The sequence below is a fragment of the Argiope bruennichi genome, chromosome 2, assembly GCF_947563725.1.
Source record: "Argiope bruennichi chromosome 2, qqArgBrue1.1, whole genome shotgun sequence".
NCBI lineage: Eukaryota > Metazoa > Arthropoda > Arachnida > Araneae > Araneidae > Argiope > Argiope bruennichi.
In genome coordinates this window covers 35,096,295-35,384,652 of record NC_079152.1, presented here as the reverse complement: position 1 = coordinate 35,384,652, position 288,358 = coordinate 35,096,295, and the positions used below count along the sequence as shown (strand labels likewise).

Genomic DNA, 288,358 nt, shown 5'->3' with positions numbered 1-288,358 from the left:
GCCAATGCAATTACACAAGTAGTGATTTAATTTTTTTATGACGTGAGTGGGACTCCAAAAGTGAAACTCTAAGCCTTCTTGACATTTATGACCTTGTCCTAAGACCTTAGTTTTTTGAGTAGAAAGCTTATAATACTATTACAAAGCTGTAATATTGCTTCCCAGCACAGTTAATGCTAACGTAGGAAAGAAGTTTTACAGGCAGCTCTATTGGATGCTGATCAGATGCCTCCAGGTTTCGCGACAAACTTGGCAACCTTTTGGTGACTTGGCGACAAAAAGGTTGATACTGGAATCTTCAGGAATTTAGTCGATATGACCATGATCTATGTTTGATGATTTGAGAACCTTCTGTGCCCTGCTCCATTAGCTATAACAAATCTGCAGTCCAAGCCGAAGTCAGTTGTATAGTGAATCAACGACGGATTAATTGAATCAGTCCAGGAAAACACAAGATTTGATTGGAGATCAAACGATTAGTGAATTGAAAATCGAGCCTTACGCCGAGTCTTGGAGACAAGTATGAAGCAGCATCGAGTCAGATTGGAGTAGGCAATCTTAATAGTAGTCGGCAGTTGAGTACAGCTAAAGTGAGGAGACAGTGGAGAATAACAGACATTTGGAGAGGCCTTAAAGAATAACTACGTGGATGCTCTCTTTCTTTTGAATTCTGAATGGCCATTTTTGCTGTTGTAGTTATTTACTACCAATCACTAGTTATAGGTTGCTGCTCGTTGTAAATGCTGCTGTGTATTGCGTGTATACATCTCGACTATGTTTTATTGCCCTTGATTTTGTGTCTTCGTATTTAATAAACGTTGTTATTGGTTATTGAGGCTTGATGACTTTGTCACCATACATTATCCAATACAAACGAACCCGTAGGATTTTTAGGGAAATTTTATTCCTTAATAATATTTCCTTAACATTGGTCGTTAATAAGCTTTATTAAGGAGCAAGCGGAAAAGTTTCAGTTGGCAACTCCAATTCATCTCATTTTTTTATAAATTACTTCCCCGATCATCCCAGACCGTTTCCTCTATTTATTCATATTTCTTATAGAAAATTCAATTTTCTTAAAGGAAAATCTTTACTATTCTGATCGAAAATCTTTGTTATACCTATATAGAGCTTTCAAAATCTCTTTACTCAAACTAACAGATTTTTATCACTTGTATTTCCTTAAATACAATAAATAAGCTGCACTTTCATTCTTTCGCTGAACGCTAAACCTAAGGCATCTCAAATACTAAAATTGTCATATCTCAATCAGGAAAGAAAATATCTTCAATACAGGTGAAGAATTTGAATTGATTAAAAATATTTTTCGACTTGTCGACATAAGATATTCCACGGCATCAACCATTAAGCGATTAAGATAAGCGTTTTCCGATATTGTACAGAAAACAACATCAAAAGCATCTTCGTTTTCTGAATGAGTTCTGAGAGATTGGCAGTAATAGTTCATGAAGTAAGAACAAAAAGAAGATGGAGAAAATGACTCCTGGATAGTCTATGAAGAAATTACTGGGAGTCCTATATAGGTGATTACATAAAATTACTGGAAACCATTGTTTTATAAAATTGAAAGAAATTTTCTTAGAGGAATCATAAACTGAGAAAAAATAATAAATGTAAATTCTTTCCAAAATTACGGTTTTAATAATTAATTTTATTAAAATGGATTAAAAATCGTAGGAGCATAAGGTACAGAAAACAATACGAGAAACTATAACTTCCTATGGTTTGATTATGGTAAAACTTATATTTTTCAGAGTGAACTTTTTATACCAATGTCGTTTTATTTTATTTTATTTTTGTAACTTTTTTTTGTAACTATGGGTACAGTAACTGTCTTTACCTCCCTGATTTTCTGAGACTCTTTTTTGAATTTAATGAATTTAAAATGACTTTACCGATCAAGCTTATATTGTTTTTTCAATTTTTAGATATTAATATTGTTACAGATCACCGGGTTCTCTTGTAGTGGGTGTATGGTGCGAAAACTGTCAGTTGAAAGCAACAACGACGTTTATTTAACACGAAGACACTAACACAAGACGATAAATATCTACAGACTAGGCGAACACGGGACAGCACACAGCAAACAGTAGCCCACAAGTAGTAATCGACCAGTTTTATGTATTGCTTTAGTTGTATACAACTGTGGACTCACTACCACACAACTTGATGCTGTTTCCACAATAGACAACAGGATTCGGCTAACAGTTCGATTCAGCAATAACTTGTGCTCCACACAAGGCTGGCAGCTCGACATTGCTTCGCTATCCACTCGAAGACTTGTTACTTGTCTATGATTCCGATTACGCTTCCTATCTGGTTCACTGCAGCGTGAGACTGCCGGCCTTTTATAGTTCACGGGAGGAAGGCCGAGAAGGTGCTGGGCGTATCTCAGTTCCTATTGGCTGAATTGTTAAAATTCTCGAAGTGTCCAGCATTATCTATTTTGTCACCATAGTCGCCAAATTCGTTGCCAAATAGTCGCCAAGTTTGTTGCCAAGCTCTGTGTTTACTGACACGGCACCCGATCAGCACCCAACAGGGCTGATCGCAAAACGGTCTTTCTTACGATGAAACTAATCGCGCTAGGAAGCAATATTACAGGTTTGTAACAATGCATTTCATAATTCATGGTCGAAAATGCAATGGATTCTAAAAGTTTATATTTCTTAAATAAATTTATAGATTGAACTAACTCTGTAAAATCAATTTTATTTAAAATAACTCATTATTTGATGATTTTAAAGCTCTAAAATTATTAAACATGCTCAACTATTGTCACTGGGAGCAAATAAGTTTTTGAAAAATCAAAATCTAGTTCGTAAGGGAATGGGTAAAAAATTGATTACAAAATTAAATCCTTATATACGTTTAATGAACTGAAACAACGTTTAATTAAAGCAACCCAAGCTATTCCCGGGATTGAAATCCAATTATTCTGCAAAATGTAGAATAATTGAGTGGATAATTTTTTTTCCACTCGGAAACATATTTTCATTTCGAAAACAAGCAAAGCATGAAAACATATCAGCAATCGACAAATTTATGTGTCGTTTTCATTTTGATGTTAAATGGTGGCAAAAATCGGACATTTATTTATACCATCCTTTTTCAGTATTAAATCCGATTCCCCTGCACTAATAAAAATAATATCCCCTGTTTATTATTTTTATTAATTTCTTACCCAAATTATAAATATCAAAACAAACTCAGAAAAATAGCATTTGAAAGAAGTTCTCTAAGTAAACTGGAATTTTAACCATACACACTGATAGTATATTTTAATTTTAAATGAATGTGTTGGAAATTATGCTATTTCTTATAATATGCTTCGTGGCTTTTTAAAAATATATAATATTCCTGAGTAAGTCTTAGCCAAAAATCACAAATGCCATGCAGTCAAAGCGGTGCCATACACAAAATTATTACACCATACTTAAACAATTACGTTTATCAAACAGTCCACAATTCATATAAATTTCTAAAATTACTTTTACCAAATGGATCACAATAGTTTCAAATTACTACGATTACTTTCACAAAAGGTCCATATTTCTTCAAGCTTACATCCATATTCTATAGAGCCAAAAAAATATCTACAATAAAAAAATATTTTTTTAACTATTCTAAATTTCTTAGTTTCCACATAATCTATAATTTAATATTCTAGTAGATCATTAAATATTCTTACTTTTATTAATAATCTTTGAATTTAAGAAAAAATTGTATAATTCTTGTATTTTATAATATTCTTAATTTCTCAATATTCTTAATCTTTAAATTTTTTTTTTATCAAAAATATGTGTTTGAAAATAAAATCTTAAATGTTTGTGGTTTTGATGGAAATTAACTAAATTAAATTATATATATATATATATATATATATATATATATATATATATATATATATATATATATATATATATATATATATATATATATATATATGAAATGTATTAAAGACTACACCTACACACACTATTTCTCCAATTGAATTACAAGTGCTGCCAACTCCATGAAATTAGTTTTCTTGTTCAATAAAATTCTAGCACATGACAGAGTGAATTTAAAATTGATTTTAAAAATTCCAACCTTACTAACATGAAATATTCAACCTTAAGAGAAGTTAAGGGAAAGCATTTAATGAATTTGTTGCTTTGTCAAAGTAATGAGAATTCGTTTGTGAAAATGAGGGTATAATATATATAAGCTCGATTTGCGACAATTATATTTTTAAGTCATATGCATGTTTAAAGAAACTAGACTATTTTTATGTACCCAGACTAGGATATTTCAACAGCCTTGAAACTTTTATGCGATAATGTCGGGAATTCAGACAATGATTTCAAACTATTTCACCGTTTGAATTTATGTCAGCCATTTAGGAGGATTTCAATTTTTATTATTTAAATTCAAACTTTAGCAACTAGACGAGTAGGTTTGGTCTTAAAAACAATGCAGTTATGACTTTCTATTGTTACTTTTTTGTTTACTTAAGGTAAAACAGTAAAAATGAAGAAATTAGAAAAATAAGAATATTGACCTAATTAATCGTTTACAAGTAACAAAAATATAAGAAAATGGAGATTATAATAAATTTTTAAATTGAAAATGAAAAGCAGTGATAAGAATAAAATTATTTTAAAAAACTTAAATAAAATAAATAACCAGTAATATATGCTTATTTTTCATTTTCACAGTCGTACCATTACCAGCACTATTTCAGCTTGAAATATGAGTGGTTATATGAACCTTAGGTTGCTTTCATGATAAAATGTGATAGTTAATCATTTCACACAACATATTAACGGAATTGCTATTATGCTTCCGATTCTTTAGCAATCCTGAATAAGCAGCCGAATCAAATGTGCTAGATGATATTTTTAAAATCTTTTTTCATTTATATATTTAGTCACTTATTTTTTTCCCTTTAGCGATTTTATTAGAGAAATTTGATTTAGTTTTCAAAAGTCATAATCATTTGCTAATATTTAATAAGTAAATGATTGTAATTTGGATTTGAAAGTACTATTAGAAATGAGGAAATATCACTTTGTCACATACGCTGCATATGTTGATTACATTTAATGGCCCACAGTATTATTGAAATCAAAAAATTTGTGTCATAAAAATATTATTAGAAGCAAAAGCGAAATTCGAGTTTTACGAAACTTCTATTGCTATTTCAGAAATAACAACATTGAAAGTAAGTGATTTTCGAAAAGTGAAAATAAGGAATGGAAAAAATTAATGAATTAAAAATAATTTCAATTTATTCTTTAATGATGCATAAAGTAAAAATAAGGCAGCTATTAAATACTTCCAATATCCAAATATACAAACATTCTTCTGATTCAAAGAAGAAAAAATTAACTCTTTGGTTATAAGAACGAATATTTTTTTATAATTTTTGTGGTAAAAGAAATGCGTCTGCAGCATCATTTTTCCTTTCTCCTGTACATTATCCTACTACAAATTGGAACACAAACTTCTTTTAATGAGCTGCTTGAGTATGACTTTTGAGAAATTCGGAGGAAAAAACTCACTGTCGAAGTTCTACATTTATTTCGAAAGGGATAATGCATTCATGAACAGAAGAAAATTTTCATCATCTATATAAATAATGAAGGGGAATGTATGTATGTGTGTTGATACTGTGTAGAACAGACCATCTGACCTAAGGTTATGGTGCAGATATTTGGTGTAGATACATTCTGATGGATGAGAAAGTGCACATTGCAACGATTATATTATGAAATTTTAATTAGCTGCATTTAATTAAGAATTAAGAATGATTTCAACATTTTTCCTTAATAATTTCAGTAAATGTCATTGAAAAAATTGATTATTTCCATTTTTTAAAACTCAAGAAATATTATAGTTTTAATGATACCTATTTAATTACCATGTTTAGAATGTTTAGAAGTTTTAGAAATGTTATTTTTGCATAAATTTTAACAATAGATTTCATTAATAACAGATTTGAAGTTCACATAATTTTCATTGCTCAATAAATTGCTCAAATAAATCATCATGTTATTTTCACACTCTTTTAAAATAACAAATATTTTATATAATATTTGCGTAGTTTACACGAAAAATAAGAAAGTTATTTTATAATACAATATAAGCTAAAAGCTGATACTGAAAATTAGTTTTTACCTACATTCTGATGTCATGGGATTCGATTCCATTAAATAACTCATATACTCAATGAACAGTGCAAATATACGGCAATCAAAATAACGAATCTTTGACATCTAACACAATTTAAAGCTTAAGACTATTTTCTTCTCAGAATCATGACTATAACATATTTAATTATTAAAGACACTAACAGTATTTCACAAACTTCCTAGTTCCCAAAAATGACTAGTAATTCATAAAATTCAAAATTCAAATCTGGGTACTAAGTAATGACTCAATAATCTCACTTTTGAGAACTGTATGAAAAACATTTTAATATTTATTCTGGCAAATAAAATGGTTTCAGTTTATGCCAAAAATTTAAATTCATACTGTAGCAAATATGTTTTTTTTTTTTTTTTACTTTCATTGATATAAATTATATGCAGAATAAATTTAGCATGATGCGAAATTTTGCTACTTGAATATCCATTTCAAGAAATTTTATTTAATTTTTTGATTAAAATATATATGCACGAATGCGCACTAATTTAAATACGACTCAAATATGAAATAAAATAATGTAATAACTTGAAACATAAAAAAAAAGCAAAGCATGGTAAATATAAAGATCTCGTTTGATAAGATATAAATAACTGAAACCAAAAATGAATTTGATAAAAATGTTGATATCACAAACGATACGTTAAAGTTTTTATATCTATGAAGTTAATTTAGAAAAAATAATATGATAAATTGCGAATTAAAAAAGATATTTTTCATAACTGAAGATAGATTACTTCCGCTTGTTGCTCTGGAAAATGACAGTTGTTGAGAGTTATATGAATTATGAGTTTGTTCAATTTGTAGTTATTATAAAAATTGTATTATTTGTTAATATAGCAGAAAATTATTATTTGAATAAGGCTCATGTATTTCTAGATACTCATTTTAGATAATAATTTTAAATGTAACAGATATTATTCTTTCAAATGAAATCTGCAACAAAAATAATAAAAGTAGCATTATTGTAAAATGAAAATTGATTTGTGATTAAATAGGATTCCGTGTCTTTCATCGTAAAATGTTATGCTTGATGATTTATGTCTGCATTTGAGGAATATTTATTCCATGTTTCATTATTATGAGAATTTATTTTTATACTTAATATTCATTGAAATGTTCCAAAGTGTTACTACATATTGCATTGAAAAATAATATAATTATAACAATACGGAACATTTTGCCATTAATAAAGGATAAAAATGTACATAAAATATTTTTTTCGAATTTAAAGCATAAAAAATTATGACATAAACTTGTTAATAAAGTTGATTAATTTAATTTTATTTTTTTATCCTTCTTCAGCTTTTATTATTCAAAAAAATCAACAGCTAATTTATTTTCACTTTCGAAGACTTATTCGTTCTTAACAAGATAAATATTTTCTATATTTTTTCTTTATTTAGAAAATCCAAGTTATTTTTCATCTTAAATAATACTCAACGACTTAAGTGAGACAAGGATATATTTATTATAGTGCTTTTAATTCTAACAATTTTTTTATCAAATATTAGAAAGTTTTAAAACAAAAAAAATTATCTTCCTTAATTAGATGAAAATCATATACTTATTTGTTTTATTGCACTGGCAACAGTTCTATTCTCAACCTCTATTTACTTTCTTCCAATATTTTCTCCTTGGTCTATGTTTTTAACGTTAAAAAATTTTCCTAAATTTCTAAAATGAGCAGATTCTAATTTGAGAAGAGTTTTGCGTAACTGCTTTCAAATTTATTTCTCTATGATTAAAATCTGTCTGTGAAATATTAGTTTCTCTTCGTCATTAGAAAGAAGCAATCCTTCTATAGATATTAAGCTTTTTCCGGAGATCTTGTGTGATTATAACATTTAAATATCTGTAATGTGAAAATATATTTCAAACATTTATTATCCATACCATATATAGATGAAAATCTTAAATTCAGCTTCAAATTTAACTTACGTTACATTTTTCCAATAATGTCCTTCTCCTTTCAAAACAAAAGTAGCATAAATAAAAACATACTTATTCTAAGATAAGCTATTCAGATTTGAAAAAAAAATATGTATATGGCTTATCGATTTGTAAAACAAAAAGATGTTTCAAGGCTAAAATTATAGTATTGATAAAAGCTTGTACTGTAAAAATAATAGCATCTCAATATTTCAAATATTCTTATCTCGATATTTTAAAAGAAATAATATTTTCTTATCTTTCTTTATTGTTTAATAACTTCATAACTTCTTTTGTTTCTTTCAACATGTTTAAAATTAAATATAACTATAAATTTCATGAATTAGAATAAAACACAATTTTTTATGAAATCAGTTTACTTATCATTTTTACGGTTATAGTTTTAGTAATGTTTAAAAGTTAAAAAAACGTGTAACTTTAAAAATGAGAACGATTTAGGCAAATTTCTTCACTCAAGCATGGTACGATGATAAGATATCAAGAGAATAAAAAAATTAAAAATTCGTTTATCACAATGGATCAATAAATCCATCTACTATTTTAAAACTTTCAGAAGGCTAACGAAATCATGAAAATTAAGATCAAAATTTGTTACTAAGATGAGTAAAATCGTTTATTTTTGTTGTAAAGTTTTCAGAATGTTATAAAATTATAGTTGAAAACTCAAGAATAAGTTATTATTATTTTGTTTTCTATATTTTTTTAAATGATAAAATTTATGATTTATTTAATGTCAGTTGCTTCTTTGTTGTTGAAATATTCTAAACATAAACAAATAAAAAATACAGAAAAATGAAAAAATAAAAAATTTCAAAGGGTAAAATTGTAAAATCATTTATGACCATTGAATTATACATTATAATTGACAATTCCTTCTCTTGTAAATTTGTAGTATTTCTAAAAAAGAAAATCAGCAACAGCTTACGACAACTGACTTGAATGAAATGATTCAAATTCATATAAGGCGGCAAAGAGTTTATACCATGCCAAATGCTAAGTTTAGTAACACTATATCATACGTCACAACATGGAGTAACTATATTAAATTTCATGAATACCAATAAAATACTCCAACGTCATCTTTTCAAACATTTTTGTCCCTTTACATATGTTTAGTGGTGAATTAAATAATATTGAAAATTCATTTCAAATATTTTATAGCACATACCTGATATGTTTTCCCTGACAATATTTTCTTCTCCATCCTTTTGAAAACTTTCAGACACTGACTATAGAATCTTTTTTATATTCACATTTAATTTTTTTTATTTTATCATCACAATTGATAAGTTCTTTCGTCGAGCTGTTCTTAGGATACATCCAGGACTGAAATATTTCAGAATAGTAAGATTTGAACCCTTCAAGCCTTCTATTTTTATTTCTTTTTCCACCCTTACAAAATTTTACAGAATCATGTTTCACCATGCGTTTCGTCCAATAAAATAAAAATTCTTTGATGTCATTCAATATAAAGTTGAATGATGTTAGAATTCAAATACTATTCAAAGTTCTGACAAGTGCATTCAGATATTTTTAAGAAATGCAACTGAATTCGGTAGACGTCATTAAAGATTAAATATTTCATAACCGAAATTTTGAAAGCATTTTATTACAGCATTATCAATTTTGTGACAATACTGTAGTGTTGGAAAATCTATGTAGATTTTGAATAACTATAATATAAGCAATTATTCATATCCTTTGACATTTCTTACAGAAATTAAAAAGCCCTTAATCGTCATTTCCAAGCGCCATATTAGACTGGATAATCACATCTTAAATGATTACACTGAAATTAGATAATTCAATAATGCTGTAATTCATTTCAAAAATTGTACATAACTAGCAAATGTCTTAAATATTTTAGTGTGTTAAAACTGAATCAGCAAGTTCATTCATTCCTGAAGTGGAAACTCCATTGAATTAGATAGCAAAAAGAGCGGGCAGTAAGAGGTTAATACAAGCATGGAATTTTGCTAGTTATTTGAAGTTTCCGTGTTATTGACAGTCATTCCTTGTCACACAAAATAAAAAAAATGATGTAGCTGCAAATTGCACTAAGAATACCGATAATTATTTGGGTGATTTCTCTTTGAAAGAGCAATTTTAGTTTAGCGCTCGATGCAGTTCGTTTTAAACTAATTTTGTGTTCTATGCATTCCCATTTGAGTGGGGGAATTCAGTGTTACCTCATTTCCCTTACTATATGTTCAACAGAATTCAGGATAAATCCTCAGTTAAGGGATCAATCAGGATAAATCATCATTTCTCTATAGTAAAATGAAGGAAAAATACATTAACAGATGTTAGATATTGATAGATATTAGGTAAAAACTCTACATTGTACATTATATATGTAGATGTTAAAAAGAATAATGTATTCTTGAGACCTCTTGAATGCTTCACACAATGTATCCCCCTTACATGCTCAGATAAATATCGCTCAGAGAAGAAATGTCCAATTAATCCAGATGCGAAGATGTACTAACTTACATGCTAACTTAATGTTAACACTTGATAAATTCACTTGAAGTTTCATTGCCATAGGAACATTATCATTGGTGAATGATTGATGCAATCACGCTGATTAATTGTGTCAATATTTGTGAGAAAAAAATCGTTTTAAAAGCAAAACGAATGTAACAATATAAAAGGAAAAAATATTGTATTAATGAACGGAAATTGGAAAATTTACTGCGATTAACCTGATTATGCATTTATATTTACAAAATGAGTTGCTAAACTGATTGATTGATTGATCAAGGGATCAAAAGATTTACGGTTCATTGGGTACTGCACATAGCATTTTTCACAGTGACTTAACTTACGTAAAGAATGTATCCCTCGAGGAGAAACCTCATAATTGAGGGTGAGAAGCTTCCGGCATGGTGGTTGGTTCTTGCCACCCTTGTAGGTACACGAACGGGTGGGAGTGGCTACCTTCCATCGACGATAGGACGTACTTCCTTACGGAAGGATTATACCGTGGCCGGTGATGGCCCTTTGGACTCAACCACAGTTCCGCCAGAATTGCTGACACAGCAGCCTGGTCATTCATGTTTTTCAGTGTGCTTTCGGACGGGTCGGAATAGTCAGTATATGCTTAACCAAACGGTGTAAAGTCTGCCTGAGTCGATAGTAGAAAATATCAGAAAAAGGTGAAACAGCAGTATGTCGATTATAGTAGTCTCTCGCTTTCTCTCTACATATTTACCGTATGCTTTATAGAAAAACCCAGTATATATATATATATATATATATATATATATATATATATATATATATATATATATATATATATATATATATATATATATATATATATATATATATATATATATATATATATATATATATATATATATGTATATATATATATATATATATATATATATATATACAGAGTGACAGAATGAAAGAGGTTTCTACAAACTTATCTTGTTTACAAACATTAACTTCATGCAGAAATTTCTTCAAGTATTCAATGTTATTTTCGAACTCTGATGTTTAGAAGCAAAACAATCAATTATAATTTGTTCTTCAATAAATAAATTAATACATAAATCCTGGCAAGGAAATTGAGAGCGTTTTCATGAATATGAGAAAAATATTTTTATCATTTCCCAGATTTTCATTTCTTAGAAGTCAAAATATCAATTGAGATAATGAATTAATTTCATAATTTAAGATGGATTTCAAGATCCGAGAAATACGTTTCTTTTTTTTTAATTTAGTTCCAGATGAAATCAATATTCCATTGTCAAATACTGGTGAATTTCCTAAATTGATTTCTAATGTAACTTATTTACTTTCTGAAACACCCAGCCGTTCATTAATTCAAAAAATTTCGAGCCTGATTCTAGAAGGAATAAAAAATAAAAAAAAAATTACCACCAATTGTCTTTTCACACTTTTTTGAAAACTACTTAAAAACAAAAAAATGTCTCCCTTTCCAGCATTATGAAAAAAGAAATATTTTCATTTAATTTCTGTGGATGTGCGATGCTGTCAAAAAAATATTCTTCCCTTATTCATTTGTAATCACAAAAAATAAAAAACGGATGTTTTTCTTTAAAAAAAACATCAAGAAAAGAAGAGCTACATTCACAGATAGCAAAATATAGGTGATGGTCCTCAAAAAACGATTGAAAAATGGAAAAACATTTGTTCACTTTCTTTCTATTTTCGTTTCTGAAAAATCAATAAACACACCTAAAATCCCTTCAGAGATTCTATCCTCCAGTTGTTGTTCACAGCAAATACCAAAAATTTTAAAAACCAATCACAAGTTAGGAAGGAATTTTCTTTCCACAAAGTTTTAAGAAATGTAGTTAACACTTTCTTTTTGTAAAGTGGTGTATTTGTCAGTGCGGGAGAAAGTTTAATATTTTAAATTGAATAAAATTGTGTAGGATACTTTAATTTTTACTCTTACATTATCCTTTTATCTCTTCTTAAATCTTCTCAAGATAACATTAAATTAGTTGCGAACCATTAATAATTTCCAAAAAAAGTGCTTTTGTCAATTTTGGAATGTTTATTTACTCTAAATTTGAAAGAATTTTCAGCTGAGAGTGATTTTTTAAAATTCTATTTGGTTTCGATTTTTAATCTGTGTGCGTGCGTGGGCGTGTGTGTGTGGGGTTCGTGTGTGTACCAGGAAAGTCAAACTGACAAACACTGCACAAATTGCACTCAGCAGAATTAAAATAAACGCAGAGATTAATTTAAAAAATGATTATTTGTTTCTTTTATAGTTAGATATATCTACAGACTCATCAAAATATCTCACTAGTTTTTCAACGCGGAATTCTTAAAAATTAAGACAAATAAGAAACATAAAGTAAAACTGTAGGCTAAGCAAAGGAAAATTTGTGATTCATCAACGCTAATTATTAAGTAGTAGTAATAATTACTCATTTTCAAAAAACGAAAACAATTGTTTCTTAGAAAATAAGCAAGAATGTATTCTCATGAACTAACGAATAAATTGAATGAAGTTATATAAACCCTTTTTTTCTTACAGCCGTAATTTTAAACTTTTTTAAAATCCTCCATGCTATTACGTTCATTTGTTTTTCCTTTGTTATCTGTAAATAATTGCATATTTCACTTATAAATTAAGATAATTACAGTTTTAAATATCAGATAATATTCAAAAAAACAAACCTTATGTTCGTTTCGCATTTGGTATTACAATAAAAATCTCGCACTGATAAGCTTTGCAGTTCTTTAGCTGAATGTGACGGAGAAATAAAGAAAAAGATAATTTTTCAGATTTGCGCAAATTTTTCTACAAAGAAAACGACAAGATCTTGAAATCTTGGTATCTTATATATACTAAATGAGCGTCAGTGTCAGTTTTCAAGTTGAATAAAATTAATTTTGTATTCAAAAATTAACATTTCCTTGGTATTCTAATTGAAGTTACTAATGGTTCGTTCATTCCACGAAAAAGTCAATGCAGAATTTTAATAATAGATACTTTAATAATTTTGACTTATCACTTTAATAATAGTTTTTGAAAGAAGTCTCAAAGAATTTACTTTGCAGTTCAAAGAAATGAATTTATAGGTTTGAACAATTGGTGTCCTAAATTGAACAATTGTTTTGGAACGATAAGTTGCCTCTCAGTTTGAACATTTGCGAGGAAATTTTTTGAAGGAAAAAGGGATTGTACAGAAAAAAATGTTTAAGCGGTAGTGCAAAATTACAGAGGCTTGATGGAAGGAAACCTTGTAGTTTATTAAGACCATAGTGTTGAATAAAGACTATTTGGTTGGCTGGTTGGTTGCTGTAAATTATTTATGGCCTGAGTGGCTATGGTTTGGCTAGTCTAGTAAAACTTTCATTGCTTTTAATAAGATAAATTATTGCGTGAATGTTGTAACGAGACACGTGGTTTGCCTGCTACTCTGCAGAACCATCCATCTTCAAACTGCTCTACAGGTTTGCTTAAGAACAAAAATAATGATAAAAGGCATGTTGTTGCGTTTTGGATTGGAGTTACTTCCTTTCCAGAGGTGCATTTGCAGCTCACTTAGTATACGAGAGGTACTGTATTCTATGCTCACACCCTCATCCTCCTTTTTATGTTTTGATTTTTGAACATTCTGTTTTGAAATTCTAAAATTAACATATCAAATTCATCAGTGAAGGGTAAAAAATTTAATTAAGTGAATAGGAGTCTCTTTTAAGGAATTAGTTTACTTGGCAGACGTGAAAGATGTGAAACGAGAGAGACACCATCAATCCAATATGTACATATAGACTGCTCGGTTGTTTATGTCATATATATATATATATATATATTGGGTTGGCAACTAAGTAATTGCGGATTTTTTTTTAGAAAATCAAAGACAATTTTTTCATGCAACTAAATAACTTTATTCTGTAATGTATTGCCCATTTTGATCAATGACCTTTTGCCATCTTTCAGGCAGCATCATAATCCCAAGTTCATAAAACTTCTGGTTTTTATTAGCAAAAAACTGAATCAGGTACGATTTGACATCATCATCATTATTGAAATTTTTACCATTCAAGGAGTTTTGTAAATATCGAAACAAAAAGTAATCAGATGGTGATAGGTCAGGACTATATGGTGGATGTGGCAAAACATCCCAACCAAGCTCCAATAATTTTTGCCGAGTGACCAAAGATGTGTGTGGTCTTGCATTGTCATGATGGAATACAACACCTTTTCGATTTGTCAATTCGGGCCACTTTTCTTCAACTGCATTGTTTAATTTCGTTAGTTGTTCAATGCAGACATCAGAATGGATCGTTCGGTTGGGTGGTAAGAGTTCAAAGTAGACAATTCTTTTGTAATCCCCCCAAACTGATAACAAAACCTTCTTTTGATGAATATCAGCTTTTGATGTTGTTTGAGTTGGTTCACCTGGCCAGCTCCACGATCTTTTCCGCTTGATATTGTTGTAAACAACCCATTTTTCATCGCCAGTTATCAGTCGTTTTAAAAATGGATCATTTTCATTACGTTTCTTTAGAAAAGAGCAGCTGTTAATGTGTTGCGTTAAATGCGTTTCTTTCAGTTCGTGAGGAACCCATGTATCGAGTTTTTGAACATAGCCAAGTTGTTTTAAGTGATTTTTCAATGCATGTATGTGATACATGAAGCTTCTCTGCAATCTCACGTGTTGTACTATGACGATCCGAATAGATTATTGCTTTGATTAGGTCGTCATCAACTTCAACTGGACGACCAGAGCGTTTTTCATCTTTGAGTGAAAAATCACCAGAACGAAATTTGGCAAACCAATTTTGACACTGCCGTTCTTTTAAGGCTTCGTCACCATAAACAGCACATAACTTTTTATGAGCTTGCGATGCGTTTTTCCCTTTGCGGAAATGAAAAAGCAAAATATGATGAAAATGTTCCTTTTTATTTTCCACTTTTCAACGAACGCCAAACGAAAACTACGCAACCGATCAAAAATCTTTATATATATATATATATATATATATATATATATATATATATATATATATATATATATATATATATATATATATATATATATATATATATATATATATATATGCCATTTGATGCTTGCGTGATAGGATGAGTTCAGCCTCAACCCGTCAGTATCGTAGATTAGGTGATAAATCATATCATTTCGTAGCAGACATGCATATCATTTTTTTGTATGTGAAATGGCATAAAACAATGTTTATATGGGAAATGGCATAAAACAATGTTTATATGGGAAATGGCATTTAATGCCATCATGGTCTAATGAGCTGAATGGTGAATGATCGAGGGCGTAATTCAGTTAGTACAAAGCTCGCTTGGCTTGAAAGAAAACTTGGATTGATACACAACGCCTTCATCCTCATTTTTAAAAATTTTTAATCAATTTCGTTTGGAATACTTAACATACTGAATTCTAGTACGGAATAAAAATTACATTTAATTAATTACCAAGGAGCTCCACGCAATGGTTTTGCTTATTATTATCAAATGTTCTTCTACAAGTATAACTTGTCTCCATTTGCCAGACCAGCACACAACATTTGATTCAAGAATATCACATTAGTCTTTAAAGTTTATTTCTGAATATATGAAAAGGCGCCCGATAAATATTTCTTAAATATATATATATATATATATATATATATGATTTAAAAATTGCATCAATGAATGGGACGAATATAATGAATTTAATGTAATCCATTAACGAATTCACAAAAGAGTTTCAGTTTTGTTGTCTTTAGCAGCCGAATATTTTAAAGCCCCAAGAGTCATTAGAGTAATTAGTTATGCGGAAACTTTCTAATATTTCAAAACATGCATTAACGTGTATTTAAAAACAAATTCAACGGTTAAATTATTCCAAGGAATCGTAGTTTTTCGAATAATTACTTTCAGATTCTAAGAATTCTGTGATAATGTGAAATTTCTCTGAAATTCCAGGGATTTTTAAGGTATTGCTTAATTTAAGAACATTTCTGTTGCATAAAAAAATTGTTCAATTATGCTGCAGAAGGATTTTAAAATACGTAGCTTCAAAATCTTGTGATATTGTTTTGGAGTAAATTTTAGGAGAGCTATTTTTAAATTGGAGCAAAATTTATTTTCTGCGGTCTATCTAATGGAACTTTAAAGAAAAAAGTGTAAGTTGCATTAGTAAAATGTTTTATCAAATTCACCATATCTATATCAAAGATTGTTTTTATTACAATAGATTGCGTCGAAAATCTGCTTTATGGATCAAAAATCATCCAGAATGTTTATAGGAAAGAATGGAGACTGGAGAACAGGCTTAAGTTTTAACTCCGTAATACTTTGTTCCAATATTTTACCTTCAATAAATATCCAAAATGCAACCTGAAAATAATCTATAATTGTTTAATTAATTTATACCTTAATTCTTTATGAATAAGTGACTTTGAGTCTTATGATTTATAAAAATATTTCATTCAGTCGAATTTGGTTTTAAAAAACGAAACATTATAGAAGGGGTTTATCATTAAGATTAATATCTTAAGAATTGTATTTTCTCTAAGATTTATATTGTTACGAAAAATCCCTGGTTCGCTTGGATAGTGGAAGTTATATGGTGTGGAGAACGCTCAATCAGCAGGCGGCAGTAGAAAAAGAAACAAAGACGTTTATTTACACGAAGACACACAGTGCAGCACAAAGACGACAACTATATACGGCACAGAGAAGGCAATTATCTTCAGCCGCGAGACGAACAGCAGCACACAACAAGATTCTACTGCAGACAGTAGCGCACAGCTTAGTTCAGCACTAGCTTGACTCCATCGCTGCTATGCTAATCCCTGGAAGACCAGTTCTTCACCGTCGATTCCGACTACTCTTCTCTGTCGCTTCCGACTACTACTACTCCGTCGATTCCGACTGCTCTTCTCTGTCGCTTCCGACTACTACTATTCCGTCGATTCCGACTACTCTTCTCTGTCACTTCCGACTACTCTTCTCTGTCGCTTCCGACTACTCTTCTGTCGCTTCCGACTACGACTACTCTGGCAGCTGCGGCTACCTCCTTTTATAGGTCTCAGGAGGCGGGGCTAGAAGCCTCTCAACCAATCAGGAACGTCGTTCGAGGCGTATCTCGGTTCCTAATGGACGGATCGGGAAAATCTCGATGTTTCGGGTATAATCTATTTTGGCGCCAAAGTCGCCAAATTCGTCGCCATGTCACCAAATGGACGAAAAGTTTGTCGCCAAGCTCCGGGACCTCCGACGCGACACCCAGACTCCGTCCAATACAGATGACTGTAAAACTGTCTTTCTGATGAGGGAACCAACTATGCTGGGAAGCAGAATTGCAGGTTTGTAACAATATATATTTTTTTTGTTTTAGTCAGTTACGATTTCAAAATATTTCTTATTTTACCCTCAGAGATTATGGCAACATGATAAAAATAATGAGCACTTTTTGGTGGAATGAAAGGCGAAATCAGACTTCGCTTACATTCAGGTTTAATATATTGCTTCCCTCAACTTTCTTCTCTTATTTAATAAATATTAAATTTGAGGAGATGAAATATTGGCAAATAAATACAACTTATAAGAGCTTTCCTATAAATGGTTTTAAAAAGTCCAGATTTAACTCTTCCACTTCAAAAAAAGTAAGACATAATCACATAATCTGATTTCACCAAGAAAAATTATGATTACAAAGAAAAAGATTTTCGATAAATCAGAAGGCAAAAGAAAGTTTCGTTTATTCTGAGATCGTTATGCATCCTTTCCTCAATTTTCTTCTCTAATTTAATAAGATTTGAATCCATGACAGTGAAAAATAGAGGAAAGTGAATATACCCGAGGAGTTCCTACAAGATTAGACAAACTTACAAAACAGTCGGAGTAAAGAGTTGAGAAAGTGATTTTCAACAACCTGAATTCTTCGCTGCGTCCTCTATAGAATGAAATTCGAAAGTTGTTACTGTGAGGATAGAAAAATTCGCGTATTTTGAGTTATCTGCTTATTTTCAATCATTAGAGAGTTAACTGACTACTACGTCCTAACCGAAGGCCCATGGAAAAATCTGAATGATCGGACCGCCGCGACAGCAATACTGGCTGAAACTATGGTTGAGTGTCAAAGGCTATCACCGACCACGATACAACTCTTTCCGTAGGAAGTACGTCCTGTCATCAATAAGAAGCAGCCAACGACCATTAGAGTGACGAAACCCAACACTACAGCAATACTGGCAGGAACTATGGTTGAGTAATTCACCAGTCATGGTACGAGCCTTCCCATGAGAAGTACGCCCCGTCATCAATAGGAGGTAGTTGACCCTCCTAATTTCTGTACCCATCAGGCGGGTGAGAACCAATCATCATACCGGAAACTTTTCATTTTCATTTCTGAGGTTCCAGTGGAATAGATTTAAGGGAAAGTTATACTGCTGATTCTCCGACCCGCCCAAAGGCACACGGATAAATAATACTGAATAACCTGACCGCCGCAACATCAACACTGGCGGGAACTGAAGTTTTGTCCTAAGGGCCATCACCGATGACGGTACAACATTTCCCTAAGGAAGTACGTCCCGTCATCGATGGGAGGAGCCAGATCCCAATCTTTTCATGCACCCTTTAAGGTGGCTAGAACCAAACACCATGCCGGAAGCTTCTAATTCTCATTTCGAGGTGGCCCCGGGAAGGAGATTTAAGGGGAAAGTCAACCTACTGACTATCGGCCCCGCCACGAAGACACACGGATTTAAACCATAAGGCTGAATGACCGGACTGTCGCAACAGCAACATTGGCGGGAACTGTGGTTGAGTCCTAAGGGCCATCACCGGCCACAGTACAACCCTCCCCGAAGGAAGTACGTCCCGTTATCGATGGGAGGAGTCAGATCCCCCACCTATTTGTGTACCCTCCAGAGTGGCGAAATCCAACCACCATGGATTTCGCCACAAGAATTTATCATCCTTCTTTCGAGGTGCCCCCCTCCCGAAGCTCAGATTTAAGGGGAACCTTCTAACTCTCCGACCCGCCCTAAGGCACACGGATTTAAACCATAAAACTGAATGACCGGACCGCCGCAACAGCAATTGGCGGGAACTGTGGTTGAGTCCTAAGGGCCGTTACCGGCCACGGTACAACCCTCCCCGAAGGAAGTACGTCCCGTCATCGATGGGGGGAGCCAGATCCCCCACCTATTAGTGTACCCTCCAGGGTGGCGAGATCCAACCACCATGCCGGAAGCATCTCATCCTCATTCCGAGGTGCCCCCCCGAGGGTCCAGATTTAAGGGGAAAAGGAAATTTCAGTCTATGAGCATTTGCAGCCTTTTTCAGTTAGAGGGCTCATATACGAACTCAGTTAGCAGTTTTGCTCTTAATACAATTGAAATCTGTTAGAGTTATCTGTTCATATAAAAGCAGGCAAAAATTCTGTACATATATAATATATACAGAGGGAGAACGAGCGATAGACCATGTTTAATGAAGATTAATCGAAATATGTATTATTTCTATAAGAAATTTATCTAATATCTTCTATCTACAATTATATGGCGATGTCTCGTGCCGCTGTAGACTTATAAAACTTTGGGGATTTGGAAATACTTTCGATTGTCTCAGCATAAGTGTTTTTGGGTAGAATCTTGCTTCCAAAAATCTGAAAAATCTGTTAAATAAACTTTTCACTTATATCCCGAAAAAAAAGCTTAGTTGGATATTTACTATGTATTTTTCTTGAAATTAAAGTTAAAAGTTCTGACATTCTATTTTTTTGTAATTTTACTATAATTTTTTGAAAGATGTATTTTCACAGAACCACAAAAATTAAATACTTCATAGTCTAAACGTAGGTCAATTTTTAGAAAAATCTTTACTTGGCCGGCACTTCCATTTTCATCAAAAATTTCAAACATTTTTTTCTGAACTATTTTCAGATGAATTGTTGTGTAATATATGGAGTGACTATATGAAATTTTTATTTATGTAAAAGAATTAGGGGAAATTTCGTAAGTCGATGATAAAAATATTTGTAGAGATTATAATGTAAAACATCTTTGCGTTCTTTATAAATAATTCTTCATTAAACAATTCAAATAATTTTTTTCCAGTAATATACTTTCATAAGGATTATTCTGCAACTTAAAGAAACAACTACATGAATGGGTCTTTTACACATTTTCCATGCAAGGATTAATTATTGACTGCAATTTTAGTCTGTGAACTCTTAACAAACCAAAACAATTTCGTTTCTTAGTCTCAAACGATTTATTTAAATTAATGGTAACGAAAGATAAGTAATTCCCACGAGCTGAAAGTCTGTTTAAAATTGCTCAAAGTTTTTCTGAAATGTTCCTAAATACATATTAATGTAGAAATACATATTGTTGTGACTGTTCACCATCAAGCCGATTTCACTTGATGGGAATTAACTCTGTAAAAGTTGAAAGGATATTGATAATGTTCACTTCTCAGAAAGGATTCAATCATTTGGTTAAACAATCAACCAATAAATTTTAAATAATCAAATAAAAATAAATGATAAATTAATAATCAGTAAGAGAAATTTAAGAAAAATGTTTCATTCGTTTTCAAATATTCAGGAACAATGATGGCGTAAGAATTCATTAAAAATCTCTTTGATATTATTTATTCTTAACATGATGTACAGTCAGACGCCTTCAACACTTTGAATATTTTGAAATTTGCAGGCTATAAAAACGTAATAAAATTGAGCTTGTTTTAATTTCATTTAATGTATAAAGAAAACCATTTATTGAACAGATCTCACAATTTTGAACCTGGTTAAATGAAAGGAATAAGACCAAACCTGGTATTACTTGGAAGACTTCCAGATCTCGATGTCAAATTAAATGTGCCCAAGGTCAAAATGAAAGATACTTTCCTTGATGGAAGAGAGTTTTGAACCTAAAAAAAATTTTGTATCAGTGTCTCACAACCGTCCCAATCGTGGATATGCCTGAAAAATGAATAAATAGTTAAATCGTTTTGCATAATTCGACAAATCAATGAATTTAGAATGCAGGATAAAACATGCCTATCGATCAAAAAGATTAGAAATTGCAATTATAATTTTCCACTATTATAATTCTTTATATTTATCTTTGTTAATGCTTTTATGTCTGTTAGTTAAATTTTGCATGTTAAAAATTCTCTCCGGTTTCATAATAGCTTCCATTGAAATCTTCGAAATTTTGTAAGACAATTTTTAGTCCTTTGTGTTTATTTCCATAAATACCAAAATAATTTAATATAAAATGCCTTTTTTTACAATATTAATTAAGAAAATACAGCCTTTTCATATTACAGGAATTTATTAACATAAACTAAGGGCTCTTAAGCAAAGAATTCGGCTTTTATAATGAGTGCCTTCAAAATTATTGTCATAACAATAGAAATTTAATTTTTCTTTTATACAGTAAATAATGTAGAATAATATCATGTAATATACACTCATGTCCATAAATTAAGGGTAATTCAGAGTCACGCGGAAATCGAACTCTAAAATACATATATCACCCGTAAAATGACTACACACATTTTCAAAAATCATATTCAAATTGCAGGAAGCCACCAGATGACACCGATAGTACGTCACAATGACGAGAATGCGAGTGATGTATAAGGCATAATGGCAAAGAAGTCAAATTGTTCGCAAACGCTTTATAAGCCTTTCAGAGCAATAACCGCATAGTTAAGACGCCGTCTGGAATTATCGGCCGTCTGGAATGTGGGCGTACCCATCTGGAAGTATCCGAGGAACATGGAATCGCCCGAATGTCGTCTCCAGGCTTTGGCAACGATTCCATGATGATGGAATGTGAGTTGACGTTACAGCACAGGTCGCCCCCGAGTTACAACGCCGAATGAGGACCGGTATTTGGCAGTTTTACTTTCAAAAGAAAGACGGAGCACAGTATTAGACCTGTCTCGTCAGCTCTCTTCAGCCGCTGTTACGACAACTTCAAAGCAGACCTTATACAGACGCTTAGGGCAGATTGGTCTATATGCTTGTAGGCCTGTCCGATGTATTCCACTTACTGCAACTCACTGTCGCCTGCGGTTAGCCTGGAGTAGAGAGCATGCATTGTGGACACCGCAACAGTGGGCTTGTGCGATGTTTTCCGGTGAGTTCAGGTTTAGCTTGCAGTCTGATTCTCACCGGATTTTCATATGGAGAGAACCAGATACTCCTTACCACCAAAAGAACATCATTGAACGGCACCGTTATGGTGGTGCAGAATTGCTCGTTTGGGGAGGAATTATTTTGGGATCCAGAACTGAGCTGCATGTTCAAATTGGAACCATTATAGGATAAATCTATCGGGACGTCATTCTGGAACAATATGTACGGTTATTTCGGGGAGCAGAATTCGTATTTATGGATGACAACGCCCGTCCTCACCGTGGAAGCATCGTAAACGAATGCCTTAGTCAGAGAATATCATCCGTATGGACTGCCCATCATTCTCACCGGACTTGAATCCAATAGAGCATGTGTGGGACATACTTGGCAGATGAGTTGCAGCCCGTCAAACACCACTTACATGTCTACCGGAACATCGGAGAGCATTTCTTGATGAGTGGTGTAATATTCCCCAAGATCAGATCGATAATTTGATACTCAGCATTCCAAGGCATTGTATGGTCTGTATTGCATATTGCATTGTATGGGAGGCCTACTATGTATTAACCATCATTCCAACTATATAATATTGGTTTTTGTAAATATGATGTGTGTTTTTTTTTTTTTTTGTAATTTGCTCCAGGGCACAAAAAAAACGCAATTTTTATTAATGATATCCAACATATAGCATCTTTTTTGCTCTTTACCTTTTGGTTAATAAATAGGCCTTACAAATAAGTCACATTTGTTTTGCTTTTGACTCTTTCTTTTCCTGAACTTGCATTATCCTTAATTTATGGACATGAGTATATATTTGATATATAGTGAATAAAAATTGCTCTAAAGATCATGCTTTTGGACCTTGAGTTATCAAATTTGGCACGTAATTATTTCTTTCGTAGTAAATTCACAAAATAAGACTATTTATAAATATTTCAAATAGTCTCAACAGATTCAAAATATCAACTATCGCTATAGCATTTGAAAAAGCTGACAAGAAAAGACTTTAATAACATAAATAATAAATAGGATTTTTGTTCCGTGTAGGATTTAATTTATTATGACCAAAAAAATAATTTCATTGGATTAAAAATTTTGAAACAATAAAGGGCCCAAACAAAAAAAATGTATTCTGGAACTACAAAGGTGTCTCAAATTATTCTAAATCATTTATTGAAATTCATTTAAAATTTACAATACAAAGATGGGTAGGAGAAAAAAAGAAATAAACCTAAGCACATAAAATATCTTTTGTTGGAATCTGCGAACCTTCACTTTACTTTTTTTTCGTTTTCTTCTAGTAAGAAAAGAGTTAAAGAAAAAAAAGGGGGACAACATCAAGAGAATAAAAACTCAGCGAGCTGTCTCCAAAGTTTCGACGTTTGACACGGGCGTCCACAAAACAAATCTGAGAAGAAGAAAGGAGAGAAAATGGAGTGAAAACAAAGGAGAAAAAGGGCCTCTAAAAAAGTTAGGTAAAACAAAGAAGACAGAAAAGTGGAAACTGGACTGAGAGGCAATAGGAGCGAGAGAAAAAAAAGGAGGCCGTCTATTTCTTTTAGTTTCGTGAAAGCATGTTAAGCAATTGTAACGAACAATTGACCTTTTTCGTGATCATCATTTAGGTTGGGTCGACAGCTCGAGAACTATCTTGAGCTTTGTTCTCAGCTGCTAGTTACTGAGAACTAAGTGATGAACGAGAGTAATAGAGTACTTCGGATTGGTAGAGAAAGTGTAACTGGGTCTCTCTCGCTCTATTTGTAAAGTTATGATTCGTCAGAAATATTTATATTCCTCGAAGATTACCTCGTTCTCTAAGCTATACTTTATTCTATTATTCAATTTAGCATAAAAATGTTTTGAAAAACAAATGTTATAAATCAGGGTTTGAAATTTTATAATAAATTTTTAAAAAATGTCTCTGATATGTGAAGTTTTGTTTCATGTTCTTTCTATGCTTTTAAAGATATTAGGAAGTAAAACTTATATAAAAATTTTATGATTTCAAATTTTAATCTCTGTTATTACTCTTGGTGAATAATTCAATCAAAACCAAGCCACATGTTTATGATTTATACGCTTTAATTTAACTATTCGTTAATCACATTATATTTTCTGAAAGTTTCATTTTACATTCAATGCAACAGAATTTGAGTGGTGTTTTTTTTTTGTATAATATTTGTTCAAATTTTTTTTAAATCTAATTATTATTATAATTATAAAGAAATTATCAAAACCAGATGAACACATCAAAGAGTAGATTTTATATCTGCAGAACATATGACTATTTTAAGAATGAAGATAATGCGACAAATAGTAGGTTAATGGAGAGCATATTTAATACCACAGATCACTGAACTATCGTTGACATGTGCACTCTTCTGCAGTAATATGTTTTTTATAAAATATGTTTCAATTTTGTAGACCTATACAAAAGTTTTCTGCAATGTAGTTTTTTCCTTTACTCAAGTATATTCATGTCAGGTAGTATTTCTTATCTCCCAAAAAATGCGCTTCTAAAATTATAACAGCTTTTTAAATATACTAAAGCACGAAAAGCAGCTGAAGTACCTATGATTGTGTGGGTGTATGTGTGTTGTATGGAGGTTTTAAAATGTTTAAATGTTTGAAAGTAAACCACACTTTCTATATATAATAATAAGTATAAATTGTTTATTTAAATAATATTCCATTTTCTAATGAAATCATATCTAGTAATTAATAATTACACATAAAATGTGCGTTTGTGCATGTGCGTGTGCGTGCGTGTATGTGTTTATCTCTCTCTCTCTCTCTCTCTCTCTCTCTGTGTGTGTGTGTGTGATTGTGTGTGTGTGTGTATGTGTGTGTGTGTGTGTGTGTGTGTGTGTGTGTGTGTGTGTGTGCGTGTGTGTGTGTGTGTGTAGGCTTTAAATGTTTAAAGCAGGTGATATTTACTCAACGTTAAGAGCCCTGTATTTAAGTAATGCACTAAAACTAATAGATCGAATATTCAGTATATAGTATTCAGTATATTCAATGTTATATATTTTTAAAAAAAAATAGTTAATAAGCACTAGAAACGAAGTAATTATTTTCAACAGTTTCAATATTATTAGGTATAATTTATTGATTTGCAGCCGTATTTCAAAGAAAAAATAAAACAAATTTTTCAAATAAAATGCCAATTCATCCTGAAACATTGTCCATCTCTTTCTATAACCACTAACAGTTTTAGAATAATTTCACTCTTGTATTTTGGATATGGTTTTTTAATAAAATGATTAATATAACTAAGGAATGCATTTTGATGTTTTATATTTATATGAGTATTTATTTTTACATTAAAGTATTCAAAATTCTAGAGAATTCATTCAGCGTACAATATGGCTGTTTGTTCGACTATGCATTGAACATTTTAACTAAAAATTGACGTAAACTAAATATATTAATTATCACTATGATTTTTTAACAAAAATTATGGATTTGGATCATATTTCGCATGGAATACCTCAAAGCAATGCATGTTCTCTCAATCTATTTAAGTAAACGAGGATACAACAAAAACTCATACTTGCAAGTTCGTGAGTAATTTTCAATTGTAATCTATTTGTTTATTCGGATTTGAGCAACACGATAACTCAAAGTAGCACTCGTAGATAAATATGATTTTATATAAGGTATCAAGAATAAAATTGTGAGCATTCACATTATGTTAACCTTATCTGTTTAATGGATGATATTGAAAATGTATACTTGAAACTAGAATATGAGACAAATCTACGCTATACACGGTAAATTTTAAAGTTCAAAGTGCGCCAAGAAATGTTATGTGAAACTCGGTATATTTTGTAAATATATAATAAAGTTGAAGGGAAAAAACTTGCGACTGATTATTTGCAAATAGTTTTTTTGTTGTTGTTGTTGTTCTTTTAAATTTTATATTAATGTAATCTTCTGAAATAAATATTTTTTCTGGGGTATATTTTTAAAAAATTATATTTGTTTTTGCTTAGTAGATGATTAAAAGAACGAAGAATGATTTCTTCAATAATCGAATTTCTTTTTCACGTCAGAGAAGGTTCTATCAATTTCCAGAAAGATTCTCAAAGTTGCCATCTTATTCTTACAAAATCAAAAAATAATCCAGATAAATATTGACTTCGTATCAAATCTTACGGTTTTGTCAAATCTTGCAATGGACCCACAAAAACTATGAAGCGTGTTCACCGTTTTTTGACAGACTAAGACCCCGGGTTATTTCTCTCTTACACTGTTAACCGTTACTTTAGAAATACAAACAAATCTCACTTCTATTATCTTCTTAAGTAAAGAAGTAAAGAGGAAAAATATCATATTTGAAGCCAATATCAAAAGAAAGGACTAAAAAATATCGACATTCCTCGATACGAATCGTATTCGGCACAGCCTCAGGACAAATGAATCGGACTTTTTACTGAAAAAAAAAGAATCACTACATCGAGACAAAAAGAAAAAGTTCCACTTCTCAAATGAAATTTAGATCAATACTCTGTACTTTGTGGTTCATTTGTTGTATAAAAACTATCATTAGTAAAAAAAAGTTTTTAATAAAACCTCGGGATATCGATCTCTATCTTACGCAGAATGCGTAAATAACTTAATGTAAACCTATCTTAGGTTAAGCAAAAAATAAAAAAAACTTTAATGATTTCCTTTACCAGTGATTTGCAGTTTCTTCAATGGCTTATATGTCAGGATTTTTATGTTTAGTTTAGTTATATTAACGTCCCTTTTTAAATCAACATTGGCATGGGTAATTTTAAACCATGGTCAGATGACAAGGAAGACACCTGAGGAAGACACCAAGGAAGACACCTACCCCCCTCCAAACTTCCACACCACACCAGCGGGATGATGTTCGTCTCGACGGATTTAACGTTCACCAGACCCGCTAACTCGATGGTTCTTCGGTGGAATCGGGTGTCGAACCTGAAACTCTCCGAAGCCGAGGCCTTACCACCAGGCCGCCGCGGCCAGGACTTTTATTTTTACACTGCTTTGAGAAAGTGTACAAACATAAGCAAGCATAATTAAACAAAGCTCATGATTACATTTTATTTCTCAGTTGAGAAATAAGAGGAGATAATTCTCAACTCGCTGAGAGATTTTCTAACCATGATATCCAGAATTATAAGCGGGGTTCCATTTTCTTATTTAAAATTGCACTCTTCCTACGTCTTAAGAGATAAATATTGCTACTCAGAGGAATCGTATCCGCCAGGACGAAGATCATTCTAAATTCCTTTTCTCTGAAGATAACAGGGAAAAAATTATTTCTTCCGAGTCACTTTCTTCTTTAATGTGATGAAGATTTTGTGATGTTAAAATTAAATATGATGGAAGAAAATGCAACTGATGTCCAACGAATTACAACTTTTAAACGCGCGTTTTTCATTCTCTATCTTTTAAACATGCTTAAGTTAAATTAAAATTCGAAGTAAAAGAATTAAAAACACTTTCCAGTCGCTAACTCCTTAGAGTTTTTAACAAGCATGCATTTTTCTCTTAGATGCCGTGTTGATATTAAGCCGGTGTGACACTGCGAATGTCATTCCTCTTATGCACATGGAATACCTGCATCTGTTAGTTGGCCACAGATGCCGACAGGAATGAATTCGACAGCGTTTACGTTTGTCTGTGAGTATTTAAAATATCACACATAGTTGAAAATTTCGCATATGAGAAATATCCTTAGCCATGTGACTTCTGAATGCAAAAGATATGAAAGTGACAGAAATTTATCGACAGACCAATGGAGAAAATGTTATTACCAAGGAATGGCAAAAAAAAATTGCTCGAGCACTTGACCACACAAAAGGAATTTTTTTGTGCAGAAAGTTGATGTAAAAAGTTAAGGAGAACAGATACTTCAAGATACTCCACAAAAAGAATTTTTTTGTGCAGAAAGTTGATGTAAAAATTAAGGAGAACAGATACTTTAAGATTTCATCTTTATTTTATAAGTTTCCCAAACAAGAATTATTTATGGAAATGTAACTAAACGCTCAAATTATTGAAAATTGTACTCACGTTGAATAACGAAAATGTTGAATGAGCTGCCGAAAATCAGTCTTTTAAATAGTGCCTAAGCTTTCCTTGAATGATGCAGTGATTTTGATGTTGATTTTTTAAGCCAAATTATCAAAGTCAACGTTTATTTTATGTGTTTCACCAAGAAATGAAATTTTATGGAATTTGGCAGAACGCTTAAATTACTGTAAACTGTTCTCAATTATAATAACAAAAATATTGACTGAGGTGGCCAAAATCGATCTTTTAGATAGTGCCTAGGCTTTCTTTGAGCAATACAAAAATTTTGGTGATGATTTTTTCAGCCAAATTGTCACAGGAGACGAGATATGTGTAGCCTGTCACCCATGGGACTACCATTTATTCTTTACATTACATTACATTATGTTAAACATTTAAACTTCAAAACGGACATGTGTTGGTTATCAAATCAAACATCCGATTTTAATTATAATGAAACTCAGAAACTTAACAAATATATTAATATTAATGGAAATTGAGTTGCAAAGTAGATACATAAATAGCTTTTATGTATAAATAAAACTGAAAAAAAAGTACATTTGTGTGTTAGGGCACTTATACACAAATTATTGAAAATTATTTGGGTTAGGATACAAAAGGTACTTATAAAACACACTTATTATCATCAAACTTTCAGAAAAAAAACTGTTCGCTACGAAAAGATGATAATTTGTCTGGTTTTAATTATCGGTCTATCTTTCGTCGAAGGGGAGATGCAGAAAAGTAAAAATTGCAACCCTTCGAAGCTGCATGGCCTATCTGTGAACTCGATCAAGACTTTTTCTCTATATATAATTCATGTCTTAAATTCAATCAAAATTATGAGAATAATGTAAATAAGAGTCCTAATTCCTGCTCTACGTTCTACAAAACTCTTAGTTTGTATTTATAGGATTTTAAAGTTGTAAAACACTACGTTCTACAAAACTCTTAGTTTGTATTTATAGGATTTTAAAGTTGTAAAACACTACGATCTACAAAACTCTTAGTTTGTATTTATAGGATTTTAAAGTTGTAAAACACTACGTTCTACAAAACTCTTAGTTTGTATTTATAGGATTTTAAAGTTGTAAAACACTACGATCTACAAAACTCTTAGTTTGTATTTATAGGATTTTAAAGTTGTAAAACACTACGATCTACAAAACTCTTAGTTTGTATTTATAGGATTTTAAAGTTGTAAAACACTACGTTCTACAAAACTCTTAGTTTGTATTTATAGGATTTTAAAGTTGTAAAACACTACGATCTACAAAACTCTTAGTTTGTATTTATAGGATTTTAAAGTTGTAAAACACTACGTTCTACAAAACTCTTAGTTTGTATTTATAGGATTTTAAAGTTGTAAAACACTACGATCTACAAAACTCTTAGTTTGTATTTATAGGATTTTAAAGTTGTAAAACACTACGATCTACAAAACTCTTAGTTTGTATTTATAGGATTTTAAAGTTGTAAAACACTACGATCTACAAAACTCTTAGTTTGTATTTATAGGATTTTAAAGTTGTAAAACACTACGTTCTACAAAACTCTTAGTTTGTATTTATAGGATTTTAAAGTTGTAAAACACTACGATCTACAAAACTCTTAGTTTGTATTTATAGGATTTTAAAGTTGTAAAACACTACGATCTACAAAACTCTTAGTTTGTATTTATAGGATTTTAAAGTTGTAAAACACTACGTTCTACAAAACTCTTAGTTTGTATTTATAGGATTTTAAAGTTGTAAAACACTACGATCTACAAAACTCTTAGTTTGTATTTATAGGATTTTAAAGTTGTAAAACACTACGTTCTACAAAACTCTTAGTTTGTATTTATAGGATTTTAAAGTTGTAAAACACTACGATCTACAAAACTCTTAGTTTGTATTTATAGGATTTTAAAGTTGTAAAACACTACGTTCTACAAAAGTCTTAGTTTGTATTTATAGGATTTTAAAGTTGTAAAACACTACGATCTACAAAACTCTTAGTTTGTATTTATAGGATTTTAAAGTTGTAAAACACTCTCACACACGCACGCACACATTTTGTTTTTGAATTACATTTAAATACACAACTGGGAGTTAAAATAAGCCAGTAGCGTGTTTGAAAGGAAATATTCTGCTCAGAATCTCTAGCGAAAGAAAGAAAATTTAACTAAAATGTATTTTTTAAAAAGCACAATTTGATAGCTTAAAAAATCAACGAGAAAGGTCATAAAACGTTTCTGCATATTCTCTTATAAATAACCTTGTGTATTATTAACCATATCTTATTGGCTACCAATAGTTACGAAAGAACCCTTAAGCATCCGATTTTAACGAGTATTCAAGCATTTGACAATATGCAGAAATAATAGAAAACCGAATATGTCTTTTGGACACCTTGTTTTCAGACCGATTTAAACCAAACTTTGACAAAGAACTATAATTTTAGTCTCAAAATTACATATTACATTTCGCATGTTTAAGAAAGACATTTGATTTTAGAGTTATCATGTTTAAATGTTTACGAAAGAACAGGCCAACAAATAGCCTATTCCAAGACAGTTTGCTTCCAAATTTCATTATATTGATTATTATATTAGTTATATTTCTCATTTTGACAAAAAATATGTGTACCAAATTATATCTGTTTAGCTCTCTTCGTCTTGTAGTTATCATATTAATTTATAATCTGACAGTTGGACAGGTAGACCAACTTTTTACAGATTTCATTTAACATTTGTTAAAAATCTACAAATTTTGTAGAAGCGAGCTTATCAGTGTAGCTCAAATCTTTTTTGATTTATTCTTTTGCTTTGTATTCTTCGATTTCGAGGAAGTAAAAAAGCAACAGGTTTTACAAATAAATTAATTTTTTTAAAAAAATTCAATTTTTGAAAGTTTTATTGCAAAAATCATCCTTTACAAAAACCATTTCCTTGTAATATGCAAAAATCATACGATATCAAACTTAGGGATTATTTTTATCACTTTGTATTATGTTGTCTATTCATAGATTAGCCGCTTTTGTTGACTAATGGAATCGTCAGGAATACTAATTGGGTTTTTCAATTAAATCTCTCTTTAATAGATGTTATTAATACCCTAAATAAAGTAGTTTTAAATAGTAATATACCATGGATATAACTGACGTGTTAATTTAATTGCCTTATGCCTGTCATTTTAACCAAGTACATCATTTTTTTAAAAGAACATTAGTGAGTTTTTCTTGATGGTACTAAAATGCTACTAAGATTGTCTATGTAATCTATTTCAAATTGCCTGCTAGCTTCTGCAATGTCTATTCCTAAATCCTTACTCAAACAGAGCATATAATAAGCAGAAATTTTCCTTCGTGGTATTCAATAAGGGAAGAAAACGCTACAAATAAATATTTAATAAAATAATATAAACGGTTTGGATTTTCTTGCAACAACGGGATGCATTAAAAATTAGGCTTGCCTTTTCATGTGATGTGCTTTTTGAAAAATTAACAAAATTCAAGATTTAAACAACAATTAAACTGGTATTAAAAAAATAACATATTTTAAATTTAAGAGGGGCGAAAAGTGTCGGTTTTATACTATTACAAATTTCGGATCATCATCGCTAAATATGTAAAAATCTTGATTAATTTTTAATTTTTTTAAAATTAAAATTTCAAAGATCACATTTCTATCCTCCAAATTATATATTTGCCACATTTGGTAATTTTAATGTCACGCAGCATGTTTTGTAGAGCGCCAGTATGTACATTTTCCTATGTTATTAATAAGGATTCCTTTATGATATTAATATGATTATATTCCTATGTTATTAAAAATAATTTTTATTTTAACACAAATAAAATTAAAAGATATTTTGACGCCTGCAAACAAACTTCTTCCAGACAAACAACAGATTTATAACTGAGGATCTAATTTGTCCTTTTGATTTTAGCATTATGAACATTCAATTTTATTTTTGAAATCACACTTTGTGTGATGCCTATACATATGCTATGCATTAAAAATCCATCGGTACCTTAAAATTCTGCTTATTCTTAATTTGGAAGTGTAATTCAATCTGAACTATTATAATAGAATAAAATAAACGAATGATTGCCCACAATAACTTTATTTGCTAAACTTCATTTATGATAACTATTATGATAACTACAGACTTCGTGACTATTGAAAATTTAGATATTTGCCGCATTGAAATACACATTTTTGATGAATAATTAATAGAATTGAGATATTTCCATTTATAAAACATTACGTTCTTTTATTGTTCAGATTATGTTGGTTTAATCTTCTATTGAGTGTTGTATGTAAGAGATACACTAGAGTAAAAATTCTTTTATAACTTTTCACCACAAGACGCTACTAAATCACGATTTTGGCTGTTTTCCCATTTTTCCGACGAAATGTTAGTCAACGTTTGAATTTCGTGGCCTTAGTAGGATTATGAAAAAGTGTTACTTATATTTCCGAGATACTTATATTTCCGACCGTTGAAGGAAGTTATTTTATCTTATTTTCTTAAAAGTTAATTATTTAAAAAGTTAATTATTTAAGAAAAAAAGTTAATTATTTTAGAAAAAAAGTTAATTATTTTAGAAAAAAAGTTAATTATTTAAGAAATAAAAGTTAATTAAAAGAGAAAAAAAGTTAATTATTAAGAAAAAATGTAGCTGCTGTCAACAGTCTCATTACCCATTCTTCAAATAATAAGGAAAAGCGACTAAGATGAAAATATCTAAGACAGTTGACAAACGCTGTTATGAAAGAATACATTGAATAAAACACCTACCTCTTTACAGAACGAGTTTAAAACACTTTCGCTGTCATGAATGATGAATTTGATTTGAACCACTATCTAATAAGATGCTTACTTATTTGCTCTCTTTTAATTGTAGTAAAGAAGAAATTATCCAATTAGCTGGTATGTATGAATCACAGTTGATTCAGGTGCTGAGAAATGTATTAAATCAAAGAGATATAAACTAAATATAGGCTTGCTCTACTCGCTTCAAATTCTATACTAACTGAGAACTTTTGCTGCCACGCGAATATAAGTGACACGGCAGACAATATGTTAAACCAACAGTGTTGAAAAGAAAATCAGAACTAGTTGCCCAAGAAACGAAGGAAGTTTCATTAGATCAAAAAGATGCAAACCTGTCAAAGTAACAAACGCATTTTAGAATCTGAAGATTTTATGTGTGTGATTTTCCAGAAATGTATTTGTTTGGAGCATTTTAAGCATATTTACTTGGACTACAACGATGTAATGTATTGGATTTGAAACTAACATCTTGTTTCTTATATCTAAATTTCAACTGTCTTTCTTTATTTTCATAATGCTTTTTAAAAATTTTCATTACAAATGTAGATATCTCCATAGGAATATTGGCATTTTTTTCGTCATTTAATTAATTCTTTGTATATTGTTTTTTCTTTTTATGATTATATTGTTTCCATCTTTTCTTAGTTCACAACTGTTTAAAATCAGTGTACTTATTAACTTCAAATTCATTTTTTTTTTCTAATTTTAATAATTAGCCTACAGATAATTTATATTTTATAAAAATATATATAAAAAATACACATCCTTCCTCATTGGTAAGTAAAAAATGAATTTAAAGTTAGTAATCAATCCTCATTTAACTATCAAACTTATTTATCAATTGCTGTATTAGGTTTCCTTATAAAGATTTTCATTCCACCTTTTATTTTCTAGATTTTTTTTCTTTTTGCATACCTTCCATCTTAAATCCACAAAATTTATCATAAATATAAAATAATACATTAACCGCAGATTGCCTACTTTCTTTCACAATATTGGGTAGAAAAATATGAAAAATTTGCAATATTCTGCATCTCTCATTTATAATAAAATGATGCATCTCAGTTTCATAATTAATTGCTCCGTTGCTTCAAAAGCATTGTTAATTACCTCTAGGGCAAAAGATCCTAGCGTGTGGAAAACGAATTTTCATATCATCTGATTGATTACTTTTACGAACCACATTTCAAGAAGTCAACATATTTTAATTAACATGCTATCTAATGATACTTGAGATCGCATTTTGTTTGTTTTTGGAAATATATATCGGGCAGAACTTAAAATTGTTGATTTAATTTTCTAGTTTTAGAGGAAAAGTAGGAAATCTAAATTTCATAATAAGTAAAAATCAAGTAATATTTAATTTTTGCTGTTTATATGAATTACTTTAAATGAATACACCATTAAAAAAACTAAATCGTCACTGAAATATAAATTTAAATTTTATACTCTCTTTTATAGTTTTATTCCTTGTCTGTAAAAAGCATATATTTTGTTTTAACACAAATGTGCACTTACAATCACACATTTAAATAATATTGAGCCTTGAGTTATTCAATTCAAAGGAAGTGGAAAATGGAAAGTCTTGAGACTTAAAATTTTCTTTCTCTGTGAGTTTCCTATTAAAGAGAGAAAGTTTACTGTAACTCAGTTTATCACTTCATTTAAATACTTTCCCAATCTGTACTTACACTCATATATATATATATATATATATATATATATATATATATATATTACACATACATATAATAAATATATCACACTTGGCTCTTGAGTTAATTAATTTAAAGGAAGTAGAAATGCGAGAGTTAAAATTTTCTTTCTCTGTGAGTTTCCTATTAAAGAGAGAAAGTTTACTGTAACTCAGTTTATCACTTCATTTAAATACTTTCCCAATCTGTACTTACACTCATATATATATATATATATATATATATATATATATATATATATATATATATATATATATATATATATATATATATATATATTACACATACATATAATAAATATATCACACTTGGCTCTTGAGTTAATTAATTTAAAGGAAGTGAAAATGCGAGAGTTAAAATTTTCTTTCTCCATGATTTTCCTATTAGGAAAGAAAGTTTATTCTAACTCAGTTTATCACTTCAGTTAAATACTTTTCCAACCCGTTTTATTCGTAATTATCAAACCCAGACATTATAAAATTAAGAACGAAATGGTAAAAAGAGCAAGAAATGAAAATTTGTTTTCTTTTTATCACTTACAAAAGAAATCCAGTTTCGTCTCCTATGTCCTCGACAAGAATTATTTTTTCCTTCGTGATTACTTGCTTGTCTAAACGTAAACAGGAATGTTTAATGCTATTCATTCAAGAACTATTTGAGCTAAAGCATTTCCACAATATTATTACAAAATGATAGAAAGTTAGAGTTATGACTAACTGAAGCACCCTCTTTCACATCACGCACTCATATTTTGAATTTCATCGGTGTGTGTGTGTGTGTGTGTGTGTGTGTGTGTGTGTGTGTGTGTGTGTGTGTGTGTGTGTGTGTGTGTGTGTGTGTGTGTGTGTGTGTGTGTGTGTGTGTGTGTGTGTGTGTGTGATTAGACTGATGTTTATAAATCTATATGCTTCATTCATTCAATTTCCTTAGAACAACAACTTGAAGAGTCTGAATGTAACAATAATTCAACAATCATCGGTAGACGGCATTAAAAGAGGGACTACGTTACAAATATAAAATTCACACTTTATTATAATTCTACATGCCCTATTTATTCAATTTCATTTGAAATATACTTGAGGATTTTGAAGAATGTTTATGTTATGTCTCTGAAAGTAAAAGAAGTGTTTTATGCATTATTAATGCAGTATAAATAGCGTCAGGTCATTTTGGAAATATTTGTTTTCCTATTTGAGACGTTCAGTGAAGAATATTATCACTAGTAGTTGGCACTCAGAAGAGCCGTGGCCTTGTCGATCGCCATTCTTTCCATAAAAAGTTTTTTTAATTGAGCATGTTAAGTCATGATTTTTGACTCGTTTTAATTCAAAAATGAGATTTGGCAAAAGTTGTTAGCATATCCGGACATGCTGCATTTTGATATCACAAGCATTGTAAATCATCAGCGACATGTTGCTTTGTCATGGAGACTTCACCGAATTCTTGTTGTTCTAATAAAATTATTAAATATGTCACTCATTTTCTGGACTTATTGATTCATTTTCTATAGCATTCTTATTGCTGATTGTTCGTATCTCGCTTTTTTCTGGTCAAATAAAATTTTATGTGCATAGAATGTTTACCCGCAAATCATCTTTAAAACAAGTTATTTATTGATATTTATAGTTTCCAGAGTTCTTGAATTTATGGTAACTTGTTTATATAACAAAAATGTAAAGCTTGAATCTATTTTTCGATCTGCCCATAGAATATCTATACTCCTACAAAATAATATGGTACTAGCTTTAACTTTAGGCCTAGACTATTATTAAGCAGTAAACTGGTTATTCGTTCCAGTATGATGTGAAAATAAATTGCTCTAAATTTAATAGAACTCTTTTTCTCCATCTGAAATATCTCTTTTCAATCGAAATTCATTCTATTTTATCTTTCTGCAGACATGTTTATCGATTTGTAGCTAAAAAAATATTCGGAAATAGCAAAATAAAAGAATAAATAATCTATTTTTAAAATATTTGTGAATAGAAGCCTTCTGAGACTTTTTATGACATTCAGATTCACCTTATTATATTTTTTAAATATAAATATTTCATCTCATATCTCAAATATCAAAATTTCTTTTCTTTATTGAATGGAATGTATAGCATTTAGGCTAATTCGAAGATATTAAATACCCCAGAATTTCAAAATGTATTCAGTTTCTGATTAAATATCGCAGCACAAAATAAACCCAATATTAGAAGGAAAATAAAATAAATGGCAACAGAAGACTTCAGAAAACAATGATTAAGTTAGGTTTCTAGTTGTGTATGCCAGAAATAAATTTGAATGGTACACTAAACAAAGGATTGAATGAATTTTAAGAAATAATTTGCCTACAATTTTAAAAAATCTGAATTAAAAGAGTTTAAAACTTTGAATTTTCAGTTTCGTTGTATGGCTCAAAGAAGTAAGAGTTTCAAAAATTAAAGGATTTTTTTTTTCAAATCATGCGCTATTTGATGCTGATGGGCTGCTTAGTGTTTGAAACGTGAAAGACATTTTTAGCTTGTGAAAGACATTTGGAAATGTCGGAAACATCCCATCTTGTTAATGATTTCAATTAAATATGGAGTGATTCACAAATTGAAGTTTAGTTTAGTTATATTAGCTTCCCGTTATAAAGCAACACTAGGGGTATTTTGGAACGGACCTCGTAATTTTAAACCGCTGTCAGATGACGAGAACGACACCTGAGCTGGCATCCCCCCTCTCCACACCAGCGGGAGGACGTTTGGTCTGAGAGATTTTAACGTGCAACAGACCCCCTAAACGATGGTTATTCTGTGGAATCGTGTCACGAACCTGAAACCCTACGGCTCACAAGCAGAGACCTTACCACCAGGCCACCGCGGCCTCACAAATTGGAATAACTTGAATTAGAATATTCATAACCGAGTGAAGATTGAAAGAGACAATTTGTACAAAAAGCATGTAAATGAAAATAGATACTTTATTGTGAAATCAGAACTAAAAGATAACGTTATTCATAATATAAACGAATTTTAAAGGTTGAGTCTGTCATTCTCCTTTCAAAAGCTTAATAATCAGATGTTGTAAACACCAAAAAGTGAGAAATATTCTTTAATGATACAAAAGATTTGCTTTTTTCTTTGACCGTTTAGCTGAAAACATATTGAATATTTAAAAGTCCTTATTACATTCAGTATCGAATTCTATGGCTGGATCAAACCACAAATTTTTAAATCATCTGAAGACCGCCTACCCCACCCCCACCCCCAAAAAAAATGTTGAATCATTTTAAATATAGATTAAACAATTTTAAAAAATTCTGATTTTCCGAAACAGAAACTATGCTTGATTTCTCTCTCAAACGGCATTATCCGTTTATTTGCGAATGATTACTTTTTTACTTCCTCGTTTGCAAAGTTATTCACAAGGAGAATACTGTAATCATCAAAATAATCGACGTCCAGGTTTTGATGAATCTGCATGTTTCAAAAGTCCATTAAATTCTAAAAAAAAAAAAATCTGGGATTATGTATGCCTATGAATCCGATAATTCAAAAGCATTTTGTGATAGGCGGATGAAATTTGGTATATATTTTAGACCAACCTTGCAGTTTCTTTCAAATTTTGAACGCAGTCCATTCAAGGAGAGTCTGTCTGTCCAGATGACAGAAAGGAAATTAACATGAAAACTAGAAAACGAAAAGAGCTAAAGGATAAAATTTGGTATATAGATATACCACCTAAAATATAAATCTATATCAAGTTTAGAATCAAATCCGATTAGGACTTGACAGTATATCGGTCTGAGCATTCACAAGTATGTATGGGATAATTTGTCATTTTGTAATGGCATTAGTTCTGAATCAAAGCATGGTTTGAATCGATCGATAAAAAGACATGCAAAATATATATTCTGTTATTTCTCGTATTTATGTATTAATTGCATCAAAGCGATTAATTACCAAATAAGCATATTAATAGAGCCATTTGGAACCATTGTTTATAAATTTTGTAATTGCATTAAAATAATACTTAAGCACTGAGTTTTTTTTTTATTATACTAAATACATATTTGTCATGTGGGAACTCTAAAAATAAAAATCTGAGTACTCAAAACATTGACGATCTTGGCCGAATCTCCAATTTTATGCTCCGATGGGAAAAGAAATAACACCATTAACCCTTTCTAGGGCCGTGAGAAGTATTCTTCCCACCAAATGTATCAATCTTTGTATGAATTTGTGTAGGATGGCATCAGTTCTGACAAATTGTTTTAGAAAGACAGAAACTTAGATGCTTCAGTTCTTTATCTCACACAAAATGATGTGTCTTGGTTTGTCACTTAATTATTAATTAACCAAATTATTTAATTAATCAAATTAAATTTTTCTTATAAGCTAAATGAATCCCTTTTCTTATTATAATTTCAAGCCTAAAAATATTTTAACATAATATGACTAGAAAAAAATGGCCCTTTAAAGGGTTAAGTTAGGTAATTAAAATACACAGAATGTATGAAATTTGCTAACATCGGATAAATTAACTGGAAATGAATATATAAAATTAGAAATGTTTCTCTGAATTCGAGATGAGTAGGAAAAATGAAAATACGTTGTCGTTAAATTTTATTAAAACGCCTAAATATCAGCCTAAGTAAGTAGAAAACTGAAAATCTTTAAAATAATTCTACAAAATAAGCGCAGGAAAAAAAATCGGGACTAAAATTCTTCTTCCATTTTTATCAAATGTCTCACCAAGAGTAATATAACAAAACAAAAGTATAAAAAAACCTTAAAAAAAAAACGGGAGAGACCACCCCCATTTCTTTCCGCATTAAGTCAAATTCCATTAACAACCGATATTTCAAACACTGTTACATTGAAAACCTACATTTCCCAGTCCGCTATTTTTTTACCGGGATTTTTAAAAATCAAGAAGGAAGAAAAAATAGTTCCAAGATAAGATAGAATTTAATATTCAAATTTGGTTCCACAATTTGATTCTGGGCTTTAACGGAATACTTCCATGGGGAGGCTCAGAAAACTGTGGGCTGTAATTTTGTGAGAAAAAAAAATTACGAGAAAATCCAAATAAATAAAAGACGATAATTTCTAATTTACTGCTGGCAACCGTGCAGAAAATAGGCTAAATGAATCCCTTTTCTTATTCTAATTTCAAACCTAAAAATATTTTAACATAATATGACTAGAAAAAAGTGGTCCTTTAAAGGGTTAATAACTCCCATTGGTTCAATTCTATAAGCATTATTCATAGGTTCTATAAGAATTTAATATCAAAATGCAACCTCAAAAGAAATCCCATACTGATCATAGTATTTTCAAAACGATTCCGATTTAATCATCTATAGTTTTCATTTCAAGCCGTTTCATATTCTCAAATGATAGCCATTATTCTCGATTTTCGTTGTATAAAAAGTAGGTTTTTTTTTCACATTCTCATTTTGAAAGTTTTTTTAAGAAGATCATTAAACTTTTCGCGAGTTTTTAGGCATAAATTGAATTCATGGTACAGCTCATTTGTTGGTACATTCAGTTGCATCGCATTTAATAGAACTGTAATAAAATTTTTAAGTGGATTGGAATTTGCACAATTTGCCGGCGAAATGGATTTCCCATTGGATTTAGTAAACATTAATTCTGTCTGGATGTTACCATTTGATCCAGCCAGGTTGTTTCAGCCTTACCCGAGAGTCCCATAAAAATTTTATCTAGCAAAAATGGTTTGATTTTTGCGTTCCGCTGGCGTCAGGCAATTCGTTTCAGGAATTCCCTGCAGATATTTGGCAAATAATAACTAATCTTTGGTTCATGAGCGGTTATTTTTTTCAATCTTAAATCATCTGTTTAAAGCGTGTTCTTGTTTTCAAAATCACACATAAACATCAGTCATACCGCTGAACTAAAATATCTCATCTTTTATAGAGTTCCATTATCTTTTTAAGAGAAGAATTGTCACACATTTTTTTTTCTGAAATTATCATCAATTCACAAAGAATTTTTATATGGAATTTTGATAGAATTCCATACCTGAGTCATTAATGAATTTTAGTTTAGTTTAGTTATATTAACGTCCCGTTGTAAAGCAACACTAGGGCTATTTTGGGACGGACCTCGTCATTTTGAACCGCGGTCAGATGACTTTGGACGACACCTGAGCTGCACCCCCCTCTCCACGCCACACCACACCAGCTGAAGGACATTTGGTCATGGCGGATTTAACGTGCAACAGACCGCTTTATACGACGGTTCTTCGATGGAATCGGGTCTGGAGCCTGAAACCCTTCGGCTCACAAGCCGAGACTTTACCACCAGGCCACCGTGGCCCCCATTAACGAATCTCCATATACCATTTTCAGAAATAAGACTTTTTGAGATGTTTTTCGTATGTACCTGAGTAAATATGATAATTGAAATATAAAATAAGCTAGATTGATGAAAATTGGTATATTTCTTGCTTTAAAATTTTAGATCCATTTCAAATTAATCATCATACACATCTATGAGAAGAGGTAAAAAAGAAGCACATATTAGATCCCATCTTTTATATTTATTCTCTTTAAAGCAGAAATTTTCAAATCTTTTTTTGCATTTTTTATCAAAAATATGCAAAAAATATATCAGAAGTCTATCATTCAATAGATAATATGCTTTGTTATAAATATAGATCATGCCAAATCATAACAAAATTTCCAAATTCTAATTAACCACATCTATCTGTGCTTAATTAGAATATGGATTTTTTCCCCCCAAAATTGCCTGATTTCGGTAGTAAGATAACAGGTAACAGTTTACTATTACTATTTTCAAATATTTAGAAAGGATGGTATTGAATTATTAAGGTAAGTATGTATTAAGAAATTTACATGAAAATGAAAACAACATGTACAATAGTAATTCAGTAGTAGGTTTGTACTAAGAAAAATGAATCGATGGTAAAAAGTTATAGGTTCTATCCTCTGAATATGTTTGCTCTTAGCCAGTATTAAGGTGTATGTACACACTTGAAACTTCGAAAATCGTTCAAAATATCGATTTTTTTTTTATTGTTTAATAATGTTCTTTAATCCTTTAGCTTTCAAGCGATACGAAGATGTTGTTAATATTCGAAATATTTCTCGTGTTATAATTATTTTTGAGGTGCTTTCATTAAAAACTCTAGGTACGGTGTTTTTAAAACTCATTTTATGAAGAATGATATTTTTCCACTATGTTGCTTCATTCAAACAATCATAACTCAACAAGAAATGAACCAAATACCGTTATTTATATATCAAAATAATCTGTATGAAATAGCGGATGTTTTGTGCCTCAATCAAAATTATATTTATAGAAATAAATTTTTAATAGCTGTTTAAAAGTTAAAATTACAGAAAACATTCTATACATTCTATTTATTGTTGATGAAAAAATTGTTTAAAAAAAACTATACATTTGTATAACTTGTTTGAGGCAGACAACATGAAGACTAATATTAGGCATCATTTCCAACTAGAATTATGTGTCTGTATAAATTAGAATTTAAGATATCATGTTTCAAAAAATAGGCTAATTAGCTCATTAAATATTATTTAATTAATTAATAATTAGTGTAATGTGGTTTTTTCTCACTGAAATGAGTTTAAACATATATTAATGACCTACTGTGAAAAAACTGGATTTTTAAAGTTAAAATTTAAAAAAAAATCTTCAAGTGTGTACGTACACCTTAATATTCAAAAACTGGTAAACCGATGCATATTCTAATAATAAAACTACAATCTCCGAGATGAGTATTGCTGATATTCCTTAGTTTCTAAATTAGCACCATTTCCTTTGAAATTCCTGTAAAGCAAATTTGAAATTAAATCAGATTTCTGACTCAGAAGTGTTGAACTTTACTTTGTTCAAAAGAAGATGCTACTTCTTCACTTCATTCATATACTTGGTTATATATGCAAATCCCAAAAATCAAGCGGTATTAAATCGTCAGCTGCATGAAAACGAAATAGGCCATAATTATCTTAGTTTGCTTCGTTTATTTAGTTAATTAAATATTTGTTGCCTGTAGATGAAAGTGAAATATTTATAAAAATAAAAAATAAAAAAAGTTGTTTAGTTTAAAAAAAATCAGAAATTTGCTTTTATTAACAAGAAAGCACTCTTTTTGATTTCACTACTTTTGTTTAAAACGTCCTGGAATATCCCAAACTCTGCGGTTATTGCTTCCTTCAGGTATGGTCACTCAGGAAATAAAATTTACTACATATACAGGACTAGTTTTTACTTTCTAAAAGAATGCCTTTGTGTTGTTTAGAGTGCACTGATTAAGCCAGAACTCATTTAAAATCACAGTAATTTTCTGAAGAAATCCATCGACCATCAGAAAAATGCAGGCAAATTAAATAAGAAAAAACACAATAATCCTTTATAATTATGAATTAAGATGAACTAATAATGGAAAACGCATTTTATATTTCTGAATTATGTGCAATTATTCCATCTTATTGACAAGAGTGATTATACCAATTATTATACCTAGTCAAAATTTGGAAGTATTTTGAATTTTCATGCTCCAAGTAATATTATGGATTTATACAGTGGGTAAAAAAAGTTTCCGTACGGAAGACTAAAATAAAAATAAACTAGCATAATTCCTAATCTTTGCTTTTTATCTTTATAAACTACTTATATATTGTTAATATGAGTCTTTAAAAGGGAGTTTCATAATAAATTTCTCTTTTTTACAAAACACCTGCAAGTCCATTTGCAATTTTTAAGATAAATGACGAAGTATCATGCAAAAAAAAGTTTCCGTACGTAATATAAAAATTCCTCCTGGCGTGCTCTACAATTAATCAACAGTGAATATTCGAAGTTTGATGGTTTGTCAGAGTGAAGAATACGACATAGCAACAGTTGTTTAATTCCAATGTTTCGCTGGTCGTCTTAAAATGGAAATTCAAAAATCCATTTGAGAGTTAGTGATTCGGTTGCGAAAAAATGGATTATTTATGAAAAAAAATCAGTGAAATGACTTAAAAATGAAAATCTATAGTGCAGTATATTATTGAAAGATACCATGATGTGTAAACATTCGAGGATAGAGATCGATCTGGAAAAACTCCGAAGTTAAATAGCTTGCATAAAAGAAATATCATATGTAAGGTGCAAGATAATCCCTCGGATTAGTGCACCTCAACTTGCAACTGATTTACTGGTTAATTACAACATTAAATTTGCATCTTAAATTGTGAGAGATGTCATATAAAAAAAGGTTATAATGGATGTGGGGCCCGTAAGAAGCCTGTTATAAGTCTCTGTTACATAAAAAGCGTCTCGTGTTTACAAAGAAGCATATAAGCAAGCCTCTATATTTTTGGGAATCGGTCCTTTTTATTGATGAATCAAAATTTAATATCCATGGGTCAGATAATCGAGTTATGATCTGGAGGAAATTAAAACAGCATATGTTACTTAAGAATTTATGTAGAACTGTGAAGCAAGGTGATGGTGGGAACATGGTATGGAGGTGTATAAGTGCTGCTGGTGTCGGATATTTATGTTTTATACATGGAAATATGGATAGGTACATACATCTTGACATTCTAAAACAAAATGTTTTAACCAAAGCAGATAAACTGTCCCTTGGAATGGACTTTACTTTTCAACAGGACAACGATCCTAAGCACACCTCTAAGATTTGTTAAGAGTAATGTCTCTATAATGTTAAAAAACAGCTTCATAGCCCTCCCCAGTCTCCCGATTTAATCCTTATAGGACATTTATGGGAAGAAATCTGTTGTGAACTAAAAAAATATGACACAAAGAACAAGGTTGAACTAAAAGGGGTCATTCAAGACATTTGGCGTAGTATTTCTCCAGAAACAACAACAAAAACTGATGGGGGTTATGCCACAACATTTGAGAGAAGTGATAAAGGACAAAGGAAGGCCTACCGATCATTAAATGCAAGTTGGTCAGCATGAAAAGTTTTTCATGTATTATGTAAATACCGTACGGAAACTTTTTTTGTTCCTTATTAGTGGCATTTTTTTATTCTTTCAGTTTAAGTATTTAATTATCTTCATATTTTTTCCTTTATAATATTCATAAATAATAAATGAAATTGTGTTAAACTAATTTTAAAATTTTCATTTTCATAACAAAATATTTTGTGCCAAAAATTAAACTTTTATTAACAGTCATAGCTGCGTACGGAAACTTTTTTTACCCACTGTATATATAACCAAATTCAATTTACTTCTTCGCTTCTCCTAATCAATTAACTCATAAAATGGAGCATGAATTCATATATGTGCTGATATTAATGTCAAATAAAATGATATTATTTATATATTCTAGTACTATGGTTTAATTATATTGAATTTATAGAAAAATTTATAGCTAAGTATATTTTTAATTATTTAATTATGACTGGAAAATATTCTTATTATGGAGACCTTTCTTTTCAAACAGAAAATTTCAGTGCTTTTGATTAAAATTTCACATGCCTTATTCATACTATTATTCATTATACTTGGGCAGCGGTGGCCTGGTGGTAAGGTCTCGGCTTGTGAGCCGTAGGGTTTCAGGCTCGAGACCCGGTTCCACCGAAGAACCGTCGTGTAAGGGGATATGTTGCACGTTAAATCCGTCATGCCAAACGTCCTCACGCTGGTTTTGCGTGGCGTGGTGAGGGGGGTGCCAGCTCAGGTGTCGTCCTCGTCATCTGACCGCGGTTCAAAATGACGAGGTCCGTCCCAAAATATCCCTAGTGTTGCTTTACAACGGGACGTTAATATAACTAAACCAAACTAAACTATTCATTGTACTATTTCTTTCAAAACTGTTATTTTGATACTATATAGACTTATCTCTAATCATTTATATTATTTATGTTCCTCCTAATTAAAAATTAAAAAGTAAAATTTATGAAAATATATGTCATAATGAGCCTCAAGCTTTTGAAATATGGAAGTTTATATTAATGATTTGAAGAGAATATGAGAGGGATGAAATATTTGCACTCTATTAATCAATAAAATATCTCATATATTTATTTTAATTACTTGTCACAAGAAGATATTATTTCATTTGGAAAAATTTAGTAGAAAAACATAGATTATTTGATTTTTATTAAATTTTAATTAATCAAATTATTAAAGTATTTGAATCCTAGCGTTTATTCTAATTTTTTTACATGAATAATCTTGAACTTTGTTATGTCATCTTCATCTTAAAAGTAATGATAGTGATTTTTTTTATACTTAGTTACTGCAGTTAAAAATCTTTCTTTTTGGATCTGAAATTCCGAACTTAAAACTGATTTGAGTTATATGATTTTAAGCTTTTTCTGTTAAATGATTAAAATAAGTTTTTTTAGTTATATTAACGTCCTGTTTTGAAGCAACACAAGCTTTAATTTGGGAGAAACCTAATAATTTTGAACTCCGGTAAGATGACGAGGACGACATCTGAGTTGGCACTTCCTCCCAAACTTCCACACCACACCAGAAGGAGGACTTTTGACCCCGAAGGATATAGCATGACCAAACCCGCTTACACGACGGTGCTCCGGTGAAATCCGGTCTCAAGCCCAAAGCCCTCCGGTTCCGAAGCAGAAACCTTACCACTATGCCACCACGGCCCCACAATCAAGATTAGAAAACCTATTTCATTAATATTTTAATTTGAAATGAGAATCTCCTCTGACGGGTTTTGTAAAATTTTCTTTTAAGATTTAATTTATCTCGGGCGTATTTAATGCTATGTATTTTACAATATTTTTATTAAAAATACAGCATATATTTTTGAATGCTAATTTAAATTTCAAGAAATTTAATCCTTGTTAATAAGACTTGTCCTTTTTGTATGATTTATTAATATTTCAGTCTTTGTGAAGAAAATTTTTCGTTGTCCAACTCAGCGAAAAGTTTTCTTAGTGGGGCAGAATTAGACTCTATTATATCCTAGAGCCCAAATCGGTTTACTCTCTAGAGGAATCAAATTTCCCTAGGGATGCCCGCGAGGGAAAAGAAAAAAAATACTTTGACTGGACAAGAGAGCATCTCTTCTGGAATGAACTCTGCTGTCACCGGACTCTTACGGAATGACAGCTTACAAATAATAATGATAAAGTTTCTATAATCATAATATACTATATTAGACTCTTCTTATAAATAGGAATTTTAGATGTTGTTTATAGCCAAAGAATTAAATGTGTTAGAATAAATAAATTGTTTGTGTTTGTTGCAAGGATTTAAAGGAAGGTATTAGAGCAGCAGATGTTAAAGAAATGAGATGGCACATTTCTAACTCCCTGTCTAGTATGCTGATTAGCGTTTTAGACCCTTGATGATGATGTCGTGTTCGTGTTACCACGGAAAAGGGGTGCAGTAACTTCTGAGGGTAAAGACCCCTGAGCACCCGAGGGCAAAAATCTGACTTTTAGCTCATATGAAGATGAAACTCACACATTCGCTTGCGCAACCCCTTTTTACAGGGAGGCACATTCACACACCTCACAGATAGAACACAGATGTAGAAGAGCCATGCTCGAACCGGGATTCGAACCCGGAACGCCCAGATCACGGGGAAGATGCACCACCCCTATGCCAGGACGCCGGCAGACCCATTTAATATTGTGTAAAAATGGATATTATACGTTTAATATAGATTTTTTAAATAACTTAAGTATTTTTATTCAAAATACACTTATTTTAATAAACTGTACATGAGTAAAATGTATAAAAATTATACCTGTAGAATAAAAATTTATGAGAAAATATAAACAAATTAAATTTTATTTCTTTTCGTTAAAATTTTCAAATGTAACTTAAATATAAGATATATTAAGATATCCCATAAATTTCTCACTGACTTTAACAGCCCATGCTTATATAAACAAGAAGCTTAACTATTAGTTGTCATGGCATTGGTTTTTGTCTCCTCTTTGATAGTAAGTAAGTTTTTTTAAAGCCTCTTTTAAAGTAAGTTTTTTTAAAGATAAATAATTTTCCATTGGTGACACAACCTCTTTTTAAAGTTATTTTTTTTCTAAACCATGCAATATGGATAGATAGGAAGCATTTCTCTATCATGTCATGCCAAAGGATATATTATGCTTCATTACTTTAAAAAAGATGGGAATGATTCTATGATCATTGTGGCTACTAAGAATTCTATGACCATTATGACTGCTACGAATTCTATGACCGTTATGACTACTATGAATTCTATGACCATTGCAGTATTATTATGGTTCTATGACCATTACAGGAAGCATTTCTGTATCATGTCATGCCAAAGGATATATTATGTTTCATTACTTTAAAGAAGATGGGAGTGGCTCTGTGACCATTACGACTGTCCACAATGGATTTAAAAGACGTAGAGCAGAAAATTTTCGTTTGAAAGATGATATTGCTGCAGCGATCAGCCAGCAATGACGAATATGAAACCTACTGGCTGAAAATAATTTACGCAAGATAGCGAATGCAACCAACATTCCCAAGACAACTGTATCTAATCACTTCACCAGGATGGGATGCATCAATTGATGTGATTGTAGTGTTCCAAAACTATTGAAAAAGACATACCGTATGAATCGAATCACTACACGTAATTTGCTTCTCCAGTGACATTCAAAAGATCTTTTCTTAAGGAGACGTTTCACTAGAGATGATATTTGGATTTTATACCAAAATGTGCAAAGAATACGCACTTGGTTTAAGGGAAATACAATTATTTCCAAGTCTGAAATTAACCCAAAGAAAGTTCTTTGGTCCATTTGGTAGGCTTGGAAAATTGTAGTTGATTATGAGCTCTTTTTTCAGGGTAAAATTATCAATTGTGCCGAATACTGCAACAATTAGATAAACTAAAAGCCATTATGGCAGAAAAAAGGTCAAAATTAGTGAATCGATGAAGGATCGTCTTTCGGCACCACAAAACAAATTTGTATGTTGCACTGCCATCAAGAGATAAGTTATTGCAGTTCAATTGGAGCGTCCTACCGCATCTTCCGTACTTCCCAAATATCCTTGATATCTCTATCTTTAAAAAATTATATAAACCGTTTAAATCCGTAAGCAAAATAAAAACGTAACTTCGAGTAATATTTTTCAAGTAAGACCCAAAAATTTTAGAAAGAACTATTAATGAGATTTTTTGATAGATTGAACATGATAGATCTAAACTGCTCACACATAATGCATTAATTTAAACAAAAATTACCATGCGTTCATTTCGTTTTTAAAAAAAGGAAAGAAATATGGAGCACTCTAATACTCAAAACAATATTAAAAATAAGCCGGCGTCCTGGCATAGGGGTAGCGCGTCTTCCCCGTGACCTGGGTGTCCTGGGTTCGAGTCCCGGTTCAGGCATGGTTGTTCTTCATCTGTTCTATCTGTGAGATGTGTGAATGTGCCCCCCTGTAAAAAGGGGTTGTGCAAGCGAATGTGATGCGTGAGTAGCTAAGACGTACTCTTGGCCCTAGTTGGCGCTACTAAAACAAGAAACGCTCCCTTGGCTTAAAATCGCTGACTTCGTCAGTGAGCTTGTCCGTGGCAAGTGCCATTATAAACAACAACAACAACATATTAAAAATAAAGCACATGTTTTTGTTAATTAAGTCAGTAAAAGTAGAAATAACTGAGAGTAAGAGAGAAATGTTATCAAGGAGAAACTGTAGGAAAATCTCAAAAAATTACTCACCTTTAATCGTATTAATGGGAAACCTAGAAGCGTTAGCGACCTCATAATACGTTATTTTGATAGCTTAGAGGACTGTCAATTCTCATATTATAAAACATTTACTTTACTCATTACACATTTAAAGATACTTATTTTGCACTTATGTTGTCTTTTATGTAATTTGATTTTCTAATTATCTGGAATCAAACTGATCTTGTACAATTAATAATGTTTCAAAAATTTATACAATGCTGAAAGTTCAAAAAAATTATGTAGTCATCCATGCGTATGATTTTAAAAATCAAGATAAAAATAAACTGAAAAGTATAGTACAACACTCATGTGGACAAAACAAAACGTCATGGTTAAATAATCATTCAAGTTTTTCAAAAACTGTTCAAATCAATTCAAGTTTCAAAATGTGAACATTTGATATATAAAATAGTTAATTATCTTGAAGGAATTTTCATAACTTCCTTTACCTACAAGATTTCTTAACTTCCTTTGCCTTACAAGATTTCTTATCTTCTTTGCCCTAACAGGATTTGCGTGATATTTAATATTTTCCTTAATTAGATATATGATTACATGGAACACTTCGAATATTAACAAGATGCAAGAATAAAAATACTTAAAGAATTGCAACTCTTGTATCATCAAATATTCACTACAACAATTTAGCGATCAAATATAAAACATCACTTTTCGTGTTCTCCTTATTAAATATTAGCACTGAAAGTAAGTGTTAGCGTAGAAATTTAACGCATATCAACTAAAATTAAAACATAAAAGAGAAATATTAAGTAGCAAGAAAGTTTGATTAACAATTCCTAACGCATTTATATATTAGCTCATCTTCTTAAATAATGCTCACTTCTTCATTAGATATGATTTGCTGCCGAGTATTTTAATTCATTTGTTAAAGATCTAATTAAAACTTGCTCTCGTAATGTTTACAGTTAATCTGTTACAAAAATTAGTGTACTTTCTTTTACTCACTAATTACTGTGATTAGGAACCTAATTTTTTCCCCCTCGCTATCGCTTGGATATTTAACTCTTTTCACCATCTGAGTTAATTGTTTCATCTCAAATCTGATTAATAAAAGTCTATGTTTCTAATGAAAAAGAACGATCCAGAAGGGAGAAAAAAAGGAATGCGGTTCTTAAAAATTCCGACTCAAAAATATTCATAAGAGAACAAAATAAAAGAAAAGGGGTATTTGTTTTTTATTGCAAACAGCATCTAATTCTCAAGTTAATAAAAAACAATAGTAAAATAAGATCTTGTTGATTAAAAGTTCTTACGTATTTTAGTTCGTTGTTCCTTTTTTTCTCCTTTGCGCTCTTCAACGAGCCATTTTTGATTATGCAAGATCTTTTTTTTTCCTCCTGAATGGCGATTAATTTACTTGCTATTCATCCTAATCGATAATTTGTTATGTTAACCTCTAGCTCTTTTTCTACCTTTGTATTTTTAAAAGAACTCTTTTGTCGCTGTTCTCTGTTTTCTTCGAAATAAACGCAAACCAGTTAATTGAGAATCTGATACTCAGTTGATTGATTGCACGGTAGAGGGTGTCAGCATCTTTTCCGCGCGGTTGCCAGCAGTAAATTAGAAATTATCGTCTTTTATTTATTTGGATTTTCTCGTGATTTTTTTTTTCACAAAATTACAGCCCACAGTTTTCTGAGCCTCCCCATGGAAGTATTCCTATAAAGCCCAGAATCAAATTGTGGAACCAAATTTGAATATTAAATTCTATCTTATCTTGGAACTATTTTTTCTTCCTTCTTGATTTTTAAAAATCCCTGTAAAAAAATAGCGGACTGGGAAATGTAGGTTTTCAATGTAACAGCGTTTGAAATATCGGTTGTTAATGGAATTTGACTTAATGCGGAAAGAAATGGGGGTGGTCTCTCCCGTTTTTTGTTTCTTTTTTTAAAGGTTTTTTTATACTTTTGTTTTGTTATATTACTCTTGGTGAGACATTTGATAAAAATGGAAGAAGTATTCTAATCCTGATTTTTTCTCCTCCGCTCATTTTGTAGAATGCTTTCAAAGGTTTTCAGTTTTCTACTTACTTAGGCTGATATTTAGACGTTTAAATAAAATTTAAACGACAACGTATTTTCATTTTTCCTACTCATCTCGAATACAGAGAAACATTTCTAATTTTATATATTTATTTCCAGTTAATTTATCCGATGTTAGCAAATTTCATACATTCTGAGTATTTTAATTACCTAACTTAACCCTTTAAAGGGCCATTTTTTTCTAGTCATATTATGTTAAAATATTTTTAGGCTTGAAATTAGAATAAGAAAAGGGATTCATTTAGCTTATAATATAAATTTAATTTGATTAATTAAATAATTTGGTTAATTAATAATTAAGTGACAAACCAAGACACAGCATTTTTTGTGAGATAAAGAACTGAAGCATCTAAGTTTCTGTCTTTTTAAAAAAATTTGTCAGAACTTAGGCCAATCTACATAATTTCATACAAAGATTGATATATTTGGTAAGAAGCATACTTCCCACGGCCTTAGAAAGGGTTAAATTAGATTTATTTTGTACATGAACCTTCCTAATGAGACAGTCGTATAACATCCCCATTCATAGCTTTATTTGAAATATAAATATCTCGTTAATTTACGAAGTGATTACAAATGAACATCCCAACTTTCCAGGGCTATTAAAAGAAAAGAAAACAATATATAATCTTGTTTTCCTCAAAAATTAAAAATAACAGAGTGAAAAATTAAATTCGGCTCAGTTACACGCGTTTATTATAATCCCTTCTAAAACAACGAACGGTATCAATATGATACGATAACTCATCTCATATTCTTTCAGCATTTCTGATCAACTTCTATTAATAGCGGGGGGGCCGCGGTGGCCTGGTGGTAAGGTCTCGGCTTCGGAACCGGAGGGTTTCAGGTTCGTGACCCAATTTCACCGAAGAATCGTCGTATAAGGGGGTCTGTTGCACGTTAAATCCGTCATGACCAAACGTCCTCCCGCTGGTGTGGTGTGGTGTGGAGAGGGGGGTGCCAGCTCAGGTGTCATCCTCGTCATCTGACCGTGGTACAAAATTACGAGGTCCGTCCCAAAATAGCCCTAGTGTTGCTTTAAAACCGGACGTTAATATAACTAAACCAAATCTTTTAATAGCGGGGGAGCAAACACCTGCTGCTAGATGTAATCCCTGAAAAATAAATCAAGTATCACCATACGCGCATATCTTTATCCTTTCAAAATTTCAGACCAAGCATGGAATGAGTTATCGAACTGTTTTGACGTCCTTCGTCTATCTGGAGGAGTTTACATTGAACACTTATAACTGTGTTGAATTTAAACTTTCAATTGTTATGTTTGATTTCCGATGAACAACAAGGCTATACTTTTGATCATTTCCTTTTAACAGATCTGTTAAGTTGGGGTATTCATTTATAAATACCCTGTATCTTCCAAATTTTGTGATACTGTAATTTGACTTTTTCATTCATCGTGTAAACAAACTACTCAAATATTAGATAGAATCTGCTTTTTTGAGAATTAACTAAGGACGTGCTTCAGAATCTAATATTAACGTGTTTACTCCTAAAAATGGAACGATTTTTGAAACTGAAAAATCCAATCCAAAAAGCAATAATCGACTTAAACTTGCAAGTTAATTTTTCAGATAATGAATTCGACTTAATATCTAGAACTGTATCAGCTGTACTTCCAATAAAACGGGCTGTTGAGGCATTATGTCAGAGAATTATTAAATTATTTATTAACAGCTAATGCAATAATAAATTTCATGCTGCAGTCACTGAAAGAACAGCACACATCACTATCTGAAGAATTATATATTACATTGAAAAATCGCACAGAAGAAAGGCATACCAAAATAGAAAATGTCTTACAGTATTTACATAATTATAATGATTTTAAAAATGAAATGCAAAAGAAGAAAAGAGACTAACCAATTCTAATCTGATCAATTTTATAGTAAAATTTCTTAAAATCTTTTACCCACAAACTTATCCACATTCTGAAGAATTCGGTACAGTTATCGAAGATAATGAGGACACTAATGTCGATAGTGCAAAGAAATTGTCTCTTGAACAAAAATTAAAATTAGCGATTAATAAAAAAAATTCAACAAACCAAAATACAATACAGAAATCCAAAACCATCCGACGAGAAATCGATATATTTGAAGATGAGGGATTTAGAAGTAAATACTTGGAAAAAGTATATCGCGCATTGCTAACAGTACCACCAACTAGCATAGATACCGAAAGAGCGTTTTCGACAGCTGGTCATTTTTACACAAAACTACTTTTCAGGCATAATGTCAGTACAATTGATGTATTATGTTTTTTTTAGATCACATTTCAAAAATTTGTAATAGTACCACAAACTGAATAGTGATATTTATACTTTTTTTGTGTGTGATTTAAATAAGATGTTTCTTTACTTTTTTGTGATTATATACTGTTATAATTTATAAGTTACAAATTATTTTTTGTGATATTTATACTCTCTAACAAAACTGGCAAATAAAAAAAAGAAACACCTGTGTTTTCTTTCTTTTTCCAAAATTTCTAATACCGGTATTAAAACCGGTATCCCGGTATTAAGATCTAAAAAATACCGAATACCGGTATTGTACTTTTGGTCCGATATTGCAATCCCTAATTGCAACATTATGCTGCTAAGAAATTCAATAACCAAGGGAAATCCAAATTATTGACGAACCGTATGCAACGACATAGCATTTTCATATTTTTCCGTATTACTCAGTTCTGAAATGTATTTTGACCTCTGATGCAAGACATGTCTCCACTAGAAGCTTTAGAAAATGCTTAATTTTTCAAGTTATAAAACGTAGACTGCAAATATTTATTTAATAGAACTTAGGAAGTATGGACCACTAGTCTGAGACATATTAGCTCGATAATGGATTTTGCACAATAGTTGCATAAAAGGTTTTATGCGATAGTTAATTTGGTTTCAATTTTATAGTAACAATAGAGAGTTGCTTTATCACGAATTGTTTTCAAATTAATATTATAGTAATTCATTAAACTGGAAAAAAATAGTGCAAGGAAAAGGATTTGCAGCATTGAAAAGCTAATTTCTTAAGAATTTTAACATTATGCAAAAATGGATTTTGTAAGATAATATGTCCAGAAGTTATAAAAGAAATTGTTTAAACTTCAATTAATTTTTAAAAATTTAAAACCTCATTAAAATTTTGAAAAACCTTTCTTGACATATATTCACCCCCAAAATATAAATAACTACATGCCACATTTAGTAACTGTAGTTGCAACAAAATGTTGCATTCCGCGAATTTTCCAAATCATTTCATTTATAAATGATGCGCCCAACATAAAAACACCAGCAAGTTAAAAAGAATCCTTAATAGTTTGCAATGAAAAATAAGGTAAAACAAGCGTTCGAAAAGATAGTTATGCTAACTATTCTTTGCGTCACAGACAGAATATTCCATTAATGATAAGAGCGCAATCCTTTTTGTTCTAAGCTGGAAAGTTCCTCTTTAGGAGAGTTCTAAACGCCGCATTCTGGGGGCGACTCCACATAATGCCCGTAAAAGATAAAATCGGCCTGTTCTTGCTCCTGCCATTTAGCACATCCCGTGAACTGTTTCAGGGGCCAGAGGGATGGAAAAAAGACTTCGATCGACCTTTTCATTCAGTTGATTGATGATGGACGCTCTTTTTTTCCTGTTGCCAACGATCCGAAGGCAAATGGTTATTTCAGCTTATTTTTATTTGAAGGGTGCTGAACAATAGCTTTTTTTTTATTTTCTGATTCGACTTCTTCTCTCTCTCTCTCTCTCTCTTTTTCTTTCTTTCTTTTTTTGGTAAGGTTTTTCTGTGAAACTTTGGCGGAGGATCTCATTTTCCGGTGATTTATGTTAAAATGTGGATTCTCAGTAGATTTTTACGAAATGAAGTATCGCGGTAAACATTTAACGAAATCCCAGTTGGGGTAGATTTAAATTTTATCAGATAATGCAGATTTAAGCTTGTATCAACACCTAGGATCTGCGTTACTCTCGCTGTACTAAACTGAATTTTCAAACTCTGCATTTGAGAGAACGTTACAGTTACAACAAAAGAATAGATCAAATATCTGACATTAGTTTAATTCAAGAAGAAAAATATATCTCCTAGAATACTGTTACGAAAATTTCCCGGGGTTCGTTTGGATAGTGGGAGTTATATGGTGTGGAGAACGCTCAATCAGCAGGTGGTAGTAGAAAATAAAACAACGACATTTATTTACACGAAGACACACAGGACAGCACAAAGACGACAACTATATACAGCACAGAAAACGATTATCTTCAGCCGAGACGTGCAGCATACAACAGCAGCATACAAGACTCTCTACTGCAGACAGTAGCGCACAGCTTAGTTCAGAATTAGCTTAACTCCGTCTCTACTCCGCTTAGCCCGGGAAGACCAGTTCTTCACCGTCGCTTCCGACTACTCAATTCACGACTACTCTCCGATCTGGTTCACGACAACTCTACGGCAGCTGCGGCTGCTTCCTTTTATCGGTCTCAGGAGGCGGGGCTAGAAGCCTCTCAACCAATCAGGAACGTTCTAGGCTTAACTCGGTTCCTACTGGGCCGATCGGGAAAATTCTCGATGTTTCGGGTATAATCTATTTTGGCGCCAAAGTCGCCAAATGGTCGCCAAGTTTTTCGCCAAGCTCCGGGACCTCCTATGGAACCAACTATGCTGGGAAGTCGCATCACAAATTCGTAACAATACAATATTAACACCCTTTTATTTCAATCGATTTTCTTTTATATATATATATATATTTGTAAGGTGTAATCGTAAAGTCGATTTTCAAACAATAGTTTTGAAATTCCATACAGATGTGTGCTGCCGATGAAATATCATACTTAAATGCTTTCAAAATTAAATTATAATCTAAATTGCCAATTTTAACAAAGTTTTATTCAATATTATAAATATCACCTGTAAATGAATTTGAAAAAAAAATTATAAAAAGATGTCAGATCAATAATAGTGAATTAGGAAACATAATAAAGCTTATAAAGTAGGAAGTAATAAAATTTAAAATTTGTTATAAATCACCAAACAACAATATTACGATAAACAATGAACGCCAACATTAATAAAAAATTTAAGAATCGTAGTAAAAGCTCTGTAAAAGTAGATCAAAGCAGAACTCATAGAAGAGAGAGATGCTGAAAATGATAAAATAAGTATATCAAAGCATAAGTATATAACAAATAATTAAGCAACAAAGAATAGTACGTAAAAGAAAATTCCTGCACATTCATTAAAAATTTAAATATAGTTTAGATGTAGTTGAAATTCACGCTTATTTAGAATTTTTTTAATTTGCTCGAGTTTTAATGACTTTTGCTTTCATTTCCGAACTTTGAGAATAAATAGCTTCTACTTTTTTATACCCTAATAAAAGCAAACTAAAAAAAAAACATTTTACTTAAGTTAAAGAGACATTTATAATTCCTTTATTTTGTTTGCGCAGACTTTAAAATATTTCGACTACATATTAAAATTTGAAAACAATAAAAAAATCAACTTGTGCCACTAAAATGCCAATAAAAATTTCATTAACCTTACTGCACTAAAGAATTTAAGGAATATACCAGTGGAGAAGTAAAGAGCAAAAGTAGAATTGTAGAAGAACAGGTCAATATCCAAAATAAAATTATTCTGAAATACCATTTTTAATGTAGAATAAATGTCTTTTTTGCCTTCACAATAATATTTTCCTAATCACTCAAAGATTTTTTAATATTGACTAGATTAAGAAAAATAATATATTTAGATTTTCAAATTGTGCAAAATGGGTGAATTTTTGATTCATTAAATAAAACTAACTAATCTACTTAAATTTAAAAACTTATCATAAAGCATAAGTTTATTTTATTCACGTTTAAAATGTTCAGTTGTTTATTCACGTTTAAAATGTTAAGTTAATACTTATCGAGTTAAAAGCACATTTTAGGGTTGTTGATTGACGACTAATGATTTCATTTTCCACCCACAATAAATTGGACAGCAGCCACCCTCTACAATCTTGGAGGTAGGGAAATATGATCCTTTAAGTTCAGTTTGAGTTAAACCTCACATCTGGACGGATCTGGCCTTGTAATTAATTTATTTAATCCTAGATAAGAGATCATGAAAAGAGTACTTTTTATTAAATTCATCATTTTAAAATATACCTATTAAAATATTTTAAATTATGATTCCAACTTTTATTTATTGAAAATCTCTGAACCCACAAAAAATAATCGTGCTTAAAATAGCAATTGCAAGGAGTTTGGTCATGTAATATTGCCACAAGATTAAAATAAACCTTTGATAACAAAAAGAAAACAATTCCTCTGAAAGAAACTTTGAGGACTCGTCTCTATATTATTGTGTTTTTATTTTTATTGGCTCATTGGAATAAGAATGTAGAATCTGAAACACATATTACAAGAAATAAAATCTTGTATTACATTTGAAAGCTTCATTTCTATAACTAACAGTTGAATTGAATTCTTCTTTTATGAAACAGGATGTTCCAAAAATTATTGATGAAATTTTAAAAATCAATTTTTAAAAGAACAGACGAAATGCTACAGGAATTATCGTTTGCGGCCGTGGGTTTAAACTTGGGAAATCAGAAAAATATTATATCACCAAATTACATATTTAGTTAATATTGCCAACAACAGGTGGCGCTAAAAATAAGAAAAATAAGAACGGTGTGAAAATATTGCAAAGATTATCGCAAAAACTCAAACAGCAATGTTACCAAGGCAACCACATGTGCAGCAAAAACATGGCACAGTCTGAGTCAAAAATTTCTAGATCTTATATGCGTTTTAACCATTTATTGCAGATCGTCTGCAGCGCCATCTTTCTGTGACTATATAAATTAAATTTTTGTAGATAGAACTTCCTGTTAGTCGGAAGCAACTCTCATGGATTTTAAATCTGTTCTCCGAATTTTATCTATCTAGCTCACTTTGTTTTCTATTTTACATTCGAATAACCAGACAGAGAGATTTCCACACAATAGATTTTGCTGAAAATTTTCTAGAAATTTGCACATTGGGTGCAAAAACCATATACTAAATTTCATCCATTAAGTTCAAAATGTTTTAGAGTTTTCTCAGTCGCAAATAGACAAACGAATCCAAAAATGTATTTTCCTAATTTAGCAAAATCTAATTCGTGGAGATTCTTCATAATTTAGAGTAAGAATTTTTTGACGATCACATTATGTTTTCTGTACTTCATATTTGAGAAAATAAAAATGGAACAAGGAGAATGAACTGTTGACGGGAAAAATTATATTTTGTGTTGTTTGAGTCATTAATATTTTTTTTAAAGTTACGAAATCCAACTTTTACATAGTCCCCCATCATAATAATCATATTTAGTAAAATAAATAAATAATCTAAATTGTAAAACATACAATAAAATAAATTCTATTATTTTATGATTAAATTTCACCGAATTATAGCTGTTTAACCTAAATAAGGATCGTTCACAAACTTATTTTAAGAAACAATTTAAATGGAAATGAACAATAATTTACAACAATCAGTTTGCAAACGAACTTTTAAGATATTTCTCGAAGCCTTGAAATCAACTGCAAAATTCATCGAAAATAATTATTATTAGTTTTTCATGCTGCTCAATTTTAGTCGAAGAAGAATGGATTTTTTTAAAAATATAACAGTGTTGAGAATGTTTTACTATGATTGAAAGGACTGGGGAACTATATAAGAAAAATTGGAGTTCATAACTTTTTGAGAAATACATTTATTACCTAAAAATCATAAAATATAATTCTTAATGTCATTTAAAACATTTTTTCAATTAGAAAATTGTCTCTATGTATATATATATATATGCTATAAGTATACGCCTGACGGTTTAGCAATTAGGTACTGGGCCATAATAAGACTGAACACCCTGTATAATTGTTTCATAATATGCGCTTACGAAAAAGGACAGCAAAACCTGAAAATTCGCATATTTGTTCATGACAAAATTTACAAAAAAAAGAAAAAAAAATCAAATCATTACGCTTTTTTTGTACAGTATTAACAAATTAGTGAAATAAAATCTATGAGCAAGTTGAAATGCCACTTGTGAAATGTAAAGAAGGAAATACGACAAAAATTTTAAAAATGTGCAAACAATTCAATAAAAAAGGAAAAATATGTGCGTATGCTCATTCATCGATCATCATGACAACTGGAATCTCCAAATCTGCCAAGTTCTTTTATGTTTTCTTTATATGTAGGGGCTGTTCCAAAAATGGTATTTAAAATAAATTTTTCAAAATAAACTTTCAAAAGCTTACTTTAGTTGCATTCATATCTCTTTCCAAGTATTACAAGTCCTATTTTGGAATTACCTGTCTTCTGCACTTTAATCAGATAACGAGGACGAAGCTTGAGCTGGAAACACCTTTCCGAAAATGTGTATCTCAGCATTCGAATACTGGCGTATACATCGTGTTCCAGATCTTCTTAGACGAACGGCTTATAGCTGGAAAGCGATTCGAGCTCGAAAAACTTCGTGGCTCCGGAAACTTGATCTTGCCGAAGAGCCACAGCGACCTTAACAATTGAAAATAAAATAAACAAAGAAAAAAAATTATGTTACAGAAAATATGTTCACATTTCCTCTTTCTTACAGCTGCAGTATAACATTTTAAATTTCAGTTTCAACTTAATTTATGCTCTCTTGTATCTTCCTGTGTATAATGCAGTCGGTAAATGATAATTTACTACTTGTACTAAGGTGAATTGAACTAAGTCAGATAATAACTGATATACTTTATTAATTCAAGTTATGTATATGGATTAATTTTGCAAATACTAATACACAATTGTGACATTTTTAAGCTTATATAGCTATAAGCGATGGACTTTGGGCCAGTAGTTCCAATAGCAGCATTTCACGCGTACTTGTTCTCTGTGAAATTGAAGGATGTAGTATCACTTTTAATGTTTCCTTCAGTAACAATTAAATTCTGAAATATGTAAAATTATAACGATGATATCTAAAATAGTATAGTAGAAACAGTGGTAGAAGAAATTAATCACTTGAGTTTCGTTATCTAAGAATGCTCATAGTTATAGGTTCCTCACCAGAGTTTTGCATCTTTGTTTCATAATTAGCAAAACAAATTGCAGAAAGCGTAAGAGTCTATTTTGCTATTGTTTCATACCATTTCCGAATATTAATTTTTGAATGGCTATACAAATTTCCAATATTTTTAATCCATAAATAATTATAATGTCCTATTAAAAACTAATATTTTGCATTTTATATTCGTAGCTCTAATGCTGGTACCTTTCAGATGATAAACATAGATATCTAATAGTTATAAATTTAAAATGAAACCTCCTTTAATACTTTAATTAATATTATTGATTCTTAATTAGATAAACTCGATGATAAAAGATGTGTAAGATTGTACTTGGGCGATATTATTAAGCAGCAGTGACCTGGTGATAAGGTCTCAGCTTCGGTGCAGGGAGGTTCCAGGTACGAGACCCAATTCCACCAAGGAACCGGCATGTAAGTGGGCCTGATGCACGTTACATCCGTCGAGGCCAAATATGATCCCCATGGTGTGGTGTGGAAGTTTGATGAGGGGGTGCCAACTCAGGTGTTGTCTCGTCTTCTGATTACATTTCATATCCACAAGGTCCGTCCTCCCAATAAAGTCTCAGTGTTGCTTTGAAGAATGGGGTGTTAATATAAATAAACTAAACAAAATTCGACGATATTATTCTAGTCTGTCTTGATTGTTGAGAAAGCTTCTGAATTCTGTTATTTTTAACGTATTTTTTCACTTCAACTGGTTCTTACGCTTTGTTTCACAGACTACTCACAAAATCAAAACAAAGAAACTATCACAAGCGGCCTTTTCCTTCTTTCTTCAACTAACTGAATCAAATTCGGGTAAATCCACGACAAATCTCTTTAAAAGCACTCACGCTTCCCACGTAAGAAGTTAGTTCCCTCGTAGCTTTGTGGGGTGTTGCTCCCCAGATGGATGTAAATAAGAAACCCATTGCAATGTGACTTGCAGAAATAATCTTCCAAAGTCTTCTCGAAGTCCTGAAGACCATTTATTTTCAAGGATTTAGCGAGGCCCTAATCCTCTGTGTTGTCGAGTTGTCTGTCTTTCCCGGCCGGACCTTTTCTTACCTAAGCTACTCGCCCGAGCTTAAGAATGCATTTTCACATTAATTCAATATGTATAATGAGCTTAAGACCCCGCTGCATTCCGGGACGCTCACCGGGGAAACGGGATTAATGCGAGGGACCCACGAATGAATAAATATTGTCTGCCTGATCCCGCTGGAGTCGCAAGTACCAGGACGCGGGAGTAATTATTCAAAAGATAAATCTTCAATTAATGGATTTAATTTATAGAAACTGCAAGGCCTTACTCCAGCAAGGCATTGCGAAATTGAAGATAAGTGCGCGGGATTGCAAGGAGAACGCTGTTATCAAATCCTGTTGGAGATATTATTATGTTCGAAATTGTTTCACGGAACAAATTAATGGCAATAAAAGATTCGAAGATTCGAAAGTGAAGTGGTTTATTTTGTTCGCCATATATCTCGGAATAATGGATGCTGCGTGTTCGATGAAAGGCGGTGCAGATTAAGAGAACAGAAGAAACATCAAGAAATGCAAGACGATTTCATTTTCGAAGCTGTTTCAGATTAGTTTCCTATATTGGAAACAATTTTATCTTGTCCTTTGATTTACGAAACACATACAGGAATTTTTTGAACTGAAAATCTGTATTTTCATTCAGCATCATGTTAAAAATAGGTTCTAAAATATTAAATAACTAACTAACAGATATATGAAAGCAGGAATTAGTAATTTACTTGAACAGAACTGAAAATCTGCATTTTCATTCAGCATCACGCTAAAAATAGGTTGTAAAATGTTAAATAACTAACCTACTGATATATGAAAGCAAGAATTTGTAAATTACTTGAACAGACCTGAAAAATCTGTATTTTCATTCAGGATCACGCTAAAAATAGGTTGTAAAATGTTAAATAACGAACCTACTGATATATGAAAGCAAGAATTTGTAAATTACTTGAACAGACCTGAAAAATCTGTATTTTCATTCAGCATCACGCTAAAAATAAGTTGTAAAATGTTAAATAACCAACCTAATGATATATGAAAGCAAGAATTTGTAAATTACTTGAACAGACCTGAAAAATCTGTATTTTCATTCAGCATCACGCTAAAAATAGGTTGTAAAATGTTAAATAACTAACCTACTGATATATGAAAGCAAGAATTTGTAAATTACTTGAACAGACCTGAAAAATCTGCATTTTCATTCAGCATCACGCTAAAAATAGGTTGTAAAATGTTAAATAACTAACCTACTGATATATGAAAGCAAGAATTTGTAAATTACTTGAACAGACCTGAAAAATCTGTATTTTCATTCAACATCCTGTTAAAAAATAGGTTGCAAAATTTTAAATAACTAACAGATATATGGAAAGAGGAATTTGTTACTTACTTGAACAGTGATAGAATCGGTTAATAATATGAATTCAGAAAGATTATGAACTTTTTTTTATGTTGGAACAAGCTAGGATCGAGCTAGAGGAATAAGCTAGTTATGTACACAAGCTAGGATCGAAAATCAAGTATTTCTTTTAACATCAGAGAAAAACTTTCGGCAGCCAAAAATCAGAAAATAAAACTTGTTTTGAATTACAAATTAAAGAGTTTTTTAAACGGTGATCTAAAAGAAAATATTCTACAACATTTTCTTATTAGTGTACCAAATATTTTAATTTATACTTGTAAGGAAGCATTTTCACCCTAACATACTCTACACACATTACTAACAAACACACGCTAAAGCTTATGATATATTATTAAAGACATAAAAGTATCGCATACTTTTTTTCTTTATATATAACAGTGATAAAATGGAAGCCAGAAGCTATGTAGTTATCGGAACAATATCTTGAGTTTCAGCATTTGCTCAGTTAAGAAAGAAAAACTACAAAAACAATTAGTAAAGAAAATAACTATTGGTAAAAGCAGTTAGTAACGAAAGAAAAATTACATTGATGGAATAGAGGAGAAAATAAAATAATGCGAAATAATAGCTTACATTTCAATATATTTATAATTCAGAAAGAATGACAAAATTACAAGCTCCAACTTTTGAACTGTTTTTATCTCAACTTGCTATCATTTTTGCTCGTGTATCATATTCTTAAAGGAAATGAATATACAATCAAAATTTTCATTAAATATCTCATTAATGAAAATATGCCAAAAAATGGTGCAACATATTACCAAGATTATTTTAAAACAATACTTGAATAATTATAAACCAAAAAATCAAGATCCAGAAATAATTTTTTTAAAAATATGCTTTTCTTAAAGCAAAATTCTACAGAGGTGAAAGAAAAGAGATTCTTGTTGACTGAGAATCTATATGAATTCATCAAATCTCAAAATAAATTAAATTCTTATTGTTAATCTTGAAATTTTGGTTCATACGAACAGTTTTAGTAAAAAGTAACAGTGATGTCCTCAATATTCATATAATTATTTGCAATTATATTTGAAATACATTAAATCCCTCTTAAATAATATACTTTTTGAAAAAAAACTGCAAAAAAATTAAACCAATAAATTATCAAATTTATTCTGACAAATTAAAACTCAAGTTCATGTTTCAAGAAAAAAAAGCCATACAATATCCAAAATTTCGACAAACAATTAAAGATAGAAAAAAATGTTGTATAATAGACCTTCTTTTATAATGTAATTATATTATCCTGAATTATGCTCAATTTTTTTATAAATAATCCTGAATTATGCTATATATATCCGATGATACAATGTACATTCTGTATAAGAGCAGATTAATACAATTAAAAATAGAAAAAAATGTTGTATAATAGACCTTCTTTTATAATGTAATTATATTATCCTGAATTATGCTCAATTTTTTTATAAATAATCCTGAATTATGCTATATATATCCGATGATACAATGTACATTCTGTATAAGAGAAGTGTTGGATAAATGTCCCGTTTTGAAAGCATTCAATGACTTAAGAAGAACTTTAGAATTTCTAACTATAATCAGATGGCCCTGTTATTCGATTGTCTGAATTATTCATATTTCACGTCATATTTAATATTACTTGATTTTGCTGTGCTATTGCTTATAAACATAAAATTCAATCAGGCATATGCTTTTAAAGATAAAATACCGTTTCTTTGTGCAAACTTACAAGTCAAACAATAAGATTGAATCCGATAAACATGTAATCAGACGTTGAAACAAGTTCATTTTTATTAAAACACTGATTGTAAAATTAATATGAGATTTCAAATTATATAAAGACTAATATCAATTTTCTGATGTTTTAATTCTAGAAGAAATCAAAGTAGCTATCAAAATCTTATCTTTTTCTAACGTAGGGATGTTCAAGTCTTCCAATGGGGGGTTTAACAAGCCTCGAAACTGCTTAATTTTCAGTTTTACATTCATTTTTTTTTTTCGGTTTTACCTTTACTTTCAAAGTTTACAATATTTCATAAAGGTATTCCTAATAACAGAAAAAAATGAGAAAAGAAATAATTTTCAATTCTGATAGTTTTCCTGAACGTCAACTCACAGATTTACATGTGAAATCATCAGATCAAATATATACAAAGAAGATTTGAATTTGTCTTAATTGCTTGGTTAAAACAGAAAATCAAATACAAGATACTATTCACTTGAAAAGTAATAGCATTGAAGAAACTCTGGAGCGAAAATTGAAGGAATACAAAATGATGCACTTTTACAGAAATATATATCTACATCATAAAATTTGTAAAAGAAAAAAACCTAGAAACAGAACAAATAAAACAATTACACAAGTTTAAATATATACGTTTTTTGAAACTTCAAAGTGGAAAAAGAAATATATTAAAAAACATCGGCAGTATTTGATACAAATAATATTTAAATGATACAATTATTACATTGTAAAACTTTACACGAAAATCATAAAATAGCAATCATCATAAGGATATAAAGAAAACAAAAGGTCATTAAATAATTCTACGTAAACACAAGCCTGAAGAAACAAGCAACTTTACGAGAAAAATGGAGCAATCAAAAAAAAAAAACACTAATGAAGTGCTTGGTCTTAAATCAAATAAAAAAAATCACCCAAGTCCTTGAATTTAGTACAATCCTCTAACCAAGCAATAAACATAAAATTGGCCTGCCTCCAAAAAAGCAGCATCCACTTAAAGTAATACATAAAAAAACTATGTATTTAAACAAAAAAAAAGGAAATACATATTAATTATATAGAAATAAGTTTTTCTAATTCGTCCATATCTCCATTTCAATTGGCGTACACAAAACTCAACGTGCGTGGGGAAGGGATAAATAAATTATAACACGAAAAAAATTCCATGTCCTGCCATCAATACAACACATATGCTCTTCATAATTAAAATTATATTTTAAAATTAATAAAGGAAATTGCCTTTTATTTGTAATTCTAAATCTAGAAAAGTATATAACTGAGAGAATTCTTTTTAATTAATAATGGTGAAAGGCATGTAATAAAAATAAATAAACATCTACGCCACCAATTTCATTGCATTAATTATGGAAATCCCTCAAAATTTTAAAATTTATTGATAAATTTGGGAAAAGTGTTGAATAATCATAAAATAAATCACTACCTGATGTTTCTGAAAATCAGTATATCAGTATAAATCAGTATATCAGCATAAAATCAGTATATCAGTATATTTTGTGCACTTGAAATATTTGATTATCCAATCGGACTTGTTTCATTTTTAGAGTTATTGTGTTTTAAGTAAAGAAATTCAATTAGAAATGTCTAATGCAAAATAGCCAACATAAATTTTATGTACGAAATAAAAATAATTATAATATTATATATAGAATATGTACAGAATTTTTATTATATATATAACACTTAGAATGTATTTATGGTATATTGTAATAAATTCACAGTTGTGTAAAATAATTCTATCTTTGAAACAATTTGTGGACTTTCAGATTATGGTATATTCTGTAACTATTCAAATCCTTTTTTCTTGGCTTGGGGCAGCCTAAAGAATACAGAGACATTTGGATTAGTTCTCTTATTGAGGCTCTGTTGTTTGCACTGTATCATGCAGTTTGCTTACATCATTTTATGTATTTAATATATGCAAGTGAGAATCTTCAAATTTAAATATTATCTGGTATTTCATGTTAAATAAATTATTGTTGTTACAGAAATATTACGGTTCGTAAGAGGAAAAAAAATCATAATTTATAACAATAAATTTGAAATAATGTATTTCCTTAATAATATATTCTAGTATTTTCTTTGCTCTTATCTTTAGTTAATAAAATAATTGCTGTGTTTTTAATGTCTTGAAGAACTCAAATATTAACTCCTTTTAAACGTTTATATATATATATATATATAATAAATTTAGTTAAAATAGAGGTATTATAATAAATGTCTTCAAAATAATGTTTTAATACCTTTTTCATAAAATATATGTCATATTAATGTTTTTGTATTTAACATATAGATGGCGCCACGTCACAGTAAATCATTGCCTCAATAATTTGACCAACAGATGGCACCCCGTGCAAAAAAACTCATGAACCTTGAATTTTTTAATGAATATCAATTTAAATAAATTTTTATGAATACTGAAGTTTCTATTTCTACAAAGAAGGCAAATTAGAGCGAAGATTTTAAGAAACAATCTGTAATCTAATTTTTAAATTATAAGTTTGCTTTTTAATAAAACATACAACATTACAGTTTCCAAGAAAATCTTACGGTTATCATATCATTATTCTCATGAACATGGAAGAGTTTATCTTTATACAAAAGAATGGTGTTTGAATAACTTATGATTAAAAATAAAACTGATGTTATTGTTTAATATCTTAAAGTAGAATTATTTTAGAATACATTAATTATTAAATGGGTATTTAAATTTTCACTCGGAATTAGGGATTGCAATACCGGTATACCGGGATACTGTATACCAGTATTTTGAGCCATTTATGCAATTTTGTAATTCCGGTATTCACAAGTTTAAATACCGTTTTTTCGGTATTTACTGGAAATTTCTAAAATTGTCTCCACTATAAGTTCAGGGATCGCCAACAAGGCAAAATAGTATACTTTTTTGTTTTTATGTCTCCCTAACGGGCGAAATTAATTAGCTAATTAACTAAAATTAATTAACTAGCTAAATTATATGTTACATTGAAAAATCGCGCAGAAGAAAGGCATACCGAAATAAAAAAATGTCTTACGGTATTTACATAATTATAATGATTTTAAAAATGAAAAAACAATTAATTAAAAGAGACTAATCAATTCAAATCTGATCAAGTTTATAGTAAATTTTCTTAAAATATTTTACCTACAAAATTACTTTTCAGTCTTAATGATAGTACAATTGATGCATTATGTTTTTTAAGATCACTTTTCAAAAATTTGTAATAGTACCACAAACTGAATAGTGATATTTACACTTTTTTTGTGATTTAAATAAATAAGACGTTCCTTTACTTTTTTTGTGATTCTTTATTTACTGTTATAATTTATAAGTTTCAAATTATTTTTTGTGATATTTACACTCTCTAATAAAACAAAGAAACACCTGTGTTTTTTTTTTTGTGTGTGCGTTTTTTTTTCCAAAATTTCTAATGCCGGTATTAAGATCTAAAAAATACCGAATACCGATATTGAAATTTTGGTCCGATATTGCAATCCCTACTCAGAATATAATATATAAAGTTGTTGCTAATTGTTGTGTTACTCTAAAACTCTTTCTCTCTATGTAACACATTCAAGTGAATCCAAAAGGCGCAGTTATATCCCAAAGATTTGTTTAATAATATTATATGTAATTTTTCAATAGTTTGTATATGCCTATTGAAAAAGAAATTCTTCAGAAAGAGTTAATCAATAATGGTAAAAGATTCCAGAGAAAAAAAAATGTCCGATAATGATTTTGTTTAAACATATGGTTTTCTCTCTATATAATGTGTGAGCAAAATATAAAGAATCGGTATTTCTTTTTCATAGAGTATATAAGCAAGCAAATGTATTTAAAATAAATGTGTTTATGAAAACTATAAAATTCTTTTGCTCATATGCAAAAACAAAAAATGTAGAAACAATCTTTGATATTAAATATAACAAGATTTTAAACTTTTGATTTAAAAATTCACATATTTCTACACATATCACATTTTTTACTTCACTTGATTGCGATTATATTAAATATATACAATTAATTGTTATTATCATTTCTTCTAGCTTTTATAATATTTAATAAAGACAGTTTACAAGAGAATAGGACATTTTGATCGGATTTGGAAATCTGATGTATATGCGCATTTATATTGTCTATATATTTCTAATTCAAAAATATATTTTACTACACTGCATTTCTATACTTCATCAGGTCATTTCTATACTTCAACTGTTTTATTGCAGATGGTTTAGCAGTTTTTAATCTGTTCAAAGAAAAATCTTGTGGTCGACAAATTGTTGATGCAAACAAGAAAATTAAAACTCAATTCAAATAAAAGAATAATATATAATAATAAATATATTTTTAGGTCTCCTGAATTAAAAAACTAATATTAATGAGGCATATTTAAAACAAGAACATTATAGAAGACAAAAAAAAAACTCGTGTATCAATGTATTGAATAATCTATCCTTATTCTTCCTGATAGCGGAAATACTAAAAAAATTTTGGAAAACTTTCTTAAATTTCAAATTATTTTTTTTATCAAATATAATATACTCTAGTGAGCTTTTTAGATTCTTATACTACTACTGTTGTTAAAATTTCATATTTTTGCACCAATGAATCTGCTCAAGGAAAAAAGTTTTCACAGTTAAAAATGGGTTTTTTTATATTGTCAGCAATTTAAAACTTTTATATTTATTTAACTTTCCAAGAAGAAATTTAAAGGAAATTATCTGAATTATTTTGCAAAAATTATTATCTAATATACAAACGTGTACACGCTTGTACAATACGATCAATATTTAGCTATTGTTTCCAAGAAAATAGAATAAAAAAATGAGATTAGTTCTTCTCAAAAACAGAAGAAACAACATTACAATACTGCCGATCTCTTATTTCAAGATGGTGAAATTATATTCTCTTATTTTAGTCAGATTTTTTTTTAAAACTAAAATGTATATATTGATTATATATCTTCATATTTAACTTAATCACTAAGGTGTTGCTATTTTACAGAAAGCATATAAAAGGAACACAATTTTATTGTGGCGTTCCATAAAAGCAATTGTTCCATTTCTTAAACATAGAAGAAAAATCTAGAAAATTTAATAGCGTCTAGAAAAATTAATTAATTCTAAATATTATTCCAAGAATAGTACTTTTTATGGAACAGAAATAGATAAAAATTTATTGAGTTTTTATTTTATCTGAAAATCCATTTAATCCATCTGAAACACGTTGTTTCGAGATAAATTTTATCACCAAACAATAACGCAACTATATATTCTTGAAATAAATAATACATTTATAAAATGTAATTTTTTATTTAAAAATATTTTCCAATAAAATATATTTTAATATAAAATATATGCATTCAGTCAATAAAATTATCTCAATATAAAAATATCACAGATAAAACCTCAAACACATCGCTATTACAGACACTAACAGAGGAAAAATAAACCCTAAAGCGGAAGCTTCCACCCGTCTAGCAGCCCCAACAGGTCCTACTGTGGTACATTGAGAATCGAATTCGTCTCTCTCTGTACCTAAGGAGTCGATCGCTCTGAAGCATAACTGGTACACCTCCTGCGGCTCCAGTCCCCGGAAGACGTGTTCCCTCTTATTGTAAGGCACCACCTCCTCAACCACTATGGTCCCCGTTTGATTTCGGAGGGAGGCCTTAAAATCGGCCACATCTTCCCGCGTGGCTACATACCACACTACCCGGAGTCCATGATCCTTTAGTACCTCACTCCCCCTAATTTTGATGTCCGGCTTCACAACCACTTCTTCAACAGCCACATACCGGTCCTGGCAGACGAGGTCATCGATGGACATGGATACCAGGGATTTGCCGGTCAGATGGGGAGGATTATGGCAGGTGACGTCATTCCACATAGACGTATTCGGTTGATTGCTCAGCCACGAACGCAGTGGGCGGACATTGCAGTCACACAACAACAAATTACCTGTTTGATAGAAAAGCACGGAAATGTAAGGTTAAACGGTTCGTTACACAAGAATTGGTAATTTTGAGAATAAAATTTGGATTGAATAGAATTATTTTTTATTTAAAATACTGTTGTTATAATTCAATCACTGCAAATAAAAAAAATGATAAATGCAGGAAATAAAAATGTGTGATTTATTGCTTAAAAAAATAAGGAAAGTTATATAAAACATTTTTATAATTAAATTGGTTATACGGCTACTGAATTATAAATAAATTATCCTCATCGATGTACAACTGTGTCTTTCTATGGACAAAGTATGTGTCAATTGATATTGACAGTTCAAAACAAATGAATTGAGGTAACATTGTGTTGATTTAAACATTAGTAAAATTGATTCTTATTGCTTTAAAAAGTTAATTGATACATATAAAAGATTTTAATTTTCAATACCAATTTCTGTCATTCTCCCTAATGGATCTCAATACTTAAAATGAAATTTGTTTGGTTTTAAGGAATTCTTTCAATGGATCCGAAAAGTATACATTCTCATATTTCATTGTGACCTGTGTCTCCGTTATACCTCTGATTAAGTCATTTGAAGCTCTCACATATGATCAACTTGAGCTAACATGGACTATAGTCATTATCTATATTCAACGAGCATCTTCCATAAATTACATTTGCATAGAAATAAATTTAAAATTAAATTTGCTATCTTAATCCTCCTTCCATCATTTAAAATCTAAATGTTATCAATAATGTCCTTGTACTTAACAGTGCCATGTGATATAAAACAAAGATATCTTATATTGTAGTAGCTCACAATAAAATATTTTAATAATGTAACCTGTTTTCTTCAAAAGCTTAGTTTCCTTAGCGGATAAATTTACTTAGTGTGTCATAAGCTTGAAATTTTGTGCACATTTCTATCGAAATAAAATGCACATTTAAAAGAATTAATTCATTCTACACACAAAACAAATTTATGGGAAAAGGACAAACTAACTTTTATCGAAAATTTTCTACATTAATCTCTTTAATTTTTACCAAATTTATTAATATATAGTATAAACAGAATAGGGAGATTCGGTAATCTAACAACAGGGGGAACAATGCAAACTATCATCTATTATTAATGTTTTAACATCTCGCACCGTCTGTGCTAACACTGAAAAGCATTCTATTTTTTTCTACATTCCAAAATATATATAAAATATAAATGCTGAAGTGTCTGATTTTAAAATATATATAAAAACACAGACACTATTATTTCAAAATTAATATTGATTTATTAAGTTGCAAAGAAACCATTTTCTTTATGGAAATTATAACATATTTTAATTCAAAAGATAATTACTCTACTATTACTAGAAACTATTTGGTGCCTCGATCTCAAAATTATCTTAATAAAATACGACAATTCAAGACAACTGTCAGAAATAACTTTGTGACATATATAAAATTCACAACTTTAATGTCATGTAATAAAAAATCATATCAAAATACTTACCCGAGAAAAGAACTGTGAAATTTTCTTTCATGACAGGAATGAGTTCCTCATAAAACGAAATAAATCTATTGTTCCGCATATCCAGTAATTGCAGTTTATTCATTGCCAGAATTTCTTCGATTTCTACAGAAGCTAATCGATTATTTCTCAGTATCAGCTCTTCCATATCTTCTAACACACCAAAAGTTCCCTTTGGTAATTTCTGAAGCTCATTCCCAGATATATCTAAATGGCGAATGTTCGTCAGATTAGACAGAACCCCTGGTTTTATTTCATTAAGAATGTTGTTTTGCAACTTAAGAACCTCCACCTGTTTCATACCATCATCAAAAGTATTCGTTATAATTGGAATGTAATTATTACTCAAATCAATATGAGTTATTCTGTAGGGTATATATGGAGACTTTGGAAATGATCTATCAGATATGAAAGAAATGTGATTATAAGAAACGTTAAATACGTTTAAAGACAGTAAGTCTTCCAGTACGCCATGTGTTTTATTTTCCAATGTCGATATTCGGTTATGAGAAATGTCAAGGTTTCTCAGGGAAACTAAACCTGTGAAAGTCGATGGAGGAATCGATGAAATATTGTTGAAGCTCATATTCAACCTGATGAGTTGCAGCATTCCTTCAAAAGCACCAACAGAAATATTTTTAATGTTGTTATAATCTAACCTAAGTTCAAAAACCACAGGCAAATTACCGAAGGCTTTTCGACCCAAAGTGGTTATATTGTTGCCATGCAAATACAAATACTGGAGAGAACTCATGTCTTCCAGAGCTTCCCATGGAATCCTGGAGATGTTATTGTGGCCCAAAGAAAGGGTTCTTAAAGTAAGCAATCCTTTAAAGGCACCTCTTTCCAATTGAGTCAGATTATTATTATCTAAATACAGATGCAATAAAGAGTTCATCGCTGGAAAGATGCCAGGAGGTATTCGCTTAATAGAATTATGCTGAATGTGTATCTCATTCAAAGCAATGGGTATAACAAACATATTTCTAATGTCATTGTGATGGGCGTAGATAGTTCGTACAGATACCAGGTTACTAAAACCGCCAGAAGTGATTTCTGTTATATTGTTATAGCTGATATCAATTTCTAGTAAAGTTGTAATTGTACCGAAGCTGCCGTAACCAATTTTTCGGATCTTGTTGTGATGTAATATTATGTTACGTACGCTTCCAAACTTTTCGAAAGCATTTCCAGTAACTTCAGTTATGTTGTTGTAGCTAAGATCTATAGTGTGAAGTTCGTACAGTTTCTTTGTAGAAAATGACTTACGATCTATTTTATCAATTTTATTATGACTCACGTTGAAAATCTTAATTCCGGTCAAATTGGTGATCAGTACTTTAGAAAGATCTGTAATATTATTGTGGTTCAACAACAGTATGTTAACGTCACTGTTTTGAAAGGTATCTGGTGCAATTTCTGCAAGATTATTGTAAGAAAGATCAAATACTGTCACATTCGCCATCTCGATGAAAGCTCCTTTACCTATGAACGTTATATTATTATGACTCATATCAACGACTACTTGAAACATCCGCTGGAAACTAGAACTGGCAATTCTCGATATTTTGTTATAGCTCAGATCTAACCTTTCCAACCAGTTCATCTCTTTGAACATCTCATAGCCAATGTCCTCGATGACATTTCTCGATAAATCGAGGGTTCTCAAACGAGTAGGAGCCAACAAAGCTCTTTTATCCATCGTTTTGATTTTATTACCGGCCAGATAAAGATCTCGAAGCAGCCTTAGTCCTCTTAGTAGATAGGCATCGACTGTTTTGAAATTGTTATTGGAAGCATTGAAGACCCTCAATTGAGCATTTCTCGTAAGAGCCGATCGAGGCATTTCATTTAGGTGGTTGGATGAAACGTTCAGAAACCACAAGAAAGTCAAATCATTAAAATCTGTTTTACCGAATTTACTGAAGTCGTTATACGAAATATCCAAATATTTCAACTTCACCATTTGTTTGAAAACGCCTCGTTCAAATTTTTGCATTTTATTGTGTTGAAGATGGAGCTTATCCAGAGATCTAAGCATGTTGTTGAAAGCACCACTAAAAACTTTATTTATTTGGTTATTATCGAGTCTAAGTTCTTTCACATTTGGCAGACCGCTAAAGGCGTTTGCTGGTATGACCGTCAGCTGATTGTGAGCCAAGTTCAAGTAGTGCAACTTTCCAAGCTTGTTTATAGAAGATGGTACACTTTTCAGGTTATTTCCTTCCAAACTCAGAGATTCGAGACTGTCCCCAAGAGTATCAAATACATCAGGTTCAATGTCTTGGATTTTATTGTAGCTGACTTCAAGATTAACAATTGTTATATTGTGAAAAATGCTGCCTTTCAATCGTCTAACGTAATTTTTTGTCATCAACAAACTGTAAATCAATTTATCTTTAATGTTCCCAAGGCCCAAGGACATCATGGCTAAGTTTGCATTTTCGCAGTGAACCGTTAATCCTTCAACTCCGCCTTTCTCACAGGTACAAGGATAGGTAAACATCCTGTTGACAGGACAAAGGATATGAGGAGGCTCTGTAGGAGCAGGGGTGGTCGTAGTGGGACGGACATATTCTTCCTCTTCTTCTGGTGGCTGATTGGCACCATCAAACTGAAACTGTCCACAAGAAAGAAAAATGCAGCAGGACAGAAGTAACACTCTTATTAAGAGTTCCATGGTTGATAGTTAAAATCTGTAACAAGAACAAATTTAGTAAACAAAGTAAGGAGTAAAAGTTAATTAATGAATAGAAAGAAATGATGATTAAATTACTTTTTAAAAATTTTCAATAAAACAAATTTTTGTCCATAAATTAAGTTTTTCATTAATTATACATCATAATATTTCTAGTTATGGTATCATTGTAATATCTCTTGTCATTATATCATTATAATATATCTAGTTTTCTAGTCACTCTCATCATAATTTTCTAATCATTAGTCATCATAATATCTTTAAATAAATTCCAACAGACATATTTTATTAAAAAAATATTGAAATAATTTTAGTTCAATTCTTTTTCTAGAACACTATTTAATTCTATATCTTGTATTGTGATATTTTCCCACCACAAATTAGTTGTGAAAACAGGTGATTTAAGAAGCTATGTTTAAAATATATATACAAAATTCAATGACTAACATACATGCCCACCATGATTAACATGGTATCATCAGGATTTTAAATACAGATGCTAACAGCTGGATTATAGTTAAGTTTTATGAATATTTACTATTAATATTAGTTCTACTAATATTTACTATTAATATGAGTTCGATTAATATTTACTATTAATATGAGTTCGATTAATATTTACTATTAATATGAGTTCGATTAATATTTACTATTAATATGAGTTCGATTAATATTTACTATTAATATGAGTTCGATTAATATTTACTATTAATATGAGTTCGATTAATATTTACTATTAATATGAGTTCTATTAAAGAAAGAAAGTTCTATTAGAAAGCGAGCAATTTTTCTACAGAGCTTCCTTCAAAATACGTTCGAATGATTTCTCACTGCCTTTTTAATTCGAATTTTAAAAAAAAGGTAAAGTAGCATGGCAAGAATGTTATCTTAGATTTAAAAGTCGTTCATTAGAAAACATAAAAAATATTTATTGTGTTTCTAAGGCTCTCACTTCATTTTCTTAACATGTGAATTCTCAAACGTGAAAAATTACATTTCTTTCCATTATATAGCAAAATGATAAGAATGTTATAATATTCAAAGACTTATCATCATGATTTAGTTCTAAGTAGTCTTACTTTTCTTTTTCGGAAATACTGTGCACTTTAAAGTAATGATTTATTTATCACTGAATAAATTTATCTTTTAAGTTATCTTTTCTTTCCACTTCCATGAGCGCTTTAATTCTGATATCCTTCGAAATCCATATTTATCTTTTCTTTCTACTTCCATAAATTGTTTTAATTTTGATATCCTTCGAATTCCAAGTTTCAGACCGACGCACCAACGCTGTAAAAATTGGAAACTGCACTGCCAATGAGCAAAAGACTGATTCCACATGTTTGACTGCGCATACGAAGTAAAAGTGGAAAGATCAAAGACTTCTTGGCATTCGAAAGAAAGTTCGATGATTTACTCCTACGAAGAGAATTTCAAAAAAGAAAAATGAAGAAAAAATCTGTTTTCTCCATCAGACCGCCCACTCTATTCTGCTAAAAGCCTCGCCCACTGCCTTATAATGAAAACTCTCGGCCCATTTCAATTTGCGAATTCTCAAACAGACAAAATATCCATGAAGTTCAATTTGATTTAATACTGTGTGATAAGTTTTTAAAAATATTGCATATGAATTTTATCAAATCAAAAATTAACTACCGAAAATATTTTCTTTCTTTTTTTACAAATTAATGATGACATGTAATAAATACTTAGAATTTTACAATATTTTTTTGGATAATTATTCAATTCCATACAAAGAATTTGTCATTATATATGGTTCAAAAAATAATGAGTAATTAAGACATTTAAAAATAATAGCTGAGTAGTAAATATTTTTGTGCATATTTATTAATCTTTATTTTAGATTATTGATAAACAGGTCAAAACTCTCATTTTATCCTGAAACGTTAGTTTAGTGATTAAATATTCTACTTCTGATTGTAAATAGATTTGATTGTCGACAGCTTAAATTGTCAGTATTCTTCTAGTACACGCTGAAATCAGTAAAGAGAATTTGCTAATATATGTGCTTTATCAGAACAAAAAATATATATTTAATTATAATTAATGAATAAAAGGAATATCTTTTAATGTATCCAATAATTTATTACAAATGATTGTTAATAATAGTAAAATTTCCATTCAATTCGTGAGATATTCTGATCGATAATTAATAGGGAAATGCTCACAAATCTGTCGGACGAAGAAAAGAATAAAAATAATACCATCTACATAAAATAAGCAGGAAACTTTCAAAAAATGTTAGAAGAATATAAGTAAGCAAAAAAAAATTGTAGCAAAATATAATTTCATTATCGCTTTTGACAAGCAATTAATAATTCAATTACGGTTTTCCACAACCTTCCAACATTGCTATCGCACAGAGATAAAATTAATAGCAATTATTTCATAGAAATCTCTCGCCAAAAATCGCAAGGCAAAATCAGTTAGATGAATTTGTTGATTACTATACTTTTTCTCAAATCGTGAAATTAAAATGGACTCGGCTATCATTTATGATAGCAACTGTCAGATAACAAAATAAAAATTAAAAAAATAGCGAAAGGAATTAAAAGTACTCTGAGCTTTAGCGCTTAGGAGCAGATATTTATCTTTTGTTGACAATCGAATCCAAATTTATTCTGATGTGATCAACTTTGCTTTTAAAAAATATCGCAAGACGACTCGGTCTATTTTCCTTTCAACGATAAATACAATTAAAGCAGTGACATTAAATGAATTGTTATTCCATGGAAAACTATCAATATTATCATTTTAAATTGTTTATTTCAATTCGGGCGTTTTGAGTTTTTCAAAACTATGGCAACTACTGAAATTTAACAAAAAATGCAAATAAAATTATGAAAGCTATATTATGCATTCAGTGCTTCTCTGAGGAAAGCGAAACTTCCCTAGATGCATACTTCGGGAATATCGTCTTAGATCCAATGTAAATTTTGGATTAGTTTAGTTATATTAGCGTCCCGTTGTAAAACAACACTAGGGCTATTTTGAGACGGACCTCGTCATTTTGAACCGCGGTCAGATGACGAGGACGACACCTGAGCTGGCACCCCCTCTCCACACCAAACCGGCGGGAGGACGTGGCATGACGGATTTAACGTGCAACAGAACCCCTTACACGACGGTTCTTCGGTGGAATCTGGTCTCGAACCCTACGGCTCACAAGCATGTCGATTTTGGATTAAATATGATTGCTTATCAATATAGAAATAACGGTCTAACTGCATTTTAAATATTTTTAAAAAAATTCTTTTTTTAGTATCTTTCCATCAAAATCATTTTTCTTTCCGCTGAATTTTCTTAAAACATTTTTGTCAGAATTGAGTTCGGAATGGAAAATTTCGAAATTATTGCGGCAAATCCAGACTGATAATTCTTTCTTATTGTCCAGAATTATTATTTTTTTTTTTTCCATTTTCTTGTTCTAAAAGAATCAAAATCAATCTTGTTTCATCTGATAAGAATGTGCATCTTTCTCGCATTCTTGCTAATTTTATGATTAGTCAAATTCTAATTAATAATAGTATTCTAATTTTTCCAAACTTTTATTTTGATTAGTCTATGTCAAAATAAAAGCACGAAAAATGCAACAGAATTGTAAAAATTTAATTTTACAATTCTATTTATTTTTCACTCATTTTCTGATTGTTAATTTCGAAATTTTCAAAATTTGTGTTTTCTCAATGATAATGCAATTTTCATATTTACAGAACCTACTTAACTTAATTCCAAAGAATAAAGCATTTTTTTAGGGAACCAAGAAACATTTATATGTGTTTGTGTCTTATATATGAACCAAAATACATTAATTTTAATTAGATGTGTGTACTTTTATTGAGAATTTCTTTAAATTCCTAATTAGATGCCACATTTTATTCTGGGAATTCATTGTATTTCCATTCATGAAACAGAAGAAAAAACATCCGAAACATTCAAAAATGCTCTAGGGAATTTTTATCTTAAGAATTAATTGCTACTTAAACGCAAATTTGAAGGCAAATTTTGCAAAAAGATGCATCAAATCTGATGAAATTCTTTCAATGCAATTGAATAAGTAATTCTAATTACTATAAACAATTTTTATTCTACATATTTTTGTTGCAAAATTAGCATCTTCCTGAATTTTCATTCTTTCTTGCAATACATTGTGACATATTTCAAATAATTCAATTAGAGATGCACTAACACAGAATTTCATCATAATTTTTTTATATTCAAATAAACCTTATTTCATAAATTTCACAAATCTACATAGTTTACAATGCTAACTTGCGTTAAAAATTTATTGAATATTCATTGCATTAGGGTATAAGAATTCCAAATATTGAAACTTATTTAAATTAGAATTTTCTTTAAATTGTGGTGTGAAATATTTATATGCATTTTTTACTTATGATTACTTATGATTTAATTATGCTTTTTTATTAATACGAATCTTTTTTTTTATTTTTTCATTTAAATTGATGAGTAGATTTTTTTACATACCTTTAATATCTTAAATAGCAATTATTTTTAAATATAAGTTTTATTTTAGCGAATATTTAGCAATAAAATCTTACTTCAGTTTTAAACATATAATTTTGAGTTTAATTTAGTTTTTATCCCCTGTTTTAATCATTTAATTTTTAATTTAGCTTTTCTCCTGTTTTGAAGGTACACGAGAACTATTTTCAGGCGAATCTTGCTCTTTTGAGTTCTGATCAGATGACGAGTACGACGCATGAATCGGCGCCCTTCTTCCCTAAATTCCGCTACACATCAGCGGGAGAAATTGGATATATGACAGGCATGATAAAAAGTGGTGGCAACGAAGTTGATATTGCCAGGATGTCACAAAATTTGAATTTTATATTAAATTGTTTTTAAGACACAAGAAATGCGTAATATATAGATAAGAATAACAGAATAAGCAATTCTAAATAGTGGATAGATAACGAAAGCAATACCTCTGTCCCCAAATTTTTAGTCCTGCTCTAGGTTTATAATTGCATGCCTTCACATATACTGAATAGATTTCAATGTTATAAGAAATAAAATTCACTACTTTCTAACTCTGAATTAGGTTCTAACTTTTATATGCACGAGAGAAACAACATATCATATAATTCTTCAATAACTTTTTTCTAATTATATTCTGCATAATCAGTTTCATCCAAATGCTACAATAACAATGCAGATATCTGAACCAAAATGATATCAGATAATTTGAGATTCATAAATGAAGTGAAAATTTATTTTTGTTGTTCGAACAATGCATAAATTCAGCCTTCCACTCGTTAATATATAAGATTTTTTGAAAGAAATATTTTTTTTTTCAGTAGTGAAAAGATAGGTTTTTCTAAAATTATTATAATTATTCACTACTAAAATTAAATATTAAGAAATCTTAAAAAATATAATTTTAAGAAATCCTATTTTGTTTGATATAATATTTTAAAAATGCGTTGCGAAAATTTTATCATTTTTTTAGAATCAACCTTGAAAATGCTTAAAATTTATAAGATGAAATTCTGTTAGGCATTGTCACATTATACATTTAATTTCATTTCAAAACCATAATTTATATTCCGGCGGTTTAAGTTACAATAGAGTATGTCATTTTCTAAATTCTCCAGAAATAAATGCATCACATAGGATACCATATTTTTCACGATTAGAACTGTTCAATTTTAGAGAGTAATTTGTTCCAAATTTAAAATAGAGTTGAAATTAAATTAAATCTATGCATTGTTTACATTTATTTATTTATTTGATAAAATGACTTATCATGACTTTAAAAAATCTTATTAAAAAAGCTATATTAATGATTAAAAAGCATTAAAAATATATAAAATAACGCAAACATGAGAATAGTTACTTTATTAGAAATTGCTTTATAGAAAGCTTTTATTGAAGTATTTTTAAGAATAATAGTTAATATTTTAAGTAGTTGCTTGTGTGTTTTAAACAATAATATAATTATATTAAATTTACTTTCTATTATTTCAAATTTATTAAAACGTTTTCTTACGTTTCTAATAAATATATTAACAATTTAGATGATTTATTTCTTTACATACTTAATAATACAATTCATTTAATAACTCATATGAAAATGAATGGCAATTAATAATGTTCTATATATAAACATGTATAGCATTAATATAAGTACAATAAAATTCGTTAATATTTGTATACATAAACACCTTTTAATTTGGAAGCAATACGTAATATGAAAATAATTATGAGAATTTTTTTTCATAATGTTATAAAATTTCTTATATAATGGTGCTTTATTAAAGCTTTAACAACAAGTATTAATAAAAAAATCTATTCATAATAAAATATTATTATATGTGCATCTAAAATATTCAACACAATTTTAGATATATTATAAATCTGTTAAAAATTGAGATAAATGAATTTAATACTATTTCGAAGCTAAAAAGAACTTTTCTTACCTTTGTTTTATATGTGTTAGGTTAATCCAAATAATTCTTCAAATTTTCATTGATATCTCAACAATAATTCATCTGATAGCTCTATGAAATTCAAATTCGCACTTTCCCGTAGTCGAAGTTACCATCTTCCTCTTTGAAAATTTTCAAAAATATCCATATTCTAAATATTCCGATAAAGAAAATTCAATATTGTTTGATGTTTTTGCAGAAATGGCAGTCAGTTTTCAAAACAATCGGCCATGTTCTGTGCCATGACCTAGTTTTGAATCCACGTTGTGAACGCTTTTCGCCAAGAAGCAGTCAAGACAGCAGAGAAACTGAAAAGTTTTCTTGCGAAATTCCGATGCTACATTTGGCAATTTATCCTTCTTTAACAAAAACAAATTGAATTCCTAACGTTCTTGGCATTATTTTTAATAGCAGTTAATAGTTCTTGGCAATTCTTTGGCTAGGATTTAAATTCCAAAAAATGAAAAGAAGCTTTATTCTGCATTATATAGGATTTTTAATTATAGTTTAATTTACTAACTGTATATAAATTTATTATATTTAAATATAGTTTATTTTAATCACAGTCATTAACATTTTATTTTGATATTCCTGATTTAATCAGGGTTTGTTTAGATAATTGTTGAGGGCTCAGTAACTATAGAGGTTTCCCAAATTTCGATATATTATTTGGGATATTTTCTGAAAAACTAATGATATACTTTCATTTATTTTATAAGGACAGTGAACTCGAAATGATTCAGTTAAAAAGAAACTATCGTTTAAATTTTAGAACATTTATTAATAAATTATCTTTTGTGAGTTTTATATTATGTTAATGAAGCACTCTAGAAACTACAGGATGTTTTTTTTAATTTTAAAAAAAAATGCTAAATTTATTTAAATTGTTGTTAATGTCAATGTTATTGTTAAAAAATTATTTAAATTTGATTTTAATTTTCTTTATATGTGGAAGAGTCTTCTGATGGAAGGGACCCATAATTAAATGTTTTGTTTATCATGATTTGGTACATAAATTTTTTTATATAGAGAGATAGAATCAATAGAAGTATTTGGTGTGGGAAATGATTAAATTTGCAATGTCTAAAATTTCCTAGAACTCTTAGTCTTAAGAAATGCTGTATGGCATATGCATCCTATGTTAAACTGAAATAAATGCATTTAAAACTAAGCACAATGTTGGAAATAATTGTTACAAAATATAGCGTTATAATACTTTATATCATCAAATGTATTTAAAAGAAAACAATTTAGATGACAGCATGAAAAATTCTGTTACGCTTACGTAGGCTCTAGTGCGAAAGATTTTAAAACAAAGTTTGTATTAAACGTGCAATGCTTAAATGCGACATACAAAAATTTATAATTCATTTTTAATTTGCAGTCGTTCTGTGCAGACTGTTTTTTTTTTTTTTTCTGTCTGCCTTTTGCGGTGTAAAATTATTTTAACACCAAATGAATAATGGGACAGAAGATTTTTTTAATCATTTCTGAGTAAGATTTTGTTAATTTCAATCTGTTACTGAAAGGGCTATTTTTATAATTTATTGCGAGATGTTTTTCATTTCCTAATGGGCACTTTATTATGAATACATCATCAAAATTAAGTTAGATGTAGGTTAGAGTTTCTAAACACAGTGAAGATCTCTTACTTTGGGGATGATTTCTTTCAGTCATTACTTATAAAATACTGTTCGAATATAGTTTATTCATTAAAAAGTGCGCAGATAATTCATGTTTTGTTGTTTAAACTTGTGAGAATAATTGTTTAAGTTCATGTATCATCGGATTGAGATTCGAAATTCTGAATCCCATTTCCAGATACATAGGGTCGATAAATGATATTCATTTTTCTTCAACAAATCCGAGTTAATTTGTCGTCATCTGACTTCAAATACAACAAACAAATTCAATGATATTGTCAGTTATTTTTCTCTAGATTTGACACCTGAAACATTTCCGTTTCTCTCATCGATCCCTCACTAAAATTTCAAAACAAATCCATTTCCATTTCAAGACAAATCTTGAGCAACTTATTTGACTTGCAGTCAGTCCCATTAGTCTCGAAATCTGAACAATTTTGTGCTTGAATCGAACACCGATTAAGGATATGGTATCTTCTAAGTTGAATTCTGGGGGAGAAAATTCGTTACATCTTACAGTTTAGTGAATAAGATGCAATTACAAATCTTTTTATATAATTACTACTTACATTTACATGTGGATTCCAAATCATTTTCGAGAAGCTAAGAAATGAAATGGTAATATAATAAACCTCTCTACTAATAATAAATATCAAATAAATAAATATTTCACTTTATGATGATATCTTATTCCATAGTAAATAGAAGTTAAAATGTAGACTGTTAATCTCCGGTGTAAGGAGATTCATTTAAGGAATAATTTATATGACCAATTCAACTTTCTGAAAAATAGTCGCACATGTATATTTCTTAATATTGGCAGATTTCCACACTAGGCTGAGATGGGGCCGCAAACAAATTGCATTAAAATATTTTATTTTTCTAGTTGCCAAATGAATTAGTTTGTAAAAAAAAATACAGATTTTATGTATGATAAAATATTAGGGTAATATCAACATTGTAGCAAGTATAAATGATTAATTTACCATCATTTATACTTTTTTTCATTACATTATTCAGTTGTTAGAACAATTATAAAAATTGAGCATAATGCTAACAATTATAAGAACTGAGCAACAATTAATAAAATAGAGAGATACGTTTCTGACAGGTAGCCTGGAGTCATAATAAGTAAATAAAAACAAATATATATTCACAATATTGCGGAAATTAAACAAATATTAAGCTGAAATCACTCATTATTATATTAAAGATGTGCTACAGTGCGAAAATAAATAATCATATTAAAAGAGGAACCATATCATGAACACTGCCTAGCGCTACAAATTACATAAATCCGCTAATTTTCTTAAATTAAAAATAAAAAACATTTTGTTATTTCATTTCATGATTTCATGCAAAATTTAATTTCCTTTTATATACAATAATATTAAATTCATTCGAATCCTATCGGCCAAACTCGGAATAAATAGTTTGCATGAATTTGAATAGCAAATACTATATCCGAATTGGCTCTTTTTTCGTTCTTCTCGGCCAATTCGATCGCCAACGCCTCGAATGCAAACCTCCTCGGCATTTTGGTGCGGCAACCTGTGGATTGTTTCTACTTGTCAAACGAGTTTGGTTTACCTTCAAAAGCGGAGGAGTGTGTCAGTTCTGATGTACACAAGACTGAATTCTGAAAATTTATTATTATAGAATAATCATAGTTAAATTTAGTTTCGTTGTTAATTTTTCCCATCATAAAATTTAAACGATTTCGTCCATCGATTGGTTATATTTAGTTTTATATTGTAAGAAGATGCAAATATATATATATATATATATATATATATATATATATATAAATTATGTAAGGCAGCTGCACTGTATATTCAGTTCTACAATAATAATGCTTAAATATGGAATCAGCAAATTAAATGACAAATTCACAGAAAATTTATTCATTTTACAGTTCAGAGAAGCTAATTTTTTGGAGTCAAGATGAAATAAAAAAATATTATAAAATAAGAAAATATTAAATGTTCTTTTAAACTATAAATAAAATCGTGTCTTATAAATGAATCTTTAAGTAATTGCCCTCAAGTAATTGTCCCTTTTTAATTACCAATATTAGTACTTTATTCTTTTACCTAGTGGTATTTTTTAACGATACTTCTAGTTAGCTGATTATAAAGGTAAAGGGATTTTCGACTATTATTGGACTAATGTCCGATTTTATAGCTAAACCACCGTACAGGCACGGATTTCGCATCCATTTATTTCAGACGCATGATGCTTTTGCCGTTTGCGTTCTTTTCTCTTTCATATTACATAAATTTGGTAATTTATTAGAATTTTATGCCCTTAAATTCAGGAACTAAAATTCTAATTCTAAAATTATCCAAAAATGGAATTACTTGTGTTTTTGTATCCACAATAAAATTATCTTTTCATTATAAGCTTTTCTTTTCCATATTAATTCTTATTTTCTTTTCCATTTCCATATTATTTTCCATATAAAGTTTGATTCCAATCTTACCATAATCTTTCTTTTGCAGAGATTTTCTAACATCTTCAACTCATTAAATCATTCTTCTTCTTTATTTATTTATTCATTTATTATTATTATTATTTCATTTGATCATTTTTTGCAGTGTACCAATAATATATTTGAGAAAGATAGATTTTTTTATAGTGCAACAAATACTATAAGCCGAGTTCAAAGCGTTCTTCTTATAAATATAAGAATACTCTACCAATTAACTGTTTTTGACGAGTATACTCGTCATGGAAAAAATACAACATTTTGAGTTATGATGAGTTTATTGTTCAGGAGTAATAAGCAGTGACAATTTGCAGTTTGAATTACAATTTTAGTAAAAATTCAAGCATTTCGTAAATTTCAAGGTGTTTAAAATATTTTGAGTCCACGTCGAAACGTCTCTAACAGCACATTTAAATAATAAATTCATTTTTTATGATTCTTTTCGTTTATATGCAAAAAAAATGTATGTTAATTTAAGTAAATAAATAAATGTTATTATTGAAATAAAAAAAAATCATTTCATTAAAATATAATTTCGTATAACACATGCTCTGTGTTTGATGAAGGGAAACGGTGGCCTGGTGGTAAGGTTTCGACTCGTCAGCCGTACGGTTTCAGGTTCGAGACCCGATTCCACCGAAAACCGTCGTGTAAGGGGGTCTGTTGCACGTTAAATCCATCAGGGCCAAACGTCCCCCCGCTGGTGTGGCGTGGTATGGAGAGGGAAATGCCAGCTCAGGTGTCGTCATCTGACCGCGATTCAAAATTACGAGGTCCGTTCCAAAATAGCCCTAGTGTTGCTTAAAACGGGACGTTAATATAACTAAAAATTTAAAAAAAAATCTGTGTTTGATGAATATATTTGTCAACGCTAAATTTTTGCGACACAATTTAGACACTCATTTTCCGAAGAGGTTGAAGCAATTAACAGGTTAATTGGTTTTTTGTTTCCATATTTATCGTAATTCAAGAATTAAATAATTTTCTGTTAGTAACTGCTTTCGTAGTCTCGTAGCAGAATTTATTTTTCGGAAATGGGTTCTTTGAGTTCTAATCTCACTTCTATAAAACGCACATGTTTAGGGTACATTAAATTCGTGTCAAGGTCATTATCATTCGATGAGACATGGACACTTGAAAAAGGGATGGCTATGCTTCAAACATGCGAGATCTTAAAACAACACTCGAAATGCTTCGAAATTTGTTATTTATTTAACATAATTAACAATCAAACCTAGTCATTTTCAATCAAATATTTCTCAATAGATGGAGTCTCTTTAAAAGTGCAATGAAACATTTTTTTTAAGCCTTTAAAGAAACTATAATAATTTATAACAGAATCAAAATTTCTTCACCCTTTTCCTCTACATTAGTGAATTTTTTTTTTTAAACCGAGTTTTCCAATATCAGTTCTCAGAGTGAAAATTATTAAGAAAACAGATTGCTTGAATCATTAAAGTTCTTTTATGAAGAATACATGCATCTTATATCAATAAAAATAGCTATAATCATTTTCATTGTGACTTTTGTTATATTTCTATGGAGACATTGTAAAACATTAAAAATATAAGCGTTCACAAATTTTTACACTAATTAGTTGAAAATTCCACTTTTTAATTCTTTTCAAATAATTTTGAAGTAAGCCATGGTAGTTGAAATCACAAAACTTTGTAAACAGTTGCGATATGTATTAATTTAGCATTTAAATGCAGAATTTTAAAAGCTGTCTGATATCTGAATCAATCTTTAAAAATTCTTCGTTTCTTTTTTTATCACTTACTATAAATATCCTAAAATTATTCGGTCGATCTATCAACATAATATAAAATTGAAAATTTAAATCTTAACGTACTTCACCTTTAAAATATTTTGTACTATTTATAAATGAAATCCCACTTCGCTTAATGTGATTACTTGAAAAATGTAATCTTGATTTATTTAAGAATAAAAGAATTAATTAACATGTATTTTTACACAATTACCTTTTGTAAAATTAAACTATTAATTAATAGTCTGCTGCTCAGTATTTCCATTTTTTGTGTTGTTTGTTTAATTCCACAAAATAATAATTAGTTTGCTGAATATATAATAATTAGGAATTTTCGTTGCAATTTGCTAATGCTTGCGATCTTTCCCGTACTAAAACACAAATCCGTTATTTTTTTTATTTCTTAAAGAAAGAAATGTTAGCACAAATTTCTTACATTTTAAAAATACTTAACCACAATCCCCCCATCTAATATCTATTGCTCATGCTGCCATCTATTGGTCATTAGGCCATTTATAAATGAAAATACTTTTCATAAAGATAAAAATATTATTCCATTGAAACTGAACATCATCTCCCATTTATGCATTTCATTCTACATCACTCTTTAAGTAGATTGGAAAAAAATTACTTCAAAAAATATATAAATTTTTGGATGGCAAACAAATTTAAGAATTTATTTAAAGAAAAGATAATGCAAATTAATAAAGTTTTTTTTATATTATTAGACAATTTCGATTGATATTTTAACAAATCGTTATGCTGTAAGGATTAATTTAATAACAAAAACAAATAAATGTTTTGACAATTTTTCTCAGCACAGTAGTCAGCGGATGATTGATCAGAATGGGATTTCTGGCAAAAGCTTTTATCACACTTTATAATAGCTGTTCAATTTAAATTCAATCTTGTGGTGCTGATATAATTCAGAGCACTATAATACGGAGTTATTTCAGTATTTATTTACATTTTTATTTTGCATAACTTTTAAAAGTGTTTTGTAATTTAAAGGGTAGGTTTTTTTTTTGTTTTGTTTTTTAATTAATTCAAAATTGCTTATTTGGACATCTTGTTTTTATATGCCATCTGGTATCTATATACTGCTGTCCAAAATACGACATTTTAGCCAAAAAATTGTTCAAGGGAGGCAAAAGAATGCTAGGAATTTAAGATCCATTTATTATTTTGCAATCATTATATTGACAGTCTCTGAGTTACAAGGTTTGCATGTTTAAATTTACCGAGTTAATTATTTTATAATGGATTAGATTAGAAAGTTTGAAAAACCATAAATGTATATAGGTTAATTAGTTTTTCCGTAATAATTTTATGTAATTAAAAAAATTTCGTGCTTAATTTGTATATGAAGAAAGCTATTTAAAAAATTTAGATTGTTAAAAAGTGTTATTTCACTTTGCAGTGCCAGTATTCTACACAAATGAAAACATCAACAATCAAGCAGTTTTGGGAAGTTTAGCAACGGTGAAATAAAATTTAAGAAGAAGAACAAATATACAAAACTGGAGAAAAATTAAAACTTTCACAAATATTAAGTTATCATGTGAGAACATTGTTATTTTTAAGTCATTATTTGTCTTAATTAATTTAAGTCATTAACCAGTTTAAACCAGTTTGAAACAATCACGATATGTATATAATTTGTTTTTAAACTTTCATTTTCAATTTTTCTAACTGGCAAACAAATTTTTGAAGCTCGACCGATTGTTAGATGAAATAACAGCTATGATGTCATAGTTCTACGTCAACCTTTTAAAAACGCATCTACTGTCAAAGAAGCATACACGATAATAAAGCAATACTGGTAAAAGCAGGTCAACCTTTTAAAAACGCACTTGCTTTCAAAGAAGCATACCTAATAATAATGCAATACTGGTAAAAGCAGGTAAAAAATATATGCGATTAAAAGAGGATGATGAAAATTGCCATTTATGCTTTCTTCATTGCCTACGCGATTTCGAGCTTCAAAACCTCCTAACCCAAACAACATCATGTTCTCACATGATAAAATGACGAAATAAAACAAAACTACGCAATTAAAAAACAGGGAAAAGCACACTCAGGAAATGGCGAATACGGTAGAATACATAGTAATTAACAAAAAATATGAAAAACGCCTTCTTAAAGGGCTGAATACGGCATAATATGCTTCTTAATTAAGTTTGTGAAAGCATTAAAAATGTATAGATTAATTAGTTTTTGCGGATTAATTTTTTGTAGTCAAAAGGAAACTTTAAGTTCATATGTATATGAAGGATACTATTTCAAAACCTCAGATTATTGTAAGGAATGCTCTCATTTTACAGTGGCAGTATTCTACAAAAAATGTAGTACATCAGTAATCAAACAACTTTTACGAATTATGTAGCGGTGAAATGGAATTTAAGAAACGACGAAAATAAACAACGATATTAATTAAAACGCATTCTGAGAAGGACGCATACAAGTGCATACATTTTGCAACTTTTTGGGCCAGAATTTTTCCACGGACTTTTTTTTTTAAATTTAAGGGCTTAAACGTATTTTAGCGATCACCTTGTGCATATAACAGATATTTAAATTAAAAATATATTATATTAACAAAAAGTTATAAATCAGGGTGGTCTGGTTGATAGGGCGTTGGATTCGCATTCCTTCGGTTGTGAGTTCGAACCCAGCAGCCGAAGACTCTCCGTGTGTGGTGGTGGCTGGCGCAAGTATAAATCTGTCGCGGTCACAAAGTCCTCCATGTCGAGAGCAATACCACCGGGAGTATTGGATCAGAGGTGATTGTTCTCTGGTTCAGGTCAAAATTACGATCTGTGGTTGAATGAATGAATTGCATGAATGAAGTCCTCCCCGTAAAAAGGGTTGTGACGCGAGAGTAGCTAAATTGTACTCTTGGCCCTAGATGGCGCTGCTGAAAAACAAGAGACGTAAAAACTTCGGCTTAAATTCGCTGATTTAGTAAAAGCGGATTTGTCTATGACAAGTGCCATCAGAAATAACAACACAACAAAATTATTAATTACTTAGCTTAAATATTCCATGTTAATCAAGATGAAAATCTCTTCATGTTTGTACGTTATGTTAACTATGTAATTGTAACTGTAGCGAAGTATTCAAATAAACCATTCATATGCTTCTACATTTGTAAGCAGTATTTTATGAAATATCATGATAAAAGCATTATTTATCACATCAGATAAGCTGTTATAAGGATGCAGAATAAATATTGTTTGAAAAAAAAATTATGAAATAAAATCATTTCATCGACATTCAGGCACAAATCTATGCATTTATTAAAAAACAATACATATTTTTATGTGAAAAATACTGATATACATAATGATAACAATTTTATGTTTTAAAAATTATATTTACAACTTTTGGTTTCAGTTCATCCCAATTTGTGAAAATTCAGTTTGTTCGTTAAAAAAAATTGAATGACATCGTGGTAGATGTGGGTCGTCCCATATTGTCTCTTGACAATCAATTTTTTTATACAAAATTTGGAATTGCTATAAATATTTTGATTTGCAATACATAGCTTTAATTGGTTTAAAATGCCTTTCTTATGCATATTGATAATTTAAAACTAAAACCTACATTTTAATTTGCTTTTTGTTTTTGTTTTTCAGTGTCTATTAAAATGAGGTGTGTCACTTTCCGTGCGCTTAGGCATGTATATTTGATCATGTATGAACATGAGGAATGAACATGCACATTGCCCATTTATGTCCCCTTTGAACTTGTTTCTGAAAGGGCACATAATGCAATGGGTATCTCTTATGAATTGAAATTTGATAGCAGATATTATCCTAAATTTAGCTTAGTATATCAATATTATAATGAAATAATTATATATTGCTTTTATTAACAATATTTAATTGAAGGTGTATTTCATTAGATCATGTCAGTTCTGAGCATCTTTCTAAAGAATCCAAAAACTTTTATAAATGTAATTTTTTCAAGTTAAATTTATCTAGAACAGTATTTAGATTTTATGCAATTAAAATCAAGGGATAATATTTTTTCGTATGAAAACATTGGAAAAGAATATGTATTTTATAATGCAAATCTCAATAGCATTGATATTATAATTTTTTTTCAAAAACTTCTGATAGTGTTCTAAATTCCAGTAATTATTTTTGAATGTTCTTCTTTTCATTCATTTGCAGTTTATTGATTTCTAAAGTTTTTTTGCTTCTATTTTAAACACACACACGCGCGCGCACACACTCACACATATATATTTCCAAAAATAGAAATTCAATATCTTATAAAAAATGCATGCAAGCATTGTGTATTTCAGTATAAAAAATTGATCTCCTGAAAAAAGAAAAATCGAAAAGAACTTTGCCTCAGCAGAATTGAAAACTGAAAGTAGAAAGTCTTCTTAGACTCCAAAAAAAAAATTAATTTATCTCTTCAAAGGACCAGAAGAAATGCTTTCTTGCAAAGTGACTTGACATTTGTTCTATATTAAATATGCATCCATCCGTTTGCCCGACAGGTAAACAATCTCAGTAAGGCAAGGTACTGTCGCCATAGTAATGCCCTGGGGTTTCGAAAAAAGAAAATGCGTACACAAGAAACGGAAATAATAAGCTGACAAGAAATTCCTGAAACACTAAGCACTATAATAAATCCTTTTAATAAGGAGTCGCTGTAGCCGCTGTTTTTTAAAAAATTGCAATTTCGGAGACTACACTTTTTTTAAAGTACTAATTAGTATAAATTATTTATTTAAATAATATTCTATTTTCTAATGCATTGATGTCCAGTAATTAATAATCAGACATAAAATGTGTGATTGTGCGTGTGAGTGAGTGTGTTTGTGTGTGTGTGTGTGTGTGTGTGTGTGTGTGTGTGTGTGTGTGTGTGTGTGTGTGTGTGTGTGTGTGTGTGTTCATGTGAGTGTGTGTTGTGTGCGCGCGTTTGTGTACGTAGTGAATGAACAAAATTTTAGAAATACTGGATAGAATATTTTATTTTATCTCAATCGTCTATTTTCATTCTAAATACGACAGAAGTTTACCTCTTTTAGACGATTTTATGGGTCATTTCTATATCGTTTAAAGTCATCGTACTAAATTATATAAAGTAACAAATTTTATTTAGCAATTTTGTGTAATTTTTACACGTATTTACTTGCACTAATCAGGATTCTTCTGATCACAATAGAAAAATATTGATGCATGTTCGCTTTAGTTTAGTTTAGTTTAGTTATTTTAACGTCCCTTGTAAAAGCAATACTAAGGCTATTTTGGGATGGTGCTTGCAATTTTTAACCGCTGTCAGATAACGAGGATGACGCATGAGCTGGCACTCCCCCTCTCCAAATTTTCAAACACCACACCAGCGGAAAGACGTTTGGCCCCGACGGATTTAACGCTCACCAGGCCTGGTTACACAATGGTTCTTCGGTGAAATCGGGTCTTTAAATTTTTTTTTTAACTTTTTTCAATTTTTTTAGCTGGCAAACAAAGTTTTGGAGCTCGATAGATTTCGAGATGAAATAAATCATCGTTTTTCTAAATATCGACGCATGCGTAGTCTAATATTCTCGTGATTGTTTCAAACCGGTTTAAACTGGTTAATGACTTAAATTAATTAAGACAATTCTTAAGAATTCAGAGAATGTATAATTTGGAAATTAAATTGTAACTTTAGTTGGCGATAAATCGTCAAATGTGACAACCTTCTGCATTTTTTTCTAATAACATTATTTTAATTAGTTGAAATTATTTCTGAACCAACAATCTTTATCGATTAAACAAACAATATTTTAACTTGTTTGGTTTATTATTAAAAAACATTGCCCCGAGTTAGTAAATAACACTGTGATTTCCAAGGGAAATACTACAACAGCAGACGATAAATAATTCAAAAGCTATACAGTGAAAGCCGACTCCAAAATAAAACTACATTAGCAGACGGTAGATATTTCAAAAGCTATACTGTGAAAACCGACTCCAAAATAAAATTACATTAGCAGACAATAGATAATGGAAAAACTATACTGTGAAAGCCGACTTCAAAATAAAATTACATTAGCAGATGATAAATATTTTAAAAACTATACAGTGAAAACCGACTCCAAAATAAAAATAAAAAAATAGATGATTTGTTGCCTACGCATTTTGAGGCTTCAACAATTTGTTGCCTTCAAATCGCTTCAAAAACCTTAAGCTAAAGCAGCATGTTCTCACATGATAATAACAATTTTGTCTTTCCTGAAGTTTTATGACTGTGAGTTCTTAAAAATTTGCAATCATAAATTTTCTACATAATTTCTATAAATTTTAGAAATTCATAACCACAAATTTTCAAAATAGTCTTTGTGGGCTTAGGAATCTGTTTTGGATTAAAATTCTGTAAAGAGATAGAAGAAATTGTTATATTTAATGCATTTTAGAAACTTGATTTATTAATTATATTTTATTTAAATAATTAATCTTTTGTCTTCCGTCCGCGATAACTAATAATTAATTTATTTCTGCATTTTTCCCATTCTTCTGATATATTTGAAAAATCTGGTTACACTGAAAGATTCTTTAGAAAGATAAAAATATAATTATAAATTTGTTATAATTCCTGAAAAATTAATCAGTTTTTGTTATTTCCTGGGTTTTATAATATTCATTATATGGGAAAACGGTGTTTCCTTCAATAAGGAAATGTCAGGCTTCATATAAAAATTTAAAGGGTTAATCCAAGAATAAATTAAGAATCGATTAATGTTTCCTTTAATCTATCTTATTTTTGAAAGATCAATTGGAATTAAGAGTTTTATTCAACGACGCTTTTTAAAACATCCAATTTTAGAATATTTTTTTTAAAAGTGACTTTTATTTACTCCAAATTTATTATAAATGTCATCTAATAAAAATTTTAATTTTTTTGATTTCCTTGATTATAACTTAACCCATATTTAGGCCTAAAAGAAGTCCATTTGCAATTTAATGTGAGTTCCCCAAAGGCAGTAGAAACTACTTGGGCTGAAAAGTGTTTTCACAATGACAAAACATTTGAAAAAAACAGAAAAACTTCATAAGCGCTGTTAAAAAAAATCTTTTTCCCTTATGTTATTATGAAATCTGTGAAAAATAACATTGTACCATAATCTAGTAATCAGCATTTAATTATCTTGGAGAAATTATTTTTTTCTCTATACTGAGAAAAAAATTGTTTCCTCTTTCATTTTTTTTCTCTCTCAAAATGAACATTCTTTCTTATTCTCATTTCTTTCCGCTCATTATATTTAATTAGAAAATCAGCTGAAAATATTCCATTATGCTCCCAAAACTCATTTTCAATTTCGCAATTTATATTATCCTAACTTTTTCTTTTTTCCTCAAATTATTTTTGCTCCAAAATTATTTTCTTCCCTGAATAAATTGAATGCAATCACATTTAATGCAGATTCTCAACGGGATAAATATTTTCATTAAAGACGAAAACAAATTTTTCTAGCCATTTATTCTCAGTTGATAATTGGATGTAGTACGTATGACAAAAACAATTGTTATATCAAATCGAAATTATTTTGAAAATCTCATTTAAAATTCCACCTTTTTAATTTTTATGTCATTTTTAATATATTTTCATTGAAATTTCAAGAACAAATAATAGAATGTCACCACAGTTCAACGCCAAATTTCCTCTTTAAATATCACGAATTTTAAATGCACTGCTTACTTTTGATTGAAAAGTTAATTATTTTTTGTCTTTTTTGAAAATATAGAATTTTATATAACTTTTATTTCACTTAGTTTTTGATTCCTTTATTTTGAAAAAATTTTAAAAACGAAATTCTATAAATTCTCTCATATCTTTTTATTTATTTATTTTTTATTTTTTTTTATTTTCTGAACCTTTATCTCGAAAAAATATAGTGATTGTTTCAGCTAGCATAACCTTAAAATACTTACTTTGACCAAAATGCAAACATAAAACATATTCTCAATATACTTACTTTGACCAAAATACAAACATAAAACATATCCTCAATATACTTACTTTGACCTCAATACTGGCATAATCTTCTCAACATAATTCAGGAATGGCAATCTTTTTTTCATATTTTAATCTTTCTTTATATTGAACCTTACTACACATGCAGCAATTTTCATATTGCATACTTTATTTCATTTTTAAATCATTTAGTGACGTGCCTAATGTATTAAATTGGAATCCAGCATGTAATGGGTCGTTACACTCTAAATGTAATTTTGATTATTCTGCATAAGCTCTAATTTCATATCTTAATAATCATTTCTAACATGTGGAAAGAATATTTTTAAGTAATGCACAAAACAAAATTAGCAGCTTACTGATTGAGCCTGCTTGCTATATTATCCAGCATACATGTTATTAATAAATGATATTTCAGGATGTGATATAAAAGCTGTTTCTAAGCAAGGGTAAATAGCTTACAGAAAATATAATTGTTTTTACCCCTTTGTTGAAGCATGGCTTTAAAAGATGGAAGAAAATAGATAGCTCACTTTTTTATCCCCAGAACCACATAAAAACCACTATAGAGGCTTTTATATCACTATTGATATTCATTAATAAATGAATGCCCAAGATACCAAAATTCAACCTGAAATAGAGCTTCTTGTTGATAATAAATGCAAATTCATACTATTCATGCTGCTGTTACTTAAAAATGCAAATTCATACTATTCATGCTGCTGCTACTTAAAAATGCAAATTCATACTATTTATGCTGCTGCTATTTAAAAATGCAAAATGATACTGCATAAAATTTCACATTCATCTCAATTTCAAACAAAAACATAATTTAAACATTTCCGGATAATGCGGAAGAAAGGAGTGCTACGGTACATGTTTAATTTCGCTCACGGCATCACCACAAAACGGAAAACAGGCACCAATCCCTACTCCATCTGCGAAGACTTATATGGTGGCGACAAAACCGTTTCCACCCTCCCGCCTTATTGATATCCGAATAAAACAAGACGAAGGTATTGATTCGCTATCAAAACCAAAAGCTATTTGCTTCGGACGAAGGAGAGACTTCCTTGTATCCATGGTTACCTATTGAAAAAGATGAATCTCCAGGGGCGAAATCTCATAGAGTTTGTCCTGCAAATGAAAGCTTGTCCTGGGAGATATCCTTGGCAGCAGAGCTTTATCTGAACTTCTGCAATCGATAGCACAAGAGAAAAAAATAAAAGATAGCGAGGCGATATTCCTTCTTTGTTTATTCTTCTTGGGACAGTCTTTGACTTGAACGACTTCGATTTATTTTATGATCAGCTGTGCTTGTGATTTATTTCGTACAAGACGAAAAAATATTTTTTTTAAATCTATTTACCTACATAGAAAGTAAGATTTCATTTTCTTGCTATACTACGAAATGTATGAATTATCAATAGATAAAATTAGGTCCTTGCTTAATATGAATGCATAATAAATTAACCTGTGATTTGAGGAAGATTTGGTTATATTAATATCCTATCTCAAGCAGCAAGTAAGCTATTTTGGGGGCCGTATTTGCACTCATAATTTTGAACCCTGGTCGTATGAAGAAGATAGGGGATTCTGTATTTTCTCCAAAATGAATAGTGGATGAATGCTTGTACTCGTCTTCGAATTTAATGAGAGCCAGGTCCATATACCCGATTGCACTTTTCTTGAATGTAGTCTCTATTCTGAAAAATTCAGACCGCAAAGCTGAAAACTTACCGTCAGGTCAATGTGACTCCTTTACTGGTGGTATAGATAACCTATCAAAAGAATTTCTTTGCATTGAAACTGTAAAAGTATTGTTGCAAGAAACTTCACCCCATTAATAAATACTAACCAGTCTGCTTTCAATTCACATTGCAGATAAATTTAATCAGACAAAGAAAATATCGAGAAAAAAATCGGTGAATGCTCTTTCTAAAGTAAATTGATCATTTCTCTCCCTAAGCATGTTACAGTATTGCAGATTTCTTGTTCCTAAAATTCGGAAATGACTTTTTACTAGTGTTTTGTCTGATTCACTCAACTCCTTGAAAGTATTTTACTACATGCCAATCAATATATTGTTACGAAATTTCCGGGGTTCGTTTGGATAGTGGGGGTTATATGGTGTGAAGAACGCTCAATCACCAGGTGGCAGTAGAAAATAAAACAACGACGTTTATTTACACGAAGACACACAGGACAACACAAAGACGACAACTATATACAGCACAGAAGACGATTATCTTCAGCCGAGACGTGCAGCATACACAGTAGCATAATAAACAGCAGCATACAACAGACTCTACTGCAGACAATAGCACACAGCTTAGTTCAGCACTAGCTTCACTCCGTCGCTGCTCCGCTTATCTCTGGAAGGCCAGTTTTTTACCGTCGGTTCCGACTACGACAACCCTGGCAGCCGCGGCAGCCTCCTTTTATAGGTCTCAGGGGGCGGGGCTAGAAGCCTCTCAGCCAATCAGGAACGTTCGAGGCGTATCTCGGTTCCTACTGGACGGATCGGGAAAATTCTCGATGTTTCGGGTATAATCTATTTTGGCGCCAAAGTCGCCAAATTCATCACTAAGTCGCCAAATGGTCGCCAAGTTTGTCACCAAGCTCCGGGACATCCGACGGACTCCGTCCAATACGGATGACTGTAAAACATTCTTTCCGATGATGGAACCAACTATGCTGGGAAGCAGCATTACAGATTCGTAACAATATTTATTATCATAAATTTTTAAACGAACTCTCCAGGCCTGCAAGATTGATATAATCTTAGAACAATTTCGGTAGTCACTGGAAAAAAATATGCGCTCCATTAAAACCGTCTGCACCCATTTGGAAATCAATCTGGTACAAATACACACATATTCACATGCACATGCACTTACTTATGTGTACGTATGTGTCCAAGTACGTGTGTCTGCGTGCATATATGCATGTGAGCGCGTATGGGCGAAATGTGTGTGTTAGGGTTACTTTTTAATCTATGTGTGTGGGAAAGGGAGAGACGGAGGGAATGACGTATGGAATACAGAACCAAAGATCTTACCTACCAACCATATATATTTAAATGGCCATATTAAAAGTTTAGAAGCATTTACCTTTTTATTTTCATTAGAAAAGGTTCTATTGAAATCTCAATCATCAGTAAGTTAACCGTCAGAATTCAATACGAGACGACAACTGCAATTTTGGGGTACGGGCTTTCTTTTAGATTCTTCACGAAATTTCTGGAAAAAATAAATTGTTTCAACTGAAATTGTTTAGGTGTAAGAAATTATAATAGTGGGATGAAGCCAGTTGAAATTGTTTTCCCAGACTTTCTCGTAGACTCTCTATTAATTGATTGTATATCATTAATCACATGCATTGGCGAACAATAGTTACGAAATAACCTATAAACATGAGATCTTTCATGATTAATCGTTGATATGCAATGAATACACAAGCACCAGAATACCGAATTTGTATTTTGGACATCTTTTTTTTTCAACCAACTGAAATCCAAATGTGACACAAGTGTGCAATTGTAGTACACAAGTGTAAAATCGCATATTAATTTCATATATTTAAATAGATGTGTGTTTGAATTATTGTATTTACATGTTTGTAAAAGTACAAACCGATAGGCGATCAATCCTATGACGGTTCTAGTTCCGAATTTCCCACATATCTACACTTTAGATGTTAAATATAAATAACAAATTTTATCTCTCAATTTTAGCTTCCTTCATATTGCAATTACCATATTAACTTATATTCAAACAAATAGAAAGAAAAATTTCTCCTGAATGGATTCAATAAAAATGTACAAATTTGATGTTAAGTCCATATACCTAATATCATCCGTCTTATTCAAAGTGTTTCTGATTTATCGTGTTCACATAACTTCAAAGAGGTGTTTTTTCGAATTCGGGTTTGCCTAAAACGTAAAATTTCGTCAAAATCTCGAGTTTGAATTTTTTGATAATTGCTATATTTTTTCTTTGTGCACTTAATGCACAAAAAAGTAAAATTAACAATAAAAAGTTCTAGCATTATATATTATTTATTATCTCTGACACCGGGTATTTTAAATTATTTTGAAAATTAAATATATAATTGCTTTTTATTTCTTTCAAATTCATTAATTCTGGATTTTGTCCAATATCCTCTCGTTCTCAGCGAAAACCTGAATTCTTCAAATTTAATCTCTTCATCCAAAGGCTAAAAGGATTTTGTTGATCTCATCCCAGACAGTAAATACAGGACTTCCGGGCACAATTAACAGTCAAGAAGTTTCCGGGCCTTAGCAACGTTTCCAATGCGCATGATCCGATCTCAGCAGAATTCGATTAAAGGTCACATCGAAGCAATTCCACGTGAGGGCGCCATCTTGAAAAATGGGGCTTTCTATCGATCGATGACGTCAAGCTATTTTCTGCTGGAATCGCCCTGCGACATCCCCACTTTATTGTGCATCCCCTGCCCGTCGCTTCATCTATCCCTTCCAAACGATTTTTTTCCTTTTAATTTTAAAAAAGAATTCGGAGCAAAGAGTTAAGAGTGTCCGGCGACATGGCTGACTCTGACAAATATCCAAAACATTATCCGCTTGTGATCATATTTAGTTGTCTGCTCTTGCCTTCAGGTAAGCTTCCTTGGGAAATTCCAGATTCTTAACGTTTGATACTAAGCAGGAGTAAAGGAAACTGCTAGCCAGTTCGGGAGACAGTCGTAAATTTGCACGCATTTAGTTGTGCTTCGAATGTTGCAGCTGGATAGAAATGTTCGCAGCTGCATCATAAAGCAAGGATGATAATTAAAATGAATAATGGATTCAGGACTTTCAATTTATGAACTTAACTATTTGATGACCCATTTTTGTAAATGTAAAGAGAAAATTGCATTCTAATATTCCATAATGATCAATCTCTTATGAAATCTCAAGTGATGCACTAATGATATAAAATACTGCTTTTATGATATATCATAATAAACTGAAATCTAATAACATTGTTTTTTTTTTTAAAAAAAGTTGAATTTACACACAGCAATAAGAAAGAGATTATAGGAAAGCGTTTGGATATTCAAAATTGAATACTCAGTGCTAGATGTAATGGTTACTTAGTAATGACAGTTATTGAGGAATCGCTTTTATGCTCATGTGTACAACCGAAAATTGGCGGTGGTGTCATCTGCAAACTCAGTTCGGGAAATATAAATACTAACCACAAAACTGGGAAATACCTTTCTGCATTTAATTAAATATATAAACCTTTGGTAAAATCTTTATTTTGAATTCATTAAAAGTAATATAAAATGATGTTTAACATAGCAATGCAAATTTATCATGATTTTTCATTTTCTTACCTACCTTTCTGTAATCTCAAATCCTAATAAGATAGAGCGTTTGAGGAAAAACTGTTAAGTATGTCAAATCTTGTTTTAAAAAAATATATATCTAAGATTGAAATTTTAAATTTAATTTATATGAGAAAAAATATTACTTCCACTTCAAAATAAAAAATTTGATTTATACTTCGATGTGAAGAAAAATTCGAAATTTTGAAGAATTGGATAAAATTTATCTTTAAAAAAACATCTCATAATATTGGATGAAGAAACGAAAAATAAAAATAATGTTTTAAAGTATGTATTTTTTAAAATAGTACACACGAATTGATATAATTGTTTTAGAAGGTGCAAGAGAAATATTTCCAACATTGAACAACAAGCATAACAAACTTCGCCAATATTTAAATGACAGACCCCGCTTTTGTGTGTGTGTGTGTGTGTGTGTGTGTGTGTGTGTGTGTGTGTGTGTGTGTGTGTGTGTGTGTACATCTCGGAGCGATTTTTTTAGATTGAATGTTTTAATTAGAATTTAAATTGGGAGAAATTAATAAAAATTTGGCGTTTTTCGGCGATAACGTCTGAAAATGGGAGCAAAACGGATTTTTACTAATTTAATAATGTATAAAGTGACATTTTATGCTACATCATTATGGGTTTAATTTTCAAGAAAATACCACTAAGGTTCATTTTTTTAATCTAAAAGGCATTGCCATAAAAATGAATATTGAATTTGACAAACCATTCAATGAATATTTATTTTTTCTTTCAAGCAGAGATTCTTTAGCCATAAGATTGAATTAATGCATTTAAAATTTATCCATTTCCCTTCATTCGTTATTTAAGATATTTGAGAGCTTTCATCTAAATGAACCAAAAAAATACTCTCAAACAAGAATAAGCCCGGCACGTTTTATTTAAGCAATAGGTCTTTTAAATTTTACTGTATGATAATAATTTAAAAAGAAAGAAAGAACCGTTACTTACTTATGTGCAGGGCACGAACAATTCTAGATAAGATTTTATATAATTTTGAATGACTGCAAACTTTTTTAATTATTATCAAACGTCATCGAAAATTTCTATTTTCATTGAAACAATCTTCTTAAAATTTTGTTTTACCATAGTAAAATTGATTATTACTATTCAGTCAGGTATTTAATAAATATATGAATTTAAATTTTAGGTATATTAAGGATGTTACAAGTAAATTTAATAAGAAGTTATGAAAAAAGTAAAATAGTTTTTTTATGAATTTATTAGGCTTATGATAATAATAATATGCTAAAAATAGGCATTGGAATTTTGAATTCTTATTTTCATTGAATTTAACTTCTCTGAGATGATTCTTTGCATAAGAGAAAATATATTGATATGCATAATAAAGTGCATAGTAAAATTTACTATTGTAATGGATATATGTATAAAAATGCTGAATCAACTTTATTAAGCAATGATTTCTATTACCTTGAGGAAGATGTAATAAATAAGCTGGAAAACAAGAATTGATATCTTTAGACGATAGCTATTATCCTTTGATAAAGATCTAAAATTAAGATCATTGAAAAAGATCCAAATCATTAAATTCATAGAAATTAAATATTATTATAATTAGGATGATGCTTCAATATTTAATTATTACTAATGCATTTATTTCACTTCCAAATAAAAAGCAATTTTAGTATTAATTTTTTTTAAATAAATTTATGCGCTTTCACTGTGTGCTCTTTGTATTTAGCAATAAATATGTGAGCTATTTCGCAATTTTTATGTGCTACTGATATATAACTATAATATATAAAAGGACATCTACTTTTCCCGAAGCAATCTTTTCCAAAATATGAGCATAAAAATACTCAAACGCTGATTTCATTTCTTACTTCTGATTTCTCTTAATCATGTATCAGTTGTATTTTTTATATTATCCTCAGTTGCGTCATTCAGGAATAATTTTGCATTGATTTGAAAATCATTTAAAGATTCAGAATTTCAATAATTTTAAACACTTTTATTTGACTTGATTTTTTTCATGTTTTGTAAAGATGGTATTTTGTAATTTATTTTCAGTCATTTCTTGACATTCTAAAAGTTCGATGTTTTGTAAATGAATGTTTTCCATAATAATATTTCCTTTATTGAGCCCTTTGAGAATAGAAACACGATGTGATTGACAATTTCATTAAATGTCTGTAAACAAAGGAAATTTAATGATTTCCTCCATATCTTCAGAAATATTAGCATTTGAAATTCTTACTGGGGCTACTATTGTTAATGACAACAAAGTTATAAGAATTACGGTACGTTTTATGAAATTAAATATAAGATGGGTTCCTCTTCCCCCTTGTAATGTTCTTTTAGACACAATAATAAGAAAATAATGTTGCAATCATGCATCATATAATACAAACATCTAATATAATTTACCTCTAAATCAATATATTTATGTTTGTAATATTGATTAATAAACTTTAAATTAAAATATTTAATTTTAAAAATATTCTAATATTTATTAATTGGATGTTTTTAGTGCTTCTGAACAAATTTCAATTAAAAAAAGAAAACTAATATTATTATGTATCGTGCTATATATAGTACAAAAGTAAAATGTGCAATTGATAGAAAAATGTGCAATTTTTGATATACCATGATGTGTAACCCATATGTAAGCTTTTACTAAAAATTTTGATAGAAAAAATAAGTAACTAATTTCCTTATTGAAAAGTCCTGTTACAGAATGTAGAAAAGGATAACTAATTTTGCACCTAAAAAAATTCCTAATTTTGCTTTCAAACAGAAATTATTATATTATATAAAAGCAAGTAACTGATTTTTACATGTAAAAATTTAAAGCATGCGAAAAGAAATTATTATATCTTTTTTAAATGTGTAAAATTTTTCATTATTAAATCTCTATTTATAGGTCTGACCTACCCAGCTGAGGAGATGCCCGTCGGGGACATTGAAGTGAGTTTATTTTCCGAAAGGATTTCAGTTTGAATTTACTTTTATTAAGAATAATTTAATGCTTTGTGCTTAAACATACACATTGTTTTTCTATAATAAGAATATCTGTTAAATTAAAATTGGGTACATTTAAAAAGACTTTAATTGTATTCTAAGATTCTTTTTAATCAAAATTAGCAATAAGAACAATAGTTTCATAAAAAGAAACAAATTATGCCATTATAATTCTAGATGATGATGAATATTATGCTATATACTATAAAGATTGTGATGTGGAAATTGAAATTGAGAACTACATACAGTTGCGAAAAATAATTTAGATAGTATGAATATTTTCAATTAAAATTATACAAGCAACGAAAGTTTTTCATAAAATAGAGGTGTATAGTAAACATAATTCAATATTTTAAACACTAATAATTTTTTGCAAATTTTAACCGAAATTGAAGACGCTTTATTTATTAAATATGAAGAAATCATTATTGAATTTATATATATATAAAAAGGAAAATATCCTTTTTGTTGAATTTTCAAAGAAATTACAAATCGAATCATTGATAGCAATGCAGCATTCATTTCCATACTGATTTATGTTTCTTTGCTTAACATAAAGTTATAAACACATTTTTCCAAAATTCTGTGTTAAATATGAAAAAAAAATTCATATTTATTTTATATGTAAAAGAAAGAAAAGGATCATTTAGAGAGTTTTCGAGAAATTGAAAATTGAACGATTAATAATAATACACTATTCATACTCATAAATGTTTTATGCTCCTTCTGCGTAGCATAAATTTATAAACACATTTTTTTTCCAGAGTTTTCTATAACACAGATTTCAAGCAATTTATTACTTCATCAAGAAATGTCTAATATTTTGCTTTCATTTAATATTTAATTCTTTTACACTTTATTCCCTCCCCATATAATGACACTCTGATCGAATTACTAAAATTTTAGTTTTAAATTTGAAATTAAGTAAAAATATTAAATAATTCAAAATCAAAGGGTTAATGTCATAAATATGCAGTAATACAAAATTTAATTATTCTTTTAATATATAGTTAAAAACAGGAGTATTCTTCTTCTATTTCTGAGTCTCATTATACAAAAATACATGTATATTTGCATTTACATAATTGCGAAGAGAATAAGAAAGCTTTTTTAAAACAAAGTTTTACTCATTTACCAATTATGACCTTGTCATCAATTCTGCATGTCTTGTGATAAAACTAAATGCCTAACTTCATTCTTTTAACTTTTTGCATTTTTGAATTATCGAATTCACAGATGGAAAGAAATTAATTCCAAAAATTCGGAGGAGGGGGGGGGGAAGTAAAATCTAAAATCTAGAGAGTGTTGTTGCTCAAAATTTCGAGATCAAATTTTTTGAACAATTCCAATTTTCCCTTTTTATAATTTATATTTTTTCGTCATCGTATAGGATGGAAAAAAAAATAGAAGGAACTATAATTAAAAAGTAACAAACGGAATTCTCATTTTAAAGTCATTCATTCCATTTATTGACGTTTTAGTAGATGCATTGCAATATTTATAAGGTTTGTTTTGATTTTTGATCTTCTAGTTAGCATTACCCTGCTAAAAGTACCAGCAACCTGAGGATGGGAACCACTTTTATTTGGCTTAAAATTATCTCAATGTCAAATTTTGACAGCAAATAAATTAGATGGTGCATTGATTTCCTGCATTGATCTCAAAAATTAATTAGTGCATTAATCTCTCCTGCTATTAGTTTGACTGCAGTGATTTTTAGGACACTGTTATCTTATCTCTTTTTAGGACACTGTTTCGGAAATGTTTATGCAAATCAATCTCATCTGTATTCGATTAAGTAATTAATCCATGTCCTTTAAATTAGTTTTGTGCTTTGTTTATGCTTTCTATGCTGTAAAGCACTGATCCCACGAAAGATTTTGTGGAGTCGAAGAACTCAATAAATATGCTAAACAAATTTATTTCTTGTCTGTCTAAAATAAATATCAAAAATGACTTTTTATGATTAAAATGACTTTTAACTAGAGACGGAGTTTTGTCGTATAAATATTTGAGCCATAATGAATTTATAATACTCTCTATATATATATATATATATATATATGGTTCTAAAAATTAGTTAGATTAGTTTCTAAAAATTCTTTAACATTTGTAAGAATGAATCGAATCAAATTGACAAAGATATTTTCTTTTATTGATAAATATTTTTAATTTAAAATTGTTAGATGAAATTTGGAACCTTAAAATCTTAAAGAATATAGAATTATTATTGTATTATTTAATTCAGTCTAAATTTGTAAAATACTAATAAAATTTGAAAATCAGGTCTTCAAAAAATGAATTCACCAATATGAAACTTAAAATATTGGAAATCAAATACTCACAACTACCTTAACAACATATTGTTAAGAATTTGTAACATAGTTTCCATGCGCAATTGCATATATATTAAACGATTCATTAATCCTCAGACGACGACCCTAGATGACCAATTTAGCGGCTTCACGAAGAATTCGGTGTGTTTGATGTCAAAAGCGGAGAGTACTGAATATCTGTAAATCTTACTGATATTTCCTTTAGGATTCGAGTTCTGGCGTCTGTTCTAAAACATTCGATGCCTTGTCATGGAAACTGTAAATATCAAAGAGAATGAATCAATAGAAAGTCAAGAGAAGTGAGAGAGCTGTGCCTTTCTTTTTAGCGTTGATTTCCTGCGAGTTTTCTGAACGCTTTATGATGTTGCGATTGTTTAATAATAATTATCTACATGTGTTATACTGTTTACTACATATGCTGTTCTTGTGTACACTCCGGCTGTATTTTACTACTGTGTATTCATGTTTTTATGGAAAAAAGCGTCACTATTCCTTAGTGGATATGTTGGAATTTTGTAACATATACTCATTCGATGGATTTGGAGTTTCCATAATAATATTTAAAATAACAACAAAAAGAGACGTTAGAATGAAAGATGAAAGCAATTATTTGTTATACAATTTCACAGTTCATTAATGCTGTCAGTAATTTAAAAAAAAAATGCATATCGACTATTGAAACGAAACTGACAATTATAGCTCTAAAACATAGCAGAGAGCCCTCGAGAGATTCATCTAATTGAATGAATGAAATTACATGTAATAACATCGTTTCTATACGACATAATCTACTGGAATATGAAACAACACAAACGCAAGGAATTGTAGGGTATACGCAAATTTGCTATTTGACTTCGATGTTTTTTGAATCTTGAATCCATCAGCGACTCATGAAATCAGTATGAGAGGCTTCTTTTAATGTCTTTCTTTTTTTTTTCTTCTTAAAGTATCAACAAATAGTATTTCCAATCTCCCCAAATGCCACTTAACTATACTCTTAGGCTCTATAACAAATTTTGTTCTTTTTTGCTTTTTGCTGACATATGGTCTTTTTATTTCAACTTGCTTAGTAAAAAGGATTAGTTAAAAGTTAGAAATAAATGGGCCTAATGCCATTCTTGCAAAAAAATTCAATAGTTGCATCAAAAAAAGGTTCATTGTAATTCATAGATCTGCGTGAATATATTGATACCAAAAATGCATTTTTAATTCTTTAACTGTAATTATTTTTTCTAGCCTCTTGCCTACCATATGTCTGGCGCCGATAAGTTTCATCCAATGGAAGTCACCCACTTTGAGGAGAACGAAAGACCCAAAAGCTGCTTCCATTTCTTCGTATCGCGCAACATGTCTTCCTTACTTTCCGATGCCACCAAGATGTTGCAGCAAGTTCGAGACCGGCGCGAGAGAGAATGGATCCTAACTTTCATTTATCGCATCAAGGCCCTGGCGGAACACCTGCGTACACACCCGGAGTCGCGCAACTATGAGTGCCTGCCGGGAGAAGATGACGTGAATAGGAGAAAAGATTCGATTCTGAACGACCCTGTGAAAAATCCGCAGCAAGAGTTATACTTTGTCGACGAAAGCTGGCCTAGTTCTCTGCAGAAGCGAGCAGATACCAGCGACCCCGGCCACCAATCTGATGAGATAGAATCACAAACAGCAGACAATCAAAGTTCCCATCCGCTTTCAACAGGTGCTTGGAGAGAAGAGTCTATGTCCGATGCTTCTGCGGAGAGGAATGTACTTTCTGTCTCTGAGGTGCCATCTTCTACTGCTAATTCTGTCTCTAGCAAACCCGAAGCAGCAGGAAAACTCGTCGATTCCATCCCAACTTCTGAATCTGCTGCTGCCAATCATCCAGAGCTTATTCTAAAAGAAAAAGATGATGGCCACCAAGAATCCGAAGACAAGACAGTAAAGCAACAAAACGGTGATTCCTCTTTTCTTGGCAAACAACCTTATGACAATGGAATCGTTTTAAGTTCACCGCCTGATTGCAGTTCAAGTATAGCGTGTGAGAAGGCTATAAATCGACAAGCGACTGCACGCAGTGCTACAGAGAAAAGACCGAGTCCCGCCCAAGAAGATGATGCATTGGTTCAGCAACTGCATTCTTATGATAAACATCTTGAAGATGAAAGGATCCAACAAAAAATTTTGAAAGTTAGTTTTCAGTTTATTATTAAAAATAATACATACGCTATATAATCAAAAATTCATATAATGTATTTAATGATATATGAGAATTGTAGAGTTCGTAGAAATACAAAATAGTAAAATGAAATTTTGTGGAAAAAATTAGCATAATTTGTTTCCCAGTAATTAAAATATTCAATTATTTTTATTGCAAAAAGTTCAAGGAATTAATATCGAATAGCTTTAAAAATGAAAATTTGACGAAAATGGATGAAAAACAAGAACCTTGAAATCACAAAAGGAAACAGCACATTAACCGATCCCGTTTTATTAAAAAATTGTTGAAAGATCATTCAGAATCTCCCGTTTTAAAGACAACTAATAATAATACTTCATTTATTATATCCTCCTTATTTAACTAAAAGGAAATACGAATTTCTATAATTGATAAACAGTAGTTATAAAACATTTGCTCTTCCTTTTTAACACAACAAATAAAAGAACCCTTCTTAATTTAGTTATTTTTAGACTATTTTTAAGCTGCATCTTATCTCTTATTTATTGCTTTCTCTTTTCAGGAGAGAATCAGGAAAGCTCTTTTGGAAGAACTAGCCCCTGAGGTGCGTATGTGAAAAGTTTCCTACGAATTGTCTATTTTTGGCAATAATCGTTTAAATTTCACCTAATTAATGATGAATTTGAAAGAATTGAGCATAAAGCATTATAAATTTATTTTTGAATTGAGACTTATAAGTTACATAAATAAGGTTTTATATACCTTTCCATCGAAAGCTTTCAAAAATCAATATAAAATTGTAGCTTCTCTCTAAAATTTGTAAAGTACTTTGTAAAGTACAAAATAAGCATATCTAAGTGGAATGTCTATGCTCAAATTTCAAAAATATTAACTTAATACAGAATTAAAAAAGGAATAAATTTGAAATATTTATTTCTAATGAATGACAATTAATAGAGATATATACAATGAACTGCTGGATAGAGGAAAAATTTCAATCTATGCATTGAATATGAGCTCCATTTATTATACGACTAATCGAAATTCCATTTGTTTCCACTTATGAAATAACTTATTTCTGTAACAATTTAACCCTTTAAAGGGCCATTTTTTTCTAGTCAAATTATGTTAAAATATTTTTAGGCTTGAAATTAGAATAAGAAAAGGGATTCATTTAGCTTATGAAATAAATTTAATTTGATTAATTAATTAATTTGGTTAATTAATAATTACTTAACAAATCAGGACACATGATTTTGTCTGAGATAAAGAACTGAAGCATCTAAGTTTCTGACTTACTAAAAAAATTTGTCAGAACTTATGCCAACCTACATAATTTCATACAAAGATTGATAAATTTGGTGGGAAGCATAGTTCCCACGGCCCTAGAAAGGATTAATTTCATGGATTTAAAAAAATAGTAAACATAAGTGATACATATACGTAGTGTTTTATGTATTATCTCAGATACAGTTATGATCGAAAGCAATTATCAACCTTATCATCTGGCATACGAGGGCAACCAGTGTTTTTTTTTCTTCGCATATACAGCTATTTTCTGCGAATTTCTTGTACCATCTATAAATCCATTTATGACCAGACGCCTTTTGACAAAATTGACAACGAAATTAGTACAAGATATTGTGCAATGTCTTCACGATATCATTCAATATTCTAAATGGTTCACAATATTTTGATATCGCAATAATATTGTTGGATATTTCCTGCTCATAGGGACGTTATTTTGCAACAATGGATTCACTCTTTGCATCCCACACCATACAAAATAACAATCTTTCTGAGGAGTCACCGTTTTTTTCATGAGCAAACATCAATACCTCTTTTACTGAGATTAAACGAATACCTGAAATGAAATTATGATTTTCCTCTATCTAGAGACTTTTCTGTATTTCCTTTATTATAAATTAAGATATATCCCTAAGTTTTGAATAACCATGTATTAAGCAAATAATTTGCAATGCATTCAAAAACGATCTGTTTAGATGATTTATTAAACATGTGTTCTTAATCAGATGTAGACCTTCAACTGAATCATATTACTATAATTATCATCCTGAAATCATATCAATATTCCTTTACTGTGGAAACAGTAGTCATAATCAGTTGAAAAGATTTAGTAAGATTACAGGAAGTTGCTAAAAGTCGAAACCTAACAACGTGAGTAGTTAACACGTTTTAATGCTCGGGTTTTTTGTTTTTTTTTTCGAATTATTTAATGCACGTGATTTTCGAAGTAATCCCAAAAGATTATTTGATTCAGATCTGATAGAAATTCGCAACCAAGGAAATTTAATAATAGGAGCAATAAAATATGACTGGTGTTGGGTTCACACAACAGGCAGCACTGATAAATGCAACCATCAGTCTTATTTATAATTTGGTTTTTAAAAGTTATGAACCTGGCATTTTCTAATGAAAGTTCTAATTCAAATATAAAAAAAAGTAAATTATATGTTCTGTTAGTAAACTCTATCTTTGCTTTTATTTAAACTCGTTTCTATTCAGTCAGGAACTCAGAATTATATTTGCTTAACACTTTTTAATTAATATTTTGAACAATTTTATTTTTGAAAAATGTGAAAAGTTTGTTAAATATAGATGAAATTTTGATGAAATCTTGGATTCTCTAACAACTGTCATAACTATTTCCAAAATGCATGATTTTATTTACATATTTAATTACAAAAAATATATAAATAATATTGTCGAAGCACATTGTATAAATTAATCAAAAATTCCGCATAATTCAGCAATTAATATAAAATAAAATAAATTTAAACTAAAACATTTTATAGTGGCTGAAAAATATGACAGAGAATTTTTTCCTAAACATTTCTTTATTGTTGAAATAAATAATGTAATGCTCTTGATTTCATGTCCACATTTTACTTCAAAAGAAATTTGCAATCGTTTTCTAGTTTCATTACTTTCTATTCTCTGAAATTTTTAAATATTCTGAAATTGACTACTACATTTGCTTGACTTTTTTTGACTACTACATTTTTTGACTACTTATAACTCTGCATTTGTTTGACTTTTTTTCTGTGACTACATACATTTCCTCTTGGAAAACAAAATTTAAAATACGTTTAAAAAGACGGAAGCTTTTATCAGTTTGTTTAAGTTTGGTGAACGAAAACCATGATTTGAGACCAAATTATTGTTATTTTTTTTTTTCAATAATATTTAGTATGTTTTTCAGCGAATTTGGTTTCATTGAATAGATAATGATTATGATGTCGTATCTGCGTTACCATGGAAAGGGGGTGCAGTAGCTTCTGAGGGTACGGACCCATGAGCAACCGAGGGCAGAAGTTTGACTTCTAGCTCATATGAAGATGACACTCACACACTCGCTTGCACAATTCCTTTTTACAGTTGGGGGGGGGGGGGGGGATATTTCATAAACCTGACAGATAGAACACATTATAGAGAACAAACATGCCCGAACCAGGACTAGAGCCCGGGACGCCTAGATCACGGGGAAGACGCACTACTCCTAGGCCAGCACGCCGGTCATTGAATCAATCTTTTCTTACATCATTTCTAATTTTGTAATTCTTTTTTCAGATTAAGAAGCTTCGCACTGTTGGCGGTACAGAAGAAGATTTGATCAATCTATGGAAGCAAAGTGCACCAGAATCAGGTAAGATTCTGGTGCATTTTATTAAATTTGTCCTATTTTAACACATTTTTATAACCTCCCTTACCTTACTTCTGTCCGTCTGTTTGTCTGTTCAATAAAAATTTTGCAATCGATTTAAAATTAACTTTCCGAAGAGCTAGTGATTTGAAATTTTAACCACATTTCAGAACTGGATGACAATGGTATATGAACTCGCTCTCTTATTTGTCTGTTTGGTGCAAATTTTGTAATCTGTATGAAACTAATTTAAGAACATGCATGTTCTCTGAATAATTAACTTTTTGTTAAATAACAAGCACATTATACACAAAAATAAGTTTTGCTTCAAATTCAAAGATCAAAAGATTGATTTTCTTGTGATACTAATTTTGTTTCCATGTAGTCTTTCTCTCAGATTCTAGAAAAAAGTTTCAAAATTAGGTTTAAGCATAATTTGTAGCAATGTTTTCACTGTATATGACCACTCTCAAAAGATTATATGAATAATTCAAGAGAAATTTTTTTGATAATATTATTATTGTGAGCTACTAAATAAAAATAAATTGGATTTTTTTAAATTTATTACAAGGTAATGCTTTATAATATTTCAAAACGTTGTATATGTTTTTTTTTTAATAAACAATACTTTTACTTGGAAAACTTACGTAAATTAGAGTGATATAATAATTGTGATAATCTAAAGGCTTCTAATAATTCAATTAAAATAGATAAAAATGAAACAGACAAATCAAACCAAAATTCATATTATGGTGTTTTAGACGAAAGATTGGCAATTCTCTTGCACCTTTTTTAAAAATTTTATTGTATTTGAGATCTTAATCAAATAATTTTTTTAGAATATCTGAACAGAATCTGTAAATTCAAATAACGTTTCTTTAATTGCTTGAGATACATCTTTAAAATATTTCCATTGGAAAAAAATTTACAGTGGTGGCCAAAATTGTGGACACTTATGAAAATCTTTATGTTTTTTTACTTGTATGCTTATAGAAAATGTCACGTTTCACACAATTAACTTTTGCATATCATTTTAAAGAGAATTTAATATTGAATTCAATACTAAAGGCTAGATTGAAATATTTGCATTACAAAAAAAGTTATACTTGATTTAATCTGTGGAACATACGTAGTGATGAAGTGGACTGTAATTTCTAACTTTCCTGACAAATCACTGTTCTTGTTCCGGAAACCAATCAAATATTAATAACTGCCAGCAGAGGCTGACATCATGTTTAAAGTTGGAACAAGTCATTGTTCTTTATAAGGAAGACTGTTTTCCTCTAATCAAGTTGCAAGCAAGAAATTTGTTTAAACATTTTAATATTTAGCAGAAATTTTTGTAAATATTTCTTATATTTAGTTAAGACGCAATGGCATCAAATAAAAGTATAGATAGGACACCTAGAAAGGGAATTAAAATTATCGTGTTCAAAAATGTGGTTTTTCCGATGCTGAAATTGTAAGACAGGTGGGTGGTTCAGTGACTGGAGTCCAAGAGTTTTTTTTACGATATCAGGAGACAAATCCAATAAAAAAATAAATCAGGAAATGGCTGAAAAAGGTACACCATATCTGTTGATGGCAGCAGAATAAAAAGTCTAAGTCTGCATGTTAGAAGAATATCTTCAGAGGCCATCAGAAGTCAATTGAATGATGCTGGCGATTGAATGATACTGGCAAGAACAATCAGGAGAAGAATATTAGATGTTGGCCTAAGAGGTACAATTCCTCGAAAAAAAAGCCTTTTCTTAATTTACAGCAGCACATGAAAATCTTACAATGAGCAAAGGAATATATTAATTTGGCAGATGATCAGTGGTCACAAGTTATATGGAGTGATGAAACAAAGATATTGTTATTGGGTAGTGATGGGTTAAAATGTGCAAGACGTAGAATAGATGAAAAGCTATATCCTGACTGCATTCAGAAAATTCTGAAGAATTCAGTTAATGTTATGATTTGGTCATACATATCTGCAGACGGTATTGATAGCCTTCATGTTATCGATGGAACATTAAATGCAAGAAAATACAGTGGTATTTTTCTAGAGCAACAACTTATACCTTCCATCAGTGATCTCTTTCCCTAGAACACATCATCTATTTTTCAGCAGGATTAAGCACCTTGTCACACAGCAAAAACATCGAAAGAATTGTTTAGTACAAAGATAAGTGAATTGTTATCATGATCAAGTAACAGTCCTAACCTCAATCCTATTGAGAACTTATGGTTCCGTTTGGAAATTCTTGTACGAATGAGGCGTGCATCAAATAAAAGAGAACTAATTGAGGCTATAATATTTTCCTGGCATCATTTAATAACGAATGAAGAGATTAAAACTCTCGTCGACTCAATGAAATATCTATGTGAAGCTGTAATAAAAAATAAAGTCTACTCTACTAAGTACTGATAACACACTGTAGTCATCAGCATCTAATGTATCTTGATGATTATTGCCGTTCAACTTTTTTGTATTGGAAAATATTTTGAATTGTTTGTTTTTCTATTGAAATAAATATCAAATTATCTTTAAAATGATATACAAGACTTTGCATTTTGTGAAACGTAATATTTTCTATAATCATACAAAGTTAGAAAACAAAAGTTTTCAGAAGTGTCCACAATCTTGGCCACCACTGTATTTCTATTTAAAATTCAATAATTTTTTATACATTTTATAATTTCTTCTTGCAGGACAATCCACCGAAAGTTACCATGATAGCGAATTCGATTACGAAGAAAACGGAGCTGCTGCAGGTGATTTGAGTTCCAGCGATTCTTTCACGACTAATGATCATACCGTGGCGCCATCTCTTAGCGAAGTGCAAAATTTCCAAAGGCAATCAAATGGCGGCACGAAGGCTTATGAACCTTACGATGACAGCGACGTTCTTGTCAAGCAGCTGTTCGATGTGCGCTTTGAAGAGGCTCCTTCGAAAACTACAAAATCACTTAGCGATCAGAGAGATGATGCTTTAATAACAAGCACCCAAGTTCCATTCTGAAAATGAAAAATGCGTCCATTTAACAAATTCAGTAAGTTTCGTATAAAACAGTGTGTAGCCGTGTCTTTGAGTGGTTAATGAAATATGAAATTCCGTGCATGCGATATTAATCTTACCGTTGAGAAACGTGAGTTGAGGGGAATTTTTCAAACTTCCATCTATCGATAAACTTATTTGGAAGTTGTCAGTGGTTCTGTAGTAGAGGCTTAGGAAAAATTCTAAGTACATTTCTGTGTATAAAACGTGGCCCGAAAATAAATATTTCAAATGTTTTTTAAATAAACTGTGAAAAGTTTAAAGCAATGAATATATCACTTTCAAGAATGTTATTTTTAAAAGAATATATATTATAAAACATATTCTATAAATATTCAATAAATGGAAAATGCATGTATCTTTCTCTAAATAGGAAATCTAAATTTTTCAAAACTTAAAAGTTATTTGCTTGACAAGTGTCATTCAAGAGAGCTTGTTTTGCTTAAAAATCTTCATGAAAAATAAAACGGATTAAATATTTTTATCTGCAATTGAATTTCCAAACAAAACTAATGTTGATTCAGTCAACACAGTTTTTATAAAAAAGTAGGAATTAAATAATAGGATAAATAATTATCAGTGAAAAATAACTATGATAATTAAATAAAGTTTTTGTTTAAAGAAGATGCGGTTTTTTTATTTTTAAAAGAATTAACAATAATAGGAATTATTACAAAATGGTAATGATAAAAAAATTATAAACACGCAGTAATATTTTTAGATTGTTTTGATTTGGTTATTTATTAAACAATTCATTTTAATAACGTAAATTAAATCAATCACATCAGAACATTTTTTCCATAAAATTAATAGCAAATCTGTTTTTTTTTGTTTATTGTATGAAAATTTATTGTATGCAATACATATTTTAAATGAAAAGTATATTTTCATATATTTAAATGATTACTTATATTTAAGTGTTCGATAAAGTAGCATAGGTGCTATAAGACAGTTAGTGGAGCGACCTCAATTTCAAAAATTTATATATATATCAACTACTTCGGATAAATTACTTCAGTGTAAATTTATATCAGTTTTTTTTTAACTTTAATATTTATCAGAATCAAAATGTATACAATAAAATTATCTGCTTCAAACAAGTGAGCTTTTTTATCTGTATAATTTTACTAAACTGATACAAATTATCGGGAAATTATGAAAATTGAACTCATATATCTTTATAATTTCGGGGATTAATATATTTAATTTCACAATATTTTTCAAATTTATATAATAAACAAATAATTCATCAAAATTTGATACTTTCTATTAAGCTTAGCTACAAATGAAATACTCACCAATTTATGTTAATGCTGAAAATAACTTGTCTTCTCCAATTTTCTGCACTTGTAGCAATTATTTTGGCAACTATTGGAAGATTACCTTACACAAACACAAAATAGAAACAAATAAGATAGTTTAGTTATAGTTAACTTTATTTAAGAGGTTTCAATTGCTATCTTAGGAAAATCAAAATCTAAAGAAACTCCACTACAATGTTATGATAGTTTTTGGCTTTTGATAATTTCTACAAATAGTTCTGCATTCTATAAGAATATTTATTTAAAAGCTAGAAGATTTATAATGTTTAAAAACAATTCAATTTATTTTGTTATTTCAGATCATTATAGTTCATAGTGAATGCAAATTAATCGAACTAAAACTATATATGAATAGATGTGAAATCATTTTTGTAAATATAATGGTTATATGATTTTCATTATTTGATGTGTTGCTCTTTCAGTGTAATTTTTTAACAGCCTTTTCAAACAACTATTTACACTCTTTTGTCCAAATGCTTCTTGTTGATTAAACATGAAGTTGATTCATGCTGTTGATTAGTATCTATATAAAGTATATAAATTATGTATATGAATCTGTTCTACTTATGTTTTCATGTAAATATTTTAAATTTGAACAATTCCATCAACGTTTCACATCTGTTTTACAAAAAGAGAGTGAGTACATTTCCCAAAAATCACAATTTCCCATGCTAGCTCTGTTCAAGAAATTTAAAAAGTTTTAATATTTTAATACAATAAAAATAAGATTAAATAGCAGTCAAACTTGAAGCACCATAATCATGCTTTTCAAAATCAATCTTCAATATAGTCGCATTCACGATTTTCGATAGTTAGAAATTCACGAAGTAAAACACAATGTTTAGGCTAAAGTTTTGATGAAGACTTATATAATATGGTAGACGTCGTTTCTATAGCGACCTTGCAACTGAAAGCAAAATTTCCTACATACAAAAGAAAAAAATTCACTCTACATCTATTTTTTAGAAGTGAGATTTTTATATTTTTTTTTTCAGTCACGAATTACTTTTCTTAATTCTGGTATGATTTTCTGATTTAGCTTATTCATTTTCCAAAATCAGATTTTCATATTAAAAACTGTATATATGAATTTTTAAAACCAAAAAAACAGATTGTTCAGTAGTTCTTTATTGCAAATAAATGAATTTAGAATTTCGCTAAAAAATGTATTTTTTTTTAATGGGTATTAAAATGTGGTCAATTTTGTTTTATTCACAGACGTTCCGATCACTTCTCACAAAATTGATCGAAACTCAATAGTTCAATATCTTTCCTTTCATACTAAATATTGAAAAAAAAATTTGAGTTATTAAATTCAATTAAATGAACGAAATTATTTCGCGATTTTAACTGCTTTCATTATGAGTAAGGAAAGATAAATTTTGAAATACTCTTTTTAAGGTTGGGCTTTACTTTAATTTAATTTCTTTTATTTATTTCAATAATTAATTTGACAGTTGCATTTTGAGTTAATATTTCTCTGCACTTTTGCACGTATGTATTATTTTGAGAAATCTTTCACTCTCATAATGAATGTATACGTCATTATATTCCGTTAGCTGAATACCATACAGAGATTGGATAAAACTGAGAAATAACGCAAAGAATAAACTATAGCAATTATAGAAATTATTAAATCATTTATTCCTAACATTTTATGGAGATTTGTTTAAGAAGATTCAACTATAAAAGTAATTCCAAACTTCTTCAATAAAAAAGAAGCCTCTCAACACGCGAACTTCTCTCGAATTATTTCGAATTCTGTATATAATGTATTCTCGATTTATTCCTGTTTTTGTTAAAGAATTCTTTTTCTTCTAGAACGGTGGGGGTTTTTTTCAGGATTGAGGGCCTTTCATTTCAGAAAGTACCGATCCAAATATTCCTTTGTGAAAGAATACTTGTTTTCACTATAATTTAAAAAGCCCCCCTTCCTGTATTAATGTGCGATATTAAATCTTTCTAATATATCACTGTTCATCTCGGTAGCAACTTTCATTTATGCTGCCTTCATTGCATGATTTTTTATACACACAGGATAGAATGATTACTTTTAATTTAGTTTATTATTTTCAATTTTATATTCAAAATTTTTCAAACGCCCGTTTTTAATATTTAATTCCTTTGTTCATTCATTTCAACTCCAGTATTTCCACAAGTTATATATTGGATTCAATTATATAAAATTCAAAAATTGAAACCTTGGTTTTAAGTTAAAAATTCATTTTGATTTTATATAATGTGTTTGTTCCTTTACAAACTGACGCACATAGAAAATTTTAAGTTTTAAATTCAAATAATTGCATTTGGTATATCTTTAATATTAATTGTATAAATTTTTAATTTCATCTCGATTGATTCTGATGCAATGCATCAAAAACTAAGAAAGATGTACTGGAACAACATAATCAAACTTGTTCACTTCTTTATCATATACACTTTCCTTTACTCCCGTGTTTATTATTGGAAATTTATCGTTTTATATATAGTATGAAATATTATTTTATTATTTATACATTTCAAACTTTGCATTTCGGGTATGTCATGGTAAAAGAATTTATATATATATTAGCTATAGTTTTGAGAAATGTTAATGTTTTTTTTTAAATGACATTTAATTTATTTGCTTTTAGACTTTCATAATGATTCTTGAACCTAATTGCATGATATATGGTGTGATATATAATACTAAAATCTCAAAAAAATAAATATAATATATATGTATAAAATATTATTTGTGTTGAATATAACATGCATTTGAATATTTAATGAGTGATAATATTTACATGTAATGTGCTGTTATTTGTAGTTATATATATTAAAAGTTATTCATAAAAGAATCTTGATTATTTTCTTTTCTGTATCTTCAAATTTATTACCAAACTAATTCAATTATTCATCACTTCTACTCTCTCTCTCTCTCTCTCTCTCTCTCTCTCTCTCTCTCTCTCTCTCTCTCTCTCTCTCTCTCTCTCTCTCTCTCTCTCTCTCTCTCTCACTCTCTCTCTCTCTCTCTCTCTCTCTCTCTCTCTCTCTCTCTCTCTCTCTCTCTCTCTCTAGCTCTCTCTCTCTCTCTCTCTCTCTCTCTCTCTCTCTCTCTCTCTCTCTCTCTCTCTCTCTCTCTCTCTCTCTCTCTCTCTCCTCTCTCTCTCTCTCTCTCTCTCTCCTCTCTCTCTCTCTCTCTCTCTCTCTCTCTCTCTCTCTCTCTCTCTCTCTCTCTCTCTCTCTCTCTCTAGCTCTGCTGTTCTTGGAGGTTTGATACAACAACAAAATAACAGCAAATGTCGCCGAAAATATACAACTTGATTCGAAGGTATTACGATGAAGTTAATCAAAAAGGCCAGTTATATAATAAAAAAATTAATTTTTTATAGGGAACCATAAGAGAAAATATAATTTATGCATGGCAGATGTGAGAAAGTTGACATGCATATGTGAGGAACACTGATACTAGGGAACACTGATAAGTTATAGAGAGTCTGAAAGATACAGAAAAAAAAAATTAAATTCTCTCTTAATAATTAATTAATAATTATTAAGATTTATTTTAATTACTTAAAATTAATTAATTTTAAGTAATTAATTTAAATTAATTCACTTCTAAGCATTTTATTAATTAGATTTATATCGTTATCTATGTTTCTTTAAGAATTAATATATCTTTATTTCTAATAATAACGCAACAATTAAATTAAAAAATACAATTCTAGAATTACGGATCTATTTTTCTGACTTCGGCAAAAAATAAAAATCTCCCAAGTTCTGAAATCATTTTATATATTTAAAAGAAGGCACGATTATTTTTTATTTCCTCTTTGGAAGTGCATCTGAAATAGAATAATAGGAAAGAGAAGTGAACGTATAGTAGTAGAGTGAGTAGAAAACGCATTTCTGTCACAGTCACAAATTGTCACTCGTGTTATATAAACAACAGGTCTGAAGTATTGTAATTCTTAGACAGAATTTATAGCACTACAGCATTAAAATAAAAAAAAACTGATTGTCTCTGCCCTTTCCTTCCTTTTCATACAATAGGAAATTCTCAAGGAATGTCAAAATTGTCAGTTTCGGAAAAAAACTGAATGTACTATTCATGAATAATGTGTGAGATTGCTTTGTTATTAGCTGGGAGAATTTCGAAGGAATTTCTTATTCTTCATTTATATATATATCTAAAATTGATGAGAGAGAAAAAAGTGAAAGTATTTATATTTTACCAAACTGGATCAAATACTTTTATGTTTTTCTGCTTTTTATATATTTATTGGAATTATAAATAGATAATTTAATTTTTATTTCATCCAGTTTACTTCATGTTTTTGGAGTTTTGACTTAGATTTCATTTCGTAGAACTAAAAGTTAATTTTGATAAAATGGTTTTTTTCCATAATCTAAAAAGTATGAGTTAAACGTTGTATTATATAAAAATATTGATAACCGTCAAGCTCATATATCAAAAGAAAAAAAACTAAAATCTCCATACTGATGCGGAACTACACATCCAAACTATTTAAAATGCACTAAATATCTTTTTTTTAATATCCGAAAAATATTAATAGTTAAATCTCGCTTAATGAGGGATTCGCATAACAAGCAAAATAAAATGTAAAAAAAAGTGACTCGCTTAATGGCAATGCTTAATAGAACTATATGGCAAGAAGACAAAAAATATTAATGCAGTTAAATCTCGTTTAACAAGTGATTCGCATAACAAACAAAACAAAATGTAAAAAAGTGACTTAATAGAACTATGGGCAATGTTTAATAGAACTATATGGCAAGAAGACAAAAAATATTAATGCAGTTAAATCTCGATTAACGAGTGATTTGCATAACAAGCAAAACAAAATGTAAAAAAAGTGACTCGCTTAATGGGCAATGCTTAATAGAACTATATAGCAAGAAAACAAAGTGACGTCACATGCTGGATTGGATTGTATCAGTTTGTGTTAGCACTTATTTGAAAAGAACCCTTACTTTTACTTGGACGAAGTTTTGACCGGATAACGTTGTCGAAAGCGATTCCTAGAGATGTGAGCAAATGCCTTTTTAATTTGCTCGAATTCCAATCCTAATGAGATCGATGAGATTTTATCTCTAGCCAAGAATATGGGGACTATAGGTAGACAGAAGCGATATCGATGATCTGGTGGGAAAACCAGATTAGATAGCTAAAAATCAGATTTAGTTCCGAAAAACATAAAATTCTTCTGAAAATTCAATAAATGTTAATAAAAATATTTCTAAAAAATTTGCATTTAATCGGGATTACAAAATTATACACTGTTTTATTCTAAATAAATTTATAATGGGTAATATGGAAAAAAATAATAGAAAAAAAAATTAAAAATTGTGACGCTTGGAATATTTTGAAATTTTAAAGAAAATATACAGTTTATAAATTTTTTTAAAGGTGATATTTTGTTTGAATTTTTAAAAAGAAATTTGACTTATTTATATTTTAATACATATACTTAAAAAATTGCATAACTCTAAGGGAAAAATTCGCAAAAATACATAAAAGAGTCCACTGTACTCTTAAAATTAAATCTCCATATAATGAAATTAAATAATTATATATGAAACAGGTATTCCAAGGTCGATTTGATGAACAGATGAAGAAACACTTCTTTGTCCCACGGACTAAGCCTTCTTTGCGCACTAGACTATACATAATAGGATTATAAACAGCGAAGATTTTGTTCAGAAAAACATTCAATCAGAACATTTAAAGAAAAACTATAATAATACAGTATGGATTTCTTTCTATACTTTGCCCAAAATTTTTATTGAAAAAAAAAGGATTTACTTAGCCATTCCCATTTTTTCTGATTTTTTAAAAACTTGTTTGTCTTATACGAGAGAAAACGACTTTATCGATACTAAATGCCTTTTCAAGCACCAGAAAGTTGTTTTTATTGTACACTCGTTGTCTTTTTATTTTTTTAAGCAAATTTTCTTGGAACATTTCAGTCACTTTTGTTAATAATATTGAATAATAAAATAAATGGCTTTCTCTGTTTAATGAAATGACTATAATTTTTTTTTCTTATTTAATAACATAAATATCCTAAACATTTATTTCATAATTTCCTGTATCTCTATTTGTCTTTAATTTTTACTATGCGGTTTTTATAAATTTTTACATATTTAATGTAAATTTCCTTTTCGACGTCGCTGTTTTTTAATATTTATAATCACAAACTCAAAATTTTCTGAGTTTTATTAAGACATGAATATCTGAAAAAAGATATAGTTACGCATATTTTATGATTTATTGTAATTATAAAGAATGAGACATTAAAAGACAGTTAATTGGCTCTAAATCTCTGAAACATCAGGGTATTTAGACAGATGGAAACAAATGCAAAATCACCTGCTTATATATATGTTTTAGAGAAAGTTATGTCTCAACTTGACACTGATGTGTGTATTCAGCACTATGCACCTGCTTCTTCTATTGACTCGCGGGGAAATATTTCATCTTTCTGAATAAACTGCAACGAAATGAATCTCGCTAGACAGACAGAAAACGACTGTCGATTTCTTTAAAATCAACAGAAATATTTTTTTAAACTTCTATTTGAAAAGGTTAATGAAAATCTGCTTTAGAATTGGAACCCAGCGTTTCTTTAGAATCATAATATTAACAATTTCATTCAGATAAAATTGAAATAAATATATCAATTATTGTCAATAACAATTTTTTCTTTCAGAATTTTCTAAAAACATCTTAATATAGCATGAAGAGCCGAGAAAAATTTGGCAGAGTTGCTAATGTGAAAATTGAAATAACTGAAAAAGTTTACTACAATATGCGAAAAAGTAATTAACATTGATCAAGTGGATTCAATTCCTCTTCTTATTTCCTGTTTAATAGCTTATTATAACAAAGAAAAGGAAATTTAAATAAAAGATATTTTGTCAGGATTTTTTTTTCTTCTAAAAGTTGAGAAATAAAGAAAAACTCAAAATATTCCACATATTTTTTAATTGAATCGATTCTAGTATGATAAGAATCGCAAAATAAGAGAAATTCTTCTCTAAAATTTTACTGAACCTTGTCTTATTCTGTGATGTGACGTCGTATTTCATTGATCACCGCAAGATGCGCTATGGCTTCCAAATTAAAATTGATTCTACGCATTACTACTATAATTCCCCACATGTGCATCTGTGCTATGCTCTGCATATCTTGTGTCATGAGTGAATGAATTGATTCCGTTAATTACATATGATTGGAAATTCGTGTAGCAGTTGTTTTGCATTTGAAATATCAACAAAGATGTCAAAAGAGTTTTACGCAGATTTTCTTTAATTCGTAGAAAAAGTTTTGAGAAATATATCAAAGCCAGAATGGATTTTCCAAGATTTTCAGCTAAAACAGATTTGATATTATATTGAAATGGAAAACAATCTTTTTCCTTCAAAACAAGAATAGTACAAAACGAGATTTAATTTTTTCATGCTATTTCTCTACACTTATTTACTAGATAATTTTCATTATTTTCAAAATACTAGATGTGTCTGATATACTTTGTAATGTAATAAGTACACAAGTATATATATAAGTACAAAATATAAGTATACAAAACTTAAACATTTAAATATACAAAATAAATGAAAGGCAGTTATATTTTATGAATTAAATTAAATTTTAAAAAGATTATTCAAGTTCTTGAAGTTATATAATGTTTTTGGTTTTTCCTCTTTTGCAAGAACTAGTACATTTTCTGCTATTCCACTCATTAGCATACGACATATTATTGGACATATAAAGAGATTGAATTTTCCAGATTTACTCCACACATATGAAGTGGTTGACTTTTTGCCTTGTAGTCATTGAGAATGCAGTCGCTTAGAATAACAAATGTCATGTTTGTGAGATATGAATACGTAGAATGATAGAAAATGGCACATCTTCACCTATAGACTTGTCATTCATTAATGTCTCTTAGATGATTATTGGCATTAGTTTTGTGACAGCGAATCTGCTTTAACTGCACTATATTGGTAGATTAATGATGCACATAAAATTATTGGTACGCTATCTTTGAATGATAATCTGTGTGACGGCATATCAGAAATATTCAACGAATTAAAGAATTCAAGTTGAATAATTTAAAATCTCTACCGCATTCATGACGTTGTCAATCGATTTGTAGGTGAGAGACTTGCTCGCAATTTGTTCAAGGATCGCATAGTAAATTGCATTACTGCTCATGATTTTTGCTGCTAAAATAGCGCGTTCGTAAAGCAATATTTTAATTGGCATCAATTTGTGGGAATTTTTGTTGTTCGATGGATGGAACAATGACACAAAAGTACAACGGAAATAAAATTTATTGCATTGACATCAACTGGCACTTCAATGTCCAATAGCTATCTTGAAAAATGTGGTTAACGCATTGCGTCGCAAATATACGCTATATATTGGTCTTTAAGGTGAATTTCTTTACGTTTATAACGATGCAATACTTTAAGACAAGCCTTCATCAGTCAGTGCTAGCTGTGGTATGTCAGGCAGAATCATCGGAAATCACCGGCTAGCAAAAGGAAAGCTGTACCGAATGAGTTTGCATTTATTCGTAAATCTTGAAGAGCTTCTTATGTACCACGATGCATTTATCCAAGACAAACAGATCGGAAGTTTACAGCGCTTTTGCTATGACAGAACTTTTGAAGTTCTGACATTGTACTTTAGTAATTTGTGACAGAATGCGCTGTTCGTCCAACATTTAATAATCCAGTCATAATATCTGGTGACTTATTGGTCAAAGTAATTATTCCTTTCTGAGAGTGAATTTAGCTAAGAGAAAACTTAAGAGAGGTGTGGGCAATCACAAAGTAAGAACTAAACCTTTTCATTTCTGGGAAAATTTATGCCTCACTGATATACTTGATATGGTTAAAATATAACGATAGACCAAAGTAAGACTTCATTTACAGTAATGTAAAAATATTTTAAAATCGACTGGGAACCAGTAATTTGATACTTGATGGAATCCAGTAGCACGCCAAATTAAAGTCTCCGTTTGTGTGTACATACATGCCTGAAAACTTGGATTGAAGAAGCAGTCATTGAATTTTTTAACGCCTTTTATTCGTTAGACTTACATGGATATCCTTATATAGTCGAGTTTTTAACTATATAATAAGGCGAATAAATGCAATTAAGGCGAATAAATGCAATGGATTTATTAAGGTTTTTTCTTTTATTAAGGCTTTTTTCGCAGAGTGACGAACGGAGTAGGTAAGCTGGAAGAAGGAAAGAGTGCAAGGTGAGAAAAAATTTCGATGTTTCATAGTTTTAGAAGGTGTTTATAAACCTCAACAATTTGATTCCGTAAGAAAATCCCCCCCCACATATATATATATATATATATATATATATATATATATATATATATATATATATATATATATATATATATATATATATATATATATATATATATATATATATATATATATATATATATATATTGTCTCTCTGTCTGTGTAACCAATAGAAAACTGTCGAACAATGTTGATTTAAAATATTTCGCAGGTACAGGCACAATAATTCACAGAAATTTGCACCAACAATCGGATAAATTCTATAGGAACAAATGGAACACAATAAACAAGCATTTAATTTTATAAATCAGAAGATCCGTGAATTTCAACTTAAATGAAACTATAAACTGGTCTGCTCTAATTCTAATAATATGATATCGCGTAATGTAAAATGTAGTGTATTTTTAAACTGGATTTGTATAAAAAAAACTACAAAAAAATTGATGAATCTCAGTTAGTTAAAGAAAAACCATTTCACTATTCATTCTGAACACATAAACATGCCAAAGCATTTCTTTTATTAACAAGTTTTTCCTGGCGGCTTCTTTTTAGAATTCACGATGGACATGACAAATACGTTATGGAAATGCTTTTAAGCCATTTCGTCCCAGACGTGCAATAACTACTAATCTTAAAAGCATTAAATTTGCCAAAAAAGGAAAGAAAACATTTTGTAAGCTGACAAGTAATAACCAGGGGAAAATAACTTCACTATCAATGCAGCAATGAAGGAAAATTTCATTATTTTAACATTTCTCAATTCTTTCAAAGGCTAATACATAGAATGATTTTTAAGGCTTTAAACTCTCTGATTTCCCTCTGCTTTGTATGGTTTTAAAAACAATTAACAAAGTATCAATTAAAACGAATTTCATTTTAAAATTTTCATTAAGGAAAGAGGTAACGGATTTTAATATTTCAAATTTTGACTGTAACTGCCACTGTTCCCTTTTTCTTTAAAAAATAACTCATAAAACAATTAGGTCACAGCTGCTTCATAAATAAAAATATCGGATTCTTTTTGCGAGCTATAGATTTTGTTAGTTTTACTTTAGTTTAGTTATAATAACATCCCTTTTTTAAAGTAACACTAAGGCAATTTTGAGACAGACTTCATAATTTTGAACCATGTTTAGAAGATGAGGATGACACCTGAACTGGCACCCCCTGCCCAAACTTCCACACCACACCATGGGGAAGACCTTTGCTCCCGACGGATTTAATAGGTACCATATCCGCTTACACGGCGGTTCATCGGTGGAATCGGTTCACAAACCTGAAATCCCCCGGTGCCGAAGCCGTAGCTTTACCATCAGGCCACCGCGGCCGATGCATTTCGTTAGAAAAAGAATTTAAACAATTTCTTAATTGTCACGGATATTGTAATATGGTTTTTTTAACTAAACTTGCTCGTACTTTTTTAAAACAGATTTTGAGAAATTTGAATCTAGTTTTCACATTTTTTTTTGTGCTTTAATTGATCTAGTTGATTGTTTTTGTTTCTAACAATCATTGTTTATCTTGATTTCCATGGTGATAATATTTTCTGCAAAAATTAGTACCGGTAATTTTTCATACTCGTTCCATAATATATCATTTCCTATTAATAATTTTAGGTCAACTGTTTTCTATAAATTTTTTGCAATAATTAAAATCATCAAAAGAGTATCAATGAATATCTGAAGATTTATTAAGATTATTAATAAAATGAAATGAATAAATTAAAAATTAATAAAAGGTATTGGCCTGATAATAGTTTTTTTGCATAATTTCAAATGTAGCTTTAAATGTATGATTACCTCATTAATTTTGATAGATTATTTAGAAGGTCTGTAGATAAAGAGATTTTTCTTTAAATATCAAAAATAAAATATTATTTTCAGAAATACTATTATAAAATTAATTCATTATAATATTATAGAATATTAGTAGGTTTTGGTATTTTTACACAGCCCATTCTCTTTCTTTTGAATTTTGCAGAACGTGATATATCCATATTTCACTTAATAAAAATGTCTTTTTTTAATTTTAGAGCTGAATTTTGACATTTTTCTTTCTTTTTTATTATAATAAATAAAATATATATGGAATTCATTTAGATATGTCCGAATTTCATCGAAAATTGCATTTTATAGCAAATAGTGCTTCTCAAGCAGAGATCGACATCTTCTGCAATCGTTATGAGAAAAACGATGAAAACTAAACACAATTATTTTTTTTATTCAAGTCAAAGTATTTATTTTATTTACGGTTTAATTTAAGAAATTTAATAATTTTCCAACAGTGGTCAATTTTGTCATTTTTTTTTTAATTAAAGATCATATCTTAAATAGATGTGCAGAAATTTGCTTCTTTAGTGACACAGTTTCCAAATCTTTTTTAGCACATCGCGATTTTATATATATATATATATATATATATATATATATATATATATATATATATATATATATATATATATATATATATATATTCTATTTTATCTTTTTATATACTGCTTTCATGACATTTACAAGGATCTTGAATACCAGTAAAAAGATATTTCTTTTTTTAAAAAAATTTAAAGTTTAGGCTTCTATCTATTAGTTAAATGCATAAAAACATTTGATATTAAAATAAAACTTCCTAATAACAGAAATAATTTAATGTCAGAGAAAATAATTACCTAAAAAATAAAACTATTTTAAACAAAATTATGGCATATGTATTTTGATAAAATACTCAAACAATGTGAAAAAAACTTGCAGGTGTAATACTGATTAGCTCAAAATAAATTCTGAAATAAATGTGGGAAAGGAATATATATATATATATATATATATATATATATATATATATATATATATATATATTGAGAAAAGAATTTTACAATAATTAAATTTGTATTAAAAAATGAAAGTGATTAAGCATTGGCTTATATCACTTTACATTTCACAATAAAATAAAATCTAATTACTCGCAGACTGAATTAAAATAATACGGTTCGAAGTCCGATATTCACATACAAGTGAAAAAAAAATTGAACAAAAAAGTATCTAATTTGGCGAAAATCAAGGTCAAAGAATGACGAAAAATTCCGGAAATGCCCTCATCCTTCCGCGTCTCTCCCCTTAATGAAATAGAATCATCGAAAAGTAGTCGTCTCAGAATACTGAATCGAGCGGTAAATCAAAATTATTTTTTGTATAGCATTATAGTTAAAAATTATTGCTATAAAATAATTTTGTAAACTTTTAACTAATTAAAATTTGAGAAAATCAAACCTTAGGAACTTTACCAACCTATAGATTTTGCTATTTCCAAATTCTTTATCTCTAGTTTCATCAGTTTTGATTGTTGGAAACAGACTTGCGCATTCGCTTTTATTATTACTTCTAAATGTGGATTTAAATACACTAGACTAACAAGATATTCGAAAATAATCGCAGACTTCTTTACTTCACGTAGCTAGTATACATTTTCCCTCGATGAAGTGACAATGCAAAGGAGTTAGTTCGAAAAGAACGAAAAACTGTTTCTTTTCTCACGATCCTACCTGCCCGCACCGTATGCTGAGCACATGTGAAAAGCAATAAAAAGCGGCCTTCGTGCCCAATGAATTATGCATGCAGCCAGCAGCTTATCACCCGATTGCCTCTGTCTCAAGTGAAGAAGCGGTCCCTTCAAGTTCCTGATTCTATGAAGACTCCATTATCTTCTAGGAAGTAATACTTTCGATTGCGCCCATTTCAACTCTACTGATACGTAGACTTTGAACACTCTAAATTTTTTTTTCTTGTGACGGCGCAACAGTTCCATTTAAGAGGAATGTCTAGGTGAAGATTTTAAGAAGGAGCTCAGAACGTGTTTTTCAAATATAACCGAGCAAATCTGAAAGCAGAATCGGAGGTATATGGTGTGTATAAGCTTTGAATTCATACACGAAAGGGCGTTAGTGGGCGCTTATAAAAAAAATTAAGCATTGGCTTATATCACTTTAATTTTGCCAATGGAATAAATATTTTCTTGTTCGTTTTCGTCTAGAAATTTAAATTTAAAATGTTACGTTCCTCATCGAAATGGCGAAAATATGCAAAACCAATAAAACCATTTCCGAAACTGTATAATTTAACCGTTTATTTACCGAATTATTTTATCAACATTTTTTCAAATTTATTTTTGAACCATTAGTTTAAGTTTTGTTACAGAATAAAAGAAAGAAGAAAAAACTTTTTTTAATTTATTAAATTAGTTATAAAAAATTTTTAATGTTAGTTTTAGATGATATCTACTGTTTTCTATTGGAAAAACTTTCTTCGTGTTCTTTCAAATTCTTTCTTTTCAATTCTTCGTGTTCTTTCTTCGAGAAAATAGTCGTATTGTGTCGATACCAGCCGTATTTAAATGGTATTTTAAAGTACCGTGGTTAAATAAAGGGTTAAGATATCAACTATGATTTTTTTTCAGCAGCTTTAGATAATTTAGATGTTTGTTTTTTGAAATATATATTTTCTGTTAGAAATAAAATCTTTTCGTGGAAAAAGTAATGTAACGTCAAATATTCTGCTCACTTAGAAAAAAAACTCTGTAAATCGAATTTCAGTAAAAAAATGTATAAAGGTATTTTACTAAAAAATTTGACTGCCAAACATTAGTTCTGCTAAACAACACTTGTTTGCAGCACAGTGGGATTTTATATTTTCAATGAAAAAGTAAGAATAATTCCAAGTTAAATTTAGTTCATTTCTTACGCAAAATGCTTTACATACTAAAATCAGAAAAGATGTATGTTTGCAAGACGTTTCCATGTACCATTATTATATTAGAGTAAAAAGAACTATTCTAGCCATGTATTTTTCATTTTTAAAGCTATTTCTATCAAAACAGAAATTCGCTGTCTGTTAGTGATTCAGCCTCTCTGAGCATGCATATGTGAATACGATTTCTGAAAAATGCAAGAAATAGATAAATGAAAAACGAAGATTCCAAAAAAGACGAACTAGATTTGGTCGTAGTATCAAAATTTTAGATCCGTGTCGAATCTGCAGCCGAATTCAGATAAGGATAAATTATATATCTATCTCTGATTGCTATATGATAGCAATTATACAAAAACCGCAAGTAGTTAAATAAATAAAATATAGTATGTAGTTCTTTCATTTCAATTACAAATCTGTGCAAGTTTTGGACCAATTCCTTGAAAATAAATGAGAAAGGCAAAATTATTTTTGTTCATACCTTAAAGGTGAAATTTTAATTAGCAAACAAGTGAAAAATTCAAAAGAACATTTCTCGATTTTTATGATTAAATATTATGATCGTTTAATTATTTAAAATGCAAAAAGAATGATACATTAAAAATTTCTTTCACGTTCATTGAACTTATGAGTGTATTTAAAAGAAATTATAAAATCATATTTTTTCTTAAAAATAACATTGATTAAAACACACTTCTAAATATCATAGATTTTGAGTATGAAAAAACGCTGGTATTTTATTATTTCCATATTTTTATTTTTAACATGCCATTTCCGTGTGCTACAATTTCACAACAGTTGCAGAATGTTTTTTGGTTAAAGCAACACCATGCCAGTATAGAATGCATCGAAGCAAAACGATATGTTTGTTAAAAAAAAGTCTGTTGCAAAACATTTTAATCTTTATCCATATGTAGTATAAAATGGAGTCTCCTGAAAGCTTCTGTATGTTAGAAAGGAAAAAAACTCGAGGAATACTTAACTGATATTGGCGATATTTGTACTATTATGTAGGACATTTATTGGGAAAGGTTTTAATATATTAAAGTCATATCAAAATAAAAAAGAAGTTTCATAATTGCGAGTTTAGTTATTTTCCTACTACTGAAAAAACAGCAGTATCTTGCTTTGCACTTATCCACGCATATGCGAAAATCTCAAACTGCGCATGCGCAAACAGCAAGAGCTATGGTATGCATATGAGACACATTTCTTTGTTTACATCTGATTTTAAACAGCTATTCAAAACTCATCACACACACACACACACACACAAAAAAAAAAAAAAAAAAAAAAATCCAACCTTGGCCGGAGCACATTAAATGCCAAAACGCTTCGTTTGTTGCGCTTGGATATTATGGCACGGGCAATGCTGTGCGTGTATTGTTAGTAGTTGCATAAATGGTAGCATTAAATTTGGCGAAAGGTTGAAGCTTAGCTTGTATAAAGCGGTGAAAAGTTCCCGTAAGTGAGGACAGCGAACTTTGATTTTCGTGCATAAAAATGAAACTATGGAAAAAAAAATTCTACAGTGACTAGATGGATTTTTTTTTTAAATTTATAAATTGAAATGGCATACTATGGTAAAGGCATTATCTTATAACTTTAAACGAGCATTTCTTGCATATATATAAATTTATTTTGTGTATATCGGAAACGGCTCTAACTATATTTAAATAATGTTTTGCTTTTTAAATTTATCTGTATGGGGCTTTTTCCTGAAAAAATGGGATTTTACACACATACAATTTTTTATAACTCTTAGAATAAGTATTCAACTTCAGCTTCGAAATGTGGGCAGTGCAGTATAGCTGTCAGAACAACATTAATGACGCGTGTGTCGCAGCCTCGGTTCGAATCGCGCTTTTTGTTTTATTTATGTACATTTTACTTTTGTGTTTATCTTTAATATTTTGCTTTTTAAATTTATTTGTATAGGTATCTATTCTGAAAAACGAGATTTTACGTTAAAAAATACATTTTTTATTTCTAACTATTAGAGTCAATTTCTATATGCTCTCAGGATAACAATGTCATATAGAACTATCTTGGACCCGATTTCACCATATAAAACTGAGTGGAAGTTCAAAAAGATAAATTATGATAGGTAAACTGTAAAATAAATCCCGTATTATAGCAGATTGTTTCAAATAACGGTTAAACTAAGTGCATACAGGATTTTTTAAAAAATTTAAATAACCTGTTCATATTTGGGTAAAATTAAAAAATATTCATATGTAATTAGTTTGTGATTCGTATCTAAATATTTTCTCCGAAAAAAAATACATGGTTTTACAAAAAAAAAAAAAAAAAAAAAAAAAACGCCCAGCCGAATTTGATATTTCAGATAGTTTACAGTCTTAAACTTTACTCAAGGAAATCAAGCTTATATGTTTTTTTTTCTTTCATAAAATACGGATACATTTCAGTCATACCATTTTAGTTTAAAATATGATAATCGATTCAATAAAAAAAACATATGGAAAATGGGAAGATGTGCAAAACACTATTCTTTCCTCGATAATCATTTTTTTTTTTTTTTTTGCATTATTCTTTGCAGTTTATTTTGTTCTGCTTTTACTTTTAAATAGTTGTTGAAAGATTTTTTTTTATTCTCATATGGATTATTTTTTAATAAATGTTCATTTTGTTGCTATTCTTAATTTGATTTTTATCTTCTGTCATGAATCATATTATTCGATTAGGAAATAAGAATGAAATCTCTTAGTCTGTTTATTCCTTTACTTATTTCTCATACAGATTTTCCTTCTGAAAGCTCGGTTTCTTTTAAAGCATCCTCAATTACAGCAGATGTTTTTCGCTTTCCCAAGTACAATAGAAAATACAAATTCTGCCGTCTATGAAGTGAGATTGAAAATTCATACAGAGCTGTAATATTCGCAAAGACTAACCTCTCTCTTTGAATGATTCTAGAATCCTTAAAAGCCATTTGAAAAGATTCGCTTGGATTATGCAAACGACCTGAAAACAATACACCGACCAATAAATTCATCGAATATGCGTTATTTTATTTGTTGCAATTTTTTTTCATCTGTTATTTCATACACAGTGAGGTTATAGATGCGGTACTTTTTATTCAATTCAAAGGACGTTCTGTGCCCTCGGAAATAAGTTTTTCTCTAATTTTCCGCTGTCATAGACTCATGGTTTTCGGTATAAAGAAAACAATACAAGTTTTATAAAAAGAAACACTTGAAGGTGTCAAAGTTGCTTTGAATATATATTCAGCAAAAAAATTTTTGTCGGATGTGAAGGTTTAGTAAGTGTTTAGATACGTACGTAAGTTTTTTTTCTTTTCGTTGAAAACAAACATACAAAAAATATTTCTGTAATTTCATAAAAGTATAGTTAAGATTACTAATTTACTATTTGATTCGTATAAAGGCAACTGTACATTCAAATTTATATTTAGATTCAGGATCAATCTTCATAAATGAATACCATTTTATTAGTATAGCAGCACAGAATCTTCAGTCCTCAATAGATTTTCTTGAAGTTTTACTTAGGGTCTTTTTTATAAACATCCTAGAATTGTATTTCATATCTTAGAATCTAGATATTGATTAAGTTGGTGTAGCTTAATTGAATATTCCATAGAATTTTCATCGAAATGGATGATATATCATGATTTTGAAGGAAAAGAAATTACACTTCGGGAATTTGGAAGTACAAATTCAACGCAAATAATTTAACTCTAAAAACAATTCTTCTTCTGAAATTGCAATTCATGAAAAAGAAGTTGAAATTTTAAATCCTTCAATGAAAATTCCATCTGTAATAATACTTCTAAAATTCTCGAGAAACAAATGAACATTTAAGTAACTTTAAATGTCAGTTCGATTATTTGATATATCGAATGATCATTTAATGTATTCACAGAAATTATTTTACTTAAATCATCGATCAATCATAAAGCTAAAGAATTAGCATCCTCATTTAATTTTTTTTCTTCTATAAATCAAACATTTTTGGCAGGAGATGACAATATGAGTTTAAGTATTGATATTCATGTCCCATAAATATTAAATTTTAAGGAAACAAAATATGAGAATGTAGGTGATAATATTACTGTATTTAATCGGATTAGACAAAATCAGCTCGCCTCCACTGCATGTGAAACTCGGCTTAATGGAACAATCAGTGGATACCATGATAGTACAATGATTGTTACGAGCGCCTTTGGCTAAAAAACTAATTTTAACTTTAATCATACTAGAGTTATAACTTGCTTTTACAACTCTAAAATCAGAATTAACTGCGCGCGAAACCAATGTATGTTTTTGTATATGGCAACTAAATATAAATATAGCATGTAAATAGAATTGTAATTTAGATAGATAATAAAATGGAGTCGGATTAATAACGAGTGGATTATTTCACATTACGATCCCACATCTTTGAATCTTATTAGCGGAGAAACGACTGAATGAAATGAAATTCAGGTAGAGTCTCAACATTGTGGTGACCCGGACGCGATTGCTAAAGATACGGTACGTCTGTTTTTATTTGCAATAAGAATTAAGTAGTGAAATAAAAATGGAGATGTCCGTTAAGAAGCGAATACCTATTAGATCTAACTTTACGAAAACGTATAATGTTTTAATTGAAAGATTAAAGGTCGATGAACCTCAGGAAAAAGAGATTAAATCACTTTTTGGCAATTTGGAACGAATTTATTCGGATTTGGCCAAATTAGATAATGAAATATGTAGTTTTCTTCTGGAAAATTCTGATACCGAAAAGTATGAAGATGAGTATATGAAAATCGAAGAATACAGCACAAAAATGATTGAAGCGAAAGTAAATGTGGACATATATTTGACTAAACTTTCTTACGCTGAAAAGGAAAGCGTTGGTTCTGTTTCTCCTAGAATTAAACGAAAACTTAAGTTACCTAAAATAGAACTCGTTAAATTTAACGGTGAAATTAAGAATTGGCTGGCTTTCTGGAGTCAATTTAAGCGTATTCATGATGATGATAAATTAGAAAATGAAGACAAATTTCAATATTTGATCCAATGTGTAAGTGAAGGAACTAGAGCTCGGGAAATTATAGACAGTTATCCTCCAACAAATGCGAATTATTGCAAGGCAATAGAAAGTTTAAAATCGCGTTTCGGAAAGGATGAGTTGCTTATTGAATACTACGTTCGTGAGCTACTAAAATTAGTTATAATAAATGCTTCAGAAGCTAAAAGGAAATTAAGCACGTCGCAAATTTATGATAAATTAGAAACTTACTTAAGAGCTCTAGAATCAATTGGTTTAACATCAGACAAGTATTCAGCAATGCTTTTCCCCCTGGTGGAATCCTGCATACCTGAAGATATATTCAGGGTATGGCTGCGTAATCCAATTATAATAGCAAATCATGACCCGGAAAGCAATGCTTATTCAGAAAAACTGAAAAACTTATTACTCTTTCTGAAAACAGAAATAGAAGGTGAGGAAAGAATTCGCTTAGCGAGATCAGGATTTGCGCCTAAGGTGTGTAAGGAGAGGAATTCTGATTCTGTGGCTACTGCTACAGATTTGTTTTCAGGAGGTACAGAAAAAAGAAAACATAATACCATCTGCGTTTTTTGTGAAAACCCTCACGAAAGCAAAGAATGTTACAATGCCAAAAAATTTGATTTTGAAAAGAAACAAAAGATTTTGAAAAATAAAAAATGCTGCTTCACTTGTTTAAAGCCTGGCCATAGGTCAAGAATTTGCAAGTCAAATGTACAGTGCCTGCTTTGTAATAAGAGGCATTGGACTTTGATGTGTCCAGATCTGCCAACAAACAAACCAAAAGTCAAAACACCTGAGGTGGAAGAGAATCTAAATGTCAATTTATCCAATCAGTGTGCTGCTGAAGAAGTTCTCCTTCAAACATTGCAAGTTAATATTAAAGCAGAAGGAAAAACACGCAGAGTACGAGCTCTTATTGACAGTGGTTCGCAGCGATCATACTTATTAGAGAAAACAATTAAAGAAATGAATCTGAGGCCCATTGAAGTTAAAAATATCATACATTCGGTATTTGGTGGATCTACGTTAGAAAAACAAGATCATGGACTATATGAAATAACCCTTCAGAATTTGAATACGGGATTCACTTACGATATGCAAGTCCTCGATCAACCAATTATATGCGGAAAAATACCTCGGATCCACAAAGGAAATTGGCAAAAGGAGTTGAAGAAAAAGAATATAATACTCTCTGATCAAGGCAAAGATTGTCCGAACATTGAATTGCTGATAGGAGCTGACTTTTGCGGACAGTTATTCTCAGGAAATATATATGCTCTGAAATGTGGATTAGTAGCATATGAAACAAAATTAGGCTGGCTGATCATGGGTAAAGTTTTTGGAGGAAAAGAGGAAAATACTTCCGCTCAACTGGTGACTTCAATGCTAATACAAAATAGCTCTATCTCTGATCTTTGGAAATTAGAAACTTTAGGTATTATGGATCCAGTTGAAACTAAATCTAAAGAAGAAATGAAAAGAAACGCAATGGATCATTTTATGAAAGCAGTGGATAGAGATGAAAATGGCAGATACATAGTTAAGCTACCTTGGATAGAAGCAAAAGAAATTCTACAAGACAATAGATCCACAGCTGAACAACGTTGTATCCGTACTTCACAAAAGTTAAAAGATGAAAAGAAATATGCAGAATATGAGGCTGTTTTTGAAGAATGGCTTGAGGAAAATATAATAGAGAAAGTGCCCAAAATGGAGGAGGGAAATCCAAGTTATTATTTGCCGCACCGAGGTGTTTTTAAGGAAAACTCATCAACCAAAGTACGTCCAGTGTTTGACGCTTCTTGTCGAGTTAAGAAAGTTCCGTCCTTAAATGACTGTCTGGAAAAGGGACCAAATTTAATAGAGCAAATTCCACCCATTTTAAGAAAATTCAGACAAAATAACATTGGGGTAATTTCTGATATTAAAAAAGCCTTTCTTCAAATCTCAATTGCAAAAGAGGATCAAGATGTTTTGCGATTTCTTTGGTGGAAAGATTACGAAACAAGAAAATTTGAGATACTTCGTCACCGCCGTCTTGTTTTTGGCCTCACTTGTAGTCCTTTCCTCTTGGCAGCGGTTTTGATGAATCATCTAGAGGAAAGTAAAGAGTGCTTTCCTGAAACCTCCGAAATATTGAAGAATTCCTTTTATGTAGATAACTGTGTGACATCCGTGCGCAATGAAGATGATCTTACCCGATTCATTCAAGAAGCAAAGCTGTTGCTTTCCAAGGCTTGTTTTGATCTTCGAGGTTGGGAATATACAAGGGACCTAAGTCGGGACGAGCCAACTGTTCCAACCTCAGTACTTGGACTGTTAGGGAATACAAATGAAGATTTCCTTTTCTGTGATTTACAAAGTACAGAATTTAATTTTGATGTTTGCAGTAAAAGAAATATTCTGTCAACGTCTCAAAAGATATTTGATCCACTTGGATTTTTATGTCCTGCGACAATATGTTTAAAACTCTTAGTGCAAAATATTTGGAAAAGAAACTTAGGGTGGGACGAAATTCTACCAGATGACATTCAGAAAAAATTCAAAACTTTGATTGTTGATTTGAAATTGCTGTCTGAAGTTAAGATCCCTAGATGTGTAAAGATCAATGGCTGCACAGAAGGACTAAGTCTTCATACCTTTTGTGATGCCAGCAAAGTTGCATACAGTTCTGTCGTATTTTTGAGAAATACCTTGGGAGAGGAAGTCAAAATATATTTTATAGAAGCAAAAAGTAGAGTAGCACCTTTAAAGGTTATTACAATACCTCGTCTAGAATTATTGGCATGCTGCATTGGAGCTAGGTTAACTTCAGATATTAAAAATTCTATGTCTTTGAGAGACGTGCCTACTTTTTATTGGACAGATTCTTCTGTTGCTCTTCATTGGATTCAAAAAGAAGATCATTGGGGTACGTTCGTGAATAACAGAGTAGAAGAAATAAGAAGTCTTTCTTCAAAGGATGCTTGGAAGCATCTCCCAGGCACTTGCAATCCTGCTGATCTCCCTTCCCGTGGTTGTTCAATCCAAGGATTTTTGAAATCGAGATGGTGGGAGGGCCCACAGTGGTTGAAACTTCCAGAAGAAGAATGGCCAGCGACAGACTCTGAATACAATTTTGAAGAGGTTTTCCGGGAAAGGAAAAAGAGGGTCGTAACTTTAGTCAACTCTACAGATCTGAATAAATCCTGGTATTTGTACAAGTTCTCAAGATATTCCAAAATTGTGCGAATGATAGCATGGATGCTACGATTTGTACAAAATTGCCGAAATCCAATTAACAAGATGAAAGATCTTTTAACTGTTGCAGAACTAGATGCCGCCGAAAGAAAGGTGATACAAATCGTGCAACAAGAAACCTTTAATAACGAAGATGCAAGATCAAAACTTAAATCACTCTGTGTGTTTAATGATTCTGATGGACTAATTAGATTGAAAACTAAAATTACTAGACGAGATGATGAAGAAAATTTTAGATACCCTCTAGTATTGCCTTGTAAGCACCCATTAGTGGAGAGATTGATTTTCGAACATCATTTGATCTCTTCCCATGCTGGAGTTCAAGTTGTCCTAACAGATATCCGTCAAAAATTTTGGATTCTGCAGGGCCGAAAAACTGTCCAGAAAGTGCTCTCAAGGTGTATAAGATGCAAAAGATATACGAGCAAGAAAATTGAATCAATTCCTGCGCCACTACCGGAAGATCGTGTACGGGAAGCCTTGATATTCGAAGTCACTGGAGTGGATTTAGCAGGGCCGCTTCATTTAAAGGATGGGAAAAAGGCCTGGATCTTGCTTTTTACTTGCGCTGTATATAGGGCCATTCATTTGGAATTAATACAGAGTCTTTCAACTAATGGATTCCTTCTAGGTTTTAGAAGATTCGTCGCAAGACGAGGGCGAACTAGGACTATATACAGCGATAACGGAACAAATTTTACTGGAACAAATAATTTGATGGGTTCTCTTGATTGGGACAAGATTGTCAATGAAGCCTCCGTCTTAAGAATTCAGTGGAAATTTAACCCCCCAACAGCTGCTTGGTGGGGCGGATTTTTTGAGAGCATGATTAAGATGGTGAAGAAGCTTTTAAGAAGAGTTTTAGGAAAGGCATCGCTTCATTACGAAGAAATGTTCACTATTCTTTGTGACGTAGAAGCCAACATCAATTCTAGACCTTTGAATTATCTATCGGAAGATCCGAATGATTTAATTCCACTGACTCCCTCAATGTTCATTCAAGAGACTACAAAGGTAGGAGTTCCCGATTTGGATACTTTGGATAAAGTCAATATCTCCAAACGATATCAGTATCAACAAAAATTACGAGAGGACTTGAGGAAAAGATTTCGAAAAGAATATCTAAGCTTGTTAATCCAGAAGAAGCCAAAAGGAAAGGAATCTAGACAAGTGCAAGTGGGAGATATTGTTATAATTGAAAGTGATATCAAAAAGCGACTAGACTGGCCTTTGGGATTGGTAATCGAAGTGTTTCTTGGGAAAGATGGCTGCATCCGAGTAGTGAAGCTGAAAACAGCGAGTGGGGAACTTGTGCGTCCAGTGCAACGTTTATACCCCTTGGAATTAGACAATGACGATCCTGTGGGTGCGAGAAAAAACGAACCGGTTGCTTCGTATGAAGAAATCGAAATCCCAAGCTCGGAAAATAACAACTATGAAACAAAAACTAGAAGTGGAAGAAGAGTGGTTAAACCTTCAAGTTTTAACTAACTTTTGAACTTTATTATATACTTTTCAAATATGTGCATTTCATGTTTTGATTTCTAAATATTTTGAATGCAATATTTTGTTAATTTTGATTTTGTAACCTCCTAATTTAAAAATCAAAAGGTGGGAGGATGTTACGAGCGCCTTTGGCTAAAAAACTAATTTTAACTTTAATCATACTAGAGTTATAACTTGCTTTTACAACTCTAAAATCAGAATTAACTGCGCGCGAAACCAATGTATGTTTTTGTATATGGCAACTAAATATAAATATAGCATGTAAATAGAATTGTAATTTAGATAGATAATAAAATGGAGTCGGATTAATAACGAGTGGATTATTTCACATTACGATCCCACATCTTTGAATCTTATTAGCGGAGAAACGACTGAATGAAATGAAATTCAGGTAGAGTCTCAACAATGATTATCGTAGTCCTCTGTATACTTAGGAGAAGAAAAAAATAGCTAAACAATGCATAAAGTTAAATAGATTTATTACGGACCTATAAACAGACACCTCTTAAACGATTCTCTTTTTGTAAATTCCATTAATCAAGAACTTTCTGGGTGATCAAAAAATCAAAATGACCTAGAAAACCAGGATAAAAATTCTATTAATTTAATTAAAGACTAGCTTAACAGCTTCAGATGCCTTGATGATAATATGAACAAGAAGGTTCGTTATTTACACATTTCATTAGGGATGGCGACTTTTGTTGCCATTTCCTATGTACTCATCATTTCAAAAAACACGTCCATTTAGACTTTTTTTCCTGAAAATCTTTGTGAAACTATTGAAAACCAAAACAAACGATTTCACCTTTATTTAAGGCACTGGATGACATATATCAGAGCAGATTGATATCCATATGATGACAGAATATTATTGGAACAAAGTTCATTCAAAAGTCCCCCAAAAAGAAGTTTCTGGCTTGAAATAAAATAACTTATCCACTTTTCTTTTATATTCTTCTCATTTCTAATTTTTAGTCAAGCTATTGTAGATCTACCACTGAATGACAGTGGATTTCTTTTTCCAGTAAATTAAAAAAAATTTTCAAAATATATTAAGAAAACGTTTTGTTTAATTTATCGCTTAAAGCCTAAGCCTAATATGAAATTAGGACTTTTGAATGAACTTTGTTCCAATAATATTCTGTCATTTGTCATTATAAATAAGGCTACTGTCATATCTTACAAATAACACATGAAAGGCAAAAACTAATGTCATATATTACTTTGGGCACATGAAATACACTTAAAATCAGTTAAAATATCTGAGATGCAAAATTATGTGTTGATCAGTATTATTTATATAAGTGAAGGATTCAGTTATTCAACTTTTTAAACCATTTAATTTGCGTGCGTTCGTTTTGCAAGGCCACATAACAAAGCGTAAATAGTTATACTAATATTCCCTAATGATAAATATGCAATAGGATTTATTACAGGATTTATTTCAAATATTTGTTTACTAATAGTTATACTTAGAAACTGTCATTCAGTAGAGGCCTTTATTATTTTTATAAGTGGAGTAAACCCAAGTATCAAATATACTATTGCATAATAAAGATTTTTATCATAAAATTGAAAAGAAATTCGTCTTAAAATAATGGTATTGCTCATCCTTAGGTAAATTTGTTTCTCATTAATATTATGAAATGGACTCTTTGCGGGTGATTTATTTTTATCCTTAAGAGTTAAGTAATGATTATTAAACAAACACATAATGCATTGATTGAGTCATAAAGCGTTCATAATATTATTTATACTCTAATGATATTTCGAAATTCGCTTTTTATTTCTTTCAACGTTTCGCCCGAATGATAAAATATATGAAAATAATTTTAAGAAAGCATATCATATGATTTTAAAGTTACCATCAGGTGAGCTTAAACTACTAGAATTTTCTACAGTCACAAATAATAAACGAAGCAAAATCAATGAATCAATGAAAAGTATTTTCAATAATTATTATCATTAAGAACATGTTATATTTAGTTTAATTATATTAACATTCTGTTTTAAATCAGAGGCTACCTTGGAACGGTCATCGCAATTCTGAATCACGGTCAGATGACGAGGACGATGATTGGATTGTTATCCTCCTCACCAAGCTTCCGCACCACGTCAACGGAAGGAATTTGGCATCCGTGGATTTAGCACTCACCAGGCCTGCTTAGCTCGATTTAGGTCTCGAACTTGTAGCCCTCTGACACCGAGGCCTTATTACTAAGCCAACGGTGGTTTTTTTTTTTTTTTTCACGAAAAAAAATATATTAAATTTGCGTTTTTTTAAGTGAAGATTTTAAACCTATAACTTGATGTGTTAAAATTTGAAAATTCTTTGATTACCTATTATCTTTCGAAGATAAATTTTCATGAAAAATCCAAATCAATATGTTACTTTCATATAGACTTTTATTAAGCATATAATATCACCAAAACTGGTTGAACCACAATTACCTGAATTATTCCGCCTAAAGGTTTAATTGTATTAGCGTCCCATTTTGAATCTATTCCGGGTTAAACTTGGCAACGTTGAACAATGATATAAAACGGCATCACTTTCGTCTCAAATTTCCATGTAACATCAGAGAGAGAGAAATTGACACCTAATATCAGATTTAACATGAGATAAGTCCATAGGATGTTAAGCTGATGAAATCTTAATCCGAAACTGAAACCTTACCATCAGGCTACCATGGATTTTTTTGAACAAAAGAAAACTTCCTTTTATCTTATAAATCTGCTTCATTTTTTATTCAAATTCTCTAGGTTAATTAAATTAATTGTAAATAGTAAGGTATGTATAATTATCTGTTTTAATATGGTTTTTTTCTATTTTTATATTTTCGAGTTCTTTAGTGTATGGAACAATATAAATAAAAGAAAAAGTTGGAATTTCTTTTTGTTTTCCTCAAAAAAAAATCTACAAAGCAGAAAGAGCTTTTTTTGTTTTATACTGAAGCGTTATGGGACGCGTGAGGATAGAACCTGGGACCTTTAGGTTAGTAGTCCAGTAACTTAACAATTATACCAAAACGATCGTTCGGGTAGAAGAGTTGTTACTGGCTTATATGCGATTCACCACAATACAATGATTTGTTTTTTGAGTCTACCAAAGATGTGAGAAATCACGACTAGTAACGATTGGAGCAAACATCGAATCAACAATAGATTTCGATTAACATGCTAGAAATTTTATAGTTGTTGAAAACTTGAAGATTTAGTAATTATAAACTTCCTAAAACCTGTTCTGATTTTCTTAGACAAACATTTCAAATGAGCAAATATTACAGTTTGAAAATAATGAAACATTTCCGATGGTTAGTATCGAAAACGAACGTGATATATGCAATTACTTCAAATGAATAATTGCTTTTCAAAGAATTGAAATAACCATGAAGTATCAAAAGAGATTGTGTTATTTAATTATATAATTAAACTAAAAGAAAATGTCATAAATCTAATGATTTTGCTTAATAACCTACTGGCCCCTGATAACAGCTAGTATCAATCAATGCCTTGGCTGATAATTATAAAGTTTGAATCTCAATTCTAAGAATGTCATGTTGTCGTTAAATTTGTGATAAATTACATTTTCTTTTTCCTCATTGCGTGAGAAAAAGTGAGGGCATAAAGGAATAGCCAAAGATAAAAGTATAAAATTCACTTATGTTTATCAAGTAGAAGTTCGGAAACAGAAAGAAACATTTCGAAACTCTTTCAGTGCCAATGGGATTATTCGCCGACAAACTTTTTCATATACAAGGGGTGTTCAAATAAAAAGGTGCGAAACGACATTGTAGGTATAAATAGATACTATATTCAAAGTATACACCATAGGCGTGAGCACAACGATCCCACTGATTAACGAGCCGAAGAATTCCTGTCGCCCTGATGAGACCCAGTCCTTCACAGCGTCCTTAAGTTCGCCGTCCGAGTTAAAGTGCTTCCCTTTCAGATATTTTTTCAGGGGACCAAGCACATGAAAATCGCAGGGTGACATGTCCGGGCTGTAGGGGGGATGGTCGAACTGCTCCCACTTGAACTTGACGAGTTGTGACTCTGGAGATGTGTGGCCCCGGTCTTTTGTTCTTGATGGACCTGCGTAGTCTTCGGAGTGTCTCACAGTACACATCGGAGTTAATGGTTCTTCTGTGCTCGAGGAATTCAACAAGTAGTCAACCTTTGGCGGCGAACTCAAGGACGCTGTGAACGATTGGATCTCGTCACTGCCACAGGAATTCTGGGTGCAAGGAATCTTTTGGCTCGTTAATCTATGAGATCGTTGTGCTCAGGTCTATGGTGTATATTTTGAATAAGGTCTTCATTTATACCCACAGTGACATTTAGTACCTTTTCATGTGTATTTCTGCAACATACAGTGCTATGCGTTTAGTTTTACCATAAAGTGAAAAGAATCGAAATTGCATTCCTAAAAAGTTTACTTTTTCCTTTCGTTGATAAGTTCTAAATACTGACATTGATATCTACTATTTTAGTATGAAAATGATTTGCTAATATTCATATATGTAACTTGTTATGGTTCTAACATTGTCGCCTTCATATGCCGAGGAATATATTCATCTGTATTTGAACAGAATCTGAATATAAACATGCATATCAAGCAGATACTACCTAATGATAGATTTGAGTAAAAATTTAACGCACAAATTTACAAATCTAGTGATAAAAAGATGTGGAAAATTATCGGAGGTCTTATTGGTTTTAAATTAGCAGTTAAAGCTTCCTTTACGTATTTTCTTTTCCAGAAATGCGATTTAGATCTACAGTTGGCTGTAAAAACGGTAATTTCTTCTTACTAGATGGAATGTTTTTGAATTATCGGACTCACAGACATTAATTTTCTATTTTTGATCTTCAATTAGTCCATCCATTCTACTTTATTCTAAAATTATCTCTTATTTTCTGTTCTAAATTCTCTTTTTTTTATTTAATTATTTCTAACAATCCCTCTAAAAAGTCGATGACCTTTGCAATTCTCTGGAGCTCCAAAATAAGAGATAAAAATCCTTATCGTCAACTGTGTACCTCCCAGAGGTGCCTAAGGTTCTTGTTCTTCACTTGACATGCGTCAAAGAAATCAAGAAATCCTTGCATATGTAAAACTATTACATATAGACAGACATATAGAATCTTTTAAAAATAGAAATTTAATTGACTCTCTTTATCGATTTTTTTTAAACTTTTTCAAATATATTCTCTTTATATTCTTCACTTATGAGAAAGTAATAAAAAAATGGAAGTTCCATAATGAAATGTAAATGTATACGTTTTATCAGATAACCAATCTACAAAAAAAAAAAAAAAAAAAAAAACATTATTATTTCCCGAAAAAGAATATCGTTTGCAATTTACCAAATAATAGTCATAACACAAAAAAGAGAGAGCCATTGATATTTTTGGAGTCTTACGCCTAAAATGCATTATTTTTTCTCTCCATTCATGCTTCTAGCCGTGCATTTTATTTCCTGCAAATAAAGAAAATTAGTTTCTGGCTCTCGGGGCGCCCGGCAGTGTTACCCACCGGCAAATAATACGGGTATTGCCGTCTTCCCCTTGGACCCAATCGGAGTTGTCTCGCTCGAAATGGCTTTTTTTTTCTCCCTCTCTCTCTCTTTCTATTAATGCAGAAAGGCCGTTAATGTTACGCAAGGGAACAGAATGAACTTTTCTATTCCTTTTAACGCAATTTGTTTTTGTTAATCAATAAACATCGGTAGAATCCTGTCTATTGTCACTGGTTGGAGACTATTTGCAGACTTCCATCATTCGATGTGGCGAGCTTCTATAGTGGCTTTAAACGGTAAGTGCTGAATTCAAAGCTAGTAAAATGCCTATTTTTAACAAAATCATGCAAGTAAAAATTATTATTAAAGCTGATAATTGGTTCCACTCACGATTGTCATTATTCTCCAGAATTCAGCTCTCTCTCTTTCTCTGTTTCTCTTACTTCAAGCATACACAAATCCGTGCATTACTATATTATTATAAACACCAGATTATTTTGATCTAATGGCATTAAAGTCTAAACACCATTTTAAAGTTGATGACTAAGTTAACCCTTTAAAGGGCCATTTTTTTTCTAGTCATATTATGTTAAAATATTTTTAGGCTTGAAATTAGAATAAGAAAAGGAATTCATTTAGCTTATTAGATAAATTTAATTTCATTAATTAATTAATTTGGTTAATTAATAATTAAGTAACAAATCAAGACACAACATTTTGTGTAAGATAAAGAACTGAAGTATCTTAATTTTTATTTTACTAAAAAAATTTGTCAGAACTTATGCAAAACTACATAATTTCATACAAAGATTGATAAATTTGGTGGAAAGCATACTTCCCACGGCCCTAGAAAAGGTTAAAAAAGTTTTTTTTTTTTTATTTGCAAAAATATGAATTTTTTTAAATTTAATATTCTTAATGTTGGAACTATTTTCTTTTTAAAACCGTTTGAATTTGGTTTCTGGGATTTTTGTTGTTTAGGGAAGTTACTATGATTTTTTTATATTTGTGCTTATACAATTTTTTTGATGCAACTTTAAATCGGTCTTGCATTCTAATTTTGGTAGAATTTACTTACGAGAACTCAGATAAATAAAATCTAAAGCATTCTATTTGTTCACATTTCATATAAAAATTTCCCAATATGTTTTGCATCTTCTGAACTAAAGAATATATAATCTACTCATTTAGAAATATTTTATAGCTGTTTTAATGCTTCACAATGCGAAAAAGATTGAAATTTCATATTATTTATCAGTCGAATTCTAATATTTAAAGAGTGATTAGAAATACAGTTTATTTTTAGTTGACCGGGTAGTATATTTCTTAAGCTATCTACAAAATTTTAAGTAAATCATTTGCTAATCCTTATATTTGATAGTTAGTGAAAAATTAAAATATTTTTTGCTTGATATCACTTTTTTAGCATAAAAAAAGAACTTTTCTTCAAATTTTTAAAAGAATTTTATCAACTGATATATTTTAGTTTTATAGATGTTTTTTCAATCTTTTTTATACGAAAATTCAAAAATATAACTATTTCGCAACGTTTTTCAAATATTCATTCCGAACTTAACCTCATGCCTTAAGTGAATGAGTCGAAAAATTTTTGTATTTGATAAAAATTTTTGAAATCTTAGGAATATTTTATCTGCAGAATTTGATAAAATATACACGCAGCATAATAAATTATAGAGCTTTAAACAAACACGGACAAAAAAAATTAAATATCGGTTAGAGGATTAAACATGAGAGGAAAATGAATTATACCTTGATAAACCTCTTAAAACATTGTGATTAAACTTTTTTCATTTTATCTGATGTTAAAGACCATCTGAATTTCATATACATATATTAAACGCATAAAAAATTTACAAGATTAGAGTACTATACATGCTCTTATTCACTCTTTACATTGGAACTTTGTTATTATTATTTTTCCAGAGTTAAAAGATATACTAATTAAGAAACCTCCCTTTTGTCCGTCTTCCTTCAAAGTATTTGCAATTCTTTACTCAAAATTTTACTGCTATTCTGTTTTTTATTATATTTTATTGACTTTTATTGATTATTATTATTATTTCTTACCTTTAGTTCAGAAATATTATTAATGTTATTTTTTTTATTTAGCCATAAAAATGTTAATGATTGAAAAATTCTCATAGGCATTTTCAGTTTAGATTATTTCATTACTTTGTCCTACTCTTTTAATTGTGTACATGACGCATCAAATCAATATGATGCTTTTGTACATTAAACTCCGCATTTAAATCTGCCTTTCTATTTGTAAGAGTTTTTATTACTGTAAAAATAATTTACCTTAAAAGCAATAAGTCAAGTTTCATGTAGATCAATATCCATTCAGCAAAGACGTTTTCCTTCTTTCTTTTTTTTAATATGAAGAAAGAGCACAACGTAATTTTTTATCAAAATTACAGTTCTACCTGAAACCTGGAAAAAATAAACCTAGTCTTTCGTTACTCCCACCGTTTAAACATGCATAACATCATAAACACTCTTACTTTGTCCCATATTTCCAAATCTTCAGCAACTCAATTGTGAAAATAGCCTTTAGAATACGTAGAATATATATATATATATATATATATATATATATATATATATATATTCAGCACAAGTAATGTTCATTATCTGTCGAAATTTTTTAATCGTACAATAAAAATATTAAATGAATTTTTTTGTAATTACAATTAACGAATCACTTCTTTCAAACGTGTAAATCAAAATTTAAAAAATTAGCAAAACAAACATAATATAATGTTTTGTTTTTTAAAATGAAGCAGAAATGAGTGCCTCTATATAATAATTATCCAGTGAATTGTGAAATCAAAATGCAACACTATCACGCAGAGAATAAAAGGAATCACGAAGTAAAAATAGCAAGGCAATGAAACTGAATATTAAATTAATTATCGTGAATTTTAAAATAATGTAAAAGTGTTTTTCTAATATGGTAATTATTCCTGAAAGAACAATTGCAAGAACAGCAGTAGCATACCAGCAATAAAAAAGATATTTTATAATATTGCCGAGTATTTTTATTGACGCCAACTGAAAATATTTTTTTTTTGCATTTCACATAGACATAATGACTTCCTGTTATAAATTAAAAGCAAACAATGCTTTTGGTTCAGAAAAAATTGCTTCAGAGTATTTATAAAAAGGATTCTTATTAGATCAAGAATAAGAGAAGACAGACATTGATAGAGAGACATCTTGTACAAGCTTTTTGTATTCTGCACTAACATGCATAAATTTTATAGAAATTTATCTTTCTAGTCTTCTTCATGTTTCATGTCTAAAAAATAAAAATAAATAAATAAAAATTTAATTTTTTTTTTTGTTTATTAGTTTTTTTATAAGTTTTACTATAATATTTCATATAAATTATTTTTTATCCGATTCTGGAAATGCTGAGAAATTTCTTTAGAATTGTTCTGTCGTCAAATGAGTTCCTTATCGGTAAATTCAGTATTATCAGAGTTTTTTTTTTTTTTTTTTGAATAAGAAGTCTTAAACTGTATAAAACTTCAATCACATAATTTTGTTGAACAATATTAACAATTTTAGAATATGTATTTTCACATTCCTTAACATATAACTAAACTGTTTTTGTAGTTGTTGTATAAAGTCAGTTATACATTTTGAAAAAGAAATAGATTTTATCAAGTAAACTACAGCCTTGAAATTCAAAAAACTAAAGTTGCAACATTAATTGCATTACTCGCTGAATTTCTGTTACTAAACACAAGAGAAAAATATAGTTAAAAAGAAATTCCGACATTTGCTAATTTTTTTAGATTATTGTTTGGAAAAAAAATATTTTATGACTCGAGAAATGTTTATAGAAAATAAAGTGTTGCCTTGGAAATAATTTAAAATACAAATGAAGATCAAATATGCAAGCTCAAGTACAGTTAGTTACTTTGTAAGTAAAGTTATTTCGTGAAAGCGTTTAGGAACAATTAGAACAAAGCAAACATTTGGCAAATTTTCAAAATTTAGATTGTATTTATATAGTTGAATTTTTATTTAGTTAGCATAGATTTCCTTTCTCTCTAAACAAGTCAATCATAGTTTTATAATATTAGTAACGATTTTACATTATTATTAACTGAACGTAAGTATAAAAAGATTTATATAAATTTATTTTTAACATAAAAATTATATTAAAAATTTAATTAATGAGCATAATTTATCTAACGATATTTCATTCGATTGAATAATCAATAATTATTTCACGTGTGTATTATTAAGTACAACTTTGCATTTTCGACTAAAATTAGAAATGAATGTGAATTTATCTCATTTTTTTTGTCTACTAAATTAACTCTAATTTCAAATATCTAGATCTGATTTTTGAATGTGAGAGATATTAGTAAAAAAGTTTTCAGAAATAATTTAAGCTAAATTTATATATTTGGTTTTGAATTTCTTAAGAGCAAATTTGTATTGAATTTTCCTTTTATCTAAAAAATCTAAAAAATGTTTACAAAAAAAGTATGATATTCAGTAGATAATTAAGGGGTCTCTGTCATGAGTACTTTTACATTTAGTGATTTTGGTTTCCGAAAAAGTTAATTTTACTTTGCACATGATTCCGTTTAAAATTCAAAACGTTTGGCACATATATAAAATTTGATATGCATAAATTATTTCTTCTTAATTTGGAATTTTGTTTTACATATTTACACTCAGTTTCATTTTATTTTAAATTTTATTGTGTCTGAGTTTCATTTAATTTTATTTTATAATTGTAGCATGATGCTATTTAGATTTTAAAGGAACAAATCCCGTATCTAACAAAACATCAGTCTTGGAATCTTGAAATTTGAAAGAAATTTAAAAACCTGAAAACGTTTTCTTCTATCTTTACATAATTTCTTTGAATATGCGAATATTTATTTTTAATTTCTAAAATTTGTATAAAAAGTTTTCTTTCAATTTCACTTCTGTAAAAAGAAGATAAGATTCTTTAAGTTTAAAAATAATCGATATTTTAAGAAGCGGAAATAAAGAGGCATCCAATTTGCATTTGGCTGCAAACTGAATTTTTTCCCCCCAAATTTTAGTTCAGTTTTTAAGAAATAGTTAGTTAATGATAAAACGTAACCTGTGGAATTAACGTCAATTTTAAATAGTCATTTCGTAGTCAAAAATATTGATCAAAATAGAAATACTTCTATAATGTAGACAATAAGTGAAGAAATGCACAATTAAAGGTTATAGGATTTTTAAACCTGCTTAGCCTGAATGGCAAAACTAATAGCTTACTTTTCAAGCTGGCATGAGGCGTCATTAATTCTAAATTTTACTTTAATATGAAGATTAGTTAATATTCTTATTTGCGGTATCATACATTGAATTCATCATACTATCTTATATTTATAGCACAGAGCTTTAGTTATAGCCCTAATTTCAGTCTCTTCCAGCATATATTCTCATCGACTCTAAATGCATTATTAGATTATTTGTTAAACAGAAATTGCTGGATAATAACAATTTTAATTCTTTCTTAACCCTTTCTAGGGCCGTGGAAAGTATGCTTCCAACCAAATTTTTCAATCTTTGTATGAAATGATGTAGGTTGGCATAAGTTCTGACACATTTTTTTAGTAAGTCAGAAACTTAGATGCTTCAGTTCTTTATCTCAGACAAAATGATGTGTCTTGATTTGTTACTTAATTAGTAATTAACCAAATTAATTAATTAATCAAATTAAATTTATCTAATAAGCTAAAGGAATCCCTTTTCTTATTCTAATTTCAAGTCTAAAAATATTTTAACATAATATGACTAGAAAAAAATTTCCCTTTAAAGGTTTAAAGGGAGGGACATATCGAATGTGAGAATATAATGTTGTTGTATGTGAGTAAGATTTGCACAAATAAAAATCTGCTATCACAAATTATGTATACTATACTCTAAGTTCCGTTTTGGATTTTAGTTCTCTCCTTGCTTGCCAGGCATGACACATTTCCTTGAATGATTTTGCCGAAATTCTAATATGTAAATTTTGTTTCTTTTTCTCTATTCTCCTTCCTTTTTATTTAACTTCTTTTTTTTTTTAAATTCTCCCCGTCTTTTAAAAAAGCTGTCTTTGGTATGTAATCTTACCCATACTTTTTTCTTCTGTTAACAACATTTTTTTTTATGTAACTGCATTTGTCTGGCATCTTTCTTTCACCATTGTTAGCTCGGAGGTTAAGAACTCGAGTCCACGCACTCTGCGATCCATTATTCAAATCGGCTACATCAATGAACTGATGAAGAACATATCAAAAATACATTCAAAAGTAAATCTACCTTAACAGAGATAACAGGTTTTATTTTGAACGGTTTACAATATACATGTAATTATCCGAGGCGGTACAATCAGAATAAGGTCCTATCAAATCGATTGCAGCTTCACTGCAACTTCTAGAAAGACATAGAAAAATTAGAATTAGAATTTCAATTAGAAAAAATCCGAAAGAGAAGTTTGTTCCCGAGTTTTTCCCCAGTCCGTATTTTGTTTGTCAATCGGCAATGTTTGAAAATATTATCGAATGTAATAATTTATTTGGAATGTTACTACATTCGAAGAAATATCATTACAAAATTAAAAACAAAAGATAATGAAATTTCATTTCTCGTGTCGGTATTTGTAAAATATTTACCGGAATTTTGTTGAAATGATTTAGTTACGAGAATAAAGACTTGTTTTCATTGCTAAATCGACAAAACTGCTTGTAGTGTCGCGAAAATGTCAACTCTGCTTCATGCAATCGTAATATATTCGTTTTTTTTTTTTTACTCGTAGATTTAAAAATGATTATTTTAAAAATATATATATAATAAGAACATAGTTCACTGATACTGTATTATTAAATATTTATTTGTTCTCTAGAGTAGTCAATGTCTGAAATATGATGCAATGGACGACAATATCCGTGCAATTAAAACAATTTCATCACATTTCGTGATTTTAACGAGGAAAAAAATGACGACCAAAAAAAATATGCAGGCGATAATTTAAATCTGGCTCGTTAAAATAAAAATAAAAAATACCGGATGAATTTTCAACTATCAAACTTTAATTTAAAAATAACGTAAGTAATTAGGTCACACAGATTCAACGCATATTAAAGATAAAGTGAAGAAGTTAATTCTGGAATAAATCGAAAAAGGTTGTAGAATACTACGATAGAGAAGTTATTGATGTTCTAGAAGTCAATCTGGATACGCTTTGTGGTAAGAACTGTTATTTGATATCCGAAAACGAAGATAGAATTGAAATTATTTTCCTTTAATCCTTTATTAATTTAATCCTTTATTTCCACACAGTTTTAGCTTTCATACGTCGATAAATATTTTTATACAAATATAATTTTTGCTCCATCATAAAATTTAAATATATATATATATTTTTAATAACGCCAATTACCGTACAAATTTTTTTTCTCCAGAGTTTGAAAATTTTTAAAACACTTTTTACGTACATTTCTATAATAGTTTTCATAGTTGCACAGTAATTCACTGTTTCATCTTATTTCTTATCAAAAGATTTTCTCCATTGTTAAAAACGAGGGAAGAAGAATTCTGCTTAATATTTGTTTAAAAATACTTAAGATATTGGAGTGACCTTATTTAGAATGGCGTTCTGCAAGCTAGACCATTTGACAATCTACTTCCAAATTCGATACACTTATACTTTAAAGGGTGAGATTTCGCGCTTCAGAGCATTTTTTTTTTGAAATTTTAATTAATTTAAAATTAAAACAGAATTTTGGCACCTTTCCCAAGATAAATTTCGAAAATTTTATTGTACAAAATTAACTTTTACACCATTTTAATTTTTTTTTAAAATTGTCTTGTTTACCAGTTTAATCTTAATATATATAAATTACGTGTTGCGTTGTTTGTCCGCGATGGACTCCTAAACTACTTAACCGATTTTAATCAAATTTGAACACTGTGTGCAGTTTGATCTAACTTAAAAGATAGGATAGCCCTTTTTTTGAATTTTTAATTAGAATTTTAATAATTAATTAAAAACTAACTTTCCCGCCAAAAAAATCTTTTTGTTTTCCCCACCGCCAAATGAGTACGGCATCAGTTTTTTTTCCCAACAGTCATGAGGCTACTCTTATGATTTTTCGGCTGATTATTTGAAACGATTCTATTAATGTTTGATGCATTTAAAATTAAACATTGCTAATGAATCGATCTTTCAAATTCATTCTGAAGTACTTTTGAATTAAAATAAAACAGAATAAAGGAAATTAAAAATTTCTAATCTGCATAGCGTTACCCCAACTGGCGTAGAAAAACTCACGCATTTGCGTTACCATAACTGGTGTTGAAAATTCATGCATGGGCATTGTGTTCTGATTGTTGACATGACAACCATTATCAACGGATGATTTAAATTATTTTTAGGTTAGTTGCATGCTTTTGTAATTAAATTGCATTTATGTTAGTTATATATTTTTTGTATACGTCTATAGTTTTAAGTACATCGTTTTTTTAGTTTTTTTTTTAACCTATTTTCAACCGATTATTTTAAACGATTCGTTTTATTTTCTTAGTGTTTGATGCATTTAAAATTAAACATTGTTAATTAATCGTTCTGCTCATGATGAATCTGAGAATATTTTGTTGACAAACTCTTGAAATATTACATAAATTAGGAAATATATTCTTTAGTGCCCATAAAGTTTTAACGCTCAGTGACTGTTTTCAGTAATCTTATTACAAAAAAATACTTTGTTTCAGTAAAAAATATTATTGTATTAATTGCAGATTAATCCTTTCCACTTTAATTTATAGTATAAATTCTACGGGAACTAACAGAAAATTAGAGAGAGACATATTACGTTATGACTGAAAGCGTTTATAATATTATGAGTGAATTATATGACTATCAAAATTTGAAGTTTTAAAATATTTTGATGAAGAAGCTATTAAAGTAGGAATTGCATAAAATATTTAATTATTAAAATTTTAACGAACATTAAGGTTGGCGAACCGGCTGATCGCCAAAGGCGGCTAGTAATAATATATATTTTTACTGAATTTTAGTAGCTTTTTTTTAAAAAAAATTTGCCTAGTTTCCAACAATATAATTCATTGTAGTCCTGAACTTCAAAAGTTCTTTTATTAAATATTTAATCACGTCATTTTATTCCATTGTTAAAAGCTATAGAAGAAAGATCCTGTTAAATTTGTGTAATTTATATGATGAATTAAAAACGGAGCTACAATTCTGCAAACTTTAGACGATTGAAAATCCTCATATTTATGTTTTTAAAAGCACTACGTTGTCATAGGTATGGTCTCCATAAGAAAGCTCTATTTACAAAAAGTATGAAAAACGTTTCAAATAAGAGGTTTTAATTTAATAAGAAGGCAATTTGCAGGAATTACGGAAGTTATAACTAAACTACTCAAATGAAATTAAACTGAAACTAATATCCAAGATATGTCATCTGGTCGTCAAAGTCGATTAGTTAAAAATAAAATCAGTCTAAAATGGTATTAATTTTTGTAAATTAGACGCTATGAAAATATTTAGTTTTTTTTTTAAGTCAGCAACATTTATCACTAGGGTCGCTGTTTTTACTCTTTCATGTCTCCTAAAAAATGTGAGATGCTCGTCACGTCTCTGGATCCAATCTACCTTTTAAAAACAAATTTGAAACAAATTGTTTATTTAATTAATTGATAATTAAATGGTTTATTTAATTATCAATTAATTAAATAAACGTATTAATTAAATCTATCTCTTAAAACAATATACAAATGATTTTTTCGTCCCACCCGAGCACGCGGGGCAACCATCTAAGAACATGAATCACTTACTAATAGAAAAGTTGCAATATTGATCTTTTTTGGGGGGGAGGGGGGATTAACTGTCGACATACATTTGTAAGGGAACATTTCTCAAACAGAATGACGCAGTTTGTTTCATTTGAAGGGTACTGAATTGCTCATTAGCTGAATTTCGCTGCTTTTCACAAGTCCCATTCTGCACTCATTTAAGGAACTCAAGCGAATTTTTAAATAGAGCAGATTGGGCGTAATTCAAGCGAATTTATAAACAGATCCATGAATTTGGCGTAATTCAAAATATTTCGACACAAAATGATCGAAACTGCATTTAAGAAATTCGGCATTTAAAAAAAAGCGATAAAGATTAGCTTTTATTGCAATCAAAAACCATTTTTGCAAAAAAGGAAGAAATGTTAAAGAATTGATATCAAATTATATACATCAATCATTGCAAAAACATTTTTTGTAATTTTCAAACTATATGCAAAAATCTCAATTTATAATAAAGTGTGTGTTGAAATTGTACAGTACAGATCTTTTGATATATAGCTACCAAATTGGACACCGATACATTTTGAAGGATAGCTTGCATCACGTTGTAAATTTTTGAAATTTTATTTAATTAAAAATTAAGCAAGATTGTTGAGTTTTTCTCACGATAATTTTCGAAAATATTTTCAAACAGAAATGACTTTTATACTATTTTATTGTTTAAAATATTCATTTTACAATTATATCAATTTAGTTGCTTGAAATTCCTTAATCTAGAATTAATTCATCTTCGAAGCTATTTTTGAATGTATATTACAATTTTATTTTCATTGTTTTAAATGAAGCGCAAATCATTTTCATTGCTTCTTTAAATATTTAATTGCATGATTTTCTTCCAATGTCAAAAGCTTGGGGGATAAAAAGAATGCTATTTGCTTTAATTCTGGCCTAAACACCCGTTCAATGAAGCTATAGCAGGCGCTTGAGACGTTTCTGTATCACAGTAGAATTTTCTTTCCCTTTCGTTAAATGGGATTGATTAAATACCCTGGGCGCGCGCTTTGTTCGTAAAGACGCTCACCCAAATGGGTTTAGGAGACCGGAAGACTTCCTGAAAATTCTCAAATGATGTCCAAGCATGCATTTATTTAATAGCCATGAGCTAAGTGGGATCTTTTTCAGGAGGGTGGGAAAATTTTCTTATCTTTGAAAGAAAAATTTTGGGAATTATAATATTCTGAGGTACCTGAACTTAAATTATCTAAAGAGAAAGAGAATTAATATATGTATTGTTTATATGAAGAGTAAGAAAGTGAAATTACAGTTAATCACGAAGTTATTAGTAAAAGTTTTAATAGAATTACGTTCTCATGGGAGTTGACTCCATTAGGAGTTCACTTACGTGATGGATCGAACGAATAAAAGTTATTAAAAAGACAAGATTTTGATATTTGTCACAATTTGGTATTTAAAAATATGCATTTCTCGTTCCTTTCACGAGGGGTGGGGTGAGTGTTCCCTAGAGAGGGCATAAATTTTGTTCCTCTAAATAAAAGTATTCACTTTATCTTTAGTAATCGAAAACCAGTTTCGAAGAACAAAAATTCTTGTTTTCTGTAAGAAAATTTGTTTCTTTGGTAAAGACTAAGAAAGGAAAAAACAAATTGGAAGGGAGGAGGGGGGTTCAATTTGTACATGGGAATCTCTAGAAGTGAGAATGGGCTTTGGTTGACTGAATATTTGTAAAAGAAGTCTGGTTTCTATAGCTTCTGTTAAATGATTTTTCTTCCATTACTAAATATAACAAGTATGTGTAACAAGTATAATATGTGTTTTTCGGTCGCTTTTATATGATGCTTTAATAAATGCGTTTTATATTAATGAGATTCGTGTCTGCTTTAGGTATCTGTTGTTCGAAGAATTTACTTACTCTTGAGCAAATTTCATCAGAATACAATAACATACTATTGTATCAACCAACTGATTTTTTTTCCTTTCGATTTTTTTATAAGTATTATTTTTTTCTTCCACATTATAATGCATTTTTTTTAAAGTTTCATCATTAAATAGACGAGAAGAAAATCAAACATGTATTTTGGACCTGTTCTTTTTTTATTGATTAGCTCTAAAATTTGACACAAATGCTCTTTTATTTTTCGGTAAAGATTACATGCGAAATTTCATTTATGTAGTTTTGAATTATCATATTTATATACAAAAGGACAGATAGAACAAACTACTGATAGATTTATTCCGATATTGCTGTCTATTCTGCAATTCTATTTATAAAATTCGATGAAGAGAAACGAAACGAAGCATACTTTTTTACCATGCTTCTCTTCATTCATATTCTAATTAGCGTTTTTATAATTTTCACTTAAATGCGAAAGGCCCAATAGGTGTACTTCTCTTAGAGACGGGTTAAAATTTAACAGAAATGTCTCATTTTTACGTTAAAGCCATATACTGTACTTCATTTATCTGGTTCATTTGTTTGTTTGTTTTTGAGATATTTTGTCCACAAATGGACTGGCATAAATCCATTTTTTAAAGTTGATAGCAGTATAAAACACAGACTTTCATGAAAATTTTGAGATCGAATTTGATAATGTTCGTATTGCAATTTCTTTCTCTGATTCTTTTATTAAAATATGTAATAGCGTTTAACAAATTATTCTATTACAATATATAAAACTTATTAAAATTAATTTTAGTATAATTTAAATTAAATCTGCATCACTCTTTTTTAAATTTGTGCATTACAAACTTTATTAAATATTCTTAGTAATTCAAAGAAGCGAAAACAAACACTTATCTATTTATCGGAAAAAAAGTTTTGAATCTTAATATAAAAAAAAAAAAAATCAGTATTAAAACTTGTATCTGACTTCACTAAGTCAGGTTTGTAATTATTCTTCGAAGTATTGTAAGAATATTTATTAAGTATTATGGTAAATACAGAAAGAAATTTATTTGAAATCAATGCGTGTTTAAAAATAATCATTTGCATATTCAACTTGCTCTTTTTAGTTTAACCTTTTTAACATTAAAATGGTCGTAAGTTCCGAATTCCTCCGAAACAGGTCCGAATTCCTGTTTACACCAGGAAAGAACCATTATAAAGTCGCAAAGTTTTGAATAATATTTGTTTACTTCAATGACATACCAGGATTAATTTTGAAATCTGTAATTTTTATTTATTGGTTTGAAAAAATATAACTTGCTATAACAGACAATACTAATGAAGTAATGTTTTCGCCAGAGTTTTCAGATAATCAACTCAGTAAATCGATTTCGCATTGTTTGATTTACGAACATATTCTGTCAGAAAAAAAAATATCTAAAAAATATTGTCGAGAGTAGTTCTTAATTTTCTCATGTTCTCTGTTTTCTGCTGTTATTGCTGATTTTTTTTTTTTTTTTTTTTTTTTGAAAAGGAGGGGATAAATTCTTGTAAATACTAAACAATTCTTTAAAGGTCCTAAAAAGAAATAAAGTAAATAATTCTTTTAACACCCAGACTGAATATCTCGGCCAAATGTCGATTGCCGATAACTTGACAATCTAAAAACACTGGAGTCTTTAAAACACAATCCTTAAAATTAAAACATTGGAAAATACTTGTATATCTAGATAATGAAGAATATACTCATAAGAATTTAAATCAACGATTATAAACCCTGCCTGTTATACAAAAAAGGCAAAAATTGTTTTGTGGTATTAACTCATATGTTATTTGTAATGTTTTGATCAATAATGTGATCTTGGATGGGACACCATTTTTAGGTACATTGAGAAGATAGTTCTCGTAGTTTGAAATCAAATGATCTAAGGGAAATAAAATATGGAACTATTTCCTGCACCACAGTTTTTATATCAAAATATGAACTGGTAAATTATTTTGATACTTGAAAGCGATAAATACGTCTAAGCATGGTTTTAAACTGAATCTATTTCATTTACTCTTTTGATGCCAAACAAAATCTGGTTAGGAGAGATTATAATAAGTTCTTATATCATCACAGACAATAAGAGGAAATTGAATGCGAAAATTACATCTATTGATTTGCGTTTAAAATAAACAAACAGAAATTAAAACATTCCAAAAATTTACCATTTAATCTAAAATAAACCATACGATTTTATTTGAATGAAATTACTGCATTATTTCATGGATTTACCCAAGATTAAAATCTCACAATTTGTTAGTTCGGAGTAGTTCAGTTTTTATCCGTGATGAATAAGCCTAGACCAATTCCAGGGGTGATATTCATTCCTTCTTTTCTTTCCTCGAGCATTTATATATTTTAATCATTGTTAAAAATTCATTTTAGATTCAAGATTCAAAATGCAAGAATAATTTAAATAAAATCAAATCCGATGACATAGAATCTGAGAATGAAATTTTTTGATTTCGATGAAACAAAACTTCTATTTCACGTGTAATTTTGTTCGAGATAAATTTTTTGAAAAATTCTCTAGAATAATTAAAGTTTTAAATTTTTGCATAAAAAAGATTGAAAAAAACTTCTATGAAATCAAAATATACCAATTAAATTACAAAGGCTTTTTTTATTAAAAAAAGAAAAAAAAAGATTTTTTTTGCAAAACAGAAGTATAAAGCAAAAATTTTCTAATTTAAAGGTTCTTATGAAATTTTGGCGTTTTTTCACGATACTATTCGACAATATTATCACACAAACCTGATTTTTACTTCAAGTTAAAGTTCAATAAATTGTCTTTTTAATGATACAAATGTTTGAACCTATATATTAAATTTTCTATTTTTAAGGACTTTTTAAAAATATTTTAACTATATTTTTTAACTATTCATTTCATGAAAAATGAAAATAAAATTTGAACCATCTTGAAGAGAATAGACAATCAGCTCTTGAACTCTCCCCAAGATTTCCTTTCCCCCGTCTGAAATAATGAAATTGTTATTTGTCCTAAAATAATGATATTCAAAGCTTTCGGTCAGGCCCGATCTCAGAAGACTGGAAAGTTAGACTGTCAAAATAATTTTACTGAACATTATTTATAGTTTTGGAGGATGCTGTAAAATTAAGACTTCATAACTGTTTTCAGAATTACATTTGAAAACTTGAAATAAAATAAAATATTGTTTATAGCATTTACATTTTTTGAAGATAAAACTGAATTTTATGATTTATCAGAAAAATTTTATTGAATTATTCTTGGAAATATTTCATAATGTGTAAAAAATTATTCCTTGGTACACATAGGATTATAATGCTAAAGGCTTCGATTTTCTATAGCCATATATTTTAAAAAATTATGTCTGGTTTCAACAAAAAAAGTTTTCGTATTGCTGAAGTTTTACCTCTTCCATTTCAAATTTAATTTTTGACAACTGAGAACCAAGTGGTGATAATATCTGAAAAACCAAGTTTCACACGGCATTTTTTTTTTTTTTTTTTTTGTTTGTAAAATTGTGTTTTTTGGGGGCAAATATTTTGATGCACGTATTGGTTACATATGAACCTCTTTCCATCTAACCTACATATGAACTGGTCATTTCAACAAAAAAAATGAATACACATAGTTTAAGATGTTATTCGGAACAATCTGCTGTATTACAACCTTTATCTTACAATCTATCTATCATCACTTATATTTTTGAACTTAGTTTTCTGTGATGAAATCGGATTCCAGATGGCGCTCAATGATATCTCTAATAGCTTTTTTTGTGTAGAATAGCAGGATTTTTTTTTTTTCTTTTAGGAAAGTCATCTATATCGATAAACTTGAAAGGCAAAAAAAAAAAAAAAAGTAAATATAAATAAATAAGTAAAACAACAACAACAACAAAAAACAGCCGCTTAATTTGAACAAGACATGCAACATATGCGCCTTTCATGTTGTTCTGACCATTATACCGCACTGCCAAAACTTAGAAGTGGAGGTTAAATATACTTATTCTAGTAGTTAATTCTTTTGTGTGTATGTAAAATCGCAATTCCCCCCCCCCTTCCTTCTTCTTTTCAGGAAAAACATCTATATAAATTAACTTAAAAAGCAAACCCTTATCTAAATATAAAATTTGATCAAAATAAATAAATTTGTATATATAGATAGATATATACACACACAAGAATTGTTCGATTAAACTTATATATAGTACGATGAGAAAATATCGTAAGGTTTTTTATAATAAAATGAGTTATGTAACTATAGAAATTTGGCACCTACAAATATTTTGCTAAAGAATCTATTAAAACTCGAAGGTAAATAAATATTTGATTGAAAATTTTTAGAGAGGATTACTCCTTAAATAATGTAAATTATTGAGTTCACGTATACTATCCAATATTAAATAACGATATTGTGCAGCATAATTCAAAATGATGTGCAATGTAGTTTTCCTGTATTATTTAATGCAGTTCCCGATGTTATAAAGGTTCATAATGTGGTGATGCTTTATAAGCCAGATAACAGCTACGAGACACGAGTAATTGCTTATGTCTTGTGGTATTGGTACTCGGCTGCGAAACGCAAGGTTCCGGGTTCTATCCTCGCTCATAACAATCGGCCACAAAACCAATTAGCGAAGACGTGCGTTCCTTGTACTTATTTGAGAGAGTGTAGCGGGCTTCTCAGTCCCGATAACTTTTTTCTTAATAAAACATTAAGAAATGTTCATTCACGCTATTAAAAGCGGTAGTTGTATTGAGGCACAATAAAAAACTTGAAAAATGGTTTTATAATGTGAACATATTTTTAAAAAGTCATTCGGTAACCAACCAATCAATCATTTTTGGATTGTATTATTCATTTGAAATCTGGCAACATTAGTTTCGCTCACGCAGCTTAGAAATTCGATTTGGATGACGGTAATTGTAAACGTCTTGTCTGTCTGTTTGTTATGCTTTGCTATACTTACGAGTTCCGCACCGCTATGTAAAAAAAGTGGGGATTTTTCAAATTTTCTTCCCGTGTTGTATCCCAAACAATTTTATATCTCACCATATGTGTGTTTTCACATATTTAATCGCTTTGTTTATCAAAGTGTTGGATCTTATTTAAGATATATCAAATTTATTTTTACATAAAAATTTGTATTAGAAATCAGTTTAAGTATTATTAGGTTTCGTTCGAAGAGTAATCAAGGGGCAGCATCGGTAAGTATTAAACTCTAGTTTACTATAGCTGCATTTATTAAAACATTAAAAGTTATTTAATAATAGTTTTATTATGTTATATAGCTAGTTTCATTTCCGATTTTCATCTTTAAAAGTTTTAGAATTTATAGTAAAGGTTAATTAATTTATAGTTTCAATTAAAATATAAAAGCTCAATCTTATTTTCCATCACCACTTGATATGAATGTTTTTTTTTTCAGTGTAATCAGTGTCGAATGAAAATTTTAATATATGTATATATTCAGTTTACAGTGATAAAATGTGATTGCTGAATGTTTTATTGTTATTTTTGTATAATTCTCAACACAAATATACTATTTTCTTTTGAAGTTATATAAAGAATTACTAGCCAAAATCACTTGTTATTAACAGATTTTCATATTTATATATTAGTATTTACTAATACAGAAAATTTTGTGAAGACGACTGATAAATTATTTTTACGTCCATTATTATGTATTTGCATCTCGCAAAGAGTTAACTTCTGATTATATTGTTCATTAGAAACATCCTCTAAAAATTTGTATTGGTTTCCATATCATTCCATACCAATTTTATTATTTCTATCAAATTTAGAAAATTTCATTATGTAGATCCATTTTGACAGTTTTCATTCAGTTCACATTCTGGTAAATGTAACATTATGTCAATATTCAACTAAATGTTTGCTGCAAATATCTTATAAAAAATTCTTGCCATGCAACCTGTCATATATAAAGGTTTCTGTCTCTGCATGCAAATGCATCTGACTCACCATCTAACTATTCAACCTCCCCAGAAGTGTGTGCATTTATATATATGCTGTATGGGAATATCCAGCATATATCATTGAAGTTTCTAATTATGTTATAATGATATTAATTTAGTCAAGCATATATTTTATTTAAATGCTTTAAATTACAAAGAAATCATTTGTTTTTCTAAATATTATAGTGTATCTTTTTTTTTTTTTTTTTTTTTTTTGTAACTAAGTATGGATATTTTACTGACAAACAAATTATTTTTCATAACTTTAAGTCAGAATAGCAAAAATAATCATATGCTAGTTGTGTCAAAAGTTAATGAAGTTAATTCTTAAAGACTGATTGAGTCAAAATCAGTGTATTTCTTTTAATATAATCTTAAATATTTTATCTAAATATTTGTAAACACCTGGAGGAAGATGTAAACACTTATAGAAGCATTTTAAGTCTTAATTCTACAATCTTGAAAAATTAAAAATTATACTTTGAATGTAAAAATTGTGGTGCTTATTTGCTTTTTATAATCATGTGACTGTTTCTATTCATTCATATTGTGTGCATTTATTAAATTATTCAAAATTTAATATTAAATTATTAAAATTATTCAGTTACATGTAAATTATTACTACACTTATACTTAAATTCAATATACATGTTCAAAACTTATGTCTGTTCTTATTATTTCATATAATAATTGCATTTTATTCCTAACTTAATTTTAAGAGAAGTGAATTTTTTTTTAGTATTCATTCTAATTTATATTATCTTGTTATAATGATTACTTGATTAAATGAATGAAACAGAATTTCCTAGCTGTATAGAAATTCTTCCCTTAAAAAAATATATATTCTATAATTGTCTTGCCATCTGATTATATTGGGTATTTAATATTATATTAGTTTGATAAGTGTATGAAATCTAACTTTTGCTATGTATTTAATATGGTTTTGTTCATCACATTGTAAAATTTAAATAATTGCTATTGGTTCATATCAGATTTTTTTATTTTTTTTGTCTGTTACAAGATTGATTATATTCTTTTCTCTTATACTTGCAGCAATTAAGTATGAGAAGTTGAAGAGTGACTATTATTTTATGAATTATGCCCAGGACAAGCATTGTGCAAATTCTTGTATTTTCTTCAATGCCTCTAGTAAAACAGTGTTAGAATCACAATAATGATCAGTATAATTTATGTGAGAGTAAAAATAGAAGTATCTTTAAGATCAATTTATTCGGTTTACTTCATGGAGAAGTAATTGTTTGAGGTTATTAACTTACGAGATTACCTATTAAAGATTAGATCATGAGAAACCATGTTTTGATAAAGTTAATTATATCTTAATTGCCCCAGAGAAATGAAATAAAATTCTATTTCGTTGCTTAAAGAAATTTCTAGTTCTTTTGACTAGAAGTACCATCTATGCTGAATATTTACATGAATACAATGACAATTTCTTTTTTTTATATTACTTATTTAACAGATAATATGTTTTGACTGTCCTTTGTATTAATCAGTACTTCTTAGGGCAAAATTATTCTGTTTCTGCAATTTATTAAAACTTAATTTAATCAATTTTCGTTTTTTGCAGATAATGAATAAAGGGTCGGTGGTTCCTGGCAATGCGTAGAAGGACTTTTGTCTTTATTGTGACTTTGGCCTTGCTTTCATGGGCAGCTTTTACCTATCGTTTGTTTTTACAGAGGCCTCAGGGAAAGGTAAACTAGGAATTTCTTGCAGCTTCTGATAAATGAAAGGGAACTAACTCTATTCTTATTTTGCCAGATTCTCTGCTATACTTGTCCTAATATTGCATCTTAGTGTATTTTTTCTATTTATTTAACTTCAAAAGTATTTGTAGTTAAAATAATTAGTTAAGTTTTGCTAAAGGAAATTGTTTCCTTTTCAAGCCTTTCAATTTCATTTTCTCTAATAAAGTTTTTGCAGATTTGCAAATTACCTCTTTTTAATTATTTAAAACCTTGTTTTGTATTAATATAAACATATATGTCTAACTTTTTTTCCAGATTAATTGCTTATTTTTTATTAAAATCAATTTATAACAAATTTTAGAGATCATTTGCATAAATAATTTTTTTAAATAGAATTAATTATGAAAGGAAATAATATGAATTTATCTTAATTATTAATCAGAAAACAATTTTATCAACAATCTTTTTTTTTCTTTTTCTTTAACTGTATACAGAAAATTATAATTTGCATTTGAAATAAATTTATATTAGTTGTTTTGAAATTAGATGTATAGATTGCATACAACTGTATTTATTTAAATTTCAGATATTATACATGTGTTTAGCTTTTTTAATGCAATTAAAATATGACAAGGAAAGTTAAAGATTTCTCCTGCAAATCAATAGAAAGTAAATTTATATGAAAGAACTGGAAGTAAATTAATTTTACATTACTGAAAATGAAGAATAAATAAATTACAAGATACTAGTGATTTCTTTTATTAATAATTGTTATTTTTGGCTTGGAAGTGATGTTAAATGATTTTAAATGTTTTTCATAGTAGTATAAATTTTACAAAATAGTTCTTTCAGCAAAACATTTTCAGATTATTAAAGCTTAGGTTGTCAGATATTTTTTTCAATATTTGAGTGGAGAAAAAATAATTATTATGTTTATGTTTTCATTTTTTAGGCTCAACGCTCAATAAAGTTTCAACAACAGCTTGAATTATTGGAAGTTGAGTTAAAAAATCAGTTAAACTCAAATAATGAACTGTTGGGACTTCTTCAGAATTTTAGATCAAGTAATATTTCCTTATTTAATCCTGTAATTGATAAATTTGTGTAGATATATCTTAAATATTTTTATTTGCATATAAATGTTTTTTTACTTTTATATTTCTGTTCAGATTAGAAAAATATAATTATCAGTCTAAAAATACATTGACATTCATAGTATAATATATATATATATATATATATATATGGATTATCTCAGAATTAAAAATTATGGGACGAAATAATGAATAATACTGCTAATGATAAAATCAAAGGCAGTCCTTTGTGTATTTCTGGCTGATCCCATACAAAGTATCTGCATTTTAGTACTTATTCTTCAGAATTAAAAATTATGTATATTGTAGTATGACATAAATTGTTCTGAATAGTAAAAATATAGGCATAGATACAGCATCTCATATACATATATAATATTAATCATTCTACCATTATGAAAATTATCGTTTTTAATTAGAAATATCTAAAATTTCTCTATAAACACAATTATATATTCTATGTATTAGAGAAAAAAACCATGATAAAATCAAAGGCATACATCAAATCAAACTTGCATACATTTGTTCCAAGACATATAAAACTATTTTTCATTGATAGCAGATTTTTTCAAAAGTTTGGTTCTAAGCTTTTCGTAGGCATTAAAAAGATGAATTGAATCAGAAATCAGTTATTGAAAGAAATATTGGTGTTGCATTAAATGATTGGCATTTGAGATATGTATATATAAAGAGGAATCTTTTTTCATTAATTTTGATCTGCAGATTCCTAACTACAAATTCTGTACCATTGCTCAGACTGTTAGAAGATACTAAATTTATAAGTATCCTTATGAAAACTCTGGTTTCTGATTTAAGTTTTTGAAGTTACTTTCAGATGATGTTAAACTATTTAAAAAAATGTTTGTATATGTGTATTCGTCTTATGGCTATAATAGAGTTATTATTTTCAAAAACTATTGCTATTCTTTCATATACTGCAATGCATAGTTTTTTTTTTTTTTGATTAATGGTTTTTGAAAAATAGTGAATTCTTTAGCTGTTCAGGTTGTTATTTCTGTTGATTTATTGGCACAAGAGCCAGTGTTGAAGCCTATATTGCACCAGACCAAATAATGTATTTTTATCTAAAATAATTAAATCATTATAATGAAATTATAAGCTAAATCAGTTTAATGTTAAAAGGCTTGTCAAAAATGTTTTGAAATGGTAACATATTCTTTAATCATTTAAGAGTATTGTATGAAAAACAAAAGTGATCTGGATTTTTTTTTTTTAAAGTCCAATTGATTTTTAAAAAATGATAAAGGTGGATGGGTGGTGTTATTACCAATCAGTGCAGAGTTATCTGAACTTTTCTGAAAGAAATGTAAGTGCTCTCATTTCAACATTATTGTATCAGAATATGAACATTGTACAATATTATTGTATCAGAATATGAAAGGCAAATGTGGTGCAATTATATTAAATGCAAATAGGAGAATGTTCTCACAAAAATAGATGTGTATGTGGGCATTGCATATAGTTAGTACCTAGGCATAAAATATCATTTATCTTGTTGGTAAAAAAAAAAAAAAAAATCCAATTGTGTTAACAGGTTTAATTGCATGAATTTTATTATGTCTTTTGAAATTCCACAGCATTTATCAATTAGCATTAGCCAATGAAATGCAATACAATACAGTGGTGAATACCATGATTCAGCTTGTACATTTCCATCTGTATTAACATTTTAACATAACATAAAAATATGAATATTAAAGTTTGCTACAATAATCTAAAATTGTAATAATCATTGGACAATTGTTAGGAGACATCAGTCTCAATGATAGTAAAATACTCTAAGAATGGATGCATATCATTTAACATTCAGACTGTTTATTTTAGACTTTTCCAATACAGTTTTCAACAGAAACATTGTAGTGTTAAGATTTCAATGATTTCTGTTAAAAAATTTGAAGGTGCATGTAATTTAAAATAATGTATGTTATCTGGTAAAATAACAGCAAAAAAAGTTTGAATTAAATTATTAAGGTATTACTGTTTTTAAATCTGCATAATTGAAAAATTGTTGTATTCAACCTTAAATTACAAATTCTAGACAGTTTAATTATTTTTCACATTAACCATCACTGAATTTTAAGCACCTCACTTTAGAATGAATATTGAATTAGGCTTTGCCTAATATATTTATATAACAAGTTTGAAAATATATAGATTTTTTTGTCATTAGTATTAAAGAAATTAACCTTTTTTTACCATATAATAATCTTTATCCAATAGTAATAAGCTTCCAAATATTAATCCAAATAATAATAAGCTTTGATAATCATAATTTTTTTAAATTTTTGCTGACCATTTAAAATTTATCATTTATAATTAATTAAATATTTAATCATGATTATCCGATTACTTTTTACTCAAGATTATTTTTTGTTTTATTCGTTTTGCATTGTTAGAATAAAAATATGTGCTTTTTATGAAAATAATATTTAATATTAGAATAAAAAAATAATACTTGAGCAGTATTTAAAAAAAAAATAATACAGTTTTAAATTGTATGGAAATATATTAGGAAGTGCGTAAATAATTTACAATACTAAATATATGTTTTATTTAATTGTAATTTGATTCTAAATCAGTTTTTACTTTTGCTCCATTTTTGAAATCAAGATCATCCATGGCATGCTTTCACAAAATTGTTTGAGATTATAAATATTAGCCTCAGAAAAGTTTTGAGTCATATACTTTTAATTTGATTCCATATGAAATTGATAAAAGTAATTTATTTTTCATATGAGATGCTACACTTTTCGATAAATAGGTGACTAATTTTGATACCAATAATATAATTTTTTTCAATAATATTTTGACTAATCTTTATATTAAAAATTAAAACTGAATTAAATTAAATTATATTTACATGTTTCAAAATTTATATTAGTTTTTATCACCTAATCTTTCAAATTAATTTTTGGAACATAAAGGAAAATCTTCATAGTAAACTGAAAAATATAACGATAAAAATTTAATTTTTAATTTTATATGTTTATTAACTTTGAAATGTTTTTTTATTTAATGTTACAATGCAGTTATCTTTTTTTAATGTCCTTTTCAGAATATTCAAGCAGTATCGAAATTCTGAAAAACTCAACTCAGGATTCACCTAGTGGATCTGATTTCAGCAATGTAGTTATTGGAGTGTTGGTCTTTGCTTGCAATCGAGTAACTGTGAAAAGAAATTTAGATCAACTTTTAAAGTAAGTTGAAGAACTAATTTTTAAAATTTATATTTGTCATACTACAGTTACTTATATCAGTGCTTAACTTTGATGTTTGTATTAAAATACTTTAGTGTTATTTGTGTTTGTTATTTTAGTGGTATTTGTTCTTCTTGTAAGTTTGGTGTTTTTATAATAAACTTGTCATTCTAGAAGTTTATAAACTGTTTAACTAGAATTTTATTCTATATTTATAAATTTTATTTTAAGTAGAATATCTCTTGGAGATAAGTAAATTTTTCAAAAAAATCTGTTGAATTCTCTCGTATTAAGTTGAATCCTTGAGAAGTTCTTACAAAATAGTCAAAATGCACATCCATTATTTTTGGAGATAGAAAAGAAAACTAGTGTGTGACAAAGCTTTACCTTTATGGATCTACCAATGAGAAAGATGTTTTATATTTGATTACTGTCAATTGCCAATCTTTTCTCTCTCTGTAAGCTAGAGAAAGGGGAAGAGAGCAAGCATGATTACACAACTGCCAAAGAATTCTTAAAAACCAAATAGCCAGGCATAATGTAATGCTATAATGCCATTCATTATCTTCACAGTGGTTAAATGTATAAATGAAATTGTCTTTAAAGTGTGTGGAGAATTATTTATATAACTTTTGCAGGGGGATTTTAAAGTTATTCTGAGAAATATTTCCTGGTAACAAGATTGTTGAAAAGCTCTACTGAAGTCTAGCAAAATATTCATCTTTAATTTCAGTTAGTATTGCTCCATCCATTGAAGATGTTTTATGTAAATGCCTGGCAGTCTTAATATATATTATCTATATTGATTGGCAGTGTATTCGACAAGTCTTTGTAAATGGATTTACACATTTTATTTTGCAATAAAACAAACAAGGAATTGTTTATTGATATTTTACGAGATTTTGGATTTCTAGGAAAAAATTGACCTTTGAAAAGGCTTTATTTGTCTTAATAGATGATTCATCAATTTGAAAATTTTTTGATTTGTTGAATGTTAAAATGTTTAGCATTGTGAATAAATGGTGGGAGATGTAATCCTTATGTTGTCAATAATTTATTTAAATATGGCAAAATGATGCCACATAGAATATTGAACCTCTTTTATTATAATGTATTTATTTTGAGAGTAATCACTGAAAGAAGAACAGGTTATCAAAAATTTTCATGGGATGATAAACTTTTGTAACATTTTTACTGAACCAAGTGTCTAGAATATGCAGCTCTGCTAAATGGACAACAGAAATGTGGGATAACTTGGCATTAATTGTTGAAAAGGACAAATTTCTTATATTAGAATCTAAAACAAATAAATATAAAAAAATATAAATAAGGTAAAAAGTTTTTACCTTATTCATCAAATTGAGATTTTTCTTGCTGATCATCAAATTTATCTAACCATTTTTAACATTTTGCCAGTTGTATTACATTAAACAAGCTATCCTCACCCAATTTACCTGACAGAGTATAAGGTCCCAAAAGTCACTGGGGAAAGTGGTTTTATTTTTCATTAAGTTATTTCACCCATAAAGAGTGATAGAATTTTGTTGCAAAGTTATTTTAGGAATCTCAAGTGTTGAAGAGAGAATATAATATTTTTGTATTGCTGACAATTGTTCATCTATATAACTGGGAAAATACAACAGTTATAAATTGCAAATATGCAAACTTTAGAGGGATGATAATTCTATTTTAACTGGAGAAAATATAGTAAAAAATTCTAAAAATATAATATTGTCAATTATAAATGCAACAACAAACCAAAACAATTCACACACACAGGCAAGTAAATATTTTTCACAAATACAAACACAAATTGCCAATTATGTAAAAAATTTAAAAGTTCCAGAACTAAAATTTAAATAAAAACCTCTAATGATCAGACATGGGCCCCCATTCTAAATGTGATTAATATTTAAAACATTTATTTAAAATCACCCCTCAATTCTCAAAGCTTTTCTTTTTTCAGAATTGCCTATCAAGGCAAAAGATAGTTATCATCCTGGTGGGGAGAGATCATAATTGTTCATATGCCACTTGTAGAGTAAAAAGCCAACAGCCTAAAAATTATATGCGTGTTAAAAATTTATTTTTGTATAGAAGTTCCAATTTTTTGTACAATTAAGTGGAAACATAATTATAGTTAAAACATAATTAATTCATAGCCTGTATTAAAACATTTTCGTTTTATATACATTAAAAAATATAGTAATAAAAAAAATATAGTGTAAAAATTCAGATTGCAAAACCATCTTGACTCAAACAACACACAAATTAAAAACCCCAAAAGAAGGGATTGAAAAACCAATTTCAAAGCCTCCAATAATGTAAAATGGATGTTGAAATACTGAAGTTTAACAGATGAGTCAAGTTGAAAACCAGAGCACCAGTCAATTCTTGGTTCTTTCTATTGCTCAAATTTGATTTGCCAGTAGATTAATTCTTTGAAATTTTTTCTTTTTCTTTTACTGGGCACCTGATCAGATCCCCAGGAGCACCGCAATCACGTAAAGATACAAATTTAAATCTGTGTACATAGCAGGAAACTTGTCTGTGTCCTGTTAAAAAGTATAACGCATACTTATTTTGAAAGAAGAAAAAAAATGTTTCCTTACTAGGCACGGAACTCTTGACTCAAACTTCAGATTCTATTTGGTTCATTTAATTTTCTATTCCTTGAGAAAATACTTTTTAAAAAAATCATAAGAGAAAATAGAACTAGAATAGTTGTTTATATCCCATCAGTACTGACTACTTTTTATGGTGGTTAGCAAGCTTATTTTTTTTAAATTCTCACTTCCTTGCTAATGGTCATGAGATTCTTTTGGAATACTGTTTTGGAATATTAATATGACTTTCTAATTAGAAAAATAAAACAGATCTGAAACAATGTTTCTACAAAAGTGTATAAAACCTCATTTGTAGAGTTTTGGATAAGTGGGCTTGCGGCTATGTACTTAACAGGAGTACGAGTTACTTTAAATCCCATAACAATGACTTGTCAAGCTCATTTCTGCAATAAAATGAAGAGTATTCTTTTTTTTTTTTTTCTAATTAAAAGCAAATATCAAGAACGTGATTCCATTTTAACCCATTAACTGCCAGCTTTTTCTTTTTTCTTTGAAATTTTTAGACAGATAATATGTATAATACATGTACAGAAAAGTTGTAACAATAAAATTATATTCAAACTATGTTTATATGGAGCTTTGGAAATATTTGATATTTTTTTGGGAAAACAAAACAAAATTGGTATAGTTGTAAAATCATCAATAAAATGTTTTCAATAAAAAAAAAAAAAAGACTGAGTAAGTAACAGATTATTATCATTATATAACCAAACGAAAAATAGAATGCTTCAAATGTGACAATTCTATTCCTTTCAATTTATAGATAGACAAATTTCAAATTTATTTGCTTGTTGTAAAGAAATGAAGTTTAGAATACTTTCTGCTACATACCATATTGGCTGATATATATAGAATGAAACTAAACTGTCAGGGGTACCAAATACATTTTTGGTGCTTAGAATATATGTTGAATTCCCAAATAAGGATAGTGGCAGATGAAGATTAATAGAATTTAACAACTTTTTGACCAATTAATAGAATTTGATATACCGAAGAATCGAATTATCAAAGCATTTGGATAGTCAAAAGTTTGATCAGAAATAGTTGACATAATGAAAATACTGATTATACAATCCACTATCTAGACCATAGTTAGAAAGAGAACTTCCTTAAATAAAAATATTGTAGTTGGTAGGATAAATATATTTCAAATGTTTAATTTTAGATTAATTGAAAATTGGGGTACAGAGAATTTTCAAAACATCAAACATTTTGATTATATGCCAAAAATGCATCCTCTAAATATATTAGAAATTCCATTTTTTAGCATGAGTGAGTAAAGTTTATAATTTCAAAATGGTGGAAAAAATAAGAAAAGAAAACATATTGGTGGTGAACTGAATGATTTAAAATGAAAAGGGGTGAAAATTGAAGGGAGATTTTCTGTATTATAGGAAGTTTTTGAACAAAATAATTTATCCTACCTTATATTTATCTGTCCAACTACATTATTTAAGGATATTCTCTTTCTAACTACTGTCTAGATAGTGGATTGTATAACCAGTATTTTGATTAAGTCAACTATTTCTGATTAGACTTTTGACTATCCAAATGTTTTGAAAATCGAAGCCTAGTAGAATCAAATAGTTTTAGGAATATGACTATTATAATGGAGTAGCTTAAAATGTGAATTTAAAATATAATAGCTCATTGTTTCTGATTGCATTGTCTAAATGTAAAGAAAGGTTTGTTGATTTATATCTGTCTCTTACATTTTCTTTTCATTTCGGCAACCTCTGCTCCAAAATAAGATTAGAAATTTTTTGAGGACTAAAATTTTTTCTCAATTTTTGCTTCTGTTAAAGTGTGAATGTGTTTATGAATGTGAGCACATTGTAGTTAATTTATGTGAAATATTCTTCTAGTAGTAACTTTTTGTTGGCTAATGATATGGATTCTTCCTTTGTGATCTTGGAACACATTTTGAACTTCTAAATTTTTGTTTATCAACTGCAAGACAAGCATAATGATTGTTTTTATTGAGGGATGTAGTTAGATTAGTCCTTAGCACTTATTTAAATATTTAGAAATAATAATAAGAAAATCATGACACATTTGAACATTAATAGCGAATTTCTTTTAGAAAATTTAACATTGGGAATTTTGTCTAAAATATGTAATTTTATTATCCTTGAATTTTTTTGAAAAGATCCTTGAAAGTTCTTAATTTTTTCTTTTCTTTTAATAAGAGTGGAAACCCTGTAAATTCTTCCCCCTTCAAGTTGTTAAAATCATCTAGTTTATGTTACTTAACAATCTTTTTTGGTTACCAACTGGTTTGCCAAGGATATTGATTATATGTAATTTCAATTAAGTCTCTTAGATATAATTTCATGTCTATGATTTCATCAAATTGTCAGATATTAAAGCTGTGTTATTTTAATCATCTTTTATTAATCATATCTTTTTAATAGAGGCCAATCCTGTTACATCATAGTATTATTACAAATGTAAATATCAATTCATCGATAATCTAACATTCACAGTATAGTCACTTTTTTTATATGCTTTGTAAATTACATAGATATTAAACAGAATCCTTTTTTAAACATTCAGCAACAGAAAAAAAATAAAGTATTAAATGAAACAATGAAAATGGTTTGAATTTTTGGGAACATTTTAATTTAATGTCAGAAATTAATTAAAAAATATTTTTTAAAAACACATTACAAAAAATTGGCATATCTGTTAAATTGGTATCATTTAGAAAACAGTTTTTTAAATTTTGAAATAGTGTAAAATTAATTTTTGTGCAATAATATTTTTAAGAGCTATCACAAATAAATGTCAAAGTTCAGTTTCATTTTAATTAAAAATTTTAAAAAATCGCTCCAAAGTGCATATTTCTACACTTTAAGGTATATATATATATGTATTGAATTTAATAGGTAAGTCAAATGGTCTGGCCTTTAAAGTACTAATATACAACTGTCCACACAAACACATTCATCTTTATTAGTAATAGAGATGAATGCTCCATTATTTGATTTAAAAAAAAAGAATCTACATTTTGACAAAGAGAATTTTTCAAATTTATTTTGAACTTCATTCATTAATTTGGATTCTTTCCCCCCCTTCATATAGATTTAGGCCATCTGCTCAGCAGTTCCCTATTATAGTGAGTCAAGATTGCGGTCATGAGCCAACAACAAAAGTTATACTTTCATATGGTGACCAGCTTACCCTTATTCAAGTAAAGAAACTGTCTTAAGATTTTTCATTTTAATTTCTTAAAGAAAAAAGTTTTATTAAAAGCATATAAATGTTTTTTTTTTAAATTGATGATTTTATATATATTTAGCATCCTGACCAGAGTGACATTCCACTGTCAGGTAAAGAGAAGAAATTTAAAGGATATTATAAGATAGCACGACATTATGGATGGGCTCTAAATGAAACTTTCTTCCGATTCAATTTTAAATCTGTAATTATAGTAGAAGGTAAGCATCATTTTGTGGTATTGTTTTTTGTAATTAAAAAATATTGTAGATGGCCTTGTATATTAATGGGGATTTTTGAAATCACACTGCATTTATAAAATCACATTACATTCTATTAGATAATACGATTAAATTAGATTTTTGTGGCAAAAGATTTACTGTATACAGAAAGATAAATATTGAAATAATTTATTGGTTTGAAAAGAAAAATCGGATTCACCTTTATAAAAGGCAATTTAGATTAAAAAATTTTTCTGTTTATAAGCTCAATCAATTCTTATATTAGTATGCCACAATCTGTTTACTAAAAGAACTTCATTTACAAATGAAGTTAGTTAAAAACCCTCTCCATTTTTATGCAAGTTTACTTAGTGCATTGAAGATGGGTATCTTTGCTGCTTAGTATCCTTTATCTACCTTCTGGTTCACTCACTGTATTTGTAAAAATAATAATTTAATCAGACAGTAAATTTTATGTTTGTTTATGTTACTTAATTTAATTAAAATTAACCACCAGTATAACTTTACATTTTAGCAAAATAAGCTATTATTTCTTGAAAACAAAAGATTGAAAAGTGATCCAATTAAAATTAATGAGATAAATTTTAAATTTACCGTAACACTTTATAAGCAAACATCATTTACAATCATTATTAAAATGAGCCGTAAATTTCAATTACTTTCAAAATTGATTTATTCACAATGAGTTTGCAAAATTATGCGATTTTGAATGTCAGATAAATTATGTGAGACTTTACCTTAGCAGGGAAAAAAAAAAAAAAAAAAAAAACAGTTGTAATCTGCTTTTCTCTATATATATTATAGTTGTCTCTCTATATATTATAGTTAAAGTAACACATTTGGTTAGCTTGGAAATTTGAATAATAAGTAACCAATTAATCACACATACAATAACTTTAAATTATCCAAGTTCTTAAAATTATTTTCTAACCATTTTAATTTCATTTCAACTTTTTTTATTACTTGGGATTCTGGCGTTTTGCAGGATTTCATTTCTACAGTTTTAAACTGTTCAGTATTAAGCTGGAATGCCTCATGAAAATCCTGTTTTTAAAATAAATGATATAATTTTTATAATTACTGAAGGTCAGAGAATTTTATTTCTCTCTGTTGCATTTTATTTATCTGAAGTTATGCTGTCATAAAATCAAAATATTGATTGAAAATAACTTGGGATGAAAAAAAAGATGAAGGTGGCTGTCTTTGGTTTAATTCAATGATTTGAGAAAACATATAGTAATTAACAGACATCCATTTTACTTATTATCATATCTATTAAATTCTTTAATTAATCACTGAGATTTAAATTGTATTTTATCTATTTTGACATATTTTATGCCAAACAAATATTTTGCAAAAATAAAACATAAGTCTTATTAATTTTTTACATTAATATGAACCTTAATTAATCCGAATTTAAATAAAACTGAAATAGTTTTTTATATAATTGTACTAGATTGTGCAAATATAACCAAAAAATTTTAAGTATATATTCTGAATGATCTATAAATTTCTTCTATAATGGCCTTTTATTTTTATGATAGGGAATCAATCTAAAGGTGTTTTTTTTAATCCATTTTCGTTGAAATCTGTATGTTATTTTATTACATTCATGAATTATTTTTGGAAAAGTCTTCTGTAAAAATATGGAGGAAAAAATTGTATTTGGAGTACAATTTTTAAGAATAAGATGTATGATAACTTAGGAGATTTTTATCTTTAGATTAAATCCAAATTTTTTAGCTTTTATAATCTTATTATTTGATAAAGACTATCCCCCCTTTCTCTATTTGATGGTTATTTCTTCCTTATTTTTTCATTTAATATTTCTTTATTTTTACATTGACATTTTTAAAAATAAGATTTCATCAAACTTTTATCATTTATTTTGTTATCGTTGGATCATCAAAAACACAAAGGCTAACAATTTTCTAAATAAAATTTGTCTTATAGTGTTTTAGTAAGATTTAATCCAAAAAAAGAAATGCTTAAGTAAATATTTTTGCTTTGCTTTTATATTCATTTAGTTGACTTTGAAAGGAACAGCCAGATGGAAATATGTTTAGTTGGATATATAATACTTCAATGCATAATTAATGCCATGGAATTTACTATTTTCATGTTTATTTGATATTCGTGTATGTTTATGGGAAAGCATTTTAGGATGCCTTTTTAGAGATTCTGTGATGTATTTTTAGAAATTAATTCAATGAAAAGAATATAGGGTTTTACTTCCCTATATTCTGTATTTTGATACTGAAAAATCAATTTTTATTGCTTTTTTTAAAGTGTATTGCTTAGTATTTAATTCAAATGCAATACTTCCTCACATATATATTCCTATGTTTATAAAGTTTTCCTTAAATTTACAACACTGTTAGTTGGTATTCTCAGATTACCCATGCATTTTTGCTTATGTTAATAATTTCCCATGATTTTACTCATCTTCAGTTTGCACCATTATTTATATGGTCCCTTGGAAAGTTAAAATCATGTTATTATTGTATTCAAATATTAATAAATTGTAAAACATAATACAATATATATTTATTAATTTTATATTTGTCCAAGTCCATATTTTTCATGATTTTTTTTATTTTTGCTTAAACTGCATACAAATATCTTTGAATGCTTTTATTAACAATAAATTATTCACAACATTTTATTGTTTCATTCACCAGATACTTAAAAGTTGTTTTAAAATTCCAGACGATTTAGATATTGCTCCTGATTTTTTTGAATATTTTCTGGCGACTCACCCAATTTTAAATAGTGATCCTACCCTGTGGTGTGTCTCTGCTTGGAATGACAATGGAAAAGACAGTTTAGTTGCTTTTGAACCAGGTATATATTCCCAGAGATTGCTTAGATTTAGTGAAAGCACAATTCTTTGAGAAGTTGTGATCTTTAATTTGAATTAATAAATTGTAGTCTTTCCTACCTTTCATTTTCCAAAGACATTTATATTGAAAGGTAGAGGAATCAGTCTGGTATTAATGACAGTAATTTTTTTAAATCATTAAATTATCTTCAGTTTCAATTTTTATTTAAATGTTAAATAAAAATTATTATTCTTTCAATAAAGCTTAAAATTTTAAAATAAATTTATTTACGAATGACTTATTTGTTACTTGTCAATTAAAAAAGTTTTATAAACATTATAAATATTATCATTAAACTCTTTCTCCAATCCTATCTGAAAATTTACTCTTCATGAACTTTATTGATATTCTTAAATTGCGTTTTTCTGAATTTATATATAGTACTTGCTACTTAGGTTAAAATATTTATTGTTTTTCTGCTGTACTTTTTATATATGATTGTGAAATATATTTTGTGTATATTTATTCTATATCTAATTACAATATTTTTATTATTATGCAGTTTTAATTTATCTTGCTGTTTAAAAGGTGATAGTTCGTTCTTTTGTTTGAAAGCTTTATTTATTTTCATGTTATGTTGCAGTCTTTTGTGACTATTTAAAGAGAGTAATTTTTTGTTTTAGAATTACTGTACAGATCAGACTTTTTCCCAGGATTAGGCTGGATGTTGACAAAATCACTTTGGACAGAATTGGCACCTAAGTGGCCAAAAGCGTAAGTTACAAATACAAGCATAATTTTGAATTAATTCATTTATTATATTTATTTTTTAAAAATCACACAAAATGCTACTTTTAAGTGGAAACATGGAAATTCTGTTGATACAGATAATTTTTACTTTTTTATGTTATGTAAAGACCATGTTTATAGTTTATGATGTTATAATAATTCAAATTATTTATTTGTAGCATTTGGAAAAGTTGAGATTTTTTTTTTTAAAATTTAAAACTTGTCCAAAAAAAAAAAAATCAATTTCTTTTCATATTTACTATATTTGTTGATTTTATACTTTTTTTAGTGCTCTATCTTTTGTTTTTAAAGATTTTAAAAAATGATTTTACAAAAATCTTTTTCCATAAATATCCATAGGATAATGGTTTCAAAAATCTCATATTCTCTGCTTGGGTTTTAATTAAAAATCATGTTTTAAAATTTTCTACTAAATTATTTTATAAGTGGTCTGCAATTAAAATGTATTATTCTATCTATAACTACGCATTCATATATGAAAAACCTTCTTTGGAGAAACAAGTGTAGATTTTGTCAACTATTTTTATTTTTCATGATTTAATTAAATAATCCAATTTATATCTATTATCAGGATTTCTTTTAAAAAACATGAAGAGTACAAGACCCCTAATAAAATAGGAAGATAGCAAAAGGGGATCATTTGATAGTACTTTGAAAGGAATTTGTAGGCATAGCATTTTGTTTCTGTGGAAAAATAGTATCTTATGAAATTCAAAAGTTATAATAAGGCCAGATTTTGAGTATTCAGAAAATTATTTTTAGAGCACAGATTAAATAAAAATTATTATATATTTTATAAAACAGCATTCCAACTACTGGAACTTGGGAAAACTTTGTAGACTTTTTTTTTTTTTATATATATGAAATGTGTTTTGCGAATGCTACAGCTGCAGGCATAGGATCAATATCTTTAAATAATTTACATCTGGAAATAGTTGTTTTTTGAAGTTTTATATTGATAGTGAAGTAAAAGTTGAAGAATCTGTTCAAGAAATCAATTTATTCTTAATACTTTATGAATATAGTTTTGCAGATGTCCTCGAAAAGTATATGCAGTAGTAGTTGCATAATACTTTTCATTGGTTTGATCCTCATGGCTTAGTATGTTAGATATGTTATTTGAAACTCATCCTAATTTATTGTATATCTACCTCATTTGTGATAAGTCTTTTTACATACTTTAAAATACCCATCGCACAAGATTGTGAAAAATTTAAGTCAAGGGGTACTTCAACCTATTTCAATTCCCATAAAGTTCAGATTTTATACAAAAGCGAATATGCTAGATTGCCATCTGAAGCAACAATAATTTTCCAGTCTATTTTATAGGACTTGTTTGATGTTTATAACTTAATAAAATGCATTTCAGGGTATTGATTATGGAATTTTTAGCCACTTATATGCCATAACTCAGGCTAACTGAAAACAAGTCTAATAAAATATAGAATTGAAGTTTGCATTTCTCTGTCTAGTATATAATGATCATTCAAAGCATTGTTAATATCTAAGAAAAATAACTGGTATTTAAAAAGACTTATGATAAAGGACTTTAATCAGTTAATGCCAGTGATATTTTGTATTGAGAATTCAAACTGATTTTATAAACTTTTATTTGGTTAAAGATAGGTTGAATGAATATTTTTGCAGCATGTGTAACCATGAAAAGGATTTACACATGTTAGAATGTCTTCAATTTGGAGAAGTTTCATGTTTTGATGCAATACACTTTCAGCCTACACATCGAAGAAAAATTGGGAAAGGAGATTTAAATATTATTTAATATGTTGGGCTTGTGATGAACTATCGGCATTTTTTTAAATCCTTTGTAATTTTATATTTTAAGGTTTACAAATTTGACAAATTCTTCTTCTGAAATTAGTTTCATTAATATAATTGTCAACATTTAAAAAAATAAAGAATAATTTTGATAGAAAAACGAATATAGAGTAATCTTTATAGTCTGTTATTTCATTTTCATGCATAGTAAAGAAGGTTGAAATGTCTACTGAATATGGTACATAAACGAATGAAATACTGATTTATATCAAATTTTATTTTACTTTTGAATTTGAATAGGAAATGTTTGTAAGTCAGTGTTTTATATAACTAAAATACCTTAAGTCAAACAGCAAAAATTTATACTAAAACCCTGCTGATTCACTTGTGAATATTAATTTCAATTAGAGTCTCAGTATAACTCATAATTAAATATTTTTGTTATTTGAAGTTGCATCACATTTACAATTTAAAATTTCAGTGAGAGAATATTGTAGTTATACACTACAGTATTAGATAAAAATATGTTTCAGTTGCTTTCTTATATTTTAAAACTATTAAAAATTTTAGAAGGAATAATTATATTTTATTAATTTTTTATTATATTTCTAGATTTTGGGATGACTGGATTCGACAGCCTGCCCAAAGAAGAGATAGAGCTTGTATCCGCCCAGAAATTTCTCGTACTAAAACCTTTGGCAAAGTGGGTGTTAGCAAGTGAGTAAAATTTTTCTATATGCTAATTTTTATCTTTATATCTACTTGCTTTTAAAAGGATATACTTTTTTCAAAGATTAAAGGATTTTAATTTTTGAAAATATATTCTTAATTAAAATTGTAAAAATTTGAATTCCTGTGTGTGTTATTAAACTTTATTTGTAACATGAAAATTGACTTAATAAAATTGTTCATTTCTTATCTTTTAGTATGATTTGTAAAATTCTTCAGAAATCAGTTGTTTAAATTTTTTAAATAGCAGTTGTTATTTTTACATTAACAGTTGTTTAATTAACTTAAATCAGTTGTTTAAGTTTTTTTTTTTTTGACTGGGTAAATTTTTTTTTCAGTGGCCTTTTTTATGAGAAGCACCTCAAATTCATCAGATTAAATGATAAAGCTGTGCCTTTTACTAAACTAGATCTCTCGTATTTAAAAAAAGTAAGTGTATTTTTTCGTTTTTTTATTATTTCATTTTTGATGGAACTTTTTACATGTATTATTATTTTTTTTAAAAAGTAGTTTAAAGTTTTACAAGATAAAATCTAATCTTATTGAGTTCAATTTATTTTTTGAAACCAGAATATGGTTAAATAGGCTTGGTAGTTTTTATAGTTTCAAAAACGAAATCACTAATGTAAATGATATTTATGAAGAAGTGCTGAAAAATTTTCGATTAAATTTTCATAAAATTAATATTAAGCTTTAATAATTAATATAAGTTTTTATTAGCAGAATTTGTTTAAAATAAAAAGTTTTAAAGTAGTTGACAATTGTTTTGAATTTCTGTATATTGTTCTTGTTAGAAGACACTAAAGCCTTATGAGAGGCGAAGATTATAAAATTTGAATCAACATGTAAGATATAAGAAAGCAATTCTTAAATCTACCGATAGACTTAAAAATGATTTGTGACTTTCCTCTTTTAGGTAATAGTAAAATAGTAGACTGAGTAGTTTGTTTGTAGTGAATATTTAGAAATCATCTGTTTCATGGTATCTCTCAAAATATGTTTTTGTATTGCATTATATATTTTGAGTTATAGTATTATTTAAATTACATTCAGATTTTTTAAATAAAGTAAAATTGCATTTTTTTTTTTGTGTGTGTGTGTGATAGTTTGAATCAAAATTATCACACATTTCGATCTTCTCCTCACAATGCTGCTTAAAAACAGATAATAATAAATGCAACTATAAAGTTTTGAAAATCCTAACTGTATCATTTACTTTTATTAGAAACTAGGCATCTTTGACAAACAACTGGTTCTCTAAGAAAGTTGGTTGTATATAATTCCAATTTAACTTCTTATGTATAACTTGATGGCTATGATTCCCTCTGCAATGTATTTTAGATGTCAAACTATAATAATATTAAATTACTTTGCTTTTAATTTAATAGCCATATATCTATTCTCTCTATTGTGCATATGAACCTTCCTGGTAGAGTCCAGTTCCATGGCATCATAATATTATTACAAATGTCACTGTCCATGTAATCTTCTTACTGCATGTTTTTTTTTAATATAAATTTTTGCTATTTTGTTCATAATGCAAACTGAGCAAATAATAACTGTATCTTCCTACATTCCTACTTTCTTTATATTTTTTTTCCTACTTTCTACATTTATCTTCCAACTTTCAATTATAGAAGAAATAAAATAATTTTTTTCAATAATAAAAATTTTTTAAAAAATTATGCAGAAAAATATTTAGAAAGCAAATTTTTTTGAATTTGAACATAGTATAAAATATTATTATTTCCAATATTATTTTGAGAGATTATTGCAAAATAGTAACAATAATAAACACCAATAGCTTGCTTAATATTTATTAAAATTAAAAAAAAAAATCATTTCCAGTTTCTTAACGTATATTTGGACCTAATTTGGTACCTTTAGGATCACTGGTCTGGTTTGTACAAAGACATATATTATTCTTAATTATCAGTAGAGGCAGATATTAAGGGAATCAAAATTATTGTTTACAATGCTATTGTAAGGTACAATTGTATATTATTATATATTATAATACTAATAGTATTAATACTATTGTAAGGTAATTATTATAATACTAATAGTATTAATACTATTGTAAGGTAATTATTATAATACTAATAGTATTAATACTATTGTAAGGTAATTATTATAATACTAATAGTATTAATACTATTGTAAGGTAATTATTATAATACTAATAGTATTAATACTATTGTAAGGTAATTTTGCATTGCAGTACTATTGTAAGGGGACAAATTCTATTGTTTTTGAGTATATTTGTTAAATATTAATAGTTTGATTATAATCCCATAGTTGTACTTTGTAAGTGGAAGTAACTTTATTTCTTTTATATTAGGGCTAGTTGTTATTTTTATCAGATCCCTATTTGAAATGAAAATCAAATACTAAAAGAATTGTTTATCCAAAATTATTGTGTGTTATTTGAGTATCAAAAGGTTCGTGAGGTGTAACATATTGGTAATGATATAAAATAAGGAATTTTTCAATTTGTGTGTGAAGAACACAAAATTTATTTGATTTCTTGTAATTTGTTCTTGCAGTGACATAACATTGAACAAATTTTTAAGTTAGGTTGTGACTGGATGTGAGATATGGACCCTTGCAATATATCCAAACAAAAAGACAATGTTTATCTCTTAATTAAACTCTGTTACAGATCCTATCCAATATCAAACTTACAGCCTAGAAAGACAATGTTATCTGTTTGGAGGAATACTTGGGCATAAACTATTCTGAGCTGTTAGAATTGAATGAAATTACAAATAATAATGTTTGCATTGAGTGAACTAAGTTATTTTCCCCTTAGAAAAAATAATTCTGTTCAAGGCAATGCAAAACTCAATAAAACAAGAACTGATATGAATTTAGAAAAGAAGGTATTATCTTATTCCATATTATATATCTGACATCCTATCCTTTGTTTACTATTTAATAAGGATATTTGGAAAATTTCTTGAGTGTGAAACTTGTTAAAAATATGATAGAAATTAAAAACAACATTTCAAATTTTTTCCCCCTCTCCTATCAGAACCCGGAATTGTACTACATAACTGAAATTAGGGAGGAAAAAAAGTGGAAAATAGCTAATAGTCATTGATAATTTGTGACAATAATTGACTGTAAAGAAAAATTATATGTTGCAGTGTACAAAATTATATGTTTTAATTTGAGGAAAAAATTGCATTACCTTCCATTCTTTCTAATATTATAATTTAGTATTTAATTATGAATTAAATCCATAATGTTATTTTCTTTGATTGTCTTAATTTGTATATATCAAAATACTTAATCTATTTTTTTATGGCATATTATTTTTTAAGACATCTATAGTACTTAAGAGTGATTCCTATAACAAAAATCTTCTGTCATATATAAAATTAAAATTTAAAGTAATCAAATTTATTAAATAGGACAACTATGATGTGGCTTTTGTAAAACAAGTCTATGGTGCCCCATCAGTTATCCTGAGCCAGTTGCAGCGTGGAAATATTGATCACTCTGAGCCTGTTCGGATTACTTATGAAAATAAAGATGTCTTCAAAAAGACTGCCAAAGCATTGGGCCTTATGGATGATTTTAAGGTTTGTTTCTTTTACAAAATTCAGTTAAGATTTAAAGATTTTAAACTTGCATCCTTCTTTCTAAATGAATTTTCATCTAAATATTAAATATTTTTATAATCTACTCTTCAAAAAGTCTTAATTATTATATTAAAAAATAATATTTGTAAAGGAAAATTTTTATTTTTTTTCTATCTTTTTTATCCCTCATTTTTTTCCATCTAAGATTTGCGATAGTAAATCATTCTACAGAATATTAGAGATTTAAAATTGAAAAGAAGATACAACCAATTTTTGTTATGTTACATTTAATTTTCCTCACATTGAATTTATATTGTAATATATATGCTTTATAGTAAAAGATTAAAGTATTGAAGAAAACTGAGTGTTCTACTTATTGTGAAATGCAGTAATTTATGCATTTTGTGACAGCAAGAACATAGAACTTGCAGATATCCACAACTAGATTTGTAAAGTTTTCAGCAACAATACAATGAGTAATAGAGAGAAAATAGATGAAACTATTTAAGAAAAATCATGAAAATTCCATTTCAAATTGAATTCTGATCAGTCGCCTGTAATTAATGAATAGTATAGTGCTGGCAACTGGCACTGAAATTCACACTAACAAGCAAGTCACAATTTTTGAATTGTCATTAAAATTTCTAGAAATTTCAAGATCAGTATCATTTAAAATTGTACATTGTTTAAATTGACAGTTTAAAAAAATCATTATATAATGAATTCTAAACTGCTTAGTGAAAGACATAAAAAGAAAAGAATGACAAAAATTTTGACATTTTTGTCACATTATAACGAGAAAAATGTAAAGACATTTAAGTCATATCTTCACAGCATATTAAACATAAATGTTTCACTTAATTCTGGAGTCAAAACTAATGGAGAAGTTGAAAAATTCAGTAGATAGTAGATTTTAGAAAAGAAAGAAGAATTTATTAAATATCTTCATTGTTACCAACTAAAATGAATATAACTTGTGAATCATTATTTTGAACTTAATTTTAAAAACGACTTATCAAAAAAATGGCAAGTCAATTCACCAAACAAAGTGTTTGTTATAATTAATTAAAATATTAGTGCATAACGTTCTGACATTGTGAATGAAATGTACATAAAAAGGATCAATGATTTGCATGAATATGCAACTTAAGTTTCAATAATAACAACCAATGGAATGGCCAAGCATATAATTACAGAATAAAGTGGAAGCAATTACTTTCAAAATGTAAAATCATAGCAGATGTGTTTAAGAATAGACAGGGTGCTTTCTTATTGGACAATGCTTTCTACAAGGGACAATGATTCACTTAGCTTCCTAGAGTGGGATTGTAAGAAAACTTAGTCCAGTGATTCAGAGCTGGTGACATCGAATTCTTTCAAATGGTATATTAATGACACAAGGGAAGGTATTTGAACTTAAAAGCTGATAAGATCTTTTGGCTAGGAGGTATTTAATCAACCATGATGCAACCTTGAACCTAGTGATTATCACGTCCTGCTCCATCTTAAAATATTTCTTAGTAGTAGTAGGCATTTAGATATTGATGAAGAATTGAAAACAATTGTGAATGTTTCTCTATTGTCACTGCCACTCAAAAGCTATGAGGAAAAATATCAATTTATTATTACATGTGATAAATATTTAAATGGACTAGGAATTATATGAAAATAACTTATATGTAGCACCAGCAACTAAAGATTAATTTTTTAATAACTTTGTTTCAATTTTTGAGCAGACTTGACTTTAAAAGATAACTCTTATAGTTTGAGAAAAGAAACACAATGATTTATCATTTCTGTAAATAATAATAAATAATATTTTCAGCTTTTAAGCTGTTTGAGAAATATTTAATATACTCCCCTCCCATATTATATTAATTATCCATTGATTTCTTAATTCTCTGTCCACTTAAGTACTATCTCAAGCACACTTTGTATAAATTAATTAATTTTGTTTAATGAATCAAATAATTATTTAAAAGGTGTATCTACACACTTGAAACTTCGAAAATCATTCAAAATATGAAATATTTTTTTATTGCTTAATAATGTTCTCTGATCCTTTAGCTTTCAAACGATACCAAGATGTTATCAATATTCGAAATATTTCTCGAGTTATAATTATTTTTCCTAAGGTGCTTTCAGTAAAAACTCAAGTTACAGTTTTTTTAAAACTCATTTTATGAAGAATGATATTTTCCCACTATGTTGCTTCATTCAAACAATCATAACTCAACAAGAAATTAGCCAAATACAATTATTTATATATCATAATCTGTATGAAATAGTGGATATTTTGTGCCTCAATCAAAGTTATATTTATAGAAATAAATTTTTAATAGCTATTTAAAAGTTAAAACTACAAAAAAAAAAATCTCGCTTTTTCTATTCACCTTTGATGAAAAAATTGTTAAAAAAAAAACCATACATTTTTATAACTTATTGAGGCAGACAGCATGAAGACTAATAGTAGGCATAACTTCCAACTAGAATTGTGTGTCTGTACAAATTAGAATTAAAGATATTGTGTTTCAAAAAGTATGCTAATTAGCTCATTAAATATTATTTAATTAATTAATAATTAGTGTAATATAATTTTTTCTCACTGAAATGAGTTGAAACATACATTAATGACCTACTGTGAAAAAACAGGATTTTTAAAATTAAAATTTTTAAAAAATCTTCTAGTGTGTATGTACACCTTGTTTTTGGTATTTATATTTGACATAATTTGTTACTTTATGAAGTTAAGCTTTTTTTGGGGGGGGGGTGGAGTACAAGGCTGTGTTTTATGTGTAATAGTCAATTGCTGAATGAAATCCTTGTATCAGTGTAGTAATTTTTGTATTGAATCTTTCAGTAACTTTGAAAATTATATATATATATAAAAGAGAGACACAGCAATTAGACTTATGGGGCTGTAAGTTTCATGACAACTAATATCTACAAATGCTTTTATCATCTTAAAAGAGCTTTTATATGCTTTCATACACTAATAATTGAAGTTTCATTTTTTTAGTAAAAAAATATCTCTTTAAATTGTGTGTTTTTTCTATCTAGTCTGGTGTTCCTCGGACTGGTTACCGAGGAGTTGTGAGTTTCATGTATAAAGGAAGAAGAGTCTATCTTGCACCTCCTGCAGACTGGAAAGGTTATGACCCCACCTGGAGCTAGCACTGCCCCACCACCATAAAGCAATCTCATATCATTCAGTGAATATCCGTAGAAAAAAAAAATGCTCAGAAATACTCCTTCTGCATTAGAACAAGGATTTTTGAGCAACAGGCTTGAAATTCAAGACAAGAAATACTTTTGGTAAAACATTCCTCTAACTTGGAGTGGCTTTGATTGCAATCATCAATAAACTTCATGATCACTTTGTCACAGTTTTATATCTTACAGAAGCTGTTACTATATTTAAAACAAAAAGAAAAACAAAAACAAAAAAGGACTTGGAAGATTTTGAATAAGGAATGAGAATAGGAAAGCTCTCTACATATCGGTTGATGAATTAAGGAAGAATCTCTGTGTTTACACTGCTAAATATTTTTAATATAACATGATTGTATTAAATTAACTAAATCAAAATTGTTTATATCTAAAAACATGCATTTGTGTAAACCTGTCAGGTGTAAATTCTGTATAAATTTTTGTTATGCATCTAAGAGTTTTTTTTTTTTTAAGAAATAATTTTAAAAACTTTCACTTTTCAAAGAAAAGACTTATATTATGACTGTAAATAGATTTGTAAAAACATATTTAAATGGTCTGAATTTGGTTTTAATTTAATTTTCTGTAAATACAATATGTGAAAGATAAAAATTGTTATTGAATGGTGTATTAATCCATCATTTAAATTTTATATTTGTGAACATTCAAATTCAAAATAGTTCTGAACAAAGATATTTATAAAATAAGCAATTTGAACTTTTAAAATAAAACAAAAACCGCTTTGAGGAATAATGAATTTTTTAGGATTATTCTTAAATGGAAATATTGACTTATTACATTTCTTCAAAACATTATGATCAGCATTTGATATTCCTCTTTGGAGCTGGAAGTGTTCTTTTGTTTTGGCTTCCAAAATGTATTTAATGTTGTATATAAATAAAATAAAAATAGGTGACTTTAAATTATTATTTTTATAATTTGTGGTCCCCCTCCCTTCAAATTATATTTTCCATGAAACAGCATTATTAAGATTTCTTTTCAAAAGAAATTTATATAATTTGAAAGTTTATTAATGCAAAATTTTAAATTTTGTATGGCCTATTATAAATGTGTCTGTAGAAAATTTATTTGAATTATTTGTTGTATTCTTATATTTTTTATGTTGCATATTTACTTAAGTACCATAAATGAAAGCATTTTTAAAGAAAAGTTCACTTAACAACAATTCCTTTTGTTCCTAACCAATTGCTTTATACTAGAGAAAGAAAATCTGAAAAAGAATTTAATAAATTAATTTTGGAAAAAAATTAAAATAATTTATGTTTTTGATTTTGAAAAATTTCAATATCATTTTTTGTTAAAGCACATTTTTGGAGAGGGCTGTTACTTTTGTTTTGTGATGACATTTATCTCTCTTCTCTATCTAGTTTGCTTGCTAAAATGTATGTGACAGGTATCCCCCCCCCTTCCCTACCATTTTTTTTTTTTTTTTTTGAGTTTTAATGAGATATTGCTGTTAATATTTATTACATGAAATTGAATATGAATCTGTAGAAATAAAACTTTTAAATTTTCCTCATGTGTTTTTACGTATTTGATGAATTGTATCAAAATCTTAGAACAAAATTAATATAAAAATGTATTTTAAACTTTTTTATTAAGTCACTTCCTCCAAATGTAGTTCATTTTTTTTATCAGAATTCTTAAAGGTTTTTTTTATATCAATATTTATTTATCTGTTAAAATGTTCATAAAATTATATGTATTTCTGTTGACTTGTAAAATTTATGTTGATGTAGATTGCAGTAACATATTTTTATTATCAGAAATATTTTTTTTTTCTTTTTAATATTCTTTGTAGTGACTGTTTAAATATTTTTGAGGTATAAAAGTTCATACTGAAAAATGTTTGTTCTACTTAATTTCAAAATATTTTTTATATCTAGTAATATTTATACTGAATTTTATATTACTGTGTTTAATTAATGATAATACCTGGATAGTGCTATCAAATATTCTAAGAATTATTTTGCACTGTACTTAAAAGATTAAAAAAAAAAAAAATCATTGATTGTTTACAATACCAGAATAGCCATATGTAATTTTTAGAATTACAAAATTCAGAGATTTGCATATTATTTATAATACTTATTTGTTTGAAATGGATAATAGTGATTTTAGGAGTTTTAAAATGAATAATTAATTTTTGCACTAAGTTATCTGGATTAGATTTCATTTGAAAGAAAATGACTCCTCAGTGTGATTCAAATTATATTACAGGTGAAATAAAATATGACAAAGCATGCAATTTAATCTTTTGTAGTGATACTAAAGTGCCAAATATAAACATTCCAAACTGTAATATTCGTAGTTTTTGAAAGATATGTTAACATGAAGCCTTTTTTAATATAATAAAGATTGTAACTTATGCAATAATGGTTGTCATAATTGAATGTTTGATTAAAGCATTGGGATAAAGAAATGCTGACTGCATTCATATTTTTTGCTGTTGCACTTCCAATTATTAAATTTTTAGAGAATGCCAAAAATTTTTAATAATATTTATGAAAAATGCTTTATTAATGTTTTCATTATTATTCTCGAAATTCATGCTTTATGAAATATATCTTGTATATCTAATGATAATGATTTTTTAAAATTATAGAAAATTACAATTTCTAAGTTAATTTATTTCTTTATGATAAATATCACGTTATTAAAAATGGATTTTTTTAAAAAATAAGTTCTGTTTAATTAGTTATTTGCCATATTCCAGCTACTCAAAATTTGTCTTCAATCATCCAGCATATAATGGATATGTAATGTGGTATCTAGCAAATGAATTGTTTTATTAACACTCTTGGTTTTTGAAATAGGTTATTTGTGACCAGATTATATATATATATATTGTATGTTGTCTGTTTTTTTTTAATTGATGCTGAATTCAATATTAACCCATACAATTTTAATACAAGTGCTGTTTCATGTGTTGGGGGAGGGGGCTATGAGCATGTAAAGAAAATTTTGATTGTATCTAAAATTTATTGTTTGAATAATATTTACATATTATAATTTGCATATTGTACTATGTATGATAAAGGTAATCCAAATTCTGAATTTTCATTAGAGAAGCAATTAGTAAATCAACATAGAGTAAAGTCTGAAATCTAATTATAATTCATTTCAAAACACTGTACTCTTTCTCTGGTCAGCTCATGGATAAAATTTTGTGGATTTAAATACATGCCCAGTGTTTAATGAAATAACATATACAAAAAAAAAATGTATTTATACACCTGATTTTTGATTTTATATTGAATTCAGCATTGTATTTTGATTGAAATAGTGCATTGTTTATAATTATAAAATAAAACTATGCATATATTAAAATCACAAATAAAAAATTCATAACTATATTCAGCTCATAATATTCAAAGCAATACTTAAGAATGCCAGCAGTTTTGACATTAGTTAAAAATTTTCTTTTGTTAGTGTTTATTTAAAGTCTAAAAATAATTCGTTACCTTGAAAATGTAATTAAACAAAACATTATGTAATTATGAGATCAAATAGATATCAAAATTGCAAAATGCTTCTAAAAGTATTACTTCAGATAAATTTTCATTCTACTTTTTACATGAAAAAGTACAATGAAAAAATCTCTAAATTTATAAAAAGAATTGAAGGCTGTAATTCCAGTTTTAAAATGCTGTTATTTACTGTAACTATTATTCAGTTGGTGGATTTAATCATTCCATACGAAAATTTGCTTTAATGGTTCAGTAGGAACTTTGCATTTCAAAAGTTCATCTAAACTTTCATCTATTTTAAATCATCATCACGCAAGTTCTATTCATTTTGCGAAGGTGTTTTGTTTTATTTTGTCATTAAAATTGAAACTGTTACTTATTCTATTATTGGCTCAAGTAGGTTTATTGAAAATTAGCCAGATTTTTTACAATTATTTAATACAATATTTCTTTAAATATTAAGATTATAAAATTTCATTAAATCAAAAGGTGCTTCCGTGAATAAATAATATATTCTTTTCATTAGTTTTTTTTTAATTAAAAATGAGAAAATATATTTTCATGCTTTGTCTTTATGCAACTGTGATAAATAATTTTTTTTTCTTTTTTTTTTTTTTTTTTTTTTAAATGGCCACTCCTAGTAAGAAATTACTTTTAGAATTATATATCAGTATTGTTTCAAAATATTTTAAAGTCCTAAGTAATTTGACATTTTTGGTTTTTTAGAAATTTGAAGCAAGTTATTTATGTAAGTGCACTATATTTACAAATTATAAATAAAGTTATTGCATGCAACTGCTTGGTTAGAAACATAAATTTAATATTATTTTAAATGGGAAGTCATGTTGTTTTGTTATACTTTGTCTTTCTTTTCTTTTTTGTAAATTATTTTTCTTGCATGTTATGAGGCACACTGCTGCAATTCCATTCTGTTTCCTACTATACAGGTCTGACTGTGTTGAATGACTTTGAATGCTGTATGGAATACTCAAAGCACCGATGTAACAAAGTGTAACATGTTTGAAAATAAAAATTTATTTATGATTTGTGCATTATTTTATATGCTAAACAATTTAAATCTTAGTCATTTTTTTTAAAAAAAATAATGAACTATTTTTTAGCATACATCAAAATTTTGTTATCAAAAAAAAAAAAAAAATCCGAAATATGATGTAAAAGATTGTTACAAGACTTGTCATAAGGATATTTATTATATTCTAACTACATCAAACTTTGGTGATATAATTATGTGTCACGATTTTATGTGAAATTAATAGGAAGCTACCTTGGCTATAAGCTATCATAAAATTTTTCAACTGAAATTCTATTTAGAACAAAACATATTCCAAAATTATGGTTTGAGCCTGTACGATTTTGTATATATGTAGGCTAATTTAAGAAAGAAATTTTGAGTGTCTAATGTAAAATGAACTTATGAAGACAAGTTGTAACCATAGTTGATTTATGTTATACAATGTAAATAAATAATATCATTTAGAGCAACAAAGAGAGAAGGACCCCAGTGTGAGTTGAACTATAGTTTTACATTTATTTTATCTGACTGATGCATGCAATAGACAGGCTGAAGATGAAAAGAATGGATATGATTAGTTGGACATAATTATTTTGGAGTTCCCAGGTGTGTATGCTTCCTTATGCCAGTTTTTTGCCTCGACTTGGCAGACCTAGGCACCATCAATTATTATATTTATATATATTGTATGCGTTGGGCAGTTATAAAATAATTTATATTATTTAAAATTTATTTTTGTTTAGAAATTTAGAAGCTTTATGTAAATATGGCAGAACATGAAACACATTTATTTCTTTTAGTCCACTAAGAAAATGGCATAATAATGTTTGCGATTAAATGACATCCTCTTAATGTTAGTGAATATCTCTGTATTTAAAAATAAATGTAAAGGATTGCACCACCCATTGCAGGATGAATCAAATTCTCAAGCATTGAGAGCTTAAGGGTTCGCTTTCGCATTATCAGTTTTAAAAGGTAGATTTTTTTAAAGAAAATTAAAATACAGATATATAACAGAACATTGCGATTTATTACATGAGAAAATATGACATCAGCACCTCTTATATACATATATTTAAAAAAAATCTGAATTATATTTTAATAGTGATTGTAAAGAAAAAAGCTTAAAACAAGTTGAACATATTGTTAGTTTCAGGATCTCGATATTAGCACTTTTCGACAATGGGACTTCGCTAAAGGGTAGGATACAGAAAGATGGACAGTTATTATGGCCCTAAATTTTACGAATAATCTGAATTCATCCCATTGTTACATGTAAACCTCTCCTCCTTTCATCTTCCTCCTCTTTTTTTTTTTTTTTTTTTTTCTTCTTCTCAAATGTCTTCAAAAGCATACACAGAAGCGCGGACTGTTCCCGAATCTGAAAATGTGTTATAATAAGGTGATAATAATGAATCAATATAAACGTTTCTAGATAGTATTAGAGTCGAATAAACATTAATTGAATGGTACCATTATCAAATTACCGACCCCTAGATTCGCAGTTTTGTTCTTTGCAAATAATACCAGCTCTATAAATTAAACAAAGCTTGTTTATATAAACTCTTTAAAGTGAAAATGATTTATATTCATTAGAGTATTTTAGAAGCATATTCGGTTGAATTTGTAGAAAAAAATTAAGCATTTTTGAGTTTAAATTCTTAAAAATCATTATTTTATTAAAATAAATTTAAAACAAATTAAAAATCAAATCTACTATTGCAAATTTCAAGTTATCATTACATTATTATTTTTAAGCCATTATTTGTTTTAATTAATTTAAGTCATTAACCAGTTTAAACCGGTTTGAAACAATCACGAGACTTCTCTATCTCTCTCTCCATATAATTTTTTTAAACTTACATTTTCAGTTTTTCTAGCTGGCAAACAAAGTTTTGGAGCTCGACCGATTTTAAGATAGGGAAAAAAACAAACAAAAAAACATCGTTTTTCTAAATATTGACACATGCGTAATCAGATAGTCTCATGAATGTTTCAAACCGATTTAAACTGGTTAATGACTTAAATTAATTAAGACAATTCGTAAGAATTCAGAGAATGAATAATTTGGAAATCAAGTTGTAACTTTAGTTGACGATAAATGGCCAAATGTGACAACCATCTGCATTATTTTCTAATAACCCTAAAAGCGAAATATTGATGCCTCAAAAGCGATAAATCGCCAATTTGTTATCACATTTCTATTAAATATCACATTTTCTATTTATTTCATTTCATACAATCACGTGCTGAAAATTACATTTTTCTAGATTTAATTTGCAGTAGTAAATAACATTTTTTAATCAGAGCTTTTGTAAATGTGATGCCAACAAGTTAATAAAAGCTAATTTTTTGCAATGCTCGTGCAAATGAACTTTTATTTTTATATTTTTGCGAAATGAATTGTTGAAAAATATGATTTAATTATATTTTTAAAAATTCATTAAAAATAGAAATTTAATTCATAGATCAAAACATTAGTATCATTGAAACTATTATTTTTTAAACTTCAATATAAAGTAAAAATCGATTTTGTGCTGTAATAAATTTGTTGCCAAAGCATTTTGAAGCTTCAAAAACTTTGGGCCAAAACAACATCATGTTCTCACATGATAAAATAGAAAGAAAAGTATAACATGATACAAGTTTCTTTTTTATTACAATATCATTCATTCTTTTAAACTATATATAAAACGCAATATAAAACTAGCAAAATATTAATTACAAAAATTTGTTATTAAAAGATTTCAAATATTATTTCATCATTTTTTCAATATTTATTCGTATCTTATTAATGAAATTTTTCTCAATATATCTTATTCACAAGTAGTTTTAAGCAGGCGTTCTTGATTAGGTGAAGATCACTGACAGTAGTAGCCTTCATTTTTGAAAAACTATGTTCTATTATACTTTATTACATGAGGTATGGTAATTAAACTACTTGAGGTATATTATACTTTTGCTACTGTATAATACACCTCATGCTGTCTAAAACTCTATCAATACATATTTCTTTCAGTGGAAATAAATTTCCTAGTCGGGAAAAAAAAAAAAAAAAATAGAAGACTGGATTATTCGCCCTGTCCCAAGCATTAACTTATAAAATCTAAACATAGGTAATTAGTATGATTTATTAACATGATGAGTGACGGTTTGCACTTAGCGCCACGATGGCTTTTTTTTTATTATGCGATATATATAATGCTAGAATATAATTTATAAATTGCGGTGTATAAATACGTTTTAGTGAATTTATTTGGTGGGGTTCCACTGCCAAATTGAGTGCCGATCACCTACGTCCTCTAAGGGCACTGTGCATGCTCACAAAATGTTTATTAATGACTAAAATTGAAGTTAGCATTTCTTCACTTGAAACTTTCTAAGGAGACATGAATTAATAACAATACTGGAAAAAGTTTTAATTGTTCGACATTTTGCAAAAGGCGTTATAAAAAATTCAATTCAAATAGAAAGGACAACTATAAAAAACCGTGCTAAAAAAGGTGGGACATATTATAAAGTCTGTGTTGGTTCACCCTCTCTTTGTTTCGAGTGCTTCAGAACGGCACATCACAATGTGTTAGAACAATAGGCCAATATTTTATGAATAAATATTTTTGTTTTCTTGCTGCATTAATTTCTGCACACCATTATAGTAACGATAGAATAATAAAAAATTTATAAGTTTGATTATTTGTTCAAATCATGCATTGAAATCTTGCTGTGCTGGTCTTCGGTGACCCCCCCTCCTCCCTACACACACACTGCGTCACAACCGAATCGAGTGCTCGGACACCGATGACTCCCATGGCACTATCTCCTAATGAGTTGGCGTGCAATCAAAAATACATTCAACTTTTACAAGAAATGAGCCTGAGCAGTTTGAATCATATTTTAAATCATTTTTAACATTTATTTCTGGTTTAGTAGATATAAATACACCAAAAATGCGAAAATATCTGAACAAAACACAAATTAAACATTTAAAGACAGTTAGGTTGCTTTTTTAATAAGCCTCTCAAGAATTTTCTACATCTATGCTTACAGGAATTAAATAAAATAATAAAATTAGAAAAATATGCCACAAATAATTTTTTTGTGAATGGTAAATAACATGGGAGATATTTCCCTCAATGAAAACCGTTGTCCTTATGAAAATCGTTGCTCGATGTAAACTGTTGCACTTATGATTTATTTTTAAAAGTGAATTATTATTCATTTGGGATATTACCGAGAAGAGTCTTTCACTTCTTAGTAATCTTCAAAGGCATTAGAGTTTATTCTCCAAAGAATGTATTACTGAGAAAATACTTGAAATGTTAGGAGGAAACAATGAAAAAATGCTTGACAAACTTTACTAAAATTCCACAAAGTTTAAATTTTCTCTATCTTTCAGTAAATTTCTTGGAGTTCTTTTTATAAATTTTTGTAAAGATTTCTTTATACAAAGCGTTGGAGAAGAATTAAAATCTTAAAGAAAAAAAAAAAGAGGCTTAAATCGCTGTCTTCGTGACAGCGGGCTTGTCTATGGCAAGTGCCATAAGAAACAACAACAACAACAGAATTAAAAAGATTTTCTGTAAACAAAAAGTAGCAGAACGAATACTATGAAATGACATTGGATATAACTTCACAGAAAGGAGAAGTTGATTTCCTTTAAATTGTGCACATTTTAAATGTATGCTATTTTTAAGTTTCTATCAACAGCGTTTTTTCGATTTCGATAGACTAGTCAGCTGTCTATGACCTCTGGGCTGTGAGAGCTTCAGACAGATCGATTAAAAAGGTCTTATTAATTTTGTTGCCAAAAAAAATTAATTTTGCAATATTTATAAACTAGTCGCAATTGGCAATCAGTTGTCTAGCTCGGGATATTGCTTATATTTAATTTCATATAAATCATTTAAATATATCTTCATATTCATGATTTTGTCATTTATTAAAATTGCGTTATCTTAATTGTCTTATATATGTTCTGTTCATTCGGTATGTGAAACTTTCTAATGGACATTAGTCCTATGACAGCATAGGTTGTTTAAAAAATGTAAATGTCCGGTTCATCCATATTTTAACTCTCACAGTATTGTAACAATACTTTTTTATTGTTTTATAAATTACCCAGATATTAAACCGAATCCTTCTGCTTTAGTTTTCAGCAACGGAAGAAGATCGTACAATTCAATATTCATGAAATGATAAAAACAGTTTGAATTACAGGGCAACAATGCTATCTAGTGTTGGAATTAGGCAAAAAAACATTTTTAAGGAATTGCCAAAATTCAGCTAAAACTCGCACTGTTGCTAAATTGGTATAGTAAAAAAGAATTTTTTATATTTTGAAATGATGTAAACTCTTTTATTAGTAGAGATTGCATGAAAAATAAAATATTAGGATAATATTAACACTTTGTGAAGAATAATCGGTTAGGCTATCTGTTTGATTTCTTTAAATTAATTCTTACAACTAAACGCCGAGCATCAGCTAAAATAATGTATACAAACGTGAATACTTAAAGTGTCAAAAGTCACGATTAATAAATAAAATCATACACGTTTCCAGAAAGTTACCAGAATAAAATATAAATCTTTCAGAAATATGAAACTAAATTTACCAGTTTATTAAAAGTGTATCCTCATTTTGCATACTGCCTAACCGTAAACCTTAAACAGGCTACTCCGACGCAGGAACAGGCACACGAAAAAATCTGAATAACCGGACAGTCGCAACTGCAACACTGGCGGGAATTGTGGTCGAGTCCTAATGGCCGTCACCGGCCACGGTACAACCCTTCCCTTGGGAAGTACGTCCTGTCATCGACGGGAGGAGTAGACCCCCCCCCATCTTTTGCTGCACCCACCAGGCTGGCGAGAACCAACCACCATTGCCCGAAGCTTCTCATCCTTAATTACGAGGTACCCCCCCCCCCCCCAATGGGACTTACACACTGCCTAAATCCGCCACTGATTTCATTTTATGATTTTTGTCTGTCTGGAAAGCGACCTTAGAGCTGCTTGCGCAAACTTTTTTTTAACTAGTAAAAAATATAAATAGAGTATTCTTATTTCTGTGTTCTTCCAGCGTTGGAAAAGTTCTCCGCATAGCATATCCAACGCAGATACATAAATTTCAGTTCCAAGCTTTTTTTTTTTTCTTTTTAATTATATGCATATCTTCAGTACTCACCTTATTGTAAAGAATCTCCCCCTTTTTAGCGTTTTAGTGTGTCCCCCTTTAATTGTAAAATGTTTTTTTTTCCGCAAATGTTCTCTAGCAATATTGGACATAATTTTCTCCTATTCATCAGCATTTCTTTCTGGAGCATCATTGCTTAATGAACCAAGGGGAATGGCCGCCCTTAAACTTTCCCGCACACTCTCCGAATAAGATTTTATTTCCCTCCACTTCACATAAAATTATGGATCTTGAATATGGCTGAAAATTTTTTGCATGACATTAACGAATTATAGTTAAGAAGTTAAGAAATGTGGGTTTTCGGTGTGAATATAACGTTTTTACTGAATCTATCATCAAATATTTATTTTAAACGCTTTTTTTTTTTTTTTTGAAAATCCTAAAATTTGATGATTTTTTTTATCCTAAAATCGAACATGGAATTACAGATGCAGTCACAAGATAGCATATCAAATTTCATTGTTTCAGTAATTCCATTTATGGGTTGTATTTGCTTATATGCTCAAATACAGACCAACAAACGGACGACCCTTTGATATAGATTTGGTTCACAATCTATACTTTGCATGATAAACCTATGAACCAAACTTTATCTATCAAACTCTTAGCATTTTGGAGTTATCGGGCTCAGTTGTAATCAAACAGACAGACAGACAGACTGACTGACTTTCTATGAATGGATTTCGTTAAAACTTTGATAGAAATCTACAAATTTAATTTTAAATCCATATACCAAATTTCATCCGTCTAGCTCAAAGCGGATTTAATAGTTCTAGCGAAATTAGAGTATCAGTGAATTAAGCTATAAAATTATTATTAATTTATTCTTAATAATTAGATAATGTATAAATTATTAATTATTACCAAGAGAAAGAAAGTTTAAATAAGACTAACCACAGTCAAATGAAAGATAAATTACTTGGGCAATAATAGATTTATCTAATGTAGTCACCTTGATAGTAATTTAGGATAAGAGGGAAGTATTTGATTTTAAAGTCAATAAATTTTGTGATTTTCATTCAAAATTAAATACTTAAATTTTTAAGAACTTTAAAAATTTTTTTTCACAATTTTGCAAAATTAAAAAAAAAAAAAAAAAAAAAAATCCAGTCATTGGGGTATTTATGTAGATGTAACAAATAAATTTTTCCAGGAACTATACAACAGCAATTCTTCGAAAAATCATTAAAAAGCTGATTAGAACGTGTCTTGAGAGCTATTAAAATTCAATTTCTTTTCTGAGAGTATGACAGAATTTGCTATGGATTTTTCCATACTTTACTTTTGCTCTATACTTTTAGTTTATCTTTCAATTAATAGATGGCGCTAGGGTTTGAATTGGAGTTGTCCAGCAGGAGTCGTTCTGCCACTGTTAAGAGGTTTACTCCAAATTTTTTTTTAAGAAACACATTGCCTACATAGTAGCAGATATATTTTTACTTTACGCAGATGTTGCTTTTTAAATTTCGTCTTCTCAACCTACAGTGCGTTTGCATTTTTCTTGGTTTTTAACTATCCTCCTCTGTGAATATTCTTCTTAGTTTATTGTGTTTATCTTCTTTTGTAGATTTTGGAGGAGAATTTGAATATTCTTATTGCTTTCATTTTGCACATATGCATTAATATTCTGAGACTTTAAGTTTCATGTGATTCTTAGATGCAAATGTGACCCCTAACGAAAAAAAATCTCCTCCTGCTGGCAAGTTCTACCAAGTTTAACTCTACAGTACATCTCATAGCGATTTGACCACACGTTTTTATTTCCATTTATAAGCTTCACATGACTATTCCATAGGCCAATAATGAGTGTTCCAATGTCCTTTTTTAAAATGCTTTTTGATAAACACTTGTCGAAAAGACCGATATATGGCAATGACGATCCAAGAATTAGATTTAAACTGGAAATATGGAAAAAAACTAAGATGGCTGTTGTTTGAATAGTTCTGCTATTAAAAATACCATCAAAATATTTTTTGCATTATTTAATATATATTAGTAAAGAAAAAAAAACATTTTTATTACAAAAGTGTTTCCATTTGTTGATATGACTATAGTAGATACACAAGACTAAAATTAAGCTGAATATAGTAGATAAATATAGTAGATAGATACACAAGATTGAAAATGAAACAATAAAAGACACCAAAAACGAACAAAGATAAATAAACTAATAGGAAATAGTAATTTCGAATTTTACAGATTTCAAAGGCAAGAGTAGAAAGTTTATATGGCAGAGAGAAAGGGATTTAATATGGTGGCTTGAAGGGAAAAAAATGATTTTAAAGTTTTGCAAGGCTATCTGTAGTTAACATTGCTGTAAGCATATAAAAATTGAAATCAAACGAATGGATTTGGATGATCGTCAGCTTGTAAAATGACTTCGAGTCAGTTTTATAACCTGATTTTTTTTTCTATTATTAAGTTAGTGTGGGTAAGCAAAGTGTATGTGTTTTGATGTAAAGGACATTATTTTGGATTGCATATTGCTTCAGTTAGCTGCCAAATTCCAGATGAAACATACGTATATTAGAATGGGCGTGATCCCTCATTTTGAGTGATAGCTATTCAAATCCATGCCCTAACTATATGGTGGGAACAGCAAAAGAAAAAAAAATTACTAAAATGTTTGTATAGCTTAAAACTTACAATTTTTGCCAATTCGAGTTCAAATATAATACTGATTACACACCGAATGCTGCGGAACTAAATTGGCTCATCTCTTCCGTTTTATTTTTCCATTTACATCCTCGATGGCCTTCTCAACTTCCGCTATTTATTTTTTTGCAGGTGCTTGACTAAAGTTCATTTTATGGAACTTATTAATGCATCGTCCGATTAACGTCACGGAAGGTGCCCAAAACTGTAATTCGGAATTGGAATATATTTCCATATATATGATTGCGGTGTAACAATCAAATCGTTCCCAATTTTCGATGGAATTTTGAAAGGATTTTTCAGGTAATATATATTGGAACATATTGAAAATAAATGATAAACATAGAGCATATATATATATATATATTTAAAAGATGTGAATGTTAGGATGAAAATGTAAATGAAGTATTATCTTTAATTACAATAAAGATTAATTAGTTTTTGTGTGTATATATGTGTGTGTGCATCTATTGATACTCTACAGCGGGCCAGACCATTTATTCTAGAACTACCAAACTTCTCGTATATTTACACCCACACTTAACGTACACCTTGGAGGGTGAAAATGTGTACTTTGAAGCGATTTGTTTAAAAATCTTAATTTTTATTAATTAAAAATTAAGCAAAATTTTGTTTTTAGCGTTTTTGGCAATACGTTTCGAAAATATAACACCACAGAAAGATTTTTATACCGGGTGGTCAAAAAGTCCTTAAAAACTTTTTAAATTCATGAAGTCTGCTGGTGTCATACCTGGTGACCGAGAAGGCCATGAAAATTTGAAACGTCTACTAATGATTCTCCTTTCCCCGAACGTCTATATCAGGAATTCCTTGATTGGAACAGCAGTGTGACTTGTTGATCCATCTTGCATAAACGTAACAGCAGAAAGCGCATCTTTTTCACGCATTGTCACGAAACCTTTCGCGAACGCTGAGCATTTATTGAGCATTACTTTCTTCAATTCTTGAAAATTTCTTTCAACTCCAACTTCCAAATAGTTGAGGCTAGTGAAAAATTTCCAATATTCAATTTTGATGAGTAATAATTTGACTACTGAACTGTATTTCTATCTTTAATATTAAGGAAGTTATTTGACATGTAAATTTCAATTACCAACCATTTTCACTTTTGATTTGAAAAACCCATGTACGAACTAAGGTGTGATACCTCTCCCCCACCCATAACTTCATATTATTCGCCGGTTCAAATTGAATTTAAATTAGTCTAGTTGTAATAGGAGACTGAAGAAGACAGACAGACAGCTGTAAATCTTCCTCTAGCGCTCCACTGATTGACCTCTTGGATAACCTCTTTTAGATAAAAAGATTGACCACAGGAAAAAAATAAGAAAGATAAAAAATGAATATTATATAATAAGTGAACTGACATGGCATGAAAATTTTCTCTTCACCCAACATTTCTTCAAAGCAAAAAGCGTTGTTCAACAAATTCATATAATGCAGTCAAGAAGAATGAAGCATTGCTATATAACTTATTATTCAGTTGATATAAATAAGCCAGAAATGAATTTTCACATTTAAGTCGCTTAACAATCTAGCATTTTCGTTTGCTGATCTTTCAACAGTTGAAATTGTTTGTGAAAATCATTGGAAGTGATAGTTAAAAGAATTAGCTTCATTGAGTTCTGAATAACTAAAACGCATCCAACGGTGGATTTAAGTATTTTTAGGCCTTAAGCGGTTCTCATTTTGAATTATTTTACTTTCACCTGTATGAAGTTGTAATTGTCAAAAAATTCACACTCTAGATTTTGTCGAATCTCCACATTTCAAACCTCTCTCAGTTCGAAAAACACATTTTTAGCATTATGTACGTCTGTCCTTCTGTCGATCTGTGACAAAGATATCTCAAAAATGCTTTGAGTTAAGTTGATGAAATTTGGTATACGCTCTTTACACCAAATTAGTAGATTTCTATAAAATTTTGAACGAAATCCATTTAGAGGAAGTTTGTCTGTCCGGCTGTTCGAATATCAGTTAACACGATAACTACAATATGAAGAGAGCTAAATGGGTAAAATTTGGTGCATAGATTTATCATCTATAGTTTAGAAACTCGTCAAATTTGAGCCAAAATTAGGTTGACTGTCTGTCCATCTGTACTTCCAGAAACATGCAAACGTTAACTCAAAAGAACGCAATGACTTAAATATATCAAATTCGATATGTGATTTTGTGACTATAGGCATAGTTATGTGTTAAAATTTGTTTTAATCGGTTTGAAAAACGGGTCTAAAAGACGAATTCAATTTTCGTATATTATTAACTCCATGCAAAGGAATAATCGATTAAAAATAAAACTGGCCACGAAACACACGATAGACTCTGTAAAAATGCTAATTTCACGCCGAAGGTTAATATTTCGTGACTAATGCATGCCAGTAAGGCATTCTCTGGGGTATCACTTTCATTAAAGAGAATGCGAGGAAACTTTAGGGAGACCACACTTGCTTGTTTAATAAAATATTCAATTCAGTTTCTTACTTCCTTTAATATGTTAAAAATTTATTTAAAGTTAATGTTTATTTCATTATATTTGTGAAATGCATTTGTTGTTATTTACTTGCTGTGTCCCCAGACATAGATTATCCTGATTGTTTAAAGACGATGGTGCACAATACCACCGATGCAGATGTTTGGTCTTATAAATATTCTAATAACTTTATTAAACATTTAGAAATCTGTTCAAGAATAGTTAACAAAACATTAATATTAACCTAATATCTTTGTCATTTATAGAATTCGTATTTTTTACAAATTTTACTAGGCAATAGGGAAGTTAGTTTTTTAATTGACGTAATAGGACCCTCTCTCAGCCTAGTGGCCCTTAGTTAGAAATCCGTTCCTAAATACATGAATCAATTTAACAATAACATTGATTTTGCATCTTTTATGACTGAACAATACTTTTTGGCTCAGATCCAAAGAGTTTCGCAGTTCAAAAACAGATCTATCGTCTATTGAATCTTGAAACAGGTCGTTTTGTGGTGACATATCTATTGAATTATTTTAACCTTGCCGGCGTCCTTGCACAGGGGTAGCACATCTTCCCCGTGATCTGGGCGTCCCGGGTTCGAATCCCGGTTCGGGCATAGTTGTTCTTCATCTGTGTTCTATCTGTGAGGTGTGTGAATATGCCCCCCCCAGTAAAAAGGGGTTGTGCAAGCGAATGTGAGAGTTTCATCTTCATATGAGCTAGAAGTCAGACATCTGCCCTCGGGTGCTCAGTGGTCTTTATCCTCAGAAGCTACTGCACCCTCTTTCCGTGGTAACGCGGTTACGATATCATCATCATCATCAATTTTAACCTTAATGAAAAGTATTTATGTGTGTTAGATTTGGAACAAGAGGACTTTCAGCAAAAGGAACACGCAACGATTCAAAGGAAATAAAAAACAGCTAAAAAAAATTTTCAAACAAAAAAAAAATGGTTAAAATTTAACAGATTTCCTCAAACAACAATCCTTACATTAATGAAAATTGCTACGAATTTGAAATCAAATAAATAAGTATCGCAATAAAATATATTTAAGTTGTGCTATCAGTCTTATATTTAATTAATAAAGTTAAGCTAATAGAGGAAGCATGCCAATAGTTGAGTGAGTGACAGCCATTTTTGAAACAATTGATGAAGAAATGACTCGAGAAGTCATTTGTTTTAAGGTGGACATTTATATTAATATTTACTTTGCTGTTGTATATTAATATTTGCTAATTGTATATATTAATATTTGCTTTACTGTTAATTTAATCACTATTATACCTTACGATATCCAAGGCCTGGAATGGTTTTTCAGGTGATAGAATAGCACTCAAAAAATTAGATTGAATTTCAGAATTTATTATTATCAGAATTAAGTCAGAATTAAAATTATTTATATTTTCAATGAGTTAATTAAACCATTTTTATATATTTAAAATGCTGGGATATCTTCAGAAATAAAATTTCAATCAAATATCAGCTCAATTTTAATTGCCTGCAATTTTCTTCAGCAAAACGTATGTTAAAATCAATGAATATTTTAAAATCAGCTATTATAAATAATAGCAGTTGTGATTTATAATAATAATCGATCAATATGGTCAATCGATTAATCATTTTTACCGGTTATTATTAATAATGATTGATTCATCCCATCAGCCATAACATATATATTATAAAATTTGTACAGCTAACCAAATGTACAAGGTTTGTTTCTGGTACTGTGAAAATTATGACAAATTTCTGCTCATAGAGATTGCATTAAACACAAGGCAATTATATGGAAAATATTGTATTGTTTCTCTTACCATGACTACTCCCCCTTCCTCTACTTTCTTTTTTTGCATAGTTCGCTAACTTCCTATTGAGCAATAATCGATCAGTATGATCAACTGATTAATCATTTTTACCAGTTATTATTAATAATGATTGATTCATGCCATCAGCCATAACAGATATATTATAAAATTTGTACATGTAACCAAATGTACAAGGTTTGTTTCTGGTACTGTGAAAAATTATGGCAAATTTCTGCTCATTGAGATTGCATTAAACACAAGACAATTATATGGAAAATATTGTATTGTTTCTCTTACCATGACTGCCCCCCCTCTCCATTCATTTTTGCCAGAGTTCGCGAACCTTCTATTGAGCAACGCGGCATGCATCACAACCGGTACTGACATATCTGAAAATTTTCTTTTGAAGGACATTTACCAACATTATTCAATGCTGATTGATTGCTGAGAAATCAATTTTTGGCAACATTTATGACTGTTATATCCGCGAAGGATACGCATTTTTCCCGGATGCGAAGGAGAAAAAAAGGAAGGGGTGAAGGTAATGTAGTCACAGAAAATAAGGGTTTTTTGTAAATTAAAAGTAAATCGATGCATACACCATGTGGACTCTTGCTGTTATAATCGCTTTCATTCTTACATTAGTTTGTGAGTATCATTTGTACGTTTTCTTATTTTTATTGAATTTATTTATATTTAATATCAATTAATGTCAAATAAAAGTAGAGTTTTAGTTTGAACCATGCACCATGTGGACTAGCATTTTGATTAATTAATTAGTTAAATAGATTAAAAATCAGATTAATTAGTTAACTGTTTCGACCTCTTAGGTAAATGCACACCTAAATTGTGTTGTAAAAATATATCAATGAAGAGTACACTCGTCAAACACAGTATGTGTAATCCAGTGGTTCTTAACCTTTTTAAGCCGCGACCCAAATTTGAGAAATATTTGAGAAAAAGTCAAAATTTTTTCATTGCTTTATTTTAGATTGTATTTTTAAAAAATCTTCAATCCTAAGATGATGATTTTTTTTAACTTACAAATTTTTTATTTATTTTTTTAATAATAAAGATAAACAAAAGTACTTTTCGATCCAAGGAAAATTTAATTAATAATCAAGTGTTTTTAATAATTTTTATTGACCAAATTAAAATATATTTATAACTTTTTGAAAATAATTGACATTTTGATTAGCACACAGATGCTAATGGGTGTTTCTTTTCTCTCAAAAATAATTCGACTTCTGTCCGTAATGATAATACTCTTTGAACAACTTTGCCCCGGGACAGCCATCTAACTTCAGAATAATATAATAAATGTTCGTATTCTGCACCACATTCGAAACACAGTTCGCGGAAAATTCTACAGTTAAGAGCTCTTGATTTGATAAAATTGACTACCGCAACAATTTCATTCAAAACGATACATAATTCGGGTGATAATTTTTTTGAAGCAAGATTTTGTCTATGTAACAATGAATCGATATAATTTGTGGATTCATTTGTTTTGCTCTTGTCGAAAATCCCTTTTTAGATGCTGTCATGGCAGCTGCACCGTCGGTGCAAATACTGAAACACCGATTCCAATTTAATCCTTTTTTAAAAAACGAATCGACCATAAGAAAAATATCTTCACCTCTAGTTGTTGTTGACATTGGTTTGCAAAATAAGATGTCCTCCTGTATATCTGTTAAACATGGATACCGCACGTAAACCATGAGTTGAGCATCTTTACTTACATCTGTCGCGACCCAAGAAATATGCTTCGCGACCCAATTTTGGGTCGCGACCCATAGGTTAAGAACCGCTGGTAATCTGAAGTAATGTTGTAATGAAATGACTTTTATTATTTGAACGATAACATTTATTTATTTACTTAAACTAACATACATTTTTTGCATATAAACGAAAAGAAACATAAAAAATAAATTTATTATTTTAATTTGCTGTTAGAGAATGGTATTGAGCAAAGCATGGTAGAATGCATAATTATCTTTTATTCGTTCCTTTGATTTCGATTTGGCTTCAAAATATTTTAAACATCCTGAAATTTACGAATATCTTTCAGTTTTTACTAAAATTGTAATTCAAGCTTAAAATTGTCACTACTCATTACTCCTGACGAATAAACTCGTCATAATGCAAAATGTTGTACTTTTTCTATGACGAGTATATTCGTCAAAAACAGTCAATTGGTTAAGACCCGTCCCAAAATAACTCAAGTGTTATATCAAAAACGCAACGTTAATAAAATTAAATTTGACTTTGATTAGATTTCTTACATTTTTTATTTACTTTAAAAGTTCAAAGTTCGTTTTCTTATCAACAGACGTGTTTTGCTTCGTATTTTTTTTTTTTTTTTTGCTACAATTTTTTTTAATTATTACTATTTTGTTTCATCTTTTGCTTCGTTTCTTTTAATTCATCCGTTTCATTTTTTTAGAAATAGTTTTAGCTTTTAAAACAAATCTGATGTCGTATAGATAATGCTATAGACTACTTTTTAAAAGTCAGATATGTTTTTAAATAGGGAATCTTAAGTCAGAAATCGTCAGGATATAAATGTAGGAAAGCTGTCAGAAGAGATCCTTTTTTGCTTGATTAAAAATGGGGACCCGATATTTTTCTGTTGAATGAGGGGTGGGAGGGGAATGTTCAAAGTATTAGTCGTCTAACGAATTAGTATCCTTCTCTGAGAATAACAGATGCCTCGAATTAAAATTTCTTTGAATTTATAAATTACGATTTAGTCATTCACTTTCATTACAATTTAGCATTAAAAACTACTTGCAATTCATAAATACTTTGTTCCAAAAACGAATTCATTTAAATACATAAAATAAAAACTCAAACCTTGGTTGAATAATTTATTCCCATAGGAAGATGATTCAATGTTGATCAGTTCAGTTCAGTAGTGCTTTGAGATTTATGCTTGCCATTCGGCAGCTTTATCTCCATTTTTCTCGACTCTAATAAATGCTGTGTTGAGAATATTGGTCAATAGCGAACAAAGATGACTCAAAATTATATTTAAAATGATAACAAGAAAAGCGATGAAACGGAAAGCTAAATTCATGAAAATCGTAATTCAGTGTTGATGTTAATGATAAGATATAATATTGAAACATTCGAGATATTCATTACTTAATCTAAAGTTTAGTTGTATGTTGTCTGCACTGCGTATCTAAAAGAGTCTCTTATCCTTGAATACTTTATTCAAGTGATTAGTTATCGAGCAATGGAGTGATATAGTATTATGCGAGTTATATTATATTCAATGAAATAATCAAAAAGTAGGGGCTTCAAGTTTCGTGTTGAGTAGACTGGGTCCCATTTTTCAACTTTAGATATTAGGAAAAAACTATACTTGTTGGGTCACAAGCATTTCATTAGTCTAGTCACAATCAAAATATTGGGAAAGTTTATCAATGTGCAAGATGTTTTTGGAGGAATTTCGAATTAATGACGCACGAAAGTAATTATTGTTACTTTTGATTGTAAATACAATACTATATTATTCTATCTTGAGCTTCAATATAATTGTCTCAGAATAAAATTAGCCCGGAAAACACACAAACGCTTCGATACACTTACTTCAACCTGATTGGTTATCGAAGTCATCTTCCCATTCCTACCCCACCTAAATTCATCACTCATTTCGTCTTACCCACTCAAGTTCAAACCGCTTTGCCATGCTGTAAGTTCCTGTAGAGTCGACTGTGAGTGAAGTAGGGTTTACATTCAACGAACCAATAAACTGCGAATGTGAAGAAATTATAAAGTAGCAAATACTTGACCTGCCTAGACAAGCACTTGTTTATTGTCCGCTCTTTCAGGACAAGAGCAATCTTTCTTTGCACATGCTGAATCTTACTGGAATCTTATAACTGACTGAGTGTAAACCCACTTTGATGGCGCTTGGCGTCGTGGAAATCGCATTTGTCTACGTCTACGTTTTCAATACAATTGAAGAGTTATCTGTTTAGAACAGCAGAACTCGCATCTAAATTCACAATAGAAAAGACAAAATATCCTAGAATGCCATTATTAAAACCTTTTACGATTTTCATTTAGGATTTTTTTTTTTTTTTTTTTTTTTTTGTACGCTGAATATAATTTACTTGTTAAATGTAAGTCATACCCTCTACAATGGTAAAAACACCTTTAAATCATTTTGGTAAATAGTAGGTAGATGGTTGATAAATCAATATACGATTTAAAATATGCCTTTAAAATCATTTTGAATTTTTCCTTTGTTTTACCATTTTTAACATGACAATATTAATAAGATGGATATTATCGCCAAATAATAATGTGACAAGTGCATTTTTTTTACAATTTAAAATTTAATAAATGTGGCAAATTGTAAATGTTGAATATTAGGTGATTACTTAAAAAAAGGTTTTTTTTTTTTTTCAAAACAATTAAATGAAATGTTAACATTTTTCTTCCTTAAATGAGAACATGTTAGTGAACAAAAAAATTTTTTTTACCCTGCTTTAAATTCTAAATAAATGACTTTTCATGGACATCAATTTTATTTCCGTAAAATTATCTATCTTGTTTTAATACATTTTTAGGCTTATTTTATAGCAATATTTTTATTGTTTTAGTTACTGTATGTATACACGTATATTTTGCTATGAAATCAAATATCTCGTATATTTTTGCATGGAAGAAAGTTTTTAAAATTATTTTAAAGGCAAACAAAGCAAGCCTAAATCATTTTCATGTCAGTATGTTTTGGTTACTGATTTTCTTTAAATATTATGTAAACTGTCACTTTCTAAAGAATAAATATTATGCATTTAAATTCGATTTCTTTTCCTCTCTCTAGATAATATATATATATTTGATATCAAAGAATATTTTTTTCATGAAAATATATCTCCCATCAATTTGTAGCACCTCAATGGACAATTGCTTCACCATGTAGTGAACAAAATATGAAAGACTGCGAATTGGAAGCTATGTACTTTTTGCATTCGGTCAATGAATCAGAAAATGGATACAATATCTTCTGTGAGTAAGTAACTATTTTTTTTTTTTTGATTGCAACATTACGTTTTGTTCTGGATATTGCATAATATTTCCTGGCGAAACGGAAGTTATAATAAAAAAAATTAACTTCATACTTCGACAATCTAAGCTTTGATATACTCTCATTTGGCGCCTTGCGAGGGCGGCAATTTTTCGGTGGTGCTTTGTTTTGGGTTACGATTGGAAACGCTATTGCTGCCATTCGCGCCACATTCAGCCATTTCGCTAAAGATTGGCGATAAACTATTTTTTGGCGAAAATAACTGTATATCAAAGCTGTTCCGGCTTAAATGCCGGCAGCTTTGTAGCAACCAGCGGGAGCAGTTGCCCCAAAACTTTCTCGCATACTCTGTAATAAACTTGTCATGATAGGGAACGCCTTTTGGCATAAATTTAGCAATTTTACTGAATCTACAATATTATCACGGTTCGAATTTGTGTTTAAGACACGTTTTTTTCAATCAAATGAAACAGATATTTACAACACAGCTACACTTTTAGTCATAAAATCTCATACCTAATTTGGCATATTTAACTTATTACGTTTTTGAATTATCGAATTTACGTGTTTCTGAAAGTACAAATCAACAGACAGTAAAGCCCTTACTGGATTTGGCAAAAAATTTGGCCGGTGTCTATACTATAGATGATAAATCTGAGTAAACCAATTTTATCTATCTAATTTTCTTCGTTTTATAATTATCGTGTTAATATATATTCGAACAACCAGATAGGCTGACTTCCTCTGAACATTTACTCTAAATTTGATAAAAAATCTGCAAATTTGGTGTAAAGACCTTATACCAAATATCAATTGTCTAGCTCAAAGTGTTTTTGAGTTATCTTTGTCACATACAGACGGACATTTTCTAAAAATGTGTTTTTCTAACTGAAGGAGGTCTGAAAGAGATTCTTTAGAATCTCGAGTTAGAATTTTTTTGACTATTACTATATTTCACTATTCTATGCATACGAGAAAGTAAAAAGTGAAAAAGATATGAATAGTATATTAAAATAATTTTTATCCAGATTCAGAAAAATCAGGGCACTTACGTATTATCGCAACCAGGACCTTGGATCACGATAGCTTAACGATAATTTCTTAGCTTCGAGACTGGCGGGACTCCACATTCGACTCCGATTCCACCGAAGATTCATTGTATATGCAAGGTTGATGTTTGACATCAGGGAACAAACGCTGTTTCGCCGATATGGCGTGATAGTTTGGAGAGAGGGCGCCAGCTCAAGCTATTCCCTCGGGATCTGATCTCTCTAAAAGAAGATGTTAATGTAACTAAATTTTACTTGCACGCTTTTACGATTTTTGTTTTGAGCAAGAAATTTTAATATTTTTTTCATATTTAGTGTGTTAATAAAAGCATGCTTTAAAATTTTAAAATTTTTCCTTTTTCATTCACGATAGAAACTATACTATATGTAAATATAATTCCTCATAATTTAATAAAGATACTCATTACTGGAATCTAGGCAAAAAAAACAAAAACAATAACGATCCTTTTGGAAGTATCACTGTGAATACATAAATAATACGTTCCCCCATGATTATTTCCATATAAAACCAATTTATTGATGCAATAAGTTTGCCATTGCTATTCGCTTTCTTACACATATCTTTTCATCTCGTTTTAGCGAAACATATAACTTTTTCTTATACTCAAACTGTTTTCTACACTTTTTAAAATTACTTATTTATTGCAATTTTGGATGTCTTACCATCTTTATTCTACCACTAGTACATGTACAAACTCTGATATAAAAATATCATACTCACGTGAAAATGACAGATCACAAAGGGAAACCCTGTGTTCTGAGAAATCTAGTTTCATTGTCCGTTCACAGAACTCTTATCCTGCAGAGTGCATATAGTCTGAATCTGACATTCCTTATATTCCTGAAAAAAAAAAGCAAGGTCTTCGAAAATTTAGCATATGGATAACTAGAAGATGCAAGAACAAGAAAACTCAATAAACAATGTTAACGTCAACCGGATAAATTAGTTATTGTTGTAATTATTAATAAAATTTCCGATTACATACTGTTCACTCTAGGATTCAAAAACTTTCACCGCTTTTGCGCATGTGTCAGGAGACGTTTATTTTGTCAAAAAAAAGGGGTGAGAGGAAACATGAAAGGAGGAGAGGTTTACATGTAGCAATAGAATGAACATAGATTATTTGCAGAGTTAGGGTTGTACTAATCATTCATCTTTCCGATTATCACTCCTTAGCGAAGTACAATCGTCGAAAAGAGCTAGTTTCGGAATCCCACAACGAAAAATGCAGAGAAAACGTAGCAATTCACGAATGTTAAGATGGCGGACAAAGTACAAATGTTCGAGAAATGGCGAGAAACTTATCCGAAGGATTAGTTAATACACGATTGTATTGGCTAATGTTCGTAGAGGTAAGAAATTTGAACAAACGTGTAAAAACTGGATATTTGCATATACTCTAGTCTTTACTAAAATATCATTAATGTTTCTAGTCGTTACAAGTATGCCGTTTCTGTATCTTCGTACATTATCTAGTTTATTGGGTAATCTTTCTGCAATATTTTTCTGATGATATTTTAGATTATTTTTGTTTTTTTCTACTTTTCCTCATAGTGTTTCAGCTGAATTATAAATGACTGTGTATAAAAAAAAATCTGAAAAATCACCATTACATAATGCAAAAACTTTTTATTCCGTAATTTTAGAAATAAAAATAAAAGATATGGCATTTTTCTTCATTATAAATGATGGATATTTACTGGAACTAAAAAACAACAACAACAATAAAGCCAATTGCCAATAGAAAATGTAAAATTGGCAATCAATTTCATTTCATAATTGGCGAAAACATTTTATTTCTTTACTACTTAACTTTTCTGCAACTATAAGAAATGCAGACATATTAAAGTTAAGAAATGGAGAAATGATTGTTGTGAAATTTCATAACAAATTATCTCTCAAATTATATCATCTCCTCATTATTTTATTATTTATCAAATACAAAGACTGAAATAATAATTCATACATTAACTATTTTACAGACTAACAAATTAAAAAGTGATATCAACCTCATATTTTAATATTTATAAAAAAACAAAATTAACATTTAATAATTTATTTTTCAGTGAAGTGTAAAAAGTGAATTAAGTAAAATACATTTAAGAGCGAATCACTACAAATATGACTAGGCATCATAATATCAAGGAAGCCTAGGTATTTATGTTAAAAGAAACTGTTTTCCCACTAGCTTGACAGTTGTTGTCAACATGAAGTTTATGACAAAATATTACGATTCTGCAAATTCGTGAAAATGTGCCAAGTACAGCAAACCTTAATTAAAAAGTAGACGCAAAAAGGCTTAAGTTCTCGTTACAGCTGCTATACATGGTGACTTTTGTGTACTTTCAGATACTGTCTTACAAATAAAATAATATATTTTGCCAAGAAACCATTCCTATTTGTTTTTTGAACATTCATAATTTTTGAATTACATTAAAACTCCAGCCAGTTTTTAAAATTATTTGATTTTTTTCTCTCTCTAAAAAGCAATCTGAAGAACAGCACCAGATGTCCATTGGATGTGGACGAACACTGCAAGAAACAATATCCAACAGCTTCTGCTACGTACATTAAATTCTTTCAAGAAATGGTTGTATGGTGTAATAGAAGTTCACCTGATAGAAAAGGTAATAATATCTTTTACTTTATTTTCTTCTATCGTACATTTCTCTATCAAGCTACTTATTTCGAGTGAAAGGATGGAAAGTCACCATATAAGTTATCAAATTCCGAGTTTCACTGACGACATAGTAATGGCAATGGACTGTTTTATGTCTTCATTACCAATGATGGGACATAAAGAATACCTTGAATATTATGCTAATTTCACATGACGCCGTTAAACCATGAATTTATGCATTGAATAATTTAGCAAAATACCAATAGAAATTATTTAAAACGTTTTATTTTAATACAACATACAAGTTAATGTATGCAATTTTTTGTAAAGTTTTTTTTTCTGAGATCACCAGTGACCCCAGTGGCGCTGAAATGTACACTGAAATTGTACATGGAGTACATGCCTGAAATGTACACCATGAAATGTACATGGCGTTCATTATACACTAGACCTTATAATTGAAAGTAGAGACTAAATGCAAAAACTTGTACCTAAAAAAGTTGCGACATACTGTGGAGATTGCATTGGTTAATCTTTCACTGACTTGAAGTCTTTAGATACAACACAACGCAAAATATGCGTATGATATTTAAGTTTACATGTTATATATAAATAAAATTATTTCTGCATGTTCTATTGCATTAATTTCTTCACGCCATTTTAGTAACATTGATAATTTTGAAAAAATTTAAAAAGTTGAAAATTTACTGGAATTGTGCGTTTGTAATAATTTTGGCTTCGCCGTTCTTTGTTGACCTCTGTGGCACTGCGAACCAATTCAGTGCAGGCCACCGATAATCCACATGGTATTAAAGAATTCCGTGCATGAAATGTTCATAATGGTATTCTTCTAATACATTTGGCAGTACTCGCATTACTTATAGGATTGCTCTTTATATTCTCTTCATAAATTCCTGTTTGAAATTGATGGGTACATTCTTACGATAGTTTATGACCCTTAAACATATTTTAACTTTCTCGTAAACAGCTGATAGAGTATGCAAATAAGAAACATTGTAATCTACCAAAAAATTGGCCTCGAGATTTTGAAAAAAGTTCACATTAATTCCCTAGTCAGAAAGTTCTTTTTTGGAGTGACACGTTTAATTTTGGTCTGCTTGCCTATATGTTTATCTATGAGTAGAAGGTATCCCCAACATAATCAATTAAGAAGATGAAATTTTGCATGCGAATTTAAAACCAAACTCACAAATTTCTATCAATTTTTGTTCAAAATTCGACAATGAGAAGCCTTTATTGTTTATTTACATATGAGCAGGATATTTCAATACCTCGATGAGCAATCGCTAAATAGATCAAATTTGGCATGTGGTTTTTATCCCCAGAATCATAAATCAGATTTACGTGAGTATTCAGCCAGCGTCCTGGCATAGGAGTAGCGCATCTTACCCGTGATCTGGGCATCTCGGGTTCGAGTCTCGGTTTGGGCATGGTTGTTCTTCCTGTTCTATCTGTGAGATATGTGAATGTGCCCTCCTGTAAAAAGGGGTTGTGCAAGCGAAAAGCGAATGAGTGATGCGTGAGTAGTCAAGTCGTACTCTTGGCCCAAGTTGGCTCTACGATAAAAACAAGAGGCGCTCCCCCTTAGGCTTAAATCGGCTGTCTTTGAACAGCGGGCTTGTCCGTGGCAAGTGCCATAAGAAACAACAACGTGAGTAATTATATAAATCATCACACCGAATCTGCAAACAGGTCTGTTTATTCCGATGTATTTGTAAGCGACACAAAAATATAACCAACTGAGAATTTCAGCTCAATTTTGTGATTTTAAAACTAAATTTGTGTCAGATTTTTGATTCGATTGATAAAAAAAAAAAGAGATAAAGCATGCACATTCTATCTTCTTCACCATTCTATAAAGTTTAAAAGGTGCTCAATTAGTAGCAAACGAAAAGACAGAACGACAAACTAGTTAAATTTTTAGTTCTATTGTTTTATAAATATCTAATTCTATTAATAAAATTATGTTCAATTCTATTCAATTCCGCTTTCAAATTTACAAGAATCTATATTTAGATGGTTTTCACATAAGAAGGATTTGTTCAAAATTACTTATAAGCCTACAATTTCGAAGTAAATACAACATATCTAATTTCAATTTTCTAGCTTGATTGATTTTTGAGTGAAAATGCTCATGGGTAGATACACTCCAAAATGTTTATTTTTAACTCAAATTGGTTTAAGATTTATTAAATCAAAATTCGTTGAATTTTTTGGGTATGCTAATACTTTAGTGCACTGTATTTGTATATTTCGTACAATAAGATTTTGCAATTTGCAATTTGGAGCAATAATGAATTTTAATTATTACTATATTTCTAAAAAGAAATCGATTTTTACACCGCAAGCTGTTTTATATCATTATTATTTTTATTTGTTTTATTAAAACTTTGAATAAAGCGTGAATTTATCCTAATACATAATATTATATGCAAAAGTTAATTTTTAAATCGTAATTAAAGAAACTCACCATTCCATTGTTTAATAAATAGTAGTTTTTTTTCTTTTTTAAAATTTTTTATATGAATTGATAAAGAACTTTTTTTAAAAATTATTAATACTGAAATAAAAACGAACTAAAATGCCAATAAATATTGTCATGGTTTTTGTTTTTAGCTTGGTTCAAAGTAGCTTTCTGCGCCAGAAAACATCCAAGAGAATTTAACAAGTGCTATAAAATGAAGTATAAATGGTTAAGTAATGGAACATTTGATTGCAAGTAAGTAAATTTTTATGATAAATATACCCTCTCACTCTCTCCAAAATTTCATGAATAAAATCATAAAAATGAATTCTATAACCCTGACCTACTCTCAAAAATTAAGTTGTGACTCATCTGTATTTTTTATGTGCGGTGATTCTAAAAGACTAAAGAGATAAATGGATCAAATAAGAAGATTCATTATATTATGTTTTTAAATAGTGGAGGGAGATGAGAACAAAATCGATAGTTTCAGTTGATTTACATAAACGATTATATATCACTTCCACTAACTCTGTTTTTTACTCAAGTTGGTGTACATTGCAAAAGATAACTGAATATAAGAAAGATTTTGAACTAATTCTTTTTGTTCATTTAATATTCAAATATTAGTTTGAATGATCATATGGTAGTTTCAACGAGTTTTCTCTCAGAAAATTGTTTCCAATAATATGCCAGCAGTTGACACATGAATCCGATTTCAACAATACAGGGTACAAGAAGTAACGTTAGGTTTGTTAGGTTCCTCTTTGATTCCTTAGACGTTGTTTCTGTTTGCAGCTACTAGGAAATTAAATAGAACCAATCTATGCCTTGCTAAAATTATATGAGTTATCATTATAAGATTTTTACTGTGAAATTCGACAAGGACATGATCCACGAAATAAGTCCCATTGAGTTCTATGAAAATCTAATAACCAAGGTATCTGTAACTATTGTAATGTGTTTGCAATTGTAAGATATATAAAGGATGTTCTTTAAAAAAACACTTGTCACTAGTCAAAACCACTCGTACGAGTAATTTGATCAGACTTCTAGAATATTACCAAATCCAATAGAGGAAATAATAAAGATTTATAAAAACGATTTTGTGGAAGAAAATTAGTTCAAATAATCGCCGATAATGGGAAACCTGACCCTGTTTTAGCTTATGCAATAGCTGAAACATTTTCGTGAAAATTAGGTAAAATTTGGAAATGAAAATACACGATTATAGAAAATGATAGTGCCAATAATTCAGCCTATAAAAATTAGAGATAAACACTGAAGGATTATTTAAATGTTATCTGGGTTCAGCATATATTACTGATTTAGCTGCATTAGATTCAACATATGTTAACATTTAGATAGTTTTAATTATCAATCATAGACGACGCTGTTCAAGAATTCAAAATCTTAACAACCCATGTAAATGCCTTATATCAAGTAATGAATGAATGAAAGATAAGATATAGTATTGTGGTCTAGTATAGGGTAGAAACCGATGTAAAAACAGGGAGGCATAGACAGTACGCTTCCAACCATTGGAGACAGTAGCAGATTTGATTCTTTTGAGGTATGGAAAAATATTTCGGGAAAGTTTCCATTTTTATCCATGCAAGAGAAATAAATGCGAGAATCAAAACGCAATGATTATGATAAATGGCTGGAATTGGCGTTGACATTTCTTGCCAGGATGGAAGTTGTAATATTTGACTGTATTACCAACTTCACTATTGGGAGGCGACATAGATAAAGAAAATTTGTTATGCGATATTGAAAATGTATTTTTAAATCAAATTTTTGAATGAATCAATCGAAAGAAGGCTTTCAAAACACATGACCGATTTTCTTCACAATACTACGAGGCACAAAATACTCATGTATGGCTTCTCTGAAGAAAAAAATCTGAGATCTCGCAGCATTGACCATCTTACCCAGGGTTTACAATATTTATGTGTTCGGGAAAAAGCATATTACCTTTATTCGGTAATATGAGAGTGAGTTTATGGAAGACTACTCCAGCTGAATTACTATAGAAAAAACAAAAGATATGAAAACAAAATTTAAATTGCTTCTCTTCTGATTGGATATTTTATTCTTAAAAGACAGCAGAAGTTGTTCCAATTGAAATGATTTACATTAATTAAAGAAAAAGAAAACTGTTTAGATCATCTTTTATACGTTGTATTTTATCCTATTTGTAAAGCACAAAATAAATAAATAAATAAATAAAAATAAATTATGATGCATTTAATACATCAGAAGCATTTGAAAAATTTCCCTCAAAGTGAAGATATTGAATGCTATTATACATACACACACACTATTTTAAATACAATTAAAATGAAATTTTCAAAATATCATGAAAATGGGTGAAAAATCAGGTTGCTTATAAAACTACTACCATTCAATAATTGGTTTCGTTTTTTTTTATTTTAAGATATCATAAAAATTGCTTTATTGGTTCCGTATTGAACCAATAAAGAAAAAAGTATCAAAATTAAAAATAGACATAAGTAATAGCAATCAACGGAAACATAATGCAAAATCTATCATTCCTTTCTTGCTTAAAATATATGAACGATTCCTTTCTTGCATGTAAATATATGAATGATTGTTTGCTATGATTATTGCCAATTGCAAAATGGTCACCACCAATCCACGATTCAAATATCCTAAAATTCAGACCCATCCACATATATCAGTTGAAACACCATGCAGAAACCAATGGAGCTTGATGTGAATGTCTGTTGCCATTTTCCGGTATCGACAGGTGTTGTCTCATCTTATGATGGATCCGCTTCATTAAGGCAAGTTATTAATTCGAATTGGTTGGTTTAAGTCAGGTCTTAGTTTTTACTTGCTTGCCACCCTTTACCAGGGGAAGAAAGAATTCACATGGAGACATATGCAATTTCTCAATCATTTAACTGAGGAATCAGTGAAAAAGTTATCTTTGATTATTTTATTAAGAACTGATTTATTAACACTAAATTACACACCATCTGACAGTACTATTTTTGACTACAAAAATAAATGGCATTGTATCGTATAAGAATGCGAGAAAGCCAAAAGCAGAATATAGCCAAGGGAAAATATCATTGTATATTGTCATATTAATTAACTACATTCGCAAGGACCGGGTCAGTAAGTATATAGTGGTCATCTCTTCTCACGTGGGCATCCACGGAAATGAAAATTCAGATGCTCTGGTCAAGGAAGGAAGCCTAATTCCCAATCCCCCCTCTTTTAGACTGCAGACCGCGTAGATCCACGCTTTGTTTAAACTAAGAACTAAAACGAAATACACGATTCTCCCAGAGTATGCTTGTATGCCAGTATGTGTCCAGGCTCGTCTCTGGCGTGCACCAGGAGTTCCAAGGAGCGTTTAAACGCTCTTATCTAGGCTAAAGTCTGGCCATATAAAAAGTCTTTTCTTCATCAGAAGCCAAAAGTTGTATACCCCTTGCCACTGCTCGGTCGACGCTTCTTCCCCTCATACCATTGTCTGAATTGGAGCCTCTGTATGGCAGCTGGAGAATGTGGGAGGGGGCAATTTACAATCTTATCATGCGATTCGATCTCTTGGACTTGGTTTGAATTGGTATTCAATCCAAGGTGGATAAACAACAACAACATATTGTCATATTCTGAGATGGTTTGTAAGTGACACCATGGTCTAACAGATGTGTCTTTGGTTACGAATTGGTAAGTGGCCGTTGGAACTTAATCCAAAACTTTTATTTATATTATTGATGCTAGGCTACCAATTTATTATAAAATAGGCAATTCATTGAAGATTATAAAAATTAATGCAATTTGAATACTTAGTTTATAAATTGTGTATAAGAACTGCTGTAAAGCTAACGGTAGTTCTATCATCTGAACGCTGTTGAATAAAAGTTCCTACCTTTTCTAATCTGAAATGATTGTGCCTACTTATACGTGACAATATCATTTATATTTTTCACTTTAGAATAAACATCTTAGATCGAATATAAATATAGATGTGATATTTGGTACTCTTTCTTTTTCAGATATTGGCATTTTGTTTCTTGTTGGTCTCACCAAGTTTCACTGAATTGTGGAGAGGAAGCAGCAGAACTGTCAAAATATATTGATGATTCCATACCAGATTTGTTTGAAGAGAGTTGTAAAGGATGCACCGGCATCATTAGCAACTACTGGATTCTGAACTTATTAGCTATCTTTTCCCTTATTCTGAGACCCAAGATTGAACATTTGATTATTGGAAATACAGGATGTTTGAAAACTTAACAAAAATAGATGGATGATTGATAGATAAATAGGTGATAAATAATTAGATGTATAGATAATAATCGATGATAAGTAAAATAAGTTGTCTTAAAAGCAATTGCGTTTCTTCGACAGGAATCTAACAATATTAAAAAGGATATTTCTACAAAAAAGTGCTATTAACATTTGATAAAAATTACATCATTCGCTATAGGATATTCATTTTTTTTTCATTTTAATAATAAATATACATTAATCGTATTGTATTTCTTTGTTGTATTTCTTTCTAGCTGTATACAATATTTATATTTCATCGACTAAACCAACAATATTTCAATAGGCATATTTCGAAATTCCAAAATAGTATTTTCCTATATTATGAGTAATTATACGACTGAAATTTTAAAGGGAAAAAATGGGTTTGAAACATGTATAGTTATCACAAATTAAATTGAAAATTCTTTATAGTTTAAATATTTACTTCGCCAAATTTATGTATGCAAATGACTCTAAAAGATAGATTACTACAAATCGTCACATATTTTAACTAAACGAGTCAATTAAATATGTTAACTTTCTCGGTTATTTAACATATTTAAGCAGGCGTAAAAGTTTCAATCTCTTTGGTAGTAATTTAAGCGAAATTTTTCTCTTTCACAAATAACAAATTTCCCACAATATAATTTGACAAAATTTAATCAAATTTCATCCAAATAATAAATTTTCCAAAATTAATTTGACAAAAGTAATCAAATTTTGCCCCAAATTATCATTAGTTATTGATATAAATTTATTTTACTTGCCAAAAAAATCACCCATGGATGGTATATTAAATTAATCCTTCATTGTTAAAAGAAATTTCTTCCTTTTTTTCCACTTATAGTGGAAAAAAAATCAAAGCTAATCCATATTTATTATGAGCATTATATTTCAAATTCCAAATACTGAAATATAATGTTAATAATAAATTCAAATTAAATGTTTAGAAATGAAAGTTTATATCTTTACTTTGTAAATTATTTTATGACTAGCGTTCTTCTTAGACGATATCTTAAGAAATTTTATTTGAACTCAATTAAATGCAAATGAATTGTGTTGATATCTTTTTGGAAAAAAGTAAACTTCTCCTAAAAATGAATACCCGCATTGGCATTATAAGTCAATGAATTTATTATACTTTAATGAAGATAAAATTATTTTTTTAAATGACAATGTTTGTTAATTCGTACTGGAAATTCATGAAGCTTAACATTTTGTCAAATAAAAATACACATTTAGCTTTATAGAAAATTTACGCTAATGTTTAATTTAATTAGTAAAAAGTGAATGATACACAGTGAAAAAAAAGTTATCAAAATTTATATGCTAGATTTATTTTATGTTTATTATTTATTTATTGGAAATTTATTGGAAATGTTGAATTCAATGAACGCTATTTAGTTGAAGCGATTATATATGTTATTTTTAAGGAGATGAAGAATTTATAAAATATTTTTTTAATACAGGAATTTAAAAAATTATTATAATTTGATATTTTTGTTTTTGATACAATAAAGCAAAGAATTTTTTATACTTATGAAATAATTGTTACAAAGAAGTCTTCCAATTAATTGAAAGCATATTTGGTAAATTAAGATGCTTTCCAGATAATGATACGAATTAGGCATGAACGATTCAGATTATCGACATATCATCAAGCTAACAAATACTTATCACTTTCCATATTTTCGTATTAAATGCTTTTACTGCGCGATAAGAAATGGTATGATTCTGTTCGAATGCAATAAAACAAAATACAAATCTATTATTTTTCAAAAAAGTTTAAAATTTCTTTTGCAAATGAGAATGAGAAAATAGTTTTTAAATCGTATAACCTTTTAATTATCATATATAATTAAGAAATGACAAAAAATTATACATGAAATAGTAATTCGAAGATTTGCATAGAAAATAGCCATTAATGGAGTTGTGAAAAAAATACTTAACATAACTTAAAGTGAAAATTCGTAAGCAAGCTATATCATGAATTTAGTCATACTAGTTTCCACAACTTTATTAAATTATTCATTAATTAAATGAAAATAATAATACTTCATATAAATATTTATGTCATGGATTTTTATTTATGATAGATATTTTTAAAATAATCTGAATATGCATCACTGATAATTTACAGAATATTTTATTGAATTATATCATCAATTTCTTTCAAACATATTAACTGCAAAAAGTATTTGTACCTTTTTAACATTTTGTAACGGATTTTTTTTTATATATATTTGCTATTTTCACCCAGAAGAGCATTCCTGTGCAATTTTTAAGTTAACACGATTTTTATGAAAGTAATGAGTGAGTAAAAAGAATTGAAACTACAAAAAAATCAAATGCTAGCCATACTATCAGGGTAAGGGAGTTGCTATGAAAAGGAAAATTTCATTCTTAAATCATTTCTCCCCTTTTTTCAAATTTATAGACCATTTATGATCTTGGCAAAGAATTCCATTTTTTCTACAACATACTCTCGCTTGTTTAATTCCAATAAAATTTAATTAATTTGTTGTATTAATAATATGACATGGGCAGAGAATTTTAAATATAGAGAAGACTGTTATGTTTCACGTTACTTATTCTAAGATGAAAATATAACAATTTAAATATTTGTTTTAGTTACAACATGCAATTGTAAGTAATATTTTATAACATTTACTTTAGTTTCCATCATTTGTTGTTAGAAAAATGAGAACAATTATTTAAAAAAATAGAAAAAATATTGTGATTGTATTATGTAGCAAGTAATGCTGCTTTTAAAATCAACAACAGAGTTGGGTTTGTCCTCAAAGAAGCGATCTTTTATGTATCTATACAGCCAGATATCACAAGGATCCAAATCAGGTGAGGAATGTTGAGGAATAAAAAAAAGGAATCAAAATTGTTGCGTTTTTATTTGTTAATAGAGAAAAAGTCAATGCATTAAATACATAGGATAAGAGGACGAATCAAATGCAAAATTATCTGCTTAAATCGTACTTTTTTCTTTATAAATATGTCGATCCTACCCAACCAAACGATGTAAAACTCAGAACGGATTAATGGGTAGAACAACAAGAGAATTTTATTTTCTGTATAAATTCTCATATAATAAATCAGATATAATGCATATAAATATACATATAGTAAGAGAAATTAATGATGAAAATAATATAAACATAATTTTGTAACTGCATGGCTGAAAAGAAGAAACTTTTGAAATTTTAACTTCGATTTATTTCACCATTGGAGGCATATTATGTACAGGGAAAAAGCGATGTAAAATTAACGTCTATTTACATCGCGATACAAGAGCAAAATGATAGAAAATTTTCCCTTCAGTGATTTTACAATGAGATTCTAATAGGGATTTCTTTGATAAGTTAAACTTGGGCAAAGGAATCTTATGTATCTTTAAAAAATGTATGCGTGAGAGAGGGAATTTTATATTTTTATCCTTTTTGCTCGCTTAGAAAGCGTATGAAAATAATTAAATAAGAAGTAAAAAAAGGATCAATTAATAAAAGAACATTTAAGACTGAAATTAACATGCAATAATTTAAGATAAAAATTAGGAAGTTAATTAAGATTTACATTATATTTAGAAATATCATTGCACACACATTGTATAAAAGCTGTCATTCTCTAATATACCTAAAGATTTTATTGATTATTAACAAAGTTCATGATATTTTGCTTAAACGGAATAATTTCGATATGATCCATTATAATTAGAATGGATAATTTTTTTATATCTTTACAAAGTTTTGATTTTTACAAATTAATACCAGTTTATTTCATTAAATCAATGGCAATTTAGGGTACTTAAGTAAAAACTGTGTTTCTTTTAAATCCATGATAAATCAAAGCCAAAATGCGATCAAAATGTATTCAGGTCTTTTAGTCACTTCATGCGGAAAAAAATATTTATAATAAAATCTTGCCTTTTATTAAATGCAAAATTTATTATAATTTGTTAAACGTAGAATTTACAATATGGTTTTCTTCACAATGTGGACTGTACAATTTCGAATATTAAAAAAGAGGTTTTTACAATATTATATAAAACAGGGCTCCTAAATGAAAAATTATTTACTGAATTGCTTTAAATATAAATTCCAAATAAAGTAAATTATAATGTTAAAACTAAAATTTGTGCCAAATCTTAATATTAGCTATAATTTTAAAAATTAGGATTCTTCATCAAAATTATTAAACTTTATATAACATTATGGATATGGCATTCAATATTACTTAATAATTACTCTTCAATATTTTCCACTATTGACCAACTTATGCTGCTATTGGGGCACTGCCATACGTATGTGCCGCCAGGGATTGTTGATAAGATTTCACGCCGGAGTTTAACAGAAATAACTGAGTTTGACGACACAAGTTGACTACTTAAAAAAAATAAAAAAACTCGCAGAAATAATGAAAAAAAAAAAACTCTTAATAAATAAAGTAAAATTAAAGAAAATACAATTAAGAGATATTTAAGGATAGTCCACAAAGTAAAACACTTGAATATAAGAAGTATTTATAAAGATAATTGCAGATTGCACCTTTAGTCAGTTCCTTAATGATTTTTTATGAAATAAGTAAAAAATTATATTTTTTCTATTGATACTTAAAATTATATAATCATTTATTAAAAATATATAAATGCAATTTTTTTAAATAAAAACTATTTCAGAAATTTATACAGCAAATTTAAGTTTTAAGATAAAGAACAAAGGCGATATTTATAAAGGAATCTAATATGGGAGGTCATTAATATCAGCAATATTCGTATAAAGTAAGGATGTTTCAGTAATTAAAAAGGTTTATAGAAAACGCGAATTGTATCCGAATATAATATAAATAAAATGACACACAATGATGCAAAAGCAAGAAAACAAATTACTAATATTTTTTGAGCAAACATTGAACCTTAATAAATATTGAAGCTTGATAAATTTTTTTTCAAATACTCGTCTGCAAATTTATGATGGAAATGTTTTCAATAATCTCAAAAATATCAATATAATTCCAGATTTCTTGCTCTGTATAAATTATTAAAATCTAAATACTCTGATATGGTGGGTCTCGAAATTGTTCATAGTTTAACTTGTTAATGACGCAATATTTCAATGCGAAAAGATTTGAATATAAATTAATTAGATGGTTAACTGATTAAAATGGAAAAATTACTTTCACTGCATGCCTGAGAAATGAATATTGTAAATAAAAGTTTTAAGCTTATAGGCAAAAATTCAAAATTTTGCTCCAACTTAAATCTGTAAATTTGTCGAAGCATTTTCTCAAGAACATCTCAGTCAAGTAATAAATGTTTTAAATCTTAAATTAGTTATAATTTTTCAAATGTATTATTTCTATGAATATATTAGATTTCTTTGAATAATTTTTAATGAACAATTTTATTTTAATTATTTTTAGATATATTTAAATAATATAAACAGGACAATATACTAAATTTTCAGCATGATCTTATACTTCTAAAGTTAGTTCAAAGTTAATTTAGAATATCTAAAAGCGGGAAATAAAGCCTTATTTCAAATTTATTTCTGATTTTTTTTTGTCTAATTTGGTTTCTTCCTTTTTTTTGTAACATTTATTTCATTTTATGAAATTCTAATATCCAGTGTTTATTCATATTGTTATTTTTTTGTTATTGGAATTAAAATACTAATAAAAAATCTTATAATTTAACAGAAATGAAAGAAAAGCTAACAAATCTAGAATCCAGTAGTTCTTGATGATGCCAGTGCATCCTTTGCAAACATTCTGATAAGACTCGTGCACACTTCCTTCGATATACTTGGACAAAATTTCTGCTTCTTCGCCACAATGATTTAAGACCTGGTTAGACATACAATAAAGGAAATCGTAATACCTGAAATAAGAATAGAAAATGTTATATTAATATTTATTCTAAAATGAAAAGCAGAATACTGTGAAATTAATTCTTATATATGAAAATGCGTTTGATAATTACAAGGGATATCCAGGAACTAAGTTCCGTTAAGGAATTTTTTTAAAAAAGGAAACTATTATTAGAAAAAAAAAACCTTTTACAGCATAATGAAATACAATGCCCAAGAAGCAGTAGATGCTCTTTGTACTTTCTATGTCCTTCTCATAGAAAGGCGCAACTTTCGATGATGAAAAAGTGAACGGAAATGTGAGGAAAATACAGTCGCTACAAGCCAAACTCGGACACCACAGGAAAAAAATCTTGCTCTGCCAAAATATTTCAGCTAAAATTAATTAGAAAAAACACTAAAAGGTTATTTTGACAGTGAATTTATTGTACAACTGAAAACAAAATGAAATAGCTCCAATTCATAAATTATAATTAAAAATTTAGCCATAAAATTATAATTTGTGAAAAAGAGTCCTTAAGCCAAACTCAGACATCTCACAATTAAGGAAAAAATAATTGCAACCCTGGGTAAAAATTACTGCCACTTTTACGATTAATGTTATAATTCTTCAGGGGAACTTTCCAATTGTGTTATTTTCATTTATTGGGGAATTAAATAATAATTTAATTAAAATTTATGGGCAAAGAGGCCAAACGAGGATTGAGTTAAGAAAATTGGCTATTAAGCATGCTGAAAATTGAAAGTATGTGCCAGAAATATCAGAGATTGCCCACAGAAGTCATTCAACGTTTAATGACATCATAAAAAGCTTTAAAACCAATAATCAGGTGGCAAATATGGCTAAGACAGCCCACAATAAGACTTTTAAAGAAGCAGATGTTCGATATTTAATAAGAAAAGTAAAAGCAAATCCACTTCTTAGTGCATCAAACCCATCTATTATTGCTAAAGAGGAATTAGGAAAAAAATTTAGCCCATGAACAATATAAAAATGTGCACCATAAGGCAGATCTCAATGGGGAAACAATCAGATAAAAGCTTTTCATAAGTAAGCGAAATAAGACAAAGATTTAAATTCACAAAAAAAGGACTTAAATTCCCAAGGAACATGAAAACAAGGATTTTTCTTATTGGAAAAATGTCTTATTTACTGATGAAAGAAAATTCGACATTTTTGGACCCGATGGAAAGGCTTGCGTCTGGAGAAAATCGAAGGAGAAATTTCTCACAAAAACTTTTGTAATCAATTGCGAAGCATGTTGGTGGATCAGTATTGGTCAGGGACTCGTCCTCAACTACTGGTCGAGGAACCCTGCATTTTATTGAAGGGAGAATGGATCAGAATGTATACCTAGACATTTTAAAGAAAAATTTGCGACAATGTGGGCTGAAACTTTCTCTTGCCAACAACTGTCAATTTTATCAGGATAATGATCCGAAACATAAAGCTTATCGAGTGCGTTCCTGGATTCTATATAATTGTCCTTATGTCATGGACACTCCAACCCAAAGCCCCGATATAAATTCCATCGAAACTTTATTGGAATACCTGAAGAAAAAGTCTGAGAACACCCCATTTCCTGTAAAGATGAATTGAAAAGAGTATTTTTGCAGGAATGAGAAAATATTGAAATTAATTTTTGTGAAAAAATTAATTTATGCCTAAGTGTCTTAAAATGGTTATAAAAACAAGGACTTACATATAAAACAATTATCCATTTGAAATATTTACTAGTTTTTAAAATTTTCTTATCCGTCCGAGTTTGGCTTGTGCATTATTTTTTCTTTTATTTTGCTTTTTGCATAATTTCTGGTTAAAATGAATTAATTTATAATTTTTGTTATCTGCTTTTATAATTGCAATAAATATGCTCTTGAAAATTCATTTAACTAAATTTCTTATCATTTTTAGTTTACAAATTTTGACTGTATTAGTATCTTTTGTTTGATGTCCGAGTTTGGCTTGGAGCGACTGTATAGTGGCACTGTCGAAATTGAATATAGTGGCACTGTCGAATCTTTTATTCTAATTAATCTTCTGTTAAACATCTGTAGACAAATCATCATCAATCAGATACAACTTTTTTTTCATCGTGAATATTTTCACGTCCTGCATTGAAAATTCGCACTCATCTTCTTACTGTTTAATCCTCTTCGCTTTCTGCACGTTAACTTCGTAAATTTGTCTAAGAATTTCGTTTTGTTTGTGTTGCAGTATTCAGAATACGGATGACAGAGCGCAACTACCATGCAGCGGGATATTCAATTTTTTAAAAATATTGTAAGCGTTCAACAGGCTGTCAATGCATATAAACACTACGGAGTTTAAAAGTGACTTCTGCTGTTTCCCATCGAGTCAACAAAGTACACGTACAAGTTTGAATCATTAAAGCAATGCTCCCATGGCAAAAATTGAAAATGGAACTTTATTTCGGGATGCTCCTTGTATAAACAAATCAGCGATATTTCTTTCTTGTCGACTAGCGCTTAACTAAATATTGGCTTAGTCGAATTGTTCATGGCAGGAAAAGAAAATGTACGACAGCAATTTTATCTGTTTAAAATCGATCCATTTAATGCCATTTGAAATTGTAGAATTTTAGAATAGGATTAGAAAAGGACGTTTAGAAAAAGACTTTTTTCGGTTCGTAGATTCTGACTGATAAAATAGCATTCAGGCATTTTTTCGACGGCCCAATTTTTCTTTTCAACAAAGTTAGTTTTTTTAAAGAATAATGTAGATATTGGACTCATACTTCTATAAATTATTTCCGTCTACATAACATAAATATGTAGACGAAATAAAATTCGAAAAATTTCTTTCAAATGAAAAAAAAAAAATAAGGAAAAATATTTTTTTCAGATTATACTTGTTAAAAGTTTATTCTGAATTTGATTAAGCTATCATAACTTTCGACTGCTTATTTTATGGGGTTTTTTTTACTACTTGCTACTTTATATATTTATTTTCGATTTAGAGCTCCTTTCTATTTAAATGTGATCAACCAATGTTCAACTCTTGTCCATCCACCCTCCCTGGAGAAAACTTAGCCTATAAATAATTTGGGGAAAACTTAGAGGCCTAGTTTGTGTAAAAACCCAACAATTTAAACCAATAAAATTGCTGCTATGTATTTTTCCAATTTTATACTTTTCATAAATATTTAATTGCACTGATACGACATGTTTATGCTTGCAAAATAATAAAAATCAGAAGCCGTGATATACCAAAAACATTTTTTGTGCATTCTTCAACGTAATACCCCTCCCTCCATTGCTTTCATAAACATGATGTGTATAATACAGTTGTGGGTTCGAGTCCACATTTGCGATGATGGAACATACCTCCCAAGGAAGAATTAATGTTGCGGCCGGTGATAGCCTTTAGGATTTGATCATATAGTTCCCGCCTGTTGCTTCCGCGCCGTCCTAATCTTTCATTTCAACTCTATGAATTCAGATAGGCCGGGGTTGCTCATGTAAGTTTACGTAACTAATTTTATATTTAATTAATTTTCTAAACCTTACTGTATCTAAATTGTTTACTGATTACCTCAATCTTCCAATAAAGAAAAAATATATCGAATGAAAACCAATTAAAGTATAATTTGATGCAATCAAGAATTCTGTATAAAACATTTTAAGATAAAGTTGTGTTAGTTAATCTTACAGAAATATGTTCGAATATTGAATTTTTCCAGATTGAATTATTCCATTTCTGGTAAATCTATCTTGCTATGAATTTCAAGTTATTCCATTACAGAGAGCCAACCACAAGCATTTAGATATTCCCTTTATGAATTCGAATTTCCATTAAATAATAGTCGTTTCTATATGTCAAACGATATTCCATTTATTTTAATTAATACTTAATACTGTAAAAAGATGCAGAAAATAATATAGTTCCGATGCCACGTAAATGGAAACATTGTAATTTCCGATCATTGTCTCTTACTATTTTGAAGAATATCGAAGTTTTTGAACACTCTAAAATCCAAATTACTTGAAAAAAGTATTTTTCAAATTAGTAGTTCTAAATACTTACACTTAAGTATAGAAAATAACTGCAACTGATAAAATCAGGTTGCGCTCAAGGGAAGTGAGCACAAAACATAAGATATCTCTTGATGGCCCCGTACCAGATGACATGCAAAACACTAAACTCATGATCCACCCATTACTTGTTCATCATCACTTTACATCAAGTCACTGGTGATACAAGTACTCGTACTTTTTATGCCATTTAAATTTTTATCCTGGTTTTTCAGGAGTATTGCACGTCCAGGAGAAACCCTTTCCATTGAGAATAACTGCAACGGAGGTAATTTCTGCTAATAATTGGGAAGTAAGTTTTACATCCTATATTCATGAGCAACCTGCTATAAATTTTGTGAGGAACACCTAAAGAAATTCCAGACAGTTGTAGATATGGTAGTTCCACGTAAGTATAGATATTCCACGTAGATATAGTTTCTTTTTACAAATCAGACAATCTATCTGGAAAGATGCTGTGATTGGGATAATAACCAGGAGGATGAAATGCATGGTTGTTTAAATAGTTGAGAATTGCGAAACAAAATTTTGATGGAGACTCCTGTCTGGAATTCATATAATGTCGACCCATACTGGTTATTACACTCTGAAATATGAAATCAGTGAGGATAAAGGTATCTGAACCTGTACTTTCTTGTCGCATACAAGCACCTTAATGTCCCATTATCAATACAAATTCTTTATCAAAATTTGACTATATATACTCGTACATACAATTATACCAGCATTTAAGAATCACCTTAACTTTAAAAAAAATATTGTTTTTATTGGATTTTTGAAATTATTTGATTGAAGTACTGATGAAATACTTCAACCAAATGAATAAATACTTTCTAATCATATTTGTTTTCTTAAAAAAATACTTACTCGCAGTCAATTGATTGTTGGTTTACATCCTCAGTTTCATTCTTTATAGTACGCATTTTGAAACACTTGTGAAATTGTCTTGGATTCTTTGTGGCACAAAAACCTACCTTGAACCAAACTAGAAATGGAAATGAGCTATCAGTGATATTTTTATTGGATTTTGAGTATTTTTTTTATGGATAAAATATCAGTGGCTTTGCAAAAGAAGTAATTTTTAAAAATAGAAACCGACATAGAAAAATTGTTTTTTTAAATAATTAAAAATCATAAAAATTTGTTAAATAGTTGAAAAACTTTTATTTCTCTTTAAAATCATTACTTCTAATAAGAGGAAATGAATTCGTCTCTGCATTTTGTTATTTTACGAGACTAACTATTTAATTTAGTGCTAAAATATATAGTACAAAACAATTAACAAATATCAAAATAAGCCCTATGGAATGATTTAAAAATTTAATTAGAAAATAAATAAAATCCATGTAAAATTTTGGGTTTTTTTTTCACAATATTAATATACAAAAATGATTTTAATACCATCAAAAATTATCCATTGTTTTCAATTATGTACTTTTTTCTCCAACACAGTTTAAATATTATTTCTTATAATTCTATGTATCATTGTGATGGAAGATTGTCACAATTCTGAATCACAACAAATATCTTTGATTCCAAACAACTATGCTTTTTTATAAAAATTTTGTAAAATGTAATTTTAACAGAATTTTAATATCTTTCGGTCGTTTCATCTATGAATATCTTTTGTTTAATATAGGGATCCTAAACGTGCAACTTGTCATGTTAATTTCACAACCATCAAAATATTGTCGGAGTATTCATTTTAAATTATATACGATTAAACATTTTACATAAATTCTCTCCAAATATTTGTTTTCGTAGTAAAACAAACCCACCAGAAAATTTCTACATTCTTAAAAGCAATTGGTGCTTTAAAATGTTTTATTCAAATATCCCGAGTTTTATTTTGTTTATCGTTGCTCTTGTAAAATATAAAAATTTATAATCTTTAAATTTTTTTTAATGTTATTTTGAATTGTACTACTTGTCTGTAACTTAAATTATAAGACTAGCGCAGATAGCCAATTTTGGCTCTTGCGCAATTAAACCTACACTCACTCACTCTAATATATTTCCAATTAAAACTACCTAACTGAATTTTTCAAATTCCTAATTACATATAATTATTAATAATCAACTGCAACATACTTCAGTGACCGAATACTCGTCTAATTACATCAATCACCATTTTTATTACCAATAAAAGAAGGATATCTTATAAACCTATAGTAAAATAATACTTATCACGCAAGTAGTATTTTGTTCCTGATGCGGAATAAAACAGCTAAAAACTGACTATGAAATTATTTCTATGTGAAAAAATGGTGGAATTAATGATGCAAACAAAATAATTAAATAAACCCTCCTAATAGATTTGCAATTATTGACATATACTTTGACTTAGTTTTGTAAATAATAATTGCAATTAAGATGTCTCCAAAAGTTATAAAAATGCTCGTAGAAAATATATATTTAGAGTTTAAAAGACAATGTTATTTTTATTATTGGCTTATTCTTTTATACATTGTGGTATAAAAATAAACTTTATAAAAACTGGGAGTTTTTTTTTTTTTTTTTTGCTGCTTACATAAAATTAGAACTTACTTAATTGGCGCATGACAGCATTTGAATTTGATACCGCCGTTTTGATGAGTCAAATTGATTTCACTGTTTCATCAAACTTTTAAATCCCATTTTCATTGGTTTGATAAAATAAGGTAATATATTTTAGAAATATGAAAATAATATGCTGGCTATTCTGCAATTTTTGTTGTATGCATATATTTACAGATTTTTGAGGGAGGGGACCTGAGTCTCCAGGAACCATAACTGGAGAAGATATGTAATAATTTTTCCGGAATCTTGTCTCGATATCATCGCAATAAGTAATCTATTTATATGGAACTACAGTGGATGCCACTTAAAGTGATCGAGGAAAATCTTACCATTCGTTTTATGTTATCAAAATCTTCTAATGTACACAAAAATATTCGTTTATTATGATCACTGTTTCATTTAATGTTATCCGTTTTGGTGTAAAAAATTAGCCAAAACATATTAAAACAGCGTTAATGATTTACATTCGTGAAATTTACCTATCTATCTAAAGAAAATATCTACCAGTCATTTTTCCGATGGGATGAGTTTTATATTTCTTTGAATGGATTAGAGTAGTTTGGATTGGTTTGAAAGGACTGCTACTCTCTCAAATATGGATTAAAATTCGAGTAGTCATATACCAATGCTACTGCGACTGAATTACGAAAGCAAAATGGATAAATAGAGAATTAATTTAAGTACTAAAGAAGCTCTTCACATGTATGAAAATTTACTTCTACTAAGTGGACGCAACATCGTCGATAGTTTCACAGCTTTTTCTTGTAAAATTTTGAAAAAAATTAGATTTTTTTAGGAATAACACCAAGCAATAAATAATGACGATTTTGACAGGGTCATTCTATGTGTTCAATAAAGCTCTTTAACGACCGCCAAAAAGAGTCAAGCTCTTGATATTTTAAAACGAGGCATGAGGTAGTGTTCAATAAATTAAAAAAAAAAAAAACATTGTTTAAGTACAAACGATATATAAGTGAATTAGTAAGCAATAATTGTCGACAGACAATAGTTAATGAATTTCTGTAATTTTTACTTTGAGGCTATTTATATATACCTCTGAGGTAAAACTTGCTATTCTTTTCCCTTGATGTTATCTAATTTTTTTTTCCAAATTTTACCATAACAATTTTTTTAACCAATTCTGTTATTGTTATCAATAGGGTAATTTTATCAAAATTTTAAGCCCGAAGTGACCACATTAAACGTCAGTTACCGTAACAAAGAAATCGTATAATGTTAAAAGCAAGAAGAAATTTACTAAAATTGAGGGAAAAAAAAACTCCTATTGGTTTGTTGATATACTGTATAGAGTACAAGAAGTAGAAATAAGAACAATTAATAATGCATACTTCTTCTGTCTTCAGAGCTTCTATTACACCATTCATACATGCGTTCCATGAACACAGTGTAAAGAGTAGAAGCTGTCGGGAAATGTTTTTTGCAGTCTTCAGGTACAATTCTTGGACAGTTCTTGTTAGTTCTTAGATCCCTTTTAAATAGAAACAATATTTAATTTCAAATGTTTATTAGAATTTTAAGGAGCTTTTGAAGTTGGTTTAATTTGGTTAGATTGACGTCTAATTTTGAAACAATTTACTTATTATATAAATGTCGTAATTCAAAAACCAAACACAGCAGCTCAAAAGAAATTTTGTTATCACAGCAGGAGACATTAGCAGCATATGATATTTATGGTAACATATACATTTAACACAATATATAATTATACAAAACAAATTCAGGGCAGATGTAAATATCTATTTGAATGATTTGGCAAATTTAGCATAAAACATTTTAATATAATAATAACTGTATGAGTTTAAAGAAAAATTGTAATTATTTTATGAGAAAATATTTGGTTTTACGGCTGTGTGCACAATTATTTTGTATGTAATAGTAAGCAGCCAATCAAAAAATAATAAAAAAACTACATTTATATGTGGTTTTTACCTTTTTAAAGCAATGGTTATAATTTTGTATTACATCTGCACTGACAACCTGCATTGTCATACTTTTGTATTGTATATGCATTTCTTTTTAAATACACTTGTTGTATTTAAAAAGAAATAATGTAACTTTATTGAAAAACACCAAGAACTGAAAGGGCAACGTAAATTTTTAACTTATAAACAGTTTTTTAAATTACAAGAAGATTGTCTTGGAAAAAATACTTTAATTTTTTTTTATTTTAGTGAAACAATGTGAACAAACCATCTCTAAAATTCTTCATCACGTCAACGAAAGAATCTGACCTTGAGGTGTGTTCTGTACACCATGCTCGTGTACGAGGCAAATCAGTGGCAGAATCAAACCTCCAATAACTAACCTTTTGATTTCAATCCCAAGATTACATCAACAGCATAATGTGTTTTCCGACTGTGGGTATGAAATAATATAATCTGCATTAGCAGCCAAAGTTTTCATCTCTAATTCTGTAATAACATGAGGTTATTAAAAAAATGCCTTCAAATAATGAAGAACTGGTGGCCTTTGTCAAAATCTTCATACTAATGGTAGAACGAAAGATACTTGAGGAAAATTTAATTTCTTTTTTGACATTCTTAATACATTCATTCATGATTTTTCGACACCCCGACTGTGGAAATGTGACATTCCAAAATTTGCCGTCAATGTCAAAGAAAAGTTTAGAATCAGCATGACATGGACTGGAAGGATGGATATTCAATTAAGCATCAAATTCTATCAGTCCAAATGGACTGACAAGCTATTTAGTACCATGTATATCTATTGCATCAAATGGAATGGGCACTCATTGAATATGGGTGGGAAAGGGAAGGTTTGAGATAAGTGGAGAAGGTGAACTTATCCTATACTCAATGAGATGTTTGGTATGAAGTTTGAAAGAAGTAGCAGCAAATGACCAGATGATGATGGATAGTTTATTACCGTAATAAATTGGCTTCGTTTATTTTATTATCTTTTACAAGAAATCGATGAGAAAATATTATAACCAAAAAAATTTTAACTCTTCTTTTTGACGAATCTACACATTTTAGACTTCTCAGATCCCGATAAAGCATTTTAAAAGTTATGAAAAAACACAAACCGATGAAAAAAACACAAGCTAGATGGATGATATTCATATACATCTTTATATGAAAACTGTAGATTCCTGTAAAATTTTATATGATATCCATTTACAGGAAGTCTTTCTTTCTGAATCAATTGAATTTGATTACTGCAAAAAGGAAAACATACTAGTTAGATACAATTTAGCATTCACTTCTTTTACAAAAATGTTAGATCCAAGTAAAAGTTTTGGATGTTTCTGTTTAAACAATATTGTGATATGTATGCTCTAGTAATTGAATGATTTGCTATTCATTTTTTTTCAAACCACTAATCATCTGTTTTTACGACGACTTTATAACATCTCTCAGCATGCAATTTTCTTCTTCTGTTTAAATTCACACCAAAAGGTTATTTTTTTTAAATTTGATTATAATTTTCAGTAGGACACAATCAGCGATTGTGTCAAATCTTAAACCTTTCATTTGCATAAATTCCTGAGAGAATTAATATACGACTTCCAATGTAGAAAAAAATATTCCTCGAACAAATGGGGATTTTTGATTCCAAGATGTTGATAAAACCTTCAAATGCAAGTGATAAATGAATGCACCCACAACTCTTTTATGGAGTGTGCATGTTATTTGTTTAACATGAGGCTAATATTTTAATTTTTATTGAGTTAACTCTGTCAATACAGAATGCCCCTAAACTCCCATTCAATGAAATTACAGTGTTCATCCGAAACGTCTGGATATTACTATAAAATGTTATTCCATTTTTACTGTCATTGATTGAATATCGGTGGCGAATGTTTTGTTCGTTAGAACGATCGCCCAGTTGAAATTCGAGGAAAAAGAGATTTTTTAAATTCTCAAAGGGTATTGTCTAAGGGTTTATTGTTCTCTTTTTTTATATGAACCCCACTGGCTGCGAATCCGATTTTTGAAGAGCACTGGAATTTTTCCCATTTTTGAGAAAGAAACTCGGATGTTACATTATTCAGTAGCTGAGCTCGAATGAACTTATAAATGAGAGAGTTAAGCTCATTTATAAGGCGGGTACATCTATTAATATGTTTTTGAAACAATTATTGTTTTTCCTCACCGTAAACACTTTATTGCTTTATGTTTATTTTATTTCTAAATATAAGTTAACTCCCACAGCAGGATGTCTTTTTCAGATTCTTTAAAATAGCTAACTTATTTATAGACATGCTACACTTGAACCTGTTATTAAATTCTCAGTTATTGAATTTTGGTGACGGAGAAAAAATAATTTGCAGGTCTGAATATTAAATTTTCACTTTTAAAGCCAGAAACTATGGAATTATGGTCCCTTCATTATTAAAATAGAGAGTATCAATGCAGAGAGTACTTACTCACAAAACTCATCATATCCAGTTTCATTTACGGAATGCAAATATTCTAAAGATTTTACTTCGCAGTCTCGCAATCTTTCCTCACTGCATGTCGCATCACATGTCCCCATGAATGCTAACAATTCATAAAAAATTCTATTATCAAAATAAGTATTTTATAAGCACTTAATATATAATGAAATCTTCACTTGAATACATATGCATGGTGAATGATGAAATATATGGAGTAATCTATAGTTTATTTAGAAAAAGTATTGCAGTGCAAAAAATGGCTTAGACATTGTAGGCAAGCTGATACTAATTGATGGCAAATAGCAATTTTCACATAGAAATCCACAATAAATGTAATGTCGTTTTTATTTCTGTAAGAAATAAGCAGTGCCCTGTTCGTGATTGTACTATTTCCTCTAAATTCTACAACATATTAAACATAGTATTTTTGGAACTCTCTACTTTAGTCAATTTGATAAAGATTTACAAAGTCAGAAATCTTACAGATGCCAATTAAAAGTCATCAATATTAATAAAAATGTTAATTTAATGATTTTATTAAATTAAATTGACATTTAATAGTTTAAAATTATAAAGGTTTTAACTCAATTTTAATAGAAAAGTATTGTTGAGCTTCAAATTTGTAAGTCATGTAATTCACGCTATTTTAGGAGTTTTATACAATTACTATACATTTAATTTTTCTTTATTTTATCTAATATTTGATGTTTAAATTAAATAGGAATTGACTAAATTTAAGCTAATCCAATAGCATGTTTACTGAATTTTAAAAATTATGAGATCAGAAAGAAGAAAATTTCAACATTAAAATTTTATACTACAGAATGTATTAAATGATTGACGTAATATATTAGAAAACCAAACAATCGGTAAACATCTTCTGATTCAGTTAAAAGAGTAATGATATACAAGTGTACATAAATGAATGGAATAATAAAAGAAAATTTTACCTTTGAAATTAACATTAGTTTGGTCCAATATTCAATAATTTTATTAAAAGCATGCTTTAAGCAGAAAATTATCGAATATAATAAAGTAAGCTGAATCTTCATGCCGGGACCATCAACAATGTAAAAAAAAGGGGAAAAAATGGGAAACAATAGTTGCACAGCACTAAAAATGATTCGAGTTTCACTCAAACAATGAAATAAATGTTGCAAATTAGTTTAAAATATTTTTTTTAAAAAAATCGATTAAAAACTAAAATATTATATGGCAAAAGTTGACATCATTGAACAGATAATTTTTTTAAGTTTCGAAATAACGTAAAAACACTTTTTGTGTTATAATAATTTTGGAAGTGCGGAAGTCTGCTAAATCCTTATTAGTTCCAGAAAGTATAATTTAATAAATTAAGTATTACAAGTAGAAATACTAATTTTTAATTTTACCTTTCATGATATTTAATTCGGATTTATGAATCAAAATATATATTTATAGAACAAATGGAAATTCATTTCTGATATGATAATGGATAAAAACTAATACTTTTTTAAAAAAATTCTTCTACAAACTTTTATACATGACGCCGTTTGAATTGTTATTACTTATTATTAAACTTTCTTATTGGAATATTATTACTTATTAAAGATTTGAAAGAAGCTTTCAGAAATTAGTTATTTAATTCACCTTATTGTAACGTTCTTTATGCATCAGTACTTGTGAGTGAAATTTGTTAAAATTATCAAATAATGACTGCCACCACCCCTTCTCTGGAATGTCTTAATCGAAGCCCGTTTCCCAGCTCGTCAAGACTTCAGAAATTGCATTCAGTAGTCGCCAACTGAAATGGTGACTACTTTTTTTTAAACTTTTATATATCATAATTTGAAGTAATGATAATTCTGTATGAAAATAAAATAGGCATTGAGACACTGTATGTTTTCTTTTTATGAATGGTGACAGTTTTTATATGGGTGATGCAGAACATATATGGCAGAGTATACTGCATTTACTCGTATTTCTCAAAGTCAGTTGATCTCTAGGCTTTACATATCCATCGAATCATGACAAAATTAGCTGGGAATCGGAAGAATTTCAAATTTTGATATTTACATAAAGACATGAAAAATTCTTGCATATTTCACATTTCTCAATAAGAATCAATGTTATATTTTGTTTCTAGAATCCTGATAATTGAGCATTCAAATTACATACGTTATTAATACTGAAAAATGTTTTATATATACCCTTCAAATTCATTCTAGATTAGTATAAAAACTATTCATACCTAGATAAAATTTAAATTAAAAAAAATTAGAGGCGCATGAAGAAGAGTGCAGAAATGGGGAACTTGTCTCACTAAATTTATTTTATCGGTGAAATACCAAAGGTACATATAGTATCTAACATTGCTTGAGTGTCCAAGAAGATAAAATATGCACATATCTCTAACATACAGAGTTTGTATTTTTAAAAAATATATTGCTGTTTATTGCTTGGTTTCAGCTTCTTTAAATAAATAAAAACAGGGAAAATAAAATCTTTGCATACTCCATTGAAAAAGAAAGAATGGACATCTGATCTTGCTCAAATTCTTTTGAGTAGATTTACTAATACATTGAGTGCTGCTCGAATTATTCTCAGACTCAGAAATAGCTGCCCTTCTGGTATAGCACTATTCGGGACCAACTAACAGTCACTGCATAATTTAAGAGCCAATTTAGTACTGCAATAAAATATACAGCTACGGCCCCAAATACCGTACTTCCTAGTATAGCCCAACAATTAAAGACTCAAGAAATACAGCCCTTTTATCTTGGCGGAAATACAAAACTTGATCCCTTGGGATGTTGAACATCTATCTTTAAGATCCTGCATTGATCCCTCAGCGGGACTACCAAGAGGTATACTTTTCCACTTCCAGTGGTTTTTCTTCCACTTTGATCTGAAATCCACTGCAAACAAGCAAACTCACCATGAAGACCATCTTAGATAGCTGTTATTGGTTGCATTCCTAAAGATGCAGTGCAGGTCTATACTGATGATAGCCTGACAGCGGTATTTATATTAGGGTCTCCCACCTTGAGACTACAATAAGGAATTGCAATCCTGAAACTTTCTCTGTCTTCAGGAGTGAGTTAATCGCGATTAATGTAGAGCTTGATGCTACCATATTTTATGATTGTGATTTTGGGGAACTATGGATTTTATCGGACAGTCGCAATGCACTACAACTTCCTAGTGGCTGGTACTCAGCAAATGATGAAACCAACGTATCTATTCTGATCAAACTGAGGAGGATCTCTCAGAACCACGACGTCCACCTCCAATGCATCCCATCACATGTAAACCTTAGTGGTAATGACGTCGCTGATAGATTGGTGAAAGAAGGTAGGGAGAATGAAACGGCCACTGGCTCTTCGCTTACTTATCAAGAACTACACTAAAAAAATCTGAACTCAATTTAATAGGGCGTATTCCACCTGCGTACTAATGGTACACGGGAACCTCCTCTGGCACACTGCTGGAAATCTAATGTGACCGTGGCTCCCAGACTGCTCTGGCTATACTAAAAAATGAGCACCTTAAGTGTCTTTCCTCTGAAAGTGGTAGAAAAATCCACCCCACTTGTAAAAAATGATGCAATCATCCAGCTTTACAGGATCACAATCTGGGTTGCATCGGACTTACTAAGGGAGACTTAACATCCAATCACCTTTTTACTATAGATTTCTTGGCGGTCAACAACATACTGGAGCTGCTCTGACATATGTCAGATCTTTTGAGGATAAGTAACAACAACTAATAAGTTTTCAGTTTACAACACATATCACGCCCAAATTCAGTATAATATTATAAGACTTAAATAAAATCAGCGGAGCAATCTTTCTGAAGCGTTCTCGATTACTCTGATATAAATTATTTTTGTATTTCTACCCTATGATATTGGCGAACAATAATTACGGAAGAATTATTAGAATGCGATCTTCGGTGATTGATCACTGGGTAGGCAGAACATCACATACCAAAATTCATGTATTTAAATCTTTAGGTTTCTGAGTTAACTTGTTAATTTGTTTGTGAAAAGGAAGTTTCGATGGACAGATTTGGTTGCAAATTTAATATCTTTATATACTTTAGATATTAAATCTGTGCACCGTAGATTAGCTGTATAGCTCTCTTCCTTTTACAGCTATCCTGTTGATTCATATTAAGACATCCTAATATACAGACTTCCTCTAAATTGATTTCGTTTTAAGTTCCATAGAAATCTACAAATAGGGTATAGAGACTATATGCAAAATTTCATTCGTCGTGCACAAGCGAGTAAAAAAACATTATGATAAGAGTAATTAAATATATTTTTCTAATCTGCGTAACTTGTCTGCATAGCAGGCAACCAAAAGTATTATTTTAACTCTTATCATCGAGCTAAAAATATGCAAAAATATTATAAACTTAAGAATTTTAAAGAAAATATAGAGATTTTTATATCTATGAAAGATTGAATTTTAATTTTGTTTTCATGCATCGATTTTCTTGATAAGTATTTCATATTTAATTAATTATATGAAAATGCAAAAAATATTTTCTTAAGTCCTCTTTAGATAAGAGATATACTGCAATATTAACATCTGATATAAGCTGTTAATACATGGAAGATAAACTTGAAGTCCTTGTTAATTAAGCTTTTATTTCTCCTCTTACTAGATTACGCATTTGAACAGTCGAAGCAACGCGTTTTGATGTAACATAAAATCTATAAAGCCCCTTAGATAATTATGGATTATATTTTACTTTTGAATAAAATTAAAAACTCTATAAAATAAATAAATTTATCAATAAATTTTGAATTATGAATATTCTATGCTTGAATGAGTCTGAAATAAATCTGTTAATTAGATAATTAGCGAATTCAACGAGAAATTACAGTTTGGTATCATAACAGGGATCAAACAGAATGCTCTTTCACATTCAATTCTCTCATATGGATCCTTTAGCAAAGCTATACCGATATGAGTATTTTTTTAATACATTGTCGGTTCTTAACTTCCTCTCATTTTTCGTAAACCCAAATGTTGGGAAGGTTCTCCTTTCGACCTTCTTATAAACGTACACAATCTGACAAAAGTTTCTGTTCAAAACTGCAAAATATAGTGAAAAGAATTGTGTATGCATTTTAGTTATTTTATTCTTTTGTCACTTATTGGTATAGTCTTATGACAGACTTGCGTCAAAAACTGACATATGCCAGCATCGCATATCAGATTTAATTTATCTGAAAGATTAGTTTTTTTATTATTCCATTCACATAAACCAATAGACAGTTAATCCTTTTAACGACTTGGTTCAAAATTTCATGCAGTTATACGGAAAATTATTTTCAAAATATTTCCTAATTATGCAATGGATTTTTCTATTATCGTATTCACAACATTAAAATTCAAATTTCAAATAAAAAACTTTTTAAATTGTGCTAAAAATAAGTACAAAGATAAAAATCTTGCTGATAAGATGATTAGAATTCAATTAATTAATTTTACTAATTTTAAGATACTTTGTATTAAATGAAAATAAATATTAAATTTAAAAATAATAAATAAAATAAAATAGGTTTTTCTTTACTTACAAGTTATCGCTAGAGTGAAAGTTATTGTAACAGCAGTATTCCACATTATTTCTGTGACAAAGATAGTATTTTTTTCTAGATAATGCTATATTTGTTTCACCTTCGTTTCTACCTTCTCTCTCTCGCTCTCTCTCTTAAGGCAAAAGTGCATTTACATCGCGGATATGACAGTCGTAAGACTTGTTGACAGGAATCTTTAACTCCAGGAAGGAATAATCAGGCCTGATACTCATCATATGAAAATAATTAAAATCATTATCAGCGTCATTACTGTTGTTATATAATAATATTCTGCATTTCTCAACAAAACGTTCAGAAACTCTTACATTAAAAGTGAGGTATAATATTTTATAGGAAGATGTTTATTATGTTTAAGTTTATTTTACGAAAAATTTTATATTGAAAACTAATATAAAAGGTAATTATAAGTAGAGAGTTTGAAATTTGTATTTTTCTCGTTTACAAGTAATACTGACGGTTATATTTCATTGTTTAAATCTTTATAATACTGAGTAAGACTGATGAATACAGGCTGTTTCCAAGAGCGATAAACAGCTTATTAATATTTATTTTAAATACAACATAGAATTTTTCTGTTAAAAATAAAAATTTGTAAAATAAGAAAATAAAGACATCAGCAACATATGTGGGTTCATAAAGAGGATAGAAAAAGAGACAAAAAAGAGCAATAAAAATAACAATGAATTAAGAAGGAAAAATTACAGAAAAGTGAAGGAGGAAAAAAAAGAGATGAAATAGAAAAGAAGTAAATGTAAAAGAAAGGATCAAAAATTATAATATTAATAATAGAAAAAAAAATTAAAAATTAAAAAAGACAATTAAAAAAAGAAAAATAGAATTCACTATTGCTAAAAATGCCAAGTGTCGCTAATAAAGTCGAAATTCCCATATGAGAAAGAAATAAGACTGAGCGGCTCAGACAACGGTAGATTTTGCTAAACAATGGGCAAATAAATCCTTGAGCAGCTCAGACACTAGCAAAGTTCACTTGCAATAAATTCGATAGCAACAAGACTTTCCAGAAAGAAATAAAAAAATATATATTATTTTCGTGGTGAAAAACTAAGTCCAAGAAACTTTTAGCTTCAGATATTAGATTACTGTTAGAAGGATAGAAAGAAAGAAATCTTTATAAGAAAGAAGGATTCAGTTTGGTGATGAAGTTTTTTGTATTGAAAATTCTATCTGATAAGAAAAAGAACAGCTTTCCTAAATATAAGCACATTTTTAATATTCAATATTTTTAACTTAGCTTTCACTCCACCAATTATAATTTCTTCTTAGTTTATAATTAATTTCTTTCTGATGCGGAGTAACTTTGTGAGGAAAAAGATGAGAATTTCTTAACGCCATAACTATTTGCAGAAAAAAGAAGCCACAGTTAGTTTTTTTAATTAATTATTTTTATTTTTAACGCCAATTAATTGGAGAAGAATATTTATATTTGTTGGGTGCTTAAAAGATACGTAAAGAGGCATTTAAGTATTTGAATTACCCTTTTAAGGATATAAAAACTTGCCTTAATACTATTTTACAAGACAGAAGAGGTATTTGGTAACTCAAAGTAAATAACTTCATCTAGGGAATCTAGATTTTCTTCAAAGAGGAGAAAGAAGCTATTATGCCTTGTACAAATCAGTTATGTTAACAGTATGAATTTCGAAATTGTAATAAAGGCTTGCTTTACTAAGAAATTTTTTGAAATACTTCGAAATATATTAATTGTACAACCGGAAAAAATTTGATTAAAGATTTTCAGAACACCATTCTGATTTGAGAGGATACAATGGTTTTTGTCTAACTGAGTATTAAAAGCAGTAACGTATATACATTTGTGTGTGTGTGTGTGTGTGCGCTTCCATCCAAGTTGTCAATAAATATATCTGAAATTACTATCAACAAATATTTTATTGAAGTAAAATGAAGCATAGACAATCAATAAAAAAAATCTGTACTAAAAGGTACTTTTTGTGTAAGATTTGGAAAAAGTTATCTTATTTAATTACTGTAAGACTTATTATAATATGTTAAATTTATTTTTTCCATAAATTTGAAATAATTCTACAATTTTCGAGTGAAGATCGCGCATAAAATTTCGTCCTTCGATCTGATTGGATTTTGAATTATTGCGTTCAAATACAAAAAAATAGAGGGACAGACAGAATTTCATAAATTGAGTTTTAAAGATTAAAGAATAAATTCATCAAAATTTTGTGGTGAATTTTTTTCTTGCAAATTGTTTCCATTTGTATATTTCATCTGTGAAAGAGTAAGTAAATATGAAATTAACATGCGAAAAACTAAAACTATTTTCTTTAGTTAAAATGGGCGAATACACTTAGTGTAGAATCCAGCTATTTGTTTTGGAAACTTTTAATGTTTGAAGGGGAAAAAACGAGGTATAACATAAAGATCGCTATCATTACTTCTCAGAAAAGACAATGAACGATGATTCTACAGAGCAGAGGGATCAATGACAGGATTTCCGTCAGCTTCCTGTTGTGAAGAATATTTATTTTTAATAAACGTGACTTGTTGACGTAAATATGATATTTTTTTAAACAGTACTCTTAATGATAAGTAATAATGTTCTGTTATTAGCCAGATTATAATTCAATTCCTATAAATTCACAATCACATGACAAACGAAAACGCGTATGTCATCGAATGTGTAACGAATGTTAGCTGGAACTATATGATTCTATGTGGCTATGCATGCCATTATATTTATTTCTAAAAACATTTGACGCAATTCTACAATTTTGGTCTAACACAACATAAATTTCTGGACCAAAAATCATTAATCATCATTTGAAGATTTCAATTATTTTTGAGGATTGCAGTGCTTTGTCTTTGTACACTTCATACACAAAAAAAGTAAAATAATAAATAAAAAAAATAAAAAAAAAAATAAAAAACAAACCTTGAGGTAATTACTCCCAAAACCTTCTTGAAAGGTATTATCCCAGAGAATGCTTTTTATGGCACTGGTATACAATAATGACGAAATTTTAGCCTGTGAATTTAGGATTTTTACTGAATCTGCCATGTGATCTTTGGCGAGGGTTTGATCAGTAATCCCTGGCGTGCGATTAATTATACCCTAAAACTGAATTTGTGTTTTAGGCGCGTTTTTTCCAATCGATTGAAACAAAATTTGACACAGAAATATAGTTACAGTCACAAAATAATAAACCAAATTGATATATTTAAGACACTGCGTTTCTGAGTTATCACATTTATCAGATTCTGAAAGTACAGGCCCCCAGACGGTCAACCTCTTGTTGGATTTGACTCAAAATTTGATAGGTATTTACATTACAAATACTAAATCTGTGAACCAAATGTTATTTATCCAGCTCTCTTCATTTTGGAGTTATCGTGTTATATTGTATTCGAACAGTTGAATGGACAGATTTCCTCTGAATAGATTTTGTTAAAAATTTAATAGAAATCTACAAAATTGATGTAAAGACTATATACCAAATTTCATATATCTAGCTCTACCATTTTTGAGTCATCTTTATCACAGACAGATATACAGTTAGATAAATATCTGCCATGCCAAAAGTGTTCTTTTCGAACTTAGGGAGATCTAAAATGTAGAGATTTAACTTTGTTGAGAGTATAGTACATTCTTTATGCTTCGTATAAGAAAAAGTAAAAAATAAAAATTAATCATTTAGAATTTTTTACAAAGTAAGTAGCTTCTACGGGTGTTTATTATATATATGTTTCCCGAAATTGTAATATATCTACACATTTTTTCATTGTATTTATTGTTGAATAATATAAGAATAATGGTGCCGAGATAGCATGGTTGGTAGGGCGTTAGACTCGCACCCGCCTAGATTGTGAGTTCGAACCCCACCGGCCGAAGACCTTCCTTGTGTGTGGTGGCTGGAGCACTCATAAATCTGTCGTGGTCACAAAGCCTTCCATGTCCAGAGTAATACCACTGGGGGCACTGGTACAGAGGAGATCGTTCTCTGATTCAGGCCTAAATTACGACCTGTGGATGAGTGAATGAATGAAGTCCGCCCCGTAAAAAGGGTTGTGACGTATAAGTAGCTAAGCCGCACTCTTGGCCCTAGCTGCCGCTACTAAAAAAAGAGAGACGCTCACTCGTCTTAAATCGCTGACAGATAATTGTCAGCGAGCTTGTAAAGAGCCATAAGCCACAACACAACAACAGAAATAATGGAAATTTGAACTAGAGCGGATTAAATGTTGCGATAATTCAAACTATTTGTTCACAACGTTAAAATGCAAATTAATAAAATAATTGATTTCCGGAGCGGAAGTCCGTATTTTTTTGCATTTCAATATCTTTACGGAAATAGTTCAGACCTGAAAACGATTGAATTGACGTAAGTCAATGAAATGTTTAAACTAATTGGAATAAAGTGTTTTTTTTTTAACTCATTGATTCCCACAAGTTAACGAATTTGTATTTACACTAATTTAATCAAAAATAAAATTCGAAAAATAGAAAAGTTTTTAAAAAGAATTAATATTTTTAAAAACTTGGAGATAAAAGTACAATTCCTAAAAGCTTGCGAAATTAGCATTAATATTCTAAATAAATCAAACTATGAATTACCTCTATAAATATATTTTCAATTTTAAAGAATTTTTTAAAAATTTCTTTCTCAAGATTATTTGGGACTTAATTTCATCATATTGTTGAATTCAGTTTCTCATGCCTTCATGATTCTATTCTCAGGATTTTTACTGAGCTTTTTGAGGTGTGGTAGACATTTTCTGAAGATATTTATTTCAATATAATTGTTTCGATCATTTTACCGTAAAAAATTATTTTAATCGATAATCAAATGCTTCTTATTATATATTATTGAAAATTACATGAGAATTAGAAAATAATTTGAATGCCTTAAAAATAAATTTATATTTATTCTTCACAAATAATGGTTATTTTTTACTTATAGAGTAAGAAAATAGTCTAAATAAATAAAAATATATATGTTCATTTGTTTAGAATGTTTTGAAATTTTGACACACCTTTGTATTAAAATATGTGCACTTTTTTACACCTAGTATATGGATGTCACACCTGTTATAGGTGAAAGCATTATTATTATTATTATTTGGAAAAACAGTTTAAAATAAACAGACTATGCTAAATATTTGACGATTTCATTTCAATATACGTAATTCACCTTTTCAAAATTTTTAATTTTACGATCCAAATTGAATGTTTCCGATTGCATTGCTAAATTGAATTTTCATAGATCTCTATTTTCAATTTGATTTAATACTTCCTATGAACTGCGTTGTAATAAAGTCGTGCCGTTTGACTTAACGTTCATTTAAAGAGTATAATTAATTTTTTTCATTTAATTTATTTTAGTGTTTTTCTTATTTTGCAATGCAATTGGCTGTTCATTTGATTTTCATTTGGTTTTAAATTACATCGTGAAATTGACATCTTCGGAGGAATTTACTCGATGGGATTGAAACAATTTGTTTCTCATTGCTTTGAAATTAGCTATACCGACTGATTTGGATTTGAATTGAAATATTTCTTGAGTATCTTTATGTTTTCCGTTTCCAGTCCTTGATTTTTCTTTTTTTTTAATGTTTTGAAATTTCGAAAAGTGAAAACCTATCATATTCAAAGTACTATTTATAGTCTGACTTGAAACCCAATCAAGATGCTTTTCTTTAAGCACACTGTTCACAAATGTGCCCTGTCAATGGTCTTTCCAGCAGCTGAGAATTGTCAACAGCTTTACATATACCACTTCCTCAGTGCACGTAAAGTTCGGAATTAATTGGGAGACGACAGACAATAACATGTGTGCATTATTGATGCGTCCAACACATCACATCTAAATAAAATTTAAGCATTGTTTGCAATCATATTGACCAACTTCATATCCAATAAAGTTATAGGAGAAATATAAACTGCACATGGCTGAAGATATTTTCCGTGAAATACGAAAGGAAAATTCAAATGTGAACATGGGTTTCATAGTAGAAATCTACAGCAAAACTTTGATAATAATTAAAGATTTGTATTTAGAAATATTAGCAAAGTTTTTCATCAATTGGGCGGTTTAAATTACACGGATTGTTTCTCGTATGCCTAATTACATGCTGCATGTTCTTGGGTCGGCAAACTATACAATCTCTATATTTGGAAAAACAGTAAATATTCCATTTTCACAAGCACTGTGAAATTAGATATATTGGAAACTTGAGTTTCTCCTTCCTTTCTTTTCCATTTAATCAGACTGCGCTACATCAACGGATGGCCAGGTGCAGCAAATTTTCTTAATAAATGTTTGTTGCAAAATGAAATCTTTAAAATTCAATGTATATATTCATAAGTAAATTTGTCAAAATGCAATTTACTTATCAAATACTGACATTGAAAAGATGGAATAAAATTCTCCCATGGCCCATTTATGGATTTTCTGCTGCAAGAAGCAGGCCTAGAGCTTATAGATCAATTGTTTTTAATTTTGATAGAATGTTTATAATAAATTTCGATAATATATTTATATGAGTTTTTTAATGAATTTCATATAAATTGCCCTTAATTAGTATTTGAAAATTAATCTATGTAAAAGGATATATAATATATAAATCATAACACATTAAAGCGAAAGTATTTAACAAGAAAAAACCCATTAATCATAATTATGGATACATTTAAAAAAATGTTAAGCTACATGGTTAAACCTCAGCTAAAAAATGTTGGAACGTGTTTTCTGTTCATCTCTATTTCAGCCTTTAAAGTAAACCCAATTATTATTATTTAAAAAAAATGTTAAGCTACATGGTAAAACCTCAGCTAAAAAATGTTGGAATGTGTTTTCTGTTCATCTCTATTTCAGGCTTTAAAGTAAACCCAATTATTATTATTTAAAAAAATGTTAAGCTACATGGTTAAACCTCAGCTAAAAAATGTTGGAATGTGTTTTCTGTTAATCTCTATTTCAGCCTTTAAAGTAAACCCAATTATTATTATTTAAAAAAATGTTAAGCTACATGGTAAAACCTCAGCTAAAAAATGTTGGAATGTGTTTTCTGTTCATCTCTATTTCAGGCTTTAAAGTAAACCCAATTATTATTATTTAAAAAAATGTTAAGCTACATGGTTAAACCTCAGCTAAAAAATGTTGGAATGTGTTTTCTGTTAATCTCTATTTCAGCCTTTAAAGTAAACCCAATTATTATTATTTAAAAAAATGTTAAGCTACATGGTTAAACCTCAGCTAAAAAATGTTGGAATGTGTTTTCTGTTCATCTCTATTTCAGCCTTTAAAGTAAACCCAATTATTATTATTTAAAAATTTTTTTTGACATTTTGGTAGAGTGTTAAACGCAGCGAGCCTTTTTTAGGATGTGAATTGTGAAGAAACTACTTGGTACAAGGAATGAAGCCGGAATTTTCCAAAAAAAAGTCTAAGTGGCTTAGAGATGGAATCAGAAGGTAATAATAAAAGTGGCTCCTGAATCCACTGCTGTAAATTTTTTCTTGTTTATTAGCAAGTCAGATATTTTTCTGGAGATACAAGCCAAGATTACGTGAATACGGGGAGTGAACCTGTAAAGTAAGATTAAATGCACTTCTTTTCACTTTTATCTAATATAGAGAAAATATTGTAATTGTAAAAAAAAATCTATCTCGAGATTTTGATGAATCTCCACCCTTTAGAACTTTCTGAGTTCGAAAAAAAATATTAGAAAATGTCCGCCTGCCTATCTGTGGCAAAGATAACTCAAAAACATTTTGAGTTATATGGTTGAAATTTGGTATACTGTCAGTACACAGAATTTTCAGATTTCTATGGAATTTCGAGTAAAATCTGTTCAGGGAAAGTTCGTCTATCCGGCTGTTCTAATGTAATTTAACACAATAACTACAAAACGAAGAGATCTAGATGAATAAAATTCGGAACATCGATTTATCATCTATAGCTTAGACACTCATCAAATTTAAAGTTAACTCCAACATGAGTTGACCTTACTGTCGATCTGTACTTCTAGAAACATGTAAGCGTGACAATTGAAAAACGCAGCGATTTAAATGTGTCAAATAGGGATATGGCATTTTAACTCAAAATTACAAATGTAGCTTGAAAACAAATTTTTGTTTCAACCGGTTGAGAAAAAGTGTGTCCAAAGCACAAATATAATTTTCGGATACCATTAATGGCATTCCAAGAATTAATCGTTAAAAAAACTCTCCAAGAATAAAATGAGAGATTCAGTAAAAATGCTAAATTCACCCCAAAGGTTAATATTTCATAACTATTATATGCGAATGCTGTGCAAGGCATTTTCCTGGATAAGGGCTTTCTTTGGGAATATACGAAAAAGTGGGCCGGGATAGTCTTGGTTGCGAGTTTGAATCCCGCCGGCCGAAGACTCTCCGTGTGTGTGGTGGCTTGCGAACGTATAAATCTGTCGTGGTCACAAAGTCCTCCCTGTCGAGAATAATACCACTAGGAGTTCTGGATCAGGGGTGATTATTCTCTGATTCAGGTCTAAATTACGATCTGACTAAATGAAATGTATAAATGAAATCCGCCCCGTAAAAAGGATTGTGACGTGTGTAGCGAAGTCGTACTCTTGGCCCAAGATGGCGCTACTGAAAAAACAAGAGACGCATCCTTGGCTTAAAAAACCACTGACTTCTAAAGTCAGTGTGCTTGTCTACGACAAGTGCCATTCGAAACAACAACAACAAGGAAATTTCGGGAGGCCAGTCTCGCTGGTTTACGGCGCCTCAGTTCGTCACCAGGTAACAAAAGACATTTCTCTCAGATTCCACCAAGTTATATTTTTCGTCCAGAGTCAAGCTGATTCTTAATCGACATTTCTAATTGTGAAAATGACAGTCCAATTTGCTTTTATTGTAAATAACCAGGTCACATTTATCGGTACTGTAGCGAAAGACGCTAAATTTTTGTGGGGAATTAACTCCACGAGAAGGCGCTCTACATTCTTCCGATGATAGCCCTCAGCCAGAAGGCAGAGTTCAGAGGAGAAAGACATTAGCCGAAAGGTCAGCCGGAGCTCAAAAAGATACGATTCTCTAAAAAGGCCGAAACTAGAATTCTTGTGTAGAAGAATTCATCTGCGAATGTCCAATGTATCATGCATAGGTGGGAAAGATCATTTGAACAACATCAACTGTCCATTTTCATAAAATATAAATTCCTTCTTCATCACTGAACTCTCACTTGTAAAAATCATCATAATCATCCTTTGTTAATCAAGAAATAAAAAGATTAAGTTAATCTAAGTGGACTGAGGCATTAAAACCCATTATAACCACATATTTTACAGTTCCAGTGGTAACTAAAAGCAACTTGAAGTCGACGTCGAAGAAAATGGAAGTTGAGTTCACACTCTTCTAAAGAAATACGCTCCAATTTTTTCCGGAAAAAGGGTCTTTTGCATCCTGAAATAGGTCACTTTAATCATATAGAGAATCTAGTAGCTTACCGTCCAGAATGAAAGTAGCCACCCTAAAATTAAGGAAAATATTCTACGCCAAAAGTTACATAATACAGAGCAAATTCATGTATTATTGGCAATTAGGAAGAAATGAAATCAAAATAATAATGAAGAATTAATCAGTTATAGATGATTCTGGTTTTCCTGATATCCAGTCCCAAGACGGTAGACATGATCGGTTTTAGTGATATCTAGACAGTCTTTCAGGTGCCAGACATGATCAGTCTCCATGGTTTCTATATTATTAGCATTCAGGGATATCCTACATTTATTTCGCAAAATCAACTATGTAATTGAGTTTCAAAATTTTTCTCCTAAAAGCAAATTTTATAAGAATAATGAGTCAGTATTTCTCATATATGAGAACTGAAGAGAGAAAATCAAGAATATATTAAATCACATAATCACTACTGCTTCAAGAATAATTCATACATAGTCGAAATCAGTAATTAATCATCCTCTTTTTATTCAAATATATATTACTTTTGTGTATATTATAATATACAAATCCCATTTTTAAAAGGTATGTGTTGAAATACATACATATAGGGAGACTTCATACATGAAATTTTATCAAAATCTCTTGGGTGAATTTTTCGATAGTTCTCTTCGTGTAGTAGTTACACATGAGAAGAGATTCGGGACCTCAAAGCAAGTTATGACCATATTGGAGTTTGTTTCGAAAAATTTCTCTGAATAGAGTAGGTACCAATTAGATTAGGGCACCAATTTGTGCCTTTACTTTATATTAATTGTGGATTTTGCATCAAATATTATACGTTGTGAACAATGTCACCTTTCTTTTCGCAAGAATGCGATTGCACGTTTTGTTAAGCAATTCAGGATATATCACAATTAGTAATGACGATATTATACGTTTTAAATTTTTGCTAATGATTAAAAATTTCCTTTTGACCCACTAATTTGTACCGAACGATCAATAGAAATTAAATTTAGGTCAGACTTTTAGCTGTCATATCCGCGAAGGATATGCATTTTTCAACCAAGAGGAAATAAAAAGAAAAGGAGTCATACAAAAGAAAGGAATTTTCAATAAAACTTATCACATGATGCGAGTCTTTGCTGTTATAGTCCTCTTCATTCTTTCCATAACTTGTAAGTATCTTTCTTAATTTTTTTAACCATCATTTTTTTAGTAATTTCATTTTATTTATGTTCATTTGACATATAATTTTTAAAATAGGCCTGATTTTTACAATAGAATAGTACTATTGGTAGTTATTTTTTCTCGTTATTTCAATTCTAATTTACTCTAAAAGTGAATTTGTCATCTTGTTATCTAGTACCCTAATTTTCTGGTGTTGTTTTGTTTCAATTTTTTTTGAATTTATACTAGATCCAAATTTAGATTTTAGCTAGGTGTTGGTGTCATTCAAACAGTAGGTTCCGCTTTCTTCGTTACATTTCAAATCAAAAATATTAAAAAGAGGATTTATTTTGTACTTAAAACTGATAATAATTATAGTTTATTAATTTCGCACATATGCATACAAACATAATAAATCGTACTCTGCTGTTATCACAGTTTTTCTGCGTTAAGTGTTGAGATTTGCAGAAACAAACTGTTTCCCTTTCTCCTAATTAAGCTTTTAAAAGTAAAAAAGATCAGACATCTAAATTGAGAGCAACTTCGTTCTATCCTTTTTATTTTGACTCTGATTTTTTACATGTTGCCACTTTCAAAAAGTGAAAGCACTACAAGAAAGAAAGACAATGTTTCGTTCCTGGTTTTACCAGTTCAGTCTCTTTTAACATTAAGCAATAGCAAAGGGAAATTTAAGAAACGAATAAGATAATCAAAAAGTAATTATAAATAATCTGGGAAACATACTCTGGGTAGGAGAAATTCAGATAATATTTTTTTCAATTTTTTGTCAAACCCCTTTTTTAAATTACGGAAAGCTCATAATTTCTTCGCCACTTTTACAAATAACTGGATCATATATTTTTTAAGTACGTTTCTAATACCTTATTAGAGAACAGTTTATTAATTGGAATTTTCAACAGATGTCTTATTTTTTTCACTTATTTTTTGTCATGTCCTTATTTTGCCGCTACAAAACCATTCTCAATAAATTAAGCTTATTTATTTTAAAATAGGTTCATATTACTTCCCTGGCTATACGAGGCACCATTTTTGGATTTATACGGTTTAAAAGACTTTATCAGTCAACATCTATACTTTAGAAAGTATGAATGTACACTTCGGAGCGATATTGTTTTGAAATTTTAATTAGAAAATTTATTAGGAGATAAGCCAAATTCTTGTGTATTTCTCTAATAATTTCTAAAGATATCAAAGCAGAAAAATAACTTTTACATCATCAAAAATACCTTTTCAATGTTACCTATTATTTTGTTATATTAATTTTTTTATCTTTAATCAAGTTAATTTTCCATTATAATCAATCAATTTTTAAGCAATGCTTTGAATATATTTTCCAGCAATAGATTTCATAGAATAAAAGTAAATAAAATTTAACTTGTACGAGCATATTACGCTCTCATCAGATAAACTATTTTTTTTTATCAATACGTTGACATCACGATGAAAAAAACTTAAATTAAAAAATTAACTATAACTGCAAACTAAACTTTGAAAAACGTAATTTTTAGCATGTGTTTGTGTCTGTCTTTTAGCATGTCATGTGTCATCTGAAATGAATAAAAATGAAATTATTATTTTCGGAAAAAGCAAAGAAAAAAAACATTTTCTGGTTTGTTTGTTTTTTTATTTATCTATATGATTGATTTAGTAATTTTTTTATTATTAAAAGCAAACATGCTAAACGAACAGAGAATTTTTCTCAACATTTATATGAACAGAGTACCCTTTCGGAAAATTTTTTTGGAAGGATTTATAATTTTTTGACATATTTTGCGAAATGGTCTTTAAAATATTAACTTGAGAATTTCTTACCTATATGGCAATATTTCTGATATTTCTCTAATTATTTAATAATGAAATTAATTTAATATTATTTACATTTTAATATTTATATTCAAATATGTATAATTTTCATACAGAGGGGGAAATACTTTTTTATTTCCAGTCTTATATGTTTGGTAATAAAAAATGTCAGGAGAGAATATTTGCAAAACATAATTTCTTTTTTAATTATAAGCCGTTGGTACCTTAGATATTTTTTTTTCTTTTTGGAGAAAGGATGCGTTAGAAAGACTTCTGTATTTTTGCATGGATAATGAATGAGATGTAACAAGAAACAGATATTGCTTATATTTTCAGATTTAGTTCAGTTTTGTTATACTATAACTGAATTTAGTTATGAATAAGGGAACTATTAACAATTATATTCTTTGAAATATATCTCCAAATGCTTTCCTGATATCTAATTAAATTCATTATTTTATAGCAAAACTGAACCCATTTAGATATTATCCAATATGTACATAAAAGTCACTTTCCAGTTAATGATTAGTTCTTTAATTCGTTATTTCATTTTATTTATTACTTTTTTGTTCTGCATACCTAAAAAAAGAGATTATTTACACTCAGGTGTAGATAATCTCTTTTTTCCTTACATTTGATGTACATATGAAATAATAATGAAATATTTTAAAATAAAATAATAAGTCTCGAATTCTTAACAGGCAAGCTGACAGATGGTGGTACATCATGCAGTGAACAAAGAATGCGCGACTGCGAGGAGAAAGCTCTACATTTTTTAAAATCCGTAAATGCTACTGAATACGATGAGTTCTGTGAGTAAGTAGATTTTTATGCTTTTAATTGTTAAAAGGAGGTAATCGTACATTGATTGGTACAACGGTATTGGTTGGAAGTAATCATTGGTGCAATGGTATTGGTTGGAGGTAATCATACAGTACAACGGCGAAAGGCATTAATGCATTATTCTCATAAGGCATTATTGCAAATTTCTTTATTATCCACTAATGGGCTTTGGTGAACATCTAGTTTTTGGGAATAATGACTAAATTTAATTTCAATTAAATGGTTTTGATATAACTTTATGTCCATGATTTCGTGAAATTTTCAGATATTAAAGCCGTATTTTTTTCACTTGCCTTACATATGCTTTATTTATTGTGTACATGAAACTTTCTTATCAAGATAATCTCTAATCTTTCTGATTTTCCACGATTTCACAACATTATTAAAAACATAACTGACTCATGCATCTAAGTTTCGCGTTATTGTTACTTTACTTCTTTATTCACCTTGTAAATTACACTGACATTAAATGGAATTCTTCTTTAGTTTCCAGCAATGGAAAGTAAATCGGACAGTTAAATATTTGATGAAATAAAGAAAACGTTTTGAAATTTAGAGCAACAAACTAATATATTTTTGTAAAGTAGGGAAGAAGAATTATTTTTAAAGTTTCCGAAATTCTGGAAAAATTTGCGTGATTATCAATTTGGTGTCATTAAAAAGGTAATTTTTTAATCTTTGAAATATAAAATTTATTTTTATCTAATGATAAATTTAGAAAAGAAAAATGAGCAAATTCCGCTTAATTTTTTGATAAATTAAAATTCTTATTAAAATATCAAAAACCTACTCCGAAATGTATATTCCTATTTTTTATAGTGTTGAATTCGGTAGCTGTAGGTCAAACAATCTGGATGATGGAGCGCTAACACGCACGCACACACAAAAGTGCGTACGCAGGCTATCGCAAGCACACATTCTTTATTATTAGAAGATATTGCACAAAATAAAATAAACTACAATTGTGATACGATAAAACTATAAGATCAAAAATGAGAAACTATTGTATAAATAAGCAGTTTTTCGATTGCCATGTCAGAAACAACCAGTTAACTGTCCTATCGATAATCACAGGATGTGTCTCTTTAAAAGGATATTTAGTTCTGTATGCTAGTAACGATATTAGTAAATGGTGTTCATATGACTTGCATTATTAGATACTATAATTCTTTCAATCAACCCAGAACATTTAGTACATTTCTTGAACATGTAGTACATAGTTAATTTAACCCGCATCACTTGCTGTCAAGCTAATGGAAACATAAAAATAAAATCTTCTATAAAGTATTTATCCATGGCAGTAAATATATAGCCCCTTGTCGTTTCACAAAGATTCAAAATTTTGACTGGCAAATCCACGGCTTTATTGTTAGAGTATCAAACGCTCCAGATTGAATTCCATCAAAGAGTCTTTATCTGTAATAGCTGTTTATGAAAATCACTATCCTGCTGTTTATGAAAATCACTATCTTGCTGTTTATGAAAATCACTATCTTGCTGTTTATGAAAATCACTATCTTGCTGTTTATGAAAATCACTATCTTACATTTTATTATAAGAAAAACTGATGCAATAATTTAAGTGATGATGCAGTAGGAAAATGATAATATAACCATGTATTTTTATAGCAAATCGCATGATAATGTAACCATGCATTTTTATAGCAAAACGCATGATAATGTAACCATGCATTTTTATAGCAAAACGCATGATAATGTAACCATGCATTTTTATAGCAAAACGCATGATAATGTAACCATGCATTTTTATAGCAAAACGCATGATAATGTAACCATGCATTTTTATAGCAAAACGCATGATAATGTAACCATGCATTTTTATAGCAAAACGCATGATAATGTAACCATGCATTTTTATAGCAAAACGCATGATAATGTAACCATGCATTTTTATAGCAAAACGCATGATAATGTAACCATGCATTTTTGTAGCATTATAAAATCCTTTAATAAGAATATTATTTGAATATTTTAAATTTATTATGCTATTATATAAAATTTGTAAGTGGTGCGTTTTCATTAATTTCTTAATACTATCCGAATACACTTTGAGTATCTCTTCCTGAATGAAGCACATTGACAGATAGATAAGCCACAGAAATCTGTCTCAGAAAGTGTCCTCTTCATCTGACAGTAGATGAAAACTACAAATCTGTTCTAAAATAGTTATTCGGCAATTTAAACACAAGGCCTAATCCAATTAAGCTTTATAAATATTTAAATTACTAAAATCCATTAAATATTAGCCATTCTTTGAAATAAAAACACTTTTATTTTTAATGAAAAGGAATCTGCAGAATGACAGTGACTGTGTGTTGTATCTGTCTGAAGACTGCAGGAAGCAACATCAATCGGCTTCTTTCCTATATACTAAGTTTTTCTTAGAAATGAATAGATGGTGCAATGGAAACTCAGCTCACAGAAAAGGTGACTATAATCGTTTGTTATTATCTTACTATCTTATACTTTCTCCTGTATTTAATACACCGGCTGGTGATATTGAGTGAGAGGGTGGAAATATACTCTGCAAGTAATGGGATGTATCTGTAAGGTCTCTGGTTTTTCCAGGCAAGAAACATATGTTTATCTGACTATTAGAGATTAATTATGATTGGACATAGTTACGAGACATCAATTTGAAGACAGTTTGAACGGGTTAAGATCCTGGTAATAGTGTTTTAAAAGAAATTTTAAATGGCTAAATCTATTAAATCATTGAATTTGTGAGATAAAGCAAAAAGACCATTTTAAATCGATGCATGTCAATTATCATTTTATTTCCATCCCCAAAAGATTATTAAGTAAATATTCAACAAAATTGAAACATTTTTATTTTGTTTCAAATTTATAGGAAGCCCAACAGCTTTAAAAGTAATCCCTTTTCACAATTATTGCATAATAAATGTAAATAATGCAATATATAAAAAATAATAAAGCTTGCGAAACTTTTACATTTCATTTTCATTTCTAGTTTGGTTCACGTTAGGTTTTTGCATGTCTAAGCACCCGAGAGAAATTGGACAGTGCTATTATCTGCCTATTAAAGAAAAACAGAGTGGAAATCCAATTCAACCAGGCTGCGAGTAAGTATTTTTAAAGGATCAATACTTAATCCATACAGTTCTGTATAAAAGGCTGCAAAGAATGTTGGCTTAGTTCAGTGCTAATAAAACTGATATAGGTATAAAGTCAAATCCGTAGGATCAAAATAAGAATATTTTATTGAAGAATTTATGCAAATAGAGCGCTGTGGTAGTAGAAGGCCACAATATAACAATTACGGAATATATATATATATATATATATATATTTACGTAGTCACTTAACATCCACTTAGCTCGTTTTTGAATGTATAATAATTAAATATCAAGAAATATAAGATAGTCACAAGGTCAAACTTTAATTTTTTTTAAAATATTGTAAAAAAAACAATGACAATTTGGCATATGGCTTTATAAATATAAAAGTTTTGAATAAAAAAACACTTATGTCAATAAATTCCAAAGTGGCAGTTCAAAGAATGTCAAGTCGGCATTCCAATTCGCCATGTATTGTCTAACGTTTCGGTTATCACATTAAGCACACTATCAGTGATCCTAACTTTGAGTGTATCAAAATCTTCGATTGGCGTAGCAAATTTAATGCAACCACATAATATAGAAGAAACAGTAATATTTGTAGAAGCAAAGTACGCCAAGAAATTTTCCTTCTTTGGCGATATTTTATTAACAATCCAATGTAAAATCACTACTTCAACATTAATTGTATTATCTGATGAACATAAAAAAAATCAAACGATTATTTCATAGCAACCATTTTACAATATTATATTCATTTATTATTTTGAAATAATTTTTTTATAATCACAAAAAAGATTCTATGACCACCCTAAGTTTATACTTAACTTACAATAGAATCGCACCTTATACTTAGAAGATTGATTCACGATTTATAAAGCATTATCCTACAAGACATCTGAAAGTTCTTTCCAATATAATACCTATCCCGAATGAGATTATAAAACATTAAAGCACATATTCGTTCTAGGAATAAAAAAATGAACTAGTACATCTCGACTAGAAAGTAGTTCACAGATACTTACAGGTCTCCTATGATACTGTACAAAGGTTGCAGAGTCATCACGATCCATCATAGATTTCTTTTGAATAGTTTTGTTCATCTAGAATCGCATTTATTTTATGACCTTGAAAAGTCTATTAAGTTCTAGGTATACCTTGTATTCAGGCAGTCATTTCAGGACAGAAATCACCTTGAAATGTCTCAAATCCTTTCTGGCGTGTGCCAATCCAAGTGCCAGTGGTATGAAGCTTACATTATGGCTAATAATCCTTGTAGCGTAACTCTATGCTACTCAATATTTCAAATAATTATGCTGGGACAACATCTGCTCAAAGTCTCATTTGGCTGAATGAATTTAAAAATATATTGAATAAACAAGGATATGACATATGAAACATTTAATCACGACACACACATACACAAGACAGAGTTACAGTTTTTAGTACATATATGAAAAATGAAGACAGAGCAGCTGACGTCAGTTCTGGTTGGCTCTAATTGGCTGGCATGGGGATTCCATTCTTAACAATCACTTTCAAGGAAATTTAGTCGTTAAAGTGTTTATTTCTTTTGACTTTGTCTGCATGTTTTATTTGTTCTGCATAGCTTTCTCAAGAACCAATAATTAACTCATTCCATTTTTACAACGACATTCATAGTTCAGATCTGCAAATCCCGGTTCTGTCAGAAGACTTTTTGTTTATGAAAAATATTTTAGAATCATTTTGTGTGTATCTGCTAACATTAATCTGAATTTTAGCAGTATTTCATTCCCATTTTTGATGCTTCTATCACTTATTTACCCAACTGCTTTGACTATGAGTTTTGAAAAGATATGATGAGTAATTATCTGAGTGAAAGAGAGCAGCACACGTATATCTTTCCAATATTACTATTTATCCCTTACGTCACCCTAATCAGAGATAATCTGAACCGAATTGTTTTATGAACCCAATGATACAAATATATGTAATACTTTACTTAGAAACAAAAGGATATGCGGTAGTAAATGAAGGAAGTAATTAACTCCTTGCACTCGGATGGCTCCTCTCTGGCACCATTCAAGATAATGCATCATTTAGATGTTGTTGTTGTTACTTATGGCATTTGCCATAGACAAGCCTTCTGACGAAGTCAGAGATTTAAGCCGAGTTTGTGCAGTAGCTTCTGAGGGTAAAGGCCCCTGAGAACCTAAGACAGAAGTATCATTTTGATCATTTATTTATTTATTTTGATTATTAAAAATATCTACATGATGGTAAGAAGGTGTAGATTAATTTTTCGTGGATATTCAACTTGAAACTAATACTCATGTTTAGTTTTCGGAGCAATAAATAACTCCTTGTATTAGATGAATGCTTATGCATCGAATTACTTCCCGAGTGCAAAAGGATAGTAGTGTAAAAAAAATCGGAATAACTTATTTATAAACAAATCTGGAACTCACATAAATAATTTCCATACTAAGGTTGTGTGTATTTTAGAAAATTTACTTTTCATGTTGATGAGTTTCATCTAAAATATATGCAGTTTTTGTGTTATGACCGCATGATGATCTTCATCTCTCCGCTTTTTCGAGTTATTGGGCTCTCATATGCATAAGCAGGTAATCATAGATTGACTACTCTTCCGCCGATTACCAACGGACCGCCCGAAGGCACACGAAAACACTTGAATTGAACCGATCGCCTATACAGTAACACTGGCGGGACTGTTGTTGAGTCCTAAGGGTCATCACCGGTCAAGGTGCATTCCTACCCTATGGGATTCTTCCTACCGCGCTGTCGGTGGGTGGTAGCTACCTCCACCCTCTCGTATACTCTCAAGGATGGCGAGAACCAACCACCATCCTCAATTACAAGGTGACCCCCCCCCTCGAGGGACGCGTGAGCAGGTAAGTCAACCATCTGATTCTCCGACCCGCCACGAAGGCACACGGATTTAAACCATAAAACTAAATGACCGGACCACCGCAACAGTAACACTGGCGGGAATTGTGGTTGAGTCCTGAGGGCCATCACCGGCTACGGTACAGCCCTCCCCGAAAGAAGTACAGGTAAAGATAGATACACAATTTAGCTAATTTCGTTTTAGTTATAAAACGACGAAATTTACCAAATTACCGAGAGGGAATTTTTAACCATTATAATATTTAATTTATTTACACTTTTTGATGATCCACAATTTTATGCAAGTATAAGAAAATAACACCTTTATTAGAGGGCATGTAAGAAAGTTTTGAAAGACCATTCTCCCTCTTTATAAATAGCTGGGAGATATTTCTTAATAAATAGACACGAACAAAACTGCAGGATTAAAATATTGTTACTTGTAATTTCATTTGAAGAGAAAATTTAAGATTATGGAGATTTGTATTTTTTTTAAGATTACTATAATTTTCATTTTCATTTTTTTTTCAGAAATTACAAATTTCTTAATTGCATGCATGATCAAGTCATAGAATATTGTGGTGAGAATCAAGAATTTTTGGTGAACTATATCAAAAGAGGTATACAGGCTTTTCCTGAATACTGCAATGGATGTGGTGGCATTATCAACAATCAGTGGTTCCTGTACTTGTTAATTTTCTTTTCCTTAGTTCTGAGCCGTAAGATTTTGAATTAAAATAAAGTATATTGCTGTGAGCTCTTGCAATTGTCAGCCTCAATTTAGAGCCTTTAGTTCGAAGTATCATAGCATGATAATGGTTTAGATTTGATTAATCTGCTTCTCACTAATTTTAGATATTAACTCTTAATTACAACAATAATAAAATGCATTCGATATCATCGAAATGTACATGTGTCTATACTTAACAAATAAAATAAATAAATATGAGAAATGAAAAAAAAATGAAACCATTATTTCAAAAACATTTTAAATATTTCTCAAAATTTATTAAGATAAATTCTAATTCGGAATTATAGTTAATATCACTGAAATATTAATTTTTAATATTTAAAGTGACCTAAAAAGTAGTTTTTGTGCAATAATACTTCCTGGAAATGCTGTTGAAAGGCTTTAACCTTTTGATTAATTTATTAAAAGTCAGATTGAATATAGATATCCCTTTTAAGCAAACACCTAAATGAAACTAAGCTTACCATCACTAACAAAAAGTAGGCAACCCTACGCTCACAGTCTACCCTACATGCTATTTTGAACAATTTTTGCAACTTTACGCTATGTTACTACTCACATCAGTATCATGAATCAAAGCCCACGTGAGCTATACCGGAATTAAAGGCACAGATTGCCGGCGTTCTGGCCTAGGTTATCGCGTCTTCCCCGTGATCTGGGCGTCCCGGGTTCGGGCGTGATTTTTCTTCTTCTGTGTTCTATCTGTGAGGTGTGTGAATGTGCCCCCCTGTAAAAAGAGGTTGTACAAGAGGGGAGTTTCATTTTCATATGAGCTAGAAGTCAGACTTCTGCCTTCGAGTGCTCAGAGGTCCTTACCCTCAAAAGCTACTGCACTCCCTTTCTGTGGCAACGCGAACACGGCATCATCATCATCATTATCATCAAGTCGCAGACAGACTGGCTTAATAATTGTTGGAAAATAATTGTTTGTCTGAAGTACCACTCGAGTAACCGAAATCTTTCATCAAAATAATAATGCCTCAAAAGCTAATAGCCCTCTATGAAATCGCTTGTATGAGGAAGATACCTGGAGAATTCTTTATAACATCATTCTTAAAATAAACATATAACCAAACAAAAGGACTTGAAATGCTGTTTTTTAAGGACAAAGGTCCTTTCCATCGAATTTTCATAGGTATAATCATATTGTTCTTGTGAGGGAAATAGAGATTGTAGAGGTCCTAGGTCCACATTTTCCAAATAAAGGATCACTCATAGGATTAAAAGATATTTGAACGGCAGTAAAAAGATGAGGGAGGATTACATCAAAGGTACTATGTTACGTGATATGCAACCTATCTTGAATGAGTGAAACAATACATTAGAAACAAATGGTAAAGATTTATACTAACACGTCATATCCCATCAAACATCCACAACGAAATATATTGACATCTATCAGCACCGAGTTTTGTTGAAACAGTATATGACAATACTGTTTCAACGTTTGTTATGTCTTACATGAGGAGTTTTTGGTTACATGAGGAGTTTTGGCATTATGAATGATTTGTTAACACGAGCTCTGTATAAAATTATACTCATCAGTGGAGGTGTGAGATCATCTCCCACCATACTAATACTTCCAATCAATTTATTTTATTCAAGTGCATGGAATGGAAAATGAAAGCAGTTATGAATATTTCAATAGAATCTTAATTACTATTTATATGTATGAAACCTTTATAATACATCCTCAATGAATTTGATGTAAAAAATGTATTTTATTTATTAATAAATTTAATAAAAAAATTAATATACTTTTAATAGTGTGTCAAAAAGTTTATTTCTTCATTTCGATTATTTTCTAATATTTATTTCTTGATTTGTAACTCATTGTTATACATATTAAGAAATCTTGAAATCAATTATTTTTCATATTCTATACCAGGGGACACAACACAAATGGAGTCAAGATTGAATTAGATTAATCGATGTTTACGCTTTAAAAATATTAAATTATTAGAATACTGCAACTATGAAAAAAATCGATACTCTAGCATATTAGAAAGTAGTGAAAAGTAATAAGTAATAAATTAAAAAAGATAAAAAATAAATTTCTATGTTTTAGGTAAATCTATTTCAAGCAAGATTACCTCTATTACATCAACTATTTCCAAACATTTTATTTTTTCTCGAAATATAATACCTCCAAGAAACCAAAAAATAAATAAATAAAAATATGACATGAGCCAACTGTGTGTGCGTTTTTTTAACTGAAATTCGGTCTTTTAATTTGAGATTTACGAAAATTATTTCGGTATCAACAGATTTATGCACAGATGCACTTATTTTTTTATAACGTGCGTCGAATTAGAACTGATGAATTTATTTATTGCCAAAAGATGGCGCCAAATGATTACCCGCTTTTTGGCACGCATTTTGAGTTCACTTCTGCTCTAATAAGGCATAATTTCAAGAAATAAACGGCGATTGGTGTAATTCTTATATTTTTTTTAATTAATGAAATAGAAAAAAAACGTCATAAAGTAATTAAATTGCAGTTAGAATTCATTATTTCAAAGTAGATAATAATAATAAAAAAGAAATCAAAAATAAAATTTTCCTATAGAAGCTTCCGCATTTTTGGCAACAAGGCATTTTAATATCTTTCACAATTCTAACTTACAATTAGAAATCTGGATACTGAGTGTATCCATATTTAAATTAATTCATTTCGTTAAGTAACGAATTGAATTCATTTCCGAATTAATTAATAGTTAATTAATTCAGTTAATCAATTTATCTGTTTGTAGTGGTAACATCATAAGCCAGATAACAACTTCCAAAGAAGAGTGTGCACTTTTGTCTAGTGGCTTTGTTACTCTGCTATGAACCCTAACGTAACGAGTTCGAACCAATCTTGCACATCGGTGACCCTGGTTCTGAACAACCACATCCTTCATTCAGCTGTCGTGGCTCCATCTACCGGCAGCAACCACTCACATACGCTTGCCGTCGCCCGCCATAACACTTGGCGCGATAATCACGTTTGTCGCTCGCCATAACTGGCGCGATAAACTCTACCGACGCACTGGTGGGGGACTATTGTGGTGGTAACATCATAAGCCAGATAACAACTTCCGGAGAAGAGTGTACACTTTTGTCTAGTGGCTTGTTACTCGGCTTTGAACCCTAACGTTGCGAGTTCGAATCTCAAACTTGCACATGTTTCAACAAACCAATTCTTTCGAATCATTTCCAATGACAACAAATTTGTGAAGATACGATCATAAATAACAAAGTTACAGTGCTGTACCTATTTTTTTTTTTTTTTGCGACTGTACAGTAATCTTCTAATAAACACCATTATTTTTTTATAATGGTGATGCTGATAATTTTATAAAAGAATCGTCGGATCTGTCCGGTATTCATTTTCCCCGAGATGGCTAATCCTTTCGTGACTGGTGAGTCATATATACATCCCCTAGGAACGTCTGTAACAGCCAAGCAAACCACCCGTGCATTTCTGGAAATTGAACTCATTTGACGGTGATGCATATGTGCATTTTAAACTGAAACAACTTTTAAATGCCACTTGATGGCTTGCTCCCTGCGTCCATCACTTTTGAAATGAACATAGTTTTAGTATCCTGACTTTCAGTGTACCCATATTCAGCTTGACTTTGGTATTTTACTCATCAGCTGTTGCGGGGGAGGAGGTTAGCGTAATGCAAATAAACTGAGCTAGGTTGTGTTATCTTCCATTTGATAGTATCATTCACGTTTGTGGTATGAATCCATTTTTTTTCTTTTTTCCTTGGTATCGATTTATTATGTAAAAAAAACAACAACGCTATTTGTCAGAGAAAGAAAATGCTCGCATTATGAATTAACTTATAATCTGAAAAGGTAGCAAAAATGACAATGTTAGGACTTAAACTTTATTTTTTGTGATTTTTTTTCTTCAAAGTTAGACTTAACGAAGCAAACACCCCATCCTGTGGGATGATTCCTATCGCGTATGCTCCGTCCAGTGCGTGCATGTAAGATCGAGGCTTCCCGTACAGAAAGAGATATGTAAGAGTTACAAGAATGCCCCCTTGTAATTTCAGTGTTCTACATTTTTGGTTTGTTATATGCGTCGGATCTTTTGTACTTGAAGTGGCAAAACCAATGACCAACAGAGTATAGCGAAATTCAATTATATTGCGTCAAATATGCTACAGGAAACCGTTGCTGTTTTAAGAGATATCATCAATCCAAACACAGTAGATCAATATACTTCTATCATTATATAATAGAATATTAAACAAATATGGTAATCCTTTCTGTACAGTAAGGGTTTAAAAAGTAATTGCGAAAAGATTCTAAACAAAACTTTGAATTATTTTTTAATTGGATCTGAAGTGAAATGGATATCTACATTTTTCGAAAAACATATCTTTGCCAAATTTAGTAAATCCAGATCAAGCAATCTATCAGAGACAACAGCTGAGAGACTCATAAATTTGCTTGTATTTAGGGATTGCAATACCGGACCAAAAGTTCAATACCGGTATTCGGTATTTTTTAGATCTTAATACCGGGATACCGGTTTTAATACCGGTATTAGAAATTTTAGAAAAATAAAGAAAACACAGGTTTTTCTTTGTTTTATTTGCCAGTTTTGTTAGAGAGTATAAATATCACAAAAAATAATTTGTAACTTATAAATTATAACAGTATATAATCACAAAAAAGTAAAGAAACATCTTATTTATTTAAATCACAAAAAAATGTAAATATCAAAAATGTATATTAAATCAAATAAAAATGTAATATTCAGTCTGTGGTACTATTACAACTTTTTGAAATGTGATCTTAAAAAACATAATGCATCCATTGTACTGTCATTAAGCCTGGAAAGTAATTTTGTGTAAAAATTACCAGCTGTCGAAAACGCTCTTTCGGCATCTATGCTAGCTGGTGGTACTGTTAGCAATGCGCAATATACTTTTTCCAAGTATTTACCTCTAAATCTCTCATCTTCAAATAAATCGATTTCTCGTCGGATGGTTTTGTATATAGCTGATTTCTGTATTGTATTTTGGTTCGTTGAAATTTTCTTTATTCATTACTAATTCTAATTTTTGTTCAAAAGACAATACCTTTTCACTATCGATAGTAGTGACATCATAATCTTCGATAATTGAACCGAATTCTTCTGAATGTGGATAGGATTGTGGGTAAAAAATTTTAAGAAAATTTACTCTAAACTTAATCAGATTTGAATTGGTTATTTTCTTTTCTTCTTTTTCATTTCCATTTTTAAAATCATTATAATTATGTAAATACCGTAAGACATTTTCTATTTCGGTATGCCTTTCTTCTGTGCGATTTTTCAATGTAATATATAATTCTTCAGATAGTGATGTGTGCTGTTCTTTCAGTGACTGCAACATGAAATTTATTGTTGCATTTGCTGTTAATAAATTAGAATCTCTCCTACACAATGCCTCAATAGTCAGTTTTATTGGAAGTAGAGCTGATTTAGTTCTGGATATTAAGTCGAATTCACTATCTGAAAAATTAATTTACAGGTTTAAGTCGATTATTGCTTTTTGGATTGGATTTCACAGTTTCAAAAATCATTCCATCATTAGGAGTAAACTATTCTAAGGTGTTTTAGAATCTAATATTAACATATATTCTGTTTTATTTTCTGTTAGTATATATTTTAGTAAAATATCCTTTTTATAGGGGAACGTTTAAATATCTTAACAATTTTTCGAACTTTATAAATTATAGGAAGCAATTCTTGATAGGTTAATATTTCATCCTCATTAGCAATATCTTCTTCAACAATTACATCGTTATTATCTTCATTGTCAATATAACTCTCACTCTCTTCAAAGTCGGAATCCGAAATTTCTATATCCACAGTATTTGGATTCTTCTGTTTTTTTTATTTTTTTGGTATAATACATCTATTATTCCTAATTGAATTCCATGTGCATAGCACAACTGCTGATTTGCACCAATCAACTTTCCAACTTTTTTCATAATTGTTGCTCCATCAGTCGTTAAGGATACAATATTTTCTTTCAGGGATAATCCATGTATCGCTCATTTAGATTTAAGCAATTAATTAAGCCGTTAATTAGCTAATTAATTTCGCCCGTTATGGAGACATAAAAACAAAAACGCATACTATTTTGCTATGCTCGTGATACCTGAACATATAGTGGATAAATTTTAAAAATTTCTAGTAAATACCGAAAAACCGGTATTTAAACTTGTGAATACCGGTATTACAAAATTGTACAAATGGCTCAAAATACCGGTATTCGGTATCCCGGTATACCGGTATTGCAATCCCTACTTGTATTATTAACAAAGATTATCTTATAACACCAAATAAACATAATGCATAATTCAATACTTTAAAATTTTTAAAAAAATTATCTTTTGAATTATTGAATAATACTTAATAATAATTACACTTTTATTGCAAATAACATTGTTTAGAGACCATATATATACATAATTTGTTATTAGGTATTTAACTCAAAACATCTAATAAATATTAATACACTATTTTTTTATTCCCTGTGAAAATCCAAATAAGATTTCTACCAAATTTTTCTTAAGTATATGATATGAAGCAAAATTTTTATCGGAAGAATCATGACCTATAATTTCAATGCTAATTTTTTATTATCTTCTTTTCTATGAACATGCGCAATATTGGGAAACCAAACAACCTGACAGTATGATTTATTTTTTGAGGAAACTAAATTTAATATGACTAAAACTAGAGAAAGAGAAATGCAAGATTTCTTTTATCTTAATGATTCTGAAGAAAACGTGTAGCTTATTTATATATATTATTTAATTATTTTAAGATTCGCTATCACTCAGAAATTTATATTACTTAAAAAATTAATAATGTGAACCTCAATACTTATATGCACCCTTCCAAGCTCTAAATTTCATTTCCCTTTTCTATTCTCTAAAAATTTATTTTAGCTGTTTTTCAAAATGTTCAAATGAATTTTGTATCGTTTTTCAAAAATTATAAGAAACTTCTAAACGAACTGACTTTTTGCATTTTTTTTTTCATTCATTTGGGTAATTTGCAAATTTTTAAAAAATTACAAGTTTTTGCAAATATTTGATACAATAGATTCTTAAATTTTATTTAAAAACAGATTTGCAGACAAAGAAAGATTTTTCTTTGGGATTTGATTCATTAGTAATATTTAATATAATTTAAATTTTTCGTTCTCACTTACGCCACATAACCTTCAACATGCATACATGATAATTCCAAACTTTGCTATAAATAATTGTTAAATCATAACCACTTGAAATGAAATAGATACTTTAATAAAAATAAATATAACTGCCACCCTCACTCTGCCGAAGCATCAGGGGTAAACTAAATAAAAATCCTAATAACAAATTTGGATGCGACCTATGACTATAACCGGGTAAGGTACAAACCTCCCTACGAGATACATCATGCCATCGGAGTGGAGATAACTTGACTCCAAGTCATTATATCAGGAAAACATCATTACCATTATCATTACATTATCAGGGAAATGAGAACCAATCATTGTGCCGGAAACTTTTCCTCCCCATATATCGAATGCTTCCCGGTGGAGTTAAAAGATAAGTATAAGGAAATCTTCCATGAATCATTTGTGACAGTCAAATAGTTATTTTTTCTTTAGTTTAAGCACAAAAATAATTTTGCGTTCAGCAACGTTGCATGAATAAATTAGTGTAATGATAAAGTTTATTTCCCATAATTGACTCGATTGCCTCATTTCAGATCAATTTATTACAATAGATAAAAATTAAATTGACAACCTTTATAAAATGACAATTCTAGTTATTTCTTATTTTAGTAATGAAATGTAGTAATATTAATTTTATTTCAAAACGTGTGCTGTCAGTTATAAGGTGCACCATTGGTGTTTACTTTCCTGTAAACTGAATTTACATCTACCACTGTTTTGTCATCACTTCAAATTTCACATCAAACATTATACGAGGCGTATTCGAAAAATAAGTACCGTTTCACTGCACTATCGCTGCAACGTCGGCGTTTCGCGCATGTGAACTTGTCTCCCATTTCACTGACTCTGAACTGACATCATTTTGGTTTGGTTCTACATTGTGCTTCCATTTTGTTGTACACATTTGAAATGCGGAAAATAATTACTGATCCCGCCGACTGTTAAGATTCGTACTGTAATTCGATTTTTGAACACAAGGAATATAAAACCGACTTAAATCTATCGTCAAGTTAAAGATGTTTACGGAGAAGACACGATGAGTGATGGAATGGTGAGAAAGTGGGTTAGAATGTTTAATGAAGGTCCACGATGTCCACGAATTTCCACGATGAGGCTCGGAGTGGTCGGCCTTCTGTTGTCAATGATGATCTTCTAAGGAAAAATGACGAAAAAAATCCATGAGAATAGTCGTTTCTCCCTGACGACGATTTCAGCCGAATTTCTTCAAATTTCACGTATTGTTTTGTACGAAGAAGGTATAGAAAAGCTGGTAACCTGCTACGACAAGTGTTTGAACATTGGCGGAAACTATGTAGAAAAATAGTTTAAGGTATGCTCTTTCATGTAAAAAGAAAATTGAATTGAAAAAAATATTAGTTTTTTTTTCAAAATGATATTTACTTTCCGAATACGTCTCGTAATAGTTAATATTTTTTTAAAAAAAAACTAGAGTAATAAGAACTGCACTTCGGCAAAAAAGTAAAAAAGACACAACACTTTTCTTTCTTAGATGGATTCAATTACCTCTTTTAGATAGATCGTACAACTCTGATACCCATATGGTTCAAGTCAAGACCACCTCCAGCTAGTTTAGGCGTGTCAAATGTTGGTTTATTATTCTATAAAAATCTAAATTGATTTGAGTTGTTTGATATGAAGGAAGCTTCCATTTGATTACCTGTATGATGTAGGAAAAAAAGAAATTATTCTATATAAGATAGAAATGCTCTGGGGTCATTTCATATATAAAAGAAAGCTATTATTTGTCTATTTTAAGAAGAGTAAAAATGAAAAAGGCTGTTTCTGCATTTGATACAAATGGAAAAATCTAGGTTCAGAGTAGGTAAAGAATCGAATTTCTATCTAGAATAAATATTCGTTTAAACATCAAAATGAATCTTGACCAGGGCAAACGACGTATTGATGAAAACGATTCATTAAATAGATTCCAATGTTTTAAATTAGTAGTTCTTCAAAAAATAAGAATGACGAACTCGTATTCAGTGAAAATGATGAACTAGCAAGAAATATTTCTAAAAAAAAATTCTATGGTGTTAAATTAGCAAGTCCATCATTATTATCTAATTTGTAAGTCATCTACACTATCTATATCGTTGTAATCAAATGAAATAAAATCTGAGGATCATCATGACAAAAATTGAAATGTATTTCATAACATGAAGGCTCAAGATGTGTTTTATAACAAAAGTAATAAACTGGTGCCCTTGAGGGGAATTCAGTCCTCCATTATAAAATGATCCAAATAAGTGAAAAAAATCATAGAGTGGCATGATGCTAATGACGTCATTGATGTGGCTCAAATATTGCATCCACGGCTCGTATTACACTTTTGATTTTGCAATTTGATTTGAAATTCCTAGAATAGTAAATGATGTCGATTTTCCGATTATCATGAGTGTGCTCCCAGAGAGGATATCCTTTTCGGAAAGAGAAAAAAAAAGTGATTCAATCCACTTATAATGGAATTATTTCACTCATTTTGATATGAACAGGTAAAAACCCAACAATAGTAAATCTCACAAGAGTAATCAAACCACAAATCATTGAAAATATGCAGTCTTCATTCATTGCAGTTCTCCTAATCATATCAAGTAAGTACACCAAGATATTACTTTGATTTCGACTTTTGACAAAATTAAATAACCTATTTCTTGAAGTTGATAGCGAACTTGTGTTTAAGTACTAATGAAAATTCATTTTACTGCTTCTCTTATCAAGAAATTGCAAAAAATTAAACTGTTAGTTAAGTTTTATGTTTCATAATTTGATTGAACTTGAGATTTTATTTCAAAAGAATCAGTAGTTTAGTCACAATACTTAAAGTCATTGAGTGGAAACATTAAACAAGTAACAAAATTCAGCTTTCAGCCCTGCTTATCATTTTCAAATACCTTTTAATTCCGTAATCTTGTTAATGTTATTTAATAATGTTAATTATGTTATTTTTTAATCAAAAATGGCCAATAAATCCAATTGCACATTTCCTCCAAGATGACAAAAAAAAAAAAAAAAAAAAAAAAAGGAAATTACTTCCATACATAATCTTTAATTCCTAATCATCACCATAACCTTTTCCCATCATTGTTCAATAAGACCAAAGATTGATATTCGCAGCAAAAAATTTATTTATGGCTATGAATATATTTTCATTATTTTGTTCTTAATAGGAACATGTTAAAAATCTAAGCTCCAAGTTCACAAAATTATATATTGGAAGTAAAAAATTTTAAAAATATAGAAAGTAGCGAAAAAAATGATCTTCAAGGTCGCATTTCAGTTATTATAGCACTTCTGCTAAATTAAAAAATTTTGCATTTCATAGTATTTATTTTTCTCATTGGATGATATTCGAGATTTAATTTATGGGAAAACTGAATCACCACAGATATAATATCGATGTTGACTCAAGTTTGCCGCCCGGGGGTCATTGATCTAATATCCATTTAGCGCCCAATAGAGCTGTCCGTTAAACTACCTTTCCTTAGATAGAATTAACTGTGCTGGGAAGCAACATGATAGATTTGTAACAATATTGAAGCGATTTTTCGTATTTTTTAAAATTTGAATGGAATATTTATAAACCAATTTTGATTTTAAAAAATTACTCTTTTTTAGAAGATCGGTTCTTGAAAAATAGTTCTGTAATAGATAGATCAACAGGAAATTCAGAAAATAATTATCTCTTTAAAATGAAATTAATCGATTTTCGGCACTTTTTACAATTTTCTTGTCCCAAAACGGAACTAAAATTATAAATAAATTGAACTACTACCTTTCTTTTTCCATTTATTTTTTATTTATTCGTAGCTATTGCACTGCATGGGAAAAGGAAAACCCATTTCCTGATTATAGCTATTGATGTAATTGATTTGTAACTTGATTGAGATACAAGTTATTGCATTTTTTTCAAAAAGCTCAGTTTGAATTGATTAAAATCACGTTCTATTTTTAGAAAATGGTACATCTATTTAATAATTAAAAATATTTTAATAAATGCTGCAGACATCTTTCAATGGTGCAAGTCTACATTATTTACAAACAATTTTAAATGAATATTTGGTATAAAGTCATAATATGGCTAAACAGATGTTAATAAGCATAAATTTCTACCATTTAATTATTGGCAGATAAAAATCATTTTTAGAAATTAATGAAGGACTATTTTTTCATGAATATATTATATATATATATATATATATATATATATATATATATATATATATATATATATATATCCTTTTAATATTTAATAAACCACAAAAAGCAATGATAATAGACCTCCAAATTCCTCACTATAGCTGATGTAATGACAGCAGTGTCATTTAGTCAGCTTTATTATCAAGACTGCAGGTCATTGTTGTTGCAAATATGTTTGTTGGCCTTAAAATTTTACACTATAAAAAATCTTCTGAGACATCACAGAATCACTGCGGAAAAAATTGAATCTTATTCATTTTTTTAGCACTTTATTGGACATCTGAGGGCTTGAGATGTCGGGAAGCGTGTTTTCAAAGATGCATCAAAACACTTACGCGATTAATCGAAGACGAGTATGATTTCCAGATCCACAATGGAACAGAATCAGAGGAAGTGGATTACTGTCTGTAAGTAAAAGTTAAATATTTAGTTGTACATTAGAAGAAAACAATCACTGGTATATCAAATCTGGAAATTCTGCATCGATTCCCAGGTTCACGATTGTTGTTTATAGAAACTAATTACTGAGTTTTTTTAAGGGCTTCAAAATTCTTATTCCAAAATATCGTAATAAAGTAATGTTTGAGACTTGATTCATCTATTTTTATTTTATTAATATGACATCGTTTATAGGCTAGTGTTGTTGCATATACAGGATGTGATGTGATATGTATGAAATAATAATTATTCGAAATACTCTACAAAACAGAACATTAATTTGAAAATTATCAAATTTTATAGATAGCTGCTTCTTGTGTAATATATAGTTTAATAAAAAGGTTTTTCAAGATTTTAAGAAGAAATTTAATTAAAAATCGATCTAAAGTTCTACAGTTTTTCTTTGTTACTTCAGAGATTAATATAATGCGAAAATTATTCAAAACTACGTTAAAATTCAAGCTATATAATTTTAAATAATATCATTCATACTTCTGTATGTTTTTTTCTGAATTTTTAATAAATTTTTTAAACTATTTTTGAATGTATCTCTTACAACATATTACTTTCTTTTGTTTAAATAATTGCTTTTGGACATACCTTTGTCGCAACGATAAATAAAATTATATAATTTTTTTTAAAAATTACATTGAATACTTTTTATTCCTTGCATGTTTATTGTTACTATATAGTTAAGGATATGTCAAAAAATATAAATTATAATATATTTAATTATAAATTATAAAGATAAACAATTTAGTTCTAATACTACGCTATGATATTTGAGAATAGAGCTATGAATCTCCTTTAAGTTAATTTTCATGTTTAATAATTTACCTGTAAATAAAAACAGATACAATGTGCGAAAGCAAAAAAAAACAGGTTTTTACTCCTATTGTGTCGATAGCTGAGTTTTACTCATCATACAGACACAAACACAGTCTCTTGGACTACAGCTTTATTTTGGAACTCAAGGGTGAAGATATCCCATATCTCCATCCCACTCACAACGCATAAGAACACACGCTCAATGGAAGTATTTCCATGTACTAACTGAGGCTCTAGCGATATATTAGAGAAAAGGCTCACTAGATGGCGCTGGCGTCAGCTCAGAACAAATGTATTTAAGAATACCATGATGTGCATTCGTATAAATACAATTATACGAAAGTTTTTAATATAGTTGACAAAAAGACAAGTTTTGTAATAAAGTATATTTAAAAATATTCCTAAAATTAGAGAAAAAATGGTGCGAAATAAAATTCATCTCATTGAAAATCTTATTCTTTGATTTTTCAAGAGGTGAAAATTGGATTTTGCGCATTAATTTATTTTGAAGTTGCTGAACATTGATTCAGGTTCATCTGAAAATATAATTAGAATTTTTGAAGATACTTCCGAATGCTTGCTACCCAAGAAGAAATCACATGCTATAATTGGTAGGGTTGGTGTGTGTGTGCCCTATCAAAAATTTCGAACTTTTTTTTTTTTTTTCAGACAGCATGCCAGACTATAAAAATCTCATCATATAAAAGAAGTTCAATATATAATTAACTTTTTAAAATTTAGTTAGCTTATTGGTATTTAACTGATGTGCCTCTTAAGTTCTTAACCACATACGAGAACTTCAGAATAAATTCTTTCTACTGATTGTCATCGTAATTTTTTGCCCAATCTTTTTGAGGCTGTTGAGATATCTTTCATATCGTTTAGATATATATCTATCCTTAATAAAATATAGAGACTTACTGCTAAACTACTAAAATAATCGACTTTATTTCATTAGGAATGTTTCTTTGCTAATTAAAGGAAATTTATTTAACTGCGCACATTTTGTTGGTGAGGTATAAAATAACTGAGCTATAACATCGTTTATGGATCGTTTTCTAAAAATTGGTTAAGAATTACAGGGAAAATGGAATAGAAAGTTTCCCAATCAATATTTAATTAGTTTCCATTTGAATACTTTCATCTTTGCCTTTTGAAGAGTTGTTACTGAAATATTTTGTGGAAAAAGATTAGGATACATACATATCACCTTTCTTTCAAGGTGTTCGTTAAAAGTTATGACAATTGATTTATAATAATTCGTCACTTGTAGAATAAAATATTAATTTTATTTTCTAAAAGCAAACTAATTGGTGGTAATGATATGCATGAAAGATAAAGATAGAGAATAAGAAAGGTAAAGAAAGAGATAAAGAAAGGTAAAGATATCCATGAAACAATGGAACAAATGAGCAATTTAAAAGCCATCTATTGCCAAAGTTTTGAACTAATGCATATCAAGCTCATCAAACTTTAACAAACACATAGTATCAAGTAATAAGAATAGTAATATTGTAAATATTATTATATATTAAGATACTGTAAAAAATTTATTCATTACTAGATACATTAGAAATACGGCCTCTCATTTTTTAATCCGCCTAAAAGCAGTAAATGTTTTCCTTATTACATACATCGATAAAAAAAAACAACTCCATTTATAAGCATTGTAGAACTTCAGAAATCCATTTTACATGGCTTGGCAGTTTTGATGCTGTGCTTGGTCATATTTCTTTCTATGCCAATAGATGGGAGGTTTGAAGGTAGGGAACACATGGACTTGCAAGCAATCTGGAAAAATATTGAGGTTTGGACCGCATGGGAGAAGAAATGGATTTTTGGAATCATATGTGCAATAAATTACCGTATATTCGATTCCCGCACAGGCGAATTGAACTAATTTTGCAGCCGGATTTGACCATATCGAGAAGGAACGTTTATATTGAGAGTACAGAATTCAAGAAATACAGTTTAGAATCTTGAATATTTTATAGGGTGAATCGTTAAACATCACTTTCGCAAAACTAAATTTCATTTTTAATTTTATAAATGTTTATTTACTTATTATAAATATTGCTTTATGTATCAATCAGTTACAAAAAAAGGTTTTGCCGGAATGTAAATTTAGTATTTTGATTATTTGCTTAAAATAAATGCAATGGTGATATTTTGAAAGATTTATTTAATGATTCATTCAAAATCGTCACTTCCACGAGGCTTGCATGTAATTGCTTCCTTTTCCTCGTTCTGATGAGATTTCCATATCCTAGCAATTTTTTTTTTCATTATTTAATTCCTGGACAATTTCTACTAACTAGACAGTTTTCATACATTTTGAGGAAATCTGACAGTTATTGAAAATTTCATTCTCTAAATATATGTTTTTAAAATTTTGAATAATATTTTTAATGGATTTAGGGAATAAGTGCGCCGATGTAGCTTCAAATTATTTTAAATAGCAATATTCTGTGTATTAAAAACTGTAATATTAAGGATGAACTCTCATAAAAAGAATAGGAGCCATCAAGTTTAGTTTACTTTAATTTAGTTACATTACATCCAGTTTTTAAAGCAACACTAGGGCTATTTGGAGACGTACCACTTAATTTTAAACGGTCTGATGACAAGGACGATGCCTGATCTGGCACTCACTTGTGCAAGCTTCCACACCACACCAGCGGGAGGACATTTGGCCCCGGCGTATTTAACGTGCAAGACCCGCTTATACGACAGTTCTTTGGTGCAATCGAGTCTTGAATTTAAAACCCTCTAGTTCCGAGGCCCAGACCTTACCACCAGGCGACCACGGTCGTGGGTTGAGCGAGTAACTGCACTGATGCAGCTTCAAATTATTTTAAATATAACACTGTATGTGTTAAAAGCTCTTAAATTAAGGATGTATTCTCATACAAAAGAATATGAGTCATCAAATAAATCCCAATGGCTTTGAAAAACATGGCTTAAAAAGGGTTCCCTTCTAATGAATATTCTTTTAAATATCTAAAGGAAATATAATTTTAAAATTATAAACAATTTAATCGATATTAATATCAAATTCGTTTGCAATTTATCAAGAAGCAAATTCTTAATTTTAATCTGAAATTCTGAGTTTTCTCAGAATCTTACTCTGAACACTCTGAAATCTTTTTACTGGAAGATTCCTTTTAAGAGTGCTATTTATTTCAATGATTCTAAGGAGACTCAGCTGAAAATATAAGTGACCCATCGAGTTCAAAGGTGGTAGAAATCAAAAGAAAGATAATGCAAAATTAGGAAAATATTCGCTTCTATGTAAAAACCAGCGTTTGCGTTGAAAAATTTTGGTAGATGAAATTCGTTAAAGGCTAGTTGCAGAAGAGTGAACTTGTATTAGTTATTGCAAATTGCATTATTTTGCACTTTCTAGTAACACCGGTCGTCATGAAATTAGAGAAGGAAATGACGAAGGAAACTGACATTTCTTCTTTATATTTCCGGAAAAATATATCTATCTTCATCTTCCGCCTTTCGAAAGTTTTGTTTTTCAAACACAGAAAGATCTCTTATTTTAAATTATTTATGTATCAGATAAGCAGTTTTAATTAGCGTTGACGAAGTTTCGCCTTTTTCATGCAAGGTCCTAATTATTTAATTAGTGAATCAGCAACCGAAATTCTCTGTAATAACAAAAAAAAATCATAAAGTATATTCTTTAACACACAGTACACTCCGATGCTGACTGACTCTTAAAAGTTTTATGAGCTTGTTTCGATTCAGCAAGCTAATGAAGTTAAACCCGTAACTGGAGATATAAATTTCCACACGCGTCCCGAGACATGGAATCCAAATGACTCCATTGTTATTTTTCTTTTTTGCCTTTCGTAAACAATATTGGAATTTATTTTGTAAATACAATACATTCTGGAAATCATGTAGTGACCAAAAATATTAAAAATATCAGTATTAAGATTGTTAAATGTTATAATATTAAATTTTGAAAAATGTTATAAGAAAAACCAAAATAATCTTTTAATTGGTTTACTTCGTTTGGATATTAAGGAATAACGTTAATGTTAATAACTGTTAGAATTTAACAGACAAATATGAAGAATACAAAATTTTAAAATATTATTTTAAGAATATTTCTTTCTTTCTTTCTTTTTTTTTTTGCATTCTTTAAATTAAAAGCAGTTTCAGAGATATGGAGTCAATGACACCATAAATAACAATAAAAACTTTTCAAAAGAATAATTAGGTTATTCGCACGAGTTCATAATTAGACTTTTGCCAACATACTGCTGATAAAACAGCTTGAAAGTACCGAGGAGATGATTGTATTCGAGCACCAAAAACCACGTGATAATCAGTACTGATAAATAACACGGAGTCATTTTGACTCCCGTCTCCAGTTACGGATTAATCGTTTCCTGTTTCAGATTAAAGCTCAAATTTTATGAGAGATGCATAAAACTAAGCGAATCATAACAAAAAGTAAAGAACAAGTCTTCTAAAGTAATATAGTAATTAAATTAAAAGAATTATTAAATTTAAGAGAACATAACTAAAGTAACTATGAAGACTAAGCTTCGCATAAAAAAATATACTAAAACATTCCGCTCGATGCATTCAAATGAATAACATGAACAGATATTGCGTTGAAACATTTATGATTATTTCTTAATGTCACAGTATCACAGCATATCAATTCTTCAAAAGTCTCTTTGATTTTTAACAGAATTTTATAACTTTTGCGAGACTTCATAATACATGTTTATTTTTGATATTTTTTGTAACAAAGGAAAGAAACTTTATACTCATTTTTATGGCAAACAAATTAAAGACTTTGGTCCTAGTAAAGATAGAGAAGGTGGATTGCATTTGTGACGTAATAATTACGAATTTTCTGTATATTTATCTATACACACACACACACACACACACATACACACATATATGGTTTTTTAGTTTTTTTATCGGATGTTTTTCCTCTATGTAAATATACTCTAAAATATAACTGATTGAATTATCTAAATTTCATTGTGATTTTTTTTTCCACTGTCATTTTCAGAAAAATGGTAGAAGCTTGCATAGAGGACGCTTTTGAAGACTGTGAAGAAGATCATCACATTATGGCAGCTATGAGCGTCACACTATTCAATCGTATGAATGAAGGATGCAGTTCAGATACAGACACCAAAAATTGTAAGCACTTTTGTTTCATTTATCTGTAAAACCATTTGAGAAAAAAATATAGGGTAATCCCAAATTTTTGGTGCAATCTTTGAGAGTTGGTGCAAGACACTTTAAAATGATGCTGTGAGCCTCTCACATTCTCTAAGACAATGAAGAGTTTTGGGTCGCATTGAACGAATCCTAAGACCACAACAATCTCGCTATTTATCCTTATTGATGGGCACATTTGAAGAGTTTTGCTTATGCGACTCCATTTATTTAGATGAGTATCTCGTCACTCGAATATCTTTATCTGCTGTACGTCTTTGAATATCTGAACGTTTATTAAGTCACTTCATCAACGCTGTCAAGCATCTATTATTATCAATGACCGCAATTTTGAACAATTACTCTAAGCATTGCATTTATCAATGAAGTTGCCAATAAATGTTGAGTCTTTCCTTTTATCTCCTATTTCCAGAGGTTGCGCAAATCTCTATCATTTGAGGAGATACATTGCTATACAATACACGATTGTTAGTGTCCTCAACATACTCTTAAAGTGCACAACACCACCTTGTATAAAGAAATGCTTCTTTATAAAGTTTAAGCTCAACAGTTTTACATCAAAGTTGCCAAGTCAATTAATTTAAGAACCCTTCATGAATATTACGAAAATAAAATTGTCATTATAATACAGTATGTGACAACTTGAGTTAAGTTCAATGTCAACATAGTTGCATTTAAAGTTACCTAACGTAATCAATCGAACAACGTTTGATGAGAGCATAAATTATGTTCTTACAGGTATTGTATATTATATATATATATATGCAGATAAAGACAGCGTTCAGGAAAGGAGGTTTTAGATTCGATTTCAAGGCAATTTCAACCAGAAAATACGATAAAATTTTGATTAATGTTTATTCATTCTAAGCTTTGTCAAAATAAAGCAGTATGGACAAAGTTATTAATTTATTATGCCAATAGACAAAAATTCTAATTTAATTAAAATTTAAGTAGTAGTATTTTTTTCTTATAAAATGTTGCTTTAAGAAATTGAATTAAGTTAAATGATTCTCTAATATTTGTGAATTAGTGAATAAATTTTAATTAATAATAAGTTAATTAATTAATCGTAATAATTAATCAATTATTATAATTAATCAATAATTTAATTAATTTTATGAAATATATTTTTTGAATTACATTTCGTTGAAGTACTGTAAAATAGAGATTACAGTTAAAAGAAAAATATTCTATGTTTAAATATGTAATTTATGATACAAAGTTTTGAAATGAAATGCAATTTTTTTCTTGAATTTGCTCCATGCTTCAAATCGTTGAAGTCATAATTTTAATTTTAGCAGTCGATTAAAAGATAATAATCGCAATCGCTTATGTTGCAATAGTATATTGTCATCGAAGATACACAAGTGAATAAAATTTTAAATAAAAGATAGTAAAAAGAGTTTTATAACGAATATCATATTATTAATGAGTAAAATATTTCATTAGGATATTTCAACTTCCATTCTACTCAGAATAAAATTTCAAACTGTGAATGGAAAAAAATGAACTGTGGAACTTTGAAACAGTATAAAAATGTGTAGTGTGGAAATTTTGCCAAATTTACTATACATTTTTCAATGTTAAAACATATAAATTATCAGACTGGCATTGTTACTTGCTGAAGAGAGTGTCAATAAACAATACAAAAGAAATAAATTTGCAGAAATCCGGCAAAATATTCCGTAAGAAGTAATCAATGGAATGAACAAACAAATATGAAATAAAGGGAGATTAGGAAAGATCGAGCTAATTATTATGAATACAATTATTTATTTATTTATTTTGATGCAAAATAATATAAGGAATATGATGTTTATTTTAAAAGAAAAAAAATCAAACAAATATTACATAATAATTTGAAGTAGAAAAATAAAAATTTTAAAGAGAGTTATCGGCAATGCATTGAAAATTTTCTGGCCCGGCCAGATTTCCCGGATACGAATTTCTATGGTTTTTGTACATCAGGACTCAGATCGTATCTTTATAAGAACCGGTAAGATTCTCACGGACTCCGCCTAGATTCAAATGTAACTTCTATTTTATTGCAATTAGTCAAAATCCTCTTCCATTGCAACATATTTATTACCATTAAATATGTTGCAATTTTCTTATCGCACGGGACTGAAACTGGTGGAAAGCACATGATTATATAAAGCTTTATGTTTTTCAATTTCAGTTTTTTTTTCCATTTACACCATATTTAAACCTGATAGATTAGACTTGAACTATAATATAATGGAAATTTTAATTTTCCATTTAGCCATTTTAAATATAATCATTGCTTTACAAGAAAGCGGTAAGCAAAAAAAAAAAAAAAAACACAGATAAATATCAATATTTGTTTACTGCTCATGGAAAATTACACATTATGCTATTAAATATGATACGTATTTCATTCAAAATTTACACTGCAAAATAAGGAGCAATACAATTCAAAATAAAAATTCAGCCATTGTAACTTCTCTACAATACACTTTTTTTCATCGTCGTTTTTTAAACCTTTAGCTTTTCCATCCTTGCAAAAGAAATTTTTCCGTTTCTTTTTATTTACTTAATTTCATTTTTATTTCTTTTTATCATAATGCTTTATCTTTTCTACAAAAGTAAAGCAGATAAAAAATAAATTAAAAATAATAAATGGTTGTATTATTAGTAAAAAATGAAAATCTATAATTTATTCGAGTAGTAAAATGATGTATTATTTTATGTATTTATTATTATAAAACAAAGGTATGTATGAATTATTTTATTTATTAAAATATGATTTTTAATAAACCTATATAATTAATTGGTACCAAAGAAGAAGCAGGAAAATTTATATCTGACTCACTTCAGCTGAAACTTTGTCATTTATTCTCTTAGTTGCGTCAATATTTTTTTATAGATGTTGTCATCAAGCAATCAGATATAATTTGTGGCTTTGAAAAAAAAATTTACAAAGAACTATTTTTGAAAATTCTGGTCCTTGGAAAATCTATTCAACTTAGTTTTAATTGTTTATCTTTTAAAGAAATATTATCTCTAAATAGGTTTTAGAAAACAAATTTCAACAAGATAAACCGCATTCCATAAAAATGTGCAACTGCAATCTGAGATTTAAAAAAAAGCATTTCATTTTTGTATGATTGTTATCAATTATGTAAGAAAGAAAATACTCTCTATGGCAAGATACTTCCGAAATAGTAAAAAATAAAAACATTCATTAAGTTTGCGCATAGCATTCTTGGGTTTTTTTTTCAAGATGCGTTGTGTAATTTTTAGCTTTAAAAGATTAAAATATTCTGGAGATATTTAAACAAATAAAGGAAAGAATGTCCATCTTGAAAACGATATTTGCTCCTGATTAAAACAAAAGACTACACATATTATATATAAAATGGTTGCACAAATGAAAAGTGGACACTTACGATTGCATCAAAATAACTGCAGCTATAGCAGCGTCACCGAACATGGATATAAAAAGCGGTAGGAGGTGTGAAATGCATATAGCTTTCAGCAGTTAAAGCTGTTCATGGTAGAAGAAATTGATCGAAAGTAAAGTAGTACTATGCATGAATACGTTCAGATCGGAACGGAATAACGAGCGTTAGTACGATTTTTTTAATATTCCAACTACCATGGACCACTCTTGGTTGATTTCCTGCCCCAAAGAAACACTATCAATTCAACACAATACTGCAATAATCTGACGAAATTATGGAATGCAATCAAAAGCAAACAGACCAGTGATCCCTTTCCATGACAAAGCCCTACACACGTCTCCCGTGAAAACCAGACAACCTTAAAAACACTCCGTTGGAATGTGCTTTAATCCAGACAACTTAAAAACACTCTGGTGGGATGTGTTAGAACACCCACTGTACAATCCGGATTGTCAATCACTGACTTCCACATCTTCAGGCCACTTAAGAGAGCTTTATGGGGGGTTATGTTTTCATTCGAACGAGGAAGTGAAGGAAACTCTGCAGGACTTTCTCAAGAATCAACCGACATCTTTCTATAACAAAGGCATGGACATGCTACCTAAGTGATGCGACCTGTGTTAAAATGCTCATGGCAATTTCTTTTGATTTCCAATAAAGGTATCCTTTTCATTCAACTTGTCCACTTTTCATTGGGGAATCCCTTATATATATTGCATTATTATCATTATATATTATGTATATAGCCAAGTCTGGCAACAAAACTCTAGCAACAGTATTTATAGAATAAATTTGTATCGATACCGAGTGAAATCAAGTAAGTATAAAGTTAATGTTGCACTTTGCTGATTAACGAAGGATAATTAATCTTTTACTTATATTTGACGTACTCTTTTTCAGATTTTACTGAAATTTTTCCATGTCTGAGAAAGAATACAGAAATGCTTAAGGACTGTTCAACAGAGAATCCTTTTCGGAGGCATAAACTTGAATATCCTGTTCATAAACTGGCTACAGTGTGCACGTAAGTCAGTCTTTGAAAAAATAAGCTGCTATTTCTTGTTTTTAATAAATCTATAAATGTGTAAAATATAATATTTAATGCATATCTAAAAGAGAAACGCAAACAATGATGTGTAAGCGTTCAAATTTCGTACTGAAATATTATATATCATACTCTTAATAATCTGATTGTTAACGAAGACTTAAAAGCATCTTCAAATGATATTTGAATGTCATATAAATTCTAAATGTAAACACAGCGTCCGATGTTAGATGACAGACTTACTTATTCAATGCATATAACCTCATTACATGCACAATTTTTATAAATATTTTTCATAAAATATCACAATTAAATGAATTGAATTCATATTAAAACATGGAAATATTTCCTAAATCACCTGAATATCGAGTTGCTGATGGGTAACAAGTTTTTATTTTCCAGGGATATGAAATCCATGATGTGTATTGCTGAAAAAAGTCGAGAAATGTGCAGTTCAAATATGTCGCTGTTGGCCGGAGCCGTTGAGTACAGCCTGAAACATTCTTATTATGGAATGTGCAGCGGGTCCCTTAACTTCTTCCACAATAACTGGATTTTTGCAGTTTCCATTTTTACCACTCTTCTGTTCAGTCAGAAAATGAAGCATTGGAATTCTTTGTAAAACTATAATATATTATTTTAAGAAGAATGTTGGTTCTTTCTCGGCAGTATTTTTTAGCTGTTAATTTAAAATATTTTCTATCAAAAACAGTGCAAAATTTAAGACAACGTTGGAATGAGATAAACTTTTCGATAAAATTTGAAATATTTTTAAAAGTATTTTGGAGATTCAATAATGAATTATAAAATAGAAAGTTGCGAAGGTTTTTATTATTTTCTAAATTTTAAAAGAAAATGCATAAGGTCAAAAGAGTTTTGAAAAGTAATTTTCAAGATATTTAATTATTTTTTTTTTTTTTTGCATTTTTTAATTATATGTTAAAAATTTCTGATTTATGATCAATACATCGCCTGATTTTTGCAATTATTTATTTGCATATAGCTTAAAGATAAAAAAAAACAATTTTATAATTGTTTTTGTTACAAAGTGCTAAAAAACAGTAATTAAAAAGTATAAAATTTGATTATGCAAGTAAAATGATGAATCGTCACTTTTATTTATAAATATTACAAAAAAAGTTAGAAAATGTGATGTGATGCCCTATAAGACAATTAAAAAATGCTGCTGACCTGGAAATCATTTAAGGCAAAGCAAACTTAAGAAATTAAACGGGGGGATAATATTTACT

The 288,358-nt window shown here is 29.3% G+C and overlaps 6 protein-coding genes and 1 long non-coding RNA gene across 8 annotated transcripts; 4 read left to right on the top strand and 3 right to left on the bottom strand.

Annotated features, from left to right (window-relative positions):
* Positions 1-70,775: 70,775 nt before the first annotated feature.
* On the bottom strand, positions 70,776-82,375 carry LOC129961708 (protein artichoke-like). Its single transcript, XM_056075250.1, has 3 exons — positions 82,077-82,375; positions 72,897-75,610; positions 70,776-71,401 (listed from the first exon to the last, which is right to left on the bottom strand). The coding sequence occupies exons 2-3, from the start codon at positions 75,592-75,594 to the stop codon at positions 70,836-70,838; spliced, it is 3,264 nt and encodes a 1,087-aa protein (XP_055931225.1). The 5' UTR covers positions 75,595-75,610; positions 82,077-82,375; the 3' UTR covers positions 70,776-70,835.
* An 18,038-nt stretch (positions 82,376-100,413) lies between these two features.
* On the top strand, positions 100,414-115,733 carry LOC129961705 (uncharacterized). The gene is made up of 6 exons (XM_056075248.1): positions 100,414-100,603; positions 104,228-104,271; positions 107,898-108,830; positions 109,382-109,423; positions 112,411-112,486; positions 115,181-115,733. The coding sequence occupies exons 1-6, from the start codon at positions 100,531-100,533 to the stop codon at positions 115,489-115,491; spliced, it is 1,479 nt and encodes a 492-aa protein (XP_055931223.1). The 5' UTR covers positions 100,414-100,530; the 3' UTR covers positions 115,492-115,733.
* LOC129961706 (uncharacterized) lies at positions 115,350-129,648 on the bottom strand. The gene is made up of 3 exons (XR_008783813.1): positions 129,470-129,648; positions 116,826-116,910; positions 115,350-115,487 (listed from the first exon to the last, which is right to left on the bottom strand). It is a non-coding gene; the product is annotated as an uncharacterized LOC129961706 (long non-coding RNA).
* A 33,235-nt stretch (positions 129,649-162,883) lies between these two features.
* LOC129961092 (alpha-1,3-mannosyl-glycoprotein 2-beta-N-acetylglucosaminyltransferase-like) lies at positions 162,884-189,348 on the top strand. The gene is made up of 12 exons (XM_056074916.1): positions 162,884-163,193; positions 165,550-165,676; positions 166,623-166,734; positions 169,841-169,982; positions 175,694-175,802; positions 175,911-176,049; positions 178,780-178,914; positions 179,576-179,666; positions 182,091-182,195; positions 182,546-182,636; positions 185,624-185,794; positions 188,855-189,348. Exons 2-12 carry the CDS (start codon positions 165,581-165,583, stop codon positions 188,966-188,968), a joined length of 1,305 nt encoding a protein of 434 aa, XP_055930891.1. The 5' UTR covers positions 162,884-163,193; positions 165,550-165,580; the 3' UTR covers positions 188,969-189,348.
* Positions 189,349-207,193: 17,845 nt separating this feature from the next.
* LOC129961619 (uncharacterized) lies at positions 207,194-222,374 on the top strand. The gene is made up of 5 exons (XM_056075126.1): positions 207,194-207,326; positions 211,587-211,707; positions 215,281-215,420; positions 218,051-218,153; positions 221,936-222,374. The coding sequence occupies exons 1-5, from the start codon at positions 207,281-207,283 to the stop codon at positions 222,174-222,176; spliced, it is 651 nt and encodes a 216-aa protein (XP_055931101.1). The 5' UTR covers positions 207,194-207,280; the 3' UTR covers positions 222,177-222,374.
* A 5,277-nt stretch (positions 222,375-227,651) lies between these two features.
* On the bottom strand, positions 227,652-262,456 carry LOC129961856 (uncharacterized). 2 transcript variants are annotated; one of them, XM_056075452.1, is made up of 5 exons: positions 262,091-262,456; positions 239,094-239,208; positions 236,032-236,171; positions 232,991-233,108; positions 227,652-228,078 (listed from the first exon to the last, which is right to left on the bottom strand). In XM_056075452.1, the coding sequence occupies exons 2-5, from the start codon at positions 239,201-239,203 to the stop codon at positions 227,871-227,873; spliced, it is 576 nt and encodes a 191-aa protein (XP_055931427.1). In that variant the 5' UTR covers positions 239,204-239,208; positions 262,091-262,456; the 3' UTR covers positions 227,652-227,870. The 2 variants fall into 2 exon arrangements, with proteins under 2 accessions (XP_055931427.1, XP_055931426.1); XM_056075451.1 differs by lacking the exon at positions 262,091-262,456 and adding an exon at positions 244,678-244,805.
* Positions 262,457-274,443: 11,987 nt separating this feature from the next.
* On the top strand, positions 274,444-287,757 carry LOC129961754 (uncharacterized). The gene is made up of 5 exons (XM_056075302.1): positions 274,444-274,546; positions 276,418-276,559; positions 282,466-282,599; positions 286,964-287,087; positions 287,511-287,757. Exons 1-5 carry the CDS (start codon positions 274,507-274,509, stop codon positions 287,728-287,730), a joined length of 660 nt encoding a protein of 219 aa, XP_055931277.1. The 5' UTR covers positions 274,444-274,506; the 3' UTR covers positions 287,731-287,757.
* Positions 287,758-288,358: the final 601 nt, after the last annotated feature.

Coding starts and splice junctions, on each gene's coding strand:
- LOC129961708 (XM_056075250.1), bottom strand. CDS start 75,594: ATGGAACTCTTAATAAGAGTGTTACTTCTGTCCTGCTGCATTTTTCTT. Junction 71,402..72,896: donor TTTCACAGTTCTTTTCTCGG/GTAAGTATTTTG, acceptor TCTATCAAACAG/GTAATTTGTTGTTGTGTGAC.
- LOC129961705 (XM_056075248.1), top strand. CDS start 100,531: ATGGCTGACTCTGACAAATATCCAAAACATTATCCGCTTGTGATCATA. Junction 100,604..104,227: donor TTGTCTGCTCTTGCCTTCAG/GTAAGCTTCCTT, acceptor CTCTATTTATAG/GTCTGACCTACCCAGCTGAG. Junction 104,272..107,897: donor TGCCCGTCGGGGACATTGAA/GTGAGTTTATTT, acceptor TATTTTTTCTAG/CCTCTTGCCTACCATATGTC.
- LOC129961092 (XM_056074916.1), top strand. CDS start 165,581: ATGCGTAGAAGGACTTTTGTCTTTATTGTGACTTTGGCCTTGCTTTCA. Junction 169,983..175,693: donor AATTTAGATCAACTTTTAAA/GTAAGTTGAAGA, acceptor CCCTTCATATAG/ATTTAGGCCATCTGCTCAGC. Junction 178,915..179,575: donor TTTAGTTGCTTTTGAACCAG/GTATATATTCCC, acceptor TTTTTGTTTTAG/AATTACTGTACAGATCAGAC.
- LOC129961619 (XM_056075126.1), top strand. CDS start 207,281: ATGTGGACTCTTGCTGTTATAATCGCTTTCATTCTTACATTAGTTT. Junction 215,421..218,050: donor AAGTTCACCTGATAGAAAAG/GTAATAATATCT, acceptor TTTTGTTTTTAG/CTTGGTTCAAAGTAGCTTTC. Junction 218,154..221,935: donor AATGGAACATTTGATTGCAA/GTAAGTAAATTT, acceptor TTTCTTTTTCAG/ATATTGGCATTTTGTTTCTT.
- LOC129961856 (XM_056075451.1), bottom strand. CDS start 244,723: ATGTGGAATACTGCTGTTACAATAACTTTCACTCTAGCGATAACTT. Junction 236,172..239,093: donor GGATATGATGAGTTTTGTGA/GTAAGTACTCTC, acceptor TCTATTTAAAAG/GGATCTAAGAACTAACAAGA. Junction 228,079..232,990: donor CAACAATCAATTGACTGCGA/GTAAGTATTTTT, acceptor TTCTTATTTCAG/GTATTACGATTTCCTTTATT.
- LOC129961754 (XM_056075302.1), top strand. CDS start 274,507: ATGCAGTCTTCATTCATTGCAGTTCTCCTAATCATATCAA. Junction 282,600..286,963: donor AGATACAGACACCAAAAATT/GTAAGCACTTTT, acceptor ACTCTTTTTCAG/ATTTTACTGAAATTTTTCCA. Junction 287,088..287,510: donor AAACTGGCTACAGTGTGCAC/GTAAGTCAGTCT, acceptor TTTATTTTCCAG/GGATATGAAATCCATGATGT.